General features: G+C 44.6%; 1 protein-coding gene and 1 long non-coding RNA gene across 4 annotated transcripts; one reads left to right on the plus strand and one right to left on the minus strand.

Annotated features, from left to right (window-relative positions):
- Positions 1-104,781: 104,781 nt before the first annotated feature.
- Positions 104,782-172,345, minus strand: LOC130281590 (uncharacterized). The gene is made up of 3 exons (XR_008846047.1): positions 172,206-172,345; positions 152,270-152,357; positions 104,782-105,204 (listed from the first exon to the last, which is right to left on the minus strand). It is a non-coding gene; the product is annotated as an uncharacterized LOC130281590 (long non-coding RNA).
- XPNPEP1 (X-prolyl aminopeptidase 1) lies at positions 172,339-226,044 on the plus strand. 3 transcript variants are annotated; one of them, XR_008846046.1, is made up of 21 exons: positions 172,339-172,471; positions 174,628-174,753; positions 178,851-178,914; positions 189,300-189,404; positions 190,711-190,803; positions 191,920-192,063; positions 196,534-196,629; positions 199,767-199,848; positions 200,777-200,987; positions 204,672-204,761; positions 206,456-206,506; positions 209,533-209,591; positions 210,755-210,832; positions 211,551-211,622; positions 213,075-213,135; positions 213,305-213,374; positions 220,577-220,750; positions 221,338-221,414; positions 223,953-224,058; positions 224,190-224,288; positions 225,566-225,584. XR_008846046.1 is itself a non-coding variant. In XM_056528974.1 (20 exons), the coding sequence occupies exons 1-20, from the start codon at positions 172,469-172,471 to the stop codon at positions 225,692-225,694; spliced, it is 1,884 nt and encodes a 627-aa protein (XP_056384949.1). In that variant the 5' UTR covers positions 172,341-172,468; the 3' UTR covers positions 225,695-226,042. The 3 variants fall into 3 exon arrangements, 2 of the variants coding, with proteins under 2 accessions (XP_056384949.1, XP_056384950.1); XM_056528974.1 differs by lacking the exon at positions 223,953-224,058 and having other exon boundaries at positions 172,341-172,471; positions 225,566-226,042; XM_056528975.1 differs by lacking the exons at positions 172,339-172,471; positions 223,953-224,058 and adding an exon at positions 172,546-172,596 and having other exon boundaries at positions 225,566-226,044.
- Positions 226,045-288,358: the final 62,314 nt, after the last annotated feature.

A 288,358-nucleotide genomic window follows, 5' to 3' on the forward strand; every position in this document is an offset into this window, starting at 1 on the left:
TGTGTGTCTGTGTGTGCCACACTAAGCATGGACAACAGAAAGAGGAGAAGAGAACTGTCTGAGGACTTGAGAACCAAAATTGTGGAAAAAGATCAACAATCTCAAGGTTACAAGTCCATCTCCAGAGATCTAGATTTGCCTTTGTCCACAGTGCGAAACATTATCAAGAAGTTTGAAACCCATGACACTGTAGCTAATCTCCCTGGGCGTGGACAGAAGAGAAAAATTTATGAAAGATGTCAACGCAGGATAGTCCGGATGGCGGAAAAGCAGCACCAAACAAGTTCCAAAGATATTCAAGCTGTCCTGCAGGCTCAGGGAGCATCAGTGTCAGCGCGACCTATCTGTCAACATTTAAATGAAATGAAACGCTATATAGGAGACCCAGGAGGACCCCACTATGGAGGAGACCCAGGAGGACCCCACTATGGAGGAGACCCAGGAGGACCCCACTATGGAGGAGACCCAGGAGGACCCCACTATGGAGGAGACCCAGGAGGACCCCCACTATGGAGGAAACCCAGGAGGACCTCACTATGGAGGAGACCCAGGAGGACCCCACTATGGAGGAGACCCAGGAGGACCCCACTATGGAGGAGACCCAGGAGGACCCCACTATGGAGGAGACCCAGGAGGACCCCACTATGGAGGAGACCCAGGAGGACCCCACTATGGAGGAGACCCAGGAGGACCCCACTATGGAGGAGACCCAGGAGGATCCCACTATGGAGGAGACCCAGGAGGACCCCGCTATGGAGGAGACCCAGGAGGACCCCACTATGGAGAAGACCCAGGAGGACCCCCACTATGGAGGAGACCCAGGAGGACCCCACTATGGAGGAGACCCAGGAGGACCCCGACTATGGAGGAGACCCAGGAGGACCCCGACTATGGAGGAGACCCAGGAGGACCCCACTGCTGACACAGAGACAGAAAAAAGCAAGACTACATTTTGCCAAAATGAACTTGAGTAACCAAAATCCTTCTGGGAAAACGTCTTGTGGACAGATGAGACCAAGATAAAGCTTTTTGGTAAAGCCCATCATTCTACTGTTAACTGAAAACGGAATGAGGCCTACAAAGAAAAGAACACAGTACCTACAGTGAAATATGGTGGAGGTCAGTGATGTTTTGGGTTGTTTTGCTGCCTCTGGCACTGGGGGCCTTGAATGTGTACAAGACATCATGAAATCTGAGGATTACCAATGGATTTTGGGTCGCACTCTACAGTCCAGTGTCAGAAAGCAGGGTTTGTGTCCGAGATCTTGGGTCTTCCAGCAGGACAATGACCCCAAACATACATCAAAAAGCCCCAGAAATGGATGACAACAAAGCGCTGGAGAGTTCTGAAGTGACAGCAATGAATCCAGATCTAAATCCCATTGATCACCTGTGGAGAGATCTTATAATTACTGTTGGGAAAAGGCACCTTCCAATAAGAGACCGGGAGCAGTTTGTACAGGAAGAGTGGTCCAACATTCCGGCTGAGAGGTGTAAGAAGCTTATTGATGGTTATAGGAAGCCACTGATTTCAGTTATTTTTTCCAAAGGGTGTGCAACCAAATATTAAGTTACGGGTGCCAATAATTTTGTCCAGACCATTTTTGGAGTTTGGTGACATTATGTCCAATTTGCTTTTTTTCCCTCCTCTTTTGGTTTAGTTCCAAAACACACAAAGAGAATAAACATGTGTATAGCAAAACATGTGTTACTGCAATCCTTTCCTGTGAGAAATACTTAACTTTCTAGAAAAATTTCAGGGGTGCCAACATTTACGGCCATGACTGTATATAGTATAGGTCAGTGTTTTCCAACCAGGGGTGCCTCCAGCTGTTGCAAAACTACAACTCCCAACATGTTGGACTATATAGTAATATATAGTATAGGTCAGTGTTTCCCAACCAGGGTTGGCTGCAGCTGTTGCAAAACTACAACTCCCAGCATGCCAGAACAGCCGTTGGCTGTCTGGGCATGCTGGGAGTTGTGGTTTTGCAGCAGTTGAAGGCGCTCTGGTTGGGAAACACTGGTATAGTATATGGTGCAACATTCCAGGATTTGGGGGATTGGTTGGATAAACACTGACCATTGCATTGCTGGTATTTTTTATATAAAAATACTGGCAGGGTGGCTAAAATGCCGGCTGTAAAATACCAGTCAGGTATTGACCCTAGACGCAATGTTTCACACTGTAAGGCCGGGTTCACACTGCGGTATCTCTAGGGGATTGTCCTGGTAGAAAGTTCGCCTGGAAAAATTAGCAGTGTGCACTGTGCCAGCAAAGGGATTCTGCTGCATCGGAATTTTCGAGCAGAATTTTAAAACAGCGATCCGCTTGGAAATTCCGTAGTGTGAACCCGGCCTATGGGCTCTCGCACACTGAGGAAATTCAGGAGAGATTTCCTTTCAGAAATAAGTTCCAATGACTTATGGGCTTTTCCAGGCAGATTCCTATAAAAAAAAAAAAATAATAATTTTAATTCTTTCAGCTGAGTCCAGAACTTCTGTAGTTTTCAGTAAACAGCGGAATCCCATTAAGATCAAGTGCTGCTGCTACAACGGAATCCGCTCGGAATTTCCTCTTGTGTCCATAGAGTGTCTGCACCCTTAGACCATGTTCGCATGGTGGAATTTCCGTGCAGAATCTGGCAGTAAAATTCCACCTTGGAAATTACGTTGCAGCAGAGTCCTTTTATTTTCAAGGGAATTCTGCTGCACCGTGCTCAGGGTGGAATATTTGTAGTGAAATCAATTTTGGCCTTTTTCTGCGGAATATGCTTGGAAAGGTACTGCCGTCTATGGAGAGGGCACATTTCCGTGCGGCACTAGCACCGGCATGCTTTGCAGACCCCCGTGATCAAAAACTTATCTCTATTCTGTGGATAGGGGCAGGGCTGCTGCAAGGATTTTTGCCACCCTAGGCAAAAGCTAATTTTGACGCCCCCTTGACCCCGCCTATTGGCCTGCCCTGGACCCCTGGGTGACATACTGTAACAAACCTCCTCCTCATGCTGCTGACTAAGTGAGTGCCCCCCATCAAGAGGGCGCTCTAGGCGGCTGCCTATTTTGCCAATATGCAGAGCCGGCCCTGATAGGGGATAAGTGTCTGATAAGTTCAGTTCCTCAGAGTACCCCTTTAAGTGGTGGGGACCCATTTAATTTTGTTGCCCTATAAGTTTTAGTCATGGCCCTGGCTGCTCCCATATTGCTGTATATTAATTCACATTTGCTACTAAAAGTATGTGGAAAGGTGGGTGACCACCACTTGGTCAGAGAAGAAAATTGCATAGCTAGACATTCCCAATGATGGTTTAATTCTGCCATAAATGGAACTTGTGTACTTAATCGACACATCTGTGGTGGCGGGGTGTGTGGTGCAGGGCAGATGTTGTTAAACTAGGGGCAGATGGCATTAAAAGGGTAGTCCAGTGGTGAAAAACCTATCCCCTATCCTAAGGATATGGGATAAGTTTCCGATCACGGGGGTCTGACCACAGGGGCCCCCCGCGATGTCCTGTACGAAGCCCCGACAGCCCGCGGGAAGGGGGCGTGTTGACCACCGCACGAAGCGGCGGCTGACACGCCCCCTCAATACAACTCTATGGCAGAGCCGGAGCTCTGCCTTCGGCAATCTTCGGCTCTGCCATAGCGATATATTGAGGGGGCGTGTCGGCCGCCGCTTCATGCGGTGGTCAACACGTGCTATCTGGCCAGCGAGTCGGGGCCCCGTACAGAGAAATCACGGGGGGCCCCAATGGTCGGACCCCCCATGATCTGAAACTTATCCCCTATCCTTAGGATAGGGGATACGTTTTTCACCACTGGACTACCCCTTTAACCCCTTGTGTTCGTGATGCCAGGGCGTAGTTTAGCCTATAACCACCCAAAGGTATACCGCTGGATCCTGGGCTAGGTATGGGAGCAATAAAGACTCCAACGCCAAGTTAAGGACAACCGTAGCTTTAGTGAGGGTAGACAGGTGATAAAGTCTATACAATTCAGCCAGGGCCCAAGGAGGTCACCAGTGATGCAGAGACCTTAAGGGCTTGCTGGGACTTGTAGTGGGACTGGACAATTGAATGCAGACCATGCTTACTAGACAGATGACAGGGACTGACTTGATGGTGGCTGCAGGACTGGACTTTGAGGCCTCCAGCACTCTGGACACACACACTAGACAAGACTGCACTGGACCTCAGCAACAAGAGAGAGAAGCTCCACCCAGGGCATATATGGGGAGACTAGCAGGGAGCCCATAGGTCAGTGTTGGGATCACCTGGTCACTGGTACCTCCTGGGTAACAGTCACATGACATATCACATGGTATAACTCTTAAAGCAACATTACATTTTATAACAATTTACATGGTAAAACATATTTACAATGGGGAAACATGTGCAGGGGGCCTTGGGGACACTGAAGGAGGCTGCCTGACAGGACAGCAGGATCACGGGGTAACACCTCCTGTACTGGGTCACCACACATCTATCTGGCGATCTGAGGTAGTTTCCCTCCGATGTGGTTGCACTGGGTCGCCAACTGTTGTACTGTCTGTGTTGGTTGTCACTCAGCTTTCCCAGATACCATGTTATGGATCAGCACCGCTCAGTTGTGGTGACACATGTGGTTCCTGTAAGAGACCATTTGTCCACTATGACATCCGTCGGGTCCCAGAATCGCCACGCTTTCTGTTCTAACCAGCTTGTGGCGATTGCGACATCCCAGATCACACGCCCCGTTTTTTTCCCCTCTGAAAACAATGACTAGTACAGTAACCAGAGCCAAGATCGGCCCCGCAGTCGGCAACTGGAAAACATTTCAGACTTGGGATTCCAAGTGTTATATAATAATGTCCAGAGCCAGAGACAAGGCGAAAAATGTTCCAGTTCGGAGAAGATTTCACCAGACATGATGGGAGTTATAGTTTTGCAAGAGGAAATTGCATGTTTGCACTAGGTAGAATTAACGGACTGAAAAGCCGTCCACATAGGTAATTACCCAGCTTTTCCAGAAAATGAATTAACAAAAAAGGATGATGCAAGAACTTTATTTATAGATTGTATCATTTAAACAGTGGTCTCCAAACTGTGGCCCTCCAGATATTGCAAAACTACAACTCCCAGCATGCCCGTACAGCCAACGGCTGTCCGGGCATGCTCGGAGTTGTAGTTTTGCAATTATCCACTCCAATGGAGATATATAAGCCTTATGGTTGTTATGCAAATTAGGCTTAAAGTGCCCAGAGGGCGTTCCCCAGCATGGCTAGTCCAGCCCATGTCAGTCAAACAGAGAAAGTGGAAGAAAGTGGGCGGTAATAATAATTATAATATATTTTAGATTTTTATAAAGCGCTAACAAATCACTGATCACAAGAGATTACAGTCTATGAGGAGTGAGGGTCCTGATCACAAGAGATTACAGTCTATGAGGAGTGAGGACCCTGATCACAAGAGATTACAGTCTATGAGGAGTGAGGGTCCTGATCACAAGAGATTACAGTCTATGAGGAGTGAGGACCCTGATCACAAGAGATTACAGTCTATGAGGAGTGAGGATCCTGATCACAAGAGATTACAGTCTATGAGGAGTGAGGGACCTGATCACAAGATATTACAGTCTATGAGGAGTGAGGGTCCTGATCACAAGAGATTACAGTCTATGAGGAGTGAGGGTCCTGATCACAAGAGATTACAGTCTATGAGGAGTGAGGGTCCTGATCACAAGAGATTACAGTCTATGAGGAGTGAGGGTCCTGATCACAAGAGATTACAGTCTATGAGGAGTGAGGACCCTGATCACAAGAGATTACAGTCTATGGGAAGTGAGGGTCCTGATCACAAGAGATTACAGTCTATGAGGAGTGAGGGTCCTGATCACAAGAGATTACAGTCTATGAGGAGTGAGGGTCCTGATCACAAGAGATTACAGTCTATGAGGAGTGAGGGTCCTGATCACAAGAGATTACAGTCTATGAGGAGTGAGGACCCTGATCACAAGAGATTACAGTCTATGGGAAGTGAGGGTCCTGATCACAAGAGATTACAGTCTATGAGGAGTGAGGGTCCTGATCACAAGAGATTACAGTCTATGAGGAGTGAGGGTCCTGATCACAAGAGATTACAGTCTATGGGGAGTGAGGACCCTGATCACAAGAGATTACAGTCTATGGGGAGTGAGGATCCGTATCACAAGAGATTACAGTCTATGAGGAGTGAGGACCCGGATCACAAGAGATTACAGTCTAAGAGGAGTGAGGATCCTGATCACAAGAGATTACAGTCTATGAGGAGTGAGGACCCTGATCACAAGAGATTACAGTCTATGAGGAGTGAGGATCCTGATCACAAGAGATTACAGTCTATGGGGAGTGAGGACCCTGATCACAAGAGATTACAGTCTATGAGGAGTGAGGGTCCTGATCACACGAGATTACAGTCTATGAGGAGTGAGGACCCGGATCACAAGAGATTACAGTCTATGAGGAGTGAGGGTCCTGATCACAAGACATTACAGTCTATGAGGAGTGAGGGTCCTGATCACAAGAGATTAGAGTCTATGAGGAGTGAGGGTCCTGATCACAAGAGATTAGAGTCTATGAGGAGTGAGGACCCTGATCACAAGAGATTACAGTCTATGAGGAGTGAGGGTCCTGTTCACAAGAGATTACAGTCTATGGGGAGTGAGGATCCTGATCACAAGAGATTACAGTCTATGAGGAGTGAGGGTCCTGATCACAAGAGATTACAGTCCATGAGGAGTGAGGGTCCTGATCACAAGAGATTACAGTCTATGAGGAGTGAGGGACCTGATCACAAGATATTACAGTCTATGAGGAGTGAGGACCTGATCACAAGAGATTACAGTCTATGAGGAGTGAGGGTCCTGATCACAAGAGCTTACAGTCTATGAGGAGTGAGGACCCTGATCACAAGAGATTACAGTCTATGAGGAGTGAGGATCCTGATCACAAGAGATTACAGTCTATGAGGAGTGAGGATCCTGATCACAAGAGATTACAGTCTATGAGGAGTGAGGACCCGGATCACAAGAGCTTACAGTCTATGAGGAGTGAGGGTCCTGATCAAAAGAGATTACAGTCTATGAGGAGTGATGGTCCTGATCACAAGAGATTACAGTCTATGAGGAGTGAGGATCCTGATCACAAGAGATTACAGTCTATGAGGAGTGAGGATCCTGATCACAAGAGATTACAGTCTATGAGGAGTGAGGACCCGGATCACAAGAGCTTACAGTCTATGAGGAGTAAGGGTCCTGATCAAAAGAGATTACAGTCTATGAGGAGTGAGGACCCGGATCACAAGAGATTACAGTCTATGAGGAGTGAGGATTCTGATCACAAGAGATTACAGTCTATGAGGAGTGAGGATTCTGATCACAAGAGATTACAGTCTATGAGGAGTGAGGGTCCTGATCACAAGAGATTACAGTCTATGAGGAGTGAGGGTCCTGATCACAAGAGATTACAGTCTATGAGGAGTTAGGGTCCTGATCACAAGAGATTACAGTCTATGAGGAGTGAGGGTCCTGATCACAAGAGGTTACAGTCTATGAGGAGTGAGGGTCCTGATCACAAGACATTACAGTCTATGAGGAGTGAGGATCCTGATCACAAGAGATTACAGTCTATGAGGAGTGAGGGTCCTGATCACAAGAGATTACAGTCTATGAGGAGTGAGGGTCCTGATCACAAGAGATTACAGTCTATGAGGAGTGAGGGACCTGATCACAAGAGATTACAGTCTATGCGGAGTGAGGATCCTGATCACAAGAGATTACAGTCTATGAGGAGTGAGGATCCTGATCACAAGAGATAACAGTCTATGAGGAGTGAGGGTCCTGATCACAAGAGATTACAGTCTATGAGGAGTGAGGACCCTGATCACAAGAGATTACAGTCTATGAGGAGTGAGGACCCTGATCACAAGAGATTACAGTCTATGAGGAGTGAGGGTCCTGATCACAAGAGATTACAGTCTATGAGGAATGAGGACCCTGATCACAAGAGATTACAGTCTATGAGGAGTGAGGACCCTGATCACAAGAGATTTCAGTCTATGAGGAGTGAGGACCCTGATCACAAGAGATTACAGTCTATGAGGAGTGAGGACCCTGATCACAAGAGATTACAGTCTAAGAGGAGTGAGGATCCTGATCACAAGAGCTTACAGTCTATGAGGAGTGAGGGTCCTGATCACAAGAGATTACAGTCTATGAGGAGTGAGGGTCCTGATCACAAGAGATTACAGTCTATGAGGAGTGAGGGTCCTGATCACAAGAGATTACAGTCTATGAGGAGTGAGGACCCTGATCACAAGAGATTACAGTCTATGAGGAGTGAGGGTCCTGATCACAAGAGATTACAGTCTATGAGGAGTGAGGGTCCTGATCACTAGAGATTACAGTCTATGAGGAGTGAGGATCCTGATCACAAGAGATTACAGTCTATGAGGAGTGAGGACCCTGATCACAAGAGATTACAGTCTATGAGGAGTGAGGATCCTGATCACAAGAGATTACAGTCTATGAGGAGTGAGGGTCCTGATCACAAGAGTTTACAGTCTATGAGGAGTGAGGGTCCTGATCACAAGAGATTACAGTCTATGGGGAGTGAGGATCCGTATCACAAGAGATTACAGTCTGTGAGGAGTGAGGATCCTGATCACAAGAGATTACAGTCTATGGGGAGTGAGGACCCTGATCACAAGAGATTACAGTCTATGAGGAGTGAGGGTCCTGATCACACGAGATTACAGTCTATGAGGAGTGAGGACCCGGATCACAAGAGATTACAGTCTATGAGGAGTGAGGACCCGGATCACAAGAGATTACAGTCTATGAGGAGTGAGGGTCCTGATCACAAGAGATTACAGTCTATGAGGAGTGAGGGTCCTGATCACAAGAGATTAGAGTCTATGAGGAGTGAGGGTCCTGATCACAAGAGATTAGAGTCTATGAGGAGTGAGGACCCTGATCACAAGAGATTACAGTCTATGAGGAGTGAGGGTCCTGATCACAAGAGATTACAGTCTATGAGGAGTGAGGATCCTGATCACAAGAGATTACAGTCTATGAGGAGTGAGGATCCTGATCACAAGAGATTACAGTCTATGAGGAGTGAGGGTCCTGATCACAAGAGATTACAGTCTATGAGGAGTTGTTACGCCGAGCGCTCCGGGTCCCCGCTCCTCCCCGGAGCGCTCGCTTCACTCCCTCCGCTGCAGCGCTCCGGTCACGTCCTCTGACCCGGGGCGCTGCGATCCTGCTGCCAGCCGGGATGCGATTCGCGATGCGGGTAGCGCCCGCTCGCGATGCGCACCCCGGCTCCCCTACCTGACTCGCTCCCCGTCTGTTCTGTCCCGGCGCGCGCGGCCCCGCTCCCTAGGGCGCGCGCGCGCCGGGTCTCTGCGATTTAAAGGGCCACTGCGCCGCTGATTGGCGCAGTGGTTCCAATTAGGGTTTTCACCTGTGCACTTCCCTATATTACCTCACTTCCCTTGCACTCCCTTGCCGGATCTTGTTGCCTTAGTGCCAGTGAAAGCGTTCCTTGTGTGTTCCTTGCCTGTGTTTCCAGACCTTCTGCCGTTGCCCCTGACTACGATCCTTGCTGCCTGCCCCGACCTTCTGCTACGTCCGACCTTGCTTCTGCCTACTCCCTTGTACCGCGCCTATCTTCAGCAGCCAGAGAGGTGAGCCGTTGCTAGTGGATACGACCTGGTCACTACCGCCGCAGCAAGACCATCCCGCTTTGCGGCGGGCTCTGGTGAAAACCAGTAGTGGCTTAGAACCGGTCCACTAGCACGGTCCACGCCAATCCCTCTCTGGCACAGAGGGTCCACTACCTGCCAGCCGGCATCGTGACAGTAGATCCGGCCATGGATCCCGCTGAAGTTCCTCTGCCAGTTGTCGCTGACCTCACCACGGTGGTCGCCCAGCAGTCACAACAGATAGCGCAACAAGGCCAACAGCTGTCTCAACTGACCGTTATGCTACAACAGTTGCTACCACAGCTTCAGCAGTCATCTCCTCCGCCAGCTCCTGCACCTCCTCCGCAGCGAGTGGCCGCTCCTGGGATACGCTTATCCTTGCCGGATAAATTTGATGGGGACTCTAAGTTTTGCCGTGGCTTTCTTTCCCAATGTTCCCTGCATCTGGAGATGATGTCGGACCTGTTTCCCACTGAAAGGTCTAAGGTGGCTTTCGTAGTCAGTCTCCTGTCCGGAAAAGCCCTGTCATGGGCCACACCGCTCTGGGACCGCAATGACCCCGTCACTGCCTCTGTACACTCCTTCTTCTCGGAAATCCGAAGTGTCTTTGAGGAACCTGCCCGAGCCTCTTCTGCTGAGACTGCCCTGTTGAACCTGGTCCAGGGTAATTCTTCCGTTGGCGAGTATGCCGTACAATTCCGTACACTTGCTTCAGAATTGTCCTGGAATAATGAGGCCCTCTGCGCGACCTTCAAAAAAGGCCTATCCAGCAACATTAAAGATGTTCTGGCCGCACGAGAAATTCCTGCTAATCTACATGAACTTATTCACCTAGCCACTCGCATTGACATGCGTTTTTCTGAAAGGCGTCAGGAACTCCGCCAAGATATGGACTCTGTTCGCACGAGGCGTTTCGTCTCCTCGGCTCCTCTCTCCTCTGGTCCCCTGCAATCTGTTCCTGTGCCTCCCGCCGTGGAGGCTATGCAGGTCGACCGGTCTCGCCTGACACCTCAAGAGAGGACACGACGCCGTATGGAGAACCTCTGCCTGTACTGTGCTAGTACCGAACACTTCCTGAGGGATTGTCCTATCCGTCCTCCCCGCCTGGAAAGACGTACGCTGACTCCGCACAAAGGTGAGACAGTCCTTGATGTCTACTCTGCTTCTCCACGTCTTACTGTGCCTGTGCGGATGTCTGCCTCTGCCTTCTCCTTCTCTACAGTGGCCTTCTTGGACTCTGGATCTGCAGGAAATTTTATTTTGGCCTCTCTCGTCAACAGGTTCAACATCCCAGTGACCAGTCTCGCCAGACCCCTCTACATCAATTGTGTAAATAATGAAAGATTGGACTGTACCATACGTTTCCGCACGGAGCCCCTTCTTATGAGCATCGGATCTCATCATGAGAGGATTGAACTTTTGGTCCTCCCCAATTGCACCTCGGAGATTCTCCTTGGACTTCCCTGGCTTCAACTTCATTCCCCAACCCTGGATTGGTCCACTGGGGAGATCAAGAGTTGGGGGTCCTCTTGTTCCAAGAACTGTCTAAAACCGGTTCCCAGTAACCCTTGCCGTAACTCTGTGGTTCCTCCAGTAACCGGTCTCCCTAAGGCCTATATGGACTTCGCGGATGTTTTCTGCAAAAAACAAGCTGAGACTCTACCTCCTCACAGGCCTTATGATTGCCCTATCGACCTCCTCCCGGGTACTACTCCACCCCGGGGCAGAATTTATCCTCTCTCTGCCCCAGAGACTCTTGCCATGTCCGAATACGTCCAGGAGAATCTAAAAAAGGGCTTTATCCGTAAATCCTCCTCTCCTGCCGGAGCCGGATTTTTCTTTGTGTCCAAAAAAGATGGCTCCCTACGTCCTTGCATTGACTACCGCGGTCTTAATAAAATCACGGTTAAGAACCGCTACCCCTTACCCCTCATCTCTGAACTCTTTGATCGCCTCCAAGGTGCCCACATCTTCACTAAATTGGACTTAAGAGGCGCCTATAACCTCATCCGCATCAGAGAGGGGGACGAGTGGAAAACGGCATTTAACACCAGAGATGGACACTTTGAGTATCTGGTCATGCCCTTTGGACTGTGCAATGCCCCTGCCGTCTTCCAAGACTTTGTCAATGAAATTTTTCGTGATCTGTTATACTCCTGTGTTGTGGTATATCTGGACGATATCCTAATTTTTTCTGCCAATCTAGAAGAACACCGCCAGCATGTCCGTATGGTTCTTCAGAGACTTCGTGACAACCAACTCTATGCCAAAATTGAGAAATGTCTGTTTGAATGCCAATCTCTTCCTTTTCTAGGATATTTGGTCTCTGGCCAGGGACTACAGATGGATCCAGACAAACTCTCTGCCGTCTTAAATTGGCCACGCCCCTCCGGACTCCGTGCTATCCAACGCTTTTTGGGGTTCGCCAATTATTACAGGCAATTTATTCCACATTTTTCTACCATTGTGGCTCCTATCGTGGCTTTAACCAAGAAAAATGCTGATCCCAAGTCCTGGCCTCCTCAAGCAGAAGACTCCTTTAAACGACTCAAGTCTGCCTTTTCTTCGGCTCCCGTGCTCTCCAGACCTGACCCTTCCAAACCCTTCCTATTGGAGGTTGATGCCTCCTCAGTAGGAGCTGGAGCTGTTCTTCTACAAAAAAATCCTTCCGGGCATGCTGTCACTTGTGGTTTTTTCTCTAGGACCTTCTCTCCAGCGGAGAGGAACTACTCCATCGGGGATCGAGAGCTTCTAGCCATTAAATTAGCACTTGAGGAATGGAGGCATCTGCTGGAGGGATCAAGATTTCCTGTTATTATCTACACCGACCACAAGAACCTCTCCTACCTCCAGTCGGCCCAACGGCTAAATCCTCGCCAGGCCCGGTGGTCTCTGTTCTTTGCCCGATTTAATTTTGAGATTCACTTTCGTCCTGCCGATAAGAACATTAGGGCCGATGCTCTCTCTCGTTCCTCGGATGCCTCAGAAGTTGATCTCCCTCCGCAACACATCATTCCACCTGACTGCCTGATCTCCACTTCTCCTGCCTCCATCAGGCAGACTCCTCCAGGAAAGACCTTTGTTTCTCCACGCCAACGCCTCGGAATCCTCAAATGGGGTCACTCCTCCCATCTCGCAGGTCATGCGGGCATCAAGAAATCTGTGCAACTCATCTCCCGCTTCTATTGGTGGCCGACTCTGGAGACGGATGTTGGGGACTTTGTGCGAGCCTGCACTATCTGTGCCCGGGATAAGACTCCTCGCCAGAAGCCCGCTGGTTTTCTTCATCCTCTGCCTGTCCCCGAACAGCCTTGGTCTCTGATTGGTATGGATTTTATTACTGATTTACCCCCTTCCCGTGGCAACACCGTTATTTGGGTGGTCGTTGATCGATTCTCCAAAATGGCACATTTCATCCCTCTTCCTGGTCTTCCTTCTGCGCCTCAGTTGGCTAAACAATTTTTTGTACACATTTTTCGTCTTCACGGGTTGCCTACGCAGATTGTCTCGGATAGAGGGGTCCAATTCGTGTCTAAATTCTGGAGGGCTCTCTGTAAACAACTCAAGATTAAATTAAATTTTTCCTCTGCATATCATCCCCAGTCCAATGGACAAGTAGAAAGAATTAACCAGATCCTGGGTGATTATTTGCGACATTTTGTTTCCTCCCGCCAGGATGACTGGGCAGATCTCCTTCCATGGGCCGAATTTTCGTATAACTTCAGGGTCTCTGAATCTTCCTCCAAATCCCCATTTTTCGTGGTGTACGGCCGTCACCCTCTTCCCCCCCTCCCTACCCCCTTGCCCTCTGGTCTGCCCGCTGTGGATGAAATTTCTCGTGACCTTTCCATTATATGGAGAGAGACCCAAAATTCTCTCTTACAGGCTTCTTCACGCATGAAGAGGTTCGCGGATAAGAAAAGAAGAGCTCCCCCCGTTTTTTCCCCTGGAGACAAGGTATGGCTCTCCGCTAAATATGTCCGCTTCCGTGTCCCTAGCTACAAGTTGGGACCACGCTATCTTGGTCCTTTCAAAATTTTGTGTCAAATTAATCCTGTCTCTTATAAACTTCTTCTTCCTCCTTCTCTTCGTATCCCTAATGCCTTTCACGTCTCTCTTCTCAAACCACTCATCCTCAACCGTTTTTCTCCCAAATCTGTTCCTCCCACTCCTGTTTCCGGCTCCTCGGACGTCTTCTCGGTCAAGGAAATTTTGGCTGCCAAAAAGGTCAGAGGGAAAAATTTTTTTTTAGTAGACTGGGAGGGTTGTGGTCCTGAAGAGAGATCCTGGGAACCTGAGGACAACATCCTTGACAAAAGTCTGCTCCTCAGGTTCTCAGGCTCCAAGAAGAGGGGGAGACCCAAGGGGGGGGGTACTGTTACGCCGAGCGCTCCGGGTCCCCGCTCCTCCCCGGAGCGCTCGCTTCACTCCCTCCGCTGCAGCGCTCCGGTCACGTCCTCTGACCCGGGGCGCTGCGATCCTGCTGCCAGCCGGGATGCGATTCGCGATGCGGGTAGCGCCCGCTCGCGATGCGCACCCCGGCTCCCCTACCTGACTCGCTCCCCGTCTGTTCTGTCCCGGCGCGCGCGGCCCCGCTCCCTAGGGCGCGCGCGCGCCGGGTCTCTGCGATTTAAAGGGCCACTGCGCCGCTGATTGGCGCAGTGGTTCCAATTAGGGTTTTCACCTGTGCACTTCCCTATATTACCTCACTTCCCTTGCACTCCCTTGCCGGATCTTGTTGCCTTAGTGCCAGTGAAAGCGTTCCTTGTGTGTTCCTTGCCTGTGTTTCCAGACCTTCTGCCGTTGCCCCTGACTACGATCCTTGCTGCCTGCCCCGACCTTCTGCTACGTCCGACCTTGCTTCTGCCTACTCCCTTGTACCGCGCCTATCTTCAGCAGCCAGAGAGGTGAGCCGTTGCTAGTGGATACGACCTGGTCACTACCGCCGCAGCAAGACCATCCCGCTTTGCGGCGGGCTCTGGTGAAAACCAGTAGTGGCTTAGAACCGGTCCACTAGCACGGTCCACGCCAATCCCTCTCTGGCACAGAGGGTCCACTACCTGCCAGCCGGCATCGTGACAGGAGTGAGGGACCTGATCACAAGATATTACAGTCTATGAGGAGTGAGGACCTGATCACAAGAGATTACAGTCTATGAGGAGTGAGGGTCCTGATCACAAGAGTTTACAGTCTATGAGGAGTGAGGACCCTGATCACAAGAGATTACAGTCTATGAGGAGTGATGGTCCTGATCACAAGAGATTACAGTCTATGAGGAGTGAGGATCCTGATCACAAGAGATTACAGTCTATGAGGAGTGATGGTCCTGATCACAAGAGATTACAGTCTATGAGGAGTGAGGATCCTGATCACAAGAGATTACAGTCTATGAGGAGTGAGGACCCTGATCACAAGAGATTACAGTCTATGAGGAGTGAGGGACCTGATCACAAGAGATTAGTCTATGAGGAGTGAGGATCCTGATCACAAGAGCTTACAGTCTATGAGGAGTTAGGGTCCTGATCACAAGAGATTAGTCTATGAGGAGTGAGGATCCTGATCACAAGAGATTACAGTCTATGAGGAGTGAGGACCCGGATCACAAGAGCTTACAGTCTATGAGGAGTGAGGGTCCTGATCAAAAGAGATTACAGTCTATGAGGAGTGAGGGTCCTGATCACAAGAGATTACAGTCTATGAGGAGTGAGGATTCTGATCACAAGAGATTACAGTCTATGAGGAGTGAGGATTCTGATCACAAGAGATTACAGTCTATGAGGAGTGAGGGTCCTGATCACAAGAGATTACAGTCTATGAGGAGGAGTGAGGGTCCTGATCACAAGAGATTACAGTCTATGAGGAGTGAGGGTCCTGATCACAAGAGCTTACAGTCTATGAGGAGTTAGGGTCCTGATCACAAGAGATTACAGTCTATGAGGAGTGAGGGTCCTGATCACAAGAGATTACAGTCTATGAGGAGTTAGGGTCCTGATCACAAGAGATTACAGTCTATGAGGAGTGAGGATCCTGATCACAAGAGATTACAGTCTATGAGGAGTGAGGGTCCTGATCACAAGAGATTACAGTCTATGAGGAGTGAGGGTCCTGATCACAAGAGATTACAGTCTATGAGGAGTGAGGATCCTGATCACAAGAGATTACAGTCTAAGAGGAGTGAGGACCTGATCACAAGAGATTACAGTCTATGAGGAGTGAGGATCCTGATCACAAGAGTTTACAGTCTATGAGGAGTGAGGACCCTGATCACAAGAGATTATAGTCTATGAGGAGTGAGGGTCCTGATCACAAGAGATTACAGTCTATGAGGAGTGAGGATCCTGATCACAAGAGATTACAGTCTATGAGGAGTGAGGATACTGATCACAAGAGATTACAGTCTATGAGGAGTGAGGGTCCTGATCACAAGAGATTACAGTCTATGAGGAGTGAGGACCCGGATCACAAGAGATTACAGTCTATGAGGAGTGAGGATCCTGATCACAAGAGATTACAGTCTATGAGGAGTGAGGACCCTGATCACAAGAGATTACAGTCTATGAGGAGTGAGGGTCCTGATCACAAGAGATTACAGTCTATGAGGAGTGAGGACCCTGATCACAAGAGATTATAGTCTATGAGGAGTGAGGGTCCTGATCACAAGAGATTACAGTCTATGAGGAGTGAGGGTCCTGATCACAAGAGATTACAGTCTATGGGGAGTGAGGATCCGTATCACAAGAGATTACAGTCTATGAGGAGTGAGGATCCTGATCACAAGAGATTACAGTCTATGAGGAGTGAGGACCCTGATCACAAGAGATTACAGTCTATGAGGAGTGAGGACCCTGATCACAAGAGATTACAGTCTATGAGGAGTGAGGGTCCTGATCACAAGAGATTACAGTCTATGAGGAGTGAGGATCCTGATCACAAGAGATTACAGTCTAAGAGGAGTGAGGACCTGACCACAAGAGATTACAGTCTATGAGGAGTGAGGATCCTGATCACAAGAGATTACAGTCTATGAGGATGGAGGGTCCTGATCACAAGAGATTACAGTCTATGAGGAGTGAGGACCCTGATCACAAGAGATTACAGTCTATGAGGAGTGAGGGTCCTGATCACAAGAGATTACAGTCTATGAGGAGTGAGGGTCCTGATCACACGAGATTACAGTCTATGAGGAGTGAGGACCCTGATCGCAATAGATTACAGTCTATGAGGAGTGAGGGTCCTGATCACAAGAGATTACAGTCTATGAGGAGTGAGGGTCCTGATCACAAGAGATTACAGTCTATGAGGAGTGAGGGTCCTGATCACAAGAGATTACAGTCTATGAGGAGTGAGGGTCCTGATCACAAGAGATTACAGTCTATGAGGAGTGAGGGTCCTGATCACAAGAGATTACAGTCTATGAGGAGTGAGGGTCCTGATCACAAGAGATTACAGTCTATGGGGAGTGAGGATCCGTATCACAAGAGATTACAGTCTATGAGGAGTGAGGATCCTGATCACAAGAGATTACAGTCTATGAGGAGTGAGGACCCTGATCACAAGAGATTACAGTCTATTAGGAGTGAGGATCCTGATCACAAGAGATTACAGTCGATGGGGAGTGAGGGTCCTGATCACAAGAGATTACAGTCTATGAGGAGTGGGGGTCCTGATCACAAGAGATTACAGTCTATGAGGAGTGAGGATCCTGATCACAAGAGATTACAGTCTAAGAGGAGTGAGGACCTGACCACAAGAGATTACAGTCTATGAGGAGTGAGGATCCTGATCACAAGAGATTACAGTCTATGAGGAGTGAGGGTCCTGATCACAAGAGATTACAGTCTATGAGGAGTGAGGACCCTGATCACAAGAGATTACAGTCTATGAGGAGTGAGGGTCCTGATCACAAGAGATTACAGTCTATGAGGAGTGAGGGTCCTGATCACAAGAGATTACAGTCTATGAGGAGTGAGGACCCTGATCACAAGAGATTACAGTCTATGAGGAGTGAGGGTCCTGATCACAAGAGATTACAGTCTATGAGGAGTGAGGGTCCTGATCACAAGAGATTACAGTCTATGAGGAGTGAGGGTCCTGATCACAAGAGATTACAGTCTATGAGGAGTGAGGGTCCTGATCACAAGAGATTACAGTCTATGAGGAGTGAGGGTCCTGATCACAAGAGATTACAGTCTATGAGGAGTGAGGCTCCTGATCACAAGAGATTACAGTCTATGAGGAGTGAGGACCCTGATCACAAGAGATTACAGTCTATGAGGAGTGAGGGTCCTGATCACAAGAGATTACAGTCTATGAGGAGTGAGGGTCCTGATCACAAGAGATTACAGTCTATGAGGAGTGAGGATCCTGATCACAAGAGATTACAGTCTATGAGGAGTGAGGACCCTGATCACAAGAGATTACAGTCTATGAGGAGTGAGGGTCCTGATCACAAGAGATTACAGTCTATGAGGAGTGAGGACCCTGATCACAAGAGATTACAGTCTATGAGGAGTGAGGGTCCTGATCACAAGAGATTACAGTCTATGAGGAGTGAGGGTCCTGATCACAAGAGATTACAGTCTATGGGGAGTGAGGATCCGTATCACAAGAGATTACAGTCTATGAGGAGTGAGGATCCTGATTACAAGAGATTACAGTCTATGGGGAGTGAGGACCCTGATCACAAGAGATTACAGTCTATGAGGAGTGAGGGTCCTGATCACACGAGATTACAGTCTATGAGGAGTGAGGACCCGGATCACAAGAGATTACAGTCTATGAGGAGTGAGGACCCGGATCACAAGAGATTACAGTCTATGAGGAGTGAGGGTCCTGATCACAAGACATTACAGTCTATGAGGAGTGAGGGTCCTGATCACAAGAGATTAGAGTCTATGAGGAGTGAGGACCCTGATCACAAGAGATTACAGTCTATGAGGAGTGAGGGTCCTGATCACAAGAGATTACAGTCTATGAGGAGTGAGGATCCTGATCACAAGAGATTACAGTCTATGAGGAGTGAGGATCCTGATCACAAGAGATTACAGTCTATGAGGAGTGAGGGTCCTGATCACAAGAGATTACAGTCTATGAGGAGTGAGGGACCTGATCACAAGATATTACAGTCTATGAGGAGTGAGGACCTGATCACAAGAGATTACAGTCTATGAGGAGTGAGGGTCCTGATCACAAGAGTTTACAGTCTATGAGGAGTGAGGACCCTGATCACAAGAGATTACAGTCTATGAGGAGTGATGGTCCTGATCACAAGAGATTACAGTCTATGAGGAGTGAGGATCCTGATCACAAGAGATTACAGTCTATGAGGAGTGAGGATCCTGATCACAAGAGATTACAGTCTATGAGGAGTGAGGACCCTGATCAAAAGAGATTACGGTCTATGAGGAGTGAGGGTCCTGATCAAAAGAGATTACGGTCTATGAGGAGTGAGGGTCCTGATCACAAGAGATTACAGTCTATGAGGAGTGAGGATTCTGATCACAAGAGATTACAGTCTATGAGGAGTGAGGATTCTGATCACAAGAGATTACAGTCTATGAGGAGTGAGGGTCCTGATCACAAGAGATTACAGTCTATGAGGAGGAGTGAGGGTCCTGATCACAAGAGATTACAGTCTATGAGGAGTGAGGGTCCTGATCACAAGAGATTACAGTCTATGAGGAGTTAGGGTCCTGATCACAAGAGATTACAGTCTATGAGGAGTGAGGGTCCTGATCACAAGAGATTACAGTCTATGAGGAGTTAGGGTCCTGATCACAAGAGATTACAGTCTATGAGGAGTGAGGATCCTGATCACAAGAGATTACAGTCTATAAGGAGTGAGGGTCCTGATCACAAGAGATTACAGTCTATGAGGAGTGAGGGTCCTGATCACAAAAGATTACAGTCTATGAGGAGTGAGGGTCCTGATCATAAGAGATTACAGTCTATGAGGAGTGAGGACCCTGATCACAAGAGATTACAGTCTATGAGGAGTGAGGGTCCTGATCACAAGAGATTACAGTCTATGAGGAGTGAGGGTCCTGATCACAAGAGATTACAGTCTATGAGGAGTGAGGACCCTGATCACAAGAGATTACAGTCTATGAGGAGTGAGGGTCCTGATCACAAGAGATTACAGTCTATGAGGAGTGAGGGTCCTGATCACAAGAGATTACAGTCTATGAGGAGTGAGGGACCTGATCACAAGAGATTACAGTCTATGAGGAGTGAGGACCCTGATCACAAGAGATTACAGTCTATTAGGAGTGAGGATCCTGATCACAAGAGATTACAGTCTATGGGGAGTGAGGATCCTGATCACAAGAGATTACAGTCTATGAGGAGTGAGGATCCTGATCACAAGAGATTACAGTCTAAGAGGAGTGAGGGTCCTGATCACCAGAGATTACAGTCTATGAGGAGTGAGGATCCTGATCACAAGAGATTACAGTCTATGAGGAGTGAGGATCCTGATCACAAGAGATTACAGTCTATGAGGAGTGAGGACCCTGATCACAAGAGATTACAGTCTATGGGGAGTGAGGGTCCTGATCACAAGAGATTACAGTCTAAGAGGAGTGAGGATCCTGATCACAAGAGCTTACAGTCTATGAGGAGTGAGGGTCCTGATCACAAGAGATTACAGTCTATGAGGAGTGAGGGTCCTGATCACAAGAGATTACAGTCTATGAGGAGTGAGGGTCCTGATCACAAGAGATTACAGTCTATGAGGAATGAGGATCCTGATCACAAGAGATTACAGTCTAAGAGGAGTGAGGGTCCTGATCACCAGAGATTACAGTCTATGAGGAGTGAGGATCCTGATCACAAGAGATTACAGTCTATGAGGAGTGAGGATCCTGATCACAAGAGATTACAGTCTATGAGGAGTGAGGGTCCTGATCAAAAGAGATTACAGTCTATGGGGAGTGAGGGTCCTGATCACAAGAGATTACAGTCTAAGAGGAGTGAGGATCCTGATCACAAGAGCTTACAGTCTATGAGGAGTGAGGGTCCTGATCACAAGAGATTACAGTCTATGAGGAGTGAGGGTCCTGATCACAAGAGATTACAGTCTATGAGGAGTGAGGGTCCTGATCACAAGAGATTACAGTCTATGAGGAGTGAGTACCCTGATCACAAGAGATTACAGTCTATGAGGAGTGAGGGTCCTGATCACAAGAAATTACAGTCTATGAGGAGTGAGGGTCCTGATCACAAGAGATTACAGTCTATGAGGAGTGAGGATCCTGATCACAAGAGATTACAGTCTATGAGGAGTGAGGACCCTGATCACAAGAGATTACAGTCTATGAGGAGTGAGGATCCTGATCACAAGAGATTACAGTCTATGAGGAGTGAGGACCCGGATCACAAGAGATTACAGTCTATGAGGAGTGAGGGTCCTGATCACAAGAGATTACAGTCTATGAGGAGTGAGGGTCCTGATCACAAGAGATTAGAGTCTATGAGGAGTGAGGGTCCTGATCACAAGAGATTAGAGTCTATGAGGAGTGAGGACCCTGATCACAAGAGATTACAGTCTATGAGGAGTGAGGGTCCTGATCACAAGAGATTACAGTCTATGAGGAGTGAGGATCCTGATCACAAGAGATTACAGTCTATGAGGAGTGAGGATCCTGATCACAAGAGATTACAGTCTATGAGGAGTGAGGGTCCTGATCACAAGAGATTACAGTCTATGAGGAGTGAGGGACCTGATCACAAGATATTACAGTCTATGAGGAGTGAGGACCTGATCACAAGAGATTACAGTCTATGAGGAGTGAGGGTCCTGATCACAAGAGTTTACAGTCTATGAGGAGTGAGGACCCTGATCACAAGAGATTACAGTCTATGAGGAGTGATGGTCCTGATCACAAGACATTACAGTCTATGAGGAGTGAGGATCCTGATCACAAGAGATTACAGTCTATGAGGAGTGATGGTCCTGATCACAAGAGATTACAGTCTATGAGGAGTGAGGATCCTGATCACAAGAGATTACAGTCTATGAGGAGTGAGGGTCCTGATCACAAGAGATTAGTCTATGAGGAGTGAGGATCCTGATCACAAGAGATTACAGTCTATGAGGAGTGAGGACCCGGATCACAAGAGCTTACAGTCTATGAGGAGTGAGGGTCCTGATCAAAAGAGATTACAGTCTATGAGGAGTGAGGGTCCTGATCACAAGAGATTACAGTCTATGAGGAGTGAGGATTCTGATCACAAGAGATTACAGTCTATGAGGAGTGAGGATTCTGATCACAAGAGATTACAGTCTATGAGGAGTGAGGGTCCTGATCACAAGAGATTACAGTCTATGAGGAGGAGTGAGGGTCCTGATCACAAGAGATTACAGTCTATGAGGAGTGAGGGTCCTGATCACAAGAGCTTACAGTCTATGAGGAGTTAGGGTCCTGATCACAAGAGATTACAGTCTATGAGGAGTGAGGGTCCTGATCACAAGAGATTACAGTCTATGAGGAGTTAGGGTCCTGATCACAAGAGATTACAGTCTATGAGGAGTGAGGATCCTGATCACAAGAGATTACAGTCTATGAGGAGTGAGGGTCCTGATCACAAGAGATTACAGTCTAAGAGGAGTGAGGGTCCTGATCACAAGAGATTACAGTCTATGAGGAGTGAGGATCCTGATCACAAGAGATTACAGTCTAAGAGGAGTGAGGACCTGATCACAAGAGATTACAGTCTATGAGGAGTGAGGATCCTGATCACAAGAGTTTACAGTCTATGAGGAGTGAGGACCCTGATCACAAGAGATTATAGTCTATGAGGAGTGAGGGTCCTGATCACAAGAGATTACAGTCTATGAGGAGTGAGGATCCTGATCACAAGAGATTACAGTCTATGAGGAGTGAGGATACTGATCACAAGAGATTACAGTCTATGAGGAGTGAGGGTCCTGATCACAAGAGATTACAGTCTATGAGGAGTGAGGGTCCTGATCACAAGACATTACAGTCTATGAGGAGTGAGGATCCTGATCACAAGAGATTACAGTCTATGAGGAGTGAGGGTCCTAATCACAAGAGATTACAGTCTATGAGGAGTGAGGGTCCTGATCACAAGAGATTACAGTCTATGAGGAGTGAGGGTCCTGATCCAAAGAGATTACAGTCTATGAGGAGTGAGGACCCTGATCACAAGAGATTACAGTCTATGAGGAGTGAGGGTCCTGATCACAAGAGATTACAGTCTATGAGGAGTGAGGGTCCTGATCACAAGAGATTACATTCTATGAGGAGTGAGGGTCCTGATCACAAGAGATTACAGTCTATGAGGAGTGAGGGTCCTGATCACAAGAGATTACAGTCTATGAGGAGTGAGGGTCCTGATCACACGAGATTACAGTCTATGAGGAGTGAGGACCCGGATCACAAGAGATTACAGTCTATGAGGAGTGAGGATCCTGATCACAAGAGATTACAGTCTATGAGGAGTGAGGACCCTGATCACAAGAGATTACAGTTTATGAGGAGTGAGGGTCCTGATCACAAGAGATTACAGTCTATGAGGAGTGAGGACCCTGATCACAAGAGATTATAGTCTATGAGGAGTGAGGGTCCTGATCACAAGAGATTACAGTCTATGAGGAGTGAGGGTCCTGATCACAAGAGATTACAGTCTATGGGGAGTGAGGATCCGTATCACAAGAGATTACAGTCTATGAGGAGTGAGGATCCTGATCACAAGAGATTACAGTCTATGAGGAGTGAGGACCCTGATCACAAGAGATTACAGTCTATGAGGAGTGAGGACCCTGATCACAAGAGATTACAGTCTATGAGGAGTGAGGGTCCTGATCACAAGAGATTACAGTCTATGAGGAGTGAGGATCCTGATCACAAGAGATTACAGTCTAAGAGGAGTGAGGACCTGACCACAAGAGATTACAGTCTATGAGGAGTGAGGATCCTGATCACAAGAGATTACAGTCTATGAGGATGGAGGGTCCTGATCACAAGAGATTACAGTCTATGAGGAGTGAGGACCCTGATCACAAGAGATTACAGTCTATGAGGAGTGAGGGTCCTGATCACACGAGATTACAGTCTATGAGGAGTGAGGACCCTGATCGCAAGAGATTACAGTCTATGAGGAGTGAGGGTCCTGATCACAAGAGATTACAGTCTATGAGGAGTGAGGGTCCTGATCACAAGAGATTACAGTCAATGAGGAGTGAGGGTCCTGATCACAAGAGATTACAGTCTATGAGGAGTGAGGGTCCTGATCACAAGAGATTACAGTCTATGAGGAGTGAGGGTCCTGATCACAAGAGATTACAGTCTATGAGGAGTGAGGGTCCTGATCACAAGAGATTACAGTCTATGGGGAGTGAGGATCCGTATCACAAGAGATTACAGTCTATGAGGAGTGAGGATCCTGATCACAAGAGATTACAGTCTATGAGGAGTGAGGACCCTGATCACAAGAGATTACAGTCTATTAGGAGTGAGGATCCTGATCACAAGAGATTACAGTCGATGGGGAGTGAGGGTCCTGATCACAAGAGATTACAGTCTATGAGGAGTGAGGGTCCTGATCACAAGAGATTACAGTCTATGAGGAGTGAGGATCCTGATCACAAGAGATTACAGTCTAAGAGGAGTGAGGACCTGACCACAAGAGATTACAGTCTATGAGGAGTGAGGATCCTGATCACAAGAGATTACAGTCTATGAGGAGTGAGGGTCCTGATCACAAGAGATTACAGTCTATGAGGAGTGAGGACCCTGATCACAAGAGATTACAGTCTATGAGGAGTGAGGGTCCTGATCACAAGAGATTACAGTCTATGAGGAGTGAGGGTCCTGATCACAAGAGATTACAGTCTATGAGGAGTGAGGACCCTGATCACAAGAGATTACAGTCTATGAGGAGTGAGGGTCCTGATCACAAGAGATTACAGTCTATGAGGAGTGAGGGTCCTGATCACAAGAGATTACAGTCTATGAGGAGTGAGGGTCCTGATCACAAGAGATTACAGTCTATGAGGAGTGAGGGTCCTGATCAAAAGAGATTACAGTCTATGAGGAGTGAGGGTCCTGATCACAAGAGATTACAGTCTATGAGGAGTGAGGCTCCTGATCACAAGAGATTACAGTCTATGAGGAGTGAGGACCCTGATCACAAGAGATTACAGTCTATGAGGAGTGAGGGTCCTGATCACAAGAGATTACAGTCTATGAGGAGTGAGGGTCCTGATCACAAGAGATTACAGTCTATGAGGAGTGAGGATCCTGATCACAAGAGATTACAGTCTATGAGGAGTGAGGACCCTGATCACAAGAGATTACAGTCTATGAGGAGTGAGGGTCCTGATCACAAGAGATTACAGTCTATGAGGAGTGAGGACCCTGATCACAAGAGATTACAGTCTATGAGGAGTGAGGGTCCTGATCACAAGAGATTACAGTCTATGAGGAGTGAGGGTCCTGATCACAAGAGATTACAGTCTATGGGGAGTGAGGATCCGTATCACAAGAGATTACAGTCTATGAGGAGTGAGGATCCTGATTACAAGAGATTACAGTCTATGGGGAGTGAGGACCCTGATCACAAGAGATTACAGTCTATGAGGAGTGAGGGTCCTGATCACACGAGATTACAGTCTATGAGGAGTGAGGACCCGGATCACAAGAGATTACAGTCTATGAGGAGTGAGGACCCGGATCACAAGAGATTACAGTCTATGAGGAGTGAGGGTCCTGATCACAAGACATTACAGTCTATGAGGAGTGAGGGTCCTGATCACAAGAGATTAGAGTCTATGAGGAGTGAGGACCCTGATCACAAGAGATTACAGTCTATGAGGAGTGAGGGTCCTGATCACAAGAGATTACAGTCTATGAGGAGTGAGGATCCTGATCACAAGAGATTACAGTCTATGAGGAGTGAGGATCCTGATCACAAGAGATTACAGTCTATGAGGAGTGAGGGTCCTGATCACAAGAGATTACAGTCTATGAGGAGTGAGGGACCTGATCACAAGATATTACAGTCTATGAGGAGTGAGGACCTGATCACAAGAGATTACAGTCTATGAGGAGTGAGGGTCCTGATCACAAGAGTTTACAGTCTATGAGGAGTGAGGACCCTGATCACAAGAGATTACAGTCTATGAGGAGTGATGGTCCTGATCACAAGAGATTACAGTCTATGAGGAGTGAGGATCCTGATCACAAGAGATTACAGTCTATGAGGAGTGAGGATCCTGATCACAAGAGATTACAGTCTATGAGGAGTGAGGACCCTGATCAAAAGAGATTACGGTCTATGAGGAGTGAGGGTCCTGATCAAAAGAGATTACGGTCTATGAGGAGTGAGGGTCCTGATCACAAGAGATTACAGTCTATGAGGAGTGAGGATTCTGATCACAAGAGATTACAGTCTATGAGGAGTGAGGATTCTGATCACAAGAGATTACAGTCTATGAGGAGTGAGGGTCCTGATCACAAGAGATTACAGTCTATGAGGAGGAGTGAGGGTCCTGATCACAAGAGATTACAGTCTATGAGGAGTGAGGGTCCTGATCACAAGAGATTACAGTCTATGAGGAGTTAGGGTCCTGATCACAAGAGATTACAGTCTATGAGGAGTGAGGGTCCTGATCACAAGAGATTACAGTCTATGAGGAGTTAGGGTCCTGATCACAAGAGATTACAGTCTATGAGGAGTGAGGGTCCTGATCACAAGAGATTACAGTCTATAAGGAGTGAGGGTCCTGATCACAAGAGATTACAGTCTATGAGGAGTGAGGGTCCTGATCACAAAAGATTACAGTCTATGAGGAGTGAGGGTCCTGATCATAAGAGATTACAGTCTATGAGGAGTGAGGACCCTTATCACAAGAGATTACAGTCTATGAGGAGTGAGGGTCCTGATCACAAGAGATTACAGTCTATGAGGAGTGAGGGTCCTGATCACAAGAGATTACAGTCTATGAGGAGTGAGGACCCTGATCACAAGAGATTACAGTCTATGAGGAGTGAGGGTCCTGATCACAAGAGATTACAGTCTATGAGGAGTGAGGGTCCTGATCACAAGAGATTACAGTCTATGAGGAGTGAGGGACCTGATCACAAGAGATTACAGTCTATGAGGAGTGAGGACCCTGATCACAAGAGATTACAGTCTATTAGGAGTGAGGATCCTGATCACAAGAGATTACAGTCTATGGGGAGTGAGGATCCTGATCACAAGAGATTACAGTCTATGAGGAGTGAGGATCCTGATCACAAGAGATTACAGTCTAAGAGGAGTGAGGGTCCTGATCACCAGAGATTACAGTCTATGAGGAGTGAGGATCCTGATCACAAGAGATTACAGTCTATGAGGAGTGAGGATCCTGATCACAAGAGATTACAGTCTATGAGGAGTGAGGACCCTGATCACAAGAGATTACAGTCTATGGGGAGTGAGGGTCCTGATCACAAGAGATTACAGTCTAAGAGGAGTGAGGATCCTGATCACAAGAGCTTACAGTCTATGAGGAGTGAGGGTCCTGATCACAAGAGATTACAGTCTATGAGGAGTGAGGGTCCTGATCACAAGAGATTACAGTCTATGAGGAGTGAGGGTCCTGATCACAAGAGATTACAGTCTATGAGGAATGAGGATCCTGATCACAAGAGATTACAGTCTAAGAGGAGTGAGGGTCCTGATCACCAGAGATTACAGTCTATGAGGAGTGAGGATCCTGATCACAAGAGATTACAGTCTATGAGGAGTGAGGATCCTGATCACAAGAGATTAAAGTCTATGAGGAGTGAGGGTCCTGATCACAAGAGATTACAGTCTATGGGGAGTGAGGGTCCTGATCACAAGAGATTACAGTTTAAGAGGAGTGAGGATCCTGATCACAAGAGCTTACAGTCTATGAGGAGTGAGGGCCCTGATCACAAGAGATTACAGTCTATGAGGAGTGAGGGTCCTGATCACAAGAGATTACAGTCTATGAGGAGTGAGGGTCCTGATCACAAGAGATTACAGTCTATGAGGAGTGAGTACCCTGATCACAAGAGATTACAGTCTATGAGGAGTGAGGGTCCTGATCACAAGAGATTACAGTCTATGAGGAGTGAGGGTCCTGATCACAAGAGATTACAGTCTATGAGGAGTGAGGATCCTGATCACAAGAGATTACAGTCTATGAGGAGTGAGGACCCTGATCACAAGAGATTACAGTCTATGAGGAGTGAGGATCCTGATCACAAGAGATTACAGTCTATGAGGAGTGAGGACCCTGATCACAAGAGATTACAGTCTATGAGGAGTGAGGGTCCTGATCACAAGAGATTACAGTCTATGAGGAGTGAGGATCCTGATCACAAGAGATTACAGTCTAAGAGGAGTGAGGACCTGACCACAAGAGATTACAGTCTATGAGGAGTGAGGATCCTGATCACAAGAGATTACAGTCTATGAGGAGTGAGGGTCCTGATCACAAGAGATTACAGTCTATGAGGAGTGAGGACCCTGATCACAAGAGATTAGAGTCTATGAGGAGTGAGGACCCTGATCACAAGAGATTACAGTCTATGAGGAGTGAGGGTCCTGATCACAAGAGATTACAGTCTATGAGGAGTGAGGATCCTGATCACAAGAGATTACAGTCTATGAGGAGTGAGGATCCTGATCACAAGAGATTACAGTCTATGAGGAGTGAGGGTCCTGATCACAAGAGATTACAGTCTATGAGGAGTGAGGGACCTGATCACAAGATATTACAGTCTATGAGGAGTGAGGACCTGATCACAAGAGATTACAGTCTATGAGGAGTGAGGGTCCTGATCACAAGAGTTTACAGTCTATGAGGAGTGAGGACCCTGATCACAAGAGATTACAGTCTATGAGGAGTGATGGTCCTGATCACAAGAGATTACAGTCTATGAGGAGTGAGGATCCTGATCACAAGAGATTACAGTCTATGAGGAGTGAGGATCCTGATCACAAGAGATTACAGTCTATGAGGAGTGAGGACCCTGATCAAAAGAGATTACGGTCTATGAGGAGTGAGGGTCCTGATCAAAAGAGATTACGGTCTATGAGGAGTGAGGGTCCTGATCACAAGAGATTACAGTCTATGAGGAGTGAGGATTCTGATCACAAGAGATTACAGTCTATGAGGAGTGAGGATTCTGATCACAAGAGATTACAGTCTATGAGGAGTGAGGGTCCTGATCACAAGAGATTACAGTCTATGAGGAGGAGTGAGGGTCCTGATCACAAGAGATTACAGTCTATGAGGAGTGAGGGTCCTGATCACAAGAGATTACAGTCTATGAGGAGTTAGGGTCCTGATCACAAGAGATTACAGTCTATGAGGAGTGAGGGTCCTGATCACAAGAGATTACAGTCTATGAGGAGTTAGGGTCCTGATCACAAGAGATTACAGTCTATGAGGAGTGAGGATCCTGATCACAAGAGATTACAGTCTATGAGGAGTGAGGGTCCTGATCACAAGAGATTACAGTCTATGAGGAGTGAGGGTCCTGATCACAAAAGATTACAGTCTATGAGGAGTGAGGGTCCTGATCACAAGAGATTACAGTCTATGAGGAGTGAGGACCCTGATCACAAGAGATTACAGTCTATGAGGAGTGAGGGTCCTGATCACAAGAGATTACAGTCTATGAGGAGTGAGGGTCCTGATCACAAGAGATTACAGTCTATGAGGAGTGAGGACCCTGATCACAAGAGATTACAGTCTATGAGGAGTGAGGACCCTGATCACAAGAGATTACAGTCTATTAGGAGTGAGGATCCTGATAACAAGAGATTACAGTCTATGAGGAGTGAGGATCCTGATCACAAGAGCTTACAGTCTATGAGGAGTGAGGGTCCTGATCACAAGAGATTACAGTCTATGAGGAGTGAGGGTCCTGATCACAAGAGATTACAGTCTATGAGGAGTGAGGGTCCTGATCACAAGAGATTACAGTCTATGAGGAGTGAGGGACCTGATCACAAGAGATTACAGTCTATGAGGAGTGAGGACCCTGATCACAAGAGATTACAGTCTATTAGGAGTGAGGATCCTGATCACAAGAGATTACAGTCTATGGGGAGTGAGGACCCTGATCAAAAGAGATTACGGTCTATGAGGAGTGAGGATCCTGATCAAAAGAGATTACGGTCTATGAGGAGTGAGGGTCCTGATCACAATAGATTACAGTCTATGAGGAGTGAGGATTCTGATCACAAGAGATTACAGTCTATGAGGAGTGAGGATTCTGATCACAAGAGATTACAGTCTATGAGGAGTGAGGGTCCTGATCACAAGAGATTACAGTCTATGAGGAGGAGTGAGGGTCCTGATCACAAGAGATTACAGTCTATGAGGAGTGAGGGTCCTGATCACAAGAGATTACAGTCTATGAGGAGTTAGGGTCCTGATCACAAGAGATTACAGTCTATGAGGAGTGAGGGTCCTGATCACAAGAGATTACAGTCTATGAGGAGTTAGGGTCCTGATCACAAGAGATTACAGTCTATGAGGAGTGAGGATCCTGATCACAAGAGATTACAGTCTATGAGGAGTGAGGGTCCTGATCACAAGAGATTACAGTCTATGAGGAGTGAGGGTCCTGATCACAAAAGATTACAGTCTATGAGGAGTGAGGGTCCTGATCACAAGAGATTACAGTCTATGAGGAGTGAGGACCCTGATCACAAGAGATTACAGTCTATGAGGAGTGAGGGTCCTGATCACAAGAGATTACAGTCTATGAGGAGTGAGGGTCCTGATCACAAGAGATTACAGTCTATGAGGAGTGAGGACCCTGATCACAAGAGATTACAGTCTATGAGGAGTGAGGGTCCTGATCACAAGAGATTACAGTCTATGAGGAGTGAGGGTCCTGATCACAAGAGATTACAGTCTATGAGGAGTGAGGGACCTGATCACAAGAGATTACAGTCTATGAGGAGTGAGGACCCTGATCACAAGAGATTACAGTCTATTAGGAGTGAGGATCCTGATCACAAGAGATTACAGTCTATGGGGAGTGAGGATCCTGATCACAAGAGATTACAGTCTATGAGGAGTGAGGATCCTGATCACAAGAGATTACAGTCTAAGAGGAGTGAGGGTCCTGATCACCAGAGATTACAGTCTATGAGGAGTGAGGATCCTGATCACAAGAGATTACAGTCTATGAGGAGTGAGGATCCTGATCACAAGAGATTACAGTCTATGAGGAGTGAGGGTCCTGATCACAAGAGATTACAGTCTATGGGGAGTGAGGGTCCTGATCACAAGAGATTACAGTCTAAGAGGAGTGAGGATCCTGATCACAAGAGCTTACAGTCTATGAGGAGTGAGGGTCCTGATCACAAGAGATTACAGTCTATGAGGAGTGAGGGTCCTGATCACAAGAGATTACAGTCTATGGGGAGTGAGGGTCCTGATCACAAGAGATTACAGTCTATGAGGAGTGAGTACCCTGATCACAAGAGATTACAGTCTATGAGGAGTGAGGGTCCTGATCACAAGAGATTACAGTCTATGAGGAGTGAGGATCCTGATCACAAGAGATTACAGTCTATGAGGAGTGAGGACCCTGATCACAAGAGATTACAGTCTATGAGGAGTGAGGGTCCTGATCACAAGAGATTACAGTCTATGAGGAGTGAGGACCCTGATCACAAGAGATTACAGTCTATGAGGAGTGAGGGTCCTGATCACAAGAGATTACAGTCTATGAGGAGTGAGGGTTCTGATCACAAGAGATTACAGTCTATGAGGAGTGAGGGTCCTGATCACAAGAGATTACAGTCTATGAGGAGTGAGGACCCTGATCACAAGAGATTACAGTCTATGAGGAGTGAGGGTCCTGATCACAAGAGATTACAGTCTATGAGGAGTGAGGACCCTGATCACAAGAGATTATAGTCTATGAGGAGTGAGGGTCCTGATCACAAGAGATTACAGTCTATGAGGAGTGAGGATCCTGGTCACAAGAGATTACAGTCTAAGAGGAGTGAGGACCTGATCACAAGAGATTACAGTCTATGAGGAGTGAGGATCCTGATCACAAGAGCTTACAGTCTATGAGGAGTGAGGGACCTGATCACAAGAGATTACGGTCTATGAGGAGTGAGGACCCTGATCACAAGAGATTACAGTCTATGAGGAGTGAGGGTCCTGATCACAAGAGATTACAGTCTATGAGGAGTGAGGGACCTGATCACAAGAGATTACGGTCTATGAGGAGTGAGGACCCTGATCACAAGAGATTACAGTCTATGAGGAGTGAGGACCCTGATCACAAGATATTACAGTCTATGAGGAGTGAGGGTCCTGATCACAAGAGATTAGAGTCTATGAGGAGTGAGGATCCAGATCACAAGAGATTACAGTCTATGAGGAGTGAGGGTCCTGATCACAAGAGATTACAGTCTATGGGGAGTGAGGGTCCTGATCACAAGAGATTACAGTCTATGAGGAGTGAGGACCCTGATCACAAGAGATTATAGTCTATAAGGAGTGAGGGTCCTGATCACAAGAGATTACAGTCTATGAGGAGTGAGGATCCTGATCACAAGAGATTACAGTCTATGAGGAGTGAGGATCCTGATCACAAGAGATTACAGTCTATGAGGAGTGAGGGTCCTGATCACAAGAGATTACGGTCTATAAGGAGTGAGGGTCCTGATCACAAGACATTACAGTCTATGAGGAGTGAGGATCCTGATCACAAGAGATTACAGTCTATGAGGAGTGAGGACCCTGATCACAAGAGATTACAGTCTATGAGGAGTGAGGGTCCTGATCACAAGAGATTACAGTCTATGAGGAGTGAGGGTCCTGATCACAAGAGATTACAGTCTATGAGGAGTGAGGGTCCTGATCACAAGAGATTACAGTCTATGAGGAGTGATGGTCCTGATCACAAGAGATTACAGTCTATGTGGAGTGAGGGTCCTGATCACAAGAGATTACAGTCTATGAGGAGTGAGTACCCTGATCACAAGATATTACAGTCTATGAGGAGTGAGGGTCCTGATCACAAGAGATTACAGTCTATGAGGAGTGAGGGTCCTGGTCACAAGAGATTACAGTCTATGAGGAGTGAGGATCCTGATCACAAGAGATTACAGTCTATGAGGAGTGAGGACCCTGATCACAAGAGATTACAGTCTATGAGGAGTGAGCGTCCTGATCACAAGAGATTACAGTCTATGAGGAGTGAGGACCCTGATCACAAGAGATTACAGTCTATGAGGAGTGAGGGTCCTGATCACAAGAGATTACAGTCTATGAGGAGTGAGGGTCCTGATCACAAGAGATTACAGTCTATGAGGAGTGAGGGTCCTGATCACAAGAGATTACAGTCTATGAGGAGTGAGGGTCCTGATCACAAGAGATTACAGTCTATGAGGAGTGAGGGTCCTGATCACAAGAGATTACAGTCTATGAGGAGTGAGGACCCCGATCACAAGAGATTATAGTCTATGAGGAGTGAGGGTCATGATCACAAGAGATTACAGTCTATGAGGAGTGAGGACCCTGATCACAAGAGATTACAGTCTATGAGGAGTGAGGGTCCTGATCACAAGAGATTACAGTCTATGAGGATTGAGGACCCCGATCACAAGAGATTATAGTCTATGAGGAGTGAGGGTCATGATCACAAGAGATTACAGTCTATGAGGAGTGAGGATCCTGGTCACAAGAGATTACAGTCTAAGAGGAGTGAGGACCTGATCACAAGAGATTACAGTCTATGAGGAGTGAGGATCCTGATCACAAGAGCTTACAGTCTATGAGGAGTGAGGATCCTGATCACAAGAGATTACAGTCTAAGAGGAGTGAGGACCTGATCACAAGAGATTACAGTCTATGAGGAGTGCGGGTCCTGATCACAAGAGATTACAGTCTATAAGGAGTGAGGACCCTGATCACAAGAGATTACAGTCTATGAGGAGTGAGGGACCTGATCACAAGAGATTACGGTCTATGAGGAGTGAGGACCCTGATCACAAGAGATTACAGTCTATGAGGAGTGAGGACCCTGATCACAAGATATTACAGTCTATGAGGAGTGAGGGTCCTGATCACAAGAGATTAGAGTCTATGAGGAGTGAGGGTCCTGATCATAAGAGATTACAGTCTATGAGGAGTGAGGACCCTGATCACAAGAGATTATAGTCTATGAGGAGTGAGGGTCCTGATCACAAGAGATTACAGTCTATGAGGAGTGAGGATCCTGATCACAAGAGATTACAGTCTATGAGGAGTGAGGATCCTGATCACAAGAGATTACAGTCTATGAGGAGTGAGGGTCCTGATCACAAGAGATTACAGTCTATGAGGAGTGAGGATCCTGATCACAAGAGATTACAGTCTATGAGGAGTGAGGGTCCTGATCACAAGAGATTACAGTCTATGAGGAGTGAGGACCCTGATCACAAGAAATTACAAGCTATGAGGTGACAGGGTTAAGTCCGTCTATGCTGACAGGTCACACGGCGGTTCAGCCCATGCGTGGGATCTGTATGATGTATAAATACAGCAGCACATACCGAGAATAATTAAAAAAGTCTGTTGTACTATAGAAACAAAAGTTCTGACGTCAACTTAATGGAGGGGCAAGCTGTGCATAACTAGCTTTCCCCCTGACTGGTGAGCAGTTAAGGGGTTAAGAAATATACTGGCAAGGTTTTTAGCCCCCTCCCCCGTCTGTAAAAACTTGTTGGTAACTATAGTGGTATGGGGGGGGGGGGGGGGGGGGGGGAGGAGTGCACCAATCAGTGGTGTAATAGTTTCCCGGGCTATCAGGGGCCCTCCCCTGGGTATTTATAGCTGTGGTGCCTCCCTTCCCCCCTCAATCTGCCCAGGACCCGGAGTTTTGCCCTCCCTCCCTTTTTTGTATCTCTGTTTATTGTAAGTCACAGCTCGGCGGTAAGAAGACGGTGAAAGCGGGGTCAACCCGGGGTAGACCTCCACACAGGACAGTGTGGCAGCACCTCTCGGGTTGGCAAGAAGCCAATCGGTGTCTTTGTTACAGTTAAATTGTTATTTATATAAGTAATTTTATAAATAAAGCTGTGGCCGATCCCCACCCACGGAAAAGTTGAATTGTTGTTGTGTCAGTTATTATTTAATTAATTATTGTAATAAGGGGGAGGGGTAGTTATAGCCTGCTAGGAGCTAATTGGGTCTCAACAGTCTAAAACTTCAGCGTTCCACACCCGGCCATACACAGCCAGGCCCCCCGTAATGATAGCGATATCTAGTAACTGAGGGGCAGCAGACAGGAGGTTAAATACCCCTAGTGCTGCCGTGACACATAGGACCTGATTTACTAAGACTGTTGTGTAGGTTTCTTTGTGGGTTTTAATTCCCTACAATTTATTTTCCTCGGTATTTACTAAGGTTTCCCTACATTTTCCACTTTTCCCTACATTTTGCTGTTTTTTTTTTACACATGTTCTGGTCCGTCTGGTTTTCCTCAGCTGAAATCCACCACATTTTATGTGGAAACCTTAGTAATTATGTTGGGGTTTTTAAAAAAAATGTTGAGAACACGCCCCCTTTTCCCGGTGAAAATTCTGGCGTAGACAGAATTTCTGATGCAATGGGCAGAAACATGTCGGGTTTGCAATAGTAAATGAGGGCCAATGAGTGACAATGTACAGTTTATAAATAGAATAAATCTACATAAACACCAAAGCCTGTGACCCTCATTTACTTTTGCAAACCAGACATGTTTTGTCAGGTTGTGTGCCAGGTTCTGGCGCATTGTGCCAGAAATTCTGTCTGCACCAGAGTTTGCACCAGAATTGAAAAAACCTGACTATCTCTCCATTTTACTTAGAAAACCCGAAAAAGGGGCGTGATGGTCGTAGAAGGGGCATGGTCACATAAAAGGGGCGACATATTTACAAAATCTCAACATATTTATGTTAGAAAATGTGGTGGATTTCAGCTGAGGAAAACCGGACAGATCAGAGCAGGTGTAAAAAAAGGAAAGTATAGGGAAAGTGGAAAATATAGGGAAACCTTAGTAAATACCGTGGAAAATAATATTGTAGGGAATTAAAACCCAGAAAGAAACCTACACAACAGTCTTAGTAAATCGGGACCTATGCATACATTACATTACTTATCCTGTACTGATCCTGAGTTATATCCTGTATTATATACTCCAGAGCTGTACTCACTATTCTGCTGGTGAGGTCACTGTGTATATACATTACTTATCCTGTACTGATCCTGAGTTATATCCTGTATTATACTCCAGAGCTGTACTCACTATTCTGCTGGTGAGGTCACTGTGTACATACATTACATTACTTATCCTGTACTGATCCTGAGTTATATCCTGTATTATATACTCCAGAGCTGTACTCACTATTCTGCTGGTGGGGTCACTGTGTACATACATTACATTACTTATCCTGTACTGATCCTGAGTTATATCCTGTATTATATACTCCAGAGCTGTACTCACTATTCTGCTGGTGAGGTCACTGTGTACATACATTACATTACTTATCCTGTACTGATCCTGAGTTATATCCTGTATTATATACTCCAGAGCTGTACTCACTATTCTGCTGGTGAGGTCACTGTGTACATACATTACATTACTTATCCTGTACTGATCCTGAGTGATATCCTGTATTATATTCCAGAGCTGTACTCACTATTCTGCTGGTGAGGTCACTGTGTACATACATTACATTACTTATCCTGTACTGATCCTGAGTTATATATCAGACAGGAGGCTCATATCTTGCATTAAACCTTTCTTTTTTAATGCCCATAGCAGAAAAATTTCAGAGAATTTATTTCATTAACATTAGAAAAAATTTCATTAAAACTACAACTCCCAGCAGCCCTTGGAATCCCCTCCCCTGGGACGGAGACCCTATATAAGGGGCTGGCTGGACCTCCTCTTCCTCTTTCTTTCTGCTCATGGCAGATAAGTATTGTCTTCTATATTTCTTATTCATGTTTTTACATATAGTGTGAATTTTATTCTTAGGGTGGCAGTTTTTACAACTGTTCACCCGTCTCTTTGAGAGAACTTCTTGTTTCACATATCTTTTCTTATTATTTCTATTTTATTTCTATTATTATTCTATTATTTTTCTTACCATTTCTTACTATTCATTATTTTCTTGCTCTTACATCTATCCTCTGTTATCCGTTTCAAACGGGTTCGGATTTCCTCCCTTTTCCCTATCTCGGGCTGTATTTATACTCACTGTTAGTTCTTGCAGGCGCCATTTTAGTTTACCACAGAAGCGCCTTCTTCTATCTTCTTCCCGCGCGCGGGGCGCTTCGCGGGCTTGCTGACGTCGGAGGGGCGCGGCCTAGTGACGCGCTCCCTGCGACACGCCTTTGAGACCCCGCGCGTCCTATCACAGCGCTCTCGGCCGTATTCCCGCGATACTACGGCTGAGGGTTCTGCTTGCTGTTCCCTCCTCCTCTCACCATCGCCAGTGTTGTAGCGAGCGGTGAGAGGAGCAACGGCTTGGTCTAGTGTGGTCTCCATAACGGGTATTCTGTTTGTCCTTAATAGGTGTGAATCCTGTGCTTTCAGCCCCTTAGTACAGTGGTCATTTTCTTGAATTTTTTACATAGACTAGCTTACTTGTCTTATCAGATTATATTATGGCTAATGATAATAACGCCATGCCATTGTCTGGCCTCACTGGTCTGACTAGTGAGGCTGTGGAACTGGGTGCCTCCCACCTCATGTCCACAGTCCAGATCCAGGACATGATTAACAAGTCCATACAAGCGGCTTTAGCTGCTAATGCACGCACTGATATACTCCTACCATCCACTCCTGCAGACGCCCCCGCTAGGGGTAAGGTGTCTCACAAACGTAAGCACTTGAATGTGCAATCTGACTCCCCGTCAGGGGAAGTTTATAATGTGCCCCAGGCAGGACCCGACCCGGCCTGCCGCACCCCGCACCTCCCTGACCTCACTCGACCCTTGGGCCCCAAGGAGAACAAAAAAGGGCATAAGTCCGCCAGGCGGGCTAAGCCGGACTCATTTGAGACATCTGACGAGTCTTCCGGCGAGTCTGACAATGCCGAGGTAACAGACTCCGATTTTGATGATGATGAGGATGCGGGGTTCACGGCGGACCAGCATGTCGCCAGCACTGAGGTGCCAAATGAAGCCATATTAGACTCTCAGGGCCAACCATTGTTCAACCCTGATGAAATTACGCACCCACGCTCAGGCGATTGGGCGCCATTACCTCATGTAGCGCAATACATTGGACTAGACGGTCTTTGGACCGAGTGAATCGCAATAAATTGCGTGCTGAATGTCCCAGGCCATATATAGCCAAGAAAGTTGTGGTCACCCCAGAAATAGACCCGGTGCTCCTCAAATATTTAACGCGGTCTGGTAAATATTCTAAGAAAGGAATTGAGCGGTCGTTTACGGCGATCCAAGACCGCATCTTAGATGTCCTGGGTCCGCTCACAAAGATTTTAAATCTGTCGGAGCAGGCGGCCTCATCGGCCCAACCGGTTGACCTATCGCAACTCAGGGGATGGGCCCAACATGCTGTTTGTATGCTGGGCAACGCGAACACGACCTGTTCAGTGGAGCGCCGTCGCTTAATCCTCATGAAGCTTGAACCCCATCTGAGCCATTTAGCGGAGAATGAACCAGGCCCTTCCGCTGAAGGTCTCCTTTTTGGGGAAGACCTTATTAAAAATATCAATAAATTTGTGAGCCTTTTCTCCAGCCTGGATAAGGCGCAAACCTCATTGAAAAAGACCGGTCAACCGACCAAGGTTTTTGGCAAGGCCGGTAGAGGCAGAGGGCGATCTGTCGGCCGCACTAACCAATATAGGCCCTATACAAGACCACCAAACCAGCAGTTCATTCCTGCTCAGCAATAATATGCCCTACCCGTGGCTCAACCGGCGCCATTTTTCCCTCCTCGAGGACGACCCTAGAGGGGACGCGGAGGTCGCGGATTCCCTAGATCTCGGCCACCGACCGGTGAGTACATTCCCACTTTCGATTCCACACAAATTAGTGGGGGGCAGACTGACGTATTTTTCCCACGTCTGGTCCACGATTACGGCAGACGTGTGGATCCTCAATACGATAACCGGATACCGGATAGAGTTCCAATCTCTTCCCGATCTGAATGTTGTACCTCAACCCATTCGGTTCTCTACTCAAAACATGGAGCTCATAGACAACGAGCTCCAAGAGCTTTTGTCCAAAGGAGCGGTGCTGGAGGTAGACCCCTTATCACCCGGGTTTGTCAGCAACATCTTCTTAGTGAAGAAGAAAGATGGCGGCTATTGCCCAGTTATCAACCTGAGGGACCTCAACCAACATGTGGTTTACCGCCATTTCAAAATGGAGGGAATCCATCTATTACGCGATCTTCTCTGGCCAGGGGACTGGCTAGTGAAAATCGACCTGAAGGACGCGTATCTGACCGTTCCCATACACCATACCTCCCAACCTTTCCTAAGGTTTCTGTGGAGGGACCGAATGTGGCAGTTCACCTGCCTTCCGTTCGGATTGTCCTCTGCCCCTTGGTGTTTCACCAAACTGCTCAAACCAGTGATGGCTTTTCTTCGGAGCAGAGGCGTTCGCCTTATCATCTATCTGGACGACCTACTCATTATGGCACGTTCCAGAACGCAGGCCTGGCTACACAGCCAGTGGGCAATTTCGTTGATAGAGGAACTTGGTTTCCTCATCAATCACAAAAAATCGGTGCTGATACCCTCGCAAGAGATGGAATTCCTGGGTCTCCTAGTGGATACAAAGAGAGCCATCCTGCTGTTACCAAAATCGAAATTAGCCCTGATCCGCAAAGAAATCAGGGCAACGTTACGCAAGGGTCAGGTATCCTTGCGTATGATTGCTCGCATAGTCGGCCTGTTGTCGGCCTCTATTCAGGCAATTTTTCCGGCTCCACTCCACTATCGAGCCCTGCAAAGACTCAAGACCCTCCATCTTCGCCAGGGTCTCAGATATGCGGACGAGGTTCCCCTCTGTCTGGAGTCTGTAGAGGAACTGTTGTGGTGGCTTCGCCATGCCGTCGAATGGAACGGCAGAACAATTTTCAACTCCTGCCCGGACGTGATTCTAGAATCCGATGCGAGTCGCCAAGGTTGGGGTGCTCGTTGCGGGCAAGACACTACCGGAGGGAGATGGTCCGTAGAGGAATCTCTCCTCCATATCAATGCTTTAGAACTCCTGGCGGCATTCTTTGCTATCAGGAGTTTTCTCTCTCACACTTCCAACAAGTGTGTGCTTTTGCGTATGGACAACGTGGCAGCAGTTCAGTATGTCAACCGCCTTGGGGGCACGAGGTCCAAAGTGCTGGCGGACATCGCGTCCGAATTTTGGCACTTTTGTCTGTCCTGGAATATCTTTCCAGTGGCGGAATATCTCCCCGGGATATCCAATACTGTGGCGGATTGGAATTCGCGCTACCTGACAGATTCCAGCGACTGGTCGCTGGACCGTCCGATTTTTCTGGCATTACGAGACCTTTGGGGTCCATTACATACGGACCTCTTTGCCTCTCGTCTCAACCGGCAATTACCCCGTTTTTACAGCTGGAGGCCGGATCCGGAAGCGTCAGCAGTGGACGCGTTCAGTCAGATTTGGTCACAGGGGACGCGTTTCCTCCGTTCAATTTGATTACCAGAACCCTTCTCCAAGTAGCGAGTCAGAGGGCGACGGTCGTGCTGATCACCCCCTGGTGGCCAACGCAACCGTGGTTTCCCCTACTGCTGGGGATGGCGATCGATTATCCGCGATTGATTCCCCACTCACCTCAACTTCTCTCGAACACGATCAAGGGTTGTCACCCTCTCATGTTGGACGGCAATCTTCCACTCCTAGCGTGGTTGGTTTCGGGATCCCTGACGCCGGTGGCGATCTTTCACAATCGGCTAGAGACCTTCTCGCCTTGGCCTGGGCCCCAGGGACTAGATCGGCATATCGATCTGCCTGGGCCCTGTGGGTTCGTTGGTGTGATCAACGGCAAATTGATGCCGTTCAAGCACCTGTTTCAGTCGTAGTGAATTATTTAGCGGACTCTTTTGAGTCTGGCAAATCTTATAGTTCGCTGAATGTCTATCGTTCTGCCATATCGGCATATCATTGTCCAGTAGACGCGTTACCTGTAGGTAAACATCCTCTGGTATGTAGGCTTTTACGGGGAGTAAAATTTAAACGTCCCCCTCGTCCTAGATACCAGTCGACTTGGGATGTCTCCCGTGTACTAGACCTTTTTTCCGCTTGGGAGGACAATGATGTCCTTTCCTTGAAACACTTATCTTTTAAGCTTACAACCCTTTTATGCTTAGTATCCATAAAAAGGGTATCGGATGTAAAAGCGTTGGATGTTTCCAGGTGACAATTTTCGCCTGATGGGGTACGGTTTTCTGTGGTTCGCAGAACTAAGACGAGACTTCAAACAGTCTTCTATCCCTTCTTTCCTGACCATCCGCGCCTTTGTGTGGTGCGATGTCTGCAACGGTATGAGGAGCTGACTGCACAATTGCGGTCTGTTGCTCATAATCAATTAGTAGTTTCCTATGTCAAGCCTCATCTTCCGGTAACCTCGGCTACCTTAGCCAGGTGGGTGAGGGCAGCCATGGATTTGTCTGGAATTGACGTTTCTCTTTTTGGTGCCCACTCTTCTAGAGGGGCGATGGCCACTAAGGTGGTCACGTCAGGGGGTTCATTCTCGGACCTTTTATTAGCTGCTGATTGGTCGTCTGAGTCGACCTTTAGGCAGTTTTATTTTCGGCCGCAGGAACATGTTTCTGTGTCTGTCCTCTGAACGTGTATGTTCGCATATTTCCTGATTAAACTTGTTTAGCTTTAAACTTGCAAGATATGAGACTCCTGTCTGATATATAAATCGGGATTTTCCTAGCTACCGTGACGGAAAATCTAAGTTATATGAAGACAGGAGGCGAGTATCTTCCCTCCCTTCCCACCCTGTTACGGTGTGTTTTCTCGTTTCAGGATATTGAAGAGCGGATCCTGCATCTACGCAGCAGAGTATGAGAAGTCCCTGAGTGACAGCTGTTCTGTTTTGTTCCAGTTGAAACACAGTTGCTGGGGGCCCAGTTGGCCCTGACGTCTAGTTCCGGAGATGGAATTCGTTTGCCGTCGGAGTGTATCCGGGGTATCAAGATGCCGTGCGCTGTTCCGAAGTTCGCACAAAAGAAAGAGGAAGAGGAGGTCCAGCCAGCCCCTTATATAGGGTCTCCGTCCCAGGGGAGGGGATTCCAAGGGCTGCTGGGAGTTGTAGTTTTAATGACATTTTTTCTAATGTTAATGAAATAAATTCTCTGAAATTTTTCTGCTATGGGCATTAAAAAAGAAAGGTTTAATGCAAGATACTCGCCTCCTGTCTTCATATAACTTAGATTTTCCGTCACGGTAGCTAGGAAAATCCCGATTTATATCCTGTATTATACTCCAGAGCTGTACTCACTATTCTGCTGGTGAGGTCACTGTGTACATACATTACATTACTTATCCTGTACTGATCCTGAGTTATATCCTGTATTATATACTCCAGAGCTGTACTCGCTATTCTGCTGGTGAGGTCACTGTGTACATACATTACATTACTTATCCTGTACTGATCCTGAGTTATATCCTGTATTATATACTCCAGAGCTGTACTCGCTATTCTGCTGGAGAGGTCACTGTGTATATATATTTTACATTACTTATCCTGTACTGATCCTGAGTTATATCCTGTATTATACTCCAGAGCTGTACTCACTATTCTGCTGGTGAGGTCACTGTGTACATACATTACATTACTTATCCTGTACTGATCCTGAGTTATATCCTGTATTATATACTCCAGAGCTGTACCCACTATTCTGCTGGTGAGGTCACTGTGTTCATACATTACATTACTTATCCTGTACTGATCCCGATTTATATCCTGTATTATACTCCAGAGCTGTACTCACTATTCTGCTGGTGAGGTCACTGTGTACATACATTACATTACTTATCCTGTACTGATCCTGAGTTATATCCTGTATTATATACTCCAGAGCTGTACTCGCTATTCTGCTGGTGAGGTCACTGTGTACATACATTACATTACTTATCCTGTACTGATCCTGATTTATATCCTGTATTATATACTCCAGAGCTGTACTCGCTATTCTGCTGGAGAGGTCACTGTGTATATATATTTTACATTACTTATCCTGTACTGATCCTGAGTTATATCCTGTATTATACTCCAGAGCTGTACTCACTATTCTGCTGGTGAGGTCACTGTGTGCATACATTACATTACTTATCCTGTACTGATCCTGAGTTATATCCTGTATTATATACTCCAGAGCTGTACCCACTATTCTGCTGGTGAGGTCACTGTGTACATACATTACATTACTTATCCTGTACTGATCCTGAGTTATATCCTGTATTATACTCCAGAGCTGTACTCACTATTCTGCTGGTGAGGTCACTGTGTACATACATTACATTACTTATCCTGTACTGATCCTGAGTTATATCCTGTATTATACTCCAGAGCTGTACTCACTATTCTGCTGGTGGGGTCACTGTGTACATACATTACATATCCTGTACTGATCCTGAGTTATATATCAGACAGGAGGCTCATATCTTATGCATTATTCTTTCTTTAATAATGCCCATAGCAGAACTATTCAGTAATCAATTCAAAACTGCCCACATATAGATCCTCCTCTTTCTTTCTGCTCATAGCAGACCTAAGATAAGTATACTCTATATATGTATTTGGTTTACTCTGTTTTACTTATATAGCGATTTTATTACTGTATTTTACCTCTCTTTGAGACCTGTGTGGTACTATCCCATAGGTGATTAGTACTCACAGGGCCAAGAAATTTTCTGTCCTTTTTCCCCTGTATTCTATGCTGCCGAGAGCCGGAGACCTTCCGGTGCCGGTTTTCTCTCCTCTGTCGCCGCTTCGTCGTCTCTCTCCCGCTCATTTCTTTATCCACCTTCCCCTCCCCCTCCTTTCCCTGCGCCATTTTACTTGAGCCTTCTTCTCCGTCCGAGTTCGCGCGCGCGGGCTAGGGCGGAGCCTTCCCCTGGTTGGTCCGCTTCTCATTGCGGCCTGCGCTCGGGAGGGGGCGGCGTTCGGCGTGTAGTTGAGAGGCGCTCCTGCGACCTCCAATCAGGACCCAGAGGGACGTAGTCTCGCGAGACTTCGTCCCCTGGGTTCAAGTACTCCGGGCTTACCTCACACCACAGCGCCAGTGCAACGCTAAGCGGTGTGGAGGTCGGAGCCTGTTTTCTATCAGTAGGTTGTAGAACTTTGTAACCATATCTAACGGAATTTATTCCGCCTTATTAGATTTTTAACTGTGTCTGACATCTGTCCCCCTCAGAGTCAGTTATTTTATCCCAATTATCAGTTTGAAAATCTTTTATAAGCTACCCTATATCCTAAAGTTAGTATGGCTGAGGAACCCTCATCTGTCCCCCTCAGAGGGGAGGGTCCTTCCCTGGATGCAGCACAATTTATGACTGCCACCCAGATCCAGGACTTAATTAATAAGTCGGTCCAAGCGGCCCTGGCCTCGTCCATAATGCCCTCTGGCCTGCAACAGCAGGTTTCCAATGTCTCGGTTCCCCTTCATGGTGGAGATCCACATGTAAAAAAGGGCAAGGCTTCCCATAAAAGGAAGCACATCTCTGAGTCCCCGGCAGGGGAAGATAATAACATGCTCCAGACAGTCCCTACCCCGGTCTGTCAACCCCAGCATCCCTCTGACTCCGCTCGACCCCTGGGCTTCGGGGAGTTACATGGCAAGAGGCGTAAGTCCGCTAAGCGCAATAAACCCAACTCCTATGTAGACTCCTCTACTGAGGACTCTTCGGGTTCATCTAATGAGTCTGTGGACTACGAGTCAGACCCCAATATTGAACAGGATGCTGGGGATACGGCGCTCGACACCGACGCCAACCCTGCCACGCAGGGCAATGTTATCCTGGATTCCCTAGGAGAACCCCTTTTTCACCCAGACGCGATCTCCCACCCGAGATCAGGCGACTGGTCTCCACTCCCCCACGTGGCCCAATATATAGAGCTTTGGGCTCGTAAATCTCTGGACAGGTCCAGCCGTAATAAGCTGAGGGCGGAATGCCCTAGACCCTTTATCCCCAATAAGGTGGTAGCTACCCCGGAGGTGGACCCCATCCTGATGAAATACTTATTAAAATCGGGTAAATTTCCTAAGAAGGGAATAGAACGTTCCTTCAAGACAATACAGGAGCGTATCCTTGATTTAATGGGTCCCCTCACTAAGATTCTTAATTTAGCCGAGCATGCTGCGGCGTCGGACGAACCCGTGGACGTACGTCAGCTCCGTGGCTGGGCCCAGAGAGCCATTTGCCTGGCAGGTACTGCCAACACCACCTGCTCAGTCGAGAGACGCCGGTCGATCCTGATGCGCCTCGACCCGCAACTATCCCATTTGGCCGAGACCGAACCCGGTCCCTCGGCAGCAGGCATGCTTTTTGGAGATAGTTTGATGAAGGATGTCAACAGATTTGTCGGCCTTTTTACCGGCTTGGATAAGGCCCAAACTTCCCTAAAGAAATCGGGGTCCAGTAAAATTTTTCCCCGGGCCGGCAGAAGTAGAGGCCGATCTGCCGGCCGTTCTGCTCCCTACAGGCCACAGGGCAGACCAGTTGCCCAATACCATTATTCCCAGGCTCCTCCTTCCTACACCGTTCCAGTGGTCCAACCATCCCCATTCTTCCCTCCTCGCGGTCGACCCTGGAGAAGTCGAGGCGGACGTGGATACCCCCGCTCCCGTCCTTCTACCGGTGAGTGTACCTTACAGCCCACTTTCTCATATACCTGTGGGGGGGCGACTGATGTATTTTACCCACGCCTGGTCTGCGATTACGGCAGACGTGTGGGTTCTTCAGACAGTGGCGGGGTTTCACCTAGAATTCCAGTCCTTGCCGGTTCTGGGTGTAATTCCAACCCCTATCCGGTTCTCAGAGCAAAACGCGATCCTCATAGACAACGAGGTGCGAGATCTCCTGTCCAAACATGCGATCATGGAGTCTGACCCATCTTCTCTAGGGTTCATAAGCAACCTCTTCCTAGTGAAGAAAAAAGGGGGCGGCTACCGCCCGGTCATAAACCTGAGAGACCTAAACCAACATGTCATGTATCGCCATTTCAAAATGGAGGGAATTCACTCACTCCGGGATCTTTTACTGCCAGGAGACTGGCTGGTGAAGGTGGACTTGAAGGACGCCTACCTTACCGTTCCCATACACCCGGAGTCACAACAGTTCCTCCGTTTTCTCTGGAGGGGCAGATTGTGGCAGTTTACGTGCCTTCCGTTCGGCCTATCATCCGCCCCGTGGTGCTTCACCAAACTGATGAAACCGGTGGTGGCGGCTCTGAGGAGCAGGGGGGTTCGTCTGATCATTTACTTAGACGACCTTCTTATCATGGCCCGATCCAAAACTCAGGCCTCTCTTCACATGTCGTGGACAATATCGTTGCTACATACTCTAGGCTTCGTGGTCAACCGAGAAAAGTCGGTTCTAGTCCCAGCTCAGGAAATGGAGTTCCTGGGTTTCTTGGTGGACACCAATCGCGCACTACTGCGGCTCCCCAAGTCCAAACTAGCCCTGATCCGCAAGGAAATCAGGGCGGTTCTGCGCAAAGGCTGCTTGTCATTAAGGATTCTGGCGCGCCTGGTGGGGCACCTGGCGGCTTCCATCCAGGCTATCTTTCCGGCCCCCCTGCACTACCGAGCCCTTCAGAGGCTCAAGATCTTGCATCTGCGCCAGGGCCTCAGGTACGCAGACAAAGTACCCCTCTGTCCGGCGGCTACTGAGGAGTTACATTGGTGGCTTCGTCATGCTATCGAGTGGAATGGCAAGGCCATTTTCAATCCGCGTCCGGACGTCATCATAGAGTCGGACGCGAGCCGTCTTGGCTGGGGCGCTCGTTGCGGGGAGATTTCCACAGGAGGGACTTGATCCGCCACGGAAGTCGACCTGCATATCAATGCATTGGAGCTTCTGGCGGCTTTCTTTGCTGTCAAGAGCTTCATGCCTCGTTCGTCCAACTGTTGTGTGTTGTTACGCATGGACAACATGGCGGCAGTTCAGTACATCAACCGCTTAGGGGGTACCAGATCCAAGATCCTGGCAGACCTGGCCAAGGAATTCTGGCACTTTTGCCTAGCCCGCAACATTATCCCGGTAGCGGAGTACATTCCAGGGGTCTCCAACACGGTGGCCGATTGGAATTCTCGCTATCTCCTCGATTCCAGCGACTGGCGCCTGGATCGTTCAATTTTTCTGCAGTTGCTTCACCTTTGGGGCCCGTTATACGTGGACCTTTTCGCTTCCCGCCTCAACCACCAACTGCCTCATTTCTTCAGCTGGAGACCGGATCCAGAAGCGTCTGCGGTAGATGCTCTCCGCCTCCTCTGGCCGAGGGGAACTCACTATGCCTTTCCTCCTTTCCAGTTGATTCCCAGGGTTCTCTTGCATACGACGAACCAGAGGGCAACGGTTGTGCTGATCACACCTTGGTGGCCGACACAACCTTGGTTCCCTCTTCTTTTGGGGATGATCGTGGATTATCCCCGGCTGTTACCCCAAGTTCCTCACCTTCTCACCAACCCGGCCGGGGGTCTCCATCCTCTGGTGATGGAGGGCAACCTGCCTCTCCTAGCGTGGTTGGTTTCGGGGTCTCGGACACGGATCAAGACCTTTCAAGATCAGCTAGGGATCTCCTCGCCCTGGCCTGGGCCCCCGGGACTAGATCGGCATATCGATCAGCCTGGAGACTCTGGGTTCGTTGGTGTGATCAACGGCAGGTTGATCCCGTACATGCACCTGTGTCCGTAGTAGTGAACTTCCTGGCAGATTCTTTTGAGTCTGGCAAATCCTATAGCTCCATTAATGTATACCGATCGGCAATTGCGGCTTACCACTGCCCTGTGGACTCTTTGCCGATTGGCAAACACCCACTAGTTTGTAGACTTTTACGCGGTATTAAATTTAAACGTCCCCCTCGGCCTAGGTATCAATCGACCTGGGATGTCTCCAGGTTGCTCGATATGTTTGCCTCATGGGTGGACAATGACGACCTTTCCCTGAAACTGTTGTCTTATAAACTGACGGTCCTTCTTTGTTTGGTATCCATCAAACGTGTCTCGGACGTGAAAGCTTTGGATATCTCTAGGCGACAATTTTCGCCTCAGGGAGTAAAATTCTCGGTGGTCCGTAGGACCAAGACGGGTATTCACTCGGTTTTTTACCCATATTTTCCCGCGCATCCACGGCTTTGCGTGGTTCGTTGTTTACAGGCGTACGAATCACAGACGGCGGATCTGCACTCTCCGGATTTCTCTCAGCTCCTGGTCTCATATGTCAGACCACATCATCCAGTTACCTCCGCTACTCTAGCACGCTGGGTTCGTTCTGCCATGGAGATGGCAGGTATAGATGTGTCTCTGTTTGGAGCTCACTCTTCCAGGGGTGCTATGGCTACGAAAATCGTCACATCAGGGGGCTCCCTCTCTGACTTATTGATGGCGGCTGATTGGTCTTCGGAGACCACCTTTCGCCATTTCTACTTCAGGCCGGAGGACCATGTGTCTATGTCGGTCTTATAATACTCTGGTTGTTATTGTTCTTACTGTCATCGCTGGTTGTTAGCTTTGAACTTGCATAAGATATGAGCCTCCTGTCTGATATATAAATCGAGATTTTCCTAGCTTGTGACGGAAAATATTAGTTATATGAAGACAGGAGGCGAGTATCTTCCCTCCCTACCCACCCTATTACGATTCTTTGTTCTCTTTGCAGGATATTGAAAGCAGAGGCGGTTTTCCTGAGTTCGGATGACCTGTTTGGTTCCTGCTGTTTGGTTCCTCTATAGTCCCCGTTGGGACGAAGCTGAACATCCCTTTGCTCCGGGTTTCTGCTGCTCCGGGCTGAAAGACCGAAGGTTGCTGTTCGTCGAGGATGTCTGGCTGGAGTTCTGCCTTCTGTGCGGTTCTGGTTCACATTAAGAAAGAGGAGGATCTATATGTGGGCAGTCCTTATATAGTGGCTACAGACGAGGAGTAGTGTTGCTCGCGAATATTCGCAATTCGAATATTATTCGCGAATATCGCATATTCGCGAATTCGCGAATTTCGCGAATATAGCGCTACATATTCGTAATTACGAATATTCGTTTTTTTTTTTTTTTTCTTTTCTTCACAGTACACATCACAGTGATCACCCCTCTCTGCTTCCAGCTTGTGTGGTGTAAAGAAGGCTCTAATACTACTGTGCGAGACTGGCGTGCAAAATTTCGCATATGCGAAAATTAGCATATGCTAATTTTCGCATATGCGTATTTACGCGCGTGTTAATTTTGTATATGCCAATATTCACTTATGTTAATTTTCGCATACGCGAACTTTCGCATATGCGAAAATAAAACGAGAATATAACGAATATGCGAATATTCGCGAATATATGACGAATATTCGTCCATATATTCGCGAATATTCGCGAATTCGAATATGGCCTATGCCGCTCAACACTAACGAGGAGTGGCTTCTGTGGTCCTAGGACTGCTGGGAGTTGAAGTTTTTTCTGTTTTGAATTGATTACTGAATAGTTCTGCTATGGGCATTATTAAAGAAAGAATAATGCATAAGATACTCGCCTCATGTCTTCATATAACTAATATTTTCCGTCACAAGCTAGGAAAATCTCGATTTATATCCTGTATTATACTCCAGAGCTGTACTCACTATTCTGCTGGTGGAGTCACTGTATACATACATAACATTACTTATCCTGTACTGATCCTGAGTTATATCCTGTATTATACTCCAGAGCTGTACTCACTATTCTGCTGGTGAGATCACTGTGTACATACATTACATTACATATCCTGTACTGATCCTGAGTTATATCCTGTATTATACTCCAGAGCTGTACTCACTATTCTGCTGGTGAGGTCACTGTATACATACATTACATTACATATCCTGTACTGATCCTGAGTTATATCCAGTATTATACCCCAGAGATGTACTCACTATTCTGCTGGTGAGGTCACTGTGTACATACATTACATTACATATCCTGTACTGATCCTGAGTTATAACCTGTATTATACTCCTGAGCCGCACTCACTATTCTGCTGGTGAGGTCACTGTGTACATACATTACATTACTTATCCTATACTGATCCAGAGTTATATCCTGTATTATACTCCAGAGCTGTACTCACTATTCTGCTGGTGAGGTCACTGTGTACATACATTACATTACTTATCCTGTACTGATCCAGAGTTATATCCTGTATTATACTCCAGAGCTGACTCCATGACTGGTTAACATCTATAGGAAGCCGAGGACGCTCCTTCACATTACATGGCAACCGGAATCCGCTGCTGCCAATGAGATTAACCCCTTCATGGCTGCACTCTGTGAATGTGTATATAATGTGAGTGGCTGCAGCCTGCGCTGTGCAAATATGTACAAAGGTAAAAAGCTCCGTCGTGTGTACATTACAAGAGCGATAGCTCTGCTGTCAAGATATGGTCACCTTGATTACTAGCTTTAAGTATCTAAGCTGCTTATGAGGGATACAGGATAAAGCAATATACAGAGACAGTGTAGTGCTGAGCCCAGTGTATCCAAGCCAGTATTTTCGCACCAGGGTGCCTCCAGCTGTTGCAAAACTACAACTCTCAGCATGCTGAGAGTTGTAGTTTTGCAACAGCAGGAGGCACCCTGTTTGGGAAACACTGATCAAAGCCTATCTTTGTAACAAAGACTTTCTGCTCTCCGCTGTATCTAAGCCTATCATGTGTATTACTGCCTGCTGCACTTGTGTAACTTTGCCTATTGTGTGTGATACATTCAGCCGACTGCTGTATCTAATCCATTCATGACAGATACTGTCTTTTTAACCATTGTATCTAAGTCTATCAAGTATGATACTGTGATGTTGAGCTGGTGTACCTTGGTTTATCTTGTGATACTGTCAGCTTAGTCAAGGTATCTAAGCCTACCATGTGTGATACTGTCTGCTGATCTTTATATCTAGTCCAATTAAGAATTATACTGTCTTCTTAGATATTGTATCTAAGCCTATCATCTATGCTACTGTGCTGCTGAGCTGATGTACTCACTAATCACTTATCATGTGTGATTCTGTCTGCTTAGTCACTGTATCTAAGTCTTTCTTGTGTGATACTGTGCTGTTGAGCTGACGTACCTTAGCTCATCACGTGTAATATTGTCTGCTCAGTAAAGGTATCTAAGCTTATCATGTGTGATACTGTCTGCTTAGTAACTGTATCCTGTATTATACTTCAGAACCTCTAATGTGGGATGCTATCTACTGAGTTGTGTATCTAATCCTGTCAAGAATTTAGCTCTCTTCTTACCCATTGTATCTAAGCCTATGATCCATGCTACGGTGCTGTGAAGCTGATGAATCTCTATCTCTCTTGTGTGATGTTGTCTGCTAAGTCACTGTATCTAATCCTATCATGTGAGATATCGTCTGCTAAACTGCTGTATCTAAGCCTATCATGTGAGATATCATCTGCTGAGTCAAGTGTATCTAAGCCTATCATTTGTGATATTGTTTGCTGAGCTGCTGTATCTACAGTAGGGATCAAAAGTTTGGGCACCCCAGGTAAAAAACTGTATTAATGTGCATAAAGAAGCCAAGGAAAGATGGAAAAATCTCCAAAAGGCATCAAATTACAGATTAGACATTCTTATAATATGTCAACAAAAGATTTTATTTCCATCATTTACACTTTCAATATAACAAAAATTACAAAATAACAAAAAACTTTTTGTAGCCAGCCAAGAGTCTCTCAATTCTTGTTTGAGGAATCTTTGCCCATTCTTCCTTACAAAAGTCTTCCAGTTCTTTGAGATGTCTGGGCTGTCTGTCACACACTGCTCTTAAAAGGTCTATCCATAGATTTTCAATTATGTTGAGGTCAGGAGATTGTGAAGGCCATGGCAAAACCTTCAGTTTACGCCTCTTGATGTAATCCCCCTTGGATTTCGAGGTGTGTTTAGGATCATTATCCATTTGTAGAAGCCATCCTCTCTTTAACTTCAGCTTTTTCACAGATGGCATCAAGTTAGCATCCAAAATTTGCTGAAATTTTATTGAATCCATTTTTCCTTCTACTCGTGAGATGTTCCCTGTGCCCCTGGCTGCAATACAACCCCAAAGCATGATTGATCAACCCCCCATGCTTAACAGTTGGACAGAGGTTCTTTTCATTAAATTCTGTTCCCCTTCTTCTCCAAACGTACCTTTGCTCATTCCGGACAAAAAGTTAAATTTTAACCTCATCGGTCCACAGAACTTGTTTCCAAAATGCATCAGGTTTGTCTATATGTTCATTTGCAAAGTCCAAACGCTGATTTTTGTGGTGAGGACGTAGAAGAGGTTTTCTTCTGATGACTCTTCCATAAAGACTATGTTTGTACAAGTATCTCTTTATAGTGTAATAGCGTACCACAACTCCAGTGTCTGCCAGATCTTTCTGGAGGGATTGTGCAGTCAAACGTGGGTTTTGAATTGTTTTTCTCACAATCCTGCTAGCTGTTCTGTCTGATATTTTTCTTGGTCTTCCAGATCTTGCTTTAACTTCCACTGTTCCTGATGACTGCTATTTCTTAATTACATTCCGGACAGAGGATATTGACATCTGAAAACGTTTTGCTATCTTCTTATAGCCTTCTTCAGCTTTGTGAGCGTCAACTATTTTCAGTTTCAGATTTCTAGACAACTGCTTAGAAGAACCCATGGTGCTGATTGTTGGGGCAAGGTCAGATGAGTCTGGGCATTTAAAACCTTTGAGATTGACATCACCTGATCTCCCCAGATGATGATTGAGAACAATCCATGACACTGGCAGGTCTCAGCTTTGCAAAGGGGGCAGTGCATGTTATAAATTCTGCAGGGTGCCCAAACTTTTGCAGATGCCATTTTTCTGTTATTTTAAAAGTGTAAATGATGGAAATAAAATCTAACTTTTGTTGACATATTATAAGAATGTCTAATCTGTAATTTGATGCCTTTTGGAGATTTTTCTATCTTTTCTTTGCGTCTTTATGCACATTAATACACATTTTTTACCTGGGGTGCCCAAACTTTTGATCCCCACTGTAAGCCTATCATGTAAGATATCGCCTGCTGAGTCAAGTGTATCTAAGCCTATCATATGTGATATTGTTTGCTGAACTGCTGTGTCTAAGCCTATCATGTGAGATATTGTCTGCTGAGCTGCTGTATCTAAGCCTATCAAGTAAGATATTGTCCGCTGAGTCAAGAGTATCTAAGCCTATCATATGTGATATTGTCCGCTGAGCTGCTGTATCTAAGCCTATCATATGTCACATTGTCCGCTGAGTTGCTGTATCGAAGCCTATCATTTGTGATATTGTCTGCTGAGCTGATGTATCTAAACCTGTACTGTGTGATACTTCCTCATAGAGCCACACCATTTCTTTATTTCCCATACCTGTAGTGTGGAACTATAACTCCCAGCAAGCCCTGATCTATAAGCCTGTGTCTATACTTAGGATGATTTATATCCCCTTCAATGCGGATACGTGAAGGAATCGTAATAGACAGACTGGATAACAATGGGGCGGCCGGCCCCCGTTCTGTGAGTAACGCTCCCCGAGGGCCGGCCGCTCCACTATCATCCGTGACTTTTTACATTACCTCACAGTCTGTCCGACCAGCTCTAAATTCCTGGGAATTCTGACTTGTGTTTATTGTTAAACCAAAATTACCGTCATCCTGAGGATGTGGCGTGAAATAAAGCCGTATATTATGATTTACCAGCGGGGACACCATGGTATTCATCCATAAAGGGGACCGTAGGTGGATGGTGCTTTCAGATGAGGAGGTCGGACTCTTGGCACCCCTGGAGGAGTCATAAATTGTGTGCCACCACTATTTATTTGTTTACCAAGCACAGCGCCGTACGTATAGCAATGGCTGTGTCTGGTATTGCAGTACAGTCAGATTCAAGTGAATGGACGGCACAGCGCCAAATGTATGGCGCTGTGCTGTCCATTCAATTCTGACCGACAAGGGCAATGGGGGAAATTTAACAAAACCTGTCAAGTGGAAAAGTTGCCCAGTTGCCCATAGCAACCAATCAGATCGCTGCTTTCATTTTTAACAAGGCCTCTGCAAAATGGCAGAAGCAATCAGATTGGTTGCTATGGGCAACTGGGCAACCTTTCCTATGCACAGGTTTTAATACATTTCCCCCAATGTTTTCCAACCAATGTGCCTCCAGCTGTGGCAAAACTACAACTCCCACCATGCCCGGACAGCCAAAGGTTGTCCGGCATGCTGGGAGTTGTAGTTTTTGCCATGGCTGGAAGTGAACTAGTTGGAAAACACTGGACAGGAGTGTTGAGAGTTGGGGTGCCACTAATTAGATATTATTATATCCAGGGCCGGATCATCATTGGCGCTCATGGAGTGCCTGCTCCAGGCCCCGTGCCCATATTGGGCCCCCGTCACATTCGGGACATCCCTGTGTCCCGAAAAATCTTTTCAGGACACAAGGATTTCCCGGCGGTTACCTCTCTCCGGCGGTAACCTCTCTGCGGCGGCCCCCGCGTTAACTTTAAAAACACAGGGGCCACTGGGAGGTAGCACACGCACTGACATCCTGTGCGTGCGCCCATAGGAGAAAAGCGGAGCGGAGCATCGAGGAGGACGTGCGCGCATGGTAAATTACTAGCAGCACTTCATCTTCAGTGTTCCGACCTCCGCTCCTCTCTGGTCCTGGGACCTACTGCTATGGCCCATAGGCCATAGCAGTAGATCGTGACCCCGGTCCTTGGGGTCCCCGGACCGGTGAAGCAGTGGTCGGAACACTGAAGTGGTTCAGTAAACAGGCATACAGCCTCCAGCCATACACTGTATATGGCTGGAGGCTGTATGTCTGTGGGGGAACTGTACTGCACCTAATGTGGGGGAACTATACTGCACCTAATGTGGGGAACAATACCGCACCTAATGTGGGGGAACTATACTGCACCTAATGTGGGGGAACTATACTGCACCTAATGTGGGGGAACTATACTGCACCTAATGTGGGGAACTATACTGCACCTAATGTGGAGAACTATACTGCACCTAATGTGGGAGAAACTATACTGCACCTTATGTGGAGAACTATACTGCACCTAATGTGGGGGAACTGTACTGCACCTAATGTGGGGGAACTATACTGCACCTAATGTGGGGAACTATACCGCACCTAATGTGGGGGAACTATACTGCACCTAATGTGGGGGAACTATACTGCACCTAATGTGGGGGAACTATACTGCACCTAATGTGGGGAACTATACTGCACCTAATGTGGAGAACTATACTGCACCTAATGTGGGAGAAACTATACTGCACCTTATGTGGAGAACTATACTGCACCTAATGTGGGGGAACTGTACTGCACCTAATGTGGGAGAAACTATACTGCACCTAATGTGGAGAACTATACTGCACCTAATGTGGGGGAACTGTACTGCACCTAATGTGGGGGAACTGTACTGCACCTAATGTGGGGGAAACTATAATGCACCTAATGTGGGGGACTATACTGCACCTCATGTGGAGAACTATACTGCACCTAATGTGGAAAACTTTACTGCACCTAATGTGGGGAACTATACTGCACCTCATCTGGAGAACTATACTGCACCTAATGTGGAAAACTATACTGCACCTAATGTGGGGAACTATACTGCACCCAATGTGGAGAACTATACTGCGCCTAATGTGGGGGAACTATACTGCACCTAATGTGGGGGAAACTATAATGCACCTAATGTGGGGGAACTGTACTGCACTTAATGTGGAGAACTATACTGCACCTAAAATGGAAAACTATACTGAACCTAATGTGGGGAACTATACTGCACCTAATGTGGAGAACTATACTGCGCCTAATGTGGGGGAACTGTACTGCACCTAATGCGGAGAACTATACTGCACCTAATGTGGGGGAACTATACTGCACCTAATGTGAGGGAGCTATACTGCACCTAATGTGGGGAACTATACTGCACCTAATGTGGGGTACTATACTGCACCTAATGTGGGGGAACTATACTGTACCTAATGTGGGGAACTGTACTGCACCTAATGTGGGGGAACTATACTGCACCTAATGTGGGGGAACTATATGGCACCTAATGTGGGGGAACTATACTGCACCTAATGTGGGGGAACTATACTGCACCTAATGTGGGGAACTATACTGCACCTAATGTGGAAAACTATACTGCACCTAATGTGGGGAACTACACTGCACCTAATGTGGGGAACTATACTGCACCTTATGTGGGGAACTGTACTGCACCTAATGTGGGGGAACTTTACTGCACCTAATGTGGGGGAACTATACTGCACCTAATGTGGAAAACTATACTGCACCTAATGTGGGGAACTACACTGCACCTAATGTGGGGAACTATACTGCACCTAATGTGGGGAACTATATGGCACCTAATGTGGGGGAACTATACTGCACCTAATGTGGGGGAACTGTACTGCACCTAATGTGGGGAACTGTACTGCACCTAATGTGGGGGAACTATACTGCACCTAATGTGGGGAACTATACTGCACCTAATGTGGGGGAACTATACTGCACCTAATGTGGGGAACTATACTGCACCTAATGTGGGGGAACTATACTGCACCTAATGTGGGGGAACTATACTGCACCTAATGTGGGGGAACTATACTGCACCTAATGTGGGGGAACTATACTGCACCTAATGTGGGGGGACTATACTACACCTAATGTGGGGGAACTGTACTGCACCTAATGTGGGGGAACTGTACTGCCAACCTAATGTGGGGGAACTGAACTGCCAACCTAATGTGGGGGAACTGTACTGCCAACCTAATGTGGGGGAACTGTACTGCCAACCTAATGTGGGGAACTATACTGCCAACCTAATGTGGGGGAACTATACTGCCAACCTAATGTGGGGGGAACTATACTGCCAACCCAATGTGGGGGAACTATACTGCCAACTTAATGTGGGGGAACTATACTGCCAACCTAATGTGCGGGGACTTATACTGCCAACCTAATGTGGGGGAGCTATACTGCACCTAATGTGGGGAACTATACTGCACCTAATGTGGGGTACTATACTGCACCTAATGTGGGGGAACTATACTGTACCTAAGGTGGGGAACTGTACTGCACCTAATGTGGGGGAACTATACTGCACCTAATGTGGGGGAACTATATGGCACCTAATGTGGGGGAACTATACTGCACTTAATGTGGGGGAACTATACTGCACCTAATGTGGAAAACTATACTGCACCTAATGTGGGGAACTACACTGCACCTAATGTGGGGAACTATACTGCACCTAATGTGGGAACTATATGGCACCTAATGTGGGGGAACTATACTGCACCTAATGTGGGGGAACTATACTGCACCTAATGTGGGGAACTATACTGCACCTAATGTGGGGTAACTATACTGCACCTAATGTGGGGAACTATACTGCACCTAATGTGGGGGAACTATACTGCACCTAATGTGGGGGAACTATACTGCACCTAATGTGGGGGAACTATACTGCACCTAATGTGGGGGAACTATACTGCACCTAATGTGGGGGAACTATACTGCACCTAATGTGGGGAACTATACTGCACCTTATGTGGGGAACTGTACTGCACCTAATGTGGGGGAACTATACTGCACCTAATGTGGGGGAACTATACTGCACCTAATGTGGAAAACTATACTGCACCTAATGTGGGGAACTACACTGCACCTAATGTGGGGAACTATACTGCACCTAATGTGGGGAACTATATGGCACCTATTGTGGGGAACTGTACTGCACCTAATGTGGGGGAACTATACTGCACCTAATGTGGGGAACTATACTGCACCTAATGTGGGGGAACTATACTGCACCTAATGTGGGGAACTATACTGCACCTAATGTGGGGGAACTATACTGCACCTAATGTGGGGGAACTATACTGCACCTAATGTGGGGGAACTATTCTGCACCTAATGTGGGGGGACTATACTACACCTAATGTGGGGGAACTGTACTGCATCTAATGTGGGGGAACTGTACTGCACCTAATGTGGGGGAACTGTACTGCCAACCTAATGTGGGGGAACTGAACTGCCAACCTAATGTGGGGGAACTGTACTGCCAACCTAATGTGGGGGAACTGTACTGCCAACCTAATGTGGGGAACTATACTGCCAACCTAATGTGGGGGAACTATACTGCCAACCTAATGTGGGGGGAACTATACTGCCAACCTAATGTGGGGGAACTATACTGCCAACCTAATGTGGGGGAACTATACTGCCAACCTAATGTGCGGGGACTTATACTGCCAACCTAATGTGGGGGAACTGTACTGCCAACCTAATGTGGGGGAACTGTACTGCCAACCTAATGGGGGGGGGAACTGTACTGCCAACCTAATGTGGGGGACTGTACTGCCAACCTATTGTGGGGGACTGTACTGCCAACCTAATGTGGGGGAACTACACTGCCAACCTAATGTGGGGGGAACTGTACTGCCAACCTAATGTGGGGGGCTGTACTGCCAACCTATTGTGGGGGACTGTACTGCCAACCTAATGTGGGGGAACTACACTGCCAACCTAATGTGGGGGGAACTGTACTGCCAACCTAATGTGGGGGGAACTGTACTGCCAACCTAATGTGCGGGGACCTATACTGCCAAATTAATGTGCAGGAACTACAACCTAATGCGGGGAACTACAACCAAATGCGGGGGAACTATACTGCACTTAAAATGGCGGAACTATACTGCACCTAATGTGGGGGAACTGTCGGGGGGGGGGGGAGGGGGGGGGCATCATAATGAAGTGCTCCGTCTTCCAGGCAGCCTTAATCTGGCCCTGATTATGTCATACAAATAAGTCGTCAGATGTAGGGAAAAACACTGTCAATTCCAATTAGCTGTTTTACTAAAAATTTGGTGACAATCAATATTACCCCAGGGATTGGGTTGCGTAGGAAATTGTGTAATTCTTTCCAGTCTGACCACAGTGCTCTCTGCTGGCACCTCTGTCCATGTCAGGAACTGTCCAGAGCAGGAGAGATTTGCTATGGGGATTTGTTCCTACTCTGGACAGTTCCTGACATGGACATAGGTGGCAGCAGAGAGCACTGTGGTCAGACTGGAAAGAACTACACAACTTCCTCTGGAGCATACAGCAGCTGATAAGTACTGTAAGGATTAAGATTTTTATATAGACGTCATTTACAAATCTCTTTAACATTCTGGCACCAGTTGATTTGAAAACATTTTTTTTTTTTTTTTTTTACCAGAGTACCCCTTTTTTTTTTTATCAACTGGTGGCCGAAAGTTAAACAGTTTTGTAAATTACTTACTATTTAAAAATCGTAATCCCTCCAGTACTTATCAGCTGCTGTATAATACAGAGGAAGTTCTTTTATTTTTGAATTTCTTTTCTGTCTGACCACAGTGCTCTCTGCTGACACCTCTGTCCATTTTAGGAACTGTCCAGAGCAGGAGAGGTTTGCTATGGGGATTTGCTCCTGCTCTGGACAGTTCCTGACATGGACAGAGGTGTCAGCAGAGAGCACTGTGGTCATGACAGAAAGGAAATTCAAAAAGAAAAGAACTTCCTCTGGAGCATACAGCAGCTGATAAGTACTGGAAGGATTAAGATTTTTAAATAGAGGTAATTTACAAATCTGTTTAACTTTCTGGCACCAGTTGATTTAAAAAATAAATAAATAAAGAAATACATTTCCACCGGAGTACCCCTTTAATCCAGAGCCACATAGCAGCTTGAATATAAGCGGTATGTGTGCGCAATGGGGTAGATTTATCAAAACCTGTGCAAAGGAAAATTTGCCCAGTTGCCCATAGCAACCAATCAGCTCGCTTCTTTCATTTTTAACAAGGCTTCTGCAAAATGAAAGAAGCAATCTGATTGGTTGCTATTGGCAACTGGGCAACTTTTCCTTTGCACAGGTTTTGATAAATCTCCCCCAATGTCTATATAGTATGTACAAGGCATAACTCATTGGGGGAGATTTATCAAAACCTGTGCAGAGGAAGAGTGGTGCAGTTGCCCATAGCAACCAATCAGATTGCTCCTTTCATTTTCCACAGGCCTCTAAAGAGGCCTGTGGAAAATGAAAGAAGCAATCTGATTGGTTGCTATGGGCAACTGCACCACTCTTCCTCTGCACAGGTTTTGATAAATCTCCCCCATTGTCTCCCCACTGTGCAGAGGTGGCGAGTGCCCTTTATGAGCCATTATCTTCGTTGCCGTTGCTGATACATTGTGCCAAATATCTTCAAACAAATCCTCAAACAGCCATTAATATCCCGTCTCCAGGTGACAGATGTCACCTGTAATGACTGTATCACCTCCAAAGGTTCGCTGCGCCTAGAACAAGGCACGCAGCTCCGACAGCTGAACAAATGTCTCTTATGCCTGTCCAAATATCACCCTGCTGGGATAACATGCAAAAGGCTCTGGATAGTCAATCCCAAAAGGCTAAAATATTCAGTCTCTACAATGTTTTTCTGAGTGTTTGTTTAGGAGTTTATGTAAGGATTAGATACACCCCACAAAGAGACCTATCTATAGCGGGAGAATCATGTGTCACCGGGTTATAGACGGGTGAAAAGTTCATTTATGGGTAGAACAAGCTCTGTTCATAACTGTGCTAGAACTGATCAACCAAGACCGCCCCCTATAGACAAGAATATAACTTCTGTTATACTGCTCCTATATATAAAAATAGAACTACTATAATACTGCCTCCTATATACAAGAATAAAACTACTATAATACTGATCCTATATACAAGAATATAACTACAATAATACTGCTCCTATATACAAAAATATAACTACTATAATACTCCCTCCTATATACAAAAATATAACTACTATAATACTGCCTCCTATATACAAGAATATAACTACTATAATACTGCTCCTATATACAATAATATAACTTCTGTTATGCTGCTCCTATATACAAAAATATAACTACTATAATACTGCCTCCTATATACAAGAATATAACTACTATAATACTGCCTCCTATATACAAGAATATAACTACTATAATACTGCTCCTATATACAAGAATATAACTACTATAATACTGCTCCTATATACAAGAATATAACTACTATAATACTGCTCCTATATACAAGAATATAACTACTATAATACTGCTCCTATATACAAAAATATAACTACTATAATACTCCCTCCTATATACAAAAATATAACTACTATAATACTGCTCCTATATACAAGAATATAACTACTATAATACTGCTCCTATATACAAGAATATAACTACTATAATACTGCTCCTATATATAAGAATATAACTACTATAATACTCCCTCCTATATACAAAAATATAACTACTATAATACTGCTCCTATATACAAGAATATAACTACTATAATACTGCTCCTATATACAAGAATATAACTACTATAATACTGCTCCTATACACAAGAATATAACTACTATAATACTGCTCCTATATACAAGAATATAACTACTATAATACTGCTTCTATATACAAGAATATAATGACTATAATATTGCCTCCTATATACAAGAATATAACTACTATAATACTGCTCCTATATACAAGAATATAACTACTATAATACTGCCTCCTATATACAAGAATATAACTACTATAATACTGCCTCCTATATACAAGAATATAACTACTATAATACTGCCTCCTATATACAAGAATATAACTACTATAATACTACTCCTATATACAAGAATATAACTACTATAATACTGCTCCTCTATACAAGAATATAACTACTATAATACTGCTCCTCTATACAAGAATATAACTACTATAATACTGCTCCTATATACAAGAATATAACTACTATAATACTACTCCTATATACAAGAATATAACTACTATAATACTGCTCCTATATACAAGAATGTAACTACTATAATACTGCCCCTATATACAAGAATATAACTACTATAATACTGCTCCTCTATACAAAAATATGACTACTATAATACTGCCTCCTATATACAAGAATATAACTACTATAATACTGCTCCTCTATACAAGAATATAACTACTATAATACTGCTCCTATATACAAGAATATAACTACTATAATACTACTCCTATATACAAGAATATAACTACTATAATACTGCTCCTATATACAAGAATGTAACTACTATAATACTGCCCCTATATACAAAAATATAACTACTATAATACTGCTCCTCTCTACAAGAATATAACTACTATAATACTGCCTCCTATATACAAGAATATAACTACTATAATACTGCTCATTATACAAGAATATAACTACTATAATACTGCTCCTATATACAAGAATATAACTACTATAATACTGCCCCTATATACAAGAATAGAACTACTATAATACTGCTCCTATATACAAGAATATAACTACTATAATACTGCTCCTATATACAAGAATATAACTACTATAATACTGCCTCCTATATACAAGAATATATCTACTATAATACTGCTCCTATATACAAGAATATAACTACTATAATACTGCTCCTCTATATAAGAATATAACTACTATAATATTGCTCCCTATATACAAGAATATAAATACTACAATACTGCTCCTATATACAAAGAAAATAACTACTATAATACTGTGTCCTATATACAAGAATATAACTACTATAATACTGCTCCTATATACAAGAATATATCTACTATAATACTGCTCCTATATACAAGAATATATCTACTATCATACTGCTCCTATATACAAGAATATAACTACTATAATACTGCCTCCTATATACAAGAATATAACTACTATAATACTGCTATATACAAGAATATAACTACTATAATACTGCTCCTATATACAAGAATATAACTACTATAATACTGCTCCTATATACAAGAATATAACTACTATAATACTGCCTCCTATATACAAGAATATAACTACTATAATACTGCTATATACAAGAATATAACTACTAAAATACTGCTCCTATATACAAGAATATAACTACTATAATACTGCTCCTATATACAAGAATATAACTACTATAATACTGCTCCTATATACAAGAATATAACTACTATAATACTGCTCCTATATACAAGAATATAACTACTATAATACTGCTCCTATATACAAGAATATAACTACTATAATACTGCCTCCTATATACAAGAATATAACTACTATAATACTGCTCCTATATATAAGAATATAACTACTATAATACTGCTCCTATATACAAGAATATAACTACTATAATACTGCTCCTATATACAAGAATATAACTACTATACTACTGCTCCTATATACAAGAATATAACTATTATAATACTGCTCCTATATACAGGAATATAACTACTATAATACTGCTCCTATATACAAGAATATAACTACTATAATACTGCTCTTATATACAAGAATATAACTACTATAATACTGCCTCCTATATACAAGAATATAACTACTATAATACTGCTCCTATATATAAGAATATAACTACTATAATACTGCTTCTATATATAAGAATATAACTACTATAATACTGCTCCTATATACAAGAATATAACTACTATAATACTGCTCCTATATACAAGAATATAACTACTATACTACTGCTCCTATATACAAGAATATAACTATTATAATACTGCTCCTATATACAGGAATATAACTACTATAATACTGCTCCTATATACAAGAATATAACTACTATAATACTGCTCCTATATACAAGAATATAACTACTATAATACTGCTCCTATATACAAGAATATAACTACTATAATACTACTCCTATATACAAGAATATAACTACTATAATACTGCTATATACAAGAATATAACTACTATAATACTGCTATATACAAGAATATAACTACTATAATACTGCTCCTATATACAAGAATATAACTACTATAATACTGTCTCCTATATACAAGAATATAACTACTATAATACTGCTCCTATATACAAGAATATAACTACTATAATACTGCTCCTATATACAAGAATATAACTACTATAATACTGCCCCTATATACAAGAATATAACTACTATAATACTGCTCCTATATACAAGAATATTACTCCTTATAGTCATGTATACTCTCAGCTGACACATCTCATGGCCCGCGTTCCGTTCAGCTCCAGTCTTTTAGTACAGGAAGAGTCGGACTCTTCGGGGATTGTTCTTGTTTACCTTACAGAGCAGAGAATACGGAACTAGATTGTAATTTGGATTATTTTTCGGGCTGCACCTCAACTGTATGAAAACAATTCCTGACCCGGGGGCGACCTTGGAAAGTGCAAGTCAAGCAGGGAAGGGCTGAGCGGATCGAGTGCGATCCCAAATTACAAACACATGCTGCGTTCCGCCATCTACCTGCACCGAGCACGACTGCGCTATCAATGTTATTAATTTCTGGCTGAGCGCGCACCGGCGTGTGACATAAACAAATGAGGTCTCATATAGTGCTGAAAAAAAATACAACCTTCAGTTTGTGGAATTAGGAGCCACTTATGTACCGCAAATGAAGCGGTACACACAGCGCAGGGGTCCTGGGTTCAAATCCTAGCAAAGTACTATTTGTATAGGGCAGCGTTTCCCAACCAGGGTGCCTCCAGCTGTTACAAAACTACAACTCCCAGCATGCCCAGACAGCCTTCGGCTGTCTGGGCATGCTGGGAGTTGTAGTTTTGTAACAACTGGAGGCACCTTGGTTGGGAAACACTGGCATAGGGATTATAAAACCCTTCTACCATCTACCCACCCATTAGAAACCAACATTTATGATTAGACAGAGTTAATATATAGTTACAATCCATTCTCTGACAGGTCTCTTATCAGCACTGTCACCATCTACTATAAGCTATGCACCATTTTTAAGATCTACGCTTGATGTCACTGAACAGAATCAATAAAAGGGGAACTTCAACATGCAAAAGAAATAAAGATTCTGCAGAAGTATATAATCTATAGTTATATTTGTGTACTTCCTGGTTGAGCAGTTGCTCAGTACTACAATTCCCAGAATGCCTTGCCTTCCGTCAGCTCTGCTTCATAGTTCTCCCTCCCTGCGTGCTCCTCTCCCACATCACTCCTGCCAGTTCCCTGCCCAGAGCTGTTGCAAAAAATCTAATTTCACGTCAGACTATCTCACAATCAGTGAGGTTGCAGCACCTGCTGTATGCATTCCCTGTCTGTTTCTTTGCCTGTGGTACTCCTTAGCATAAGGCAGCATGCTGTAATCGCAACTCATTCTCCCTAAATGTCCCAATAAGGAGATATATATCAAAGAGATGGTGAATGTACTCAAATGGCCCATGCACACAATTAGGGTGTCCATATTTGGACATCATCAGGCGTCAGACAAACCTCCTCTGACAAACCTCCTCTGACAAACCTCCCTCAGCTCTCAGCCAATCCTCTGTCATGTCTCAGACAAACCTTGGTCACACCTCAGACAAACCTCCCTCAGCTCTCAGCCAAACCTCCATCATGCCTCAGACAAACCTTGGTCACACCTCAGACAAACCTCCCTCAGCTCTCAGCTTTCAGGCAAACCTGAAGGTCAGCCGGACAGCCGTTTAAAGTTTTCCAGCCTCCCTACGCTAACTACGTATCGGAAGAAAGCGGAGCTTGCGCTCTGAGCGGTATGGACAACTGCGCATGTGCACGGCTACACCAGCGCTTTACTCCTAACGCTGCCTACTTTAGCCCTACACTGTCAGAGGAGTGCTGCTCATGCGCTCTGTTTTCTACGAATTGAGAAAAACTTTACATCAATGGCTGTTCGGCTGACGTCTGAGGTATGACGGAGGTTTGGCTGAGGGCTGAGGGAGGTTTGTCTGAGGTGTGACAGAGGCTTATCTGAGATGTGACGAACTTTTGTCTGATGTATGACGGAGGTTTGTCTGAGGCATGACGGAGGTTTGTCTGAGGCATGACGGAGGTTTGTCTGAGGCATGACGGAGGTTTGTCTGAGAGCTCAGGGAGGTTTGTCTGAGGGAAAATGGAGGTTTGTCTGAGGGATAATGGAGGTTTATCTGAGGGATAATGGAGGTTTGTCTGAGGGATAATGGAGGTTTGTCTGAGGGATAATGGAGGTTTGTCTGAGGCATGACGGAGGTTTGGCTGAGGGATAATGGAGGTTTGGCTGAGAGCTGCGGGCTGAGGGAGGTTTGTCTGAGGGATAATGGAGGTTTGTCTGAGGCATGACGGAGGTTTGGCTGAGGGATAATGGAGGTTTGGCTGAGAGCTGCGGGCTGAGGGAGGTTTGTCTGAGGCATGATGGAGGTTTGTCTGAGAGCTGAGGGAAGTTTGTCTGAGGCATGATTGAGATTTGTCTGAGGTGTGACAGAGGTTTGTCTGAGGCATGATGGAGGTTTGTCTGAGAGCTGAGGGAGGTTTGTCTGAGGCATGATTGAGGTTTGTCTGAGGTGTGACAGAGGTTTGTCTGAGGCATGATGGAGGTTTGTCTGAGGCATGATGGAGGTTTGTCTGAGGCATGATGGAGGTTTGTCTGAGAGCTGAGGGACGTTTGTCTGAGGTGTGACGGAGGTTTGTCTGACGCCTGATGATGTCCTAATATGGACACCATACACAATGGATTTCTTAAGTGAAATTTCGCTCAGAATTCTGCTCTTGGCAACTGGTGTCATGTGATTTCCATTTTCTCGTCCCTTTCTTCAGCCAGGTTAATGGAAAATGACATTATAACTGTGAAGTGGCTGAGACTTGCCGCGAGGTTCTCCGGGGCAGACGTTGGCACAGCTGAATGCCAGGCGCTGTGAGGTCACCTTGAGCCATGAAGTCCACATTGTTCTCAGTGCAGAGTTATCAGAACATCAGGAAAATACACTGCGAACCTGAGGGGCCAATCTCAGTGTATCAGCTCATGAAGTGCAGAGGCCGAGCCGCCAGGACAACAGTGCAATGCATCTTTATTACATACCAGATGGCAGCATGAGGATACAAGACAACCTCATCCCACTGGCTGTTGAGATAAGCGGCATCAGATATGTGCAGCACCGCTTATCAATCTCCATTGTTACTCTTCTCCAGCTCCACATTTTCCTTTACACAGAGAAGCAAAATTTTTGGATGCCCCCATTTGAGTCTCCTCTGTGGCAATATTATGTAGAAGTATTTTTAAAGTGTACCTGTAGTTAAAGGGGTACTCTGGTGGAAAACAATTTATTTTAAATCAACTGGTCCCAGAAAGTTAAACAGATTTGTAAATTACTTCTATTACAAAATCTTAATCCTTCCAGTACTCATTAGCTACTGTATGCTCCAGAGGAAGTTGTGTAGTTCTTTCCGGTCTGACCACAGTGCACTCCACGGACATCTCTGTCAGTTTCAGGAACTGTCTAGAGCAGGATCAGTTTGCTATGGGGATTTGCTCCTGCTCTGGACAGTTCCTGACATGGACAGATGTGTCAGCAGAGAGCACTGTGGTTAGACAGAAAATAAATTTAAAAAGAAAATAACTTCCTGTGGAGCATACAGCAGCTGATAAGTACTGGAAGGATAAGTACTGGAAAGAGTAATTTACAATTCTGTATAACTTTCTGACACCAGTTGATAAATTGTTTTCCACTGGAATACCCCTTTAACAAAAACTTTTGAAAGAATGTAGATAATACCATTATATATATATTTGTAATATGCATTGATTAAATAAAATGTGTACGTTTTTGGGTGAAAAAATGCTTTTCCTGCATGTGTCTTTATGAGGAGACCAAATACAGGAAGTGTTGGCAGAATAGGCAGGGCTCTGTGCAGGCTCCTGGCTTGTCAAGCATCTGGATGTGTGAGTCGACAGAATGTCATAGAGCCTCACTGCACAGAGACCCGCTTGTCCTCAGTGTACAGAGCCCCGCTTGTCCTCAGTGTACAGAGCCCCGCTTGTCCTCAGTGTACAGAGCCCCGCTTGTCCTCAGTGTACAGAGCCCCGCTTGTCCTCAGTGTACAGAACCCCGCTTGTCCTCAGTGTACAGAGCCCCGCTTGTCCTCAGTGTACAGAGCCCCGCTTGTCCTCAGTGTACAGAGCCCCGCTGGTCCTCAGTGTACAGAGCCCCGCTTGTCCTCGGTGTACAGAGCCCCGCTTGTCCTCGGTGTACAGAGCCCTGCTTGTCCTCAGTGTACAGAGCCCCCCTTGTCCTCGGTGTACAGAGCCCCGCTTGTCCTCGGTGTACAGAGCCCCGCTTGTCCTCGGTGTACAGAGCCCTGCTTGTCCTCGGTGTACAGAGCCCTGCTTGTCCTCGGTGTACAGAGCCCTGCGTGTCCTCAGTGTACAGAGCCCTGCTTTTCCTCAGTGTACAGAGCCCTGCTTGTCCTCAGTGTACAGAGCCCTGCGTGTCCTCAGTGTACAGAGCCCTGCTTTTCCTCAGTGTACAGAGCCCTGCTCAGTAACCATTCCCTTTAATTCTGGAGAGAGACTGATTGTGACATCTACATCATACCTATGACTGATATCAGCCGCTGCTATTATAACACTGCTGTATATAGGCCGATTTAAGAGTTACTGGCCCTTTAAGCCCCGTGTAAATTTTGGCTGATTTCTGGGGTATAAAGAGGCCACAATATACTCAGGTCATGACCTTAAGAAATTCTCAGCTCCAAGGTTCTGTCAATCCTCAAAATATGTGACAAATTCTTCCCAGGGCAGAAACACAACTCACCGTGAACTTTTCACCAGAAACTTCTGAAACGAAACATGAACAGGTCTGAAAAGGGGAAAAAAGTTTTGTATACATAGAAATAATTCTCGATTTTACCCTCCAGCTCCTCTGACAGTGACTTCTGGATTCTGTCACATGTACAGTACATGTCACATGTCACATGTACAGAATTCTTGGAACCTTCCATTAAAGACAGAAAAAAACACAACTTTTCCTCTGCACGGGTTTTGATAAATCTGCCCCAGGACTGCCCTGGCGGTGAGGTAGTAGTAACGTCCCTCCTGATTGGGTCAGGATATTTCCAATAAAAATCGCCAGACACAAAACACTGTACACTTTGACCTTGATGTACAAACAAGTTATACACATTTTATTACATTACGACAATTATAGCACATTAGCAAGTGTTGACTTGTGCAAAATAATAATCAAAAATATATTACTACAACAGGAGATATACATATATATATATATATATATATATGTATATATATATATATATATATATATATATATATATATATATATATATACACACACACACACACATATATACACATAGGTCCATTGTACTGCTCCACAGCCCAGGTACATTATAGAGTTCTTGGCGCACACTTACAAAATTGGTTGCAACAAAGACTCTTGACAAGTTCGTCAGGCGCTGTACTTGAACGTTGCTGTAGAAACTTGAAACAAAAAAGAGTATTCTCACACAGAACACAATCTTTTCGACCAAATTGGTAAAGTTACTTGACTGACAAGATGCTCCTCAATATGGCATCTTTCCCTCCCAGCCTCGCCGGTCGATTTGCTTCCTACGTTGTGGCATGAACCTAGAGCCACAAGACTGAGCCCCTCCATGGGGTTGACATGTGTGTTCCTTGAGTCGTGGGGCAAACGGGACTCGGTGATGGTCGGACCACCACCTGCACCGCAGCAGCTTGCGCCATTGGGGGATGAACAGTTGGTGCCTGGTGAACCGGCCAAACCTCTGCAACAGCTGGAGTAGGCGGAAGCACTTTGATTGGTGCTCGCTGATTAGGCCAAACCTCCTCGACCACAGGAGTAGGCCTGGGCCCATCCTCAGATGACTCTGGTAGGTATCTTGGAGCCATAGCAGGCGCCTCAGGCATGAAGACCTCCTCTCGGGCGGTACCTTTAACTTTCGGTGGCAGCAACCCAAAGGGATCTGTGTCCCAGTCGTCCGAAGGGAAATAAGTGAATGGATTCTGCGTTGGATTCTTCGGACGGGTCACCGCAGCTGCCCAGTCTCCTTTCATGCTAAGCACAGACGTGTTCTCCCCAATCTCCCTGCTCTCAAGAGAATGCATTGCTGGGGGGGTCGATTGACTAGGATGGTTCCTCCATGACGGCAGTCCATAAAGGTGCCAAACCCCCGTCCCTTGTCAAACTTCACCACGATCGCACGGCGGCTTTCCAAGGGTGGCTCACCCTCTCGGGGATGCTCCAATTTTCTTATCTAGTGGGCCTCCAGGGTTTTGGTGTCTTGTTGCTGCGCCTGTCGCACCTCAAATTACATACTTCTCCATTCTCTGAGCCCTCAGTCCCTCCACAATTTCAGCTACTTCAGCATCTCTTTTGGCCCTTTTCGAATGGGGCTGGAGGAACTGGGGGATGGGACTTCTCTGGCAGGGGAAGAAGGTGCTCCATCAAGTATCGGATCAAACTGGGCTCATCGCCGAATAACCACTTAGGCAAAGGTGGTGATGGTGGACGGACAACAGACTTTGGGGCCTGGGGGGTTGGCTCAGGGCTAGGGGTGGAAGGGGGGGTAGAAAACGTGGTCTCAGCCGGGGTACTCACTTCAGATTCTTCCGTCAGGATTTCGTCACAGGACCCCCAGGTCCGGTGGTGAGGAGATAGCCTCACCGGCGATGATGCACCTGTTGACTTGGATGTTTCCTCCTCTGGGGTTGTTGGCCAGTCCCAGTCATTCTCCAGCAGTGGGATTAGGTTGCAAGCGGTCAGCCAGTTCTTAGAACAGCTGCACCCCAGCAACATGCCGTGCCTCCGGCGCCATCTTGGGACTCTCTACACGTGCGCTAACTTGATCCACCATGTTACTCTTCTCTGTGCCTACCAGTATACTGTGTACCTCCAGCCACGTGGTCCCTTTTATATTGGGACCCAAGAAAATGGCCGCCAGCCGGAAGGACATCAGTGGTGCAGCAACAAGTTCCACTTTGGCATGGAGTCAGTGACATGATTTCCACGCCCAGGGTGGGCCGTTGACCAACGCGGGACATTTTTTGCATTTTTCTGGCACATTTTTAACCCGTTCAGGTACAGGCAATGCTGGATAACATAACATGGCTTCTGTTCTAATTTTGCACCTAGTTTTTGCGACTTTAGTTGTTTTCCAAATAACAGGCAGCATACTTTTCTTCACCTCCCCCCACTATTTCAAAAGCGCCTCGGTTAAAACACATCTCAGTGACAGAGTCCCGTACACTTTCTGGCGCAAACTCCTGTCTGATCAGCATGCAATTTTTTGCAAACAGTATTGGACACAGTTCAAACTAGGGGGAGGACTTGTGGCATATGGCGCACACCCGTATCCTGTTTGTGATGCCAAAAGTTGTGGTATAGTGGGGTGCAATGCAGGGCAGATGTTGTAACCCTGGGGGCAGATGTTATTAACCCCTTCTTTTCATGACGCCAGGGCGTGGTTTAGCCTTAACCACCAAAAGGTAATTCCACTGGTCCTGGGCTAGGCACGGGGACAATGAAGACACCGACGCCAAGTTACGGACATTGGTAGCTTTACTGAGGGAAGACAGATGACACAGTCTATGCATTACAGCCGATAGGCCAAGGAGGTGACCAGTGACACAGGGGGACGTCGCAAGCTTGCTGGGACTTGCAGTATGTAGAGACACTTTAGTGCAGGCCACGGTGACTGTATAGAAGACTTGACTGACTTGACAATAGACATAAAGATGACTTTGCGCTTACTTGAGCTGACTTTGTGGCTGCAGACTTTAGGCTTGAGGCCTCCAATGTTCTGGACACTCTGAGACGTCTGGACTGAACTGGAACCTCTGGAACAAGAGCTAAGATCTCCAAGAGAAAGATTGCCGCCCCTCCCCTGGTTTATATAGGGGAGCTTAGCAAGGATCCCATAGGTCACTTGGGAGGGTCACCTGGTCACTAGAGCCTCCTGGGTAATAAGCACATGGTATAATATTTAAAGCTACAGTACACTAGTAATACAAACATATATATACAATAGGGGTTACACTGTTAGGACCCGTTCACACTGAGGAATTCACAAAGAATTTACTCGAGTAATTCCTCTCGAATTCTCCGCTTGAAAAACAACATCTCTTCTTCCCATAGATGAATGCATTTTGGTCTTTCTCGTTCACACTGTGGATATTCCGCTCACGGAATTCCATGGCGGAATTCCTCTCCACTTGAAGTTCCCATAGAACAAATTTTTTTTTTTTAATTCCACAAGACACTGTCTTCTCGCAGGTAAAGCGGGCTTCTAATCCAGGAATTGGACGGCGCTGACCGGGACAAGGACACCAGACAGGTAGTATACCTTCCAAGAGGGATTTATTTTGTTAATGCAACGCGTTTCACCACGCATGCGTGGTGAAACGCGTTGCATTAACAAAATAAATCCCTCTTGGAAGGTATATTACCTGTCTGGTGTCCTTGTCCCGGTCAGTGCCGTCCAATTCCTGGATTAGAAGCCCGCTTTACCTGCGACTGTTTATACCAGGAAGGCTGCAGACCTCGACTCTATCCACGCGATCTCCATTGTTGTGTATGGGCTACACAACTATGTCGGGTGAGCAGTGATTTCTCCCCCTATCCCTTCTACCATTGAAGTGAATTTACTCCACAAGGAGCGCCTCCGCCTTTTTCTTTTTCTACTGTCTTCTCGCGGAATTTGCTCAAAAATTCCACAAAAAAACAAAAAATGGAAATTCTAATTTGTGGTTGTCGTCCAGCAAAAAACTAAAACAAACAAACAAAAAAATTTAAAAAAACAGTTTCGTGAATAAAGAGAGTGTCCAGCGCAGATGGATCGGATGAATTCTTTATTAATCTTGCTTCAGCACATGGAGAACATACAGAGTGACGCGTTTCGGCCCCAACGTTGAACCTTAGTCATGGTATGATAAGGCTCAACGTTCGGGCTGAAACGCATCACTCTGTGTGTTCTCCATGAGCTGAAGCAAGATTAATAAAGAATTCATCCGATCCATCTGCGCTGGACACTCTCTTTATTCACATTACTGTGTTGCAGGTGCTGCGGGCTTGGGAGAGAGCTGGACTTTCACCTGCTTGCTGAAAAAACAGTTTCCTCCTATATTTCGACACGGGATTCTGCGCAAATTCCGCACAGAAAGAAAAACGGAAATTCTGCAGCGGAATTTTTAAGCAAGAATTCCTTGCCAATTCCTCAGTGTGAACAGGGCCTAAGGGGGGCCCTGGGGACATGGAGGGACTCTGCCTGACAGGGCAGGAGAAATGTACGGGGACACACCATCCCGTACTGGGCCACCACATTGGCATTCATGGTTCCCTCAATGGACTGTAGCCCCCCCCAGTGCCAGCAGCGCTCATGTAGGCCCAGACCATGACACCCCACCACCATGCTGGACTGTAGACAGGACACACTTATCTTTGTACTCCTCACCTGGTTGCCACCATACACACTCGGACCACAGGACTTGGTCCCAGTAATCCATGTCCACAGTCTCCAGCAAACTGTTTCTGGGCTTTCTTGTGCATCATCCATAGAAGAGGCTTCTTTCTGGGACGACAGCCATGTGGACCAATATGATGTAGTGTGCAGTGTATGGTCTGAGCACTGACAGGCCACCCCTTTAACCTCTGCAGCAATTCTGACCGAACTCATATGTCTTTTTCCCAAAGACAAGCTCTGGATAGGACGCTGAGCACGTGCACTCAACTCCTGCTGTAGATCAGTTTCAGGGTCATGACAATCCTCTTATAGCCAAGGCCATCTTTACATAGAGCAACAATTCTTTTTTTCCCCCCCAGATGCCCAGAGAGTACTATGCCATGAGGTGCCATGTCGAACTTCCAGTGGCCAGTATAAGAGAGTGTGAGAGCGATAACACCAAATGTAAAACACCTGCTCCCCATTCACACCTGAGACATTGTTAGGAGTCACATGAAATTTGGAAACGGGAAATGGCTAATTAAGCTCAATTTCCCAACCAGGGCGCCTCCAGCTGTTGCAAAACTACAACTCCCAGCATGCCCGGACAGCCTTCGGCTGTCTGGGCATGCTGGGAGTTGTAGTTTTGCAACAGCTGGGGACACACTGTTCGGAAAACACTAATCCATAAGTCCAGCTGAGCTATATGGACCTCCTGTCCCAGTCATATCATGCTTGGAGTTGTAGTTCCTCCCCTCGCTGTAGGGTGTGGCCCTCAGCAACCCGGATTATTATGTTACATAGTATCCATATGCTTGTTAGTGTGTTGCTGCATCTGGTTGCCATGGAAACAAAACGGCAACATATGTTTCCTATTGCGAGGCGCCTCATTTTTCTCCCCTCTCCCCCAATGTACTGATTGAACGCGTGATGTCATCGCCGTCAGATAAGACGCTTCCAGGCCACAGGGGGAGGCTGATTTTGGACAAAATTAATTGGTGCAGAGATGAAATGACACCCCCTCCCCCCCCCCCAATAAAGATCTGCCCATGAATAGATACTGCGTTTTATATAAAGTTTGTGTATTCAGTCATATCTTAGCTGCATGTCTCTTGGAATGCTGAGTGATGACTATTAGAGCTTAGTGAGGGAATTATAGTCTACTTTCCCAGACTCCTGAAGGGCAAAGGGACTGATAATGAAGAATGTATAGCAGCGCTGATGCAAAGCTACAATTCCCAATATGCTTTCACAAATGCAGGTCCCACTACTGCACTGTCATTTAACCTGTGGCTCTCCAGCTGCCGCAAAACTACAACTCCCAACATGCCCTGACAGTAGCATGTCCCTCTGTTCCTAAACCTATGGCGCTCCAGGTGCCACAAAACTACAACTCCCATTATGCTCTGGCAGCCACAGGTCCTTCTATTGTAGTTTTCCCCAGCTTGTGACTCTCTGGCTGTTGCACAACTACAACTCTCATCATACCTTAACAGCCACAGGTCACTCTGTTGCCAAACCTTTGCCTCTCAAACTGTTGATAAACTAAAACTCCCATCATGCTCTGGCAGCCCCAAGTCTTCCTGTTGCAGTGTTCCCAAGCCTTTATATCTCCAGCTGTAGCAAAACTAAAACTCTCAACATGTTTTCACAGTTGCAGGTCCCTCTTTTGCACTATTTCCCAACTTGGGGCTCTCCAGCTATTGCACAACTACAACTCCCATTATACTCTGACAACTGCAGGTTCCTCTGTTCCTGAACCTTTGGCTCCCCAGCTGTTGCAAAACTACAACTCCTATCATGCTCTGGCAGCCACTGGTCCTTTTATTGCAGTGTTTCCCAGCTGTTGAAAACTACAACTCCCATCATGACTTGACAGTTGCAGGTCCCTTTATTGCACTGTTCCTCAACCTGTGGCTCTCCTGCTTTTGCAAAACTACACCCCCCATCATACCCTGACAGACACAGGCCCCTCTGTTCCCAAACCTCTGGCTCTCCAGCTGTCACCAAACTACAACTCCCATCATGCTCTGGCTGCAATGGTTCCTTCTATTTCAGTGTTTCCCAACCTGTGACTACAGCTCACATCATGCTTTCACAGATGCAGGTCCCTCTATTGCACTGATTCCCAGCCTTTGGATCTCCAGCTGTTGCACAACTACAACTCCCATCATACCCTGACAGCCACAGGTCCCTCTGTTCCTAAACCTTCAGCTCTCAAGATGTTGCTAAACTACAACTCCCATTATGCTCTAGCAATCAGGGTTCCTTGTATTGCAGTGTCTCCCAACCTGTGGTTTTTTAGCTGTCGCCAAACTACAACTCCCATTATGCTCTGGCAGCCAGGGGTCCTTCTATTGCAGTGTTCCCCAACCTATGATTTTCAGCTGTTGCAAAACCACAACTCTCATCATGCCACTGCCCTATACAATTATAAGGAACTTTACACAATTCATTCAGGGGGTACAAAGGAAGAAGGCTGTCAAGGCATGATGTGAGTTGTAGTTTTGCAACAGCTGGACAACCGCAGGCTGAGGAAAACTGCACGTCCCATTACTGCAGTTTTCCTCAGTCTGTGGCTCTCCAGCTGTTGCAAAACTACAACTCCCATTATGCCTTGAGAGCCTTCTTCCTTTGTACCCCCTGAATGAATTGCGTAAAGTCCCTTATAATTGTATAGGGCAGTGGTCTCCAAACTGTGGCCCTCCAGATGTTGCAAAACTACAACTCCAAGCATGCCCGGACAGCCAACGGCAGTCCGGGCATGCTGGGAGTAATAGTTTTGCAATGTCTGGAAGTTCACACTTATATAAGACCACCCCCTTAGTGTTCTCCGCTCTCTAATGACATCACTAATTGTTCCTGTTGGATGTTAAACAGATGTCTCCGTAAGCTGCCGCGCCAGAGTGTCCTCTGAGACGATGACATCATCAGTAAAGTGGTGATGTAATTTGTTGGCTATGCCAGTGATTGTAAGGCCATTTCTAAATGGGTCCAAAATTCAGCGTTGAGTCATTTCTTATGAATTTCTTATAGCGGTCAGAGCTCTTTATTATTCTGATACAGAGAATAAATGATAGAATTCAAGCTGCCTGCAGACAACAGTAGGGGGAGCTCATTAGTAGACTGTGAAGAAGCTGAAGCTTTAATATCAGAAAACTGGAGCTCTGACCCCAATAAAGATGAATCAAAAATAATTCATACATTAAGGATAAACTAACTCTAATTCCATCTCTAATCCAGGATGTAACTCAGGATCAGTACAAGATAAGTAATGTAATGTATGTACACAGTGACCTCACTAGCAGAATAGTGAGTACAGCTCTGGAGTATAATACAGGATATAACTCAGGATCAGTACAGGATAAGTAATGTAATGTATGTACACAGTGACCTCACCAGCAGAATAGTGAGTACAGCTCTGGAGTATAATACAGGATATAACTCAGGATCAGTACAGGATAAGTAATGTAATGTATGTACACAGTGACCTCACCAGCAGAATAGTGAGTACAGCTCTGGAGAGAGGTTGGGTGTGTCTGAGCTCCTGTGACTTCCAGAGACTTCCAGTGAAGCAGCGTTTTCATCCGCCCCTACCCAGGTGTGTGGCAGGCGCCTGGGTAGGTTTTTCCTGCTATGGACCCCAGAATTCCATCATCTACTCCCCGTTTATGGCCGGCTGGGAGTGTGAGGGAGCATGCGACGGCCAGTAGCCAGGATGGGGTGAGGCGTTCAGCCAGGACCCACAACATCCCCCCCCCTCCCCCATCCCCTGCTGGAAGCTGCAAAGCTTCCAGCAAAAGTGTCTCCAGGCAAAGGAGTGCAGGAAAGGCTAAGGTGTCTGGTTCCTCTGAACCCCAGCAATGGGGAGTAAAGGGGCCCAGAGAATCCCTGGCTACCTTCGGATCCAGAATCCAGGCTAAGATGGCAGAATATGAGCAACTCGGCAAACAACTCAGAGGCCTGAGGGAAGAGCTGAAGCTTGTGTCTTACCAGGCAAATCATGCAGCCAAGACCAAGAGAGCAGCATTCACTGCAAAGGTGAGATCGTTAAAGAAAGAGGTGGAGGATCTGGTGCAGCTGAGGTCGGACATTGTGGCTGGAGCTGGATTCCTCGGTGAGAAGCTGATCAATAAGGAAAGGTTCTCCAACATGCGTGCCTCCAGAGGTTCAGAAAAACTGCATGATGACTTCCAGAGCGAGCAGGAGGAGATGGAGGAAGGTGATGGAGGTGAGGAGGGCAATGTGAGTGGGGGGGATATGGACATGGGTTCTGTTGGTGCCACCAATGTTGCCCCTGACCCCCCACTTACCCTGAGTGAGGACCACATAATGGCAGCTCAGGTGGCCTTACCTCCCTCCAGCGAGGATGAGGACGGTGATGGCAGTGACTGTGGTGAAGGCAGCGGCTTGGCGGATGGGGGTCTCCTGCGGGCGATTGTAATGCAGGAGTCCCCCACCCGTCTGGAAAATTTTTCTTTTGGAGAAGATCTGGGCCCAGAGGAGAAGAGGAGGAATAAAAAAAAGGGCAAGAAAAGGAAAAAAACTGAAGGGCAGATAAAGTTTGTGTTTTCTCCCCTCCAGCAGTCTGGGCTGGCTGAGAAGTCAGTTCAGGGTGCTGGGTCCCCCAATCTGCCAGACCCCGTTTCTGTAGTGGAGCGGGGCCAGCATGGGGGATACAGTAGTGCACCCAAAATGTCCGCGGGTGCTATAGAAAATAAAGGGCACCCTCCTGTGAGGGGGGAGGGTGTCCAGGCACCAGAAAATGGCGGCAGTTTCTCCCGTTCAGGGGGCGGTCCCCGGGTTGAAGTGAGCGGTACAAGTCCTGGCGCTGCAGGGCACTCCCCTGTGAGGGGGGGGGGAGTGTCCGGGCACCAGACCTTGGTGGTTCAGGGGGCGGTCCCCTATGTGCGGTTGGTACCGTTTCTGGCGCTGCGGGGCACTCACCTGTAAAGGGGGAGGTTCCCTGCACGTCAGCTGCAGTAGGCGGGGCAGGAGTGCGTCCGGAGGGACAGCTCCTGCCAAAATCCATGACTTCGTGTGAGGGGGCGAGGCCATCCATATCAGAGGCGGAGCCTGTGTCTGCACCCCAGAAGACTGGAAATGCAACCTTAGTCCTGAAACCGGCGACCCTTATACATAATGCAATAGACCCAGCCAGCCCAGCCTGTAATATACAGAGTGTAGGCAAGAGTGAAAGTGAGAGCAAAAATGTGTGGAAAAATGGTAATGTCCAGAGTGTGAGTTATGGTAGTGCGCATGGGAGGAGTTGTAGTAGCAGTGTGGATGAGGGGTGTGCAAGTGGGGTGCAAGGGGAGTGCAAGAGAGGGGTGCAAGGGGAGTGCAAGAGAGGGGTGCAAGTGGAGTGCAAGAGAGGGGTGCAAGTGGAGTGCAAGAGAGGGGTGCAAGTGGAGTGCAAGAGAGGGGTACAAGTGGAGTGCAAGAGAGTGGTACAAGTGGAGTGCAAGAGAGGGGTACAAGTGGAGTGCAAGAGAGGGGTGCAAGTGGAGTGCAAGAGAGGGGTGCAAGTGGAGTGCAAGAGAGGGGTGCAAGTGGAATGCTGGTGAGGAGTGGTAGTGGAATGCCAGAGAGAGGTTTGACTGACACCTCAGCTAAGAACAAGGGTCCTGGTTTGGGATCTGGGTCAGGTCCTGGTTCGACTGCCCCCCCGGTAGTGGCTGCTTCTCCCAGAAGCTATGCCAGCGTCACTGCCGGGGGATCAGGGGGATCCCCATCTCCATCTGGCTCTGGGGGTCACTTGCAACAGCGCCTCCTGGAGGCTCTACGTAGGGGAGACAGGTCAATCCATGTAGAGGGGAGGGGTGAGGTTGACCTGTCTTTTTGGATAGAAAGACACGGCTTAGGCGCCTTCCAAGAACAAAATGGGGAGGTGGTCTGGTCCCTCCCGACATCCGGGCAGGAAAGTGGCCGTAGGAATGTGGTCCGTTTAGTGTGGAGGGGCGAAGATGCATGTCCGCCTCGGGGTAAGGTGGTTGAGCTCCTCCTCCGGATGGAATTCAGGGCAAGTGACATCTTTGCCCTGATCCACCCCTACGGTACTTCCGAATTTGACATCAGCTTCGTTCGGCCGGAGGGTTTGGAACTCTTCTGGTCGAACTATGAGGTGGTGAAGAGTGAGCCCGGCTGGCGGGATTTCGCCGTAAAGGCGATATCCCATCAGAATCTGGCCAAGAAAGTGACCGTATTGACACGTAACGAGTCACTATCTTGCTATGACATCATGACCTGGCTCAGCCGATATGGGGATGTGACGGACATGCCAAAAAAGAACTATGACGAACATGGGATCTGGTCTGGGGCCTGGACGTTTTCCGTCAAACTGAAGCGTTCGGGGAGCACTGTTGCCCACATCCCATCAGCTGCTTTTCTTGGGAGAGACAGAATCCAAGTTTTCTACCAGGGGCAGCCCAAGGTCTGTCACAGATGTGGCAGCCCCACCCACTTTAGCGCAGCTTGTACCGTGCAGGTCTGTGCACTGTGCGGTGGGGTAGGTCATCTTGCCGCATCCTGTAGGCAGATCCGGTGTCATCTGTGTGGTGTCTTAGGACACCCTTTCAGCCGTTGTCCTAGCGCTTTTGCCCGGGCAACTGTCACCTTGGCTGGGGAGAGCAGTAATGTTGCCTCAGCTGGGGAGGGCACGAGTGCGGGTGAAGGTGCAACAGGGTCAGTGAAGAGGAAAAGTCCCGCCAAGCTGAGGCGGGAGGCTAATCGCAGAAGGAGCAGGGAACTGGAGAGTTCCCATGTGGCAGGGGTAGCTTCTGACCCTGCTCCAGAGGTTAGCCCTGAAACTGCTGAGGCCCTGGAGGAAAATGTGCTGGAGGAGGAAGCGAGGAGAATCTGTGGAGAAGAGGGCAGCAAGGCCGATCTTTCCGATTCCTCCCACTTTGAAAGTGTGGATGAGGAGGGTGAAGAGCGGCCAAAAAAGAAGGGCAATAAAAGGGGAAAGAAGAGGTCGGAGCCCTCTAGTCCCCGTGCTACGGACCAGGTCCCAAGCGGAAGCCTACCTGCCCCCCCTCTGATTGATCTGTCTAACCGGTTCTCTGTCCTTGATGACATCTCCTCCCCCTCTTTGGAGGGGGTGGTCGAGGATGGGGCACCTGAAGTGGGGGAGCCTCCGGGGGGAACTGGGCCCTGTCCTGATGGGGCAATTTCCTCAGGGGATGGGGCCAAACCAGAGCCAGACGGAGATGGGGATTCAAAAATGGACCAATCAGAGTCTAAAAAAAGGCTAAAAGAGAAAGAAGCCTCCTCGTCTGGGGATGAGGGGGTAAAGAAAAGACAGAAATGAGGGGGTTAGGGCCGTCTAACTCAATCACCCATGATGGCGGCACTCACCCCATTGACGCTGGCATCTATTAACTGTGCCAGTATAAAGTCTGATACGGCTAGATTCGCAGCCTTTGATTTTCTCGGCCGTGTTGAAGCCGATATTTTGTATCTGCAGGAGACCAGGTTGTCAGATCTAGCCTCCCTGGTAAAAGCCAGGAGAGAGTGGAGGCGCGGGTCCTCCCACTGGTCTCTTGCGGCTGAGCCGTATAGTGGGGTGGCGGTCCTTTTTATCGCTCCGATTGAATGCAGACGGGTTATTGAGTTAGAAATGGGGAGGTGCCTGATCTTAGATGTCCTCATGAAGGGACAGGAGCTCCGGCTCATTAACATCTACGCCCCACAAACCAAGTGGGGCTGCAAAGATCTCTTTATGAGGATCAAGCCCTTCCTTTTTACTAGCCGGCAAGTGATCTTTGGAGGGGACTTCAATACTGTCACAAGGTCCCAAGATAGGAGAGGTTCCAATGGTCCGCTGGCTTACGATAGCATAGCTCTCAATAATATAGTTAGGGAAGCTCGCCTAGAGGACGCCCACATCCGGAGCCCCTCAGGCCACGCGGGTTTCACCTATCATCGAGGTAGCTGCAGGTCTAGGATAGACAGGTTTTATTTAAAGGAGGAAGCCGTCTCTTCCGCAGTGTCCGTGGTTGAGGTGGAGTTCTCCGATCACTGTATGATTTTGTTTTCCTTGAATGTTTCAGAGACCCCCCGGATGGGTAAAGGTTATTGGAAGCTGAATTCGTCCCTCCTGGAGGAAGCGGAGATAAGACAGTCCTTTGAGGATTTTCTTCAGAGTCAGGTACCTTTACTGGACCTTTGTAGTAGTAAGTCAGAGTGGTGGGAGATATTCAAGAAGCGGGTTGCGGGGTTCTTCCGCCAGCTCTCGAGCCTCAGGTCCCTGAACAGGTATCGCTTGTATCAGGGTCTGAGGAGGAAACTCGAGCTTCTCGTCTCGACTGGAGGTAGCCGGGAGGATATCTCCAGAGTGAAGTCCTTGTTGATGAGGTGTCAGTATGATAGGCACGCATCTTTGGTTTTTGAGAGGGATTTTGGGAAGTACCGCTCGCCGACCCTTACAGAAACTGCAAGATGTCAGTGAGTAGTAAAATCATCTCAGGACTGATTGATAGTACGGGATCTCTGAATCGGTCCAGATCAGGGATCCTGGAGGTCGTCAGATCCTTCTACTTGCACCTCTTGGGGAGGAAGGATCTAGATCGGGACAAGATGTCGGCTTTCCTGGCTGAAACCATTCCTGAGCCAGGGGTAGGCCCCTTTCTTGGCATTTTGGCAGAAGAGATTAAGGAAGAGGAAGTGAGACTGGCGATCGAGGGGCTTGCCCCCAAGAAGTCGCCAGGTCCGGATGGCTTAACATCCGAGTGGTACAAGACCTTTAAGGAGTCTTTAGCTCCCCTCTTGACTGTGGTATTCAATGAGTGTCTCTCCTCGGGCACTCTGCCTAGGTCAATGAGGAGGTCAGCCCTGATTCTTCTCTCAAAGGGTAAAGATCCTAGCCGGATTGAGAATTGGAGGCCCATAGCTCTTCTCAATACGGACAGGAAGCTTCTGGCCAAGATACTGTTTAATCGGTTGGTGGAGTTTGCACCCCGACTCCTTTCGGGGGCCCAGCACTGCTCTGTTCCAGGCCGAAGCACGTTAAGTGCTGTCCTCAGTGTCAGGGAGGCAGTGGAGCGGAGCAGTGCAGGTCTCTGGAAGGGGTACTTACTGTCCTTGGATCAGGCAAAAGCATTTGATCGGGTGAACCATGACTACCTCTGGTCCGTCCTCCTGAGGTATGGCTTACCGAGTACTTTTGTTAATTGGCTCAAGATCTTGTATGCAGGGGCAGAGAGTTTCCCGCTGGTGAACGGTTGGTCTGGCCGCTCTTTTGAGGTTGGGTCCGGAGTCCGTCAGGGTTGTCCTTTGAGCCCGCTGTTATACGTGTTCGCAATCGATCCCTTCGTCCGGAGGGTAGATTGTGGACCATTGGCGGGAGTCGGGATGAGTCTGGCGGAGCCGCATGTCGCCCAGAGAGTGGTGGCGTATGCTGATGATGTCACCATTTTCGTCTCCTCGAGGGGGAGGTCGATGTGGTGATGTCAGAGGTGGACCGCTACTCGGAGGCTTCCGGGTCTAAGATCAACCGGGATAAGTGTGAAAGTCTCTGGCTGGGAGGGGGGGATCCCACGTTTGATCTCCCGGACACCCTTCCGGGGCCCCAAGAATCAGCAAAAGTTTTGGGCATCACATTCGGCCAGGATGATTATCCCACCAAAAACTGGGATGGTAAGCTCCAGGATGCCACTCAGAAGGTGAACCAGTGGAAGGGTTGGTCTATGATCCTCAGGGAAAGGGTACACCTGATCAAATCGTACCTGCTCCCCTTGTTTATCTACCTGGGCAGCGTATGTATCTTGCCAGAGGCTTACTACACTAGGATCTACAGCCTGTTTTTCCAACTGTTATGGGGGAACAGGATGAACCTAGTCAAGAGGGAGGTTACGTACCGCACGAGGAGACTAGGGGGTTTATCTATGGTAAACCCTGTGGTGTTCTTAACAAACACCTTCTTGAAAGCTAACATCTCGAACCTCTGGAAAGAGAGGGCTTTTCCGTGGGTACTCTCCTGCAGGGAATGGTTTCGGCCTTTCTTCCAGGAATGGGAGACAGGAGGGCAAGTGAAGGACCTCCGTACGCCCCATGGATATCTTCCGGCTTATGCTACCCCGACTCTGAAGGCGATACGTCGGTGGGGTCTGGGAGTGTGGGAGATCAGGACCCAGTCAAGGCAGTTCCTTGACAAACGGGTTCTGTTGACCCACTTCCAGAAGCCTCTGGCGCTCAGGGACTGCCCAGGTCAGGATCTGAGGGTGGGGTTGTATCTTTTAAACATGAAAAGGATCCCCCAGAAGTTTTGGGACTTGGCCTGGCGCTGCTTTCAGGGGAAGCTATATGTGAGGGACAATTTGAAGTGTAGGAGATCTGATGACCGGGACTGTCCCCGAGAAGAGTGTGTGGACACGCTGGAAAGCATGGACCATTTCCTCCTTCATTGTCCCTTTAATATAGGGGTTTACAACAGGGTGGGCGCTTCCATTGGCTGGAGTCAACTTGCCGGCCTTATCTACCCGGAGTGGGCTTATGGGGCATTCAGGAACCTGGGTGGTCGAGACCGGGGCACTTTATTCTTAGTTAGCTTAGTGATTAGGTACCACACGTGGAACGCACAGTGTTTAGTGTCTACGCAGCGTAAAGTCCTCTCCGAGGTGGAGGTCTGTAGGAATATCACCGGTGACCTCGGGAAGATCAGGTCTTTGGAGTATGGCAGTCTTGGTACCAGTAGGGCTTCTCTCCTATGGAGAGGGTTTTCTTTTGATGTGCCCTAGGTACTAGACCTTCTGGGTAGAGTACCCTTGTTTTGGTTAGGGACAGTGATGTAAGGGGACAGGGTTAGGGTGATAGTAGGGTCAGTTTCTATTTTAGGGATAATGGTAGGGTGAGAGGTAGGGAGGTGTTAGGGAAAGTATGTAAATTTTTGTATGTATCAGGATTGCCATCCTTCTTCCTGGTGGTGGGCTAATGCATGTGCACCATAGCTTTTTGTTTTGTTTTCCGATGTTTAGGTTATGAAGGGCTTACAGGCACCGAACTTGGGCCTAGTGTGGGTTATATTGTTTATGTATGTTATAAAGTTGGTTATGGTTAAGTTGGTTGGGAGGAGTTCTAGGTTGGGTGGGTGTATTTGGTGGGTGGTGGTTTTCTTTTGGTGGACCTGGCATGGGTCAGTCGTGGCTGGACATTGAGAACAGTGGACTCTGACCCATGTACAGAAGGGCGGGTGGTGTGGGTGAAGGGATAGTTTAGAGTAGGATGTTTTATTGTATATTTAGGTGTGTTTCCTGTATAATAATAGGTGTGTATATAGTGTATATAGTTTATATGTATAAATTGTGTACATTACATGTAATTATTATAAAAAATATATATATTAATTTTTTATTTTTTTTAATTTTTTTTTTATTTTTTTTATTTATTTATTTATTTATTTTTTATTTTTTTATTTTTTTTTTTATTTTTTTTTAATCTTGATTTGTGAATTATATATTGTTTATATTGTGTTTATAGTAGAGATAGATATGGCAGTCGAACCAGATGTTATTTTTGTAGTAATTTTTGTATCCAGTTGTGGTTTAGGTCTTGTGGGATAACGTAGAAAACGAATGTATATATGTGTGTGTGGAAGGGGAAAAAAAAAAGGTGTGTGTGTGTGTGTATATATATATATATATATATATATATATATATATATAAAATTTGGTGTGCAGTGGGAGTGTTTTCGGTTTGTAATATGTGATTTTTCCCAAGTTTGGGTGTTTTTTGAGTTGTAGATTAATTTATCTTTATGCCTTTGTAAAGTTATGGATCTGTGATGCGTGTGTGTGGCATAGTATTATTATTATTATTATTATTATTAGTGTTATTATAAAAAAAAAAAAAAAAAAAAATAGTTTACAAAAAAAAAATACAAAAATAAAAAATAAAACATAAAAAAAAGGGGTGGTGGTGTGTAGTGGGAGTGCTTGTTGTGTTTTCTGTGTGTTTTGTAGTGTGTGTTTTTCCCAAGTCTGGGTGTTTTTGAGTTACAGCTAAATAGTGCTATTTTTATGTTTCTTTTTTGGTTATGTAAGTTGAGTATGCATGTGAGTGTGTTGTTAGATATTTGGTCATGTAAGGTGTGTTTTTTTCTTTTTGTTAGGAAAACTGGGCTGGCCGGTTAGGCAGGATTTATGTTCTTTTATTTTAAATGTAAAGTTTTGGTTTATGTTATTTCATGTTGCTGTTTTCAGTTGTGGCCAAGTTGTGCTGGTTTTGTGTTTTTGTTATGATTTATATTTTTCTAATAAAAGATCTACAGGATATAACTCAGGATCAGTACAGGATAAATAATGTAATGTATGTACACAGTGACCTCACCAGCAGAATAGTGAGTACAGCTCTGGAGTATAATACAGGATATAAGTCAGGATCAGTACAGGATAAGTAATGTAATGTATGTACACAGTGACCTCACCAGCAGAATAGTGAGTACAGCTCTGGAGTGTAATACAGTATATAACTCAGGATCGGTACAGGATAAGTAATGTAATGTATGTACACAGTGACCTCACCAGCAGAATAGTGAGTACAGCTCTGGAGTATAATACAGGATATAACCCAGGATCACTGCAGGATAAGTAATGTAATGTATGTACACAGTGACCTCTCCAGCAGAATAGTGAGTACAGCTCTGGAGTATAATACAGGATATAACTCAGGATCAGCACAGGATAAGTAATGTAATGTATGTACACAGTGACCTCACCAGCAGAATAGTGAGTACAGCTCTGGAGTATAATACAGGATATAACTCAGGATCAGCACAGGATAAGTAATGTAATGTATGTACACAGTGACCTCTCCAGCAGAATAGTGAGTACAGCTCTGGAGTATAATACAGGATATAACTCAGGATCAGTACAGGATAAGTAATGTAATGTATGTACACAGTGACCTCACCAGCAGAATAGTGAGTACAGCTCTGGAGTATAATACAGGATATAACTCAGGATCAGTACAGGATAAGTAATTGTAATGTATGTACACGGTGACCTCACCAGCAGAATAGTGAGTACAGCTCTGCAGTATAATACAGGATATAACTCAGGATCAGTACAGGATAAGTACTGTAATGTGTGTACACAGTGACCTCACCAGCAGAATAGTGAGTACAGCTCTGGAGTATAATACAGGATATAACTCTGGATCAGTACAGGATAAGTAATGTAATGTATGTACACAGTGACTCCACCAGAAGAATAGTGAGTACAGCTCTGGGGTATATTACAGGATATAACTCAGGATCAGTACAGGATAAGTAATGTAATGTATGTACACAGTGACCTCACCAGCAGAATAGTGAGTACAGCTCTGGAGTATAATACAGGATATAACTCAGGATCAGTACAGGATAAGTAATGTCATGTATATACACAGTGATCTCACCAGCAGAATAGTGAGTGCATCTCTGGAGTATAATACACTATATAACTCAGGATCAGTACAGGATAAGTAATGTAATGTATGTACACAGTGACCTCACCAGCAGAATAGTGAGTACAGCTCTGGAGTATAATACAGGATATAACTCAGGATCAGTACAGGATAAGTAATGTAATGTATGTACACAGTGACCTCACCAGCAGAATAGTGAGTACATATGTAGAATATAGCTATGTCCAGTCTGTACACACGATCAGTGACATTGAGGATATAGTTTTCATCCTGTCCAGGACTTTGCAGCTGAAGGTAGAATTGTCAAGGTCACCTCATAAAATAGGATTTAGCCAGAAGGAGCCAATAAGGGTGGAAGCAGAATGGGGCAGTCGGCTCATAAAACATGACAAATGCAAATTTACTGCACAACACAAAGTCACATTGCAGAAGTCAATGACTGGAGATGATCAGGTGATGAAGGCTCTACAGGAGGCATGTGAGCAGCGCCATCTAGTGGTCACTCAGGTCAGTGCAGTAGGAGGAAAGTGCTTTCTACTGCCTCTGTGGATAGTGGCCATTCTTAGAACTACGATATTTTTAGCTATTGCTATAGACTAAGGGTCTCTGAAACTACTGTCTTATATAAGTATGGACCTCCAGATGTTGCAAAAGTACAACTCCCAGCATGCCCATACAGCCAAACTGTATGAACAAAATGCAGTATGAACCTAGCCTTAGATACACCAGCATAGCATATAGTATCCCACATGACAGGCTTAGATACAACTGCTCAGCAGACAGTATCACATATTATAGGTGTTACGCCGAGCGCTCTGGGTCCCTGCTCCTCCCCGAAGCGCTCGCGGCGTTTCTCTCCCTGCAGCGCCCCGGTCAGACCCGCTGACCGGGAGCGCTGCACTGACATGGCCGGCGGGGATGCGATTCGCATAGCGGGAAGCGCCCGCCTGCGAATCACATCCCAGGTCACTTACCTGTCCCGGTCCCCGGCTGTCATGCTCTGGCGCGGGCGGCTCCGCTCTCTAGGGCGCGCGCACGCCAGCGCTCTGAGATTTAAAGGGCCAGTGCACCAATGATGGTGCCTGGTCCAATCACCCTGATTAGCTTGCACCTGTTCCTTGCCCTACTTATACCTCACTTCCCCTGCACTCCCTTGCCGGATCTTGTTGCCTTGTGCCTTGAGAAAGCTTTACTGTGTTACCCATACTGTGTTCCAGACCTCCTGCTATTCCACCATTGACTACGAACCTTGCCGCCTGTCCCGACCTTCTGCTACGTCTGACCTTGCTCTTGTCTACTCCCTTGTACCGCGCTTATCTCAGCAGTCAGAGAGGTTGAGCCGTTGCTGGTGGATACGACCTGGTTGCTACCGCCGCTGCAAGACCATCCCGCTTTGCAGCGGGCTCTGGTGAATACCAGTAGCAACTTAGAACCGGTCCACCAACACGGTCCACGCCAATCCCTCTCTGGCACAGAGGATCCACCTCCAGCCAGCCGAATCGTGACAATAGGATTATATACAATGGCTCAACAGTCAGAATTATGCATTATAGGCTTAGATACACTAGCTAAGCATTCAGTATTATACATGATTGGCTTAGATACACCAGCTCAGCTTTCAGTATTATACAGTACATGATTGGCTTAGATACACTAGCTCAGCATTCAGTATTATACAGTACACCATGGGCTTAGATACACCAGCTCAGCATTCAGTATTATACAGTACATAGTGGGTATAGAAACACAAGCTCAGCATTCAGTATTATACAGGATATACTGGGCTTAGATACACCAGCTCAGCATTCAGTATTATACAGTACATAGTGGGCTTAGATACACAAGCTCAGCATTCAGTATTATACAGGACATACCGGGCTTAGATACACTAGCTCAGCATTCAGTATTATACAGTACACGATGGGCTTAGATACACAAGCTCAGCATTCAGTATTATACAGTTCATGATGGGCTTAGATACACCAGCTCAGCATTCAGTATTATACAGTACACGATGGGCTTAGATACACCAGCTCAGCATTCAGTATTATACAGTACACGATGGGCTTAGATACACCAGCTCAGCATTCAGTATTATACAGTACACCATGGGCTTAGATACACCAGCTCAGCATTCAGTATTATACAGTACACGATAGGCTTAGATACACCAGCTCAGCATTCAGTATTTTACATGGTAGGCTTAGATACCCACATTTATCACTGAGCTCTTCTTTGGTCTGGGTATAGTCACAGGTGGTTGGTGTACAATAACGTTTAGGTGCGGTCCGTCTCTGACGCTATTTACGGCCCTTTGAAGTGTGATGATCGGTGGGGGGTGGGGGGGTTGACATTAGGGATGAGCGAATCGAATCTGATGAATCCAAATTCATTACGAATTTCAGGTAAAAATTTGATTTGCAACAATTGCGAATATCGCCGTGATTCGATTGTGCAAATTGCTTCATTAACCCCTTAAGAACCGAGGGTTTTTCCGTTTTTGCATTTTCGTTGTCACGATTCGGCTGGCTGGAGGTGGATCCTCTGTACCAGAGAGGGATTGGCGTGGACCGTGTCGGTGGACCGGTTCTAAGTTGCTACTGGTATTCACCAGAGCCCGCCGCAAAGCAGGATGGTCTTGCAGCGGCGGTAGCAACCAGGTCGTATCCACCGGCAACGGCTCAACCTTTCTGACTGCTAAGATAAGCGCGGTACAAGGGAGTAGACAAGAGCAAGGTCGGATGTAGCAGAAGGTCAGGGCAGGCAGCAAGGATCGTAGTCAGGGGGCAACGGCAGGAGGTCTGGAACACAGGCTAGGAACACACAAGGAAACGCTTTCACTGGCACAATGGCAACAAGATCCGGCGAGGGAGTGCAGGGGAAGTGAGGTATAAGTAGGGAGTGCCCAGGTGAAGATACTGATTAGGCCTGCTGTGCCAATCAGTGGCGCAGTGGCCCTTTAAATCGCAGAGACCCGGCACGCACGCGCCCTAAGGAGCGGGGCCGCGCGCGCCGGGACAACACAGACGGAAAACGGGTCAGGTACGGGAACCGGGATGCGCATCGCGAGCGGGCGCGTCCCGCATCGCGAATCGCATCCCGGCTGGGAGCAATATCGCAGCGCACCCGGTCGGCAAGTTTGACCGGGGCGCTGTGAATAAGAGAACGCTGCGAGCGCTCCGGGGAGGAGCGGGGACCCGGAGCGCTCGGCGTAACAGTACCCCCCCCCCCCCTTGGGTCTCCCCCTCTTCTTGGAGCCTGAGAACCTGAGGATAAGACTTTTGTCCAGGATGTTGTCCTCAGGTTCCCAGGATCTCTCCTCTGGGCCGCAATTCTCCCAGTCAACCAAAAAGAATCTTTTACCTCTGACCGTCTTGGATGCTAGAATCTCCTTCACCGAAAAGACGTCAGACGAACCGGAAACAGGAGTGGGAGAAACAACTTTGTGAGAGAAGCGGTTAAGGATGAGTGGTTTAAGGAGAGAGACATGGAAGGCATTGGGAATACGGAGAGAAGGAGGAAGAAGGAGTTTGTAAGAGACAGGGTTGATCTGGCACTTGACTTTGAAAGGACCAAGATAACGTGGTCCCAGTTTATAACTGGGGACACGAAAGCGGACATACTTAGCGGAGAGCCATACCTTGTCTCCGGGAGAAAAAATGGGGGGAATTCTTCTTTTATTATCAGCATATTTTTTCATCTGGGATGAAGCCTGTAAAAGAGAATTTTGGGTTTCTTTCCATATGGTGGAGAGGTCTCGAGTCACTTCATCAACAGCGGGCAAACCAGAGGGCATGGGAGTGGAGAGGGGGGGAAGAGGGTGACGGCCGTACACCATGAAGAATGGGGATTTAGCAGAGGATTCGGAGACTCTGAAATTGTATGAGAATTCGGCCCATGGTAGAAGATCTGCCCAGTCATCCTGGCGGGAGGAAACAAAATGTCGCAAATAGTCACCCAGGACCTGATTAATTCTTTCTACTTGCCCATTGGATTGGGAATGATAAGAAGAAGAGAAGTTTAATTTGATCTTGAGCTGCTTACAGAGGGCCCTCCAGAATTTAGATACAAATTGAACGCCTCTATCCGAGACGATATGCGTGGGCAACCCGTGAAGGCGAAAAATGTGTATAAAAAATTGCTTCGCCAACTGAGTCGCCGAAGGAAGACCTGGAAGAGGGATAAAATGTGCCATCTTGGAGAATCGATCAACGACCACTCAAACAACTGTGTTGCCATGGGATAAAGGCAAGTCAGTAATAAAGTCCATACCAATCTGTGACCAAGGTTGTTCAGGAACAGGCAGAGGATGAAGGAGACCAGCAGGCTTCTGGCGAGGGGTCTTATCCCGGGCACAGACAGTACAAGCCCGCATGAAATCAACAACATCAGTCTCCAGAGTAGGCCACCTATAAAATCGAGAGATGAGTTGGATGGATTTTTTGATGCCAGCATGGCCTGCGAGGTGAGAGGAGTGTCCCCACTTGAGAATCCTGAGGCGCTGGCGTGGAGAAACGAAGGTCTTCCCTGGAGGAGTTTGTCTGATGGAAGCTGGAGAAGTGGAGATCAGACAGTCCGGAGGAATGATGTGTTGCGGAGAGGCTTCCACTTCAGAGGCATCTGAAGAACGAGAGAGGGCATCGGCCCTAATGTTCTTGTCAGCAGGGCGAAAATGAATTTCAAAGTTAAAACGGGCAAAGAACAACGACCACCTAGCCTGGCGAGGGTTCAGCCGTTGGGCAGACTGGAGATAAGAGAGATTCTTGTGGTCAGTGTATATAATAACTGGATATTTGGATCCCTCCAGCAGGTGCCTCCATTCCTCAAGTGACAATTTTATGGCTAGCAATTCTCGATCACCAATGGAGTAGTTTTTCTCCGCCGGAGAGAAGGTCCTAGAAAAAAAACCAAAAGTAACAGCATGCCCGGAAGAATTTTTTTGTAGAAGAACTGCTCCAGCTCCCACGAGGAGGCGTCTACCTCCAATAAGAAGGGTTTAGATGGGTCAGGTCTGGAGAGTACGGGAGCAGAAGAAAAGGCAGACTTGAGATGTTTAAATGTGTCTTCCGCTTGAGGAGACCAGGACTTGGGATTGGCGTCTTTCTTGGCTATAGCCACGATAGGAGCCACAATAGTGGAAAAGAGTGGAATAAATTGTCTGTAATAATTGGCGAACCCCAAAAAACGCTGGATAGCACGGAGTCTGGAGGGGCGTGGCCAATCCAATACGGCAGATAGTTTATCTGGGTCCATTTGTAGTCCCTGGCCAGAGACTAAGTATCCTAGGAAAGAAGAGATTGACATTAAAAGAGACATTTTTCCATTTTCCATTTTGGCATATAATTGATTGTCCCGAAGTCTCTGAAGAACCATGCGGACATGCTGGCGGTGTTCTTCTAGGTTAGCAGAAAAAATCAGAATATCGTCTAGGTAAACCACAACACAGGTATATAGAAGATCACGAAAAATTTCATTTACAAAGTCTTGGAAGACGGCAGGGGCGTTGCAAAGGCCAAAGGGCATAACCAGATATTCAAAGTGTCCATCTCTGGTGTTAAATGCAGTCTTCCACTCGTCCCCCTCCCTGATGCGGATGAGATTGTAAGCGCCTCTTAAGTCCAGCTTGGTAAATATGTGGGCGCCTCGTAGGCAGTCAAAGAGTTCCGAGATAAGAGGTAAGGGGTAGCGGTTTTTTAAAGTGATTTTATTAAGTCCGCGGTAATCAATGCAAGGGCGTAGGGAGCCGTCTTTTTTGGAAACAAAAAAAAATCCAGCTCCGGCAGGGGAGGAGGACTTGCGGATAAACCCCTTTTTTAAGTTCTCTTGGATGTACTCCGACATGGCTAGAGTCTCCGGAGCAGACAGAGGATAGATTCTGCCCGGGGGGGGAGTAGTACCCGGGAGGAGGTCAATAGGACAGTCATAAGGCCTGTGAGGAGGTAAAGTCTCTGCTTGTTTTTTGCAAAAAACATCAGCATAATCCAGATAGGCCTTGGGAAGACCAGATACCGGGGGAACCACAGGGTCTTGACTGAGAGTACAGGGAGCCGGTTTAAGACAGTCCTTGTGGCAAGAAGTACCCCAGTTCTTGATTTCCCCTGTGGTCCAATCAAGGGTTGGGGAATGGCGTTGAAGCCACGGTAATCCAAGAAGAATTTCTGAAGTGCAGTTAGAGAGGACCAAAAATGCAATTTTTTCGTGATGGGGTCCGATGCACATTAAGAGAGGTTCCGTGCGGTAACGCACGGTACAGTCCAATCTTTCATTATTAACAGAGTTGATGTAGAGGGGTCTGGCGAGACTGGTCACCGGGATGTTGAACCTGTTGATGAGAGAGGCCAAAATAACATTTTCTGCAGATCCGGAATCCAAGAAGGCCATAGCTGAGAAGGAGAAGGTAGAAGAAGAAATCCGCTGTCACGATTCGGCTTCCAAGTAGTGGATCCTCTGTGTCAGCGAGGGATTGGCGTGGACCGTGCTAGTGGACCGGTTCTAAGAGGCTACTGGTGTTCACAGGAGCCCGCCGCAAAGCGGGATGGTCTTGCTGCGGCAGTAGCAACCAGGTCGTATCCACTAGCAACGGCTCTACCTCGCTGACTGCTGAGAAGGCGTGGGACAGAAGGACTAGGCAGAGGCAAGGTCAGACGTAGCAGAAGGTCGGGGGCAGGCGGCAAGGTTCGTAGTCAGGATGGATAGCAGAAGTTCAGGTACACAGGCTTTGGACACACTAAACGCTTTCACTGGCACAAGGCAACAAGATCCGGCAAGGGAGTGCAAGGGAGGAGATCAGATATAGCCAGGGAGCAGGTGGAAGACAATTAAGCTAATTGGGCCAGGCACCAATCATTGGTGCACTGGCCCTTTAAGTCTCAGAGAGCTGGCGCGCGCACGCGCCCTAGAGAGCGGAGCCGCGCGCGCCAGCACATGACAGCAGGGGACCGGGACGGGTAAGTGACCTGGGATGCGATTCGCGAGCGGGCGCATCCCGCTGTGCGAATCGCATCCCCGACGGCCATGACAGTACAGCGCTCCCGGTCAGCGGGACTGACCGGGGCGCTGCAGGGAGAAAGACGCCGTGAGCGCTCCGGGGAGGAGCGGGGACCCGGAGCGCTAGGCGTAACATCCGCACAGGCACAGTAAGACGTGGAGAAGCAGAGTTCACATCAAGAGCTGTCTCACCTTTGTGCGGAGTCAGCGTACGTCTTTCCAGGCGGGGAGGACGGATAGGACAATCCTTCAAGAAATGTTCGGTACCGGCACAGTACAGGCAAAGGTTCTCCATGCGGCATCGTGTCCTCTCTTGAGGTGTCAAGCGAGACCGGTCAACTTGCATAGCCTCCACGGCGGAAGGCACAGGAACGGATTGCAGAGGACCAGAGGAGAGAGGAGCCGGGGAGAGAAACCGCCTCGTGCGAACAAAGTCCATATCCTGGCGGCGCTCCTGACGCCTTTCGGAAAAACGCATGTCAATGCGGGTGGCAAGATGAATAAGTTCATGCAGGTTAGCAGGGATTTCTCGTGCGGCCAGCACATCTTTAATGTTACTGGATAGGCCTTTTTTAAAGGTCGCGCAGAGGGCCTCGTTATTCCAGGACAATTCGGAGGTGAGAGTACGGAATTGGATGGCGTACTCGCCAACAGAAGAATTACCCTGGACCAGGTTCAGCAGGGCAGTCTCGGCAGAAGAGGCTCGGGCAGGTTCCTCGAAGACACTTCGAATCTCCCTGAAGAAGGAGTGTATAGAGGCAGTGACAGGATCATTGCGGTCCCAGAGCGGTGTGGCCCATGACAGGGCTTTCCCAGACAGAAGGCTGACTACGAAAGCCACCTTTGACCTTTCAATTGGAAACTGGTCCGACATCATCTCCAAATGCAGGGAACATTGCGAAAGAAAACCACGGCAAAACTTAGAGTCCCCATCAATTTTATCCGGCAAAGATAATCGGAGGCTGGATGCGGCCACTCGCTGCGGAGGAGGTGCAGAAGCTGGCGGAGGAGATGATTGCTGAAGCTGTGGTAGTAGCTGCTGTAGCATCAAGGTCAGTTGAGACAGCTGGTGGCCTTGTTGCGCTATCTGTTGCGACTGCTGGGCGACCACCGTGGTGAGGTCGGCGACAACTGGCAGCGGGACCTCAGCGGGATCCATGGCCGGATCTACTGTCACGATTCGGCTGGCTGGAGGTGGATCCTCTGTGCCAGAGAGGGATTGGCGTGGACCGTGTCGGTGGACCGGTTCTAAGTTGCTACTGGTATTCACCAGAGCCCGCAGCAAAGCGGGATGGTCTTGCAGCGGCGGTAGCAACCAGGTCGTATCCACCGGCAACGGCTCAACCTCTCTGACTGCTGAGATAAGCGCGGTACAAGGGAGACGACAAGAGCAAGGTCGGACGTAGCAGAAGGTCAGGGCAGGCAGCAAGGATCGTAGTCAGGGGCAACGGCAGGAGGTCGGGAACACAGGCTAGGAACACACAAGGAATCGCTTTCACTGGCACAATGGCAACAAGATCCGGCGAGGGAGTGCAGGGGAAGTGAGGTATAAGTAGGGAGTGCCCAGGTGAAGATACTGATTAGGCCTGCTGCGCCAATCAGTGGCGCAGTGGCCCTTTAAATCGCAGAGACCCGGCGCGCGCGCGCCCTGAGGAGCGGGGCCGCGCGCGCCGGAACGACACAGACGGGGAACGGGTCAGGTACGGGAACCGGGATGCGCATCGCGAGCGGGCGCGTCCCGCATCGCGAATCGCATCCCGGCTGGGAGCAATATCGCAGCGCACTCGGTCGGCAGGTCTGACCGGGGCGCTGCGAATGAGAGAACGCTGCGAGCGCTCCGGGGAGGAGCGGGGACCCGGAGCGCTCGGCTTAACATTCGTTTTTTCCTCCTTGCCTTTAAAAAATCATAACTCTTTCAATTTTGCACCTAAAAATACATATGATGGCTTATTTTTTGCACCAGCAATTCTACTTTGTAATGACGTCAGTCATTTTGCCCAAAAATCTACGGAGAAACAGAAAACATAATAATTGTGAGACGAAATTGAAAAAAAAATGCTGTTTTGTAACTTTTTGGGGCTTCTGTTTCTACATAGTACATTTTACGATAAAAATGACACCTTATCTTTATTCTGTAGGTCCATACGATTAAAATGATCCCCTACTTATATAGGTTTGATTTTGTCGGATTTCTGGAAAAAATCATAACTTCATGCAGGAAAATGAATACGTTTAAAATTGTCATATTCTGACCCCTATAACTTTTTATTTTTCCGTGTATGGGGCGATATGAGGGCTCATTTTTTGTGCCGTGATCTGAAGTTTTTAGCGGTACCATGTTTGCACTGATAGGACTTATTGATCGCTTTTTATTCATTTTTTCATGATATAAAAAGTGACCAAAAATGCACTATTTTCGATTTTGGAATTTTTTTACGTGTACGCCATTGACCGTGCCGTTTAATTAACTATATATTTTTATAATTTGGACATTTCCACACGTGGCGATACCATATATGTTTATTTTTATTTACACTTTGTTTTTTTTTATGGGAAAGGGGGGGTGATTCAAACTTTTAATAGGGAAGGGGTTAAATGATCTTGTCACGATCACACCCTATCAGTCCAGCTAAGGCGCTAGAGAAAGTGTGATGGTGCAAGGGTTAAAGCCACCAGACCTCTGGGTATCCACTACAAGTCCCAGCAAGTCACCAAATTAACCCTTAGATACAGAGCCTCCTTCAGAAAGGTGAGCTCATATATTTAGAGATCAAAGACCAGAGCTGATTAATTAAACATTTAATCTGATAAAAGGTATCACAGTGCTGACTATATAAAAATACAGAAACAAATGACATACAGGTACAAAAATATATAAAAGAGTTTTGCAAGACAAGTTCAGAAAACAAAAGATGAAGTTCTTACAGCATGATGATATCAGTCCATGAGTGAGTTCCAGCTGTTCTTAGGATGGTCTTGTCAGCTTGTTGCACAGCATTGAACACACCTTTTAGTCTAGCATTGTTTAAATATCATATCTGCTTTCTTGAGAGGGAGACTCCATTCCCCTCTCCCCTCTGATCCCACCAGGGGGTCTTCTCTCTTCCTGACCCCTTATCTGTTTGATTATATGATGGGACCAGAGTGCATGACTTCAAAGGAGAAACCAAGACAGCCAGACCCCCAATAAAATGCAATACACAAAACACAGTCTGAATGACCTCTCACCCATGTCTTGGATAATTCATCACACACAGTTATAATTTATAATACAGATATAGGATTTTAATAATCAGGCCTTGGGCCTGACAGATCTTTATTAACTTTTTTTTTTCCACCTTTTTTTTTGCAGTGTTATAGCTCCCATAGGGACCTATAACACTGTACACACTGATCTTTCACATTGATCACTGGTTTCTCATAGGAAACCAGTGATCAATGATTCTGCCGCTTGACTGCTCATGCCTGGATCTCAGGCACTGAGCAGTCATTCGGCGATCGGACAGCGAGGAGGCAGGTAGGGATCCTCCAGCTGTCTTGTAAGCTGTCCGGGATGCCGCGATTTCGCCATGGCTATCTCGAACAGCTCCCTGAGCTAACCGGCATGCTTTCACTTTCACTTTAGACGCGGTGTTCAACTTTGAACGCCGCGTCTAAAGGGTTAATAGCGCGCGGCACCGCGATCAATGCCGCGCTATTAGCCACGGGTCCCAGCCATTGTTAGAGGCCTGGCCCGACCCGCAATGATGCGGGGCCACGCCGTGGCCCTGCGTTATAGATCGGGAGCGGTCACATGACGTACTGGTACGTCATGTGTCTTTAAGGAGTTAAACTCCATTTAGTGCGGTCCAGGCTCCAGGGCATCTAAAATGGCGGATCCACATGTGAGGACATGGAGCAAGGAATGCTGGGAAGGCGGGAACAAGGGTAGTCGGGATGACCCTGAATCACATGCAGCATGCAGCCTATCAGCAGCCAGCACTCCTGTGATGTCACAGCCCTATATAATCGGCAGCTATATTGCAGCCAGTCACATCAGCGTTCTATTACAGAGAGAGATGGACAGAGAGCAGTGTGTTGCACAGAAAAGCATTTTTACCGCAGCGATTAAAGGACAACTGCAGCGGCCTTACACTTATCCCCTATCCACAGGATAGGGGATAAGTGTTTGATCACGGGGGGTCCGACCGCTTGGACCCCCCCGATCTCCCTAACGGGGCCCCGCCATAAGCGCTCATGGTGAGCGCTAAGGCGCGTAGCGTCGACCTAGAGGTCGACGGTGATGCCCCGTCTCCTCCCCGTCCCCATACAGTTCTATGGGGGAGGCACGAATGCTGCCTCCCCGCCTCTCCCATATAGCTGTATGGAGGAGGCGTGCCGGCTGCAACATCATGCTGCAGCCGGCACGCCCCCTGCACGGGACAGCCGCGGCCCTGTATAGGAGATCGCTGGGGGCCCCAGCATTCGGACCCCCCGCGATCAAACACTTATCCCCTATCTAGAAGATAGGGGATAAGTGTTTGTAACGCTGAAGATGTCCTTTAACCTCAATCCCAAATCCAGCCTAGAAGCACTGATGGGGAAGGGAGTGAAACTAAGAGAGAAAGTGACATTTTGGGTGTAGTACACAGTGACTGTGTGCTGCAGCACTGGTGTGTACAACAACTGAAAAGCTGATAGTAGCCAGCTAGTTAGGGTGAGCAGAGCGCTAAAACCATATTGTCCTCTATTAACCTCTTAAGGACCAAGCCCATTTTCACCTTAAGGACCAGAGTGTTTTTTGCATATCTGACCACTGTCACTTTAAGCATTAATAACTCTGAGATGCTTTTACCTTTCATTCTGATTCCGAGATTATTTTTTGGAGATATATTCTACTTTATGTTAGTGGTAAATTTTTGTCGATACTTGCGTAATTTCTTGGTGAAAAATTAAAAAAATGTTTCTTACTTTGAAGCTCTCTGCTTGTAAGGAAAATAGACATTCCAAATAAATTATATATTGATTCACATATACAATATGTCTACTTTATGTTTGCATCATAAAGTTCACATGTTTTGACTTTTGGAAGACACCAGAGGGCTTCAAATTTCAGCAGCAATTTTCAAATTTTTCACAACATTTTCAAAATTTGAATTTTTCAGGGACCAGTTCAGTTTTGAAGTGGATTTGAAGGGTCTTCTTATTAGAAATATCCCATAAATGACCCCATTATAGAAACTGCACCCCCTCAAAGTATTCAAAATGACATTTGTAACCCTTTAGGTGTTTCACAGGAATAGCAGGAAGTGAAGGAGAAAATTCAAAATCTTCATTTTTTACACTCGCATGTTCTTGTAATCCCAGTTTTTGAATTTTTACAAGGGGTAATAGGAGAAAAAGCCCCCAAAATTTGTAACCCAATTTCTCTCATATGTGGATGTCAAGTGTTCGGCGGGCGCAGTAGGGGGCTCAGAAGGGAAGAAGCGACAATGGGATTTTGGAGAGTGAATTTTGCTGAAATGGTTTTTGGGGGGCATGTCGCCCCTATGGTGCCAGAACAGCAGAAAAAACCCCACATGGCATACCATTTTGGAAACTACACCCCTCAAGGCCCGTAACAAGTCCAGTGAGCCTTAACACCCCACAGGTGTTTGACGACATTTCGTTAAAGTCGGATGTGTAAATGAAAAAAAAAAATTTTACTAATATGCCGTTTTTCCCCCAAATTTAGTAATAGGAGAAAATTCCACCAAAATTTGTAACCCCATGGAAATACCCCATGTGCGGACGTCAAGTGCTCTGCTGGCGAACTACAATGCTCAGAAGAGGAGGAGCGCCATTGAGCTTTAGGAGAGAGAATTTGCTTGGAATGGAAGTCAGGGGCCATGTGCATTTACAAAGCCCCCATGGTGCTAGAACAGTGGACCCCCCACATGTGACCCCATTTTGGAAACTACACCCCTCACAGAATTAAGTGGTGCAGTGAGTATTTACACCCCACTGGTGTTTGACAGATCTTTGGAACAGTGGGCTGTGCAAATGAAAAATTAGATTTTTCATTTTCACGGACAATATTTCCAAAAATCTGTCAGACACCTGTGGGGCGTAAATGCTCACTGTACCCCTTATTACATTACATGAGGGGTGTAGTTTCCAAAATGGGGTCACATGTGGGGGGGGTCCATTATTCTGGCTCTATGGGGGCTTTGTAAACACACATGGCCTTCAATTCCGGACAAATTTTCTCTTCAAAAGCCCAATGTCGCTCCTTCTCTTCTGAGCATTGTAGTTCGCCCGTCGAGCACTTTACATCCACATATGGGCTATGTTCTTACTCAGACGAAATGGGGTTACAAATTTGGGGGTCTTTTTTCCTATTTTGCCTTGTGAAAATGAAAAATTTAGGGTAACACCAGCATTTCAGTGAAAATGTATATAATTTTTTCCTTTTCCCATCTAACTTTAACAAAAATTCGTCAAACACCTGTGGGGTGTTAAGGCTCACTATACCCCTTGTTACTTTCCGTGAGGGGTGTAGTTTCCAAAATGGGGTCACACATGTGTATTCATTTTTAAGCATGTATGTCAGAACCGCTGTAAAATCAGCCACCCCTGTGCATATCACCAATTTCGGCCTCAAATGTACATGGTGCACTCTCACTCCTGAGCCTTGTTGGGCCTCCACAGAGCATTTTATGCCCACATATGGGGTATTTCCGTACTCAGGAGAAATTGCATTACAAATTTTGGGGGTCTTTTTTTCCTTTTACTTCTTGTGAAAATAAAAAGTATGTGGCAACACCAGCATGTTAGTGTAATTTTTTTTTTTTTTTACACTCACAGGCTTGTGTAGACCCCAACTTTTCCTTTTCATAAGGGGTAAAAGGAGAAAAAGCCCCCAAAAGTTGTAACGCAATTGCTCCCGAGTACGAAAATACCCGATATGTGGCCCTAATCTGTTTCCTTAAAATAAGACAGGGCTCTGAATTGAGAGAGCGCCATACGCATTTGGGGACTATATTAGGGATTGCATAGGGGTGAACATAGGGGTATTCTACGACAGTGATTCCCAAACAGGGTGCCTCCAGCTGTTTCTAAACTCCCAGCATGCCTGGACAGTCAGTGGCTGTCCGGAAATGCTTGGAGTTGTTATTTTGCAACAGCTGGAGGCTCCGTTTTGGAAACACCACCGTACGATACGTTTTCATTTTTATTGGGGGGGGGGGACAGTGTAAGGGGGTGTATATGTAGTGTTTTACCCTTTATTATGTGTTAGTGTAGTGTTTTTAGGGTACACATGGGCGGGGGTTTACGGTGAGTTTCCCGCTAGGAGTTTGCGCTGCTCAAACTTGAAGCAGGAAACTCACTGTGAACCCGCCTGTGTGAAAACAGCAAACAGCTGTCTGGGCATGCTGGGAGTTGTAGTTTTGCAACATCTGGAGGGCTACAGTTTAGAGACCACTGTATAGTGTTGTCTCAGGACCCCCCTGGGCATATGCAAGCGATGTCTGCTGATAGATATCAGCAGTCATCACGGTCCGATCCCCGCTCGGCGGGGACAGAATTTCCCACGGGCGTACAGGTATGCCCTTGGTTAAGTGTGACCTGTGCGTGCATCTAAGTGGTGTACCATTTTGTTCCTGTTAAAGTCTTAAAGGGGTACTCCGCCCCTAGACATCTTATCCCCTATCCAAAGGATAGGGGATAATATGTCAGATAGCGCGGTGCCGCAGCGGGGATCCCCAGGGTCCCCAGCAGCGGGACCACGGTGATCTAACATCTTATCCCCTATCCTTTGGATAGGGGATAAGATGCCAAGGGCGGAGTACCCCTTTAAGGGCCTAGATTAGTGTTTCCCAACCTTTTTCGGCTCGGGCACCCCTCCGAAAAATATTTTTTTCGCGGGGCACCCCTATCGAAGTTGATGAGCAAAAAAAAAAAAAAAAAAGAAGCGCTGCAATGCACAAATTACGTCTTCTCTAATGAGCGTCGTTCCCTTTTCTTTTCCGTCTGGTCGGGGCCATCATGACAAATTCTTCCAGCCACGATTCTTCTTTTACATGGATGACAGAGGGATGTGGAAGAGTGTACATGGGTACACTGCCGCACACTGTCACAGGACCAAAGGGCTGACAGCGTGGAGGAGGAAGCGGTGTGACCTGTCCAAGTTGGTGTTGTGGCTGTGCAGGAACAACATTCACCCAGTGGGCCGTAAAGGACATGTATTGCCCCTGCCCGTAGTTACAGCTCCACACGACGGCGCTACCGTGCACTTTGGTACAGACCGACAGGCTCAAGGACTGGCCCACCTTCTCTTCCATAAAATTGTGCAGGGCTGGTACTGCCTACTTCACAAAGAAATGATGGCTTGGGACTCTCCACCTCGGCTCGGCACAAGCCATTAATTCTCTGAAAGGTGCAGAGTCCACCAGTTGGAAAGGGAGGGACTGCAGCACCAGCAACTTGGACAGGAGCACATTCAACTTCTGCGCCATTGAATGAGTGGGCGCATACTGTTGTCTCTTGGACATGGTTTCGCCGATGGATTGCTGGCAGAATGACTGACTCAAAGTAAGAGGAGCAGGAGCATCTGGAGCGACAGAAGGAGAGTTTGACACACATGTCCCTTCGGCTGAGGTGGTGGAGCCTTGGCTGGATGAAGGAGGGAGCGGATGACCACTGGGTGATACAGCAGGCTGGACCACTACATCGGAGCCACGGTTCTCCCATGCCGCTTTATAGTGATGCTGCATATGTTGACGCAGGGCTGTGGTGCCAACATTGGGAACCAGGCCGTGCTTCACCTTCTGCTGACACATCTTGGGGGACAGTGTGCCTGGATTATGGGATGAACGATGTCATTCCACTGCTTCATTTCCTACAACACGTGTTGGAAACAATGGCTGGTCAGGGCACTGGATATGTGGCGCCTACATCTCACGGCCACATGAGCCCTGTGGGGGCTGAACTGGAGGAGGAGGGGCAGGGGCACAGTGGAGCACAGTTTAGGTTGGATGAGATGGGCGGTTTTTCTAGTCATTTGACAGGAGGAGCAGGTGCAGCCAGAGGAGCAAGAGGGTTATAAGGAAGGTGAGACAGAGGACCCAGACACACCATGGCAGTATGCAGTGGAGATGGAGGCAGGTAGTCCCTCCGAGTCACTGGCGCAAATGGCACAATGCAGGCTCACTTGCTTGCGTAGTGACCGCCAAATTGTCACCATTCGGCAGCGGGATGACTTCTGGCTCTCCACCTTATTGGACCCTCGCTACCGGCACAAACTGGGGGCCTTTTTTTACACCCACTGAGAGGGAGGACAAACTGACCTACTACAGAGACATCCTACGTAGTCAGTTGGCCGATGCCTATCTGCGCCATCGTCCATCTTCTCGCAGGTCTGACTCACGGGGGCCCTCTGCACTCACCTTCCACTGCCATGGCTGCTGGGGAGGAGTGGGGTGGCAGGAGCAGTACCAGCTCCATCAGCAGCAGCCTGAGTCTACAGTTGCTGATGAGTAACTTTCTTCACCCGCATAGTGAAGCAACTAATCAGCAGCAGGTAGACCTGGAGCAGGACCTGAACCAGCAGGTGGTGGCATACCTTGATATGCCCATGCCAACACACCTTGAAGATCCATTGGACTTCTGGGCAGCCAAACTTGAGTTGTGGCCGCAATTAGCAGAGTTTGCCCTGGAAAAGCTGTCCTGCCCAGCCAGTAGTGTGCCATCAGAGCGAGTGTTTAGTGCGGCCGGGTCCATAGTCACCCCAAGGAGAACTAGTCTGTCCACTAAAAATGTGGAGAGACTGACCTTTGTGAAGATGAACCAGGGATGGATCAGCCAGGATTTCCACCCTCCAATGCCAGATGCATCAGAGTAGATTGACCATGGAGCCACACCAACACTTCACAAATATGGATAGTGCCAAACAGATTTAAGGTGCTGCTCCCCAGTTAGAGACATTCCACTGCATCAGACCACAAGTAAGTATTGAGGATATGCATTACGTAAAACGTAACTTTTAATAATATTCTTGGGATAAAACATATGTACCCCAAATTTTTTTTAAATCAAACAAAAGAAAACAAAAAACACCATGTGCCACCTACACCACCAAGTATTGATGTGATGCAAAGACCTCTAAAAGGTCTTTATGTGGTCTCCTCATGCTGCCGCCACCTCCACGCTGTGTCATTCAGCCACTATATGGTGTCCTCATGCTGCCACCACCTCCAGGCTGTGTCATTCAGCCACTATATGGCGTCCTCATGCTGCCAACACCTCCACGCTGTGCCATTTATCCACTATAGGGTGTCCTCATGCTGCCAACCCCTCCACGCTGTGTCATTTAGCCACTATATGGTGTCCTCATGCTGCCAACACTTCCAAGCTGTGCCTTTCAGCCACTATATGGTCTCTTCATGCTGCAGCCAACTCCACGCTGTGTCATTCAGCCACTATATGGTCTCCTCATGCTGCAGCCACCTCCACGCTGTGTCATTCAACCACTATATGGTCTCCTCATACTAATGCCACCTCCAGGCTCTGTCATTGTGCCGCTCTGCGACAGTTATTCTAATAGCGACGCCTCTGATCTGCATGTTATACTGAATAACAGTATTATTTCACTAACCCAGCACACTCACTATGCATGTAATAGCAAAGCAAAGTGTTCTACACCCCTATTGAGGCTCTCTGTAAGTCAGCCGTTTTTTAATAGTGATTTGTCGCGAATATTTTTTGGGGAAAATTAGGCGAATCGGCCGAATCGAATTTTTTTAAAAATCTGCTCATCTCTAGTTGACATGCAATTTGTAATAATTTGTCACTGTTTACTGATGAGCTGGTATTTTTCTTGGCTCGCTCGTATGTCGCTCCAGCTGCAAATCATTCTCACCATGGAAACGGCGAGGAGACGTTTCCAAACCTTCCTATAAAAATACATCTTCTAGAGATTTCTGGCCCTATACATGGGGGGGGGGGGCGGGGGAGAGATTTATCAAAACCTGTGCAAAGGAAAAGTTGCCCGGTTGCCCATAGCAACCAATCAGATTGTTCCTTTCATTTTGCAGAGGCCTTGTTAAAAATGAAAGAAGTGATCTGATTGGTTGCTAAGGGCAACTTTTCCTGTGGACGGGTTTTGATAAACCCAGGGTGTGCATACACGTATGTGCGCATGTGGGGGCATGCTGGGAATTGTAGTTCAAGGTGAGGTGCCGTTCACACAATACGTGTCTCCCGCACAGTAAGACCACCCTCTAGTGCCAGCAGGTGACGGGTTATGAGACATTCAGGATTGGCGCACACATACATATACCAGAGCGTTGGCCCATGGAGCGCTGCCAGTCCGATGCCCGCCCTGCACGCACAATAACAGTGCGCTCATTGATCTCCAGATGTTTGCGCCGCTCCTGTTTATTTTGGCAGCTGCCGCGCTCAGGATTCTGGGGGATGGAATTGTTCTATTAAAAAGTGTCCGTGTTCTCCGCACTTCATCCAGGGCCGGGGGGTAGAGGAGACGGCGGTGGCGGCGGCTCGGTGCCAAGAAATGGGATGATTGACCGGTCCTAGGAAAAGAAAAAAAAGTAGGAAAATTCAGGAAGATCTTATGTTTCACGGGATCTAATATAACCATTAACCCCTTCCTGCACTATGATGTATTTGTACATTATGGCAAGGTTCCCTTCCCTGCAACCCGATGTATGCAATGGCGATCACGTGTGATCCTTTGGTGTCGGGCATCTTGATGGCGTCTTAATTAAGGCAGAAACGAAAAAAACTAAGAAATTGTGGTACCCTTGAGGAGGATGGGTGAAGTAGTTCACGGCAGCTGAGGTTAGTAGTCCTCTTTGGAAAAGTCTATAGTACTTGTTGCAAAACTGCAACTCCCAGCATGCCCAGGGAGTTTCAGTTTTGCAACAGCTGAAGGCACCATGGTTGACAGAGGGTCCCCCTCTTTACTTGAAAGACTTTACTCACAGCTATGCGGCACAATACCCTATCGCACAATACCCTATCACTGATGACAGCGGCCCAACGCCAGCCAACAAAGAATTAAGTGTTTGCAGAGGAGTCCTTGCTCGGCTGTTTTCACTTCTGACTAGACTATTCTCTCTCTCTTGGAATAGAAAAACAAGCGGCATACAGAGAGGGGGGCTTCACTCTCTATTATCTTAAAGCGGTACTCCGGTGAAAAACTATTTTTTTTAAATCAACTGGTGCCAAAACATTAAACAGATTTGTAAATTACTTCTATTTTAAAATCTTAACCCTTCCAGAACTCATCAGCTACTGTATGCTCTACAGGAAGTTCTTTTCTTTTTAAATTTCTTTTTTGTCTGACCACACTGCTCTCTGCTGACACCTCTGTCTGTCTCAGGAATTATTAAGAGCAGGAGCAAATCCCTATCCTGCTCCGGACAGTTCCTAAAATGGACAGAGGTGTCAGCAGAGAGCACTGGGGTAAGACACAAAATAAATTTAACCCCTTAAGGACTCAGGGTTTTTCCGTTTTTGCACTTTCGTTTTTTCCTCCTTACCTTTTAAAAATCATAACCCTTTCAATTTTCCACCTAAAAATCCATATTATGGCTTATTTTTTGCGTCGCCAATTCTACTTTGCAGTGACATTAGTCATTTTACCCAAAAATGCACGGCGAAACGGAAAAAAAAATCATTGTGCGACAAAATCGAAAAAAAAACGCCATTTTGTAACTTTTGGGGGCTTTCGTTTCTACGCAGTGCATATTTCGGTAAAAATTACACCTTATCATTATTCTGTAGGTCCATACGGTTAAAATGATCCCCTACTTATATAGGTTTGATTTTGTCGCACTTCTGGAAAAAATCATAACTACATGCAGGAAAATTTATACGTTTAAAAATGTCATCTTCTGACCCCTATAACTTTTTTATTTTTCCACGTACGGGGCGGTGTGAGGACTCATTTTTTGCGCCGTGATCTGAAGTTTTTATCGGTATGATTTTTGTTTTGATCGGACTTTTTGATCACTTTTTATTCATTTTTTAATGATATAAAAAGTGACCAAAATACGCTTTTTTGGACTTTGGAATTTTTTTGCGCGTACGCCATTGACCGTACGGCTTAATTAATGATATATTTTTATAGTTCGGACATTTACGCACGCGGCGATACCACATATGTTTATTTTTTATTTTTTTTACACTGTTTTATTTTTTTTATGGGAAAAGGGGGGTGATTCAAACTTTTATTAGGGAAGGGGTTAAATGACCTTTATTAACACTTTTTTTTAACATTTTTTTTGCAGTGTTATAGGTCCCATAGGGACCTATAACACTGCACACACTGATCTCTAATGCTGATCACTGGCGTGCATTAACACGCCTGTGATCAGCATTATCGGCGCTTGACTGCTCCTGCCTGGATCTCAGGCACGGAGCAGTCATTCGTCGATCGGACACCGGGGAGGCAGGTAAGAGCCCTCCCGGTGTCCGATCAGCTGTTCGGGACGCCGCGATTTCACCGCGGCGGTCCCGAACAGCCCGACTGAGCAGCCGGGTCACTTTCACTTTCACTTTAGAAGCGGCGGTCAGCTTTGACCGCCGCTTCTAAAGGGTTAATACCGCACATCGCCGCGATCGGCGATGTGTGGTATTAGCCGCGGGTCCCGGCCGTTGATTAGCGCCGGGACCCACGCGATATGATGCGGGATCGCGGCGCGATCCCGCTTCATATCGCGGGAGCCGGCGCAGGACGTAAATATACGTCCTGCGTCGTTAAGGGGTTAAAAAGAAAAGAACTTCCTGTTGAGTATATAACAGCTGATAAGTACTGGAAGGATTAAGATTTTTAAATAGAAGTAATGTACAAATGTGTTTACCTTTCTGGCACGAGTTGATTTAATAAATAATTATTTCACCAGAGTACCCCTCTAAGTACACCACTATAAACAATGATATTTTGTAGGTTGTACAGTTAAAGGGGTACTCAGGTGGAAATGCATTTTTTTTTTAAATCAACTGGTGCCAGGAAATTATACAGATTTGTAAATGACTTCTATATAAAATCTTAACCCTTCCAGTACTTATCAGCTGCTGTATACTACAGAGGAAGTTGTGCAGTTATTTCCAGTCTGACCACAGTGCTCTCTGCTGCCACCTCTGTCCATGTCAGGAACTGTCCAGAGCAGGATTGGTTTGCTACGGGGATTTGTTAGGACAGTTCCTAATATGGACAGGGGTGTCAGCAGTGAGCACTGTGGGCAGATTGGAAAGAACTACACAACTTCCTCTGGAACATACAGCAGCTCATAAGTACTGGAAGGGTTAAGATTTTTATATAGAAGTAATTTACAAATCTGTTTAACTTTCTGGAACCAGTTGATTTTAAAAAAAATTAAAATAGTTTTCCACTGGAGAACCTCTTTAAGGCACAACTCTAATCCGATCATTGTCGGACCTCGTGGGATCGCACATGGAACCAAAATAGAGTGTGGAGTAGAAAATCAGAGGGACCAGAACCAGACAGCAAAGAAGTAAAACACTCCCACACTTCAGGGCGCCACAACTTATGTATCAAATTTTGAATTTCTTCAATAACGGGACTGAATGCAGTGGGTCACCGTACAAATGTCCTATTTATTGACTCTTAATAGGACATTGTTTTGGGACCCATTGCATTCAGAATTCGATATTTGATGTATTAGTGTTGGCTCCCTGTAGTGGGGTTGCCTGGGAGTGTTCTGCTTCTTGGCCTGGTCCTGGTCCCTCTTAATTTCTACTCCACACTATATTTTGGGTGATCCCACGAGGTGTGAATTAGTGTTGTGCCTAAACTGCACAATCTAAAACAGATTATTGTGTATAGTTATTCACCTCGCCAGGTGTAATTAAGATAATAGACAAGGAAGCCTCCCTCTGTATGCCACTTGTTTTTCTATTCTGAGAGAGAGAATAGTATAGTCAGAAGTGAGAACAGCTGGGCAAGGACTCTTCTGCAAACCCATATCTTTTTGTTGGCCGAAGTTAATGCTGTGTCGCTGTCATGTCACAATCAACTTTAGCAGACTATAGGATATCATGCCCCATAGAGATGTAGACCCCTCTACAGTAGAGTATGACCTTATTGAACTGCACATTTATTAGGGACTTCCCAAATTGTGCTAGACCCTTGATACATAAGTTGTGTGGGCTCAAAGGATTTTGGAGAGGATTTCCCTCTCAGCGCGGACTGGAGACAATCTAATCTGGAAACATAAAAGTTATAGGAATCAAAAAATGAAAATTTGAAATAAGCAGAATTTAAGCAGAAAGACAAAAAGGAATACAGATAACATCCCAATATAACCACACGGTGAACAACGTAAAACAACTTCCCCCCCAAATCTACTAAATTGTGTGTTTTTTTCGTTCTGTTTTTAATATTTTTTTTATATATATTACAATAAGTTTTGCAAAAAACAATCCATCATAAGGGTCTGCAGAAAAATATCAGTTATCCTTATTTAAAGACGAGGACGAAAAAACGTAAACGCAAAAATTTGCTGCGTCTTAAGTGGTTAAGTGGTAGAAATATAAGAAAGGAAAGAACAGGAGGATGAATCAAGGATAAGACGAGGAGTCAGAGAGGAGACGGATCCTGCAGAACAGAGGACGAGATGATCTGCGCAGGAATCTAGGACAATCCTTCTGTCACAGACTATGGGGGCGCAGAGAGGCATCTGATGACTTTTTCGTAGGCTTCATCTGTACTTCTTGTCACCATGACAACCGATCAGAAGTCAGGACCATCCCTGGACTTGGCAAACTATTCTATTACTGCGAAGGTCCTAACATAGGCCCCATGTGTGCGGAATGTATTCTATGAGGTTCCAAAATATTTACCTCCAGCTGTGGCAAAACTACAACTCCCAGTATGTGTAGGGTTAATGTTTTACAACAGCTGAGGTCCCCTGATCTATACTGTGACATCATTTATAATATATTATAATCTATAGCGGGTTACAATCCATTATGTTCTAGATTGTATAATGTATTATGTTCTATGATGTGATACAATGTATAGTGTGATATAATTTATCATGTTGTGTATTGTATATTGTTATATGATGTATAGTGTGATATAATGTATCATGTTGTGTGTTGTATATTGTTATATGATGTATAGTGTGATATAATGTATCATGTTGTGTGTTGTATATTGTTATATGATGTATAGTGTGATATAATGTATCATGTTGTGTATTGTATATTGTTATATGATGTATAGTGTGATATAATTTATCATGTGTATTGTATATTGTTATATGATGTATAGTGTGATATAATTTATCATGTATATTGTTATATGATGTATAGTGTGATATAATTTATCATGTATATTGTTATATGAGGTATAGTGTGATATAATGTATCATGTTGTGTATTGTATATTGTTATATGATGTATAGTGTGATATAATTTATCATGTATATTGTTATATGATGTATAGTGTGATATAATTTATCATGTGTATTGTATATTGTTATATGACGTATAGTGTGATATAATTTATCATGTGTATTGTATATTGTTATATGATGTATAGTGTGATATAATTTATCATGTATATTGTTATATGATGTATAGTGTGATATAATTTATCATGTATATTGTTATATGAGGTATAGTGTGATATAATGTATCATGTTGTGTATTGTATATTGTTATATGATGTATAGTGTGATATAATTTATCATGTATATTGTTATATGATGTATAGTGTGATATAATTTATCATGTTGTGTATTGTATATTGTTATATGACGTATAGTGTGATATAATTTATCATGTTGTGTATTGTATATTGTTATATGATGTATAGTGTGATATAATTTATCATGTGTATTGTGTATTGTATATTGTTATATGATGTATAGTGTGATATAATGTATCATGTTGTGTATTGTATATTGTTATATGATGTATAGTGTGATATAATTTATCATGTGTATTGTATATTGTTATATGATGTATAGTGTGATATAATGTATCATGTTGTGTATTGTATATTGTTATATGATGTATAGTGTGATATAATGTATCATGTTGTGTATTGTATATTGTTATATGATGTATAGTGTGATATAATTTATCATGTTGTGTATTGTATATTGTTATATGATGTATAGTGTGATATAATTTATCATGTTGTGTATTGTATATTGTTATATGATGTATAGTGTGATATAATGTATCATGTTGTATATTGTTATATGATGTATAGTGTGATATAATGTATCATGTCGTGTATTGTATATTGTTATATGATGTACAGTGTGATATAATTTATGTTGTGTATTGTATATTGTTATATGACGTATAGTGTGATATAATTTATCATGTATATTGTTATATGACGTATAGTGTGATATAATGTATCATGTTGTGTATTGTATATTGTTATATGATGTATAGTGTGATATAATTTATCATGTGTATTGTATATTGTTATATGATGTATAGTGTGATATAATTTATCATGTTGTGTATTGTATATTGTTATATGATGTATAGTGTGATATAATTTATCATGTATATTGTTATATGATGTATAGTGTGATATAATTTATCATGTTGTGTATTGTATATTGTTATATGATGTATAGTGTGATATCATTTATCATGTTGTGTATTGTATATTGTTATATGATGTATAGTGTGATATAATTTATCATGTGTATTGTATATTGTTATATGACGTATAGTGTGATATAATTTATCATGTTGTGTATTGTATATTGTTATATGATGTATAGTGTGATATAATTTATCATGTTGTGTATTGTATATTGTTATATGATGTATAGTGTGATATAATTTATCATGTATATTGTTATATGACGTATAGTGTGATATAATTTATCATGTATATTGTTATATGATGTATAGTGTGATATAATTTATCATGTATATTGTTATATGACGTATAGTGTGATATAATTTATCATGTTGTATATTGTTATATGATGTATAGTGTGATATAATGTATCATGTTGTGTATTTTATATTGTTATATGATGTATAGTGTGATATAATTTATCATGTTGTGTATTGTATATTGTTATATGACGTATAGTGTGATATAATGTATCATGTTGTGTATTGTATATTGTTATATGACGTATAGTGTGATATAATGTATCATGTTGTGTATTGTATATTGTTATATGATGTATAGTGTGATATAATGTATCATGTTGTGTATTTTATATTGTTATATGATGTATAGTGTGATATAATTTATCATGTGTATTGTATATTGTTATATGACGTATAGTGTGATATAATGTATCATGTTGTGTATTGTATATTGTTATATGATGTATAGTGTGATATAATTTATCATGTATATTGTTATATGATGTATAGTGTGATATAATTTATCATGTATATTGTTATATGACGTATAGTGTGATATAATTTATCATGTTGTATATTGTTATATGATGTATAGTGTGATATAATGTATCATGTTGTGTATTTTATATTGTTATATGATGTATAGTGTGATATAATTTATCATGTTGTGTATTGTATATTGTTATATGATGTATAGTGTGATATAATGTATCATGTTGTGTATTGTATATTGTTATATGATGTACAGTGTGATATAATGTATCATGTTGTGTATTGTATATTGTTATATGACGTATAGTGTGATATAATTTATCATGTATATTGTTATATGACGTATAGTGTGATATAATTTATCATGTTGTGTATTGTATATTGTTATATGATGTATAGTGTGATATAATGTATCATGTTGTGTATTGTATATTGTTATATGATGTATAGTGTGATATAATTTATCATGTATATTGTTATATGATGTATAGTGTGATATAATGTATCATGTTGTGTATTGTATATTGTTATATGACGTATAGTGTGATATAATGTATCATGTTGTATATTGTTATATGATGTATAGTGTGATATAATTTCTCATGTTGTGTATTGTATATTGTTATATGATGTATAGTGTGATATAATGTATCATGTTGTATATTGTTATATGATGTATAGTGTGATATAATTTCTCATGTTGTATATTGGTATATGATGTATAGTGTGATATAATTTCTCATGTTGTGTATTGTATATTGTTATATGATGTATAGTGTGATATAATTTCTCATGTTGTGTATTGTTATATGACGTATAGTGTGATATAATGTATCATGTTGTGTATTGTATATTGTTATATGATGTATAGTGTGATATCATTTATCATGTTGTGTATTGTATATTGTTATATGATGTATAGTGTGATATAATGTATCATGTTGTGTATTGTATATTGTTATATGATGTATAGTGTGATATAATTTCTCATGTTGTGTATTGTATATTGTTATATGATGTATAGTGTGATATAATTTATCATGTGTATTGTATATTGTTATATGATGTATAGTGTGATATAATTTATCATGTTGTGTATTGTATATTGTTATATGATGTATAGTGTGATATAATGTATCATGTTGTGTATTGTATATTGTTATATGATGTATAGTGTGATATAATTTATCATGTTGTGTATTGTATATTGTTATATGACGTATAGTGTGATATAATTTCTCATGTTGTGTATTGTATATTGTTATATGATGTATAGTGTGATATAATGTATCATGTTGTGTATTGTATATTGTTATATGACGTATAGTGTGATATCATTTATCATGTTGTGTATTGTATATTGTTATATGATGTATAGTGTGATATAATTTATCATGTGTATTGTATATTGTTATATGATGTATAGTGTGATATAATTTATCATGTGTATTGTATATTGTTATATGATGTAAAGTGTGATATAATTTATCATGTGTATTGTATATTGTTATATGACGTATAGTGTGATATAATGTATCATGTTGTGTATTTTATATTGTTATATGACGTATAGTGTGATATAATGTATCATGTTGTGTATTGTATATTGTTATATGACGTATAGTGTGATATAATTTATCATGTATATTGTTATATGATGTATAGTGTGATATAATTTATCATGTTGTGTATTGTATATTGTTATATGACGTATAGTGTGATATAATGTATCATGTTGTGTATTGTATATTGTTATATGACGTATAGTGTGATATAATTTATCATATTGTATATTGTTATATGACGTATAGTGTGATATCATTTATCATGTGTATTGTATATTGTTATATGACGTATAGTGTGATATAATGTATCATGTTGTGTATTGTATATTGTTATATGACGTATAGTGTGATATAATTTATCATATTGTATATTGTTATATGATGTATAGTGTGATATAATTTATCATGTTGTGTATTGTATATTGTTATATGATGTATAGTGTGATATAATTTATCATGTTGTGTATTGTATATTGTTATATGATGTATAGTGTGATATAATTTATCATGTGTATTGTATATTGTTATATGACGTATAGTGTGATATAATGTATCATGTTGTGTATTTTATATTGTTATATGATGTATAGTGTGATATAATGTATCATGTTGTGTATTGTATATTGTTATATGACGTATAGTGTGATATCATTTATCATGTTGTGTATTGTATATTGTTATATGATGTATAGTGTGATATAATTTATCATGTTGTGTATTGTATATTGTTATATGATGTATAGTGTGATATAATTTATCATGTTGTGTATTGTATATTGTTATATGACGTATAGTGTGATATAATTTATCATGTTGTATATTGTTATATGACGTATAGTGTGATATAATTTATCATGTGTATTGTATATTGTTATATGATGTATAGTGTGATATAATTTATCATGTTGTGTATTGTATATTGTTATATAATGTATAGTGTGATATAATGTATCATGTTGTGTATTGTATATTGTTATATGATGTATAGTGTGATATAATTTATCATGTTGTGTATTGTATATTGTTATATGACGTATAGTGTGATATAATTTATCATGTTGTATATTGTTATATGACGTATAGAGTGATATCATTTATCATGTTGTGTATTGTATATTGTTATATGATGTATAGTGTGATATAATGTATCATGTTGTGTATTGTATATTGTTATATGATGTATAGTGTGATATAATTTATCATGTTGTGTATTGTATATTGTTATATGATGTATAGTGTGATATAATTTATCATGTTGTGTGTTGTATATTGTTATATGATGTATAGTGTGATATAATGTATCATGTTGTGTATTGTATATTGTTATATGACGTATAGTGTGATATCATTTATCATGTTGTGTATTGTATATTGTTATATGATGTATAGTGTGATATAATTTATCATGTGTATTGTATATTGTTATATGATGTATAGTGTGATATAATTTATCATGTTGTGTATTGTATATTGTTATATGATGTATAGTGTGATATAATGTATCATGTTGTGTATTGTATATTGTTATATGATGTATAGTGTGATATAATTTATCATGTTGTGTATTGTATATTGTTATATGATGTAAAGTGTGATATAATTTATCATGTGTATTGTATATTGTTATATGACGTATAGTGTGATATAATGTATCATGTTGTGTATTTTATATTGTTATATGACGTATAGTGTGATATAATGTATCATGTTGTGTATTGTATATTGTTATATGATGTATAGTGTGATATAATTTATGTTGTGTATTGTATATTGTTATATGATGTATAGTGTGATATAATGTATCATGTTGTATATTGTTATATGATGTATAGTGTGATATAATTTATCATGTTGTATATTGTTATATGACGTATAGTGTGATATAATGTATCATGTTGTGTATTTTATATTGTTATATGATGTATAGTGTGATATAATGTATCATGTTGTGTATTTTATATTGTTATATGACGTATAGTGTGATATAATGTATCATGTTGTGTATTGTATATTGTTATATGATGTACAGTGTGATATCATTTATCATGTTGTGTATTGTATATTGTTATATGACGTATAGTGTGATATAATTTATCATGTTGTGTATTGTATATTGTTATATGACGTATAGTGTGATATAATTTATCATGTTGTGTATTGTATATTGTTATATGATGTATAGTGTGATATAATGTATCATGTTGTGTATTGTATATTGTTATATGACGTATAGTGTGATATCATTTATCATGTGTATTGTATATTGTTATATGACGTATAGTGTGATATAATGTATCATGTTGTGTATTGTATATTGTTATATGACGTATAGTGTGATATCATTTATCATAGTGTATATTGTTATATGACGTATAGTGTGATATAATGTATCATGTTGTGTATTGTATATTGTTATATGACGTATAGTGTGATATAATGTATCATGTTGTGTATTGTATATTGTTATATGATGTATAGTGTGATATAATTTATCATATTGTATATTGTTATATGATGTATAGTGTGATATAATTTATCATGTTGTGTATTGTATATTGTTATATGATGTATAGTGTGATATAATTTATCATGTTGTGTATTGTATATTGTTATATGATGTATAGTGTGATATAATGTATCATGTTGTGTATTGTATATTGTTATATGACGTATAGTGTGATATAATGTATCATGTTGTGTATTTTATATTGTTATATGATGTATAGTGTGATATAATGTATCATGTTGTGTATTGTATATTGTTATATGACGTATAGTGTGATATCATTTATCATGTTGTGTATTGTATATTGTTATATGATGTATAGTGTGATATAATTTATCATGTTGTGTATTGTATATTGTTATATGATGTATAGTGTGATATAATTTATCATGTTGTGTATTGTATATTGTTATATGACGTATAGTGTGATATAATTTATCATGTTGTGTATTGTATATTGTTATATGACGTATAGTGTGATATAATGTATCATGTTGTGTATTGTATATTGTTATATGACGTATAGTGTGATATAATTTATCATGTTGTGTATTGTATATTGTTATATGATGTATAGTGTGATATAATTTATCATGTTGTGTATTGTATATTGTTATATGACGTATAGTGTGATATAATTTATCATGTTGTATATTGTTATATGACGTATAGTGTGATATAATGTATCATGTTGTGTATTTTATATTGTTATATGATGTATAGTGTGATATAATTTATCATGTGTATTGTATATTGTTATATGACGTATAGTGTGATATCATTTATCATGTTGTGTATTGTATATTGTTATATGATGTATAGTGTGATATAATGTATCATGTTGTGTATTGTATATTGTTATATGATGTATAGTGTGATATAATTTCTCATGTTGTGTATTGTGTATTGTTATATGATGTATAGTGTGATATAATTTATCATGTTGTGTATTGTATATTGTTATATGATGTATAGTGTGATATAATTTATCATGTTGTGTGTTGTATATTGTTATATGATGTATAGTGTGATATAATGTATCATGTTGTGTATTGTATATTGTTATATGATGTATAGTGTGATATAATTTATCATGTGTATTGTATATTGTTATATGATGTATAGTGTGATATAATTTATCATGTTGTGTATTGTATATTGTTATATGATGTAAAGTGTGATATAATTTATCATGTTGTGTATTGTATATTGTTATATGACGTATAGTGTGATATAATTTCTCATGTTGTGTATTGTATATTGTTATATGATGTATAGTGTGATATAATTTATCATGTGTATTGTATATTGTTATATGACGTATAGTGTGATATAATGTATCATGTTGTGTATTGTATATTGTTATATGACGTATAGTGTGATATCATTTATCATGTTGTGTATTGTATATTGTTATATGATGTATAGTGTGATATAATTTATCATGTGTATTGTATATTGTTATATGATGTATAGTGTGATATAATTTATCATGTTGTGTATTGTATATTGTTATATGATGTAAAGTGTGATATCATTTATCATGTTGTGTATTGTATATTGTTATATGATGTATAGTGTGATATAATTTATCATGTTGTGTATTGTATATTGTTATATGACGTATAGTGTGATATAATTTATCATGTTGTATATTGTTATATGATGTATAGTGTGATATAATGTATCATGTTGTGTATTGTATATTGTTATATGATGTATAGTGTGATATAATTTATCATGTTGTGTATTGTATATTGTTATATGATGTATAGTGTGATATAATGTATCATGTTGTATATTGTTATATGATGTAAAGTGTGATATAATTTATCATGTTGTGTATTGTATATTGTTATATGACGTATAGTGTGATATAATTTATCATGTTGTGTATTGTATATTGTTATATGATGTATAGTGTGATATAATTTATCATGTTGTATATTGTTATATGACGTATAGTGTGATATAATTTATCATGTTGTATATTGTTATATGACGTATAGTGTGATATAATGTATCATGTTGTGTATTGTATATTGTTATATGACGTATAGTGTGATATAATTTATCATATTGTATATTGTTATATGACGTATAGTGTGATATAATTTATCATATTGTATATTGTTATATGATGTATAGTGTGATATAATTTATCATGTTGTGTATTGTATATTGTTATATGATGTATAGTGTGATATAATTTATCATGTTGTGTATTGTATATTGTTATATGATGTATAGTGTGATATAATGTATCATGTTGTGTATTGTATATTGTTATATGACGTATAGTGTGATATAATGTATCATGTTGTGTATTTTATATTGTTATATGATGTATAGTGTGATATAATGTATCATGTTGTATATTGTTATATGATGTATAGTGTGATATAATGTATCATGTTGTGTATTGTATATTGTTATATGACGTATAGTGTGATATAATTTATCATATTGTATATTGTTATATGACGTATAGTGTGATATAATTTATCATGTATATTGTTATATGATGTATAGTGTGATATAATGTATCATGTTGTATATTGTTATATGATGTATAGTGTGATATAATGTATCATGTTGTGTATTGTATATTGTTATATGACGTATAGTGTGATATAATTTATCATATTGTATATTGTTATATGATGTATAGTGTGATATAATTTATCATGTATATTGTTATATGATGTATAGTGTGATATAATTTATCATGTATATTGTTATATGATGTATAGTGTGATATAATGTATCATGTTGTGTATTGTATATTGTTATATGATGTATAGTGTGATATAATTTATCATGTTGTGTATTGTATATTGTTATATGATGTATAGTGTGATATAATGTATCATGTTGTGTATTTTATATTGTTATATGACGTATAGTGTGATATAATTTATCATGTTGTGTATTGTATATTGTTATATGATGTATAGTGTGATATAATTTATCATGTTGTGTATTGTATATTGTTATATGACGTATAGTGTGATATAATTTATCATGTATATTGTTATATGATGTATAGTGTGATATAATTTATCATGTTGTGTATTGTATATTGTTATATGACGTATAGTGTGATATAATTTATGTTGTGTATTGTATATTGTTATATGATGTATAGTGTGATATAATTTATGTTGTGTATTGTATATTGTTATATGATGTATAGTGTGATATAATGTATCATGTTGTATATTGTTATATGATGTATAGTGTGATATAATTTATCATGTTGTATATTGTTATATGATGTATAGTGTGATATAATGTATCATGTTGTGTATTGTATATTGTTATATGATGTATAGTGTGATATAATTTATCATGTTGTGTATTGTATATTGTTATATGATGTAAAGTGTGATATAATTTATCATGTTGTGTATTGTATATTGTTATATGACGTATAGTGTGATATAATTTATCATGTTGTGTATTGTATATTGTTATATGATGTATAGTGTGATATAATTTATCATGTTGTATATTGTTATATGACGTATAGTGTGATATAATTTATCATGTTGTATATTGTTATATGACGTATAGTGTGATATAATGTATCATGTTGTGTATTGTATATTGTTATATGACGTATAGTGTGATATAATTTATCATATTGTATATTGTTATATGACGTATAGTGTGATATAATTTATCATATTGTATATTGTTATATGATGTATAGTGTGATATAATTTATCATGTTGTGTATTGTATATTGTTATATGATGTATAGTGTGATATAATTTATCATGTTGTGTATTGTATATTGTTATATGATGTATAGTGTGATATAATGTATCATGTTGTGTATTGTATATTGTTATATGACGTATAGTGTGATATAATGTATCATGTTGTGTATTTTATATTGTTATATGATGTATAGTGTGATATAATGTATCATGTTGTGTATTGTATATTGTTATATGACGTATAGTGTGATATCATTTATCATGTTGTGTATTGTATATTGTTATATGATGTATAGTGTGATATAATTTATCATGTTGTGTATTGTATATTGTTATATGACGTATAGTGTGATATAATGTATCATGTTGTGTATTGTATATTGTTATATGATGTATAGTGTGATATAATGTATCATGTTGTGTATTGTATATTGTTATATGATGTATAGTGTGATATAATTTATCATGTTGTGTATTGTATATTGTTATATGATGTATAGTGTGATATAATGTATCATGTTGTGTATTGTATATTGTTATATGATGTATAGTGTGATATAATTTATCATGTGTATTGTATATTGTTATATGACGTATAGTGTGATATAATGTATCATGTTGTGTATTTTATATTGTTATATGATGTATAGTGTGATATAATGTATCATGTTGTGTATTGTATATTGTTATATGATGTATAGTGTGATATAATGTATCATGTTGTGTATTGTATATTGTTATATGATGTATAGTGTGATATAATTTATGTTGTGTATTGTATATTGTTATATGATGTATAGTGTGATATAATGTATCATGTTGTGTATTGTTATATGATGTATAGTGTGATATAATTTATCATGTTGTGTATTGTTATATGATGTATAGTGTGATATAATTTATCATGTTGTGTATTGTATATTGTTATATGATGTATAGTGTGATATAATGTATCATGTTGTATATTGTTATATGATGTATAGTGTGATATAATTTCTCATGTTGTGTATTGTATATTGTTATATGATGTACAGTGTGATATAATGTATCATGTTGTGTATTGTATATTGTTATATGATGTATAGTGTGATATCATTTATCATGTTGTGTATTGTATATTGTTATATGATGTACAGTGTGATATAATTTATCATGTTGTGTGTTGTATATTGTTATATGATGTATAGTGTGATATAATGTATCATGTTGTGTATTGTATATTGTTATATGATGTATAGTGTGATATAATTTATCATGTTGTGTATTGTATATTGTTATATGATGTATAGTGTGATATAATGTATCATGTTGTGTATTGTTATATGACGTATAGTGTGATATAATTTATCATGTGTATTGTATATTGTTATATGATGTATAGTGTGATATAATTTATGTTGTGTATTGTATATGATGTATAGTGTGATATAATTTATCATGTGTATTGTATATTGTTATATGATGTATAGTGTGATATAATTTATGTTGTGTATTGTATATTATTATATGACGTATAGTGTGATATAATTTATCATGTTGTATATTGTTATATGATGTATAGTGTGATATAATGTATTATGTTGTGTATTGTATATTGTTATATGATGTATAGTGTGATATCATTTATCATGTATATTGTTATATGATGTATAGTGTGATATCATTTATCATGTTGTGTATTGTTATATGACGTATAGTGTGATATAATGTATCATGTTGTGTATTGTATATTGTTATATGATGTATAGTGTGATATCATTTATGTTGTGTATTGTATATTGTTATATGACGTATAGTGTGATATAATTTATCATGTTGTGTATTGTATATTGTTATATGACGTATAGTGTGATATAATTTATCATGTTGTATATTGTTATATGACGTATAGTGTGATATAATGTATCATGTTGTGTATTGTATATTGTTATATGATGTATAGTGTGATATAATGTATCATGTTGTGTATTTTATATTGTTATATGACGTATAGTGTGATATCATTTATCATGTTGTGTATTGTATATTGTTATATGATGTATAGTGTGATATAATTTATCATGTGTATTGTATATTGTTATATGACGTATAGTATGATATCATTTATCATGTTGTGTATTGTATATTGTTATATGACGTATAGTGTGATATCATTTATCATGTTGTGTATTGTATATTGTTATATGATGTATAGTGTGATATAATTTATCATGTTGTGTATTGTATATTGTTATATGACGTATAGTGTGATATAATGTATCATGTTGTGTATTGTATATTGTTATATGATGTATAGTGTGATATAATTTATCATGTATATTGTTATATGATGTATAGTGTGATATAATTTATCATGTTGTGTATTGTATATTGTTATATGATGTATAGTGTGATATAATGTATCATGTTGTGTATTGTATATTGTTATATGATGTATAGTGTGATATAATGTATCATGTTGTGTATTGTATATTGTTATATGATGTATAGTGTGATATAATGTATCATGTTGTGTATTGTATATTGTTATATGATGTATAGTGTGATATAATGTATCATGTTGTGTATTGTATATTGTTATATGATGTATAGTGTGATATAATGTATCATGTTGTGTATTGTATATTGTTATATGACGTATAGTGTGATATAATGTATCATGTTGTGTATTGTATATTGTTATATGATGTATAGTGTGATATAATGTATCATGTTGTGTATTGTATATTGTTATATGATGTATAGTGTGATATAATGTATCATGTTGTGTATTGTATATTGTTATATGATGTATAGTGTGATATAATTTATCATGTTGTGTATTGTATATTGTTATATGACGTATAGTGTGATATAATTTATCATGTTGTGTATTGTATATTGTTATATGACGTATAGTGTGATATAATGTATCATGTTGTGTATTTTATATTGTTATATGATGTATAGTGTGATATAATGTATCATGTTGTGTATTGTATATTGTTATATGATGTATAGTGTGATATAATTTATCATGTTGTGTATTGTATATTGTTATATGACGTATAGTGTGATATAATTTATCATGTTGTGTATTGTATATTGTTATATGATGTACAGTGTGATATAATGTATCATGTTGTGTATTGTATATTGTTATATGATGTATAGTGTGATATAATTTATCATGTTGTGTATTGTATATTGTTATATGACGTATAGTGTGATATAATTTATCATGTTGTGTATTGTATATTGTTATATGACGTATAGTGTGATATAATTTATCATGTTGTGTATTGTATATTGTTATATGACGTATAGTGTGATATAATTTATCATGTTGTGTATTGTATATTGTTATATGACGTATAGTGTGATATAATGTATCATGTTGTGTATTTTATATTGTTATATGATGTATAGTGTGATATAATGTATCATGTTGTGTATTGTATATTGTTATATGATGTATAGTGTGATATAATTTATCATGTTGTGTATTGTATATTGTTATATGACGTACAGTGTGATATAATGTATCATGTTGTGTATTGTATATTGTTATATGATGTATAGTGTGATATAATTTATCATGTTGTGTATTGTATATTGTTATATGACGTATAGTGTGATATAATTTATCATGTTGTGTATTGTATATTGTTATATGACGTATAGTGTGATATAATGTATCATGTTGTGTATTTTATATTGTTATATGATGTATAGTGTGATATAATGTATCATGTTGTGTATTGTATATTGTTATATGATGTATAGTGTGATATAATTTATCATGTTGTGTATTGTATATTGTTATATGACGTATAGTGTGATATAATTTATCATGTTGTGTATTGTATATTGTTATATGACGTATAGTGTGATATAATTTATCATGTTGTGTATTGTATATTGTTATATGACGTATAGTGTGATATAATTTATCATGTATATTGTTATATGACGTATAGTGTGATATAATTTATCATGTATATTGTTATATGACGTATAGTGTGATATAATGCGGCTGTATCCTCTGATGTGTCGCGTTTAGTTGATCGCTGATCCTGCTCTTTGCTTCGCTGTTTAGTTTCGTGTTTCTCGCCTTCATTAACATCCGGAGAGAAATCCCGATTTGTTCTGGTGTTTTCTGCAGGGATCAGCAGAGACCTCTCTTCTAATCCATACCTGGCCGCAGGACGCATTAACCCTGTCATGGCCTTCCTCTCATGGCCAATCTTCAGCAAAAACACAAAAATGCTGGAAAATATTTTTCTATTGATTGAGGTGACGCAAGAGGTCGACGTGACCCGGAGAGAGGACGACTCCTCCAGATGGAAACCATTACCACAACAGGCGTTCCCACAATCACTATGGTGTCCATTACAGATAGAATAACACCCGGCTTTCCTGGAGTCCTGAACAGGAACAGAACACTTTGCCTCTGATCAGAAATAATACACTGCTCAAAATAATAAAGGGAACAATAAGATAACACGTCCTAGACCTGAATGAATGAACTAATCGTATGAAATACTTTCGTCTTTACATAGTTGAATGTGACAACAAAATCACATAAAAATTATCAATGGAAATGAAATGTATCAACCCCTGGAGGTCTGGATATGGAGTCACACTCAAAATCACAGAGGAAAACCCCACTACAGGCCAATCCAACTTTATGTAATGTCCTTAATACAAGTCATAATGAGGCTCAGTAGTGTGTGTGGCCTCCACGTGCCCGTATGACCTCCCTACAACGCCTGGGCATGCTCCTGATGAGGTGGAGGATGGTCTCCTGAGGGATGTCCTTCCAGACCTGAAATCAAGTTTATCCAAGGGGTTCCCAGGGTCTATACAAGATATATCCAATTTCCCATTCAGGCTTACGCCCTCATGGGACTAATTTCCCAAATCTTGGGAACCCTCTAATAATAAAACTTATATCTTTATTAGTCGTTTGTTAAAACTCTTAACACTGGTGAGAAAATATAAATGATGTGCTTTAAAAATACAGTATGGAATATATTTTCCTAATATTATACTGAGATTGGATGGTCACCCAAAAAGAGTGTTATTTCTTCCTCCTCTCCTGAGTCAAATGATTGCCTCCAATCAATATATTATTATTGTTCTTGTTCTAAACTGCTAGTTAAAATGCCATATATTGGCAGAAACCCCCCCCCCCCGACGTTTCGCCTGCCTAACCGGCTTTATCAGGGGCCGAGGTGCTATATTGGGGGGGATGCCAATATATGGGATCTGAGGATCTCATATCGGTGCCTAAAGGCAGTCAGGCTACCTCTGGCAAGCACATGGAGGGCTGTGAGGCCCCCAAAGAAATGCCCCCCCACACCATTAACTACCTACCGCCAAATCAGCCATGCTGGAGGATGTTGCAGGCAGCAGAACGTTCTCCACAGCGTCTCCAGACTCTGTCAGATGTGCTCAGTGTGAACCTGCTTTCATGTGAAGAGCATAGGGCGCCAGTGGCGAATTTGCCAATCTTGGTGTTCTCTGGCAAATGCCAAATGTCCGGTACGGTGTTGGGCTGTAAGCACAACCCCCACCTGTGGACGTCGGGCCATCATACCACCCTCATGGAGTCTGTTTCTGACCGTTTGAGTGGACACATGCACATTTGTGGCCTGCTGGAGGTCATTTTGCAGGGCTCTGACAGTGCTCCTCCTTGCACAAAGGTGGAGGTAGTGGTCCTGCTGCTGGGTTGTTGCCCTCCTACAGCCTCCTTCATGTCTCCTGATGTACTGGCCTGTCTCCTGGTAGCGCCTCCATGCTCTGGACACTACGCTGACTAACACAGCAAACCTTCTTGCCACAGTTCACATTGATGTGCCATCCTGGATGAGCTGCACTACCTGAGCCACTTGTGTGGGTTGTAGACTCCGTCTCATGCTACCACTAGAGTGAAAGCACCGCCAGCATTCAAAAGTGACCAAAACATCAGCCAGGAAGCATAGGAACTGAGAAGTGGTCTGTGGTCACCACCTGCAGAACCACTCCATTATTGGGGTGTCTTGCTAATTGCCTATAATTTCCACCTGTTGTCTGTTCCATTTGCACAACAGCATGTGAAATAGATTGTCAATCAGTGTTGCTTCCTGAGTGGACAGTGTGATTTCACAGAAGTGTCATTGACTTGGAGTTACTTTGTGTTGTTTAAGTGTTCCCTATATTTTTTTTTAGCAGTGTAGTAATTATACCCCTCCCCTCCAGCTCTATCTGTATACTGCTGCTGCTATTATCTCTATGAGCTCAGGATATATAGTAGTTATACACCTCCTCTCCAGCTCTATCTGTATACTGTTGCTGGTATCTCTATAGGATCAGGATATAAAATAGTTATATCCCCTCCCCTCCAGTTCTATCTGTATACTGCTGCTGCTATCTATATAGGATCAGGACATATAGTAGTTGTACACCTGTCCCCCGGCTTTATCTGTTTACTGCTGCTATCTCTATAGGATCAGGATATGTAGTAGTTACACACCTCCCCTCCAGCTCTATCTGTATACTGCTGCTATCTCTATGTGATCAGGATATATAGTAGTTATACACCTCCCCAGAGGCTGTGTTTACATGTCGCATTTTTTGCCATAATTTTCCCAAACTCAAGACAAAAAATGAACAATTTACATCAATTATGAAATTTCTACAGTGATTTTAGAAATTTGCAGCAATAAAGAAAACTGAAAGCGATAGACAAGCGTCAAAAATGCAATAAAATAGGTCTATTTAAACACTGTCTGAAGATTTCAAAGCTTCATAAAACACCATAAGGGTACGTTCACACGAGCGGATCCACAGCGTACTTTACATTGCGGATACGCCGCTGAAGGACCCTCTGTATTCTGCCTTCACATGTGCAATACGCCACTAAATGCAGACACACTGAAAGGATGTGCGAGTCGCCGCGCATGCGCAGTGTACTCGCACACATCGCGGCCGCTCCCCCGCTCAGTGAGTTGGCCGACAGCTGTTGCGATGTGCGAGTATACTGCGCATGCACGCGGCGACTCGCACATCACACTGTGTCTGTTCGTAGCGGCATATTGCAGGCACATGTAAAGGCAGAATACAGAGGTCCTCCAGCGGTGGATCCGCAGCGAAATCCACTGCGTAAATCCGCTCGTCTGAACGTACCCTGAGGGTGCATTCACACGGGCGTATTTGTCAGCGGATCCGCAGCTGCGGATCCGCTGACAAATACGCCCGTGTGAATGCACCCTCAGAGTACTTTCACACATACAGGATCCTGCGCAGATTTGATGCGCAGGATTTGTAACTGCCGATTAGAAGCTGCGCTCAGTCATTTAGTTTACATTGAAATCCGCAGCAGAAAATCCTGCGCATCAAATAAATGTGATCATAAGTCAAAACACTTTCTCCTCATGGCAATATTTCTCTAAAAAAAATGCCTAAAAATGATAATTAAAGTTGCTTTAGCATTAACCCCTTAAGGACGCAGGACGTAAATGTACGTCCTGGTGAGGTGGTACTTAACGCACCAGGACATACATTTACGTCCTAAGCATAACCGCGGGCATCGGAGCGATGCCCGTGTCATGCGCGGCTGATCCCGGCTGGCTGATCTCGCTGGCGTCCGCCATTAACCCCTCAGGTTCCGGGATCAATACAGATCCCGGCATCTGCGGCAGTTCGCGATTTAAATGAACGATCGGATCGCCCGCAGTGCTGCTGCGGGGATCCAATCATTCATAACGCCACACGGAGGTCTCCTCTCCTTCCTCCGTCCGGCTCCCGGCGTCTCCTGCTCTGGTCTGTGATCGAGCAGACCAGAGCAGGAGATGACCGAAAACACTGATCTGTTCTATGTCCTATACATAGAACAGATCAGTATTAGCAATCATGGTATTGCTATGAATAGTCCCCTATGGGGACTATTCAAGAGTAAAAAAAAATGTAAAAAAATGTAAAAGTAAAAGTAAAAAAAAAGTCAAAAATCCCCTCCCCCAATAAAAAAGTAAAACGTCCGTTTTTTCCTATTTTACCCCCAAAAAGCGTAAAAAATTTTTTTTATAGACATATTTGGTATCGCCGCGTGCGTAAGTGTCCGAACTATTAAAATAAAATGTTAATGATCCCGTACGGTGAACGGCGTGAACGAAAAAAAATAAAAAAAGTCCAAAATTCCTACTTTTTTAATACATTTTATTTAAAAAAAAATTATAAAAAATGTATTAAAAGTTTTTTATATGCAAATGTGGTATCAAAAAAAAGTACAGATCATGGCGCAAAAAATGAGCCCCCATACCGCCGCTTATACGGAAAAATAAAAAAGTTAGAGGTCATCAAAATAAAGGGATTATAAACATACTAATTTGGTTAAAAAGTTTGTGATTTTTTTTAAGCGCAACAATAATATAAAAGTATATAATAATGGGTATCATTTTAATCGTATTGACCCTCAAAATAAAGAACACATGTCATTTTTACCATAAATTGTACGGCGTGAAAACAAAACCTTCCAAAATTAGCAAAATTGCGTTTTTCGTTTTAATTTCCCCACAAAAATAGTGTTTTTTGGTTGCGCCATACATTTTATGATATAATGAGTGATGTCATTACAAAGGACAACTGGTCGCGCAAAAAACAAGCCCTCATACTAGTCTGTGGATGAAAATATAAAAGAGTTATGATTTTTAGAAGGCGAGGAGGAAAAAATGAAAAGGAAAAAATAAATTGTCTGAGTCCTTAAGGCCAAAATGGGCTGAGTCCTTAAGGGGTTAAAGGGGTACTCCGGTGGAAAACTTTTTTTTTTTTTTTATCAACTGGTGCCAGAAAGTTAAACAGATTTGTAAATTACTTCTATAAAAAAATCCTAATCATTCAAGCACTTATTAGCTGCTGAATACTACAGAATAAATTCTTTTCTTTTTGGAACACAGAGCTCTCTGCTGACATCATGACCACAGTGCTCTCTGCTGACATCTCTGTCCATTTTAGGAACTGTCCAGAGCAGAATATGTTTGCTATGGGGATTTTCTCCTACTCCTGGACAGTTATTAAAATGGACAGAGATGTCAGCAGAGAGCACTGTGCTCGTGATGTCAGCAGAGAGCTCTGTGTTCCAAAAAGAAAAGAATTTCCCTTGTAGTGTTCAGCATCTCCCTCTCTCTCACCTGCACAAGAATCTCTACATTATTCTCTAATAACAGCCTACACTGCACTTTATAAGCAAAAAACACCTTTCAGCCAGTTACAATGTATCAATATAGGTCAGTGTTTCCCAACTAGGGTGCCTCCAGCTGTTGCAAAACTACAACTCCCAGCATGTTCTAGATTGTCAGCCCCAATGGGGATAGGAGCTATTTTGATTGATTGAGTGAGGAAAATGTGGGCCATATAAATAAATAAAAAATAATAAAAAAAATAATAAGAAGAAAATAAATAAATAAGAAATAAGAAAATAAATAAAATAAAATAAATTGTTCTGGAGTCTTTACCCAAACAGGTGACTTAAAGGGGTACTCCGCCGGAAAACATTTTTCTTTTAATCAACTGGTGTCAGAAAGTTATACAGATTTGTAAATTACTTCTTTAAAAAAAAAAAAATCTTAATCCTTCCAGTACTTATCAGCTGCTGTATGCTGCACAGGAAGTTCTTTTCTTTTTGAATTTCCTTTCTGTCTGACCACAGTGCTCTCTGCTGACACCTCTGTCCATTTTAGGAACTGTCCAGAGTCTGGGCATGCTGGGAGTTGTAGTTTTGCAACAGCTGGAGGCTCCCTGGTTGGGAATCGCTGCTCTTGGTGGTCAGAAGGGGCAGGTATTGAGGCGCCAAATGCACCAAACATGTAGGGGTACGTTGGCACCATTATGGGGGTAGTAGATACTTTGCAGCACGATAGGTTTCCCGTCACATGACACGGCCGTCTTATTTTTACCAGCCTCCGCCAGCCTAAATTTAGAGGTTCAAGCTAAAACGTGTTGTCTGAGGACAACGCCGGCAGCTCGGTCTGCGACTAATCTCCCCAAATCTCATCATCGCCCCCCTCCCCCGGCCCACATTCTTATAAATGAAAGTCAATACAGAGACAAAGACAGGGATTTTATATTATACAAGTGAAATTAGAGAAAATAAGTGCCCCCCCCCCAACACTTAGTATCACATTAGAGGCTTAGATACACTTGCTCAGCAGCTTAGTACCACACATCATAGGTTAGATACAACTGCTCAGCAAAGAGTCCCATACTTGATAGGATAATATGTACTCAGGATAAGAATTCACAGGCTTGGATACAGGGGATCAGCAGACAGTATCGTGCACATTTGGCTTAGATACAGTGGTTGTGCAGACCGTAACATTCATAATATGCTTAGATACGTAGTTTAGCATACAGCATAACACATTATAGGCTTAGATAGAGCAGCTCAGCAGACAGTATTGCACATAACAGGATTAGACACAGCACTCAGCAGAGAGTATCACATATTAAAAGCTTAGATACATAGACAGTATCATACATTAAATGCTTAGATTCAGCAACTCAGCAGTATCATACATTACAGTCTTAGATATAAAGAAAAATAGACACTACATATGTAACTAATTTAGATGGTTTGCTCTGCAGACAGTATCACACAATATAGGCTTAGATACATGAGCTCATTAGACACTATTATTTGTAATGGCCAGAGATTCACAGCTGAGCAGGCAGTATCACACATAATAGGCTTAGATACAAAGTAATACAGATACAACATACATAATAAAATTTGATATATAGCTCAGCAGACAGTATCACACATTCTAGGCTTAGATACAAAGCAATACAGATACTACATACATAACAAAATTAGATATATAACTTAGCAGACAGTATCACACATTATAGGCTTAGATACATAAGCTCAGTAGGCACTATTATACATAGTAAACATAGATACACAGCTGAGCTGACAGTATAATAAATAAAAGGCTTAGATACAAGAGCCCTGCAGATAGTATCACGCATAATAGGCTTAGATACAGCTGCTAGGCAAACAGCCTCATACATGATAGGATAATATGTAGTAGCTCAGCAGACAGGGTAAGAATTGACAGACTTGGATACAGTGGATCAACATACAGTACTGATAGGCTTAGATACAGTGGTTCTACAGACCATATAATTCATGATATGCTTAGATACATGGTTTTAGCATATCACAAAACACATGATTGGCTTACACAGAGCAGATCAGCAGACAGTCTCACCCATAACAGGATTAGACACACCGTTCAAAAAAGAGTATCACACATTATAAGCTTAGATACATAGCTAAGCCGACAGTATAATACATGATATGTTTAACAGCAGTTTTATACATTACAAGCTTAGATACAAAGCAAAACAGATACTACATCCATGAAAAATTTCATCAGGCAGTATCACACATGATAGGCTTAGATACATCAGCTCAGAAGAAACTGTTATATGTAATAAGCAGAGACACATGATAGGCTTAGATACATGGCTCATCAGACAGTATGACACATAATCGGCTTAGATACATGGCTCATCAGACAGTATGGCACATGATCGGCTTAGATACATAGCTCATCAGACAGTATGGCACATGATCGGCTTAGATACATGGCTCATCAGACAGTATGACACATGATATGCTTAGATACATGGCTCATCAGACAGTATGACACATGATAGGCTTAGATACATGGCTTATCAGACAGTATGACACGTGATCGGCTTAGATACATGGCTCATCAGACAGTATGACATATGATAGGCTTAGATACATGGCTCATCAGACAGTATGACACATGATAGGCTTAGATACATGGCTCATCAGACAGTATGACACATGATAGGCTTAGATACATGGCTCATCAGACAGTATGACACATGATAGGCTTAGATACATGGCTCATCAGACAGTATAACGCATGATAGGTTTAGATACATGGCTCATCAGACAGTATAACGCATGATAGGTTTAGATACATGGCTCATCAGACAGTATAACGCATGCTAGGCTTAGATACATGGCTCATCAGACAGTATAACACATGATAGGCTTAGATACATGGCTCATCAGACAGTATGACATGATAGGTTTAGATACATGGCTCATCAGACAGTATAACACATGATAGGCTTAGATACATGGCTCATCAGACAGTATAACACATGATAGGCTTAGATACATGGCTCATCAGACAGTGTGACACATGATAGGCTTAGATACATGGCTCATCAGACAGTGTAACACATGATAGGCTTAGCTACATGGCTCATCAGACAGTGTGACACATGATAGGCTTAGATACATGGCTCATCAGACAGTGTGACACATAATAGGCTTAGATACACTGCATACTGTGTACACATGATAGGCTTAGATACATGGCTCATCAGACAGTATAACACATGATAGGCTTAGATACATGGCTTATCAGACAGTGTGACACATGATAGGCTTAGATACATGGCTCATCAGACAGTGTGACACATGATAGGTTTAGATACATGGCTCATCAGACAGTGTGACACATGATAGGCTTAGATACACTGCATACTGTGTACACATGATAGGCTTAGATACACTGCATACTGTGTACACATGATAGGCTTAGATACATGGCTCATCAGACAGTATAACACATGATCGGCTTAGATACATGGCTCATCAGACAGTGTGACACATGATAGGTTTAGATACACGGCTCATCAGACAGTATAACACATGATAGGCTTAGATACACTGCTCATCAGACAGTATAACACATGATAGGCTTAGATACACGGCTCATCAGACAGTATAACACATGATAGGCTTAGATACACTGCATACTGTGTACACATGATGACATTATGGTCACTCAGGACGTGGCTCTCAGGGCCAGGTCCTTGTGGCGTCCATTAGGGCCGATCCGCTGTGTCCTTCGCTCCTCTCGGCTCCGGCCTTCGCTCTTCTTTCAACATTTCCAGACTCGTGGGAACTCAGAGATTTTTCCTCAATAAAAATTAAAAGCAGCTTCACTGGTTTCCTGTTTGGATGAAGATGGATGAGAAAGACAGGAGGGTCCGCGGCCCCCACATACAGCACCGCCACCGCCCATTGTTATATCTGGACCGAGCAGCAGAGAACCATAGAAACACAGATATCAGAGCAATGTGCGGAAAAGACACCATGACCCCCGATACACAGGAGCGGGACATCAGCCAGAGACCAGGGGATATCCTATACTGTACACAGAGGGGGCAGGATTATAGCAGTTATATTCTTGTATATAGGAGGCAGTATTATAGCAGTTATATTCTTGTATATAGGAGGCAGTATTATAGTAGTTATATTCTTGTATATAGGGGCAGTATTATAGTAATTATATTCTTGTATATATGAGCAGTATTATAGTAGTGATATTCTTGTATATAGGAGCAGTATTATAGTAGTTATATTCTTGTATATAGGAGCAGTATTATAGTAGATATATTCTTGTATATAGGAGCAGTATTATAGTAGTTATATTCTTGTATATAGGAGGCAGTATTATAGTAGTTATATTCTTGTATACAGGAGCAGTATTATAGTAGTTATATTCTTGTATATAGGAGCAGTATTATAGTAGTTATATTCCTGTATATAGGAGCAGTATTATAGTAGTTATATTCTTGTATATAAGAGCAGTATTATAGTAGTTATATTCTTGTGTATAGGAGCAGTATTATAGTAGTTATATTCTTGTATATAGGAGCAGTATTATAGTAGTTATATTCTTGTATATAGGAGCAGTATTATAGTAGTTATATTCTTGTATATAGGAGCAGTATTATAGTAGTTATATTCTTGTATATAGGAGCAGTATTATAGTAGTTATATTCTTGTATATAGGAGCAGTGTCACGATGCCGGCTGGCAGGTAGTGGATCCTCTGTGCCAGAGAGGGATTGGCGTGGACCGTGCTAGTGGATCGGTTCTAAGTCACTACTGGTTTTCACCAGAGCCCGCCGCAAAGCGGGATGGACTTGCTGCGGCGGTAGTGACCAGGTCGTATCCACTAGCAACGGCTCAACCTCTCTGACTGCTGAAGATAGGCGCGGTACAAGGGAGTAGACAGAAGCAAGGTCGGACGTAGCAGAAGGTCGGGGCAGGCAGCAAGGATCGTAGTCAGGGGCAACGGCAGGAGGTCTGGAACACAGGCTAGGAACACACAAGGAAACGCTTTCACTGGCACGATGGCAACAAGATCCGGCAAGGGAGTGCAGGGGAAGTGAGGTGATATAGGGAAGTGCACAGGTGAACACACTAATTGGAATCACTGCGCCAATCAGCGGCGCAGTGGCCCTTTAAATCGCAAAGACCCGGCGCGCGCGCGCCCTAGGGAGCGGGGCCGCGCGCGCCGGGACAGGACCGACGGAGAGCGAGTCAGGTACGGGAGCCGGGGTGCGCATCGCGAGCGGGCGCCACCCGCATCGCGAATCGCATCCCGGCTGGAAGCGGAATCGCAGCGCCCCGGGTCAGTGGATCTGACCGGAGCGCTGCAGTGGGGAGAGTGTAGCGAGCGCTCCGGGGAGGAGCGGGGACCCGGAGCGCTCGGCGTAACAGTACCCCCCCCCCTTGGGTCTCCCCCTCTTCTTAGAGCCTGAGAACCTGAGGAGCAGACTTTTGTCTAGGATGTTGTCCTCAGGTTCCCAGGATCTCTCTTCTGGACCACAACCCTCCCAATCCACAAAAAAAAAGGTTTTCCCTCTGACCTTTTTAGATGCTAGAATCTCTTTGACGGAGAAGATGTCCGAGGAGCCGGAAACAGGAGTGGGAGGAACAGATTTGGGAGAGAAACGGTTGATGATGAGTGGTTTAAGAAGAGAAACGTGAAAGGCATTAGGAATACGAAGAGAAGGAGGAAGAAGAAGTTTGTAAGAGACAGGATTAATCTGACACAAAATTTTGAAAGGACCAAGATAGCGTGGTCCCAACTTGTAGCTAGGGACACGGAAGCGGACATATTTAGCGGAGAGCCATACCTTGTCTCCAGGGGAAAAAATGGGAGGAGCTCTTCTTTTCTTATCCGCGAACTTCTTCATGCGTGATGAAGCCTGTAAGAGAGAATTTTGGGTCTCTCTCCATATGATGGAAAGGTCACGAGAAATTTCATCCACAGCGGGCAGACCAGAGGGCAAGGGGGTAGGGAGGGGGGGAAGAGGGTGACGGCCGTACACCACGAAAAATGGGGATTTGGAGGAAGATTCAGAGACTCGGAAGTTATACGAGAATTCGGCCCATGGAAGGAGATCTGCCCAGTCATCCTGGCGGGAGGAAACAAAATGTCGTAAATAATCACCCAAGACCTGGTTAATTCTTTCTACTTGTCCATTGGATTGGGGATGATATGCAGAAGAAAAATTTAATTTAATCTTGAGTTGTTTACAGAGAGCCCTCCAGAATTTAGACACGAATTGGACGCCTCTATCCGAGACTATCTGTGTGGGCAACCCGTGAAGACGAAAAATGTGTACAAAAAATTGTTTAGCCAACTGAGGCGCTGAAGGAAGACCAGGAAGAGGGATGAAATGTGCCATTTTGGAGAATCGATCAACGACCACCCAAATAACAGTGTTGCCACGGGAAGGGGGTAAATCAGTAATAAAATCCATACCAATCAGAGACCAAGGCTGTTCGGGGACAGGCAGGGGATGAAGAAAACCAGCGGGCTTCTGGCGAGGAGTCTTATCCCGGGCACAGATAGTGCAGGCTCGTACAAAGTCCACAACATCCGTCTCCAGAGTCGGCCACCAATAGAAGCGGGAGATGAGTTGCACAGATTTCTTGATGCCCACATGACCTGCGAGATGGGAGGAGTGACCCCATTTGAGGATTCCGAGGCGTTGGCGTGGAGAAACAAAGGTCTTTCCTGGAGGAGTTTGCCTGATGGAGGCTGGAGAAGTGGAAATCAGGCAGTCAGGAGGAATGATGTGTTGCGGAGAGAGTTCAACTTCCGAGGCATCCGAGGAACGAGAGAGGGCATCGGCCCTAATGTTCTTATCGGCAGGCCGAAAGTGAATTTCAAAATTAAATCGGGCAAAGAACAGAGACCACCGGGCCTGGCGAGGATTCAGCCGTTGGGCAGACTGGAGGTAGGAGAGGTTCTTGTGATCGGTGTAAATAATAACTGGAAATCTTGATCCCTCCAGCAGATGCCTCCATTCCTCAAGTGCTAATTTGATGGCTAGAAGCTCTCGATCCCCGATGGAGTAGTTCCTCTCCGCCGGAGAGAAGGTCCTAGAAAAAAAACCACAAGTGACAGCATGCCCGGAAGAATTTTTTTGTAGAAGAACAGCTCCAGCTCCCACTGAGGAGGCATCAACCTCCAATAGGAAGGGTTTGGAAGGGTCAGGTCTGGAGAGCACGGGAGCCGAAGAAAAGGCAGACTTGAGTCGTTTAAAGGCGTCTTCCGCTTGAGGAGGCCAAGACTTGGGATCGGCATTTTTTTTGGTTAAAGCCACGATAGGAGCCACAACGGTAGAAAAATGTGGAATAAATTGCCTGTAATAATTGGCGAACCCCAAAAAGCGTTGGATAGCACGGAGTCCGGAGGGGCGTGGCCAATCTAAGACGGCAGAGAGTTTGTCTGGATCCATTTGTAGTCCCTGGCCAGAGACCAAGTATCCTAGAAAAGGAAGAGATTGGCATTCAAACAGACATTTCTCAATTTTGGCATAGAGTTGATTGTCACGAAGTCTATGAAGAACCATACGGACATGCTGGCGGTGTTCTTCTAGATTGGCAGAAAAAATTAGGATATCGTCCAGATATACAACAACACAGGAGTATAAAAGATCACGAAAAATTTCATTAACAAAGTCTTGGAAGACGGCAGGGGCGTTGCACAGGCCAAAGGGCATGACCAGATACTCAAAGTGTCCATCTCTGGTGTTAAATGCCGTTTTCCATTCATCCCCCTCTCTGATGCGGATGAGATTATAAGCACCTCTTAAGTCCAGTTTAGTAAAGATGTGGGCACCTTGGAGGCGATCAAAGAGTTCAGAGATGAGGGGTAGGGGGTAGCGGTTCTTAACCGTGATTTTATTAAGACCGCGGTAGTCAATGCAAGGACGTAGGGAGCCATCTTTTTTGGACACAAAGAAAAATCCGGCTCCGGCAGGAGAGGAGGATTTACGGATAAAGCCCTTTTTTAAATTTTCCTGGACGTATTCAGACATGGCAAGAGTCTCTGGGGCGGACAGAGGATAAATTCTGCCCCGGGGTGGAGTAGTGCCCGGGAGGAGGTCAATAGGACAATCATAAGGCCTGTGAGGAGGTAGAGTCTCAGCTTGTTTTTTGCAGAAAACATCCGCAAAGTCCATATAGGCTTTAGGGAGACCGGTTACTGGAGGAACCACAGAGTCACAGCAAGGGTTACTGGGAACCGGTTTTAGACAGTCCTTGGAACAAGAGGGCCCCCAACTCTTGATCTCCCCAGTGGACCAATCCAGGGTTGGGGAATGAAGTTGAAGCCAGGGAAGTCCAAGGAGAATTTCAGAAGTGCAATTGGGGAGGACCAAAAGTTCAATCCTCTCGTGATGAGATCCGATACACATTAGAAGGGGCTCCGTGCGGAAACGTATGGTACAGTCCAATCTTTCATTGTTTACACAATTGATGTAAAGGGGTCTGGCGAGACTGGTCACTGGGATGTTGAACCTGTTGACGAGAGAGGCCAAAATAAAATTTCCTGCAGATCCAGAGTCCAAGAAGGCCATAGTAGAGAAGGAGAAGGCAGAGGCAGACATCCGCACAGGCACAGTAAGACGTGGAGAAGCAGAGTAGACATCAAGGACTGTCTCACCTTTGTGCGGAGTCAGCGTACGTTTTTCCAGGCGGGGAGGACGGATAGGACAATCCCTCAGGAAGTGTTCGGTACTAGCACAGTACAGGCAGAGATTCTCCATGCGGCGTCGTGTCCTCTCTTGAGGTGTCAGGCGAGACCGGTCGACCTGCATAGCCTCCACGGCGGGAGGCACAGGAACGGATTGCAGGGGACCAGAGGAGAGAGGAGCCGAGGAGAAGAAACGCCTCGTGCGAACAGAGTCCATATCTTGGCGGAGCTCCTGACGCCTTTCGGAAAAACGCATGTCAATGCGAGTGGCTAGGTGAATGAGTTCATGTAGATTAGCAGGGATTTCTCATGCGGCCAGAACATCTTTAATGTTGCTGGATAGGCCTTTTTTAAAGGTCGCGCAGAGGGCCTCATTATTCCAGGATAATTCTGAAGCAAGAGTACGGAATTGTACGGCATACTCGCCAACGGAAGAATTACCCTGGACCAGGTTCAACAGGACAGTCTCAGCAGAAGAGGCTCGGGCAGGTTCCTCAAAGACACTTCGGATTTCCGAGAAGAAGGAGTGTACAGAGGCAGTGACGGGGTCATTGCGGTCCCAGAGCGGTGTGGCCCATGACAGAGCTTTTCCAGACAGAAGGCTGACTACGAAAGCCACCTTAGACCTTTCAGTGGGAAACTGGTCCGACATCATCTCCAGGTGCAGGGAACATTGGGAAAGAAAGCCACGGCAAAACTTAGAGTCCCCATCAAATTTATCCGGCAAGGATAGGCGTAGACCAGAGGCGGCCACTCGCTGCGGAGGAGGTGCAGGAGCTGGCGGAGGAGATGATTGCTGAAGCTGTGGTAGTAACTGCTGTAGCATAACGGTCAGTTGAGACAGCTGTTGGCCTTGTTGCGCTATCTGTTGTGACTGCTGGGCGACCACCGTGGTGAGGTCAGCGACAACTGGCAGAGGAACTTCAGCGGGATCCATGGCCGGATCTACTGTCACGATGCCGGCTGGCAGGTAGTGGATCCTCTGTGCCAGAGAGGGATTGGCGTGGACCGTGCTAGTGGATCGGTTCTAAGTCACTACTGGTTTTCACCAGAGCCCGCCGCAAAGCGGGATGGACTTGCTGCGGCGGTAGTGACCAGGTCGTATCCACTAGCAACGGCTCAACCTCTCTGACTGCTGAAGATAGGCGCGGTACAAGGGAGTAGACAGAAGCAAGGTCGGACGTAGCAGAAGGTCGGGGCAGGCAGCAAGGATCGTAGTCAGGGGCAACGGCAGGAGGTCTGGAACACAGGCTAGGAACACACAAGGAAACGCTTTCACTGGCACGATGGCAACAAGATCCGGCAAGGGAGTGCAGGGGAAGTGAGGTGATATAGGGAAGTGCACAGGTGAACACACTAATTGGAATCACTGCGCCAATCAGCAGCGCAGTGGCCCTTTAAATCGCAAAGACCCGGCGCGCGCGCGCCCTAGGGAGCGGGGCCGCGCGCGCCGGGACAGGACCGAGGGAGAGCGAGTCAGGTACGGGAGCCGGGGTGCGCATCGCGAGCGGGCGCTACCCGCATCGCGGATCGCATCCCGGCTGGAAGCGGAATCGCAGCGCCCCGGGTCAGTGGATCTGACCGGAGCGCTGCAGTGGGGAGAGTGTAGCGAGCGCTCCGGGGAGGAGCGGGGACCCGGAGCGCTCGGCGTAACAAGCAGTATTATAGTAGTTATATTCTTGTATATAGGAGCAGTATTATAGTAGTTATATTCTTGTATATAGGAGGCAGTATTATAGTAGTTATATTCTTGTATATAGGAGCAGTATTATAGTAGTTATATTCTTGTGTATAGGAGCAGTATTATAGTAGTTATATTCTTGTATATAGGAGCAGTATTATAGTAGTTATATTCTTGTATATAGGAGGCAGTATTATAGTAGTTATATTCTTGTATATAGGAGCAGTATTATAGTAGTTATATTCTTGTATATAGGAGCAGTATTCTAGTAGGTACATTCTTGTATATAGAGGCAGTATTATAGTAGTTATATTCTTGTATATAGGAGCAGTATTATAGTAGTTATATTCTTGTATATAGGAGCAGTATTATAGTAGTAATATTCTTGTATATAGGAGCAGTATTATAGTAGTTATATTCTTGTATATAGGAGCAGTATTATAGTAGTAATATTCTTGTATATAGGAGCAGTATTATAGTAGTTATATTCTTGTATATAGGAGCAGTATTATAGTAGTTATATTCTTGTATATAGGAGCAGTATTATAGTAGTAATATTCTTGTACATAGGAGCTGTTACGCCTAGCGCTCCGGGTCCCCGCTCCTCCCCGGAGCGCTCACGGCGTCTCTCTCCCTGCAGCGCCCCGGTCAGTCCCGCTGACCGGGAGCGCTGCACTGACATGGCCGTCGGGGATGCGATTCGCACAGCGGGACGCGCCCGCTCGCGAATCGCATCCCAGGTCACTTACCCGTCCCGGGCCCCTCCTGTCATGTGCTGGCGCGCGTGGCTCCGCTCTCTAGGGCGCGCGCGCGCCAGCTCTCTGAGACTTAAAGGGCCAGTGCACCAATGATTGGTGCCTGGCCCAATTAGCCTGATTAGCTTCCACCTGCTCCCTGGCTATATCTGATCACTTCCCCTGCACTCCCTTGCCGGATCTTGTTGCCTTGTGCCAGTGAAAGCGTTTAGTGTTGTCCAAAGCCTGTGTTACCTGAACTTCTGCTACCCATCTTGACTACGAACCTTGCCGCCTGCCCCGACCTTCTGCTACGTCTGACCTTGCCTCTGCCTAGTCCTTCTGTCCCACGCCTTCTCAGCAGTCAGCGAGGTTGAGCCGTTGCTAGTGGATACGACCTGGTTGCTACTGCCGCAGCAAGACCATCCCGCTTTGCGGCGGGCTCTGGTGAACACCAGTAGCCTCTTAGAAACCGGTCCACCAGCACGGGCCACGCCAATCCCTCGCTGACACAGTGGATCCACAACCTGTAAGCCGAATCGTGACAGTAGATCCGGCCATGGATCCCGCTGAGGTGCCGCTGCCAAGTCTCGCTGACCTTACCACGGTGGTCGCTCAGCAATCGCAGCAAATTGCCCAACAAGGACAGCAGCTGTCGCAGTTGACCGCCACGTTACAGCAACTTCTGCCTCTGCTACAGCAGCAACCATCTCCTCCGCCAGCTCCTGCACCTCCTCCGCAGCGAGTGGCCGCTCCTAGCCTCCGCTTGTCCCTGCCGGACAAATTTGATGGGGACTCTAAACTCTGCCGTGGATTTTTGTCTCAGTGTTCCCTGCATATGGAGATGTTGTCGGACTTGTTTCCTACAGAACGGTCTAAGGTGGCGTTCGTAGTAAGCCTTCTTTCAGGAAAGGCCTTGTCTTGGGCCACACCGCTCTGGGACCGCAATGATCCTGCCACAGTCCAGTCCTTCTTCGCTGAGGTCCGTAGTGTCTTCGAGGAGCCAGCCCGAGCTTCTTCTGCCGAGACTGCCCTGCTGAACCTGGTCCAGGGTAATTCTTCAGTGGGCGAGTACGCCATCCAATTTCGTACTCTTGCTTCCGAATTATCATGGAATAACGACGCTCTCTGCGCGACCTTTAAAAAAGGCCTATCCAGTCGCATCAAGGATGTGCTGGCCGCACGAGAGATTCCTGCCAACCTGCAAGAACTTATCCATTTGGCCACCCGCATTGACATGCGTTTTTCTGAGAGACATCAAGAGCTCCGCCAGGAAAAAGACCTAGATCTCTGGGCACCTCTCCCACAGTATCCGCTGCAATCTACGCCTGGGCCTCCCGCCGAGGAGGCCATGCAAGTGGATCGGTCTCGCCTGACCCAGGAAGAGAGGAATCGCCGTAGGGAAGAAAATCTTTGTCTGTACTGCGCCAGTACCGAGCATTTCTTGGTGGATTGCCCTATTCGTCCTCCACGTCTGGGAAACGCACGCACGCACCCAGCTCACGTGGGTGTGGCGTCTCTTGGTTCAAAGTCTGCTTCTCCACGTCTCACGGTGCCTGTGCGGATTTCTTCTTCAGCCAACTCCTCCCTCTCAGCCGTGGCCTGCTTGGACTCTGGTGCCTCTGGGAATTTTATTCTGGATTCTTTTGTAAATAAATTCCGCATCCCGGTGACCCGTCTCGTCAAGCCGCTCTACATTTCCGCGGTCAACGGAGTCAGATTGGATTGCACCGTGTGATACCGCACAGAACCCCTCTTGATGTGCATTGGACCCCACCACGAAAGGATTGAATTTTTCGTCCTCCCCAACTGCACCTCTGAGGTCCTCCTCGGTCTGCCATGGCTCCAGCTTCATTCTCCCACCCTTGACTGGACCACCGGGGAGATCCAGAACTGGGACTCTGCTTGCCACAAGAGATGCCTCTCCCCCCCTCCCAGTCCCGTCAGGCAAGCCTCAGTGCCTCCTCATGGCCCCCGTCCTTGTGTCACCCTGCCCCGTGCCAAGCTTCACCCTCTGCCCTCCCTCCCCATTCCCACTCCTGCTGTACTGCCTGCCTTTGAGGAAACCCTCCATTCACTCCCGATGTCCTCGTCCCAGGTAAAGCAGTTGTCGGACAAAAAAAGGGGGAGACCTAAGGGGGGGGGTACTGTTACGCCTAGCGCTCCGGGTCCCCGCTCCTCCCCGGAGCGCTCACGGCGTCTCTCTCCCTGCAGCGCCCCGGTCAGTCCCGCTGACCGGGAGCGCTGCACTGACATGGCCGTCGGGGATGCGATTCGCACAGCGGGACGCGCCCGCTCGCGAATCGCATCCCAGGTCACTTACCCGTCCCGGGCCCCTCCTGTCATGTGCTGGCGCGCGTGGCTCCGCTCTCTAGGGCGCGCGCGCGCCAGCTCTCTGAGACTTAAAGGGCCAGTGCACCAATGATTGGTGCCTGGCCCAATTAGCCTGATTAGCTTCCACCTGCTCCCTGGCTATATCTGATCACTTCCCCTGCACTCCCTTGCCGGATCTTGTTGCCTTGTGCCAGTGAAAGCGTTTAGTGTTGTCCAAAGCCTGTGTTACCTGAACTCCTGCTATCCATCTTGACTACGAACCTTGCCGCCTGCCCCGACCTTCTGCTACGTCTGACCTTGCCTCTGCCTAGTCCTTCTGTCCCACGCCTTCTCAGCAGTCAGCGAGGTTGAGCCGTTGCTAGTGGATACGACCTGGTTGCTACTGCTGCAGCAAGACCATCCCGCTTTGCGGCGGGCTCTGGTGAACACCAGTAGCCTCTTAGAAACCGGTCCACCAGCACGGTCCACGCCAATCCCTCGCTGACACAGTGGATCCACAACCTGTAAGCCGAATCGTGACAGGAGCAGTATTATAGTAGTTATATTCTTGTATATAGGAGCAGTATTATAGTAGTTATATTCTTGTATATAAGAGCAGTATTATAGTACTTATATTCTTGTATATAGAGGCAGTATTATAGTAGTTATATTCTTGTATATAGAGGCAGTATTATAGTAGTTATATTCTTGTATATAGGAGCAGTATTATAGTAGTAATATTCTTGTATATATGAGGCAGTATTATAGTAGTTATATTCTTGTATATAGGAGACAGTATTATAGTAGTTATATTCTTGTATATAGGAGCAGTATTATAGTAGTTATATTCTTGTATATAGGAGCAGTATTATAGTAGTTATATTCTTGTATATAGGAGGCAGTATTATAGTAGTTATATTCTTGTATATAGGAGGCAGTATTATAGTAGTTATATTCTTGCATATAGGAGCAGTATTATAGTAGTAATATTGTTGTATATAGGAGCAGTATTATAGTAGTTATATTCTTGTATATAAGAGCAGTATTATAGTAGTTATATTCTTGTATATATGAGGCAGTATTATAGTAGTTATATTCTTGTATATAGGAGTAGTATTATAGTAGTTATATTCTTGTATATAGGAGCAGTATTATAGTAGTTATATTCTTGTATATAGGAGCAGTATTATAGTAGTTATGTACAAAAGAGAAAGAGAGGGACGTCACTCACCAGGATACGGTGCAATTTTCTTTATTTCAACGGTGCAGAGACATGGAGCACGGACGCCAGAAGGTAGGACTAAATCATCAGTGAGAAGCTGGGTGACAGCTGTTGCGCGTGCGTATCACGCTTCTTCAGACCCTACCTGTTCCGTGATGCGTCACCCTTAAGAGCACACCTCCCTGGGTGACGCACCCGGAACAGGTGCGTGCTAACTATTACATTAAAAACATTAAATAACAACTCGTAATGCAAAAGGATTTGTTACAAGTATAAAAGATTTCTATCTAAATAGTATGAATATAGAAAAGTACAAAAGTTACAAAAATTATTCTTTTTATAAAAATGTATCTAGAAAAAGAGAAAAGAAGAAAAAGGAAGCAAAAAGGCTATAAATTGACCTGAAACGTAGGAATATGAATTACAAAGACACTGTAGTCCACTCTTTCATTGAGTCCCAGGTTGCCGGCAGCATTAAGTTTTATAATCCATTTGGCTTCTGTTTGTAACAGGAGTTTTCTTTTGTCTGAATTTTCTTTGCTGCGGACAACCTCGAGTCCCTGAAAGAGTAGATCATTACAGATGCCTTTATGCTCGCTGTTCATGTGTTCGATAAAACGGGGTGCACCTTTTTTAGTTTTAACTGAGTAAACATGTTCCCTGAATCTTGTATTAAGGGTGCGTTTTGTGCTACCGATATAAAACCTTCCACATGAACAGGTCATCGCATACACAACCCACTGGGTTCTACAGGTAATTAAGGTGTTAACATGTATAATTTCTCCACCAATTTGGGTACTTTTACCTGTTTTCATATTGGGGCACCAAATACATGTACCACACTTGTGGTTCCCTGTGGGGCCAGATTTTGTGAGCCAGTCAGTGGTTTTAGGGTTGGAACAGAAGTTACTACTAGTAACTACATCCCTCAGGTTTTTACACCGCTTGAACGTAATGAGAGGTCTGTCATGTACGAGTTTTCCTAGGTCGGTGTCACTTTTTATCAAGGACCAACTATTATGTACCGCTCTTCTTATAACTTTTTCAAGGGGACTAAATTTGAAAGAAAAGGAGAACCTAGATACTGGATTGTCAGAGGATTTTACTTTAATATCTTTTTTAGCTTTTTTGTTTTTGTTAATTGCGAGTAGATTGTTTCTATCCTGTGCTAAGGCTCTTTTTAGAGCTGTATTTATAATAAATACAGGGTAACCACGAGCCAATAGCCTCTGCTTCAGTTCTTCGGCTTGAGAAATAAACTTTTCATCGGTATCGTTGATGCGTCTCAAACGCAGAAATTGTCCGTAAGGTAAAGCGGTTTTTGTGTGTTGAGGATGATAGCTCGAGAACTGAAGCAGAGAATTAGAGGCTGTGGGCTTCCTGTAACCTGATGTACGGAGTTCCCCTCCCTCTGTTTCAATAAGAACGTCTAAGAATTCCATTTTTTTCGAATCGACTTTGTAAGTAAATCTAAGATTCATATCATTTTTTTCGTTGAAGTATTCTACAAATTCCCTAAAGTTCGTTGCGGTGCCATCCCAGGCGATGAACACGTCATCGACAAATCTGAGATAGCACCGGACGAACTTCAGGAAAGGATTGGAGGTAGTAAACACATATTTTTCCTCGACTGAGGCGACGTACCGATTTGCAAAGGTGCAGGCCACGGGGGTGCCCATGGCCACACCCCCGATCTGTCTGTACCACACTTCGTCGAACAGAAATGCATTGTTTTTTAATATAAATGCCAAGGACTCACAAATAAATTGGGTCACTTTATCAGACTTCCCGGAGTGCGACAAAATCTCCCTGATGCACTCCACCCCTTTATCTTGTGGAATGCTAGTATAGAGATTCTCTATGTCTATAGAGGCTAGCAACATATTATCTGACCATACTAAATCCTGTAAAAACAAAAGAAATTGGTTGGTGTCCTTTACCAGCGATGGCACTTCCTGCAGAAGGGGTCGCAGTAACCACTCCAAATATTTGGACAATGGTTCTGTGACTGAGCCCCTCCCTGAGACTATTGGTCTCCCGGGGGGGGGGGGGCTTCCAAGGTCTTATGCACCTTCGGCAGGAAGTACCATCGCGGGCTAGAAGGAAAAAAAGGAATCAATTTTTCAGCGCGTTTTTTAGAAATGATATTGTTTTCAACTGCTTTTCTAAGTAGACCCTGTAGATTCTCTCTAATTTTAGGGACAGGATTCGTATGTAATTTGGTGTAGGTGAGAGAATTGCCTAGCTGCCTCAGAGCTTCGTTTTTATAATATTCTGTGGTCATAACGACCACATTGCCGCCTTTGTCGGCTTTTTTTATGACAATATCATTTCTTTTCTTGAGACAGTCTAATGCTCTTCTCTCACCTAAGCTCAAATTACTGGGGTCTTTTTTATAGATAAGGGACTTAACCTCACGAAGTACATTATTATGAAAAAGGTCGATATTGCTCCCCGGAGTCACCTGAGGACAAAAGGAGGATTTAACCCCGCCCTTAAAGTCCTCAAATGACAGCTCCCTAGTGACTACGGGGTCCTCGGCTGTGTCCTGCAAATCAATTAAATGGTCGAGACATTCGAGCTCGCTGGTTGTGGCGTCTTTTAGGACGCTAAACCCAAGAGGGCCGACTACTGCTGGGATCTCCCCTTCTAGTGGACTCATAGCTGTATTTTTATTAGCAAATATTTTTTTCAGATTTAATTTTCTGATAGACTTAAATAGATCTACTTCAAAGTCCACTATGTTGAAGTCCTCCGTAATACAGTAGTTGAGACCTCTGCTTAACAGAGATATATTGTCCTGGTCGAGTGACCTGTCCGTAAGATTAATGACTGAACAGACATCTTCTACTTGTTCCAAGACACTTTTTTGTTCCTCTGGGTGCTCCTTTTGGGGCGACCCAAGTCCTCTTCTCCTTTTCCTTCTAGGTCCCCTTCGTGTTTTCCGCCTAAAGGGCCACTTGTTTTTTTGTTGTTAGAGTCCATTTTTTTGCTATTTGATGCGGTTTCTTGATCTTTTTGATCTTGATTTTCTTTTGAGGTTCTTTGTTTTTCACTATCATCCTTTCTAGACTTTCTATTTGAGTCCTCGTTCCCACTTGAGTCGGACTCGGTGGTCCAATAGTCGGTTGTTCTACGTCTAACTTGCCCGCCTCTAGGTCGTCTCGGGCGTTGTTTTTTTGGACCTCCTACGGGAAAAACCTTTTCGGATTCATAGTCTAGACGATCTCTTATAAACTTATCCTTTTTTTGATCCTTGATGATGGATTGTAATGCCACTATTTTTCTTTCCATTTTTTTTAGAAAATGTATGAAATTTTTCTTCGTCCAAGCGGGTTCTGAGTTCTGTTTTTGTCTTTAGCAATTCTTCTGTTACTTTTGTATATTCTTGTTCGTTTCTATCTATGACGGCTCTTAACATTTGCATGCAATATTCCTGATGGATGTTTTTCCAGGTGTGGACGAATTCGGGGTCATCGCTGAATTGAGAGGGTTCTTTATATGCTCTTAAGCCTCTCGGGACCCTTTCACAGTCCACATATGAGCGTAATGAGTTAACTGTCCAAAATAGCCGTGTTTCCTTTTCCGCCAAAGCAAGTACTTTAAATTCAAGGTTCTTAAGACTTAGGACTTGTAACGTGTCCTTAACATTGCACTGATGAAAGAAGTCCCTAGCATCCTTCCGTCCGGCTCCTACTGCACCGTCCGGCACCTCGGGTATACTGTCAGACGAATCTTCGGATTCCATGGTATGCGTATGAGGCTTGCAAGCTGGGAGTGAGGGGTGTGCTCAGACTAATAGAAATAAGCAATATCGCAAATAACTCGGCAAGAGTGGATAGTCGGCACCTCTACCCCAAATAGCGCTCCTCCCTTAGTGCTTCAGCAGCAAGGTGTATGCACCCTGGTTCCTGAATATGTCCGCTACAGTTCCGTAAAGTGCTGGCAGGCACTGTACACTGTGTGGTTCCAAGTCCCTTAAAGATGCAGCATTCACAAAAGTATGCACAAAAGAGAAAGAGAGGGACGTCACTCACCAGGATACGGTGCAATTTTCTTTATTTCAACGGTGCAGAGACATGGAGCACGGACGCCAGAAGGTAGGACTAGCTCATCAGTGAGAAGCTGGGTGACAGCTGTTGCGCGTGCGTATCACGCTTCTTCAGACCCTACCTGTTCCGTGATGCGTCACCCTTAAGAGCACACCTCCCTGGGTGACGCACCCGGAACAGGTGCGTGCTAACTGTTACATTAAAAACATTAAATAACAACTCGCAATGCAAAAGGATTTGTTACAAGTATAAAAGATTTCTATCTAAATAGTATAAATATAGAAAAGTACAAAAGTTACAAAAATTATTCTTTTTATAAAAATGTATCTAGAAAAAGAGAAAAGAAGAAAAAGGAAGCAAAAAGGCTATAAATTGACCTGAAACGTAGGAATATGAATTACAAAAAGACACTGTAGTCCACTCTTTCATTGAGTCCCAGGTTGCCGGCAGCATTAAGTTTTATAATCCATTTGGCTTCTGTTTGTAACAGGAGTTTTCTTTTGTCTGAAGTTTAGTTATATTTTTGTATATAGGAGGCAGTATTATAGTAGTTATATTCTTGTATATAGGGGCAGTATTATAGTAGTTATATTCTTGTATATAGGAGGCAGTATTATAGTAGTTATATTCTTGTATATAGGAGCAGTATTATAGTAGTTATATTCTTGTATATAGGAGCAGTATTATAGTAGTTATATTCTTGTATATAGGAGGCAGTATTATAGTAGTTATATTCTTGTATATAGGAGCAGTATTATAGTAGTTATATTCTTCTATATAGGAGGCAGTATTATTGTAGTTATATTCTTGTATATAGGAGCAGTATTATAGTAGTTATATTCTTGTATATAGGAGCAGTATTATAGTAGTTATATTCTTGAATATAGGAGTAGTATTATAGTAGTTATATTCTTGTATATAGGAGCAGTATTATAGTAGTTATATTCTTGTATATAGGAGCAGTATTATAGTAGTTATATTCTTGTATATAGGAGCAGTATTATAGTAGTTATATTCTTGTATATAGGAGGCAGTATTATAGTAGTTATATTCTTGTATATAGGAGCAGTATTATAGTAGTTATATTCTTGTATATAGGAGGCAGTATTATAGTAGTTATATTCTTGTATATAGGAGCAGTATTATAGTAGTTATATTCTTGTATATAGGAGCAGTATTATAGTAGTTATATTCTTGCATATAGGGGCAGTATTATAGTAGTTATATTCTTGTATATAGGGGCAGTATTATAGTAGTTATATTCTTGTATATAGGAGCAGTATTATAGTAGATATATTCTTGTATATAGGAGCAGTATTATAGTAGTTATATTCTTGTATATAGGAGCAGTATTATAATAGTTATATTCTTGTATATTGGAGAAGTATTATAGTAGTTATATTCTTGTATATAGGGGCAGTATTATAGTAATTATATTCTTGTATATAGAGGCAGTATTATAGTAGTTATATTCTTGTATATAGGAGCAGTATTATAGTAGTTATATTCTTGTATATAGGAGCAGTATTATAGTAGTTATATTCTTGTATATAGGAGCAATATTATAGTAGTTATATCCTTGTATATAGGAGCAGTATTATAGTAGTTATATTCTTGTATATAGGGGCAGTATTATAGTAGTTATATTCTTGTATATAGGAGCAGTATTATAGTAGTTATATTCTTGTATATAGGAGCAGTATTATAGTAGTTATATTCTTGTATATAGGAGCAGTATTATAGTAGTTATATTCTTGTATATAGGAGCAGTATTATAGTAGTTATATTCTTGTATATAGGAGCAGTATTATAGTAGTTATATCCTTGTATATAGGAGCAGTATTATAGGGAAAATTTGTACTTACCTGTAATTTCGCTTTCCATTTCATCTTCAGGCCGCACATTAAGGTAAATAGCTCCTACCAGTTCATTTGCGGACCGCCCACATAACAATTAATTAAGAGAATTAACAAGCCCCAGGCCTGGCTTTAACCATCCATCAGAACCCCGTCTACTTTGTGTTTTTTTTCTGTCCTGAGCTCAATCTGCACTCTCGACACCCAAAACTGGGGTCCAGTGCACCTCCGTTTTGTGTTCAATACTTTTTCTCTGCTAGATTTCACATTATTACATATAACTTAATTTCTGAGCTTATTTTATTTTATTTTAATTTTTTTTGTCTGTCTGGATTTCTTGGCTGTTACTGGATTACTTGGGTTGTTACCAACGTCTGGTAAAAATTTTAATGTCAATAGTGATTTTGGAAACATTAAATGAAAAAAAATTGTCGACGCGTTCAACACTTATTTCACCCGCTGTATACCACCATGTACCACCCTTTACCTGTATATAACATCCCCTACCAGTATAAACCGCCTTATACTTGTACAGACCAAGATGTACCAGTATATACCATCATATATATGTGTAAAACACCATGTACCTTTGACCTTTAGGGTGCATGCTGGGAGATGTAAGCCTGGATACAGCACCTCACCAGGGGCCTCTGATCATATACAGTGGTCCCTCAAGTTACAATATTAATTGGTTCCAGGACGACCATTGTATGTTGAGACCATTGTATGTTGAGACCAGAACTCTATGGAAACCTGGTAATTGGTTCTGAAGCCCCAAAAGTCATCCAAAAATAGGAAAAAGTGAGGATTAAATAAAAATAAGTAGATAACTAATATAGATAAAGCAAATCCTTACATATAAAAGTAAGAAAGATCTGCTGGGAGCTGTAATCACTGTCTATTTCAGTGTTTCTGAACCTGGGTGCCTCCAGCTGTTTTAAAACTACAACTCCCAGCATGCCCGGACAGCCAAAGGCTGTCCGGGCATGCTGGGAGTTGTAGTTTTGCAACAGCTGGAGGCAACGTCTTTGGGAAACACTGGTCTATGTAGAGGACAGGAGCTTCTTCAGGGTCCTGTAAATAACACGCAATGTCCTAAAAAAAGGAAAATGGAGCCGCCCTCACCTGGTGCCCAAAGGAGAAGCTAACCCTGGTACAGGTAGTACAGAACATTTAATACCTCCCTGTACTGTAGGGGGCGCTACCAGACACCAGTCAATGCATGCACTTCAGTAATACAGGTAAAGAGTACAGAACATGTAATACCTCCCTGTACTGTAGGGGGCGCTACCAGACCCAGTCAGTGCACGCACTTCAGTAATACAGGTAAAGAGTACAGAACATGTAATACCTCCCTGTACTGTAGGGGGCGCTACCAGACACCAGTCAGTGCATGCACTTCAGTAATACAGGTAAAGAGTACAGAACATATAATACCTCCCTGTACTGTAGGGGGCGCTACCAGACACCAGTCAGTGCATGCACTTCAGTAATACAGGTAAAGAGTACAGAACATGTAATACCTCCCTATACTGTAGGGGGCGCTACCAGACACCAGTCAGTGCATACACTTCAGTAATACAGGTAAAGAGTAGTACAGAACATGTAATACCTCCCTGTACTGTAGGGGGTGCTACCAGACATCAGTCAGTGCATACACTTCAGTAATACAGGTAAAGAGTACAGAACATGTAATACCTCCCTGTACTGTAGGGGGCGCTACCAGACACCAGTCAGTGCATACACTTTAGTAATACAGGTAAAGAGTACAGAACATGTAATACCTCCCTGTACTGTAGGGGGCGCTACCAGACACCAGTCAGTGCATACACTTCAGTAATACAGGTAAAGAGTAGTACAGAACATGTAATACCTCCCTGTACTGTAGGAGGCGCTACCAGACACCAGTCAGTGCATACACTTCAGTAATACAGGTAAAGAGTAGTACAGAACATGGAATACCTCCCTGTACTATAGGGGGCGCTACCAGACACCAGTCAGGTGCATGCACTTTAGGAAAACACAGGTTTTACCAGTGAAATATCCATTCTGATTGGTCGGTTCTTCCAACCATTGACACGTTTTGCAGATTCCATAGTATTGTATGTTGAGTGGTTTCAAGTTCCAATGGCCCAGAAAAGACCATTGTATGTTGAAACTATTGTATGTTGAGGCCATTGTAAGTTGAGGGATCACTGTACATGAAATACAATCCTATTCCTTGGTTTGCTGATATCTGCTGCCCCCTGGTGTTGTTCTAAAGTGTTACAGTTCCTTCTAGAATAAAATACCTTTCCATCAAATAGAAATCCTGCAGTTACCGTCTTTGCTTTGTCAGGTAGTTGCCAAGTATTTTCCACTATTTCTTAGAAATATCTTGGAAAGCTGAGTGACTGCCAGTGATAGTTCTGCAGGTAGCTATCAATACTAGTGTTGGGCGCTAATATTAACATTTCAAATTTTTATCGGAAATATCGCAAATTCACGAATATTGCGAATATATTTGCTATATATTCAAAATTACGCATATCCAGTTTTTTCCACATATTCCTTCTTTTCACTTGTGGGCCAATTAGAATGATGCAAATACAACAACAACATCCCAGCAACCAATAGGAAAGTTGCCCCCCCCCACCCCCCCCTCACTGTTTTCTTCCTCAAATATGCGAATATAGGATGAACATTCGTCTATATATTCGTGAAATATCGCAAATTCGAATATGGCCTATGCCGCTCATCACTAATCAATACATACCTAGGGAGATATGCCCTTCAGGAGTCTGGGAAAGCTTGGTAAGAACCGTCATGGTTAGCTGTATTGACAGGCATATTACTTGTCACTCCTAGAAAGAAAAATCTATGTATAAACTGAATAGAATATTTAGTAACAATTTGAGAGGATAATGAGAGGACTACACAACTTCCTGTGAGAAGGGCAAGGGAGCTGCTGAGACAACATTACACTGACAATGAGAGGACTACATAACTTCCTGTCAAGAGAGGGAAGTGCTGGGGAGCTGCTGAGACAACACCACACTGGCAATAAGAGGACTACATAACTTTCTGCTAGGAGAGAGGGAGGAGCCAAGGAGCTGCTGAGACAACACCACACTGGCAATAAGAGGACTACACAACTTTCTGCCAGGAGAGAGGCAGGAGCCAAGGAGCTGCTGAGACAACACCACACTGGCAATAAGCAGACTACACAACTTTCTGCCAGGAGAGAGGCAGGAGCCAAGGAGCTGCTGAGACAACTCCACACTGGCAATAAGAGGACTACACAACTTTCTTCCAGGAGAGAGGGAGGAGCCAAGGAGCTGCTGAGACAACACCACACTGGCAATAATCGGACTACACAACTTTCTGCCAGGAGAGAGGCAGGAGCCAAGGAGCTGCTGAGACAACACCACACTGGCAATAAGAGGACTACACAACTTTCTTCCAGGAGAGAGGGAGGAGCCAAGGTGCTGCTGAGACAACACCACACTGGCAATAAGAGGACTACCATACTTTCTGCCAGGAGAGAGGGAGGAGCCAAGAAGTTCTTTTTTTTATTTTTTTATACTGGAATACCCCTTTAATAGATTTCCTGGACTCGGATTACAGTCTAGATATGAAGACGTCTTTACCCCGGGCAGATGTGACATGAAGTCAAAGAAAATCTATGTCATGTTCAAAGTCCAATGAGGCAGGAGCTGAGAAGTGCAATTCACTTACTGGTGACCTGAGGATTCCAGACGACCGGATCTTAGGGGGTGAGAATTTTCGTCCCTTTGTGTATTACAGTGGTCATCAACCTCTGGCTCTCCAGCTGTTGCAAAACTACAACTCCCATTATATTAACAATACAAAAGAAAGGAATCCCAAATGACACTGTTTAATATACATGGCCCTCATGGCTAAGAAAAGGAGTTCACACTCATTAATACCGATTGTTTGGGCATGCTGGGAGTTGTAGTTTTGCAACAGCTGGAGAGCCACAGGTTGAAGACCACGGGTGTATCGTATCATAATGTATAAAATTTAAGTTTTTAAGATTTATGTAAATAGTTAACTTGTTGCCTATTGAAAAATTCTGCAACTTCCTTATATATTTTATATAGGTTTTTCATTATTTTAAAGATCTCTGCTTGCTGACAGTGAATGACATTTCTGGTTTCATCCAGGTGCTGCAAAACGCCCATTCTGACTTTTCATAGTTTAGGGTTTGTTACTATTGTATCCGTTCTAATTGTTCCGCCGCTCAGTGTTTGGAACAAACTGTTCCGAACGCTGGAGCCGGCGCCAAGAGCTTGTGACGTCATAGCCCCATGATGTCATGCCCCACCCCCTCAATGCAAGTCTATGGGAGGGGGCATGACGGCCGTCACGCCCCCTCCCATAGACTTGCATTGAGGGGGCGGGGTGTGACGTAATGAGGGGGCGGGGCTATGATGTCACAAGCTCTCGGCTCCAGCGTTCGGAACAGTTTGAGCTGCGGAGTACCCCTTTAAAGAGGGGTAAATGCCCCCCAAAGTTCTGCTGTAGATCTCACCGACAGGATACAGGTAATCTGGGTGGATACAATTGTAACAAAACCTCAGCTGTTATAAGTGCTGAAGAGCTTTCCTTTTAGAGGCTATTATTATTAGAGAATAATGTAAAGGTTCTTGTGTATGTCTTGTGCTTACCTGTTGTTGCTGAAGTGGCAGCCATGAGGTTTCAGCCATACTGATTGCAATTCCATTACTAAAATGATTTCCTAATATTCCCTAGATTTCCCATGAATCCTCTGGCTTTGCAGAGAAAGGGGTGAAGTCTCATCACTGCACCTGGTCATCTAATTAGGTGCTGGTGAACTGATTAGTCACCTCCCGTCCAGCTCTATCTGTATACTGCTGCAGCTGTCTCTATGAGATCAAGACTCTATGGAGGAGATTTATCAAAACCTGTCCAGAGGCAGTTGACCAGTTGCCCATAGCAACCAATCACATTCCTTCTTTCATTTTTAAAAGGGCCTATTAAAAAAGGAAAGAAGCAATGTGATTGGTTGCTATGGGCAACTGGTCAACTGCCTCTGCACAGGTTTTGATAAATCTCCTCCATAGAGTCTTGATCTCATAGAGACAGCTGCAGCAGTATACAGATAGAGCTGGACGGGAGGTGTATAACTACTATGTATCCTAATCCCATAGAGATAAGAGCAGTATACAGATAGTGCTGGAGGGGAGGTGTATAACGACTATATATCCTGATCCCATAGAGATAGCAGTAGTATACAGATAGAGCTGGAGGGGAGGTGTATACATACTATATATCCTGATCCTATAGAGATAGCAGCAGCAGTATACAGATAGAGCTGGAGGGGAGGTGCATACATACTATATATCCTGATCCCATAGAGATAGCAGCAGCAGTATACAGATAGAACTGGAGGGGATATGTATAACTAACATAGATCCTGATCCCATAGAGATAGCAGCAGTATACAGATAGAGCTGAAGGGGAGGTGTATAACTACTGTATATTCTGATCCCATAGAGATAGCAGCAGTATACAGATAGAGCTGGAGGGGAGGTGTACAACTATTATATATTCTGATCCTATAGAGACAGCAGCAGTATACAGATAGAGCTGGAGGGGAGGTGTACAACTACTATATATTCTGATCACATAGAGATAGCAGCAGCAGTATACAGATAGAGCTGGAGGGGAGGAGTATAACTACTATATATCCTGATCCCATAGAGATAGCAGTAGTATACAGATAGAGCTGGAGGGGAGGTGTATGGTTACTATATATATCCTGAGATTATTGAGATAGCAGCAGCTGTATACAGATAGAGCTGGAGGTGTATAACTACTATACATTCTGATCCCATAGAAATAGCAGCAGCAGTATACAGATAGAGCTGAAGGGGATGTGTATAACTAACATATATCCTGATCCCATAGAGATAGCAGCAGTATACAGATAGAGCTGGATGGGAGGTGTATAACTGCAATATATCCTGATCCCATAAAGACAGCAGCAGAATACAGATAGAGCTGGAGGGGAGGTGTACAACTATTAAATATTCTGATTCTATAGAGACTGCAGCAGTATACAGATAGAGCTGGAGGGGAGATGTACAATTACTATATATCCTGATCCCATAGAGAGAGCAGCAGTATACAGATAGAGCTGGAGGGGAGGTGTACAACTACTATATATCCTGATCCCATAGAGATAGCAGCAGCAGTATACAGATAGAGGAGAAGTCTATTACTACTATATATCCTGATCCTATAGAGCAGTGTTTTCCAAATAGTGTGTCTCCAGCTGTTGAAAAACTACAACTCCCAGCATGCTGGGAGTTGTAGTTTTGCAACAGCTGTAGGTTTACAGTTTGGAGACCCCTGCAGTATGGGTTATGTGGTGTTATGCCTCTATATTCTGCAGATCATTGCTCTCTCTGTGGCGTTTAATTCCGGTAATTGCGCGTCGCTCTGCTGCTCGATGTGGCGGCAATGACGGGTTGAGCACATGAAGCTGTTATTTGGGTGACACAATAATCTTCGGTGTACGGTGCCCGATCACTAACACTTTATTTACTGCTATTCCTGGAATGAAGTGACGGCCATTATTACGGGGGATTTCTTCCGCCTGGTTGACGTGGCGGGATGTGGCACAGATGGGCGGTATGCCCGGCTCAATAATACACAGATTGTTTACTATTACGAAGGATTCACGATCCCTTATGTATAAGTTACGACCAATATTTACGGCCATCACCCTCTGAGGTCAAAAATGTTAAACAGCTGAGGGTGCGTTACAATTACATCCAACAGGAAAACACAGGAGCGGCACACTCCTATTCAGTGCTTGTATATGGCGGATCTATAGCTGGAGAAGTGTCTGGGGTACAATATATGGAGATGCTCCGATGGCAGGTGCTGTGTATATGGGGGTACTTCTATTAAAAAATCTTAATCCTTCCAGTACTTATCAGCTGCTGTATGCCCCAGATGAAGTTGTGTAGTTCTTTCCAGTCTGACTACAGTGCTCTCTGCTGACACCTCTGTCCATGTCAGGAACTGTCCCGAGCAGGAGAGGTTTGCTATGGGGATTTGCTCCTACTCTGGACAGTTCCTGATATGGACAGAGGTGTCAGCAGAGAGCACTGTGGTCAGACTGGAAAGAACTACACAACTTCCTCTAGAGCATACAGCAGCTGGAAGGATTAAGAAATTAAAATTTTAAAATTTACAAATCTGTTTAACTTTCTGGCACCAGTTGATATAAAAATTTATCGTTTTCCACCGGAGTACCCCTCAGTTTGGAAATTCTGTATGCAGCAGTGACTACCCATTTTGGTCGGCACTAGGACCCCTAGTCTCCGTTGCCGGCTATGCATTTCCGAGCAGATCCCGCTACAAAAATTGACATCTCCATTCTTTTTGTGGAATCTGGATTGCAGAATCTCAAAGTAGAATTTTCAAACTGGATCCACTAGGAAATTAAGCCATGTGAATGTGCCCTAGGGTCGTATTCATACGGCAGAATTTCCGTGCGGAATTCTGCACGGAGATTCTGCAGCAGCAGAGTCCCATGGAATTCAATGGGTTTCTGCTGAGATGTGCACATCTGGCGCTGACATTTTGATTCCGCTGTCCACAGAAAGAACCAAGTCCGTACTTTCTGCGGACTCCGCACAGAATTGCATTGCCGTCTATGAGACGGCCCGTCCCTGTGTGGACATTCTTCAAACTGCGGGCGCCGGCATGATATGCCGGCGCCCGCAGTTTGCAGAATGTCCGCACATAGGGGAAGATTTATCAAAACCTGTCCAGAGGAAAAGTTGCCCAGTTGCCCATAGCAACCAATCAGATGACTTCTTTCATTTTTCAGAGGCCTATAGTTGCTGAGTTGCCCATAGCAACCAATCAGATCGCTTCTTTCATTTTTCACAGGCCTAAAGTTGCTGAGTTGCCCATAGCAACCAATCAGATCGCTACTTTCACTTTTAAAAGTACCTCTGAAAAATGAAAGAAGCGATCTGATTGGTTGCTATGGGCAACTTTTCCTTTGCACAGGTTTTGATAAATGTCCCCCGTAGAGTTTCTGTGCACACATTCTAGGGCTCGTTCACACAGGCGGATCCGCAGCGTATTTTACGGATCCGCCGACGATGGACCCCTACAGTGTGTCTCAGATGATGCCTGCTCGCAGCGGTGTGCGAGTCGCCACGTGCGTGCGCAGTATACGGCCTAGCTCAGGGACCAGGGGGAGTGGCCGCGATGTGTACGAGTATACTGCGCATGTGCGCGACGACTCCCACCGCTCCGAGCAGGCACATCTAGGACACACTGTAGGGGTCCATCGTCACAGGATCCGCAGCGTAAAATAAGCTGTGAATCCATCCATGTGAACGAGCCCTAAGGGTATGTTCACACGCGCTGATTTTTTTGCAGGTTTTCCACTGCGTATTTGAAAGTGGGCGGGCTCTTCTCGGCTGTCCGCAGCAGATTTTCCGTGGTGGAATTTACGCTGGGGAAAATCCGCCGCAGTCCCTACTGACTTCAATGGGGCTTGTGTAAATTCCGCCGGGGAAAATCTGCTGCGGAAAGCCGAGAAGAGCCCGCCCACTTTCAAATACGCAGCGGAAAACCCACAAAAAAATCCGCTCGTGTGAACGTAGCCAAAGGGTGCGTGCCCACGTGGCATATACGCAGCGTATTTCAAAATTTACGGCAGCAGCGGGAAATACGCTGCGTATTCCTCGCTCACTATACACACAGGGCTTTCCGGCAGCAGCCCTATGCGTGTAGTGAGTTTTGGAGGCGGAGCCGTGTGCCGGAGTGTCTGTGACGCAGGGCTCCGCCTCCAAAACTCATTACACGCATAGGGCTGCCGCCGGAAAGCCCTGTGTGTATAGTGAGCGAGGAATACGCAGCGTATTTCCCGCTGCTGCCGTAAATTTTGCGCAGCGTGAAAGACGCTGCGTATACGCCCTGTGGGAACGCACCCTTAGGGTGTATGTGTTCATACTGAGGAAATGATGAGAAAAATCAGCGCACACTAAGGGTTTGGAGAGCAGTGAAAACCCCATAGTATGTACCGAATTTTTCGCCCTATAGGACGCACCGGCGTATAAGACGCACCCAATTTATAGGTGCAAAATCAAAAAAAATAAAGATTTTGAACCCAATAGTGGTCTTCATCCTGCGGACCTCCAGATGTTGCAAAACTACAACTCCCAGCATGCCCGGACAGCCAACGGCTGTCCGGGCATACTGGGAGTTGTAGTTTTGCAACATCTGGAGGTCCGCAGATTGAAGACCACTGCATAGGAGGTAATACTCATGTGTCCCTGCCGCTCCGGACCCATCACCGCTGCCCTGGATGTCGCTCCATCGCTGTCGCCGTGTCCCCATCGCTCCGGAACGTCTCTGCTGCTGGCCGGGTATCCTCGCTCTCCGTCGCCGCCATCACGTCGTTACGCACGCCGACGCACGTACGCGACGATGTGATGACGGGGAAGGAGAGCGTCGGCCATACAGGAGATCCCTGAACGGAAAAGACACCGAGGAGGCAGGTAAGGTCCCCCCCCCGGTGTCCTGTAAGCACTAACCCGGCTATTCAGTCGGGCTGTTCGGGACCGCCATGGTGAAATCGCGGCGGTCCCGAACAGCCCGACTGAACAGCCGGGTTAGTGTCACTTTCCCTTCAGATGCGGCGGTCAGCTTTGATCGCCGCGTCTGAAGGGTTAATACAGGGCATCACCGCGATCGGTGATATCCTTTATTAGCCGCGGGTCCCGGCCGTTGATGACCCCAGGGGCCTGCCGCGATAGGGGTGTATTCGCCGTATAAAACGCACCGACTTTTCCCCCCCAGTTTTGGGGAAGAAAAGGTGCGTCTTATACGGCGAAAAATACGGTAATTAAAATTCTGCTCCTCAGTTCACACTGAGGAATTTCCGCGTGCGGAATTCCGTCACTTAATTCCGTTCCGCATGAAGAATGAACATGTTCTTTCTTCATGAGGAATTCGCGTCAATGTAAAAAAAAATTTCAGGCCACCACACTTCCACGTGGAATTCGCGTGAAAATTGCGCGGAATTCACGTGGAAATTGCACGGAATTCCTGCAGAATTTGCGCAAAAAAAAAATAATAATTTACAATGTCTCCTATGCTGCGCTGAACTCAGCACTGATTTCTGTGCGGAATTCCGTGCAGATTCCACGCGGAAAAAAAACTTTTTTGAGCGGATTTGTTCAGCGCAAATTCGGCTCAGATATTTGTCAGTGTGAACGTACCCTTAGGCTAGGTTCACACTGTGGAATTTCTGGGCAGAATTTCCACCGGAGATCGAGCCAGCGGCACCAGGACCGTGCGGACTACATTGCCGTCCCCATAGATGGCAATGTATTTCTGAGCAGATCTCCCAAAGGATCCACCCAGAAATACATTGCAGTCTAGGGGGGCAGCAATGCAGTCTGCTCGGTCCTAGTGCCGCCGGCTCGATCTCCGGCAGAAATTCTGCAGCGTGGCAGGATTCTGCCTGGAAATTCTGCTGCGTTAATCTGAGGGTTATGTTCACACTACAGGATGTCCACCCAAAGTACAGTGCAATGGCCACTGGTGAACACTAGGGGGAGATTTATCAACTCCGGTACAGAGGCCAAGTGGTGCAGTTGCCCATAGCAACCAATCAGATTGTTTCTTTCATTTTGTAATGAGGTCTGTATTAAATGAAAGAAGCGATCTGATTGGTTACTATGGGCGACGGCACCACTTGTCCTCTGTACAGGTTTTGATAAATCTCCCCATAGGACCACATAAGGACTGTAGTTCCGCAGTGTGAACAGGTCATAGGAAAACCCATTCACACTAACATTAGGGATTGAGCCATTTCGTTCCCCTGTGTTTTTTTTTTTATTATCACTAACTACTATATATTCTAATCCCATAGAGATTGCAGCAGTATACAGAGAGAGTTGGAGGGGAAGTGTATAACCACTATATATTATGAACCTATAGAGATAGAGATAGCAGCAGTATACAGATAGCGCTGGAGGGGAGGTGTATAACTACTATATATCCTGATCCCATAGAAATAGAAGCAGCAGTATACAGATAGAGCTGGAGGGGAGGGATATAACTACCATATATCCTGATCCCATAGAGATAGCAGCAGCAGTATACAGATAGAGCTGGAGGGGAGGTATACAATTACTATTTATCCTGATCCCATAGACCTAGCAGCAGTATACGAATAGAGCTGGATGAGAGGTGTATAACTGCTATAACAAAAAGTCAATGAAAGAGGAAAACCAGCTCACCACCATATAAGTTCTTTAGAAGAGGAGGACTTCAAGTGTAGGTAGGAAGCACGGACAACATCCAACCGCATGTTTGGAGTGAAGACTTGGGATGAAGAAAAAGAGCAAGGTCCAGCTCCCAGGAAAAGCGAATAAAATCCAAAATTTTAATTCAAGCCATTAAAAATGAGTGAACAAAAAAGGGGGGAGGGAAATAAAATCATAGCAGAAACACCGACGCGTTTCAGACCATATAGTCCTTAATCATGGTTTCTGCTATGATTTTATTTCCCTCCCCCCTTTTTTGTTCACTCATTTTTAATGGCTTGAATAAAAATGTTGGATTTTATTCGCTTTTCCTGGGAGCTGGACCTTGCTCTTTTTTTTCAACCCAAGTATAACTGCTATAATATCCTGCTCTCATAGAGATAGCAGCAGTATACAGATAGAGCTGAAGGGGGGGGGGGGTTATAACTACTATATATATCCTGATCCCACAGAGATAGCAGCAGCAGTATACAGATAGAGCTGGAGGGGAGGTGTGTAACTACTATTTATCCTGATCCCATAGATATAGCAGCAGTATACAGATAGAGCTGGAGGGGAGGTGCATAACTACTAAATAGATTCAGATCCCATAGAGATGGCAGCAGTATACAGATACAGCTGGAGAGGGGGGGGTATAACTATTATATATCCTGATCCCATAGAGATAGCAGCAGTATACAGATAGAGCTGAAGGGGAGGTGTAAAACTACTATATAACCTGATCCTATAGAGTAGTGTTTTCCAATAGCGTATCTGCAGCTGTTGCCGCCACAGCCAAAGGCTGGAATTTCTGGTGCAGCAGTGACTTTTTTTTCCCCAAAATACTGGATTTTAGTCTTGGCTTTTTTTTCCATTTTTCTTGCCAAGATTTGGTCCCAAAAAATGGCCATATTTTGGAAAACTGTTATTGAGCCTAAAACTGTGAAAAACGGCAAATGAAAGAACTTTAAATGGATTTGCCATTTTCCGCGTTCCCCGGCAGAGCAGCGAGCGGCTCCACTGAGCTGGGAGGATGTCCGGATGTCAGCTGAGGAGACTCGGGGGGGCGCAGGTGGGGACGGGGGTCACATGACTAAAAAGGGGGGGGGGTTTACGGTAATACTGTGATATAGTGAGGGGTCAGTTTTGGGGCGTCATGGTGACATGTGACATGCAGGTGTCAAATTGCAGACCCCTCAGCTATTGCAAAACTACAACTCCCAGCATGCCCAGACAAGCAACGGCTGTCTGGGCGTGCTGGGAGTTGTAGTTTTGCAACAACTGGTGTCTGAAGTTTGGAAATGATTGCTGCGTAGCGAATTGCCACTGAGCCTAAAGCGGCTGAAAAACACCAAAGGAAAAAAACATTAAATGGGTTTGGCGTTTCATAAATTCTGACTGACTATCAAAAAAAAAAAAAAATATGCAAATCAGCTCATTACATCACCTTTTCAGGCGATGTTCCCTGGTATCAGCTTAGCTCCAGTTACGGAATATAAAAAGCTAATCGGCATTAATGCCAAGCCAGAACTCTCTCTCCTGAAGGAAAGAGCACCCTTTCAAGCTCTGTCACACCAGACTGCCTGGACAAACCTGTAACCTCAGTTTCTTATCATACCTTCTCCCACTCTGAAATAACGACACAACACATAATTAACCTTTTAAGTGGGCTGGGTGGTGGTCACAGCTCATTTATTTAAAAATTTAAATATATATCCAAAACTGTAATAAATATAAAACTGCATAGCAGCAACCGTGAACTCAGCAACTTGCCGAAGTACTGCTTCAGCCGAAGCAGTATGCCCCGCCGTCTCCACAGCGTGCATGCAATGCCTTCGGCACCTAAAAATCCCAACCACGTTATATCTCATGCCACAGAAGGAGCCCGTGTACTCCTACACGGAGCTCCGACCCCCACTCAAAACAAACAGGGCCTACTCCACTCCATCTTGAAGGCCAGAAAGGAAGATGTCCAGCCCAATGTCATTAAGGTGGACACCATCGCTAATCATAAACCTCCGGTTATCCCCCTCCAGCTCCATGTGTCTGACCACCACCCCACCCTTAGACCGGACAAACCTCACCATACGCGAGTTAACTAGACGGCGTGACCGCTCAATGGCCTCTGCATCCCTAGCACCCTGCCACTTGACCCTCGGGACAATCTCTGACCAGACCAATACCATCTCGGAGAAAAAAAACCCGAGCCTCTCATGATGGTGATCAATTCAGGGACCCTAGTAGAACACAGATCATTGCCACCCACGTGGACCACCAAAACCACACCAGATCGCATCCTACCGGAAATATTCACTGCTTCCGACAGCACTTGAGGCAACTTCATACCCGGAATACCCCGCCATTGGGCATCGACCTGATGAAAACCCAGCGATCTCCCTCCCGGACGGCAAGCCGCCCGCTGCGCCGCCCGGTGGATATAAGAATGGCCCAGGAACACCACCGTAGGCACCGAAGGATCTGAAAGGAAAAACATATTAGAGCAGCAATTCTGGACGCACATAACCAGCATAACAAGCTGAGCGCCACCGCCCAATGCGCTGAATATCAGACACGGACAAGCCAGCCCGCGACGCCTCAGTAGCCGCCCCAATCTGAAAGGAATGCGTTCCAAATTCGGAAGGGGGGGCCCCAGCACACTGCAGACACCGCTTAAAAATTGCCTGGAATTGGTAGCGGGATAAAGGCAAACCATCAGAATGCGTAAAAAAATGAACACCCGACACCCGAACCAATAAATACTCTGCGACCGCCCGCACTGGGCAGGAAGGGCCATGCATCGATTGCAGACGAATCCAGGTTCCCTGACCCACCTGATCAGTTTTTGAACGGCGGATACGCAGCTGTAAAACCCCATTAGAGCAGACTACATCATCAAAAACCAACCCGCCAGGATCCCGTTTAGAGGAAGGAACCACCAATCTCAAACGCGGGCACTCCGCCACATTTCGCCCAGACACCAACAAACACCACTCATTCCACACCTTACCGTGCCCGGTCCATGTGGAGGCCACCATCGAGGACTCCAGCAGCGGCATCAATCTCCGGAGGGCACAACCGACCCTCCAGCTCTGCCGTCGGGCACAATCTCCTGAAGTCCTGGAACTGAAAACGAGACAAAGCATCAGCAATGACGTTATCAACACCCGGGACATGTCGTGCCCGGAACCAAACATTATATTCCAAACAACGAAGAACCAAATGTCGTAAAACAGACAACACAGGCAGAGAGGAGGAAGACAGACCTTTAATGCAATGTACCACACTAGAATAGTCCAAAAACAAACCCTCTGGTTACAAAAACGACTGCCCCACAATTCCACAGCAACTATGATGGGAAACAACTCCAACAGGGCCAAATTGCAACACCAACCCTTCTCCTCCCAATCCGATGGCCACGCCTCCGCACACCACTCACCAGCAAAGAAAGCTCCAAACCCGGCGGACCCCGCAGCATCAGTAAATAGCTGCAGTTCGCCGCTACACACTTCCTCCGCCTGCCAACAAGTATGGCCGTTGTAACACCGAAGAAATTCCCGCCAAACCAGAAGATCCGATCTCAGACAACGAGATATACGGATGCGGTGACCAGGGAGGACAACCCCCCTCGTGGACAATGACAACCGCCTGGAAAAAACTCTACCCATCGGCATCACGCGACAGGCAAAAACTAAATGACCCAACAGCACCTGCATCTGTCGGAGAGTAACCTTTTTCGCCTCACAAAACCATTCAACCCACTGCAACATAATCTCTAACTTGGCAGAGGGCAAGCAAAACACCATGGCCACAGAGTCTATTTCAATGCCTAAAAAAGACATGACAGTGGTTGGCCCCTCAGTCTTATCCACGGACAACGGCACACCAAAACGCTGCATCAGAAATCTAAAAGTGTCCAATAAAAAACCACACCTGGAAGAACCGGCAGGGGCAACAAACAAAAAATCATCCAGATAATGAATCACTGAAGAGCAGCCCGTCTCAAGACGCACCACCCACTCCAAGAATGTGCTAAACATCTCAAAGTAGTGGCACGAAATTGAACAACCCATGGGCAAGCACACATCGTAATAGAGTTCACCATCCACACGACATCCCAACAAATGAAAACACTCCGGGTGCACTGGAAACAGCCAAAAAGCCGATTCAATATCGGACTTCGCCATCAAGGCCGAAGGCCCCGCGCCAAGCACAACGGCCACTGCCCTGTCAAAAGACACATAGGAAACCGAGGAATCCTCCTTCAGAATCCCGTCATTAACAGAAGAGCCCTTAGGGTAAGACAGATGATGAATGAGCCGAAATTTTCCGGCCTCCTTCTTAGGCACAAACCCCAACGCGGAAACCCTAAACATAGCAAGGGGGGGTGAACTAAACGGGCCCATGAATCACCCCAAAGCCACCTCCTTTCCAATCTTATCCCTCAACACATCCGGATGTTCTCTAGCAGAACCCGCTGAGCCCAAAACGAAATAGATAAAAAAACCGTCAGTAAAACCGTCCCTTAAAACCCGAGCACACTCCTTATTGGGGTACCGCTCTAACCACGGGGACATCGCGGACACGCTCACCGGCGTCCTTCCCCTCGGCCGAGGCAGCGGGGCACCCCTGGTGCTTAGAAGCTCGCGGACAACGCGCTGCGGCGTGACCACCTCCGCAAGCGGAGCACCCGTGCTTGTACTTGCACAGATTGAGGAACTTACAGTGTCCCTCATTGAACAGCCAGCAGGCGCCGGGTCGCCGCACGGCCACTGACCCTGAGGTCCCAGCTGGACCAGCGGCCCCGGACTGAAAGGGGGAACCCTTCTGGGCCATCATCAATCGCAACCATACATCGGTCGCCTTTACACCCCAGCCAACATCAGGGGTTAAAGCCAGACGGCGACGAAACTCTTCGTCATAACGCCACCAGGCCGTACCCCCATGCGACTTGTACGCATTGTAAACTGAGTCCATATAAATAAAAAGCTCCGAACAGCGTTCAGGATGCTTCTCACCCATAATACAATCCAACACAGAAAAAGCCTGCACCCAATTCCCCATAGTCTTAGCCACCTTTGGCTTAGCAGGAAACGCGTTTTCAGGCTGAGGCCTACGTTCCTTATCAATGGTATGCTGATCCACCGACACTAAAGACCATAAATCCACATACTGGTTCCCCCAAATCTTTTCTTTTACAGACAATTCAACATGAGATCCAAGGGGGCTAACACCACAGAAAAACGACTCTTTATGCACACCCGCCCTCACCGGGGAAACCTTCCTGACCGAGGTCGCTGGACTAGCCTGCGAACCCTCCAACTTAGCCAAAACCGCTTTTAGGGTAGGCAACAATTCCAACCCGCATCACCCCAAACCCCAGCAAAGTTGAACTCACCCGTCTGCGCAGAAACTACCGGCGGAGTTGAAGAGGGGCCGCTCTGCAGCACAGGAACTGGATCCACACGCTCCACAGGCGCAGGGGTAGCCACAGCGCTGGGCTGATCCACTTCACCGGACGACCGACGGGCCGGTCTGGACTTGCGCCTCCGGCCTGACCGTCTGTGTGACCTCCTGTCCGGGCTGATGGAGCTCCAGGAACTCTCCCCTGAGGAAGAGGGCGAACGCCAGCGGGAGGATTGGGACCTGCGGGACTTAGCCCTGCTCCTAGACTCCCGGCGACAACGTCTCCTGCACCCATGGTGGGACACAGCGGTTCTGCTCCTGCGGGAGCGGCCAGAACCCCGGGAGGATGATCTAGAATAACGTCCTCGAGACCGTCCCACAGACCCAGAATCTACACGGTCACGCGGTGGTTGGCTGACTACAGGTGCCGGCATTAGTGCAACAGCAGGCAATAATGGGGGTGGGGGAGGTGGTATGGGGTTTGATCCTATGCTGGGAGCTGAGGGCAAAGGCAGTGCGGGGGTTAAAAATTGTGACTGAACAGGGGATAACAACAGGCCCTGCTCCCCCCCAACATCATCATTAGCCTCCTCAAATAAAGGTACAACTACCCTGGTCCAATGAGCTGGAACATGAAGGCAGCATGGGGGCGCTATGTGCAGCTCCTACAGAGCTGCACCCTGCCATTGGCAAACTAATTGGGCCTAATGCCTTGGGAGGTGTACCAGGCACCTCATCAGCCGACGAGGACGCCTGGGACATGTGGGAAGCCTGGGTGCCCATTACCTGGGGGAGAGAAACAGTACTGCGGCCGTTATTACTAAGAGCGCGCCAGGAAGTGGAAACTCCGGCGGCCGGAAGGGGCCGACACCTCACTGCAGCGCCACCACTTTGAGAGGCCCGGGCAGCCACCGGCGTGCGCGCTATGTCCCTACCCCGACGGCTGCTGCCGGACAGGTGAGGGGGACTCGGACTAAGGCGGGAGGGGGGGCGGGTCTGCCGGCCAGTGCGCCGTCCACGCAAGGCAGACACAGACACCGGCGGCCCAGTTACCGGAGTCGGCAGTGAGACTGCCGACGGGAAAGAACGAAGGGGGTTACCAGGAGCCGGGGAACGCACAGCAGCAGCGTCCCCGAGCTCAGCTAGTATATGGGGGACAAGGGAGGCATCAGCCAACACCCGCTCCCGGAAGTTCACCCAAAACTGTTCGTCAGCCCAGTGGCGTTGCTAGGGTTGGTGTCACCCGGTGCGGTAGAAAATGGTGTCACCCCCATACCTACCCCCCCCCCCTCAGTAAGTTTTTAGCCTGTTGTGACGGACACCACTGTTGTAGCGCATTGTGAGAAATTCCAGTATAATAATCAGATATACCAGTTGCCACAGAATGGGAAAGTGTTAAAGAAGTTTTCACCATTTAAATATACAGCTCCCAGAATTACTTAAAGGGGTACTCCACTGGAAAACATTTACTTTTATATCAACTGGTGCCAGAAAGTTAAACAGATTTTTAAATTACTTCTATTTAAAATCTTAATACTTACAGTACTTATAAGCTGGTGTATGCTCCACAGGAAGTTGTGTAGTTCTTTCCAGTCTGACCACAGTGCTATTTGCTGACACCTCTGTCCATGTCAGGAACTGTCCAGAGCAGGATAGGTTTGCTATGGGGATTTGCTCCTACTATGGACAGTTCTTGACATGGACAGAGGTGTCAGCACAGAGCACTGTGGTCAGACAGAAAATAAATTAAAAAGGAAAATAACTTCCTGTGAATCGCTTATACAGCAGCTAATAAGTACTGGAAGGATTAAGATTTTTAAATAGAAGTAATTTATAAATCTGTTTAACTTTGTAGCACCAGCTGATTAAAAAAAATGTTTTCCAGTAGAGTACCCCTTTGAGCAGTGGTGAGGTTATGCTGGGAGTTGTAGTTTCACTGACCTAACTGTAGAACTGACAAGTGACTACAGCTCTGATGTAGAGAGGAGAATGTACAATGGTATCAGTGACTACAGGTGACATCTTCTCTATAGTGAGGAGAATACACAATGATATCTGACTACAGGTGACGTCTTCTCTATAGTGAGGAGAATGTACAATGATATCAGTGATTACAGGTAATGTCTTCTCTATAGTGAGGAGAATACACAATGATATCAGTGACTACAGGTGACGTCTTCTCTATAGAGAGGAGAATACACAATGACATCAGTGACTACAGGTGACGTCTTCTCTATAGTGAGGAGAATACACAATGATATCAGTGACTACAGGTGACGTCTTCTCTATAGTGAGGAGAATGTACAATGATATCAGTGATTACAGGTGACGTCTTCTCTATAGTGAGGAGAATACACAATGATATCAGTGACTACAGGTGACGTCTTCTCTATAGTGAGGAGAATACACAATGATATCAGTGACTACAGGTGACGTCTTCTCTATAGTGAGGAGAATACACAATGATATCAGTGATTACAGGTGACGTCGTCTCTATAGTGAGGAGAATGTACAATGATATCAGTGACTACAGGTGACGTCTTCTCTATAGTGAGGAGAATACACAATGATATCAGTGATTACAGGTGACGTCTTCTCTATAGTGAGGAGAATGTACAATGATATCAGTGACTACAGGTGACGTCTTCTCTATAGTGAGGAGAATACACAATAATATCAGTGACTACAGGTGACGTCTTCTCTTTAGTCTTCCCTTATCTAATTCAGATGGTACATACCGCCAGGACTTGATCCAGCTAAAACTTCTCTCTGCAGAATGTGACGCCCAGACGTCTCCTCACTATGTCAGCGCATTCTCATCCTCTATATGAAAACAATTATTATTATAAACCTGCCAGACACTGTATCCTCTAAATATAATACTACTATACACTACACTCTTTGATTATAAACCTTCCATACACCATACCCACTGAATATAATACTACCACACACTGTACATTCTGAATATAATACCAACACATACTGTACCCTCTGAATATAAATCTGCCACATACTGTACCCCTGAATATAATACCGCCACACACTGTACCCACTGAATATAATACTACCACATACTGTACCCTCTGAATATAATACTACCACAAACTGCGCTCTCTGAATATAAATCTGCCACATACTGTACCCTCTGAATATAAATCTGCCACATACTGTACCCTCTGAATATAAATCTGCCACATACTGTACCCTCTGAATATAAATCTGCCACATACTGTACCCCTGAATATAAATCTGCCACATACTGCACCCCTGAATATAAATCTGCCACATACTGTACCCCTGAATATAATACCGCCACATACTGTACCCCTGAATATAAATCTGCCACATACTGTACCCCTGAATATAATACCGCCACATACTGTACCCTCTGAATATAATACTACCACCCACTGCGCCCTCTGAATATAATACTTAGAGATGAGCAAACTACAGTAAATTCAACTCGTTACAAACTTCTCTGCTCGGCAGTTGATAACTTTTCCTGCATAAATTAGTTCAGCTTTCAGGTGCTCCCGTGGGCTGGAAAAGGTGGATACAGTCCTAGGAGACTCTTTCCTAGGAATGTATCCACCTTTTCCAGCCCACCGGAGCACCTGAAGTCTGAACTAATTTATGCAGGATAAGTCATCAACTGCCGAGCCGAGAAGTTTGTGACGAATCGAATTTACTGTAAATTTGCTCATCTCTAATAATACTACCACAAACTGCGCCCTCTGAATATAATACTACCACAAACTGCGCCCTCTGAATATAATACTACCACAAACTGCGCCCTCTGAATATAACGTTGCCATACAGTGCACCCTCTGAATATAATACCACAACCGCAGTAACACCCCTCAACATCCGTTAGCTGATGCTATTACCACGGGAGGGGGGTATTGGTGGGAGGGGGGTATTGCTAGTGGATGATGGGGGTGCTACTACTCGGGGGGTGTTGCTGGAGGATGATGAGGGTGCTACTAGCCATCCCCCCTGGCAGTATCATCCCCATCATCCATCGGCAGGATCATCCTCCTGGCAGGAGCACCGCCATCATCCACCATCAGGATCTGCTGATGGAGGTGCTGCTGGGGGGGGGGGGGGGGGTGTTGCTGGTGGATGATGAGGGTGCTACTGCCAGGGGGGGAGCATTAGGTAGGCAGCAGTTCCCCCACATTAGGTAGGTCGCAGTTTCCCCACATTAGGTAGCATCTATTCCCCACATTAGGCAGCATAGATTCCCCACATTTGGTACCAGTTCCCCCACATTAGGTAGGTACCAGTTACCCCACATTAGGTAGCAATTTCCCCACATTAGGTAGCACAGATTCCCCACATTAGGTAGCAATTTCCCCACATTAGGTAGCACAGATTCCCCACCTAAGGTAGCATAGACTCCCCACACTTGGTAGTAGTTTCCCCACATTAGGACGCAGGTTCCCTTGCAGGTTCCCCACAATGGGTCAAAGTCTCCCCACAATAGTTTGCTGGTTACACCCCCCCCCCCCCCCCCACACACACACAAAGAGGGGGGTTGCTGACGGACGGGCGCACCGCACACACAGCGCGGGGGGGTAGCTGACGGATGGGAGGCCGGTCGGGCACAGATGGGGGGGGGGGGGGGGTGGCTACGGAGCGTCTTGGTGTCACCCCATTAGGTTGGTGTCACCCGGTGCGGGCCGCACCCCCCGCACCCAGGTCGCAACGCCACTGCGTCAGCTATCCCGGGGGATGCTCTCACCTCAAGATGCTGGAGAACAAGAGGGAGAGCATCCGGGGAGGCAGACCTAATATAAACTATGGGCGTATCTATCCCCAAAACCCCTCCCTAGGGACCAGAGTGGGAGGGATCCTTACCTCTATATGTTTTTTAACCCCTTTAGCCGCCTGCAGTAAGGGTTACCTATGCCTATGCGGCCAGGTAACCTACAGGAGTGGTGAACTCTCCCTGAGTTAAATACTCATCCCGTTTAGTCGGTCTAAGGCCCCTCATCTCAGCCAAGCCAGATTACCCTGCTCTGTACTCACGAGGGGCAAGTACCCAGAAACAGCTGTCTGCAGATGGGTGCTCTTTCCTTCAGGAGAGAGAGTTCTGGCTTGGCATTAATCCCGATTAGCTTTTTATATTCCGTAACTGGAGCTAAGCTGATACCAGGGAACATTGCCTGAAAAGGTCATGTAATGAGCTGATTTGCATATTCCCCTACCCAGAATGCCTGCGGAGTGCTTAGTGGCCCTTGAAAGCTCTGTCACACCAGGAGTGGTGAACTTTCCCTAAGTTAAATACTCATCCCGTTTTTATATATATATATATATATATATATATATATATATATAAAATGCTGTGTGACATTTGTGACATTTTTGCTATAAAAAAAATAAATAAAAAGGCGCAAAACTGCATCTTGGGAGTGCAAAATAAAGGAACACGTTGTGTGGAAATGAAGCCTAAAACACACATCACACTTTATATAAACAAATAAAAAATCTGCGGAAAAAAAAAACAGTTCTGAAAGTCATTTTTCCCCCCGCTTTGATCTTGCTTATGTGCGACACATTTATCATACTGTCAAGGGGGGGTGATAAATTTGGTGCACACAAGCAAAAAGAACGCCATTTTGTATGATCCTCTCCTCCGCGATTTTTCTACACGAAAAGTCGCAGTTGCGACTCATTGTACTACTTTTTAAAAGTGCCCTCCAAAGGCAATTTTATAGGACATGTCCGACGCGGCTTAGGTTTGCGACTTTTTAGTTGCTTAGGGTAAGGCTGATTGCTTCTTTATGCGTACCCACAAAAGGCGCAATAAAAGTGCCTAGTATACATCTGGCTGCGACATTTTTTGCCCCCTCAAAAAAACGTAATACGGCGAAAGTGGCGTTTTTTTCGTTTTTTGGAATCCCAACCTACACATGAAAAAAAATTAGCTTTAATAGCAATTATCCTGCATAATAATCACAACCAACGTACATCCTGAGACTTGTAGTCCCCCAGCGGCCCGTAATTACAGACCCTTGTGTCCGGTCCATAGTCCACCGCACGCTGTATAAACACAATTGACAGGACACGGCGGCGCGGTGGATGCCGGGACTTGTAGTCTTCCCCTCCTGACTGGTAAACGGCTGTGAGCGGGGAGGGGCTTGTGTCCGGACTACAGCTCCCGGCAGGCACCGCGTCCCCGGCAGAGCAGCGAGCGGCTCCATTGAGCTGGGAGGAAGTCGGGGTGTCAGCTCATGGTGAGGAGACTCGGGGGGCGCAGAGGGGGAGACGGGGGTCACATGACCGGAAAGAGGGGTGGGGGGTTAATATAATACTATAATATAGTGAGGGGTCAGTTTTGGGGCGTCATGGTAACATTCAGGTGTCATGGCTGCTTTATTTTAATCTGTCATTTTTTGGGGGGTGATTTCTGAGATTTTATTGGGGTGTAAAGTCACATGACTCAATCTCAATTCTTCTCAATTATTATTATTTTTTTTTTAATTGGTAGAAGCCAATGGAAATAATTTGCGCCACCCCCTCCGCCATAGTGTGACAGCCTGTAAACTGCGCACCGCTTGATGTTGCAAAACTACAACTCCCAGCATGCATTCAGGGAGTTGTAGATTTGCAACAGCTGGAGGTCTGCAGTTTAGAGATAGCTGTAGCATAGTGAAAGGTTGTTTCAAAATGGCGTCAACAGGCGTCCGATTGTGTGGTAATTCCATAACTATGTAGATGTCAACTGTGCTAAATAATTCAATTCTTCTTATTTTCTATTTTTTTTCCTATCGGCAATTCTTTACGTTTTTTGGGTCGAACATCTAGAACATTTGATAATCCGTAGTCTATCAGATCCTATTAAAACAATTTCCGTTTTTAAAGTTTTTTTTAATCATCGCAGCTATTAAAAAAAAAAAAAAGTGCTGCTTTCATTTTTCAGAAGCCTAAAAGCCTCTGCAAAATGAAAGAAGCGATCTGATTGGTTGCTATGGGCAACTCGGCAACTTTTTCCTCTGGACAGGTTTTGATAAATCTCCCCCAAATGTGTTATTTTTACCGTAAAGTGCACTGCGTAGAAAAAAAGTGGCGTACCCTTAAAATGGTCCTTTTCAGGCTTTTTTAATTGTTTTAATTTTTTTTTATTTTATGTCCTCTGGAGCTGTGTAGTTGCTATTTTTTCTGCCATTATTTGTAGTATTTACTGGTAGCAATTTGCAGTAAATTGAGATGTGATGTGACACACACAAAAGAAAAGAAAATGTAAAGAAAAGGGTAAAAAAAGAAAAATATATCCTTGAAGGGGTACTCCGGGGGGAAAAAACATACATTTTTATTTATTTATTTATTTTTTATTTTATTTTATTTTTTAACTCAACTGGGGCCAAAAAGTTAAAGATTTGTAAATTACTTAAGGAATCTCAACTCTTTCAGTACTTATCAGCTCCTGTATGCTCCACAGAAAGTTGTGTAGTTCTCTCCAGTCTGACCACAGTGCTCTCTGCTGACACCTCTGTCCGTATCAGGAACTGTCCAGAGCAGGAGGGGATTTTCTCCTGCTCTGGACAGTTCCTGACATGGACAGAGGTGTCAGCAGGGAGCACTGTGGTCAGACTGGAAAGAACTACACATCTTCCGCTTGAGCATATAGCAGCTGATAAGTACTGGAAGGATTAAGATTTTTAAATAGAAGTAATTTACAAATCTGTATAACTTTTTGGCCCCAGTTCATAAAAAAAAAAAAAGAATTTCCACTAGAGTACCCCTTTAAGGAATTTTTAACTCTTTTCTTTTGTTCCTCTAGGGGACATGCTAGGTGCCTTGCCCCCAAAAAAATTTAAAGGTGGTTATACAGGAAAAAACTTTTTTTTATATATCAAATGGCTCCAGAAAGTTAAACAGATTTGTAAATTACTTCTATTTAAAAATCTTAATCCTTTCAGTACTTATGAGCTTCTGAAGTTAAGGTTGTTCTTTTCTGTCTAAGTGCTCTATAATGACACGTGTCTCGGGAACCACCCAGTTTAGAAGCAAATCCGCATAGCAAACCACTTCTAAACTGGGCGGTTCCCGAGACACGTGTCATCAGAGAGCACTTAGACAGAAAAGAACAACCTTAACTTCAGAAGCTCATAAGTACTGAAAGGGTTAAGATTTTTTTTAATAGAAGTAATTTACAAATCTGTTTAACTTTCTGGAGCCAGTTGATATATAAAAAAAAAGTTTTTTCCTGGAATACCCCTTTAAATGCTGCTTTCAGCAGGGAAATTTAAGCAGTTAAAAAATTGACTCCCTAAGGCCACGTTCACACTATGGAATTTCCGGTGATGGTGAATTTCAGATCATTGGACGGATTCGCTTAATTCTATGAGGGAACATTACAAGGTCTCAGAAATATTTTTATTTCTTTCAGGCAATAAGAATGGCGCCAAAAGTAACAACCGAACTCTTGCGCCAGCTGCGCCAGACGATGAAGATCTCCCGGAGCGTCTCCGAGCCCATCCAGGCCTACATCGTGCCCTCCGGGGACGCCCATCAGGTAATCCCCCATAGACCGACATGTAATGCTCCAGAGCAGCATTTTCCAAACAGTGTGTCTCCAGCTGTTGCAAAACTACAACTCCCAGCATGCTGGGAGTTGTAGTTTTGCAACAGCTGGAGACACACTGTTTTGAAAACACTGCTCCAAAAAACAGCGCCTCAGCAAACCTCTTCTACTCTGTGCAGTTCCCGAGACAAGCAGAGATGTCAGCAGAGAGCACTGTTGCCAGACAGAAAACAACCACTCAACTTCAGCAGCTGATAATTATTGAAAGGATTAAGATTTTTTAATAGAAGTAATTTACAAATCTATGTGTATGTAGCAGAGAGATAGGAAAACGGAGCAACTCACCACACCGACCCAGATATTCTTTCCAAGTGATTTCTTTATTCCATGTCTTCAAACATAGGAAACAAACAGGGGAGAGTGAGCGTGGGACGCGGGGGTATCCTCTCGGCGACGGGACCGTTTGGCGCAGAGGCGCTTCGTCAGACCGGGATAGTGAGGTCACGGGAAGGGGTGTGCTTTAAAACAGGTAGGGCCCAGTGACGCTGCAGGTAAACTGCAGGTCATTGGTTCCTTTGCTCAGGTACAAAAACATATTATAAAATAAGTTGTACAAACATTAAAAGCAGCTTCCTGACATGTGAATAAATAGTACAATATAATAACATCTTATAATAACGCACCATATTCCTGTTTCTATAATAATAATCCTGAGGATATCAAATTTGCAGGGATAGAACGTGTTGAGAATGTGTCTAGAGGAATGAATAGACACCAATAACTCCTGAAAAGCGAGGCCAGATGGATCATCCGGACGGATGCCACTGGCCCGCTAGGGCTCAATGAGAAACAGGAATATGGTGCGTTATTATAAGATGTTATTATATTGTACTATTTATTCACATGTCAGGAAGCTGCTTTTAATGTTTGTACAACTTATTTTATAATATGTTTTTGTACCTGAGCAAGGGAACCAATGACCTGCAGTTTACCTGCAGCGTCACTGGGCCCTACCTGTTTTAAAGCACACCCCTTCCCGTGACCTCACTATCCCGGTCTGACGAAGCGCCTCTGCGCCAAACGGTCCCGTCGCCGAGAGGATACCCCCGCGTCCCACGCTCACTCTCCCCTGTTTGTTTCCTATGTTTGAAGACATGGAATAAAGAAACCACTTGCAAAGAATACCTGGGTCGGTGTGGTGAGTTGCTCCATTTTCTTATCTCTCTGCTACATACATATTGATTGGACTTGCCTTGACGTAGAGCACCACTGAAGTCCCTCCAGCAGTTGCAAGAGAAGATACAGGTAGAACATATATACAGCTTTATCCTAGTGCTCACAGAGGTGGTGCCGGGTCTCTCTTTATTTGAGTAATTTACAAATCTGTTTAACTTTCTGGAGCCAGTTGATTTAAAAAAATAAATAAATAAAAATAAATAAGTTTTTCCCTGGATAACCCCTTTAACCTGTTAAGGACCAAGAGCGTAAAGTTACACCCCTAGTCCCGCTCCCGTGATATAACGCAGGGTTACACGGTGACCCCGCATCATATCGCGGCGGGCCCGGCGTCATAGTGAAGCTGGGACCCGCCTCTAATATCGCGCGGCACTGATCGCGGTGCCGCGCTATTAACCCCTTAGCTGCGCACTCAAAGCTGAGCTGCACGGCTAAAAACGAAAGTAAAAGTGCCCAGCTAGCTCAGGGAGCTATTCGGGATCGCCGCGGTATAATCGCAGCATCCCGAACAGCTGTAGCACAGGAGGAGGTCTCTTACCTTCTCCTGTGCTGTCCGATCGCCGAATGAATGCTTCAAGTCTGAGATCCAGGCTTGAGCAATCAATCGCCGAAAACACTGATTGATCCATTCCTATGGAGATGCATCAATCAGTGGTAAAGATCAGTAAATGCAATGTTATAGCCCCCCCTGGGGGCTATAATATTGCATAAGAAAAGTGTTAAAAAAAAAATCATTAACCCTTTCAATGATCCCTTCCCCTAATAAAAGTTTGAATCACCCGGCATTTCCAAGAATAAAAAAAAAAACAGTGTAAATAAAAATAAACATATGTGGCATCGCCGGTTGTGGAAATGTCCGAATTATAAAAATATATTGCTTTTTAAACCGCACGTTCAGTGGCGTACACGCAAAAAAATTCCAAAGTCCAAAATAGCGTATTTTTGGTCACTTTTTATATCATGAAAAGATGAATAAAAAGCGATCAAAAAGTCTGATCAATGCAAAAATGGTACCGACAAAAACTTCAGATCACGGCGCATAAAATGAGCGCTCATACCGCCCCCTGAACATGGAAAAATAAAAAAGTTATAGGGCTCAGAAAAGGACAATTTTAAACGTATACATTTTCCTGCATGTAGTTATGATTTTTTTCAGTAGCAATACAAAATCAAACCTATACAAGTACGGGATCATTTTAATCGTATGGACCTAGAGAATAAAGAAAAGGGGTCATTTGTAACGAAAAATGTACTATGTAGAAACGGAAGCCCCCAAAAGTTACAAAATAGCATTTTTTTTTCAATTTTGTCGCACAATGATTTTTTTTTTTCAATTTCGCCGTAGATTTTTGGGTACAATGACTGATGTCATTACAAAGTAGAATTGGTGGCGCAAAAAATACGCCATAATACAGATTTTTAGGTGTAAAATTTAAAGAGTTATCATTTTTTAAAGGTAAGGAGGAAAAAAACGAAAGTGCAAAAAACGAAAAACACCTGGTCCTAAAAGGGGTACTCCGCCCCTGGCATCTTATCCCCTATCCAAAGGATAGGGGATAAGATGTTAGATCGCCGCGGTCCCGCTGCTGGGGATCCCGGGGATCGGCGCTGCGGCACCCCGCCATCATTACTGCACAGAGCGAGATCGCTCTGTGCGTAATGACGGGCGATACAGGGGCCGGAGCAGCGTGACGTCATGGCTCCGCCCCTCATGACATCACGGCCCATCCCCTTAATGCAAGTCTATGGCAGGGGGGCGTGACGACTGCCATGCCCCCTCCCATAGACTTGTATTGACGGGGGCGGGCCATGGCATCAGGAGGGGCGGAGCCGTGGCGTAACGATGCTCCGGCCCCTGTATCGGCCGTCATTACGTGCAGAGCGATCTCGCTCTGTGCAGTAATGATAGCGCAGTGCTGCAGCGGCGATCCCCGGGGTCCCCAGCAGCGGGACCCCGGCGATCTGACATCTTATCCCCTATCCTTTTGGATAGGGGATAAGATGTCTAGGGGTGGAGTACCCCTTTAAGGGGTTAAGTACTTTCCCCCAATAAGTTTCCTTTTAAAGAAAATAATAAAAATTCTACTCACCTTCCCCCCACTCCCACGCTGAGGCCTCTACATCCTCTGTTGTTAGTGGTGCAGGACCTGCTGTGTGGTGAAATGATGTCATCGCACTGCAGGTCCTGCACCACTATGGATAATGTGGGGAAGGTGAGAGGGGTTTTTAATTAACGTTTTATGGTCTGTAGGTATCGGGGACATTTGCACAACAACAGCCAGGGTGTCCCCCGTTCCTGCAAAACTACAAATCGCAGCATGCCCAGACAGCCGTTGGCTGTCCGGGCATGCTGGGAGTTGTAGTTTTGCAGCAGTTAGAGGCTCCCGGATTGGGAGTTTTTCATGTCTTAGTTATTTCTGGGCGCAGCACATGGTTATATAAGACGTCCTAACCATCAGCCGCCGCTCATCGCCCTCCTGACAAATCACAGAACCAGTAAAACCAGTATGTGATTTTTTTTTTTTTTTTTGTATTTTTTTTTAATGTTTTAAACCAGCAAAACGCATAATATTTGTAATTTATGAAATGCACAATCGGGGGAGAATTTATCCAGGGTGGTGTAGGTAAACCATTTTTCCACACCTATAATTTGTGTGGCCCTAATGTGTATGTGCGCCAAAGTTTTTAAATGGTTGCACGGCATGTGATAAATATGGGGCTAGTAGTCATTTTTTTTTTTTTACTAAGTTACACTTCAGTGCACCACCATACAAGTATGGAGTTTTTAGAGTTTGTACCTATGGCCCATAGGATGCTCAGTGTCTTAACTTCTTAAATCCTTCACTTTGTAGAGCGAGTACATCGCCCCCTGTGACTGCAGACGGGAATTTATCTCCGGGTTCGATGGGTCGGCAGGTGAGTGCATGCGCTGGCAGCCAACAGCTTATTTTTTTTAAGAATTTGTGGGTATTTTTTTTCTCTAATTTTAATTTTATATTTTATCCTCTTAACCCCTTAAGGACAATGGACGTACTCCTACGCCCCCGTTTCCGAGTCCTTAAGGACCGAGGACGTAGGAGTACGTCCTGTCCATTCCCAGCCCCCCACCGCTAGCCGGAGGGGAGCCGGTGCCCGATGCCTGCTGAAATCGTTCAGCAGGCATCGCGGCATAACGCCGAGGGGGGTCATTATGCCCCCCCATGTCGGCGATCGCAGCGCATCGCTCGTCAATTCAGACGAGCGATGCGCTGCGATTCCGTTCCCCGCCGCTCACCGGGCGGGGATCGGCGCCGGATGTCTGCTGATTTCTATCAGCAGACATCCCGGCAGTGTGCAGGAGGAGGTCCGGAGGACCTCCTATACCTGCGATCGCTGCAGGACGCCGGTAACTACTTACCGGCGTTCTGCAGCGGTTCCGGGTCATCAGGGTCACGTGTGACCCTGTGACCCGGATATAGATGGTGACTGGTGGTGTAGTATACACCACCAATCACCATCCATGCTGTACTGGGGGCTGGCATTGTGGCCACCCCCTCAGTACAGTTGTGATTGGGTGGCCAAAGTGGCCACACCAATCACATAGTAATGGGAGGGGATGGTGGGGGCTAGGAGCACGTTGCTCCGTTCTGCCCACCATTCCACATAGATCTGGTGTGCAGGACGGAGCCCCGTGCTGCCCACCATCCCCTGAGTCCAAAAAAAGTGCCCCTTGCCCCCTTTCTGTGGCCCCTTGGCACAGAAATCGCCAGGGATAGCTTTAGATTAGGTAGGGACAGGTTAGGGTTAAAAAAAAAAAGGTTTTTTTTGTCTTTTTTTCAGCGTACCTCAGTGGGTGTCCGTGGGTCCGTAGCACCTTTAGCTGCGTGACCCCGACCCTGCTGGGTCGCTGCGGTCTGCCGCCAGCCTTTTTTTTTTGGTGCAGATCTTTTTTTTTTTTTTTTTTCACTAAGCGTGTGTGCGGACCCTCTTAGTTATAAAAGAGCGGTCCGCCACCGTTTGTTAAAGCCCACCCGCCGCTGATCAGTCCCGTAGTACTGATCAGCGTTTTTTTTTTGTGGTGCCGGCGCTTTTTTTCGGGTTTTCTAGCGTGTTTTTGCACCCATAGGCGGTCCGTGCCACCAGTAGCAGGCGTGTACTGTGTGGCCGGACCTTACCTGTGTGTGTGCGGCGTGCCTCACCGCTGTCGGTGATTTATCACTGATCAGCGTTTTTTTTGTGGTACAGGCACTTTTTTCGGTTAACGCGGTTTATTTTTTGCACCCATAGGCGGTCCGTGCCACCAGTAGCAGGCGTGTACTGTGCGGACGGACCGTACCTGTGTGTGCAGCCAGTCCCGCCGCTGTCTGTGATTTATCACTGATCAGCGTTTTTTTGGGGGTTCAGGTGGGTGCATTTTTTTCGGGGTAAAGCGTTTTTTTTTTCCAGTTTTTTTTTGTGTGGGGGTCAGTGGCCAGACCCCCCACTGACTTCTGCGCCCCCTGCCGCCACAAGCGCTAATCAGTGCGCACACCACTGATTAGATAAACGCTTTTTTTTGGCGCAGGGCTTTTTTGCGCTAGAAGTCCCCCCCTTTTTTTTTTAAAAAGGCTCCTTTTTATTTTATATTTTTTTCTGTTAGGGCGGGTTAGTTTAGTTAGGTTAGGTTAGGGAGGGTTAGGACGGGTTAGGGAGGTAATATCGCACCACACCACACGCAGCACACACACCAATAAAGTTTTCCCCCCCCCCACACACACACACACCCCCCGTATCCACATTAGAGTAGGGAAATGGCCCGCAGAGTGTTTTCGGCGGAGGAGGCATATGACCTAATTGCCTCCGACACCGAGAGCGGCTCAGAGGACGATGAAGACCCCACCTTCCTTATTTCATCGTCCTCCTCATCATCTAGTTCTGATGATGAGCCACCAAGGCGGCGGAGACGCCGCCGTGCGGTGCCGCAAACCTCCTCTGCCCTTGACCCTGTGCCCCATGCTAGTATGAGTCCCCCTGGCGCTCATACTAGTGAAGCCCCCCTGCCAAGATCACTGGTACATCGTACCGGAGAACTTGACTGGGCTGAGCCAGCGGACCACGAGCCCGTGATTCCTGAGTTTGTTGGCGACTCAGGAATCAAAATTAACATCGCCGGGTTCACTGAAAAGGACTTTTTCGGTCATTTTTTCAGTGACGACTTTGTTAATTTGATGGTTACACAGACGAATCTGTACGCCCAACAGTTCGTCGCCGCTAACTCGGGCTCCCTTTTAGCTAGACCCGGCGGCTGGACTCCAGTCGATGCAGCCGAAATGAGGACCTTTTGGGGCCTCGCGCTGCATATGGGTATAGTTAAAAAACCCAGTGTCAGGCAATATTGGAGTGGGGACGTCTTTTACCAGACACCCCTCTACAGTATGGCCATGGCACGCTCCCGGTTCGAGGCCATTCGGAGATGTTTGCATTATGCTGATAATGCGGCATGTCCCCCCCGAACTGATCCCGCGTATGACCGCCTGTATAAAATCAGGCCGGTCATCAATCACTTCGGGGCCAGATTTTGGGAGGCCTATGTCCCGGGGCGGGAGGTCTCTATTGATGAGTCTCTCATCAGCTTCAAAGGGAGACTCAGCTTCCGGCAATACATCCCGACCAAGCGGGCGCGGTATGGCGTGAAGATGTATAAACTTTGCGAGAGTACCTCCGGGTACACTTGCAAGTTTATAGTGTATGAGGGACGAGATTCCCGTTTTGAACCCCCAGAATGTCCCCCCACTCTGGGTGTTAGCGGGAAAATCGTTTGGGGCCTTTTGCACCCATTGCTAGATAAAGGTTACCACCTTTACGTGGATAACTTTTATACTAGTATCCCTCTCTTCACGTCCCTCGCCGCCAGATCCACGGTCGCTTGTGGGACAGTCCGGAAGAATCAAAGAGGCCTTCCGCCCCATCCCCTACATGCTCCTATCCCCCGGGGTGAGTCCCGTGCCTTTTCACATGAGAACCTGTTGTTGGTCCGGTATAAGGACAAGAGGGATGTCCTTATGCTCACCACAATTCATGGGAATGGCAGCACCCCTGTCCCTGTGCGAGGTACCGTGGGACCGGTCCTCAAGCCCGATTGTATTCTGGACTACAATCGGTATATGGGGGGAGTTGATCTTTCTGATCAAGTCCTCAAGCCATATAATGCCATGCGGAAAACACATGTATGGTATAAAAAGGTTGCGGTCTACATGGTACAGGTTGCCATGTACAACTCTTTTATACTGTACCAGAACGCTGGCAACACAGGGACATACCTGGAGTTCCAAGAGGTAGTTCTAAAGGCCCTCATCTATGGTGACCGCCAAAGAGCGGGTCAGAGCACCTCTGGAACTTTAGGTCCCCGGATCGTCCCCGGCCAACACTTTCCAGGTGTGATCCCCAACACTGGAAGGACGGGACGAACCCAGAAGAAATGCAGAGTGTGTCACAAGAAGGGGAGACGGAGGGACACCACCACTCAATGTGACACTTGCCCCGATCATCCGGGCCTCTGCATAGGCTGCTTCAGGGAGTATCACACTTCCATGGAGTACTAAATTTTCCATCCTTTGCCCTAATTTTCATTCCCCAGAATTCGGCTCCAATGTACCAGTCCAGGGTACATTGACTTCCAAATTTTAAACCAAAACACACCCCCAAAAAACAAAACCTTTTTCCCAATAGCCCAATATTTTTTTTTTCTTCCCCCTAAAAAATGGGTCATGGGACACAGAGTCAACAGCATTGGAGGTTTGCAGTTGCCTCAAATGCGCAACGCTCTCTCTCCCCACCTGAGCGGGTTGCGCATTTGAGGTAACAGAATAGGGACGGCCCCACACATTCCCTTCCCAGAATGATGATTCAGAGTATAGGGTTTGGGGCGGGCATCATTTTTACTTTTGGCTGTACTCTGGGTCATCATTCTGGGAAAATAATTGGCATATCAGTACTAAAATTGCAATTTTCTTCCCCCCATAGTACACTTCATCCATTCCTGGAAAATAAATGAAGGGAACACCCGTCTGTTCCAAATCTCCACTTCACCCTATACACCTTCCCTAGGGGGTGTACTGTTTGTAATAGGTTCACATGTGGGTGTTCCTTTCTTGTATTTTCCTCTGAATGTATGTAACTGTTAGGTCCGTAAGAAACATCGGCCTCAAATGCGAAGAGTTCTCACTGAGCTCTGTCGTATTTTCAGGCGACAATTCGGAGTCACATGTTAGTTGTTCCCAAAAAGATGAAGCAGAACATAGGTTGAAAATTGCAATTTTCAAAAGCTACCCTTCATCCATTCCTGGAAAATAAATTTAGGAAACACCTGTGCATTAAAAATTACCCCTATACCCATTCCTCAGGGTGGGTACTTTCTGTAATGGTGTCACATGTGGGTGTTTCATTTTTGTATTTTCCTCGGAATGTATGTAACCGTCAGCTACTGATATGCCAAAGGCCACAAATACAAAGTGACCTCTATGACTTCTGAGCCTTGTTGTGCGCCCGCCCAGCATGTTACCCCATATGTGGATGTATTTTTATAGTCAGGGGGAAAAGCCCTCCAAAATTTGTAACCCAATTTCTCATATTATGTTAATAATTGGGTAACCCCAGCATTTTACTGTAAAAAAATCAAATTTTTCAATTTATCGCCCACTTTTCAAAAAAAACCTGTGAGGTGTTATTTCCCGCTGTACCCCTTGTTACGTTCATTGAGGGGTGAAGTTTCTAAAATGGTGTCACATGTGTTTTTTTTTTTCCTGTTGGGGGCTTTATAAATGCACATGACCCCCGACTTCAATTACAACAAAATTTTCACTCCTTCTATTCTGAGCATTGTAGTGCGTCCACAGAGCAATTTACATCCACATATGGGGTATTTTTTTTCTCAGACAAAATTGTTCTACAAATTTTGGGGGCCTTTTGCCCTATTACCCAATGTGAAATTGAAACATTTGGGGTAACACTGTCAATATAGTGCAAAAAAAATCAAATTTTTCACTTTTACGGCCCACTGTTCAAAAAACCTGTGAGGTGTAACACTGTTACGTTCCCCAAGGGGTCTAGTTTCCAAAATGGTATGCCATGTGTTTTTTTTTTTACTGTCCTGGCCCCATAGGGGCTTCCTAAATGTGGCATGCCCCCAGAGCAAAATTTGTAACTCCTTCTCTTCTGAGACCAGTAGTGCGCCAGCAGAGCACTTTTCACCCCCATATGGGGTGTTTTCTGAATCGGGAGAAATTGGGCTTCAAATTTTGGGGGGTATTTTCTGCTTTAACCCTTTGTAAAAATGTAAAATTTTTGGGAAACCAAGCATTTTAGGTAAAATGTATTATTTTTTTTTTTACATATGCCAAAGTCGTGAAACCCCTGTGGGGTATTAAGGTTCACTTTACCCCTTGTTACATTCCCCGAGGGGTCTAGTTTCCAAAATGGTATGCCATGTGGGGTTTTTTAGCTGTCCTGGCACCATAGGGGCTTCCTAAATGCGGCATGCCCCCAGAGCAAAATTTGCTTCAAAAAAGCCAAATGTGTCTCCTTCTCTTCTGAGACCTGTAGTGCGCCAGCAGAGCACTTTTCACCCCCATATGGGGTGTTTTCTGAATCGGGAGAAATTGGGCTTCAAATTTTGGGGGGTATTTTCTGCTTTAACCCTTTGTAAAAATGTAAAATTTTTGGGAAACCAAGCATTTTAGGTAAAATTTAATATTTTTTTTTACATATGCCAAAGTCGTGAAACCCCTGTGGGGTATTAAGGTTCACTTTACCCCCTGTTACGTTCCCCGAGGGGTCTAGTTTCCAAAATGGTATGCCATGTGTTTTTTTTTAGCTGTCCTGGCACCATAGGGGCTTCCTAAATGCAGCATGCCCCCAGAGCAAAATTTGCTTCAAAAAAGCCAAATGTGACTCCTTCTCTTCTGAGACCTGTAGTGCGCCAGCAGAGCACTTTTCACCCCCATATGGGGTGTTTTCTGAATCGGGAGAAATTGGGCTTCCAATTGTGGGGGGTATTTTCTGCTTTAACCCTTTGTAAAAATGTAAAATATTTGGGAAACCAAGCATTTTAGGTAAAATTTAATATTTTTTTTTTACATATGCCAAAGTCGTGAAACCCCTGTGGGGTATTAAGGTTCACTTTACCCCTTGTTACGTTCCCCGAGGGGTCTAGTTTCCAAAATGGTATGCCATGTGTTTTTTTTTAGCTGTCCTGGCACCATAGGGGCTTCCTAAATGCAGCATGCCCCCAGAGCAAAATTTGCTTCAAAAAAGCCAAATGTGACTCCTTCTCTTCTGAGACCTGTAGTGCGCCAGCAGAGCACTTTTCACCCCCATATGGGGTGTTTTCTGAATCGGGAGAAATTGTGCTTCAAATTTTGGGGGGTATTTTCTGCTTTAACCCTTTGTAAAAATGTAAAATTTTTGGGAAACCAAGCACTTAGATAATTTTTTTTTTTTTTTTTTTACATTTGCAAAAGTCGTGAAACCCCTGTGAGGTATTGAGGCTCACTTAATTCCTTGTTACGTTCCTCAAGGGGTCTAGTTTCCAAAATGGTATGGCATGTGGGGGGTTTTAGCTGTTCTGGCACCATAGGGGCTTCCTAAATGCAACATGCCCCCCAAAAACCATTTCAGAAAAACGTACTCTCTAAAATCCCCTTGTCGCTCCTTCGCTTCTGAGCCCTCTACTGCGCCTGCCGAACACTTTACATAGACATATGAGGTATGTGCTTACTCAAGAGAAATTGGGCTACAAACACAAGTAAAATTTTTCTCCTTTTACCCCTTGTAAAAATTCAAAAATTGGGTCTACAAGAACATGCAAGTGAAAAAAATGAAGATTTTGAATTTTCTCCTTCACTTTGCTGCTATTCCTGTGAAACATCTAAAGGGTTAAAACGCTTACTGAATGTAATTTTGAATACTTTGGGGGGTGTAGTTTTTATAATGGGGTCATTTATGGGGTATTTCTAATATGAAGACTCTTCAAATCCACTCCAAACCTGAACTGGTCCCTGAAAAATATTGAGTTTGAAAATTTTGTGAAAATTTGGAAAATTGCTGCTGAACTTTGAAGCCCTCTGGTGTCTTCCAAAAGTAAAAACACGTAAATTTTATGATGCAATCATAAAGTAGACTTATTGTATATGTGAATCAAATTTTTTTTTATTTTGAATATCCATTTTCCTTACAAGCAGAGAGCTTCAAAGTTAGAAAAATGCAAAATTTTCAATTTTTTCGTCAAATTTTGGGATTTTTCACCAAGAAAGGATGCAAGTTACCATAAAATTTTACCACTATGTTAAAGTAGAATATGTCACGAAAAAACAATCTCGGAATCAGAATAATAACTAAAAGCGTTCCAGAGTTATTAATGTTTAAAGTGACAGTGGTCAGAATTGCAAAAAACGCTCCGGTCCTTAAGGTATAAAATGGCCTGGTCCTTAAGGGGTTAAAGGGGTACTCCCGTGAAAAACTTTATTTTTAATTTTTAAATCAACTGGTGCCAGAAAGTTAAACAGATTTGTAAATCACTTCTATTAAAAAATCTTAATCCTTCCAGTACTTTTTAAGGGCTGTAAACTGAAGAGAAATCCAAAAAAGAAATTCATTACCTCTAATGTCATGACCACAGTGCTCTCTGCTGACCACTGCTGTCCATTTTAGGAACTGTCCAGTGCAGCATATGTTTGCTATGGGGATTTCCTCCTGCTCTGGACAGTTCCTAAAATGGACAGCAGAGGTCAGCAGAGAGCACTGTGGTCATGACATCAGAGGAAATGCATTTCTTTTTTGGATTTCTCTTCAGTATACAGCCCCTAAAAAGTACTGGAAGGATTAAGATTTTTTAATAGAAGTGATTTACAAATCTGTTTAAACTTTCTGGCAACATTTGATAAAAAAAAAAAAAAAAATAAGTGTTCCACGTACAAGACCCTGCGCAGATTTGATGCACAGGATGTGTAACTGCAGATTAGAAGCGGTGCTCAGTCATTTAGTTTACATAAAATTTCTGCAGCAGAGAATCCTGCGCATCAAATTTGCGTACGTGTGAACCTACCCTAAAGGGGTATTCCGGCTTTAGACATTTTATCCGCTATCCAAAGGATAGGGGATAAGATGTCTGATCGCTGGGACCCCCGCGATCTCCCTGTTGCAACCGCATTATGTGCGGAGCTGCGTCTCCAGGCTCGGAAACCGGAAGTTTCCGGGACTTGAGACGTGACGTAACGCCATGCCCCCTCGTGACGTCACATCACACCCTCTCCATTCATGTCTATGGGAGGGGGCACAGATATGAAGGGAGGGGGCGTGACGTCACGAGGGGGGGGGGGGGGGAGGTGGCGTTACATCACATCTCAAGTAGTGCTGGGCGGTATGACCAAAAATGCGTATCACAGAATTTTTCAAACTTATGGCGGTTCCACGGTATTTAACAGTATTTTTTTTTCCACTCATTTCCCCCTTAACACCACCACCCCCCCCCCCCCCCCCTCGAATGAATTATCACCCGCAGTGTGCTGGGAAACTAATCATATATGACCCGCGGGCGCTACTCTGATTTTCCTCCCCCCCACCAAATAAACCATCAGCCGCAGAGTGAGCTCTGCAGCGCCTGCGGCCCACTGGCTTTCAGCGCTTGCAGGGGAAGGTGGCAGCTTCCATTCTCCGTCCAGTGCCGCAGCTCACAGGAGGAAAATGAGAGCAGCGCCTGCTGGTAACATGAATAGTCCTCCAATGTGGGGACAGCGCTGCGGCTGATGGTTCATTTGGTGGGGGGGGAGGAAAAGCAGAGCAGCGCCCGCGGGTCATATATGATTAGTTTCCCAGCGCACTGCAGCTGATAATTCATTCATTCGAGGGGGGACCCAAACGGTATTGCGGTATTAGGGAAAAATTCATATTGTACAGAAAAAACACACCGGTATTCAGTAAGAACCGTTATATCGCCCAGCACTAGTCTCCAGTCCCGTAAACTTCCGAGCCTGAAGACGCAGCTCTGCACATAATTCAGATGCTGCAGGGAGATCGCGGGGGTCCCAGCGGCGCCCCCCCCCCCCCCAGGAACAGACATTTTATCCCCTATCCTTTGGCTTGGGGATAAAATGTCTAAAGCCGGAATACCCCTTTAATGATGCAGCCATTTTTGTTCCATCTATAATTCTTTTCTTTCTCCATCTACACATCAATAAGTGTAATGTACTCTGTAATGATATCCAACCCCTATAGCTTTACTTTTCGTCCTATGGATCTGTTTTGGGGCTTATTTGTTGCAACATGATCTGTAATTTTTATTGGTACCATTTTGGCATAAATCATGCGTTTTGATTGCTTTTTTATTAGATTTTTTTTGGCAAATGTGATGTGCTTGTCCTCAGTGTACAGAGCCCTGCTTGTCCTCAGTGTACGGAGCCCTGCTTGTCCGAGCCCCGCTTGTCCTCAGTGTACAGAGCCCCGCTTGTCCTCGGTGTACAGAGCCCCGCTTGTCCTCGGTGTACAGAGCCCCGCTTGTCCTCGGTGTACAGAGCCCCGCTTGTCCTCGGTGTGCAGAGCCCCGCTTGTCCTCGGTGTGCAGAGCCCCGCTTGTCCTCGGTGTGCAGAGCCCCGCTTGTCCTCGGTGTGCAGAGCCCCGCTTGTCCTCGGTGTGCAGAGCCCCGCTTGTCCTCGGTGTACAGAGCCCCGCTTGTCCTCGGTGTACAGAGCCCCGCTTGTCCTCGGTGTACAGAGCCCCGCTTGTCCTCGGTGTACAGAGCCCCGCTTGTCCTCGGTGTACAGAGCCCCGCTTGTCCTCGGTGTACAGGGCCCCGCTTGTCCTCGGTGTACAGGGCCCCGCTTGTCCTCGGTGTACAGGGCCCCGCTTGTCCTCGGTGTACAGGGCCCCGCTTGTCCTCGGTGTACAGGGCCCCGCTTGTCCTCGGTGTGCAGAGCCCCGCTTGTCCTCGGTGTGCAGAGCCCCGCTTGTCCTCGGTGTACAGGGCCCCGCTTGTCCTCGGTGTACAGGGCCCCACTTGTCCTCGGTGTACAGGGCCCCGCTTGTCCTCGGTGTGCAGAGCCCCGCTTGTCCTCGGTGTGCAGAGCCCCGCTTGTCCTCGGTGTACAGAGCCCCGCTTGTCCTCGGTGTACAGAGCCCTCACTGACATAAATACACACAATGTATACTACAAACATACATATAATGGTATTATCTACATTATATCAAAATGTTTTGCTAATGACAGGTACACTTTGAGCTTATGTCATATATTATGTGTATTTTTGATGAGGTGGTCTGATGGGGGTCCTTGTTTTGTCAATGGGAACAGGCACAGCTATAGTTACAGAACAGAATGCGGCCATGTGGACAGACGGGCGTTACTTCCTGCAAGCGGCTCAGCAGATGGACAGCAACTGGACCCTGATGAAGATGGGTGAGGTGGATCGTTGTTAACTCATTACTGCCTGTAGAGAAGTTTTTATAACTCATCCACAGGATAGGGGATAAGTGTATGATTGTGGGGGTTCTGGCCTCTGGGGTCTCCCATGATCTTGAGAATGTGATTCCTGTAGCTCCTGTTTAATTGTCGCTGCTGTCATGATCTATGGCGCTGTACTTGGCTATTGGACATTGAATGGAGCATTATCCTGATTATCCCGAGTCATACACTTACCTCTTATCCTTTTTAATTCTTTTGCAGAGATTTCCTTTAAGGGGTATTCTGATTCTGATCCAGAATGTGGCCCTTCTCATAATTTGGAGTGCTCTGGCCCCCACCTTTCAGGACAAGCTAGTCTCAGGAATGAGTGCCCGCTCCGCCAATCAGCGGCCGCAGCAAAGTCCCACCTTAGCCGGTAATTGGTGCAATGAGCCTTTTACTCCTGAGATTAGTACATCTCGGAAGGTGGCGGCCGGAGCAATCAGAAGTAAGAGACGGACGCTGTTTTTGAGATTTCTTAGGGTCCCAGCTGTACCCCTTTAATTTATTGAATTATTTGATACAGAGATTATAGTCCGGACATAAAATGTAATAGAAAGATGATACCCAGCACTCACCAGTGATGCACAGTGAAGATTTATTATGCCATAGTGTAGTACAAGAACTCGTTTCGGCGTGGGAGCCTTCCTCAGCTGTCTGCCTCAGGCAGACAGCTGAGGAAGGCTCCCATGCCGAAACGCGTCCTTGTACTACACTATGGCATAATAAATCTTCACTGTGCATTACTGCTGGGTGATGGGTATCCTCTTTCCTCTACTTGTGGCTTTACCCTACCTCGTGCACCACCTCAGATTCTACGGAAGGACGCATTTTGTCGTGGGAACCTTCTTCAGCTGTCTGCCTCAGGCAGACAACTGAGGAAGGCTCCCATGCCGAAACACGTCCTTGTACTACACTATTGCATAATAAATCTTCACTGTGCATTACTGGTGAGTGCTGGGTATTATCTTTCTTTTACCTGTGGCTTTACCCTACCTCGTGCACCACCGCGGATTCAATGAAGGATGAGTTTCGGTGTGGGAGCCTTCCTCAGGCAGACAGCTGAGTAAGGCTCCCACGCCAAAACGCGTACTTGTACTACACTATGCCATTATTGCATAATAAATCTTCACTGTGCATTACTGGTGAGTGCTGGGGATTATCTTTTCTCTAACTGTGGCTTTACCCTACCTCGTGCATCACAGCAGATTTTCGGAAGGGCTGACGTATCCCTATATAATCCCTGTAATGTCTCTTGCAGGCCTGAAGGACACCCCGACACAGGAGGACTGGCTGATCAGCTTGCTCCCCGAGGGTTCCCGGGTTGGGGTCGATCCATTTATCATCCAAACAGGTAACAATCCAGTGTTTCAACGCTTGAGATACAAAATCATTGTGCCGTTAGGTATAGTGTATCCAACCGGCAAAACTACAACTCTCAGCAGGTATCTGTCACGGCATGCGGGGGATTGGAGATTGGCAAAAACTTGCAGCTTTGGTAGTGAAATGAAGAGCTCTTTAGAAGATATTGATCAGCTGCTTCCATATATACTCTTAAAGGCGGATAATTTCTTATGGGAGATAAAGGGCTGCATGGTTACATGGTGACTTTTTTCATGTGAATCCCAACCAACCAGGTGGCACCGGTGCAGTCACATCACTTTCGTGGTAAAATAACAACATTTTTAGAATTAATTTATTTCAATGGGCATTGGGCAGCACGGTGGTTAGCTTTTACCTGGCAGCGCTGGGGTCCTGGGTAGAGATGAGCGAACTTACAGTAAATTTGATTCGTCACGAACTTCTCGGCTCGGCAGTTGATGACTTATCCTGCGTAAATTAGTTCAGCTTTCAGGTGCTCCGGTGGGCTGGAAAAGGTGGATACAGTCCTAGGAAAGAGTCTCCTAGGACTGTATCCACCTTTTCCAGCCCACCGGAGCACCGGAAAGCTGAACTCATTTATGCAGGATAAGTCATCAACTGCCGAGCCGAGAAGTTCGTAACGAATCGAATTTACTGTAAGTTCGCTCATCTCCAGTCCTGGGTTCAAATCAAGGACAACATCTGCAAGGAGTTTGTATGTTCTCCCCAAGTTTGCATGAGTTTCTTCCGGGTACTTCGGTTTCCTCCCACACTGCACGTACATACTCATAGGTTACTCTAGATCAGTGTTTCCCAACCAGGGTGCCTTCAGCTGTTGCAAAACTACAACTCCCAGCATGCCCGGACAGCCGTTGGCTGTCCGGGCATGCTGTAAGTTGTAGTTTTGCAACAGCTGGAGGCGCCCTGGTTGGGAAACACTGATCTAGATTGTCAAACCAATGGGGATAGGCGCTAATTTGATTGATTTGAGTGAGGAAAATGTGGGCCATATAAATAAAAAAAAAAAAAAAAAAAAAAAAGAAAGAAAATAAATTGTTCTGGAGTCTTTACCGAAACAGGTGACTTAATTCATTGTGCTGCCCCTCAGATCAGTGGAAGAGCATGTCCCTGGCCCTGAAGAATGCCGGTCACCTCCTGGTTCCTGTCCAAGAAAACCTTATAGATGCCATATGGACAGACCGCCCTGAAAGACCCTGCCAGCCGCTCATAACGCTGGGGCTCAACTACACAGGTTTGTATAAAAGCGTCCATCCATTAGGTCACTTCCCTTAGTATATGTTCACACGATTGTCATAGTTTTCATTCATAATTGAATCTTCTTATTATAGATCCAAATGGTCACCGACTAACCCTGTTGATTTAAAGGGGTACTCCACTGGAAAACATTTTTATTTTCTTTTTTAACCCCTTAAGGACTCAGCCCATTTTGGCCTTAAGGACTCAGACAATTTAATTTTTACGTTTTCATTTTTTCCTCCTCGCCTTCTAAAAATCATAACTCTTTTATATTTTCATCCATAGACTAGTATGAGGGCTCTTTTTTTGCCCGACCAGTTGTCCTTTGTAATGACATCACTCATTATATCATAAAATGTATGGCGCAACCAAAAAACACTATTTTTGTGGGGAAATTAAAACGAAAAACGCAATTTTGCTAATTTTGGAAGGTTTTGTTTTCACGCCGTACAATTTCTGGTAAAAATGACATGTGTTCTTTATTCTGAGGGTCAATACGATTAAAATGATACCCATTATTATATACTTTTATATTATTGTTGCGCTTAAAAAAAATCACAAACTTTTTAACCAAATTAGTACGTTTATAATCCCTTTATTTTGATGACCTATAACTTTTTTATTTTTCCGTATAAGCGGCGGTATGGCGGCTCATTTTTTGCGCCATGATCTGTACTTTTTTTTGATACCACATTTGCATATAAAAAACTTTTAATACATTTTTTTATAATTTTTTTTTAATAAAATGTATTAAAAAAGTAGGAATTTGGGACTTTTTAAATTTTTTTTCGTTCACGCCGTTCACCGTACGGGATCATTAACATTTTATTTTAATAGTTCGGATATTTACGCACGCGGCGATACCAAATATGTCTATAAAAAATGTTTTTTACGCTTTTTGGGGGTAAAATAGGAAAAAACGGACGTTTTACTTTTTTATTGGGGGAGGGGATTTTTCACTTTTTTTTTACTTTTACTTTTACATTTTTTTACATTTTTTTTTACACTTGAATAGTCCCCATAGGGGACTATTCATAGCAATACCATGATTGCTAATACTGATCTGTTCTATGTATAGGACATAGAACAGATCAGTATTATCGGTCATCTCCTGCTCTGGTCTGCTCGATCACAGACCAGAGCAGGAGACGCCGGGAGCCGGACGGAGGAAGGAGAGGGGACCTCCGTGCGGCGTTATGAATGATCGGATCCCCGCAGCAGCGCTGCGGGCGATCCGATCGTTCATTTTAATCGCGAACTGCCGCAGATGCCGGGATCTGTATTGATCCCGGCACCTGAGGGGTTAATGGCGGACGCCCGCGAGATCGCGGGCGTCGGCCATTGCCGGCGGGTCACTGGCTGCGATCAGCAGCCGGGATCAGCCGCGCATGACACGGGCATCGCTCCGATGCCCGCGGTTATGCTTAGGACGTAAATGTACGTCCTGGTGCGTTAAGTACCACCTCACCAGGACGTACATTTACGTCCTGCGTCCTTAAGGGGTTAAATCAACTGGTGCCAGAAAGTTAAACATATTTGTAAATTACTTCTATTAAAAAATCTTAATCCTTCCAGTACTTATTAGCTTCTGAATGCTACAGAGGAAATTCCTTTCTTTTTGGAACACTGATGACATCACGAGCACAGTGCTCTCTGCTGACATCTCGGTCCATTTTAGCAACCATGCATAGCAGATATATGCTAAGGGCAGCATGGTGGCTCAGTGGTTTGCACTGCTGCCTTGCAGTGCTGGGGACTTGGGTTCAAATCCCACTAAGGACAACAATAAATAAAGCGTTATTATTATTATAATAACGTCAGCAGAGAGAACTGTGCTCGTGATGTCATCAGAGAGCATTCCAAAAAGAAAAGAATTTCCTCTGTAGTATTCGGCAGCTAATAAGTACAGGAAGGATTAAGATTTTTTAATAGAAGTAATTTACAAATATGTTTAACTTTCTGCCACCAGTTGATTTAAAAGAAAAAAAAGGTTTTCACCGGAGTACCCCTTTAAACAGATTTGTAAATTACTTCTAGTAGCCCCTTAAGGACGCAGGGGGTGTACCTGTACGCTCTTTTTCTATAACGCGGGGCCACGGCGTAGCGGGTCGGGCCCGACCCGTGGCTAATAGCGCCCCGCACTGATTGTGATGCCACGCGCTATTAACCCTTTAGACGCGGCGTTCAAAGTTGATCCCCGCGTCTAAAGTGAAAGTAAACTGCTCCCGGCTAGCTCAGCGAGCCGTTTGGGATTGCCGCAGGGAAATCGCCGCGTGCCGAACAGCTGGCGAACACAAGGTGGGTCCTTACCTTCCTCCTGCGTCGCCGATCGCCGAATGACTGCTCAGTGCCTGAGATCCAGACATGAGCAGTCAAGCAGCAGAATCATTGATCAATGTTATCCTATGAGATAACAAAGATCGATGTAAAAGATCAGTTAGTGCAGTATTATAGCCACTAGAGGGAGCTATAACTCTGCAAAAAAAAAGTGAAAAGGAAAAGTTAATAAAGATCATTTAACCCCTTCACTAATGAGAGTTTGAATCACCCCCCTTTTCCCATAAAAAAAAAAAATGGTGTAAATTAAAATAAACACGTGATATTGCTGCGTGCGGAAATGTCCGAATTGTAAAAATATATCGTTAATGAAACCGCACGGTCAATGACATATGCGCAAAAAAATTCCAAAGTCCAAAATAGCGTATTTTTGGTCCCTTTATATATCATGAAAAAAATGAATAAAAAGCGATCAAAAAGTCAAATGAGCCCTCATACCGCCCTGTACGTGGAAAAATAAAAAAAGTTTATAGGGGTCAGAAGATGACAATTTTAAACGTATAAATTTCCCTGCATGTATTTATGATTTTTTTCAGAAGTCCGACAAAATCAAACCTATATAAGTAGGGGATCATTTTAACCGTATGGACCTGCAGAATAAAGATAATGGGTTATTTTTACCCAAAAATGTACTGCGTAGAAAGGGAAGCCCCCAAAATGTACAAAATGGCGTTTTTTCTTCAATTTTGTTGCACAATGATTTTTTTTTCCTTTTCGTCGTAGATTTTTGGGTAAAATGTCATTACAAAGTAAAATTGGTGGCACAAAAAATAACCAATCATGTAGATTTTTAGGTGCAAAATTGTAAGAATTATGATTTTTTAAAGGTAAGGAGGAAAAAACCAAAGTGCAAAAAACAGAAAAACCCTCAGTCCTTAAGGGGTTAAAAAATCTTAATCCTTCCAGTACTTATCAGTTGCTGTATGATCCACAGGAAGTTATTTTTGAATTTCCTGTCTGCCTGACCACAGTGCTCTCTGCTGACACCTCTGTCCATTTTAGGAACTGTCCTGAGCAGGAGATAATTGCTATGGGGATCTACTTCTACTCTGGACAGTTCCTGAAATGGACAGAGGTGTCAGCAGAGAGCACTGTGGTCAGGCAGAGAGGAAATTCAAAAAGAAAAGACCTTCCTGTGGATCATCTTAATCCTTTCATTACTTATGAGCTTCTGAAGTTAAGGTTGTTCTTTTCTGTCTAATTGCTCTCTGATGACACGTGTCTCGGGAACCGCCCAGTTTAGAAGAGGTTTGCTATGGGGTTTTGCTTCTAAACTGGGCGGTTCCCGAGACACGTGTCATCAGAGATCAATTAGACAGAGGAGAACAAGTTTAACTTCAGAAGCTCATAAGTACTGGAAGGATTAAGCTTTTTTAATAGAAGTAATTTACAAATCTGTTTGACTTTCTGCCACCAGTTGATTTAAAAAAAAAATGTTTTCCAGTGGAGTACCCCTTTAAAGAAGCAATCTGCGATTTAATTTTTTTAGCTTATACAGTGCAGCATAGGCTATCATTACGTAAAGGTTCTTGTGTGGACCTTGTGCTTACCTGTTTTAGCTGATGTAGCAGATGTGTTTTCAGTCATACTGATTCTGTGTCACAACATAAATGATTTCCTAATGCGGCCTATATTTCCCATGAATCCTCTGCCATTGCAGAGAGGGAGAGGGTGGAGTCTCATCACTGCAATTCACATAATGCGACCAACCAGAAGCCAAAGCTGCTGAGACTTAAAAGTGGGTTAAAGTCACTTTACTTTGTGTGCAGTTTATTTTTAGAGAAATATTACCTTGAGGAGAAAGTGATTTGACCTGTAATCACAATTGAGGTGTTTTATGAAAGTTTGAAGTCTTCAGGCTGTGTTCACCTGTTGCATTTTGGGATGTTTTCACGATGTATTTTGCAGCGATTTTTCTAAATTGCTGTAAAACGACAAGTTTTTACAGCGATTTCCAAGCAGAGGTTTTAAAAATAAGGTAGGTATTAAAAACATAATTTATATTTTGAAGATTTTCAGAACTTCTTATGATTGAGATTTGTTTGTGTAAAACTAGAAATCCCCTTGAAGAATTTGTGACCGCTGTAGATGTCATGGCCGCCTGGTGAATGTTTTGCTGTATCCACAGGAATGTCCTGGCAGGATAAGGTTTTGGCGCTCCGGAGTAAGATGGCGGAGAGGAAGGCCTCGTATATCGTCCTGACTGCGTTGGACGAGGTTGCATGTAAGCAATGATATCACAATATATAAATGTCTTATCATTTTAGGATGTTACAGTATTTTGTCGCAGTGTTATAAACCAATCTAATGATAATGGGTTAATATCACCAATAATTATACTTATATTATATAACATTTATACATTAGTAAAAAGGAGAAACGGGGGGAAAAAATGCGGGGCGCTCCGTTGTGTAGTATTTAAACGCCAATGGAATGGTTAACAACTGCAAATACCCACCACCAACACCCAAGGTATTGTACTGACCTTCTGTAAGTAGACCTAGTCCCATGAGCTTTGAGGGTGTGCGGGAGGAGTTGTAGCCAGTTTGCTGCTCTGGCCCCTTGTATCCGTAGTCCCAAAGGGTACGGAGAGACAATAGCGAGAAAATCGTGCACTGGATGTAGTGTTGAATGAATTTCAAAGACCGCCAAGAGTTACACAGGACTGGTTTTTATTCAAAAGGGTCAACATGATACAGCTCAACGCGTTTCGGCACGCACTCGCGCCTTCCTCAGGTCCACAAAAATTTACAATCTGTAGTCCTGGTGGGCTTTCCTGTGTGTTGGCACAAGTGACCAGGTGTGGTTCAACGACGCGACCACACCTGGTCACTCGTGCCAACACACAGGAAAGCCCACCAGGACTACAGATTGTAAAGGCTTGAAAAAGGCTGCAGAAACGCAGCCGAAACGTTGCCTTGATCTAGATGGAATAAATGCTATCTAATATTTCACCTACTCGTGGAGTGCTGCGGTCTTCTTCATATATATATATATATATATATATATATATATATATATATATATATGTATGTATAATATTATACACACATGGACCAAATATGTGCATTCTGTTATTAGTGACCCCTTTAAAACACTAAGATTTACTAAGCAGAAAGTGTGTGTGGGGTTTCTTTTTAGCGTGTTTCAATTTTTTGTGATTTTTGCATTGGAAAACCTTGCTGTAAATAAAAAGTCCTGACGAGGTGACACCTTAAAGGGGTACTCCGCCCCTAGACATCTTATCCCCTATCCAAAGGATAGGGGATAAGATGTTAGATCGCTGGGGTCCCGCTGCTGGGGACCCCGGGGATCGCTGCTGCAGCACCCCGCTATCATTACTGCGCAGAGCGAGATCGCTCTGCACGTAATGACGGGCAATACAGGGGCCGGAGCATCGTTACGTCATGGCTCCGCCCCTCGTGACGTCACGGCCCGCCCCCGTCAATACAAGTCTATGGGAGGGGGCGTGGCTGTCGTCACGCCCCCTGCCATAGACTTGCATTAAGGGGACGGACCGTGATATCATGAGGGGCAGAGCCATGACGTCACGCTGCTCCGGCCCCTGTATCGACCGTCATTACGCACAGAGCGAACTCGCTCTGTGCAGTAATGATGGCGGGGTGCCGCAGCAGCGATCCCCGGGGTCCCCAGCAGCGGGACCCCGGCGATCTGACATCTTATCCCCTATCCTTTGGATAGGGGATAAGATGCCAGGGGCGGAGTACCCCTTCAAAGGGGTACTCCGCTGCTCAGCGTTTGGAACAAACTGCTCCGAACGCTGGAGCCGGCTTCGGAAGCTTGTGATGTCATAGCCCCGCCCACTTATGATTTCACTCCCCCGCCCCCTCAATGCAAGTCTATGGGAGGGGGCGTGACGGCAGTCACGCCCCCTCCCATAGACTTGCATTGAGGGGGCGGGGTGTGACATCATGAGGGGACGGGGCTGTGATGTCACAAGCTCCCGGCGCCGGCTCCAGCATAGGGAGCAGTTTGTTCCAAACGCTGAGCAGCGGAGTACCCCTTTAAAGGGGTACTCCAGTGGAATATTTTTTTTTTTTAAATCAACTGTTGCCAAAAAGATTTACCAATCTGTTTAACTTTGTGGCACCAGTTGATTTAAAAAAAATTGTTTTCCACCGGAGTACCCCTTTAAGGACCCTTGAAGCGCAACTGTCATGAACTTTTACTGCAATAACCGGCACACAGCATGTGTACTGTGTGCAGGTGGTTTGTATAACAACCTTTCTACCTAATAGTTCCCGGCTTTTATTACCCTAAACAAGGCTTTTTATGAAAGTCACGGACAGTCGGGTAGGCGTGGCGCGAGGTCCGCGATGCCCTGCCGCCAGCCATGCCCACAGACTTTAATTCAGCGCTGGGACTCTGTGTGATTGACACACAGGTCCCAGCGCATGCGCCGTTCATTTCTTCTAACGTGCGCGCCGCTGCGTAAAATGCTTGCAAGCGCTCGCTCCCCCAGCGAGCGCTCGCTCGCGCTGCCGTCTTTCTACTCAGGGCGCCTGCGCAGTGCTGCGTCCTGAGTAGAAAGACGGCGGAGGGAGCGAGCGCTTGCAAGCATTATACGCAACGGCGCGCAAATTAGAAGAAGTGAACGGCGCATGCGCTGGGACCTGTGTGTCAGTCACACAGAGTCCCAGCGCTGAATTAAAAAAATCTATTAAAAAATCTTTACCCTTCCAGTACTTTTTAGCAGCTGTATGCTACAGAAGAAATTATTTTCTTTTTGAATTTCTTTTTCGTCTTGTCCACAGTGCTCTCTGCTGACACCTCTGTCCGTATCGGGAACTGTTCGGAGCAGGAGAAATTCCTCGTAGCAAACCTATGCTGCTCTGGACAGTTCCTGAAACGGACACAGGTGTCAGCAGAGAGCTCTGTGGTCAAGACAAAAAAGAAATTCAAAAATAAAAGAATTTTCTCTGTAGCATACAGCTGCTAAAAAGTACTGGAAGGGTAAAGATTTTTAATAGAAGTAATTTACAAATCTGTTTAACTTTATGGCACCAGTTCATTTAAAAAAAACAAAAACAAAAATAAAGTTTTCCACCGGAGTACCCCTCTAAGATGGTACTGACATCATGTGCGCAATTTGGCACAAATTTTCTCATAATGTCCTATAATTGCGCAGCTAAACACAGAGAGACGTACATTAAAAAAAATGAAAAAATAAATACACGAAACAACTAGTAGACTGTTAATAAATCTGAGAGAACGTGAAGGCAAAACCCTAATACGTAGAAGGTTTTAGCACCTGACATCTTGGTAAATCGTATGTATCTGCGCAGTCATTGTTACACGTCAGACATGATTCTAATCTAGAGTCTCTTGCTCCATGTTCAGGGCTCTTCAATCTCCGAGGTTCAGATGTGGAATATAATCCGGTCTTCTTCACTTACGCCATAGTAGGGATGGAGACAATCAGGTGAGATCACGTGACCTTCTCATCGCAATAGAAAAGCTGGAGACAAATGATGTATCTGATCCACTACTTAAAGGGGTACTCCGCCCCCCTATACACCTTATCCCCTATATAAAGGACAGGGGATAAGACGTCTGATCGGGGGTGGGGGAGTGGCTGCTGGGACTCCCAGTGATCTCCAGGTGAGCCCCCCGGGGTTCTGGACATCCATGTCTATGGGAGGGGGCGGACGGCTGTTCTGAACATGTTCATTTATCTATCATCGACCTATCTACTATCTGTCTATCTCAGTGTTTTAAAAACAATGTACTTCCAGCTGTTGCAAAACTATAACTCAGACAGCCAAAAACATCTATCTATCTCATATCTATCTCATATCTATCTATCTATCTCATATCTATCTATCTATCTATCTATCTCATATCTATCTATCTCATATCTATCTATCTATCTCATATCTATCTATCTCATATCTATCTATCTCATATCTATCTATCTCATATCTATCTATCTCATATCTATCTGATATCTATCTATCTCTCATATCTATCTCTCTCATATCTATCTATCTATCTCATATCTATCTCATATCTATCTATCTATCTATCTCATATCTATCTATCTCATATCTATCTATCTATCTATCTATCTATCTCTCATATCTATCTATCTCATATCTATCTCTCATATCTATCTATCTCATATCTATCTATCTCATATCTATCTCATATCTATCTCATATCTATCTATCTCATATCTATCTATCCATCCCCATGTATCCATTATTCTAATTCTTTAGATCAGCTGGACACCAAAGATGTGTTCAGACCCTCATCCTCTGACATCCAGCTGTATGCAAAATTTAAGTTTCACTTATTTATTTTACAAGGATGATCTGAGAAATAAATGTCTCCGGCTTTTCTACCCTCAGGTTATTCATTAATGGTGAGCGCCAATCGGATCCGTCCGTCAGACATCACCTCCTCCTGGACGCCTCTCCCGCCGCTGAGTTCAGAATTCAGCTGGAGCCTTATGAATCTGTACTGAGCGCACTGCAGAATATATGTGCTGCGCTGCCCCCGAAGGAGAAAGTGTGGATCAGCGACAAGGCCAGCTATGCGCTGTCAGAGACCATTCCCAAGGTACAATCACTGTATACTGAGTTCTTTAACCCCTCCCCCTCCATGTTGTACTATTAGAGCACAGGGATAGCAGGGGCTCAGGAGCTGGGCCCGCATTACCTGCATTTGGTGTCACCTCTAAAATAAAGTGACAAGCTGCTGCAAAAGCTGGGATTGGGGTTGATTTATGAACAAGGCCATTTAACACATCGGATGCTGCGATCAATGCTGACCATGGCATATAAATCGTTAGAAAAAGGAAAGGAGGCTCCTTTGTCACCCTATCAGAGACAAACCTGATTACATATCCAGAGCTCCCTCTGGTGGCTGCAGATATAGACATACTTTTTAACCCCTTCACGACGAGCGACGTACATGTACGGCGCCGCGCAGTGTCACTTGGCGCGCGGCGACGTACATGTACGTCGCGGGGTTCCGGGAGCGCTGCGTCACCGGTAGCGGTGATCGGGCCGGGATGACTGCTGTTATCTAACAGCAGGCATCCTGGCACACCGCTGAGGGGGGTCCTGAGACCCCCCCATGACCGCGATGCGCGCAAATCGCAGGTCAATTCAGACCTGCGATCTGCGCGATTCCGGGTCATACGGGTCACTGGTGACCCGGAAAATTAGAGGGATCGTAGGTGTCCGAGACACCCTCGATCCTTTTAAAGGGATAGGAGTTTGGTGGCAGGGGTGCCACCCCTCCTATCCCTGCTATTGGTCGGCCGAGCGACCAACCGATAGCAGACCGGGGGAGGGGGGGGTTAAAGTTTGGTTCCCCCGCTTTGCCCACCTATCGGTGTCCGGGCAAAACGGGGGAACCGTCCAGGGAAGGTCGGCGCCGAAGGTCCTTACCTGGATCCGAATCCCGGAGCGTGATCCTCCATGCGGGGATCCCCCACGTGCGGTGGCGGCGGCGGCTTCCGGGTCCTGCTAGGTGAGTTGTTTCCTAGCAACATCCGGAGGGCCACAGTTTACAGTTGTCTCTAAACCGTGGCCCTCCAGATGTTGCAAAACTACAACTCCCAGCATGCCCAGACAGCTGTTTGCTGTGTGGGCATGCTGGGACTTGTAGTTTTGCAATATTTAGAGGGGTTCAGGTTGCAGATCACTAAGTGGTCTCAAACTGTAGCCCTCCAGATGTTGCCAAACTACAACTCTCAGCATGCCCAGACAGCAGTTTGCTGGCTGGGCATGCTGCGAGTTGTAGTTTTGCAACATCTGGAGGGCCACAGTTTTGAGACCACTGGACAGTGATTTACAACTTGAACCCCTCTAAATCTTGCATAACTACAACTCCCAGCATTCAGGAACAGCATAAGGCTGTCTTGGCATGCTGGGAGTTGTACTTGCGTGCCTCCAGCCATTTCATAACTACATCTCCCAGCATGCCCTTCCGCAATCAGTACATGCTGGGAGTTGCAGTTTTGCAACAGCTGGAGGCACACTGGTTGGAAAATACTGAGTTAGGTCATAGAACCTAACTCAAGGTTTTCCAGCCAGTGTGCCTCCAGCTGTTGCAAAACTACAACTCCCAGCATGCATGGTCTGTCAGTGCATGCTGGGAGTTGTAGTTTTGACCCCCCTCCCATGTGAATGTACAGGCTACATTCACACTGGCGGCAGATTAGTGAGTTCCCCGCTACAAATTTGAGCTGCGGCAAATTTTCCGCCGCAGCTAAAACTTCTAGCGGGAGACTCAGTGTAATCCGCCGTCAGTGTGAATGTAACCTAAAAACACTACACTACACTAACATAAAATAAAGAGTAAAACACAACATATACACACGTACACTGCCCCCCCACCCCCCCCCCCTCCCCAATAAAAATGAAAAACGTATTGTATGGCAGTGTTTCTAAGATGGAGCCTCCAGCTGTTGCAAAACAAAAACTCCCAGCATTTCTGGACAGCAATTGACTGTCCAAGCATGCTGGGAGTTTAGCAACAGCTGGAGGCACCCTGTTTGGGAATCACTGGCATAGAATACCCCTATGTCCACCCCTATGCAAGCCCCTAATTCAGGCCTCAAATGCGCATGGCGCTCTCACTTTGGAGCCCTGTCGTATTTCAAGGCAACAGAATAGGGTCACATATGGGGTATCGCCGTACTCGGGAGAAATTGCCTAACAAATTTTGGGGGTCTTTTTCTCCTTTTACCCCTTATGAAAAGGAACAGTTGGGGTCTACACCAGCATGTTAGTGTAAAAAAATAAAAAAAATTACACTAACATGCTGGTGTTGCCCTATACTTTTCATTTTCACAAGAGGTAAAAGGGAAAAAACGCCCCCCAAAATTTGTAACGCAATTTCTCCTGAGTACGGAGATACCTCATATGTGGGCGCAAAGTGCTCTGGGGGCGCACAACAAGGCCCAGAAGGGAGAGTGCACCATGTACATTTGAGGTGATTTGCACAGGGGTGGCTGATTGTTACAGCGGTTTTGACAAACGCAAAAAAAAAAACCCACACCCACATGTGACCCCATTTTGAAAACTACACCCCTCACGTAATGTAATAAGGGGTGCAGTGAGAATTTACACCCCACTGGTGTCTGACAGATCTTTGGAACAGTGGTCCGTGAAAATGAAAAATTTTGCACAGCCCACTATTCCAAAGATCTGTCAGACACCAGTGGGGGGTAAATGCTCACTGTACCCCTCATTACATTCTGTGAGGGGTCTAGTTTCCAAAATGGTATGCCATGTGGGGGTTATTTTGCTGTTCTGGCACCATAGGGGCTTCCTAAATGCGACATGCCCCCCGAGCAAAATTTGCTCTCAAAAAGCCAAATATGACGCCTTCCCTTCTGAGCATTGTAGTTCGCCCACAGTGCACTTCAGGTCCACTTATGGGGTACCTTCATACTCAGAAGAGATGGGGTTACAAATTTTGGGGGGTCTTTTCTGCTATTAACCCTTGCAAAAATGTGAAATTTGGGGGGAAACCCACATTTTAGTGAATTTTTTTTTTTTTACATATGTAAAAGTCGTGAAACACCTGTGGGGTATTAAGGCTCACTTTATTCCTTGTTATGTTTCTCAAGGGGTCTAGTTTCCAAAATGGTATGCCATGTGTTTTGTTTTTTCTGTTCTGGCACCATAGGGGCTTCCTAAATGCGACATGCCCCCAAAAACCATTTCAGAAAAACGTACTCTCCAAAATCCCCTTGTCGCTCTTTCTCTTCTGAGCCCTCTACTGCGCCCGCCGAACACTTTACATAGACATATGAGGTATGTACTTACTCGAGAGAAATTGGGCTACAAATAGAAGTATACATTTTCTCCTTTTACCCCTTGTAAAAATTCAAAAATTGGGTCTACAAGAAAATGCGAGTGTAAAAAATGAAGATTGTGAATTTTCTCCTTCACTTTGCTGCTTTTCCTGTGAAACACCTAAAGGGTTAAAACATTTACTGAATGTAACATAGCCATTGGCGCAATTCTGGTGATCAGCAGGTGCTCAGCTTTTGGAGCTTCCACCAATTGTATATTAGTAGCATATTTTAGAGTGGTGTTCCCTAATCAGTGTGCCTCCAGCTGTTGCAAAACTACAACTCACAGCATGCCCGGACAGCCTTCGGCTGTCCGGGTATGCTGGGAGTTGTAGTTTTACAATAGCTGGAGAGACGCCTCAATATTTTTTTTAATGTTTTTAAAATGGCAAAAGTGACATTTTCTATACTTTCTTCTGCTCCCTGCACAGACTCAGCGATACCTGTCTCCGTACACACCTGTATGTCTCTCCAAAGCTGTGAAGAACGCCACGGAGGTAGAGGGCATGCGGAGGGCACATGTGAGTACATCAGGACTAGTGTTGAGCACGAATATTCGTCATGCGAATTTTTATCGCGAAAATATGGGCACTTGGCGATTTCGCGAATATTTAGAATATAGTGCTATATATTCGTAATGCCGAATATTCGTGTGTTTATTTTATTTTTTTTCACATGCAAATGTTTATGCAAATTTTTATGCAAATTTTTCATGCGAATAGGGGTCTATCACATGGGTCTGTTTTTTTTTTCACATGCAAATTTTCCATGCAAATTTTCACATGGAAAAAAAAAAAAGTGAATGAACATAGCGAATATGCGAATTTCGCGAACAAGGATGAATAATCGTCAATATATTCACAAATTTGAATATGGCCCCTGCCGCTCATCACTAATCCGGTTTTGGGTACGGGGAAAAAAAAAACGGACAAAAGCGAACAAGATGCAAAAAGTGCACAACCGGATGCATCTTTTGGCGTACGGTTTTTAATGGAGAGTCAATGCGCACGGTTTTCAATACGGTTCCGGACGGTTTTCAAATTGAAAACGTATACGGGAACTGTATTGCAAAAACGTGGCGTGAATGCCGCCTAAGGGTGCATTCACATCACGATGTTACCATCCTACTTCTTCTCACGATTTTTAACTTTGAAATCGTACAAATCTGCGCGCCAAGTCGTATCCATTGACTTCCATTCATTAACGATAGACAACAAATGCATCAGTTTTGATCCGCATCCGATTTTGCACGATTTAAGATCGGAGGTAAAATCGTGGTTGACTACGATTTTTCGTCCAGATTCCAAATCGGATCGAAATCTTGGTCCGATTTTTTTATTTATTTTTTTTTGTATTATTGAGGTCTATGTAAATCGCTTGGAATCGTGTGACTGTGCGATTCTGTCAGATTAATCGCACATGATTTTTTTTGTACGCGTGCGCAGTAGACTTCAAAACACGTACACTTCAAATATATAAATCTTTATTGCCATTGGCATTCTTATTCATTTTAAAAACAGGATCAGATTTTTATTGAAAATCGGATGGAATTTTCATCTGTACGATTTTTGGATACGATTTTTAAATCGGATAGCAAAGAAAATTTTACCTACGATTGTATATGATTTTTTGCAATCCGATTTTTACGGTCCGATAATCGGATGGTTAAATCGTGATGTGAACCTAGCCTAAGCCAGTGTTTTCCAAACAGTACGTCTCCAGCTGTTACAAAACTACAACTTCCAGCATGCTCGGAGTTGTAGTTTTGCAACAGCTGGGGACACACTGTTTGAAAAACACTTGACTAAGCAATGACTCTGGATCTGACATGGTGGCCATATAGTCTTCTCCAGGGCTTACTGCCTCTCTCCAGTAGCTACTGACTATTCTAACTAGAGATGAGCGAAATTACAGTAAATTCGATTTGTCACGAACTTCTCGGCTCGGCAGTTGATGACTTATCCTGCGTAAATTAGTTCAGCTTTCAGGTGCTCCGGTGGGCTGGAAAGGGTGGATACAGTCCTAGGAAAGAGTCTTCTAGGACTGTATCCACCTTTTCCAGCCCACCGGAGCACCGGAAAGCTGAACTAATTTATGCAGGATAAGTCATCAACTGCCGAGCCGAGAAGTTTGTGACGAATCGAATTTACTGTAAGTTCGCTCATCTCTAATTCTAACACCTACATCATTGCGTAATTTCGGTTTCCTCTTGCAGGTGAAGGACGCCGTTGCTCTTTGTGAGTTTTTCAACTGGTTGGAAAAAGAGGTAAGTTGTCACGTGCATGGTTGTTTTATCTAATAACACGTTCTGCTTCTTATATTTACTACAGTAAAGAAGTTAAAGGGGTACTCCGCTGCTCAGCGTTTGGAACAAACTGTTCCGTACGCTGGAGCCGGGAGCTTGTGACGTATTAGCCCCGCCTCCGCGTATTAGCCCCTTCAATGCAAGTCTATGGGAGGGGGCGTGACGCCCCCTCCCATAGACTTGCATTGAGGGGGCAAGGTGGGGTGTCATGAGGGGGCGGGGCTATGACATCACGAGTTCCCGGCGCTGGCTCCAGTGTTCGGAACAGTTTGTTCCAAACGCTGAGCAGCGGAGTACCCCTTTAAGAATACAATGTTTTTTTTTATTTTTCTTCATCTTCATTTTTTCCTCCTCGCATTCTAATCGCCATAACACTTTCAATTTTCCACCTACAGACCCATATGAGGGTTTGTTTTTTTATGCAACACCAATTGTACTTGTTATGACATCACTTGTTTTGCCACAAAATCTACCGCAAAACCAAAAAAAAAACATTTGTGGGGCAAAATGTTAAGAATATCCCACCATTTAGTAAATTTTGGTGGCTTCCGTTATTAGGGTGCATGCACACCACGTTTTCACTGTACGGGGGCCGGATCTAGAGTATACTACGTTTTTAGGTCCGGTCAAATAACCGGATACGGGTCAAAAATGAGCCGACCTGAGTAAAACGGTAACTCCGGTTGGATCATTAAAGTCAATGGATTTCAGCGCCAGTCCGGCTGGGGTACGGGAGCGCACGTTTTCCCTTCCCCCAGCCGGATCCGGCACCCGTAGAGTAAAAATATGGTGTGCTTACACAGTGCACATTTCGGTAAAAATAACATTTGTTCTTTATTCTGTAGGTCCATACGATTACAACGATACCCAATTTATATAGCTTAGTTCCATTATACTATTTAAATAATTTTTTTTACATTGCCAATTGGACTGCACGGAGGCTGGTAGGAACCCCTTGGCCTTTATCCCAGCTGATCAGGACCCCAGGATTTCGCCGCGGGGGTGAAGATCAGCCCACTGTGCAAAATGGCTAGAGGCTGCAGTCGACTTTGATTACGGTGTCTAAAAGGGTCAATGCTGAACATCAGCTGGGACCCACTAGGTATGAAACGCGATCAGCTCCTGAGCGTGTTTTATACAATTGGCACAGGGCGTACATGTACGCCCTTTGTCCTTAACCCCTTAAGGACGCAGGACGTAAATGTACGTCCTGGTGAGGTGGTACTTAACGCACCAGGACGTACATTTACGTCCTAAGCATAACCGCGGGCATCGGAGCGATTCCCGTGTCATGCGCGGCTGATCCCGGCTGCTGATCGCAGCCAGGGACCCGCCGACAATGGCCGACGCCAGCGATCTCGCGAGCGTCCGCCATTAACCCCTCAGGTGCCGGGATCAATACAGATCCCGGCATCTGCGGCAGTACGCAATTTGAATGAATGATCGGATCGCCCGCAGCGCTGCTGCGGGGATCCGATCATTCATAACGCCGCACGGAGGTCCCCTCTCCTTCCTCCGTGCGGCTCCCGGCATCTCCTGCTCTGGTCTGCTCGATCACAGACCAGAGCAGGAGATGCCGGGAGCCGCACGGAGGAAGGAGAGGGGACCTCCGTGCGGCGTTATGAATGATCGGATCCCCGCAGCAGCGCTGCGGGCGATCCGATCATTCATTCAAATTGCGTACTGCCGCAGATGCCGGGATCTGTATTGAACAGTATTGAACATAGAACAGATCAGTATTAGCAATCATGGTATTGCTATGAATAGTCCCCTATGGGGACTATTCAAGTGTAAAAAAAAATGTAAAAAAATGTAAAAGTAAAAGTAAAAAAAAAGTGAAAAATCCCGTCCCCCAATAAAAAAGTAAAACGTCCGTTTTTTCCTATTTTACCCCCAAAAAGCGTAAAAAACATTTTTTATAGACATATTTGGTATCGCCGCGTGCGTAAATGTCCGAACTATTAAAATAAAATGTTAATGATCCCGTACGGTGAACGGCGTGAACGAAAAAAAAAAAAAAAGTCCAAAATTCCTACTTTTTTAATACATTTTATTTAAAAAAAAAATTATAAAAAATATATTAAAAGTTTTTTATATGCAAATGTGGTATAAAAAAAAGTACAGATCATGGCGCAAAAAATGAGCCCCCATACCGCCACTTATACGGAAAAATAAAAAAGTTAGAGGTCATCAAAATAAAGGGATTATAAACGTACTAATTTGGTTAAAAAGTTTGTGATTTTTTTTAAGCGCAACAATAATAGAAAAGTATATAATAATGGGTATCATTTTAATCGTATTGACCCTCAGAATAAAGAACACATGTCATTTTTACCGTAAATTGTACGGCGTGAAAACAAAACCTTCCAAAATTTGCAAAATTGTGGTTTTCTTTTTAATTTCCCCACACAAATAGTATTTTTTTGGTTGCGCCATACATTTAATGGTAAAGTGAGTGATGTCATTACAACGGACAACTGGTCGCGCAAAAAACAAGCCCTCATACTAGTCTGTGGATGAAAATATAAAAGAGTTATGATTTTTTGAAGGGGAGGAGGAAAAAACGAAAACGTAAAAATAAAATTGTCTGAGTCCTTAAGGTGCAAATGGGCTGAGTCCTTAAGGGGTTAAAGGGGTACTCCGGTGGAAAACTTTTTTTTTTTTTTTTTAATCAACTGGTGCCAGAAAGTTAAACAGATTTGTAAATTACTTCTATTAAAAAAATCTTAATCCTTCCAGTACTTATTAGCTGCTGAATATGTAATTTACAAATCTGTTTAACTTTCTGGCACCAGTTGATTTAAAGAAAAAAACAGGTTGGCAGTTGCAGTGTAAAGCATGGAGGAGAGACAGGTCAGCAGTTTAAACCTATACTATGGCTGTATAATAATTCTGGTTTTATTTGGTGGTTTGTTTGAGTGGTCTCAGAATTGTATATCATCCTGGTAATATTACTGTACTAACATTATGTTACTTTCCCGTTGCAGATACATAAGGACACAGTCACGGAAATCACGGCTTCGGATAAAGCAGAGGAGTTCCGCAGGTAACAAGTTTACAATGTTTCTGTGACGAAATAATTAAACTATAGAGCAGAGCTCTCCAACCTGCAGACCTCCAGATGTTGCAAAACTACAACTCCCAGCATGCCCGGACAGCCAACGGCTGTCCGGGCATGCTGGGAGTTGTAGTTTTGCAACATCTGGAGGTCCTCAGGTTGAAGACCACTGCTATGGAGTTATAGATATAGCACATAGTAATAATGTGCCCAACGTCAAGACCAGTTATGGCAGATGTGAGGTGCACAGCACATGTCAGTGTTACCCAACCAGGATCCCTCCAGCTGTTGGAAAACTACAACTCCCATATTTAACTAATATGGACATGTGCCAGTGTTTACCAACCAGGGTGCCTCCAGCTGTTGCAAAACTACAACTCCCAGCATAAGGACGTACATTTATGTCAGATGCCAGTAAGGGGTTAAGTGGCGTGATCAGTGACAATCATGGCACGTAATAGCGTGTTGAAGCTCCGTTTGCAGAATCCATTTAAAGGGGTACTCCGGGGGGGGGGAAACAAATGTTTTCAAACCAACTTGTGCCAGAAAGTTATACAGATTTTTACATTTCTTCTATATTAAACTCTTAATCCTTCTAGTACTTATCAGCTGCTGTATGCTCCAGAGAAAGTTGTCTAGATCTCTCCAGTCTGACCACAGTGCTCTCTGCTGACACCAACTGTCCAGAGCAGCATAGATTTGCTATGGGGATTTGCTTCTACTCTGGGACAGTTCCTGACATGGACAGAGGTGTCAGCAGAGAGCACTGGAAAGAACTACACAACTTCCTGTGGAGCATACAGCAGCTAAGTACTAGAAGGATTAAGATTTTTATATAGAAGTAATTAAAAAATCTGTATAACTTAATGGCACCAGTTGATTTGAAAACATTTCTTTTCCACCGGAGTACTAAGTAGGCAATTGTTTTGTCCGATCAAATAAAAAAGTCATATTGACCCCATTAATATTGACCCCATTACTGTCAATGGGGATCCCTTGGTGTCCGTTGTTCATTGGGCCGTCCTCCTAAAATGAGCTCTGATGCAAATGTGAACTTAGCCTTAGAAGGAAAAGAATTTACATGTTGGAATGTAACAAAATCTTGTTCTAGTGTAAACCTTGTCGCCTCTTATCCCGTCTCTTTCTTTTAGCCAGCAAGAAGATTTTGTTTCCTTGAGTTTTGCCACGATATCGAGCTCCGGACCCAACGCCGCCATCATTCACTACAAGTGAGATCAGTGCTGGAATATATATATATAAAAAAAAAAAATAATAATAAATTTAAAAAAATGAATATATAGATATATATATAAATATATATATGAACTGATAAATAGGGAACCTTTTAAAATATACCTTTAATTATTTTTCTTTAAAAAATTCAAGTTAACACTTTCCGGGTGTGAGTTTTCATCTATATAAGTCGCCCTTGACTACCTCTGTCTTGCCTTTAACATAAGGTTCTTGAAGAGACATATGTGTTGCTTCTGTCTTCTGTAGTACTTTGTCAGGCAGAGTACAGACTATGCATGTATTTTGCGATTTTTTTTTTCAATAGCGACGTTTCGGCAGTAATAGCCTTTTTCAAGCAGGCTTGAAAAAGGCTATTACTGCCGAAACGTCGCTATTGAATTGGGAATAAACCTATCCAGTTTTGCATGATCCTTGGTCTCCTGGTGCCGTGTTTTTTGGACTTGTATATAAGATTCCTGGGCTGGCTGCCTAGGTGACCACGAGCACGGAGACCTGGCTCCAGTGCTGTCCTATTTCTCTCTGTATATATATATATATAGATATATATATATAGAAATAATTATTATTAAAATATATATATACATATATACATATATATATATATATATATATATATATATATATATATTTTTTTTTTTATGGATTCTTTATTATAAATCACTGTATCTGTTATATTTGTTTTCCTTCCTACAGGCCGGTGCCTGAAACGAATAGAAAGTTGAGCGTCAATGAGATTTTCCTCTTGGATTCTGGAGCTCAGTACAAGTAGGTGGGGGGGTTGGGGGGGTCCAGAACTGTCCACATCTGGTTATTGTAAGCGCGCTATAAATTTGGGGCACATAAGCTGTAAACAAATCAGTTTTTAAAAAAATATTTAAAAATCCTCCCCCTAATAAAAGTTCAAATCGCCCCCCTTTCCCATTGTTCAAATAAAAGCACAGTAAAATAATAAATGAAAAACATATTTGGTATCGCCAGGTGCGTAATTGTCCGAACTATTGTGATGTTCCTGATGCCGCATGGTAAAAGGCGTAAACGTAAAAAAAAATTCTAAACGCCAAAATTGCTGCTTTTTGGTCACATCACAGAAAAAAAAGTAATAAAAAGTGATCAAAAAGTCATATATACACAAAAGTGGTAACGTTAAAAACTGCAGTTCATTGCGCAAAAAATAAACCCTAACATAGCTCTGTAGGAGGAAAAGTAAAAAAAAGTTATAAGGGTCAGAACATGGCATTGAACAGACATATATATTTTTTTAAGTTCTTCAAATTCATTTTTTACCTTTAAAGGGGTATTCCGGGATCTAACATTTTATCCCTTATCTAAAGGATAAGATGTCTGCATGTTTATGGGAGGGGGCGTAATGGCTGTGGAAACTGGAGACGCAGCTCCGCATACAATGCAGGTGCTGCAGCAAGATCGCGGGGGGGGGGGGGGGGGGTCCCAGCGGCGGGCCCCCCGCAATCAGACATCTTATTCCCCTATCCTTTTCGATTGGGGATAAAATGTTGGATCCCGAAATACCCCTTTAAAACGAAAAAAAAAATATTATCCCAGTTTGGCATAATAAAGATAGCATATCAGAATTAATGTACAGTGGCCCCTCAACATACGATGGTAATCCGTTCCAAATGAACCATCATTTGTTGAAACCATTGTATGTTGAGGGATCTGTGCAATGTAAAGTATAGGACAGTGGTCTCCAACGGCTGTCCGGGCATGCTGGGAGTTGCCAGGCATAGGGGATAAGATGTCTATGGGCAGAGTACCCCTTTAAGTAGTGGTTTACCCCTTTGAATTATTATTTTACAGTCATCCCCCTCTCCCATGATACCTCATTTCCACAGTACAGAGAATAGGTTTCTGATCACAAGAGGTCCAAGTGCCGGGACCCCCTTCCATCTCCAGAACAGGGCCCGAATGTCCCCATGTATGGAGCCCAGGGTCGACACGTCCCCTACATGCATCTCAGTTGGAGAGCTGGAGATACATGAATACAGCCATCGTGTATCTCCAGCGCTCCTATAGAAATGCATGGAGGGGACTCCGTACACAGGGACATTCGGGCCCTGTTCTGAAGGTCACTGGGGGTCCCAGCAGTTTGACACATGATCAGACACTTTTTTTTAACCTATCCTGTAGATAGGGAATAAGGTGTCAAACGCTGGAGTACCCATTTAAAACCACCTAAAATAAATTCTTGTCTTTGAACAGGGATGGAACGACTGACGTCACCAGGACCGCACACTTTGGAACGCCGACAGAATACGAGAAGGTGAGGGGGTCCTTGTCCCCCAATTTTTCCAGCTTTTTTTTACCCATTAAAATCAGGGGGGGGCACGGAAGCCATTGAAGTGGCAATGTATTATGTAACACCAGCCTACCCATCTGTGCCAGGTGCCTGTATACTCGGAGTAATACATATTCTGTTTTTGTCCCTGTAGGAGTGCTTTACATATGTATTAAAAGGACATATAGCCGTCAGCTCGGCCATCTTTCCCAACGGGATTAAAGGTGAGTTTACTGCACGGTCTAGGGAACACTCCATGCTGTATTGTATTGGACATTGCGCTTATTCTGTAATCCCGGAGCTGTAAGCTGTGCTGCTTTATATCAAAACTACAACTCCCAGCATGCCCTGACTGACTAGAAAGAAAACTGACTAGAACAAGGCGCTAGGAAACACATATAGAATGCTGGAAACAACTACATTGAAACATACACTATAGTCCGCACCATACTGCAAAAGTCAGCAATCTATAAAGTGTTGTTTTCCAACCAGTGCACCTCCAGCTTTTGCCAAACTACAACTCCCAGCATGCCAGGACAGCCTTTGGCTGTCCTGGCATGCTGGGAGTTGTAGTTTTGCAACAGCTGAAGACACACTGTATGGAAAACACTGCCATACACAAACTGAGCACAACAGACACTGTTTTGGAAGAAAGCAGCTATGTTTTTTTTCTAATCCCAGATAACCTCTTTGACGCCTTTTAAAGCTAATGGAGCTGAGTTGCAATACCACATATAACCTGTGTACAGGGGTGGCGCTGGATAACCCTCTTTTGATAAATTCAGCTTGTTCTGTTTTATTCTGGAAGGCCACAGTTTGGAGACCACTGACCTAGATGGCTAGCCAGTCACTCTCCCCTATGTAATCCCTGGTCCACATTAAAGGGACTGTGTAATCCGTAAATGACCTATTGTTTATGCTGTATGTAGACCATATTTTTTTTAAAGAAATGTTGGTGATTTTTATTTTTCTAATTCATGGGTTTGCTATATATATATATATATATATATATATATATATATATATATAAATTTTTTTTTTTTTTTTTTTTAAATAATACTAAAATCCTGCATTTCCAATTCTGGCCACTAGAGCTAAAACTATGCTGAGACTTCCTGTTCTGTACAGATGACTTCCCAGCAGTCTCCTCCTTATCATCACAGACAGGATACAGTACATTACAAATATATAGCAGAGGTATACACAATAGCTGTTACCCACTTAGTGATCATAGCGGACGTACCTTCACCGATCACAAATATTTTTCCCTTAAAGAGTACCTATCATGATCTCTTTAAAGGGGTACTCTTTAAAGGGGTACTCCGGTGCTTACACATCTTATCCCCTATCCAAAGGATAGGGCATAAGATGCCTGATATCGGGAGTCCCGCTGCTGGGGACCCCCGTGATCTGACAGCTATCACGCCCCCTCCCGTAGGCTTGCATTGAGGGGCGGAGCGTGACATCACACGGGGGCGGAGGCGTGACATCACACGCCGCCGGCCCTGCGGTCGACCGTAATCAGACCCGGAGCGTACACGCTCCGGGCACTGATTACAAACGGGGTGCTGTGTGCATGATCCCAGGCGTCCCCAGCTGCGGGACTCCCGCGATCAGGCATCTTATCCCCTATCCTTTTGGATAGGGGATAAGATGTGTTAGCACCGGAGTACCCCTTTAAAGGGGTACAAACTGTTCCAAACGCTTGAGCCGGTGTCGGGAACTCGAGATGTCATAGATCCGCCCCCTCATTGCAAGTCTATGGGAGGGGGCATGACAGCATTGACTTGCATTTAGGGGGCGGGGCTATGATGTCATGAGCTGCCGGCTCCAGTGTTCAGAACAGTTCCAAACGCTGAGTAACGGAGTACTCCTTTAATCCCCCCCAGTTCACTGCCACCATCATGAAAAACCACCCCCTGCCTTTATTTTTATTATTTTTTTGTTTTCTACCTTGATATTGCTCTGTATATTCTGCTCAGTCTCAGTCAGATTCACAGACTGGGAAGGGGCGTTCCCCAGCAGGCGTGACATCATCTGAAGCCATACAGGGGAGAACTTCCTCCCTCACTCTGCTGCACACAAACCAGAGCAGTTCAGTGTGAGATGAGTAATGCTTGAATAAGGCTGCACCCCCCTCCCCCCCCCCAGCACTCCAGACTTCATTTCCTGATATTGGACTTCTGCCAGGCCAGCAGGAGTCCGAAGTCTATGCAAGGGATTGGTGGGGAGAGAATGTGCTTTGCAAAAGTAGGGAGACACCTAGTGGCAGCTTTTTTTAAACACAAATAAAACATTTTTTTTAAACAAAGTATATTAGAAATATTTTTTATTTACCATAAGGAGTGCAATAGCAAAAATTACTTTTAATGAGAGTGGCCATATAAAGGAGATCTCCGACGGAAAATAACTTATCCCCTATTCACAGTATAGGGGATAAGTAGCTAATTACGGGTGGTCCGACCGCTGGGGATGGGACCCGGCGCTCAGTTAACAAACTGGAGTTTTGGATACAAAATTACCTTATTTTCTGTTTCAAATGCGTTGTAGGAAGAGAAGACAACATGGCTGTGAAGTCTAATGTATACTTTACCTTTATAGTATGGTAGGAGAATTGTGACCTCAGTGATTGGTTGCCAGGCAGAGCTATCAGAGGGATTGGAGGAGTGCCAGGGAGACTAATTTTTGGCTCTGTACATATGTTTCCATTTTGACCTGGACGAACAGGGAACTTCAGAGTCACTTCTTGTTTTCTCCTTCATCCTTCTACTTTTGTAACTTTCACGCCTTTCGCCTTTGGCGCGGTAACGATTTACATACGGCGAGAAAACAATTAAGGAGACGGTTGTTAACTAATTATTTCCTAATTAGGACGCAAAGTCTTTTATACAATATATCTCTGAGGATCTCATTATATCGGTGGCGGAATCCGGTCTTCAGAACAATAAGTTGACTGGCAATTATTGTAACGTTAATTTATCTGATTAGAATACGTCGCGCTCGGTGAGCCGTAACGCGATGCGGCGGGGGAGGGGGCTCCATTGGCAACTCCATCCGTAACTGTTGGGTGCACCCTTCACCTTGTGACTGGAACTGCACTAAATGACTTAAAGGGGTACTCCGGTGGAAAACTTTTCTTTTTTTAAATCAACTGTTGCCAGAAAGTTAAACAGACTTGTAAATTACTTCTATTAAAAATTCTTGATCCTTCCAGTACTTATCAGCTGCTGTATACTACAGAGGAAGTTGTGTTGTTTTATTCAGTCTGACCACAGTGCTCTCTGCTGCCACCTCTGTCCATAACAGGAACTGTCCAGAGCAGAAGAAAATCCCCATTGCAAACCTCTCTTGCTCATGACAGTTCCTGACACGGACAGAGGCGTCAGCAGAGAGCACTGTGGACAAGACGAAAAAATTCAAAAAGAAAATAATTTCCTCTGTAGCATACAACTGCTAAAAAGTACTGGAAGGATAAAGATTTTTTAATAGAAGTAATTTACAAATCTGTTTAAAGGGGTATTCCAGGCCAAAACTTTTTATCATATATCAACTGGCTCCGGAAAGTTAAACAAATTTGTGAATTACTTCTATTAAAAAATCTTAATCCTTCCAATAGTTATTAGCTTCTGAAGTTGAGTTGTTGTTTTCTGTCTAACTGCTCTCTGATGACTCACGTCCCGGGAGCTGTGCAGTTCCTATGGGGATATTCTTCCATCATGCACAGCTCCCAGGACGTGACATCATCATTGAGCAGTTAGACAGAAAACTTCAGAAGCTAATAACTATTGGAAGGATTAAGATTTTTTAATAGAAGTAATTTACAAATCTGTTTAACTTTCCGGAACCAGTTGATATATATAAAAAAAAAAGTTTTTGCCTTGAATACCCCTTTAACTTTCTGGCACCAGTTGATTTAAAAAAAATAATAATAATCCACCGGAAATGGGTTACACTGGTTGAAAAGTTTATATATATATATATTTTTTTTTTAAAATCAACTGGTGCCAATCAGATTTGTAAATTACTTCTATACAAAATTCTTAATCCTTCCAGGACTTATTAGCAGCTGTATACTACAGAGGAAATTCTTTTCTTTTGGGATTTCTTTTCTGTCACAACCACAGTGCTCTCTGCTGACACCTCTGTCCATGTCAGGAACTGTCCAGAGCAGCATATTTTGCTATGGGGATTTTCTCCTGCTCTGGGCAGTTCCTGACATGGACAGAGGTGTCAGCAGAGAGCACTGTGGACAAGACAAAAAAGAAATCCAAAAAGAAAATAATTTCCTCTGTAGTATACATCCGCTATTAAGTACTGGAAGGATTAAGATTTTTTAATAGAAGTAATTTACAAATCTGTTCAACTTTCTGGCATCAGTTGATTTAAAAAAAAAAAAAAAAAAAGTTTTCCACCAGAGTACCCCTTTAAAGGGGAACTCCACCTAAAGCATGGGGGACCAGCTGACCTAGTCGTTATCCTGTTTTCAGGATCTCCGCTTGCTTCCAGCGAATGAACACATTCTTGTTTTATAGTCTGGCCTTAAAGGGGTACTCTGCTGCTAGATACCTTATCCCCTATCCAAATGATAGGGGATAAGATGTTTGATTGCAGTGATTCCACCCCCTCCATTCATGTCTATGGGAGGGGGCGTGTCTGCCGACACGCCCCCCCATAGACATGAAAGGAGGGGGCGTGGCATGACAACATAACGGGGCGTGGCCGGGACATCACAACCATGCCCTCCGGCTTCGAGCATTCTGAATAAAACGCTCAGAACGCTGGAGCACCGTAGTACCCCTTTAAAATCAGTAACAATCTAATGCTTCTTACAGCTGAGGGGTTGCTGCAGTTGTATCCATTCTAGACCAGTGTGTTCCAACCAGAGCGCCTCAAGCTGTTGCAGAACTACAATTCCCAGCATGCCAAGACAGCTGAAGTCAACACAAAAGAGAGGAAAAAAAGGATTTTGTCGTAAAAAGAAAAAAGATCATAAAAAGCTATATAAATTGGGTATCGCTATAATCGTACCAACCCATGGAATAAACCTACAGCAGAGTACCAGAAATGTTCAGATTTTTCGTATTAACAAAGATTTACCCCCCCCCCCCAAAAAAAAATCTCATTATCGCGTCGCTCAATAAAAGCATTTCAAAGTTATTACAACTTAAAGGGGTACTCCACCGCTAGACATCTTATCCCCTATCCAAAGGTTAGGGTCGGTTTACACGTTGCAGATTTGCTGCAAGTTTTCTTAATTAGCTTCAATACTGAGGTCAATATCTGCCGAAAATCTGCAGCGCGTGAACGTGCCCTATATAGGGGGAGATTTATCAGAATTTGTTCAAAGGAGAAGTTGCCCAGTTGCCCATAGCAACCAATCAGATCTCTTCTTTCATTTTGCAGAGGCCTTGTTAAAAATGAAAGAAGCGATCTGATTGGTTGCTATGGGCAACTGGGCAACTTTTCCTTTTGATAAATCTCCCCCATAGAGTATAAGTAGTCTGCCACATAGCAGATTAATACATTGGGAGATTTATAAATTACTTCTATTAAAAAATCTTAATCCTTCCGGGACTTATTAGCTGCTGAAAACTACAGAGGAAATGATTTTCTTTTTGGAACACCACGGAGATCACGACTACAGTGCTCTCTGCTGACATCTCTGTCCATTTAAGGAACTGTCCAGAGTAGGAGAAAATCCCCATAGCAAACATATGCTGCTCTGGACAGTTCCTAAAATGGACAGAGGTGTCAGTAGAGAACACTGGGGTCATGATGTCAGCAGAGAGCTCTGTGTTCCAAAAAGAAAATAATTTCCTCTGTAGTATTCAGCAGCTAATAAGTACTGGAAGGATTAAGATTTTTTAACAGAAGTCATTTACAAATCTGTTTATCTTTCTGGCACTAGTTGATAAAAAAAAAAAAAAAAAAAAAAAAAGTTTTCCACCGGAGTACCCCTTTAAATAGTATGAGCAGTCTACCTCGTAGCAGAAGCATTCTCCTGTGATCAGGACATAAAAATCGACCTCTTAAACCGATACTTCGGAGAAATTTTTTTTTTTCAAATCAAATGGTGCAAGAAAGTTAAACAGATTTGTAAAATACTTAAAAAAATACTATTAAAAAAAATTGTAACCCTTCCAGTATTTATCAGCTGCTGTATGCTCAAGAGGAAGCTGTATAGTTCTTTTAGGTCTGACCACAGCTCTCTGCTGACACGTCTGTCTGTGTCAGGAACTGTCCAGAGCAGTATAGGTTTGCTATGGGGATTTGCTCCTGCTCTGGACAGTTCCTGACATGTACAGAGGTGGCAGCAGAGAGCACTGTGGTCAGACTGGAAAGAACTACACAACTTCCTCTGTAGCATTCAGCAGCTCATAAGTACTGGAAGGATTAAGATTTTTTTTTATAGAAATAATTTACAAATCTGTTTAACTTTCTGGAGCCAGTTGATTTGAAAACATATATTTTTTTCTTCGGAGTCCCCCTTTAACATATGGTCACGTTCACGTGCAAATCCGCGGAAGTTTGCCCGCAGCTGAAATTCTGCTTGCACATTAAATCAATGGGTAACAACATAATCGGAATTCTACTGCAGAAAATCCGCAAGCAGAATTTTAGCTTCATGCACCATGCAGCAGCTTGGTTGGTTGTGTGTGAACGTTCCCCCTAAACCATGAATATTCCTGTTCCCTGACAAGAAGCAGAGATCTTGAAATTGCTCAGGAATTGAAACTAAAGCTTCATTGAAAGACGATTGATTATATTCAGTATCAATATGTGATCGATAAACCCTATTGGAAAACATGTATCACACGGCGCACATCTGTACCGTAGTCCATGCTCTGTGCAGTTTAAAGGGGTATCAACTGGTGTCAGGAAGTTAAACAAATGTGTAAATTGCTTATAATTAAAAATCTTAATCCTTCCAGTACTTATCAGCTGCTGTATGCTCCACAGGAAGTTCTTTTCTTTTTGAATTTCTTTTCTGTCTGACCACAGTGCTCTCTGCTGACACCTCTGTCCAAGTCAGGAACTGTCCAGAGCAGGAGCAAATCCCCATAGCAAACCTCTCCTGCTCTGGACAGATCCTAAAATGGACAGAGGTGTCAGCAGAGAGCACTGTGGTCAGACAGAAAAGGAAATTCAAAAAGAATAGAACTTCCTGTGGAGCATACAGCAGCTGATAAGTACTGGAAGGATTAAGATTTTTAAATAGAAGAAGTTTACAAATCTGTTTAACTTTTTGGCACCAGTTGATTTAAAAAAAATTGTTTTTCACCGGAGTACCCCTTTACCAGCAAGTTTCCAGATGCTTCTGTCAAAGAAAATATTGGTGACTATCCTCCCCCCCCATCCCCAATTTTTTGTTTTTGGGGCTGTTCAGTATCGTGACTCATCTCTCAGATCATGTGACTTCCTGCAGGTCATCTCTTGGACTCATTCGCCCGCGCTGCATTGTGGGAATCGGGCCTGGACTATCTGCACGGAACCGGACACGGGGTGGGCTCCTTCCTGAACGTCCACGAGGGTCCCTGCGGCATCAGCTACAAAACATTTGCCGACGAGCCTTTGGAAGCCGGGATGATCCTGTCTGATGGTGAGATGTTCCCTTTAAAGTGCGGAGTAGTCAGCTGTTGCAAAACTACAGCTCCCAGCATGCCCGGGCAGCCAACGGCTCCTCTTGTCTTCCCAGCAGGGAGATGCCTGCTCTACCTGCGGCTCATACCACTCTGTACTAATAGTCCCCCTTCTCTTCTGTACAGGAGACTTGCAAGCCCTGCCACCACTTGCTCCATTTAAATCAGTGTTTCCCAGACAGGGTGCCTTCAGCTGTCGCAAAACTACAACTCCCAGCATTCCCGGACAGCCAAATGCTCCTTTTGTCTTCCCAGCAGGGGGATGCCTGCTCTTCCTGCGGCTCATACCACTCTGTACTAATAGTCCCCCTTCTCTTCTGTACAGGAGACTTGCAAGCCCTGTCACCACTTGCTCCATTTAAATCAGTGTTTCCCAAGCAGGGTGCCTTCAGCTGTTGCAAAACTACAACTCCCAGCATGCCCGGACAGCCGAAGGCTGTCCGGGCATGCTGGGAGTTGTAGTTTTGCAACAGCTGGACGTCCACAGTTTTAAGTCAGTTTGAGGTTGGGACGTCATTGAATTTTTTTTTGCTTTTCTACTTTTTAGAGCCGGGCTACTATGAAGACGGATCATTTGGCATCAGAATCGAGAATTTGGTTATTGTGGTTCCTGCCACCACCAAGGTGAGATGTCATATGGGATCAAATGTCTTAAAGAAGCACTCTGGGTTTATTTTTGTTCCCCCCATATCCTGCACACTCACCATCAATAGTCCTACAGCACAATCTGTTTCTAATTCAAGCACAGCTGGCATTCATACATTTCATTACTGTAACTGGGTCATGCGATCACCTGTCTGATCCCCAGAAAATCACAGTTCTGAATGTGTCAAAGGAAGGGGTTAGTCCTGGGTCAGCTGACTTTTTGTGAACTACAGGATGACATCATCACCTGTCTTTTCTGGCTGCTCACAGAACCCTCCCCTCCTAGTTCTGACTGTATACTGCTGCTGCTATCTCAATGGAACCAGGATATATATTAGATATAAATCTCCTAGCTCTATCTGTATACTACTGCTGCTATTTCTATGGAACCAGGATATATAGTAGATATATATCTCCTAGCTCTATCTGTATACTACTGCTGCTATTTCTATGGGATGTATAGTAGTTACACACCTCCCCTCTACCTCTATCTGTATACTGCTGCTGCTTATCTCTACGGGATCAGGATATATAGTAGTTATACCCGTCCAGCTTTATCTGTATACTGCTGCTATCTCTGTGGGATCAGGATATACAGTAGGGATCGACCGATTATCGGTTTGGCCGATATTATCGGCCGATATTCACGATTTTGGACATTATCGGTATCGGCAATTATCTTACCCATAACGCCCCCCACCCCGCCGGCCAGAGACCGCTGCTGCCCCTGCTCCATTGCCTCCCCCATCCCCGGTTTTATAATTACCTGTTCCCGGGGTCCGCGCTACTTCTGGCTCCTGCTGCGTCCTGCGCTCTTGGTGTGCGCTGCGCAATGACGAGTGACGTCCTCAACGCGACGTCCCCGTCAGTGCGCACAGTGACAGCTCAGGACGCCGCCGGAGCCAGAAGTAGCGCGGACCCCGGGAACAGGTAATTATAAAACCGGGGATGGGAGAGGCAATGGAGCAGGGGCTGTGGTGGTTGGACTCAGGACCGGCAGGGGGAGGGAAGCGGGCGGCGGCGGTCTCTGGCCAGAGGATAGGCGTGGGGGGGGGGGGGGGGGGGGCTAGTGGATGGACTAGGGAGGACCCCAGGACAGGCAGGGGGAGAGAAGCGGGTGGCGGTGGCGGTCTCTGGCCCCTCAAAAGCCGCTGCAGTTCATTGATTTAAGGCACCCACTTTAAATCATTGGGCTGCAGCGGCTTCTCGTGGGGTTGGATAGCCAATAAATTATACTGGAATATCGGTATAAGTTATCACCTATCGGCCTCAACGTTCACTGACTATCGGTATCGACCCTAATAAAAAAAATCAATATCGATCAATCCCTTATATACAGTATATCGTAGTTATACATCTCCTGTATACTACTAATGGTATGGGATTAAGATATATAGTAGTTATACACCCCCTCCAGCTCTCTCTGTAAACTGCTGCTGCTATCTCTATGGAATCTGAATATAATGTAGTGATACACCGCCCCTCCCAGCTCTATCTGTATACTGCTGCTATCTCTATGGAATCAGAATATAATGTAGTTATACACCTCGCCTTCAGCTCTATCTGTATACTGCTGCTGCTATCTCTATTGGATCAGGATATACAGTAGTTATACACCTCTCCTTCAGCTCTATCTGTATACTGCTGCTATCTCTATGGTATCAGGATATATAGTAGTTATACACCTCTCCTTCAGCTCTATCTGTATACTGCTGCTGCTATCTCTATTGGATCAGGATATACAGTAGTTATACACCTCCCCTCCAGCTCTATCTGTATACTGCTGCTATCTCTATGGGATCAGGATATATAGTAGTTATACTCCTCCCCTCCAGCTCTATCTGTATACTGCTGCTATCTCTATGGGATCAGGATATATAGTAGTTATACTCCTCCCCTCCAGCTCTATCTGTATACTGCTGCTATCTCTATGGGATCAGGATATATAGTAGTTATACTCCTCCCCTCCAGCTCTATCTGTATACTGCTGCTATCTCTATGGGATCAGGATATATAGTAGTTATACTCCTCCCCTCCAGCTCTATCTGTATACTGCTGCTATCTCTATGGGATCAGGATATATAGTAGTTATACACCTTCTCTGAGGCTGTGTTCTCCTATTGCATTTATTTGCTGCACTTTTTACTGTCTTTGTTATTTTTCCAATTTTGTGGAAAAAATTGGGCTATTTATTCACATGTTAAGATGTGTCATATTGGCAAAAACTGCCAAAATGCTGTGAAAATATCAGAAAAAAACAGTAAAATGTTATTTTCCGAACACAGTCTAAAGACTTCAAATCTTTATAAAACACCTCAATAGTGATAATAGGTCAAATCAATTCTCCCCCTGGCAATATTTCTCTATAAATCTGCACTTTGAATAAGAAAATGCATCAAAACTGCACATAATATGAACTGACACCAACCCGTTTGAGTCTAATTACTTCACCAGCTATTAGATGGCCAGGTGCAGTGATCAGACACCACCTCTCTCTCTCTCTCTCTCTCTACAAAGCCAGAGGATTCATGGGAAATGTAGGCAGCATTAGGGAATCATTTCACTGATAGAATTGCAATCAGTATGGCTGAAGACTCCATACCTGCCACATCAGCTAAAATAGGTAAGCACAAGGCAATACACAAGAACCTCTACATTATTCTGTAATAAAAGCTGTACTATATAGGCAAAAAAATATATATATATATAATTCTGGAGTGATTTTTTTAAGATCGTCTGCCATTTTTCTTTCAGTACAACTTCCGAGAACGAGGAAGCCTGACCTTTGAGCCAATCACACTGGTGCCTATCCAGACCAAGATGATCAACGTCAACTTACTGACTCAAAAAGAGGTGAGACGTAGCTGGACATATCGGTATGATTGGTGATCCCCTATAGCAATGTTTCTCAACCAATGTGCCTCCAGCTGTTGCAAAACCACAATAGCTGAAGGCACCCCGGTTGGGAAACACTGCTTTGTAGATTGGTGACTTTTGCAGCATGGTGCAGATTATAGTGCAGTGGTCTCCAACCTGCGGACCTCCAGATGTTGCAAAGCTACAACTCCCAGCATGCCCGGACAGCCGTTGGCTGTCCGGGCATGCTGGGAGTTGTTGTTTTGCAACATCTGGAGGTCCGCAGGTTGGAGACCACTGTTGTAGTGCATGCTCTGTGCAGTTGTTTCCAGCATTTTATGTGTGTTTCTTTGTTCCTTGTTTTAATCAATTTTATTTCAAGTTAGTCAGTGAATGCTGGGAGTTGTAGTTTTGCAACAGCTGGAGGCACCCAGGTTAGGAAACACTGCTTTGTAGATTGGTGACTTTTGCAGTGTGGTGCTGATTATAGTGCATGCTCTCTGCAGTTGTTTTTAGCATTTTATGTGTGTTTCTTTGTGCCTTGTTCTAGTCAATTTTATTTCAAGTTAGTCGGTGAATGCTGGGAGTTGTAGTTTTGCAACAGCTGAAGGCACCCAGGTTAGGAAACACTGCTTTGTAGATTGTTGACTTTTGCAGTGTGGTGCGGATTATAGTTTATGCTCTCTGCAGTTGTTTCTAATGCCTTGTTCTTGTCAGTTTTATTTCTAATCAGTCCGTGCATGCTGGGAGTTGTAGTTTTGCAACATCAGGAGGTCCGCAGGTTTGAGACCACTGTTGTAGTGCATGCTCTGTGCAGTTGTTTCCAGCATTTTATGTGTGTTTCTTTGTGCCTTGTTCTAGTCAATTTTATTTCAAGTTAGTCGGTGAATGCTGAGAGTTGTAGTTTTGCAACAGCTGAAGGCACCCCGGTTAGGAAACACTGCTTTTTAGGTTGGTGACTTTTGCAGTATGGTGCGGATTATAGTGTATGCTTTCTGCAGTTTCTAATGCCTTGTTCTAGTCAGTTTTATTTCTAGTCAGTCCAGGCATGCTGGGAGTTGTAGTTTTGCAACAGCTGGAGACACACTGTTTGGAAAACACTGCCCTGTAGAGTTATATGAGTGGGTGCAATCACTTGTCTGCCCGCAGGTGCCACTGGGGGCAGAAAAGCAATGTCACAGAGTTCTGTGAAGTTATGGGGGGGTATCACATGACCTCTGTCAGTGCTGCTGATTGGCTCAAATCATTGACTGAACTGCGTCTCTCTTCTCCAGGTCGACTGGGTGAACGACTATCACAGAAATTGCAGAGATGTTGTTGGAGCCGAACTGGAGAAACAAGGACGCCATGACGCCCTCCAGTGGCTGATAAAAGAAACGCAGCCTATTTGCAAATCTCATTAATAATTTTTATACATGCTCTTATGTTTTTTAACCCATTTGTTGACAGTTTGGGGGTTTGATCTGAGCCAGGTAATGGACGCATCTTTATTGCAGTTTCATAGATAACATTGAATTGTCTTTCCAAGCTCAGGGGAGCAGATGGAGCATTCACTTTTTAAGGTTTGCGCTGCAAAGAACTAGCGATTATACAATGTAATATTATAGCATAGATGATTAAAGAAAACTTAATTAATTACATGTTTTCATTTATCTCTTCATGGCCTACTGATCCTGAGTAATACCCTGTATTATACTCCAGAGCTGTACTCACTATTCTGCTGGTGACGTCACTGTGTACATACATTACATTACTTATCCTGTACTGATCCTGAGTAATACCCTGTATTATACTCCAGAGCTGTACTCACTATTCTGCTGGTGAGGTCACTGTGTACATACATTACATTACTTATCCTGTACTGATCCTGAGTAATACCCTGTATTATACTCCAGAGCTGTACTCACTATTCTGCTGGTGAGGTCACTGTGTACATACATTACATTACTGATCCTGTACTGATCCTGAGTAATACCCTGTATTTTCCTCCAGAGCTGTACTCACTATTCTGCTGGTGGGGTCACTGTGTACATACATTACATTACTTATCCTGTACTGATCCTGAGTTATATCCTGTATTATACTCCAGAGCTGTACTCACTATTCTGCTGGTGAGGTCACTGTGTACATACATTACATTACTGATCCTGTACTGATCCTGAGTAATACCCTGTATTTTCCTCCAGATCTGTACTCACTATTCTGCTGGTGAGGTCACTGTGTACATACATTACATTACTTATCCTGTACTGATCCAGAGTTATATCCTGTATTATATACTCCAGAGCTGTACTCACTATTCTGCTGGTGAGGTCACTGTGTATATACATTACATTACTTATCCTGTACTGATCCTGAATTACATCCTGTATTCTACTCCAGAGCTGTACTCACTATTCTGCTGGTGAGGTCACTGTGTACATACATTACTTATCCTGTACTGATCCTGAGTTATATCCTGTATTATACTCCAGAGCTGTACTCACTATTCTGCTGATGAGGTCACTGTGTACATACATTACATTACTTATCCTGTACTGATCCTGAGTAATACCCTGTATTTTCCTCCAGAGCTGTACTCACTATTCTGCTGGTGGAGTCACTGTGTACATACATTACATTACTTATCCTGTACTGATCCTGAGTTATATCCTGTATTTTCCTCCAGAGCTGTACTCACTATTCTGCTGGTGAGGTCACTGTGTACATACATTACATTACTTATCCTGTACTGATCCAGAGTTATATCCTGTATTATATACTCCAGAGCTGTACTCACTATTCTGCTGGTGAGGTCACTGTGTATATACATTACATTACTTATCCTGTACTGATCCTGAATTACATCCTGTATTCTACTCCAGAGCTGTACTCACTATTCTGCTGGTGAGGTCACTGTGTACATACATTACTTATCCTGTACTGATCCTGAGTTATATCCTGTATTATACTCCAGAGCTGTACTCACTATTCTGCTGATGAGGTCACTGTGTACATACATTACTTATCCTGTACTGATCCTGAGTTATATCCTGTATTATACTCCAGAGCTGTACTCACTATTCTGCTGGTGGGGTCACTGTGTACATACATTACATTACTTATCCTGTACTGATCCTGAGTTATATCCTGTATTATACTCCAGAGCTGTACTCACTATTCTGCTGGTGAGGTCACTGTGTACATACATTACATTACTTATCCTGTACTGATCCTGAGTTATATCCTGTATTATACTCCAGAGCTGTACTCACTATTCCGCTGGTGAGGTCACTGTGTACATACATTACATTACTTATCCTGTACTGATCCTGAGTTATATCCTGTATTATACTCCAGAACTGTACTCACTATTCTGCTGGTGAGGTCACTGTGTACATACATTACATTACTTATCCTGTACTGATCCTGAGTTATATCCTGTGTTATACTCCAGAGCTGTACTCACTATTCTGCTGGTGAGGTCACTGTGTACATACATTACATTACTGATCCTGAGTTATATCCTGTATTATATACTCCACATCTGTACTCACTATTCTGCTGGTGAGGTCACTGTGTACATACATTACATTACTTATCCTGTACTGATCCTGAGTTATATCCTGTATTATACTCCAGAGCTGCACTCACTATTCTGCTGGTGAGGTCACTGTGTACATACATTACATTACTTATCCTGTACTGATCCTGAGTTATATCCTGTATTATACCCCAGAGCTGTACTCACTATTCTGCTGGTGGAGTCACTGTGTACATACATTACATTACTTATCCTGTACTGATCCTGAGTTATATCCTGTATTATACTCCAGAGCTGTACTCACTATTCTGCTGGTGAGGTCACTGTGTACATACATTGCATTACTTATCCTGTACTGATCCTGAGTTATATCCTGTATTATACTCCAGAACTGTACTCACTATTCTGCTGGTGAGGTCACTGTGTACATACATTACATTACTTATCCTGTACTGATCCTGAGTTATACCCTGTATTATACTCCAGAGCTGCACTCACTATTCTGCAGGCTTCACAGCTGTCATGTTCCACATTATACTGTTTGTCCATTGTCTGCACAGATCTATAACGGGGGGATCTGTAGACTTTTTCTTACTGTATCCAATAACTTTGCATTCCTGTTGCTGGGATCATGATGTATTAGTCTGGTCCCTCATTAGTCACTGCCCCCTGATATTTATTATAATATCTTACATTCTGTATGGAATATTATGATATATGATGACATCCTGTCCCTGCGCCCGGGTGAGCTTATAATCTAGTTATAGTAGTATCAGTCATTGTGAGTGCACTGACCCCCAGTGGTGGGGACACATAATTGCAGTTTTTAGACATAGAACACACAGGGGTTGAGGATGATCCCGGTGGATTTGATGTTGTCTGTGATTTCCTGGTTGATGGTTATGTCCTGGTCTCTGCCCTCCTCCTCCTCCTCTGCAGCCTCCTCCTCGGTCTCCATGGTCGGGTTATTATAGATGAAATAGACCTGGGAGTGGAGTCTGGAGCTGTCCTTCTTCCTGATCAGCATCAGGGACTTGTGAACACTCAGAACCTGCTTCACCCCAGTAATGCAGATGGGCGCTCGGTTCTCACTGCACTTAACTGCGTTCTCATATTCACGTGCCCTCCTGTACCGCCTGCGCAGAGCAAAGAAGTCATGTGACTGGCCAATGAAAACTTGGGGTACAGGATGATGACACTTGGGGTACAGGATGATGACACTTGGGGTACAGGATGATGACACTTGGGGTACAGGGTGATAACACGCTGACTAATACAGGGGGTACTTTCCATTCACCTATGTGATTGTCCTGGGGTGTGAGAAGGTGACACTCTAGGTTCCCTGTAGTGCAGGGAGTAGTCGGAGTCCTTCCTTTAGTAGCAGTATATGGGGAGAGGTCTGAGCTTACAGTGGGCCAAAAAAGTAGTCAGGCACCAATTGTGCAAGTTCTCCAACTTAAAAACATGGGAGAGGCTGTAATTTCCATCAAAGGTTATAACCTCAACTATAAGATACAGAATGAGAAAAAAAATCCATAAAATCACATTGTCTGATTTTTAAAGAATTTATTTGCAAATTCTGGTGGAAAATAAGTATTTGGTCACCTACAAACAAGCAGGATTTCTGCCTCTCACAGACTTGTAACTTCTTCTGTAAGAGTCTCCTCTGTCCTCCACTCGTTACCTGTATTAATGGCTCCTGTTTGATCTTGTTATCAGTATAAAAGACACCTGTCCACAACCTCAAACAGTCACACTCCAAACTCCACTATGGCCAAGACCAAAGAGCTGTCGAAGGACACCAGAAACAAAATTGTAGACCTGCACCAGGCTGGGAAGACTGAAGCTGCAATAGGCAAGCAGCTTGGGGTGAAGAGATCAACAATGGGAGCAATTATTAGAAAATGGAAGCCATACAAGACCAGTGATAATCTCCCTCCATCTGGGGCTCCACGCAAGATCTCACCCCATGGTGTCGAAATGATCACAAGAACGGTGAGCAAAAATCCCAGAACCACACGGGGGACCTAGTGAATGACCTGCAGAGAGCTGGGACCAAAGTAACAAAGGCTAATATCAGTAATACACTACGCCGCCAGGGACTCAAATCATGCAGCGCCAGACATGTCCCCCTGCTTAAGCCAGTACATGTCCCGGCCTGTCTGAAGTTTGCTAGAGAGCATTTGGATGATCCAAAAGAGGATTGGGAGAATGTCATATGGTTAGATGAAACTAAAGTAGAACTTTGTGGTAAAAACTCAACTCGTCGTGTTTGGAGGAGAAATAATGCTGAGTTGCATCCAAAGAACACCATACCTACTGCGAAGCATCGGGATGGAAACATCATTCTTTGGGGCTGTTTTGGGACCAGGACGACTGATCTGTGTAAAGAAAAGAATGAATGGGGCCGTGTATTGTGAGATTTTGAGTCAAAACCTTCCATCAGCAAGGGCATTGAAGATTAAACATGGCTTGGTCTTTTAGCATGACAATGATCCCAAACACACCGCCCGGCAGTGAAGGAGTGGCTTTGTAAGAAGCATTTCAAGGTCCTGGAGTGGCCTAGCCAGTCTCCGGATCTCAACCTCATAGAAAACCTTTGTAGGGAGTTGAAAGTCCGTGTTGCCCAGCGACAGCCCCAAAACATCACTGCTCTAGAGGAGATCTGCATGGAGGAATGGGCCAAAATACCAGAAACAGTGTGTGAAAACCTTGTGAAGACAGAAAACATGTGACCTCTGTCATTGCCAAGAAAGGGGATATAACAAAGTATTGAGATGAACTTTTGTTATTGACCAAATACTTATTTCCCACCATAATTTGCAAATAAATTCTTTAAAAATCAGACAATGTGATTTTATGGATTTTTTTCTCATTCTGTCTCTCATAGTTGAGGTTATAACCTATGATGACAATTACAGCCTCTCATCTTTATAAGTGGAAGAACTTACAATTGGTGGCCGACTAAATACTTTTTTGCCCCTCTGTATATGAGTAATTGGAATCTCAGCCTGTAATTTGCTGTCACCCGGGAGAGATGAGACTGTAAAATGCTTCGGATCTGAGCTCTGTCATAAGATGGATTGTGCTAGTAACTTGGACAACTGCCCGGATGTCATAGAGAGAACAGCGCTACATCTGCTGTCAGGGATAGGTCAGCATGAGTGTGATCAGTCAGCTCTGTCATTGGTCTGTACACCGTCAGACTGAGGAGATTGCGGTATTATAGCAATTATATTCTTGTATATAAGAGCAGTATTATAGTAGTTATATTCTTGTATTTAGGAGCAGTATTATAGTAGTTATATTCTTGTATATAGGGGCAGTATTATTGGAGTTATAATCTTGTATATAAGAGCAGTATTATAGTAGTTATATTCTTGTATATAGGAGCAGTATTATAGTAGTTATATTCTTGTATATAGGAGCAGTATTATAGTAGTTATATTCTTGTATATAGGAGCAGTATTATAGTAGTTATATTCTTGTATATAGGAGCAGAATTATAGTAGTTATATTCTTGTATATAGGAGCAGTATTATAGTTGTTATATTCTTGTACGTAGGAGGCAGTATTATAGTAGTTATATTCTTGTATATAGGAGCAGTATTATAGTAGTTATATTCTTGTACGTAGGAGGCAGTATTATAGTAGCTATATTCTTGTATATAGGAGCAGTATTATAGTAGCTATATTCTTGTATATAGGAGCATTATTATAGTAGCTATATTCTTGTATATAGGAGCAGTATTATAGTAGTTATATTCTTGTATATAGGAGCAGTATTATAGTAGTTATATTCTTGTACATAGGGAGCAGTATTATAGGAGTTATATTCTTGTATATAGGAGCAGTATTATGGTAGTTATATTGTTGTATATAGGAGGCAGTATTATAGGAGTTATATTCTTGTATATAGGAGCAGTATTATAGTAGTTATATTCTTGTATATAGGAGCAGTATTATAGTAGTTATATTCTTGTATATAGGAGCAGTATTATAGTAGTTATATTCTTGTATATAGGAGCAGTATTATGGTAGTTATATTGTTGTATATAGGAGGCAGTATTATAGTAGTTATATTCTTGTATATAGGAGCAGTATTATAGTAGTTATATTCTTGTATATAGGAGCAGTATTATAGTAGTAATATTCTTGTTAAAGGGGTACTCCGCTGGAATTTTTTATTTTAATCAACTGGTGCCAGGAAGTTAAACAGATTTGTAATTTACTTCTATTAAAAAATCTTAATCCTTCCAGTACTTATCAGCTGCTGTATACGCCACAGGAAGTTCTTTTCTTTTTGAATTTCATTTCTGCCTGACCACAGTGCTCTCTGCTGACACCTCTGTTCATTTTAGGAACTGTCCAGAGTAGAAGCAAATCCCTATAGCAAACCTCTCCTGCTCCGGACAGTTCCTAATATGGACAGAGGTGTCAGCAGAGAGCACTGTGGTCAGGCAGAAATGAAATTCAAAAAGAAAAGAACTTCCTCTGTAATATACAGCAGCTGATAAGTACTGGAACGATTAAGATTTTTAAATAGAAGTAATTTACAAATCTGTTTAACTTTCTGGCACCAGTTGATAAAAAAAAAAAAAATGTTTTCCAGGGGAGTACCCCTTTAATAGGGGCAGTGGTGTAGTCTGGGGGGAGGCAGTCTTTAAGGGCTGTAGGGATTGTAGATTACTTAATAATACAGTGGTCCCTCAACATATGATATTAATTGGTTCCAGGAGAACCATCATATGTTGAAACCATCATATGTCGAGTACATATGTCTATGTAAAAATGGTAACTGGTTCTGGGGCCTCGGAGCCATTGTATGTTGAATACATATCTCTATAGGAAACTGCTAATTGGTTCTGGGATGACCATTGTATGGGGAGTGTATGGGGAGTGTTTAACAAACCAGGGTGCCTCCAGCTGTTGCACAACTACAACTCCCAGCATGCATGTACAGCCATTGACTGGGCATGCTGGGAGTTATAGTTTTGCAACAGCTGGAGGCACACTGATAGGGAAACATTGATGTATGGGGTGTATAGTGTGTATATGTATTGTATATGATGTGTGACATCGCATACAGTACTGTACAGTTCTTTAAATACCTTCAGGGGGGACAGAATGTTCTCCATTACTATCCTGCCGACTACAGCTCTATAGGAAAGGAAGGGGAGGGCAGCCAGCAGCTCATTGGATGCCTGCAGCAAGATGCTGACGGCTATTGGCTATGGCTGCACTGGGGGGCGGGGCTTACACGGAGCTCACAGTGGAAGCCTGTATGAGTTAGCAGGACAGCATGTGAGTAACAGGAGGCAGAACGGGGCACACTGGGCACATTAGACAATTATCTGTCAGGTGGTGAAGTTGTCAGCGCTGTCAGATAGCTGTTTGTATGATGGCCCCGACACACAGCAGCATCATATGTCGAGGCTGCCTTCAACATACGATGGGCTCTGAGAGGCCATCATATGTTGAAATGATCATATGTCGGGCCATCATAAGTCGGGGGATCACTGTAGTTACTATGGAAAACATCATGTAACAGACATATCCACATATAACCCCACAGGGGGCGCTAAGAGCGCTCATTATAACATGTCACTCACCTTTGATGTTTCTGATAGGAGATGCTGCATATAGTGACTGACAGGATCAGGAGGATCAGGGCGAATGTTGCTGCGGTGACACTGAGGACCTTGGACACTGAAAGAAGACAAAATCCTGCACATGACTGAGGGCCGCAGGGTCAGGTCAGGGATTAACATGCATTTGGGGTATTGCGACGTCTCTGTAAGAAATTGTGTCATAATACATACAGTACATCACGGTGTTGTGCAGATATAGTTAAAGGGGTACCCCATTGGCCACATTCAGTTCTGAACGCTGTGCTCACTCTGCGGGGGTCAGTCACGCCCCCTAGTGATGTCACATCCTGCCCCCCTCAATACAAGTCTATAGGAGGGGGCGTGGTGGCAGTCACGCCCCCTCCCATAGACTTGCATTGAGGGGGCGGGCCATGATGTGACGAGGGGGCCTTGCTGACCCCCGCAGCGCGCGCACAGTGTTCGGAATTGAATGTTCCAAATGCTGGCCAGGGGAGTACCCCTTTAAAGGGGTATTCCAGGAAAAACTTTATATATACATATATATATTATATATATATATATATATATATATATATATATATATATATATATATATCAACTGGCTCCAGAAAATTAAACAGTTTTGTATATTACTTAATCCTTCCAATAATTATAGGCTGCTAAAGTTGAGTTGTTCTTTTCTGTCTGGCAACAGTGCTCTCTGCTGACACCCCTGTCTGTCTCGGGAACTGCACAGAGTAGAAGAGGTTTGCTATGGGGATTTGCTTCTACTCAGAGAGCACTCAGAGATCGAAAAGAACAACTCAACTTCAGCAGCTCTTAAGTACTGAAAGGATTAAGATTTTTATTTTTTGCAGAAGTACTTTACAAATCTGTTTAACTTTCTGGAGCCAGTTGATAGATATAAAAAGTTTTTTTTACTGGAATAACCCTTTAAGGGTACGTTCACACATACAGGATCCTGCGCAGATTTGATGCACAGGATTTGTAACTGCAGATTAGAAGCGGTGCTCAGTCATTTAGTTTACAGTGAAATCTGCAGCATCAAATCTGCATACGTGTGAACGTACCCTAAAGGAGCACTGTCCTGAGTGTCGCAGCACTGTAACCTATTGGTGCAGGTATGTAGTGCGGGTGACACTGATGATAACCATACTTACCTGTCCATGTGGTGTGTTTCTGTTCTCCCGCTATCCCGCTATTCTGATCTGATGGCGGGCGGCTTGGGGCATGGGCGGAGCTTCATAACGTCATCGCTGCTGTTTCCCCAGGCCTGCTCGCAACGGTGCCATCAGGAAGCTCCGCCCATAACCCAACTGAACATACAGAGCAAGATGGCCGGACAACAGGACCCCAGAATGTGGACAGGTAAGTATTTTCACCCTCACTACATACCTGCACCAACAGGTTATAGTGCGCTGACATGGATGACAGTTCTCCTTTAAGGTACCATGTAGTAGATGTTCCCTGCAGTCCTATGTAACACCACAGATAACACAGTGATAACTCTCTGAGTACAGATAATGTAGTAGATGTGACCTGCAGTCCTATGTAACACCACAGATAACACAGTGATAACTCTCTGAGGACAGATAATGTAGTAGATGTTCCCTGCAGTCCTATGTAACACCACAGATAACACAGTGATAACTCTCTGAGTACAGATAATGTAGTAGATGTGACCTGCAGTCCTATGTAACACCACAGATAACACAGTGATAACTCTCTGAGTACAGATAATGTATAGATGTTCCCTGCAGTCCTATGTAACACCACAGATAACACAGTGATAACTCTCTGAGTACAGATAATGTATAGATGTTCCCTGCAGTCCTATGTAACACCACAGATAACACAGTGATAACTCTCTGAGTACAGATAATGTATAGATGTTCCCTGCAGTCCTATGTAACACCACAGATAACACAGTGATAACTCTCTGAGTACAGATAATGTATAGATGTGACCTGCAGTCCTATGTAACACCACAGATAACACAGTGATAACTCTCTGAGTACAGATAATGTATAGATGTGACCTGCAGTCCTATGTAACACCACAGATAACACAGTGATAACTCTCTGAGTACAGATAATGTATAGATGTGACCTGCAGTCCTATGTAACACCACAGATAACACAGTGATAACTCTCTGAGTACAGATAATGTATAGATGTGACCTGCAGTCCTATGTAACACCACAGATAACAGTGATAACTCTCTGAGTACAGATAATGTATAGATGTGACCTGCAGTCCTATGTAACACCACAGATAACACAGTGATAACTCTCTGAGTACAGATAATGTAGTAGATGTGACCTGCAGTCCTATGTAACACCACAGATAACACAGTGATAACTCTCTGAGTACAGATAATGTATAGATGTGACCTGCAGTCCTATGTAACACCACAGATAACACAGTGATAACTCTCTGAGTACAGATAATGTAGTAGATGTGACCTGCAGTCCTATGTAACACCACAGAAAACAGTGATAACTCTCTGAGTACAGATAATGTATAGATGTTCCTGCAGTCCTATGTAACACCACAGATAACACAGTGATAACTCTCTGAGTATAGATAATGTAGTAGATGTGAACTGCAGTCCTATGTAACACCACAGATAACACAGTGATAACTCTCTGAGTACAGACAATGTAGTAGATGTGACCTGCAGTCCTATGTAACACCACAGATAACAGTGATAACTCTCTGAGTACAGATAATGTAGTAGATGTGACCTGCAGTCCTATGTAACACCACAGATAACACAGTGATAACTCTCTGAGTACAGATAATGTATAGATGTGACCTGCAGTCCTATGTAACACCACAGATAACACAGTGATAACTCTCTGAGTACAGATAATGTATAGATGTTCCCTGCAGTCCTATGTAACACCACAGATAACACAGTGATAACTCTCTGAGTACAGATAATGTAGTAGAAGTGACCTGCAGTCCTATGTAACACCACAGATAGCACAGTGATATCTGTCTGAGTACAGATAATGTATAGATGTGACCTGCAGTCCTATGTAACACCACAGATAACATAGTGATAACTCTCTGAGTACAGATAATGTATAGATGTGACCTGCAGTCCTATGTAACACCACAGATAACACAGTGATAACTCTCTGAGGACAGATAATGTAGTAGATGTTCCCTGCAGTCCTATGTAACACCACAGATAACACAGTGATAACTCTCTGAGTACAGATAATGTAGTAGATGTGACCTGCAGTCCTATGTAACACCACAGATAACACAGTGATAACTCTCTGAGTACAGATAATGTATAGATGTTCCCTGCAGTCCTATGTAACACCACAGATAACACAGTGATAACTCTCTGAGTACAGATAATGTATAGATGTTCCCTGCAGTCCTATGTAACACCACAGATAACACAGTGATAACTCTCTGAGTACAGATAATGTATAGATGTTCCCTGCAGTCCTATGTAACACCACAGATAACACAGTGATAACTCTCTGAGTACAGATAATGTATAGATGTGACCTGCAGTCCTATGTAACACCACAGATAACACAGTGATAACTCTCTGAGTACAGATAATGTATAGATGTGACCTGCAGTCCTATGTAACACCACAGATAACACAGTGATAACTCTCTGAGTACAGATAATGTATAGATGTGACCTGCAGTCCTATGTAACACCACAGATAACACAGTGATAACTCTCTGAGTACAGATAATGTATAGATGTGACCTGCAGTCCTATGTAACACCACAGATAACAGTGATAACTCTCTGAGTACAGATAATGTATAGATGTGACCTGCAGTCCTATGTAACACCACAGATAACACAGTGATAACTCTCTGAGTACAGATAATGTAGTAGATGTGACCTGCAGTCCTATGTAACACCACAGATAACACAGTGATAACTCTCTGAGTACAGATAATGTATAGATGTGACCTGCAGTCCTATGTAACACCACAGATAACACAGTGATAACTCTCTGAGTACAGATAATGTAGTAGATGTGACCTGCAGTCCTATGTAACACCACAGAAAACAGTGATAACTCTCTGAGTACAGATAATGTATAGATGTTCCTGCAGTCCTATGTAACACCACAGATAACACAGTGATAACTCTCTGAGTATAGATAATGTAGTAGATGTGAACTGCAGTCCTATGTAACACCACAGATAACACAGTGATAACTCTCTGAGTACAGACAATGTAGTAGATGTGACCTGCAGTCCTATGTAACACCACAGATAACAGTGATAACTCTCTGAGTACAGATAATGTAGTAGATGTGACCTGCAGTCCTATGTAACACCACAGATAACACAGTGATAACTCTCTGAGTACAGATAATGTATAGATGTGACCTGCAGTCCTATGTAACACCACAGATAACACAGTGATAACTCTCTGAGTACAGATAATGTATAGATGTTCCCTGCAGTCCTATGTAACACCACAGATAACACAGTGATAACTCTCTGAGTACAGATAATGTAGTAGAAGTGACCTGCAGTCCTATGTAACACCACAGATAGCACAGTGATATCTGTCTGAGTACAGATAATGTATAGATGTGACCTGCAGTCCTATGTAACACCACAGATAACATAGTGATAACTCTCTGAGTACAGATAATGTATAGATGTGACCTGCAGTCCTATGTAACACCACAGATAACACAGTGATAACTCTCTGAGTACAGATAATGTATAGATGTTCCCTGCAGTCCTATGTAACACCACAGATAACACAGTGATAACTCCCTGAGTACAGATAATGTATAGATGTGACCTGCAGTCCTATGTAACACCACAGATAACACAGTGATATCTGTCTGAGTACAGATAATGTATAGATGTGACCTGCAGTCCTATGTAACACCACAGATAACAGTGATAACTCTCTGAGTACAGATAATGTATATATGTAACCTGCAGTCCTATGTAACACCACAGATAACACAGTGATAACTCTCTGAGTACATAAAATGTAGTAGATGTGACCTGCAGTCCTATGTAACACCACAGATAACACAGTGATAACTCTCTGAGTACATATAATGTAGTAGATGTGACCTGCAGTCCTATGTAACACCACAGATAACACAGTGATAACTCTCTGAGTACAGATAATGTATAGATGTGACCTGCAGTCCTATGTAACACCACAGATAACACAGTGATAACTCTCTGAGTACAGATAATGGAGTAGATGTGACCTGCAGTCCTATGTAACACCACAGATAACATAGTGATAACTCTCTGAGTACAGATAATGTAGTAGATGTGACCTGCAGTCCTATGTAACACCACAGATAACACAGTGATAACTCTCTGAGTACAGATAATGTATAGATATGACCTGCAGTCCTATGTAACACCACAGATAACACAGTGATAACTCTCTGAGTACAGATAATGTAGTAGATGTGACCTGCAGTCCTATGTAACACCACAGATAACACAGTGACAACTCTCTGAGTACAGATAATGTAGTAGATGTGTCCTGCAGTCCTATGTAACACCACAAATAACACAGTGATAACTCTCTGAGTACAGATAATGTATAGATGTGACCTGCAGTCCTATGTAACACCACAGATAACAGTGATAACTCTCTGAGTACATATAATGTAGTAGATGTGACCTGCAGTCCTATGTAACACCACAGATAACACAGTGATAAATCTCTCAGTACATATAATGTAGTAGATGTGACCTGCAGTCCTATGTAACACCACAGATAACACAGTGATAACTCTCTGAGTACAGATAATGTAGTAGATGTGACCTGCAGTCCTATGTAACACCACATATAACACAGTGATAACTCTCTGAGTACAGATAATGTAGTAGATGTGACCTGCAGTCCTATGTAACACCACAGATAACACAGTGATAACTCTCTGAGTACAGATAATGTATAGATGTTCCCTGCAGTCCTATGTAACACCACAGATAACACAGTGATAACTCTCTGAGTACAGATAATGTAGTAGATGTGACCTGCAGTCCTATGTAACACCACATATAACACAGTGATAACTCTGAGTACAGATAATGTAGTAGATGTGACCTGCAGTCCTATGTAACACCACAGATAACAGTGATAACTCTCTGAGTACAGATAATGTAGTAGATGTGACCTGCAGTCCTATGTAACACCACAGATAACACAGTGATAACTCTCTGAGTACAGATAATGTAGTAGATGTGACCTGCAGTCCTATGTAACACCACAGATAACACAGTGATAACTCTCTGAGTACAGATAATGTAGTAGATGTGACCTGCAGTCCTATGTAACACCACAGATAACACAGTGATAACTCTCTGAGTACAGATAATGTATAGATGTGACCTGCAGTCCTATGTAACACCACAGATAACAGTGATAACTCTCTGAGTACAGATAATGTAGTAGATGTGACCTGCAGTCCTATGTAACACCACAGATAACAGTGATAACTCTCTGAGTACAGATAATGTAGTAGATGTGACCTGCAGTCCTATGTAACACCACAGATAACAGTGATAACTCTCTGAGTACAGATAATGTATAGATGTGACCTGCAGTCCTATGTAACACCACAGATAACACAGTGATAACTCTCTGAGTACAGATAATGTAGTAGATGTGACCTGCAGTCCTATGTAACACCACAGATAACAGTGATAACTCTCTGAGTACAGATAATGTAGTAGATGTGACCTGCAGTCCTATGTAACACCACAGATAACAGTGATAACTCTCTGAGTACAGATAATGTAATAGATGTGACCTGCAGTCCTATGTAACACCACAGATAACAGTGATAACTCTCTGAGTACAGATAATGTATAGATGTGACCTGCAGTCCTATGTAACACCACAGATAACAGTGATAACTCTCTGAGTACAGATAATGTAGTAGATGTGACCTGCAGTCCTATGTAACACCACAGATAACACAGTGATAACTCTCTGAGTACAGATAATGTATAGATGTGACCTGCAGTCCTATGTAACACCACAGATAACACAATGATAACTCTCTGAGTACAGATAATGTATAGATGTGACCTGCAGTCCTATGTAACATACAGATAACAGTGATAACTCTCTGAGTACAGATAATGTAGTAGAAGTGACCTGCAGTCCTATGTAACACCACAGATAGCACAGTGATATCTGTCTGAGTACAGATAATGTATAGATGTGACCTGCAGTCCTATGTAACACCACAGATAACATAGTGATAACTCTCTGAGTACAGATAATGTAATAGATGTGACCTGCAGTCCTATGTAACACCACAGATAACACAGTGATAACTCTCTGAGTACAGATAATGTATAGATGTGACCTGCAGTCCTATGTAACACCACAGATAACAGTGATAACTCTCTGAGTACATATAATGTAGTAGATGTGACCTGCAGTCCTATGTAACACCACATATAACACAGTGATAACTCTCTGAGTACAGATAATGTATAGATGTGACCTGCAGTCCTATGTAACACCACAGATAACACAGTGATAACTCTCTGAGTACAGATAATGTATAGATGTGACCTGCAGTCCTATGTAACACCACAGATAACACAGTGATAACTCTCTGAGTACAGATAATGGAGTAGATGTGACCTGCAGTCCTATGTAACACCACAGATAACATAGTGATAACTCTCTGAGTACAGATAATGTAGTAGATGTGACCTGCAGTCCTATGTAACACCACAGATAACACAGTGATAACTCTCTGAGTACAGATAATGTATAGATGTGACCTGCAGTCCTATGTAACACCACAGATAACACAGTGATAACTCTCTGAGTACAGATAATGTAGTAGATGTGACCTGCAGTCCTATGTAACACCACAGATAACACAGTGATAACTCTCTGAGTACAGATAATGTAGTAGATGTGACCTGCAGTCCTATGTAACACCACAGATAACACAGTGATAACTCTCTGAGTACAGATAATGTATAGATGTGACCTGCAGTCCTATGTAACACCACAGATAACAGTGATAACTCTCTGAGTACAGATAATGTAGTAGATGTGACCTGCAGTCCTATGTAACACCACAGATAACAGTGATAACTCTCTGAGTACAGATAATGTAGTAGATGTGACCTGCAGTCCTATGTAACACCACAGATAACACAGTGATAACTCTCTGAGTACAGATAATGTAGTAGATGTGACCTGCAGTCCTATGTAACACCACAGATAACAGTGATAACTCTCTGAGTACAGATAATGTAATAGATGTGACCTGCAGTCCTACGTAACACCACAGATAACACAGTGATAACTCTCTGAGTACAGATAATATATAGATGTTCCCTGCAGTCCTATGTAACACCACAGATAACACAGTGATAACTCTCTGAGTACAGATAATGTATAGATGTGACCTGCAGTCCTATGTAACACCACAGATAACACAGTGATAACTCTCTGAGTACAGATAATGTAGTAGATGTGACCTGCAGTCCTATGTAACACCACAGATAACCCAGTGATAAATCTCTGAGTACATATAATGTAGTAGATGTGACCTGCAGTCCTATGTAACACCACAGATAACACAGTGATAACTCTCTGAGTACAGATAATGTAGTAGATGTGACCTGCAGTCCTATGTAACACCACATATAACACAGTGATAACTCTCTGAGTACAGATAATGTGGTAGATGTGACCTGCAGTCCTATGTAACACCACAGATAACACAGTGATAACTCTCTGAGTACAGATAATGTATAAATGTTCCCTGCAGTCCTATGTAACACCACAGATAACACAGTGATAACTCCCTGAGTACAGATAATGTAGTAGATGTGACCTGCAGTCCTATGTAACACCACAGATAACAGTGATAACTCCCTGAGTACAGATAATGTAGTAGATGTGACCTGCAGTCCTATGTAACACCACAGATAACACAGTGATAACTCTCTGAGTACAGATAATGTATAGATGTGACCTGCAGTCCTATGTAACACCACAGATAACACAGTGATAACTCTCTGAGTACAGATAATGTATAGATGTTCCCTGCAGTCCTATGTAACACCACAGATAACACAGTGATAACTCTCTGAGTACAGATAATGTATAGATGTGACCTGCAGTCCTATGTAACACCACAGATAACACAGTGATAACTCTCTGAGTACAGATAATGTATAGATGTGACCTGCAGTCCTATGTAACACCACAGATAACACAGTGATAACTCTCTGAGTACAGATAATGTATAGATGTGACCTGCAGTCCTATGTAACACCCCAGATAACAGTGATAACTCTGAGTACAGATAATGTATAGATGTGACCTGCAGTCCTATGTAACACCACAGATAACAGTGATAACTCTCTGAGTACAGATAATGCAGTAGATGTGACCTGCAGTCCTATGTAACACCACAGATAACACAGTGATAACTCTCTGAGTACAGATAATGTATAGATGTGACCTGCAGTCCTATGTAACACCACAGATAACAGTGATAACTCTCTGAGTACAGATAATGTATAGATGTGACCTGCAGTCCTATGTAACACCACAGATAACAGTGATAACTCTCTGAGTACAGATAATGTAGTAGATGTGACCTGCAGTCCTATGTAACACCACAGATAATACAGTGATAACTCTCTGAGTACAGATAATGTATAGATGTGACCTGCAGTCCTATGTAACACCACAGATAACACAGTGATAACTCTCTGAGTACAGATAATGTATAGATGTGACCTGCAGTCCTATGTAACACCACAGATAACACAATGATAACTCTCTGAGTACAGATAATGTAGTAGATGTGACCTGCAGTCCTATGTAACACCACAGATAACATAGTGATAACTCTCTGAGTACAGATAATGTATAGATGTGACCTGCAGTCCTATGTAACACCACACATAACACAGTGATATCTCTCTGAGTACAGATAATGTAGTAGATGTGACCTGCAGTCCTATGTAACACCTCTGATCCACTTAGTTTCCAGAAGCAGTTTTCGGCCTTTTTCCTCCCCCTCCCCCCCTTTTTGCGCCATTGTTACTGGCGGTCCCTGGCTCTGGTCGCTCTGATGTCTTCCTTTGCCAGTGAGCACATTAAAGGGGCAGCAACATTTTTTTTTAACCCTTCAGCAGCCGGCCTTATCCCTTCTTCCCATGAGCCGAATACAATGATATTACAAGAAACCGGATAAGTGGCGACCAAGATGGGAACATTTTTAAACTGTCCCGAGAAAGTTGGAAAGTTTTTAAAACTTTTTTTTTTTTACCTAAAAGTTTTCTTGCCATCTCGTCCGGGGCCCCCGGGTCCTCTGCGCCCGTCCGGTTACTGGAGAGGAGATTGAGGATTTCCGACCGGTTCAGACTCATCCTACCTCTGAGTTGGGAGACGACCGTTCATTTCGCCAAATCATGTGACCATTTTCTTTTCTGCCCAAAAAGGGGTTTCCATGGCATCCGCACTTTTTGTGTTTGTGTCCCAGAGACCTCCTTAGAGGTGGACTTAATTTAAAGGGACAGGATCTTTGCAGCTCAGTTCCATTAAAGTGAATGGAGCCGGGATGTAATACACTGCACAACCTGAGGACAGGGGTGGCGCTGTTTTTTAAAACATTTTTTTTTTTTTTTTAATAGAAATGAGCTATGTTTAATTCTAATCCTGGATAATCCATTTATAGGGAAAGTCTATTTGTTTCACAGCTACTCAGTATTGAGTATTTTTTGGGGAAAACAGAAAGTAGAGTAACAGGTTATCTGGTTAAACCAGTGTTTTCCAAACAGTGTGTCTCCAGCTGTTGCAAAACTACAACTCCCAGCATGCCCGGACAGCCTTCGGCTGTCCGGGCATGCTGGAAGTTGTAGTTATGCACCAGCTGGAGGTCCGCAGGTTGCAAAATGCTGATTTACAGATTGCAGACTTTTGCAGTATGGTGCGGATTATAGTGAATGCTTCATACAGTTGTTTCTGGCATTTTGTGTGTGTTTCCTAGTGCCTTGTTCTAGTCAGTTTTGTTTCTAGTCAGTCTGGTGATGCTGGGAGTTGTAGTTTTGCACCAGCTGGAGGTGCGCTGGTTGGAAAACGCTGCTTTACGGATTGCAGACTTTTGCAGTATGGTGCGGATTATAGTGAATGCTTCATACAGTTGTTTCTGGCATTTTGTGTGTGTTGCCTTGTGCCTTGTTCTAGTCAGTTTTGTTTCTAGTCAGTCCGGGCATGCTGGGAGTTGTAGTTTTGCACCAGCTGGAGGTGCGCTGGTTGGAAAATGCTGCTTTACGGATTGCTGACTTTTGCAGTATGGTGCGGATTATAGTGTATGCTTCACCCAATTATTTTCAGCATTCTATGGGGGAGGTTTATTAAAACCTATTTAGAGGAAAATTTGCTGCATTGCCCATAGCAACCAATCAGATCGCGTCTTTCATTTTTGCTTCACTTCTTTCATGTTGCTATGGACAACTGCACCGCTCTTCCTCTGCACAGGTTTTGATAAACCTTCCCCTATGTGTGTTTCCTATTAACTTGTTCTAGTCAGTTTTATTTCTAGTCTGTCCGGGGATGCTGGGAGTTGTAGTTTTGCAACAGCTGGAGTTGCGTTGTTTGGAAAATGCTGCTTTACAGATTGCAGACTTTTGCAGTATGGTGTGGATTATAGTGTATGTTTCATGCAGTTGTTTCCAGTGTTCTATGTGTGTTTCCTAGCACCTTGTTCTAGTCAGTTTTGTTTCTACTCAGTCTGGGGATGCTGGGAGTTGTAGTTTTACAACAGCTGGAAGTGCACTGGTTGGAAAATGCTGCTTTACGGATTGCAGACTTTTGCGCTATTGTGCGGATTATCGAGCTTGCTTCATGTAGTTATTTTCAGCATTCTATGTGTGTTTCCTAGTAACTTGTTCTAGTTGGTTTTGTTTCTAGTCTGTCCGGGCATGCTGGGAGTTGTAGTTTTGCACCAGCTGGAGGTGCGCTGGTTGGAAAATGCTGCTTTACGGATTGCAGACTTTTGCAGTATGGTGTGGATTATAGTGTATGTTTCATGCAGTTGTTTCCAGTGTTCTATGTGTGTTTCCTAGCACCTTGTTCTAGTCAGTTTTGTTTCTACTCAGTCTGGCCATGCTGGGAGTTGTAGTTTTACAACAGCTGGAGGTGCACTGGTTGGAAAATGCTGCTTTACGGATTGCAGACTTTTGCAGTATGGTGCAGATTATAGTGTATACTTCATGCAGTTATTTTCAGCATTCTGTGGGGGAGATTTATTAAAACCTGTTTAGAGGTAAATTTGCTGAGTTGCTCATAGCAACCAATCAGATCGCGTCTTTCATTTTTGCTTCACTTCTTTCATGTTGCTATGGACAACTGCACCGCTCTTCCTCTGCACAGGTTTTGATAAATCTTCCCCTATGTGTGTTTCCTAGTAATTTGTTGTAGTCAGTTTTGTTTCTAGTCAGTCCGGGCATGCTGGGAGTTGTAGTTTTGCAAAAGCTGGATGTGTGCTGGTTGGAAAATGCTGCTTTACAGATTGCTGACTTTTTCAGTATGGTGCGGATTATCGAGCTTGCTTCATACAGTTGTTTCTGACATTTTGTGTGTGTTTCCTAGCGCCTTATTCTAGTCAGTTTTGTTTCTAGTCTGTCTGGGCATGCTGGGAGTTGTAGTTTAGCACCAGCTGGAGGTGCGCTGGTTGGAAAATGCTGCTTTACAGATTGCTGACTTTTTCAGTATGGTGCGGATTATCAAGCTTGCTTCATGTAGTTATTTTCAGCATTCTATGTGTGTTTCCTAGTATCTTGTTCTAGTCGGTTTTGTTTCTAGTCTGTCTGGGAATGCTGGGAGTTGTAGTTTTGCAACAGCTGGATGTGCGCTGGTTGGTAAACGCTGCTTTATAGATTGCTGACTTTTGCAGTATGGTGCGGATTATAGTGTATGCTTCATGCAGTTGTTTCCAGCCTTCTGTGTGTGTTTCCTAGTGCCTTGTTTTAATCTGTTATGTTTCTAATCAGTCCGGGCATGCTGAGAGTTGTAGTTTTGCAACAGCTGGAGGCGCGCTGGTTGGTAAACACTGGGTTAAACAAACAAGCTCTGAAGGCTCATTCTGCCTATAAAAGGCCCAATTTAAAGGGCCCTTACTATATAAACCTCAGATAAAAGAGCAGTCTGCAGAATTAGGATTTCAGCTTTGGCTGTGACTAAAATATAATACATAGTTATATCTGTAAACCAGAATGAAATGCAAATGACTAAACTACTTGTGCAAATCCATTGTAACATTGTAAGCTTGTTCTTCAGGGTGAGGGGCAGGGATCCGTTAAAGAAGCACTCTAATGCCGCATAGGATACTCTTTACCCTGCTGACTGCAATTCCATCACTGAAATGATTTCCTAATGCTGCTCACATTTCTCATGAATCCTCTGGTTTTGCATAGAGAGGGGTTGGAGTCTTATCACTGCACCTGGCCATCTAGTTAGGCTGCTGGTGCTGGAGTTCAGGCAACATGAGCTAAAAAACTCTAAGTGGGCTGAGCTCAGTTCACATTATGTACAGTTTTTATGCATTTTTTTTGGTTCAAAGTTGTTTTCTAGAGATATATTGCCAGTTGGACCTATAATCACAATTGAGGCGTTTAATGAAGATTTGAAGTCTTTAGGTCGTGTTCAAACATTTAATTTTTACACTATTGTTCACACGTCTACTTCATTTTTGCTTTTGCTGTGATATTTTTAAAATCGTGGTAAAATGTACATGTTTTTACTGTGATTTGTACAAATGTGGTGAAATAGCACCATTTTGGCTGCTGTTTTGAGAAAATGTTTGCAAGAATAGACAAAACACAGCAAATATGCAATGTGTATTACTACTATATATCATTATTCTAAAGAGATAGCAGCAGTATACAGATAGAGCTGGGGAGATAAATAACTACTATATATCCTTATTCTAAAGAGATAGCAGCAGTATACAGATAGAGCTGGGGGAGATATATAGCTACTATATATCCTTATTCTAAAGAGATAGCAGCAGTATACAGATAGAGCTGGGGGAGATATATAACTACTATATATCTGTCACGATTCGGCTAGTGCAGCCAGGAAGTGCAGAGGAAGTGAGGTTATATGAGCATGGAACAGGTGCAAGCTAATCAGGGTGATTGGGCCAGGCACCATCATTGGTGCATTGGCCCTTTAAATCTCAGAGAGCTGGCGCGCGCGCCCTAGAGAGCGGAGCCGCGCGTGCCAGAGCATGACAGCCGGGGACCGGGACAGGTAAGTGACTTGGGATGCGATTCGCAGGCGGGCGCGTCCCGCTATGCGAATCGCATCCCCGCCGGCAATGTCAGTGCAGCGCTCCCAGTCAGCGGGTCTGACCGAGGCGCTGCAGGGAGAGAAACGCCGCGAGCGCTTCGGGGAGGAGCAGGGACCCGGAGCGCACGGCGTAACAGTACCCCCCCCCCCCCCCTTAGGTCTCCCCCTCCTTTTGTCGGGATGTCGCTCCACACAGGACGAGGACATCGGGAGCAACTGTAGAGTCTCCCTCCGGGGGACAGCGAAGTCCTGGGTATGCCCATGCACGGCAGACAGTCCAGAAGGAGTGGGAATGGGGAGGGGGGGCAGAGGGTGAGGCTTGGCACGGGGCAGAGTGTCACCAGGACGGGGGCTATGAGGAGGCACGGCACAGTCCTGATAAGCCTTGGGGAGACCAGGCACAGGAGGAGACACTGAGGCTCGACAGGCGGGGCTGGGTGCAGAAGTGAGGCATTTCTTGAGGCAAGCAGGACCCCAATTCTTGATCTCCCCGGTGGTCCAGTCAAGGGTGGGAGAATGGTGCTGGAGCCATGGCAGACCGAGGAGGACTTCAGATGTGCAGCCGGGCAAAACCAAAAATTCAATCTTCTCGAGATGTGGTCCGATGTTCATCAGCAGGGGCACTGTGCGATAACGCACAGTGCAGTGCAGCTTGACCCCGTTGACCGAAGAAATGTAGAGCGGCTTGATGAGACGGGTCACCGGGATGCAGTACGTATCAAGCAAAGAGGCCAGAATGAAATTTCCAGAAGAACCAGAGTCCAAGACGGCCACGGCTGAGAAGGAGGAGTTGGCAGAAGGAGAAATCCGCACGGGCACAGTGAGACATGGAGAAGCAGACTCCGTACCAAGAGACGCCACACCCACGTGAGCTGGGTGCGTGCGTGCGTTTTCCAGACGTGGAGGGCGAATAGGGCAATCCACCAGGAAATGTTCGGTACTAGCGCAGTACAGACATAGATTTTCATCCCTACGGCGAGTCCTCTCTTCAATAGTCAGGCGAGACCGATCCACTTGTATAGCCTCCTCGGCGGGAGGCACAGGGGTAGATTGCAAGGGATACCGAGGGAGAGGTGCCCAGAGATCAAGGTCTTTTTCCTGGCGGAGTTCCTGGTGTCTTTCAGAAAAACGCATGTCAATGCGGGTGGCCAAATGGATAAGTTCATGCAGATTGGCAGGAATCTCTCTTGCGGCCAGCACATCTTTGATGTTACTGGATAGGCCTTTTTTAAAGGTCACGCAGAGAGCCTCATTGTTCCAAGATAATTCGGAAGCGAGAGTACGAAATCGGATGGCGTACTCGCCTACTGAAGAATTACCCTGGACCAGGTTCAGCAGGGCAGTCTCGGCAGAAGAAGCTCGGGCTGGTTCCTCGAAGACACTGCGAACCTCAGAGAAGAAGGAGTGTACAGAGGCGGTGACAGGGTCATCGCAGTCCCAGAGCGGTGTGGCCCAAGACAAGGCCTTCCCAGACAGGAGACTGACCATGAAAGCCACCTTCGACCGTTCTGTAGGAAATTGGTCAGACAACATCTCCAAATGTAGGGAACATTGTGACAGAAAACCACGGCAGAGTCTAGAGTCCCCATCAAATTTATCCGGCAGGGACAAGCGGAGGTTAGGAGCGGCCACTCGCTGAGGAGGAGGTGCAGGGGGGGAGATAATTAACTATTATATGTATTGATCCCATAGAGATAGCAGCAGTATACAGACAGAGCTGGGAGGGAAGGTGTGTAACTACTATATATCCTTATTCTAAAGAGATAGCAGCAGTATACAGATAGAGCTGGGGGAGATAAATAACTACTATATATATTGATCCCATAGAGATAGCAGCAGTATACAGACAGAGCTGGGAGGGAAGGTGTGTAACTACTATATATCCTTATCCTAAAGAGATAGCAGCAGTATACAGATAGAGCTGGGGGAGATAAATAACTACTATATGTATTGATCCCATAGAGATAGCAGCAGTATACAGATAGAGCTGGGAGGGGAGGTGTGTAACTACTATACATCTTGATTTAATAGCGATAGCAGCAGCAGTATACAGATAGAGCCAGAGGGGAGGGGGGTATAACTACTATATATATATATATATATATATATATATATATATATATATATATCCTGATCCCATTAAGATAGCAGCAACATAAAGATAGAGCTGGGAGGGGAGGTGTATAACTACTATATATCCTGAGTTCATAGGGATAGCAGCAGCAGTATAAAGATAGAGCTGGGGGAAGATGTATAACTACTATATAGCCTGATGCCATAGAGATAGAGCTGGAGGGGAGGTGTATAACTATTATATATCCTGATCTCAAAGAGATAGCAGCAGTATACAGATAGAGCTGGAAGGGAAGTGTATAACTACTATATATCCTGATCCCAAAGAGATAATAGCAGTATACAGATAGAGCTGGGAGCTAGCAGGAGTAATCTGACAGGAAGTAAGTTTACCCAGGACTGACCTCTTCCTGTGATACATTAAGAACTGTGATTTTCTGTGGGTCAGACTGGCAATCACATGACCCAGTTACAGTAAAAAGAAAAAGAAAAAAAAAAAGAACTGTGCTGGAATAAAACAGATGGTGCTGTAGGACTACTAATGGTGAATTTGTATGTTATTACGAAAAAGACCCAAACTCTGGAGTGCTCCTTTTAGCGTATTTGCTTCTTCTGCTCGCTAGCTGCAGTTTTATTTCATCTTACACTATTTATCACTTACATACTGTACAGCTGCCATTTATCTAGAGAAGCGGCCGGATGATTCTAGAACGTCCCAGCGGTGTTGATAGGAGCAATATAGTCCGTGGTTGAGAATCGCCAGCGCTGCACTTTGCCGCCGTGGAGGCGACGCTGATGATGCTGATACGGAAAGTGATCTGCACAGAAGAATAGAACCGATCCAGCGAGCTCGGAAAAGGCGTTCTGGAATATACGGAGAAAATACCAGGAACCTTAAACAGCGATTCTGACAAAATGGAGGGCGTATTGTCTGTTCTAGACACCGTTGTTTAAAGGGGTACTCCGCAGCTAGACATCTTATTCCCTATCCAAAGGATCTCCCGCAGCACCCGGTGTTCTAAACAAACGCCGGGCTCCTGCGGCTGTGGTCGTGATGTCACGGCCACGCCCCCTTGTGGTGTCACACCACTCCCCCTCCATTCATGTCTATGGGAGGGGGCGTGTCGGCCGACACGCCCCCTCCCATAGACATGAATGGAGGGGGCTTGGCCGTGACATCACGATCACAGACTCCGGCACCAAGCGTTTTGAAGAAAATGTTCAGAGCACTGGAGCAGCGGAGTACCCCTTTAAAGGGGTACTCCGGTGAAAAACTTTTTTTTTTCAACTGATGCCAGAAAGTTAAACATATTTGTAAATGACTTCTATTAAAAAAATCTTCATCCTTCCAGTACTTATTAGCAGCTGTATACTACAGAGGAAATTCTTTTCTTTTTGGATTTCTTTTCTGTCACTACCACAGTGCTCTCCGCTGACACCTCTGTCCATGTCAGGAACTGTCCAGAGTAGGAGAAAATCCCCATGGCAAACCTATGCTGCTCTGGACAGTTCCTAAAATGGACAGAGGAGTCAGCAGAGAGCACTGTGGTCGTGACAGGAAAGAAATTAAAAAAAGAAAAGAATCTCTTCTGTAGTATACAGCCGCTAATAAGTACTGGAAGGATTAAGATTTTTTAATAGGAGTAATTTACAAATCTGTTTCTGGCACCAGTTGATTTAAAAAAAAAAAATTCCACCGGAGTTCCCCTTTAACTTTACTCCACTTATTGTTTGACTTACTATTTTGCTCCAAAAAATGAAAAATGGGAGTGGCTTAGCAAAAGGGGCATGGCTTGAAATGCAAACACTGTGCACATTGTTTACATTTCAAGCCATGCCCCTTCTGCATAGCCACTCCCATTTTTTATTTAATCACACCCCCTTGTCTAGGGAGGGGCAAATAGGGTAAAATATATATTTGGTGGTGTAAGAGCAGGGACATCATTTCCGGTCACTTCTGGAATGTTTGGCCATGGTAAATCTGCGGCACTGTAACACCCCTCACACATGGAGGGAAATTATTGGAACAACATTCAAGAGAACCTATTACAACCACGGAGGGGTACAACGAGCGACAAACAGAATTCCTCCTGCGTACAAATGCGTCCTACAAGGTACCCCTTAGCTCTTGGATACACCTACTGCACGTCAGAAGACACTTAAAGGGGACCTTTCATCAAAAAAAAACTTTTGATATATTATAGATTAATGTCAGCAGAATAACTTTACAATTTCATGTTATTAAAAAATATGCTTCTTTCTATTTAATTTTCCACTTTGAAAAAATGACCACTAGAGGTCTCCCTACCAGTCCTGGACGCAGCCCATTTGGACCTTAAGGACTAAGACAATTTTATTTTCACGTTTTCGTTTTTTCCTCATCCCCTTCAAAAAATCATAACTCTTTTATATTTTCATCCACAGACTAGTATGAAGTCTTGTTTTTTGCACGACCAGTTGTGCGTTGTAATGACATCACTCACTTTACCATAAAATTTATGGCACGACTAAAAAAAATTTAATTAAAAAGAAAACCGCAATTTTGCTAATTTTGGAAGGTTTTGTTTTCATGCCGTACAATTTATAGTAAAAGTGACGTGTGTCCTTTATTCTCTGGGTCAATACGATTAAAATGATACCCATTATTATACACTTTTCTATTACTGTTGCGCTTAAAAAAATCGCAAACTTTTTAACCAAATTAGTACGTTTAAAGTACGTTTAAGCGGCGGTATGAGGGCTCATTTTTTGCGCCATGATCTGTACTATTTATTGATACCATATTTTCTTATACAAAACTTTTATTAAATTTTTTATACATTTTTTTGGGAATAAAATGTTATAAAAAAGCAGCTATTTTGGACTTTTTTTTTTACATTCACGCCGTTCACCATACGGGATCATTTACATTTTATTTTAATAGTTCGGATATTTACGCACGCGGCGATACCAAATATGTATATAAAATAATTTTTTTGCACTTTTTGGAGGTAAAATAGGGAAAATGGGACAATTTACATTTTTATTGTGGGAGGGGGTTTTTCAAATTTTTTTTACTTTATTTTTTTTTACTTTTTTTACTTTTATTTTTACACTTTTATAGTCCCCATAGGGGACTATTAATAGCAACCATTCGATTGTTAATCCTGTTCAATTCTATGTATAGGACACAGCACTGATCAGGGTTATCGGTCATCCTCTGCTCTGGTCTGCGGGAAGGCAGATCAGAGCAGAAGACTCCCGGAAGGCAGCGGAGCCAGGTGAGGGGACCTCCGGCTGCTGTGCTGGATAATCGGATCGCTGCGGCAGCGCTGTGGGCGATCCGATCATCCTGTTAAGTGACTGCGATGCTGCAGATGCCGTGATCTGTATTGATCACGGCATCTGAGGGGTTAATGGCGGACATCCGCGGGATCGCGGGTGTCGGCCATTACCGGTGGGTCCCTGGCTGCGATCCACAGCCGGGACCTGCCACGCATGATGCCGACATCGCTCCGACGCCCGCGGTTATGCTTAGGACATAAATGTACGTCCTGGTGCGTTAAGTACCACATCACCAGGACGTACATTTACGTCCTGCGTCGTTAAGGGGTTAAAGGGGTTATCCAGGAAAAAACTTATTTTTTATGTATCAACTGGCTCCAGAAAGTTAAACAGATTTGTAAATTACTTCTATTAAAAAACGTAATCCTTTCAGTACTTATGAGCTGCTCAAGTTGAGTTGTTCTTTTCTGTCTAAGTGCTCTCTGATGACACCTGTCTCGGGAACTGTCCAGAGTAGAAGCAAATCCCCATAGCAAACCTCTTCTACTCTGTGCAATTCCCGAGACAAGCAGAGATGTCAGCAGAGAACTGAAAAGAACAACTCAACTTCAGCAGCTGATAATTATTGGAAGGATTAAAAATTTTTAATAGAAGTAATTTACAAATCTGTTTAACTTTCTGGAGCCAGTTGATATATACATTTTTTTTTTCCTGGAATACCCCTTTAATCTCAGACTCGGCCGGGACACAGACAAGCTCAGCACTGCTCCCTGCCTTTCAATCAGACAGGCAGGAGCCAGCACTGTGCTCATAGCACAGCAGGGCATACTCCTGGCTCTGCCTTACTGCATGCCCTCATTCATTTTACTATCTAAACTCCGATCTTTCTTCTCTCTGCACATGCAGTTGTAAACAGAGAAGAGAAGATTCAGAGCTGCCAGCTGAGCTTGTCTGTGTCCCGTCTGAGATTTAGGACTCCAGCATGAGTCTGATTTCTATAAAAAGGGTTTGCTTCCAGGACTGGTAGGGAGACCTCTAGTGGTCATTTTTTCAAAGTGGAAAATTAAATCGAAAGAAGCATATTTTTTAATAACATGAAATTGGAAAGTTATTCTGCATACATTAATCTATAATATATCAAAAGTGTTTTTGATGAAAGGTACCCTTTAAAGGGGTACAATTTTTTTCAAATCAACTGTTGCCATAAAGTTATACAGATTTGTAAAAAAATCTTAATCCTTCCAGTACTTATCAGCTGCTGTATGCTTCACAGTGTGAACTTCACAGAGTGAAGTTGTGTAGTTCTTTCCAGCCTGACCACAGTGCTCTCTGCTGACACCTCTGTCCATGTCAGGAACCAGATCAGGAGCAGATCCCCACAGCAAACCTCTTCTGCTCTGGACAGTTCCTGACATGGACAGAGGTGGCAGCAGAGAGCACTGTGGTCAGACTGGAAAGAACTACACAACTTCACTCTGTGAAGTTCACACTGTGAAGTAATTTACAAATTTGTTCAAGTTTCTGGCACCAGTTGATTAAAAAAATAAAATAAAAGGTTTTCCACCGGAGTACCCCTTTAACCGATACAACACTTAAAGGGGTACTCCACCCATAGACATCTTATCCCCTATCCAAAGGATAGGGGATAAGATGTCTGATCGCGGGGTCCTCCCGCTGGGGACCCCCGCAATATAGCATGCAGCACCCACCTGTATCTGTTTCCGGCAGAGCTGGAAGTTCTGGCTCCCGACCACGGGAACGGAAGATTGTGACATCACGACTCCGCCCCCGTGTGACATCACGTCCCGCCCCCTCAATGCAAGTCTATGGGAGGGGGCGTGATCGACAGTAATCAGACCCGGAGCGAACACTCTCCGGGGACTGATTTTAACGGGGTGCGGCGTGGATAGGGGATAAGATGTCTAAGAGCCGGAGTACCCCTTTAAGTGCACTGCATGAAATTAAAAAAAGAACAACCAAGCCATGAAAAAAATAAAATAAAATAAAAACTGGCCTTGGACGTTAAGGGGTTAAAAAAAATCATCCTCTATCCATAGGACAGTGCAGTGATCCTCAACTTTTCACGCTGCAGCTGTTGCAAAACTACAACTCCCAGCATGCCCGGACAGCCTTCGGCTGTCCGGGCATGCTGGGAGTTATAGTTTTGCAACAACTGGAGTGCCAAAGGCTGCGGAGCACTAGTCTATGGCGGTCTAGGCATGCTGGGAGTTGTAGTTTTGCAATAACTGGAGGCTCACAGGCTGGGGAGCACTAGTCTTTGGCTGTCAGAGCATGCTGGGAGTTGTAGTTTCACAAGAGCTAGAGACCCACAGGTTAATGAATCCAGATCTAGAGGTCAAGACAGACCCCCAGGGCATCCTGGGAGTTGTAGTTTTGCAATAACTGGAGGCTCACAGGCTGGGGAGCACAAGTCTTTGGCTGTCAGAGCATGCTGGGAGTTGTAGTTTTGCAACAGCTGGAGGCCCACCGGTTGAGGAACATGAGCCTTAGGCTGCCAGGGCATAATGGGAGTTGTAGTTTTGCATCTGCTGGAGGCCCACATGTTGAGGAATGCTGATCTAGAGGACTAGACAAACTGTCAGGAAATGCTGGGAGTTGTAGTTTCACAACAACTTGAGAGCCACATTAAATCGGTACAGAGCAGTGTTTCCCAACCAGGGTGCCTCCAGCTGTTGCAAAACTACAACTCTCAGCATGCGTGGACAGCCTTTTGCAACAGCTGGAGGCACCTTGGTTAGGAAACACCTACATTTTTATATTAGGGTATTGCCCTTTAAGACTATACCCCACACAGATACAGTACTTGCTGCTTGCGGTTCGGCATTGTTGCCCGATATACGGTATAATTTCGGATATTTAACCCCTTTAGCTGCGGATTCCATACCTTCTTGTAATCCCCCCATGTATTCAGCCCATTCACACACATCAGCAGCGTAGCAGAACATCCGAGCGGCGCGCACAATACCGCCTTTGTATCGGCTTTCAATAGTCTGCCGGAGGATCCCGCCGGGGAGCCCAGGGCGGATGCGGATCTTATGCAAATTTTTCCGGACAGAACAGACTTTACAAGAATCACGTAAAATTCCATCTAGGGGACGGAGACGAAACACAACAAAATAATGTAAAACTTCACCCCCCCCCCCCCCCCCCGCTTTTGCCGGAGCCTGAAACTCGTTATGCAAATTTGCAGCAACACTGTATCAATTAGAGAGGGGCGGGGGACGGGTTACCGCGGCTTACGTGAATCGTTCTGGCGCGGCTCAATTACCATTGTGCCAACTTCTACACCTCTGTGCATTTTAGGAACTGTCCAGAGTAGTAGAAAATCCCCATAGCAAACATATGCTGCTCTGGACAGTTCCTGACATGGACAGAGGTGTCAGCAGAGAGCACTGTGGTCAGACAGGAATGAACAACTCAACTTCAGCAGCTGATAAGTACTGGAAGGATTAATTTTTCTAAATAGAAGTAATTTACAAATCTGTTTAACTTTCTGCCACCCAAAAAAAAAAAAAAAAAAAAAAAATATATATATATATATATATATATATATATATATTTTCCACCAGAGTACCCCTTTAAGGGTTAACAGAACTACAACTCCCAGCTGCAGTTGGGGGCACCAAAGCACATGGAGATAGGAGACAGTTTCTTTCCAATAGTAAAAGGAATAGGACCAACCAGGATGGGGCTCCCTCTCTCCAAGGGCCCCTACAGAAGTCACATGGTCTGGCACTATGGTACAGACGCCATTGTTACCAACCTGTGGCTCTCCAGCTGTTGCAAAACTACAACCCCCAGCATGCCCGGACACTCAAAAGCAGGGCATGCTGGGAGTTGTAGTTTTGCAACAGCTGGAGACCCACAGGTTGAGGAATGCTGATCAAGAGAACCAGACAGACTGTCAGGGCACGATGGGAGTTGGGGTTTTGCAACAAATGGAGGGCCACAGTTTGGGGAACACTGGGGCATGCTGGGAGTTGTAGTTTTGCAACAGCTGGAGATCTAAATGTTGAGGACTAGACAGACTGTCAGGACATGCTGGGAGTTGTAGTTTTGCAACAACTGGAGAGCCATATAAAATCGGGATAGAGCAGTGTTTCCCAACCAGGGGGCCTCCAGCTGTTGCAAAACTACATCTCTCAGTATGCCCGGACAGCCTTTAGCTGTCCGGGCATGCTGGGAGCTGTAGTTTCACAACAGCTGGAGACCTACAGGCTGAGGAATACTGATCTAGGGGACCAGACAGACTATCAGGGCATGATGGGAGTTGTAGTTTTACATCAGCTGACGAGTCACAGATTTGGGAACCATAGTCTGGGGCTGTCAGGGCATGCTGGGAGTTGTAGTTTTGCAACAGCTGGAGACCTACAGGCTGAGGAATGCTGATCTAGGGGACCAGATAGACTTTCTGGGCATGCTGGGAGTTGTAGTTATGCAAGGTTGGAGAACACTGCAGTAAGTGGATGCTCGATCCCTGCTTTACAACTGGCTGGAAATTCCTACTGTTGTGGGACCTAGCTATAAGGGTAGGAAGGGTGCAGACATAGCAGTTGACCCCTGACCCTGATGCTTGAGGGGGCCACATAAGAAGACATCTATTGTATACTTGGCACTGATTTTGCATTAGGACCCATAGTCCAGCTCTGCTGTGAACTTTTTCCTCCATCCACTTGCAGTTCCCGGTTACGTCCATTAGGGGGCAGCATTGCTCCAGCCATCCTGCGCAGGTTTGATCTCCGGTGAATGCCTTCACTGCAGCTTCTTGAGGACATTAAATTACCATTGCTGCACTGAATATGTTTGGAGTCCAGGGACAATGTATATAGGAGAGCGAAGGCTCCAGCCCAGGCGATGATACCGGAGATAACCGCGGCGGCACGGTGCGGCGGCACGGTGCGGCGGCGCGGTCCGGTGTCACTCATAGAGGTGTCATTCCACATCTGTCCAATTATTGCTACAGGTCTCCTGCTGACAGTGTCCCCAGGCGGTGGTTACGTCTTTACACGGTGTCGCTGACAGGACACGACACAGACAGCTTCTGCGCCAGACAATAATGATGGTGTCGGAGTGACCCGGTGTCACAGAGCCCGGGGCGCGCGTCTCCCGGGGGAACCGAAAAATCTTCTCCTTCTGGGATTCTCTCCTAACCCAGTCGGTGCAGACGGCTGATCCATCCTCCAGGGGTATCCCCGGAATTCATATGAATACTTTGTATCATATAAAGTTAAAGGGGTACTCCGGTGGAAAACTATATATTTTTTTTTCAAATCAACTGATACCAGAAAGTTAAACAGATTTGTAAATTACTTCTATTAAAAAATGTTGATCCTTCCAGTATTTATTAGCTGCTGAATACTGCAGAGGAAATGGTTTTCATGCTCTCTGCTGACATCTCTGTCCATTTTAAGAACTGTCCAGAGTAGGAGAAAATCCCCATAGCAAACATATGCTGCTCTGGACAGTTCCTAAAATGGACAGAGATGTCAGCAGAGAGCACTGTGGTCATGATGTCAGCAGAGAGCTCTTTGTTCCAAAAAGAAAACCATTTCCTCTGTAGTATTCAGCAGCTAATAAGTACTGGAAGGATGAAGATTTTCAAATAGAAGTAAATTACAAATTTGTTTAACGTTCTGGCACCAGTTAATAAAAAAAAAAAAAAAAAGTTTTCCATCGGAGTACCCTTTTAAGTAATCTCACATCCAGAGCTGCGCTCAAAATTCTGCTTTGGAAATGGTTAAAGGGGTACTCCGCCCTAGACATCTTATTCGCTATCCAAAGGATAGGGGATAAGATGTCTGATCGCGGGGGTCCCGCTCTGTGCAAGATGACTGGCGATGCTGGGTGGAGGCTCGGGATGTCACAGTCACGCCCAGCTTGTGACGTCATGGCCACGCCCCCTTAATGCAAGTCTAAGGGAGGGGGCGTGGCGACCCCTCCCATAGACTTGCATTGAGGGGCATGACATCACAAGCCTCCGGCACTGCTCCCCACACCCTAAACGAAAGCCGGGTGCCGCAAGGAGATCGCGGGGGTCCCACAGCTGAATAGCGGATAAGATGTCTAGGGGAAGAGTACCCCTTTAAGTTTTAAACCTAAGGAAGGGGGGTTTCAGCTGTATTCACATGTTGCACTCTTGTTGCGTTACCGCTGTACTTTTGCGTAAGTTTCCGAAATCACAGCAAAATTGTAACAGTCCCGCAACTAAACATCAACGTGTATAGTGTATACAGTGTAAGGCCTAATCATGGCTTCTACTGCATTTGACTGCTTTCTTGAAAAAACAGCGCCACTTCTGTCCACAGGTTATGTGAAGTATTGCAACCTAAAGGGTTTAGAAAAAAAAAAAAAAAAGCAGCGCCAGCCCTGTATTCAGGTTGTGTGTGGTATTACAACTCGGCAACATCCAGTTCATAGCAATTGAGCTGCAATACCGTACACCGGTGTCTTCCAAACAATGTGTCTCCAGCTGTTGCAAAACTACAACTCCTGGTATGCCCGGACTGACTTGTAACAGTTGTAGTTTTGCAACAGCTGAAGACACCGTAGTTGTGGAACACTGCTCTAGACAGGAAAATAAAGTTATAAGGTATTAAAAAAAAAAAAGTTTTTTAAACAGTGTGCCTCCCAGCTGTTGCAAAACTACAACTCCCAGCATGCCCGGACTGACTTGTAACAAAGCTGACTATAACAAGGCACTAGGAAACACACATGGAATGCTGGGAACAACTGCAGAAAACATACACTATAATCCGCACCATACTGCAAAATTCAGCAATCTATAAAGCAGTGTTTTCCAACCAGTGCGCCTCCAGCTGTTGCAAAACTACAACTCCCAGCATGCCCGGACAGCCGAAGGCTGTCCGGGCATGCTGGGAGTTGTAGTTTTGCAACAGCTGAAGACACCCTAGTTGTGAAACACTGATCTAGACAGAAAAAGAAAGTTATAAGGTATTAAAAAAAAAAAAAGTTTTTTTAAACAGTGTGCCTCCAGCTGTTGCAAAACTACAACTCCCAGCATGCCCGGACTGCCAAAGGCTAGTGTTCCCCAACCTGCGAATCTCCAGCTGTTGCAGAGCTTTGGCCTTCAACCACAATTTGGTAATACTGACAAGAAAACTATAGGTGGCACTAGAGAGACAGCCCTTTTCCTCCTGGAGAAGAGCGAATTTGAATATTTTTTTCCCAGAGAGCACTGCATAACCTACAATTCTCCCTAAGCTATTAGCCCGCCTTAGACCTACAGCCAGTAATTTGCATAAAATAAAAAAAAATGCGACGTCTTCAAAATACTGCAATAGGACTAGAACTCTCATCATCCTAATGGGCACTGTAGACTGCAGAGTCCTTTCTGTGGGGTATTAAAGGGGTATTCCAGTAAAAAAAAAAAAAAAAAAGTTAAACAGATTTGTAAATTACTTCCATAAAAAAAAAAAATCTTAATCCTTCCAGTACTTATCAGCTGCTGAAGTTGAGTTGTTCTTTTTTTGTCTGACCACAGTGTTCTCTGCTGACACCTCTGTCTGTTCCTGAGACAGACAGAGGTGTCAGCAGAGAGCACTGTTGTCAAAAAGAACAACTCAACTTCAGCAGCTGATAAGTACTGGAAGGATTAATATAATTTTTTTTTAAAATAGAAGTAATTTACAAATCTGTTTAACTTTCTGGCACCAGTTGATATTAAAAAAATACTTTTTTTAATGGTAATACCCCTTTAAACAGGTCACAGAGTTATTTTTGGATTATGTACTTTACAAGCCTTATTCTGCGCTGTACAGGGGTGGCGCGACCGCGAAATTTTCCGCTTCTTTCGTACAGAGAAGGGGATTGAGTAGATTTAGCATATTGCAGTCGGCGGCCCAGGGGGGATTTTCGTTTTTTTATTTTTTTTTACCAAACAAGGATCATAAATCGGCTTTTTATATCCTTAAAGCGTTGCGCTTGCTTTTGCCGCCGTGGCGCCCGTCTCGCACGGCGCTTCCGAGCAAAGTCCAGGCGAATAGAAATCAATGAGACCCAGCGCTGCCGTCATTAGTTCCATTCACACATCTGTAAGCAGGATCACAGCCGACGCGCTGGGGGCTTTTGGATCGGGGTCGGGGGGGGGGGGGGGGGGGGGGGGATTTTCGTAATGGTTAATTTGCCCTGCTCTTTTTTGTCGCATCATTTTTTTTTTTTTTACGTTTATTTATTTATTTACAATTCCGGAGCCATCTGTCTGCAGGGAATTATCGAGTAGCAATTAGTCCCAATGACAACCCCGACGGGTTCTTAATATGACGAACGAGCGGCGAGTAAAGGCGCCGCCACCCAATTACCTCTCAAGGTCGACATTGGCCTCCTTGGCCCGTGCCGGCGTTGTACTAATGATGTGAAATGCGTTGGGAAGGGGGTTCGGCGGCGGCGGCGGCGGTAGACAAGATATGAGCGGCAGCCTCTAGTGATGAGCAATTATATCAATTTATTCACTCCTAACCCGTCGCGTGAAACACGAATTGTCTGCGCGCTTTGTTGGCATTTCTTCGTTCTCAGGACGCGTTTCGTAGGTTTTTCGCTTCACGTTAAAGAAGCACTCCGATAACACACGACATAGAATGCTGGAAACAACTGCAGAAAACATACACTATAATCCGCACCATACTTCAAAAGTCAGTAATCTGTAAAGCAGTGTTTTTCAACCAGTGTCCCTCCAACTGTTGCAAAACTACAACTCCCATCATGCCCGGACTGACTTGTAACAAAGCTGACTAAAACAAGGCACTAGGAAACACGCATAGAGTGCTGGAAACAACTGCAGAAAACATACACTATAATCCAAACCATACTTCACAAGTCAGCAATCTGTAAAGCAGTGTTTTCCAACCAGTGCACCTCCAGCTGTTGCCAAACTACAACTCCCAGCACGCCCGGACTGACTTGTAACAAAGCTGACTAGAATAAGGCACTAGGAAACACGCATAGAATGCTGGAAACAACTGCAGAAAACATACACTATCATCCGCACCATACTGCAAAAGCAGTGTTTTCCAACAAGTGCACCTCCAGCTGTTGCAAAACTACAGCAACACTACAACTCTCAGCATGCCCGGACAGCTGGGAGTTGTAGTTTTGCAACAGCTGAAGACACCCTAGTTGTGAAACACTGCTCTAGACAGAAAAATTAAGTTATAAGGTATGGAAAAAAAAAATACGTTTTTCAACCAGTGTGCCTCCAGCTGTTGCATAACTACAACTCCCAGCATGCCTTGACTGACTTGTAACAAAGCTGACTAGGACAAGGCACTAGGAAACACACATAGAATGCTGGAAACAACTGAAATCTGTTTAACTTTCTGGCACCAGTTCATTTTAACACATTTCTACAATTCTAGAAAACTGCTGAACATTGGAAAAAGGGAGGAGCCAGATTGAAGGGGAGGAGTCTCACCAAGGGGGAGGAGCTTGTATATCTGCCTCAGACTTCTTATATCCCCAAGTCTAGGACTGTATTTCTGATGTCCTGTCTCTTTATCTGTAATTTTGCTGCAGTCTACAGAGAAGAATACTGTACATGGGGCTAAGAATTCAGATTTATATCTATTTACATAACTGCTGGCGGTTTAATTAAAAGCGTTACTCCCTATTACCGCGTCTGACAGCCGCCTCCATGTAAATGACTTCCACAGACTTGTGCGCAGCCGAGAGGGCAAAACTTTTCTAAGACAAATACAAGAAATCATTTGGAAATTTTAATACAAATTCTTGTTAATTAAACCCAGACACAAAATGCAACTTAATAATGGAAAGAAGCAGCTAAATATAGAATCACAGCGCGACAACAGCAGCGGCAACATGTGCGAGCGAGATTGTGAGCGAGCGTCACGTATCACCGAGCACGGAAACCATAATCTATGCAACTCCGTAATATAATCATCAATGATCCAACACGAGCAATATACACACTACATTACTTACCGTATCCTGTATATACTCCAGAGCTGTACTCACTATTCTGCTGGTGGGGTCACTGTGTACATACATTACATTACTTATCCTGTACTGATCCTGAGTTATATCCTGTATTATACTCCAGAGCTGTACTCACTATTCTGCTGGTGAGGTCACTGTGTACATACATTACATTACTTATCCTGTACTGATCCGGAGTTATATCCTGTAGATCTTTTATTAAAAAATATAAAACATTACAAAAAGAACAAACCTCACCATAACAATAATACAAACAACATACACCTGTATAATATATACAAAAATGAGTCCATATTAGTCCAAAAATGTCCAACCAAGTATCTTCTGGTCCAGCCTCATTCTCACCAAACACACCGCTATAATAACAACCACTACTAAACACTCTACAATAATAATAATACTTACAGTAATAATAATAATAACAGTAATAATAATAACAACAATAATAACTAAAAACTGGTCCGGTTGCATTTCCCCACCCAAAATAATAAATATGTCAAACCACCAACAAACACCGCAAACAGAAAAACAGAATATACAATGTTTTTTTTTTTTTTTGGGCCCTGAGCTGGTCCCGCATCCCATGCCCCCAGTACATGATAACAGACGTCCATGAACCAGTCCAGGATTTTTTTTTTTTTTTTTTTTTTTTATAAAAAGTCCCACACAGAAACCCCCCTCCCCCCATCTACCCACCACCCAACCTAACACTGAACCCCAACACAACACAACCCCTAGAAAAAAAACACAATATATATATATATACATATATATATATACATACATATACACATATACATAAATGTACAAACAAAACAAATATATACAAAATAATGCAAACTATACAAACCAAACAACAAACAACAATAAGGTTTTTCAATCACACAAACCCCTAAAGCTCAAGTTCAGTGCCTGCAAGCCCTATATCACCATATATCTACAGCACAAAGCAAAAAGACTAATGTGCCAGCATCAGCCCACCACCAGGGGGAGACAACAGGCTAAGGCACTTTAAAGGCAGAGCCCCTCCACAGACGAGAGGCCCTGCCAGCACCCAGCCTCTCGTACTCCAGAGAACGCACCTTCACCAGGTCACCAAGAATGTTCCTAACCACCTCACCCACAGGGAGGATTTTACGCTGCGTCGACACTAAACACCGTGCGTTCCACGTGTAATACCTGACCACTGAGCTGACTAGGAATAAAGTGCACCGGTCCCAGCCTCCAAGATTTCTGAATGCCCCATAGGCCCATTCCGCATAGGAGAGACTGGCCAGCCGAGGCCAACCAATGGAAGCGCCCACCCTGTTGTAAACCTCTGTGTTAAAGGGACAATGAAGCAGAAAATGCTCCATGCTTTCCAGCATGCCTCCACACTCTTCGCGGGGACATCCCCGGTCATCAGAGCTCCTGCACTTCAGATTGTCCCTCACACACAGTTTCCCATGGAAGCAGCGCCAAGTCAAGTCCCAAAACTTCAAGGGGATCCTGATAGAATTCAAAAGCTCTAAACCCACCTCCAGATCCCGACTTGGGCAGTCCTTGAGCGCCAATGGCCTCTGGAAATGAGAAGACAGGACCCTCTTGTCAAGGAATTTCCTCGACAGAGTCCTAATCTCCCCCATCCCCAGACCCCACCGACGAATAACCTTCAGAACCGGGGTAGCATAAGCCGGGAGATGCCCGTGTGGTGTGCGAAGATCCTTCACTTGCCCTCCTGTCTCCCATTCCTGGAAGAAAGGCCGAAACCATCCCCTACAGGAGGATACCCACGGAGGAGCCCTCTCTGACCAGAGGTTTGCTATATTGGTCTTAAGAAAGGTATTCACTAGGAACACCACAGGGTTGACCATACACAACCCCCCTAGTCTCCTCGTACGGTAAGTAACCTCCCTCTTCACTAGGTTCAGTCTATTCCCCCATAACATTTGGAAGAACACACTGTAGACCCGGGTCCAAAGAGGTTCTGGCAACATGCATACACTGCCCAGATATATCAGCAAAGGGAGCAGGAAAGTTTTCATCAGGTTAACCCTTTCCCGGAGGGTCAAAGACCAACCCTTCCACTGATCCACCTTCTGAGCGGCGATCTTAAGCCTGCTTTCCCAGTTTTGTTTGGGGTAATCCCCTTGACCAAATTCGATGCCGAGGACTTTTGCGGATTCCTGGGGCTCTGGAAGGGCGTCCGGGAGATCAAAATCAGGATCTCCCCCTCCCAGCCAGAGACTCTCACACTTATCCTGATTGATCTTGGACCCGGATGCCTCCGAGTAGCGGTCCACCTCTGACATCACCCATTGGCCTTCCTCTTGTGAGGAGACAAACACGGTGACATCATCAGCATACGCTACCGCCCTCAGAGCCAAATCCGGCACCACCAGGTCCATTCTCACCCCCGCCAACGGTCCACAATCAATTCTTCTAAGGAAAGGATCGATTGCAAACACGTACAGCAAAGGGCTCAAAGGACAACCCTGACGGACACCAGACCCAACCTCAAAAGAGCAGCCAATCCAACTATTCACAAGCGGGAAACTCTCTGCCCCTACATACAAGGTCTTAAGCCAATCAACAAACCCCCCTGGCAGACCATATCTCAGAAGGACAGACCAGAGGTACTCATGGTTAACCCGATCAAACGCTTTTGCCTGATCCAAGGACATCAAGTACCCCTTCCAGTGGCCAGCCCTACCCTGCTCCACAGCCTCCCGGACACTGAGTACAGCACTAAATGTACTGCGGCCCGGAACAGAGCAATGCTGAGCCCCCGAAAGGAGCCGGGGTGCAAACTCCACCAACCGGTTAAACAGCACTTTTGCCAGAATCTTTCTGTCCGCATTGAGAAGTGCTATGGGACGCCAATTCTCAATGTGGGACGGGTCTTTACCCTTTGACAGGATGATCAGCGCTGACCTCCTCATTGACTTTGGCAGAGTGCCCGAGGATAGACACTCATTAAAAACCGCGGTCAAGAGGGGAACCAAAGTGTCCTTAAAGGTCTTATAGAACTCAGATGTTAAGCCATCCGGACCGGGTGACTTCTTGAGGGCAAGCCCATCAATAGCCATCCTGACTTCCTCTTCCCGGATCATCTCTGTCAAAACGTCAAGAGAGGGGTCTACTCCTGGTTCAGGGACGGTTTCAGCCAAGAAAGCTGATACCTTATCTCGATCTAGATCCTTCCTTCCCAAGAGGTGCGAGTAGAAGGATCTGACGACCTCCAGGATCCCTGATCTGGACCTTTTCAAGGATCCCGTACTATCAATCAGTCCTGAAACTACTTTACTATTCACTGACATCTTGCAGTTTCTGTAAGGGTCGGGCGAGCGGTACTTCCCGTAATCCCTCTCAAAAACCAAAGATGCGTGCCTATCGTACTGGCACTTCATCAGCAAGGACTTCACTCTGGAGATATCATCACGACTACCTCCAGTCGAGACAAGGTTCTCAAGTTTCTTCCTCAGGCCCTGGTACAAGCGGTACCTGTTTAGGCTTCTGAGGCCCGAGAGCTGGCGGAAGAATCTCGCAACCCTTTCCTTGAAGATCTCCCACCACTCTGACTTACTGCTACAAAGGCCCAGCAATGGTACCTGGCTCTGAAGAAAATCCTCAAAGGACTGTCTTATCTCCGCTTCTTCCAAGAGAGACGAATTCAACTTCCAATAGCCTCTGCCCATCCGGGGGGTCTCTGTGACATTCAGAGAAAACAAAATTAAACAGTGATCGGAGAACTCCACCTCAACAACAGACACTGCTGAAGAGACGGCTTCCTCCTTTAAATAAAACCTGTCTATCCTAGACCTACAACTACCCCTATGATAGGTGAATCCCGCGTGGCCTGGGGTGTGCCGGATGTGGACATCCACCAGGCGAGCCTCACTCGCTATGCTATTAAGGGCGACGCTATCATAAGTCAGCTTGTCTCTGGCACCTCCCCTGTCTAGGGGCCTCGTGACAGCATTAAAGTCCCCTCCAAAGACCACCTGCCGACTTGTAAAAAGATAGGGCTTGATCCTCATAAAGAGACACTTCCGGTCCCACTTAGACTGTGGGCCGTAGATGTTAATAAGGCGAAGTTCATGTCCCCTCATGAGGACATCTAAGATCAGGCACCTCCCCATTTCTAACTCGATAACCCGTCGGCATTCTACCGCTGCGGTAAAAAGGACCGCCACTCCGCTATACGGCTCGGCCCCAAGAGACCAGTAGGAGGGCCCATTCCTCCACTCTCTTTTAGCCTTGTAGATAGATGACATATCTGTTAGCCTGGTCTCCTGCAAAAATAAAATATCAGCATTAATATGGGCAAAAAAAACCATAGGCAGCAAAACGAGCTGTATCTGACTTAATGCTGGCGACATTAATGGACGCCAGCGTCAACGGAGAGGGTGCCGCCTTCGAGGGTGATTGAGTTAAACAGCTTTCTTTTTCCCACTCCCCTTCTCACCCTCCACATCAGAAGAACTCTTCACCCTTTTTAGAGAAATAGAAGTGTCCATCTCACCAGTCATCGTTTTACTTTCCTCATCTCCGGATTCTAGGCCAGTCCCTTCCCCTGAGGACATAACCTCCCCAGGGGAAGAGGACTCGGCGCCCCCTGGAAGCCCCTCTGCCACCTCCCCCTCATCCTCCCCTTCCGAAGAAGAGGAGGAGATGTCCCTGAGGGGTCGGAATCGATTGGAAAGGCCAACCAGAGGGGAGTCAGTTTTGCCTTCCTTTGGCACCTGGACCAGGGTGGGAGAAGATCTTAAATCTCCCTTTTTTCTACTTGTACCCCGCTTTCGTGTCTCCTTCTGCCATCCCCCATCATCCTCCTCCACGCTATCTGAGGAGATGGCACCTTCCTCATTCTGGATCCTCCTGACCTCCTCATTCAACTCGCCATCCCTCGGGGTCTCAGCAGCAAGGTTGGCCTCTGGGACAGAATGAGAGGTCGTCCCGGTGACCCGGGCTTTCCCCATCACCCTATCCCTTTGGCGTTTATCAAGACGTCTTATTTGGGCTGGTGTCTTTCTCTTGCTGATCCTCACTGACCCCTCAGTTCCTCCACCCCTGCTAGTCCCCTCCCCAGCAGATTCCGGCTCGTGATCTTCACCCGCTGGGGACAAGACCGCATTAGCGAAAGAACGAGGACAACGACTGAATGGGTGACCTAAGTCACCACACAGGTGACACCTAATCTCTGCACAAGATGCGGCAAGATGGCCTACACCCCCACACAAGGCACATTTCTGCACCGTACAGTTTGCACTGAAGTGTGTGGGGTCACCACATCTGTGACAGAGCTTCGGCTGACCCCGGTAGAAAATCTGGATACGATCCCTGCCGAGAAAGGCAGAGGATGGAATATGGGTAACTGTATTTCCTGAACGCTTAAGTTTTACCAAAAACGTCCAGGCTCCTGACCAGATGCCAAACTCGTCCCTGTTCTTCTGCGGGACCCCCATTACCTCGCCATACCGTCCTAACCAGGTGATAATGTCAACACAAGAGAGTGATTCGTTACGGGTCAAAACGGTCACTCTCTTGATTTCGTTTTGACGAGACAATGCCTGTACGGCAAAGTCTCGCCAGCCGGGCTCATTCTTTACCAATTCATAATTCGACCAGAAAAGCTCAAGCCCCTCTGGCCGAACAAAACTGATATCGAATTCAGGAGCACCGTAGGGATGTATCAAGGCGAAGATATCGACTGCCTTGAAGCCCATCTTTAGCAAGAGCTCAACCACTTTGGTCCTTGAAGGACACATATCTTCGCCCTGCCACCGAAGACGGACCACATTCCTACGGTTACTACCTGCCCCGGCTGTTGGGAGGGACCACACAGTATCGCCCCCTCTTTCCTCTCGGAAGGCAGAGAGACCGTGTCTCTCTATCCAGAAGGACAGATCAACTGCTCTACCCTCTACATTAATCGACCTTTCCCCCTTTTTCAGAGCCTCCAGGAGACGTCGCTGCAATAAACCGTCCCTAGAGTCAGGAGACGAGGAAAGTATTCTACTTCCCCCAGCAGTGACATTGGCATAACTCCTATGGTCTGTCACCACTGGGGGGGCAACCGGACCAGACCCTACACCTACACCACTGCCAATGACAACATCCCCACCACCCCCAATAATAACATTAGCACTTCCCCCAACAACATTGTTTCCAATAGCCTCATCTGTAGTCCCATCACCACCACCCCCAATTACAGCAACAGCAAAATCACCTTCTCCAATAACATTAACCTCCATCCGCTCCCCAGTCATACACCCCGCACCCCCATTTACCTTCTCATTCACACTGGCTGGACCAGAAATAGCAAATCCGGGAAACGAGGATGATGATGATGTTTTTCCCTGTTTTGCCTCAGCATCACGGGGCACTGGGGCTGGGACAACCTCCGCTGGCCCTTTAAGGGACCGGGCAGCATGCTTGCCCGGTCTAGAGGAGGCCCCAGCCCTGTTCTTATTAGTGCCCTCCGCCTCATCAGCATCATCTCCAGTCTTCTCATGGCGCCGCTGATCAATGGGATCAGCGGCACCAATGCAAAATAAACGTTTTTCTTTACTTTTAGGAGTGTCTGTTATGCCCTTTGTTACCTCCGGCACTGAGTCACCCCCCTCTCCCACAGGGGAGCGAACTACAGCACCGGAGTCTGCCTCTCTGCCCACCGCTGGGCCGCCCTCACTGTACGGCCTTTCGGCCGATGCCTTCTCTGCTGCATCCCTGCTACTGCAAACAGGCATGGAGCTCTGCGCCCTTTTAGTATCTGTACTCTCCCCGCACCTTTGCACCGAGTCCACCACAGAACACGGGCTGGGCTGGGTAACGGGGCTTGCACAATGAGCTGACCCTGCGGCCGACTCAGGATTTACAGGGAGGGGGGTGTAGATGTAACTCACCACTTCTTGCTGCTTTGGCTTGGTCTTCTTTTTCTTCTTACCCCCAGGTGCCTCATTTGGGAGCTCATCTCCAAACACCAGGTTCTGAGGACACACTGGGGATTCCAGCATACGTATCTGGGCCATTAGCGCCCCTCCCTGGTAGCTGCTGTCACTGTCCTCCCCTGAGTCGGCAGGTGATACTGCTGGCTGCTGTGCAGGGGGCCCACTGTACGGGGCCTGCTGCTGTTGCCGCAGGCCACCAGGTAGATCTGGCTGTAGTTCTTCCTCCATCTCCTCCGCATCATCCACCTGGCTCTCAGGTTGCAGCCCCATCAACCTTTTATTTTTTTCTTCTTCTGTCACCCTGAAGCGCTCCTCATTTTCCAATTTTTCTTTAAATGGCCCACTCTTCTCCAGTAATGCTGCTCTCCTCTCCTCCAAAACTTGCATGTCAGCCATAAGTCTTTTTATCTCTGACTGGATCTCAGTTTTTTTCCGTTTAGGAGATACCTTGGCTCTGGCACGGGCACAGCGCAGTTCCTCTCGGAGCCTCCTGATGGCCTTACAGGCGTCTTCATACTCACGGAGGTGACTTTTTACCCGGGAGGTATAGGTGGAAATAGACTCCCGGGTCCTCAGCACTCCCCAGCCTTCCTCACTGAGGTCGGCTTCACCTCCGTGAGCACTCTGCCTTCTTCCGGACGAACCCAGCTTTCCACTGGCAGCACCCAACTTTCCCAAGGAGGATCCCACCTTGGAGCTTCTCGCCTCTGTGGGGGGAGTTGGAGCAGCATTGCTGCGACTCCTGGTGGAACGCCTCACCCCCAAATCCTCCGATGTTCCGGCCGCTTGCTGGCTTCTACTGCTCCCCTGCGGCCTATTCCGAGGAGCAGAAGCCTGGGCCTCACCTCCCTCACTCATGCCTGGAAACCCACTCCCTCCCTGGGGAGGAGGAAGCAGGCCCCAGGTGGAACAGATGGTAATTCCCTGGAGCTCAGGAGACACAGCAGACACACACAGCACAGCTGAAGCACGACCACACCCGCAACTAATTGGTCAGCACTCCAGAGCTGTACTCACTATTCTGCTGGTGAGATCACTGTGTACATACATTACATTACTTATCCTGTACTGATCCTGAGTTATATCCTGTATTATACTCCAGAGCTGTACTCACTATTCTGCTGGTGAGGTCACTGTGTACATACATTACATTACTTATCCTGTACTGATCCACTTATCCTGTACTGATCCTGAGTTATATCATGTATTATACTCCAGAGCTGTACTCACTATTCTGCTGGTGAGGTCACTGTGTACATACATTACATTACTTATCCTGTACTGATCCTGAGTTATATCCTGTATTATACTCCAGAGCTGTACTCACTATTCTGCTGGTGAGGTCACTGTGTACATACATTACATTACTTATCCTGTACTGATCCTGAGTTATATCCTGTATTATACTCCAGAGATGCACTCACTATTCTGCTGGTGAGGTCACTGTGTACATACATTACATTACTTATCCTGTACTGATCCTGAGTTATATCCTGTATTATACTCTAGAGCTGTACTGTTACGCCTAGCGCTCCGGGTCCCCGCTCCTCCCCGGAGCGCTCACGGCGCCTTTCTCCCTGCAGCTCCCCGGTCAGCGCTGACCGGGAGCGCTGCCCTGTCATGGCCGTTGGGGATGCGATTCGCACAGCGGGACGCGCCCGCTCGCGAATCGCATCCCAGGTCACTTACCCGTTCCCGTCTCCTGCGGTCATGTGCTGGCGCGCGCGGCTCCGCTCTCTAGGGCGCGCGCGCGCCAGCTCCCTGAGACTTAAAGGGCCAGTGCACCAATGATTGGTGCCTGGCCCAATTAGCTTAATTGGTTCCCATCTGTTTCCTGGCTATATCTAGTCTCCTCCCTTGCACTTCCTTGCCGGATCTTGTTGCCCTAGAGCCTAGTGAAAGCGTTTTTGTGTGTTTATACCCTGTGTACCAGAACTTTGCTATCTCCCCTGACTACGAACCTTGCCGCCTGCCCCCGACCTTCTGCTACGTCCGACTTTGCTTCTGCCTACTCCCTTGTACCTCGCCTATCTTCAGCAGCCAGAGAGGTGAGCCGTTGCTAGTGGATACGACCTGGTCACTACCGCCGCAGCAAGACCATCCCGCTTTGCGGCGGGCTCTGGTGAAAACCTGTAGTGTCTTAGAACCGGTCCACTAGCACGGTCCTCGCTATCCCTCTCTGGCACAGAGGATCCACCTCCTGCCAGCCGGCATCGTGACAGTAGATCCGGCCATGGATCCCGCTGAAGTTCCTCTGCCTGTTGTCGCCGACCTCCCCACACTGGTCGCCCAGCAAGCCCGACAGATTGCCCAACAAGATCACCAGCTGTCGTACTTGACCACCATGACTCAGCAACTCCAGTCGCAGCTACAGCAGATTCAGTCTCAGCTACAGCAGCAGCAACCATCTCCTCCGCCAGCTCCTGCACCTCTTCCGCAGCGAGTGGCCACTCCTAGCCTCCGCCTGTCTTTGCCGGACAAATTTAATGGGGACTCTAAGTTTTGCCGTGGCTTTCTTTCCCAATGTTCCCTGCATCTGGAGATGATGTCGGATCAGTTTCCTACTGAAAGGTCTAAGGTGGCTTTCGTAGTCAGCCTTCTGTCTGGAAAAGCCCTGTCATGGGCCACACCGCTCTGGGACCGTGATGACCCCGTCACTGCCTCTGTACACTCCTTCTTCTCGGAAATTCGAAGTGTCTTTGAGGAACCTGCCCGAGCCTCTTCTGCTGAGACTGCCCTGCTGAACCTGGTCCAGGGTAATTCCTCCGTTGGCGAGTACGCCATACAATTCCGTACTCTTGCTTCTGAACTTTCCTGGAATAATGAGGCTCTCTGCGCGACCTTTAAAAAAGGCCTATCCAGCAACATTAAAGATGTTCTGGCCGCACGAGAGACTCCTGCTAGCCTGCATGAACTCATTCATCTAGCCACTCGCATTGACATGCGTTTTTCTGAGAGGCATCAAGAGCTCCGCCAGGAAAAAGACTTAGATCTCTGGCCACCTCTCCCACAGTCTCCACTGCAATCTGCGCCTAGGCCTCCCGCCGAGGAGGCCATGCAAGTGGATCGGTCTCGCCTGACCCTGGAAGAGAGGAATCGCCGTAAGGAAGAGAATCTTTGTTTGTACTGTGCCAGTACTGAACATTTTCTGGTGGATTGCCCAATCCGTCCTCCACGTCTGGGAAACGCACGCTCACACTCAGCTCTCGTGGGTGTGGCGTCTCTTGATGCCAAGTCGGCTTCTCCACGTCTCACGGTACCTGTTCGGATTTCCACTTCAGCCAGCTCTCCCCTCTCAGCCGTGGCCTGTCTGGACTCTGGAGCTTCTGGGAATTTTATTCGGGAGTCCTTTGTGAATAAATTCCATATTCCGGTGACCCGTCTTGTCAAGCCACTCCGCATCTCCGCGGTCAACGGAGCCAGGTTGGACTGTACCATACGTTTCCGCACGGAGCCCCTTCTTATGAGCATCGGATCTCATCACGAGAGGATTGAACTTTCGGTCCTCCCCAATTGCACCTCGGAAATTCTCCTTGGACTTCCCTGGCTTCAACTTCATTCCCCAACCCTGGATTGGTCCACTGGGGAGATCAAGAGTTGGGGGTCCTCTTGTGCCAAGAACTGTCTAAAACCGGTTCCCAGTAACCCTTGCCGTAACTCTGTGGTTCCTCCTGTATCCGGTCCCCCTAAGGTCATTAAGGACTCTGCCTGCCACAGGAAATGCCCCTCCCCCCCTCCCAGGCAAGCTTCTGTGTCCCCTCATGGCCCTCGTCCTGGTGTCACACTGCCCCGTGCCAGGTCTCGCCCTCTGCCCTCTCTCCCCATTCCTACTCCTGCGGTTCTGCCTGCCGTTGAGGAATCCCTCCTTCCTTTCCCGGTGTCCTCATCCCAGGGGAGGCAGTTACCCGATAAAGAGAAGGGGAGACCTAAGGGGGGGGGTACTGTTACGCCTAGCGCTCCGGGTCCCCGCTCCTCCCCGGAGCGCTCACGGCGCCTTTCTCCCTGCAGCTCCCCGGTCAGCGCTGACCGGGAGCGCTGCCCTGTCATGGCCGTTGGGGATGCGATTCGCACAGCGGGACGCGCCCGCTCGCGAATCGCATCCCAGGTCACTTACCCGTTCCCGTCTCCTGCGGTCATGTGCTGGCGCGCGCGGCTCCGCTCTCTAGGGCGCGCGCGCGCCAGCTCCCTGAGACTTAAAGGGCCAGTGCACCAATGATTGGTGCCTGGCCCAATTAGCTTAATTGGTTCCCATCTGTTTCCTGGCTATATCTAGTCTCCTCCCTTGCACTTCCTTGCCGGATCTTGTTGCCCTAGAGCCTAGTGAAGGCGTTTTTGTGTGTTTATACCCTGTGTACCAGAACTTTGCTATCTCCCCTGACTACGAACCTTGCCGCCTGCCCCCGACCTTCTGCTACGTCCGACTTTGCTTCTGCCTACTCCCTTGTACCTCGCCTATCTTCAGCAGCCAGAGAGGTGAGCCGTTGCTAGTGGATACGACCTGGTCACTACCGCCGCAGCAAGACCATCCCGCTTTGCGGCGGGCTCTGGTGAAAACCTGTAGTGTCTTAGAACCGGTCCACTAGCACGGTCCTCGCTATCCCTCTCTGGCACAGAGGATCCACCTCCTGCCAGCCGGCATCGTGACATGTACTCACTATTCTGCTGGTGAGGTCACTGTGTACATATATTACATTATTTATCCTGTACTGATCCTGAGTTATATCCTGGATTATACTCCACGGCTGTACTTACTATTCTGCTGGTAAGGTCACTGTGTACATACATTACATTACTTATCCTGTACTGATCCTGAGTTATATCCTGTATTATACTCCAGAGCTGTACTCACTATTCTGCTGGTGAGGTCACTGTGTACATACATTACATTACTTATCCTGTACTGATCCTGAGTTATATCCTGTAGATCTTTTATTAAAATTTCAAACATAACAATAAAAAAAAAATTACAAAACATAAACATATCATATCCGACAGAACATAATCAATATAACGATCATAAAACCAACACCATAGCATAAAATACAACACCGGTCCACCCCACACTCATTCCTGCACACAAACAAATATATACAATATTTACAAAAGACAGATTCCTATAATACCCTTAATACCCATACCATACTAATAAACTATGTACACTAATACTAAATGTGAATTTCCTGGCCCAGTTGCAATACCAAAAACCCAATACCAGTAATATACCAAAAAGAATAACAACAACAACAATAATAATATATACAAAATAATAAAAACCAACACAAACAAAATAACACCACTTTTTTTTTTTTTTTTTTTGGCCCTGAGCTGGTCCCGCATCCCATGCCCCCAGTACATGTTACCAGACGTCCATGAACCAGTCCAGGATTTTCTGTATATATAAAAGTCCCATACAAACCCCCTCCCCCCTTTTTAACCCACCACCCAACCTAAACTAAACCCAAACCCCAGGTGGCATCACACAATATATACAATATATACATTACATAAAATATACACAGACTAACAATATATACAATACATAAGTATACAAATAGACTACAACAATAAATACAATAACAAATACATATAACACTATAAGCCAAACAACAAACCCCTAAAGCTCAAGTTCAGTGCCTGCAAGCCCTATATTACCATAAACCAACTGCTCAAAACAAAAAGACTAATGTGCCAGCATCAGCCCACCACCAGGGGGGGACAACAGGCTAAGGCACTTTAAAGGCAGAGCCCCTCCATAGACGAGAGGCCCTGCCAGCACCCAGCCTCTCGTACTCCAGAGAACGCACCTTCACCAGGTCACCGAGAATGTTCCTAACCACCACATCCACAGGGAGGATTTTACGCTGCGTCGACACTAAACACCGTGCGTTCCACGTGTAGTACCTAACCACTGAGCTGACTAGGAATAAAGTGCACCGGTCCCAGCCTCCAAGGTTTCTGAATGCCCCATAGGCCCATTCCGCATAGGAGAGACTGGCCAGCCGAGGCCAACCAATGGAAGCGCCCACCCTGTTGTAAACCTCTGTGTTAAAGGGACAATGAAGCAGAAAATGCTCCATGCTTTCCAGCATGCCTCCACACTCTTCGCGGGGACATCCCCGGTCATCAGAGCTCCTGCACTTCAGATTGTCCCTCACACACAGTTTCCCATGGAAGCAGCGCCAAGTCAAGTCCCAAAACTTCAAGGGGATCCTGATAGAATTCAAAAGCTCTAAACCCACCTCCAGATCCCGACTTGGGCAGTCCTTGAGCGCCAATGGCCTCTGGAAATGAGAAGACAGGACCCTCTTGTCAAGGAATTTCCTCGACAGAGTCCTAATCTCCCACATCCCCAGACCCCACCGACGAATAACCTTCAGAACCGGGGTAGCATAAGCCGGGAGATGCCCGTGTGGTGTGCGAAGATCCTTCACTTGCCCTCCTGTCTCCCATTCCTGGAAGAAAGGCTGAAACCATCCCCTACAGGAGGATACCCACGGAGGAGCCCTCTCTGACCAGAGGTATGCTATATTGGTCTTAAGAAAGGTATTCACTAGGAATACCACGGGGTTGACCATACACAACCCCCCTAGTCTCCTTGTACGGTAAGTAACCTCCCTCTTCACTAGGTTCAGTCTGTTCCCCCATAACATCTGGAAGAACACACTGTAGACCCGGGTCCAAAGAGGTTCTGGCAACATGCATACACTGCCCAGGTATATCAGTAAAGGGAGCAGGAATGTTTTGATCAGGTTAACCCTTTCCCGGAGGGTCAAAGACCAACCCTTCCACTGATCCACCTTCTGAGCGGCGATCTTAAGCCTGCTGTCCCAGTTTTGTTTGGGGTAATCCCCTTGGCCAAATTCGATGCCGAGAACTTTTGCAGATTCCTGGGGCCCTGGAAGGGCGTCCGGGAGATCAAAACTAGGATCTCCCCCTCCCAGCCAGAGACTCTCACACTTATCCCGGTTGATCTTGGACCCGGATGCCTCCGAGTAGCGGTCCACCTCTGACATCACCCATTGGCCTTCCTCTTGTGAGGAGACAAACACGGTGACATCATCAGCATACGCTACCTCCCTCAGAGCCAAATCCGGCACCGCCAGGTCCATTCTCACCCCCGCCAACGGTCCACAATCAATCCTCCTAAGGAAAGGATCAATTGCAAACACGTACAGCAACGGGCTCAAAGGACAACCCTGACGGACGCCAGACCCAACCTCAAAAGAGCGGCCAATCCAACCATTCACAAGCGGGAAACTCTCTGCCCCTGCGTACAAGATCTTAAGCCAATCAACAAACCCCCCCGGCAGGCCATATCTCAGAAGAACAGACCAGAGGTACTCATGGTTAACCCGATCAAACGCTTTTGCCTGATCCAAGGACAGCAAGTACCCCTTCCAGTGGCCAGCCCTACCCTGCTCCACAGCCTCTCGGACACTGAGCACAGCACTAAATGTACTGCGGCCCGGAACAGAGCAATTCTGAGCCCCCGAAAGGAGCCGGGGTGCAAACTCCACCAGCCGGTTAAACAGCACTTTTGCCAGAATCTTTCGGTCCACATTGAGAAGCGCTATGGGACGCCAATTCTCAATGTGGAACGGGTCTTTACCCTTTGACAGGATGATCAGCGCTGACCTCCTCATTGACTTTGGCAGAGTGCCCGAGGATAGACACTCATTAAAAACCGCAGTCAAGAGGGGAACCAAAGTGTCCTTAAAGGTCTTATAGAACTCAGATATTAAGCCATCTGGACCGGGTGACTTCTTGAGGGCAAGCCCATCAATAGCCATCCTGACTTCCTCTTCCCGGATCATCTCTGTCAAAACGTCAAGAGAGGGGTCTACTCCTGGTTCAGGGACGGTTTCAGCCAAGAAAGCTGATACCTTATCTCGATCTAGATCCTTCCTTCCCAAGAGGTGCGAGTAGAAGGATCTGACGACCTCCAAGATCCCTGATCTGGACCTTTTCAAGGATCCCGTACTATCAATCAGTCCTGAGACTATTTTACTATTCACTGACATCTTGCAGTTTCTGTAAGGGTCAGGCGAGCGGTACTTCCCGTAATCCCTCTCAAAAACCAAAGATGCGTGTCTGTCGTACTGGCACTTCATCAACAAGGACTTCACTCTGGAGATATCGTCACGACTACCTCCAGTCGAGACAAGGTGCTCAAGTTTCTTCCTCAGGCCCTGGTACAAACGGTACCTGTTTAGGCTTCTGAGGCCCGAGAGCTGGCGGAAGAATCTCGCAACCCTTTCCTTGAAGATCTCCCACCACTCTGACTTACTGCTACAAAGGCCCAGCAATGGTACCTGGCTCTGAAGAAAATCCTCAAAGGACTGTCTTATCTCCGCTTCTTCCAAGAGAGACGAATTCAGCTTCCAATAGCCTCTGCCCATCCGGGGGGTCTCTGCGACATTCAGAGAAAACAAAATTAAACAGTGATCGGAAAACTCCACCTCAACAACAGATACTGCTGAAGAGACGGCTTCCTCCTTCAAATAAAACCTGTCTATCCTAGACCTACAACTACCCCTATGATAGGTGAATCCCACGTGGCCTGGGGTGTGCCGGATGTGGACATCCACCAGGCGAGCCTCACTCGCTATGCTATTAAGGGCGGCGCTATCATAAGTCAGCTTGTCTCTGGCACCTCCCCTGTCTTGGGGCCTCGTGACAGCATTAAAGTCCCCTCCAAAGACCACCTGCCGACTTGTAAAAAGATAGGGCTTGATCCTCATAAAGAGACACTTCCGGTCCCACTTAGACTGTGGGCCGTAGATGTTAATAAGGCGAAGTTCTTGTCCCTTCATGAGGACATCTAAGATCAGGCACCTCCCCATTTCTAACTCGATAACCCATCGGCATTCTACCGCTGAAGTAAAAAGGACCGCCACTCCGCTATATGGCTCGGCCCCAAGAGACCAGTAGGAGGGCCCATTCCTCCACTCTCTTTTAGCCTTGTAGATAGATGACATATCTGTTAGCCTGGTCTCCTGCAAAAATAAAATATCAGCATTAATATGGGCAAAAAAATCATAGGCCGCAAATCGAGCCGTATCTGACTTTATGCTGGCAACATTAATGGATGCCAGAGTCAACGGAGAGGGTGCCGCCATCAAGGGTGATTGAGTTAGACAGCTTTCTTTTTCCCACCATCCTTCCCATCCACCCCACCACCCTCCTCATCAGATGATGGTTTACCCCTTTTAAGTGAAATAGATGTGTCCATTTTCCCTTTATATACATTTTCCTCGTCCCCTGACTCTGGGCCTGTCTCCCCCCCTGAAGACATAGATTCCCCAGGGAGAGAGGACTCAGCGTCTCCTGTGAGCCCCACCGCAACATCCGGAACCTCACCCCCAGCCACCCCCTCCTCCGAAGAGGAAATGTCGCGGAGGGCTCGGAACCGGTTGGAGAGACCAATCAGAGGGAGATCAGTTGTACCTTCCTTTGGCATCTGGCAGGTGGGAGAAGATCTTACATCTCTCCTTTTCTTATTCTTCCGAGTACCCCGCTTTGTTTCTGCCCATCCCCCACTGTCCTCATCCGCGCTCCCACCATGGGAGGACAGTGAGGAGACGGCATCCCCCTCTTTGTGGATCCTTCCAGTCTCCTCATCCAGTTCACTATCCCCCAGGGCCTCAGCAGTAAGACTGGCCGCAGGGACAGGATCAGGAGTCACCCCAGTTGGTTGATGCTCCTGTGAGTCCTGAATCTCCCTGTCCCTTTGACGCTTCTCGAGACGCCTCAGTTGGGCAGGCGTCTTCTGCTTACTTTTCTTCCCTGGCCCCTGCACCCCTTCATCCCCGACAGCCATCCCCCCAGCAGAATCCACCTCACGGCTTACTCCCACCGGGGCAACAACCGCGTTGACAAAGGAACGAGGGCAGCGACTGAATGGGTGACCTAAGTCACCACACAGGTGACACCTAATCTCTGCACAAGATGTAGCGAGATGGCCTATTTCCCCACACAGAGTGCACTTCTGCACAGTGCAATTGGCACTAAAATGTGTGGGGTCACCACATCTGTGACAGAGCTTCGGCTGACCCTGGTAGAAGATCTGGATACGATCCCTTCCGAGGAAGGTCGCAGATGGTATATGGGTAACAGTGTTTCCTGAACGCCTAAGCTTGACCATAAACGTCCAGGCCCCTGACCAGATGCCATATTCATCCCTGTTCTTTTTTGGGACCTCCACCACCTCTCCATACCGACCTAGCCACGTCATGATGTCAATACAAGAAAGCGATTCATTACGGGTTAAAACGGTCACCTTCTTGACATTATTTTGGCGAGACACTGCCTGAATGGCAAAGTCTCGCCAGCCGGGTTCGTTCTTTACCAGCTCATAATTCGACCAGAAGAGCTCAAGCCCCTCCGGCCGAACAAAGCTGATATCGAACTCAGGGGTACCATAAGGATGTATCAAGGCATAGATGTCAGCTGCCTTAAAGCCCAACTTCAGCAGAAGCTCAACAACTTTAGATCTTGGAGGACATGTATCACTGCCTCTCCACCTCAGCCGGACCACATTCCTACGGAGACCACCTGGCCCGGCTGTAGGGAGGGACCACACATTATCCCCCCCTCTTTCCTCTCGGAAGGCTGAAAGACCATGTCTCTCTATCCAGAAGGATAGATCAACCTCCCTACCCTCTACATTGATCGATCTCTCCCCTCTCCTTAAGGCCCCCAGGAGACGCTGCTGCAAACTGTTCTCCCCAGAGCCAGAGGACGAGGAAGCTGCCCCCCTTCCCCCAGCGGTGACATTCGCGTAGCTGCGGATGGGTGCTGCCACCGCTGGGGGTGCAACTGGACCAGGCCCTACATTCCCACCACTAATCTGTGCCCCTTCACCACCCTCCTCCACATAATCCATACCCAAACCATTGACCCCTATTTTAGCTGATGTGCCCCCCATACCTCCACCCGTGCTACAGCCCAAACCACTATTCAAAGCCCCAGACAGATTTTTAGTAACAGATTAATTATTCCCCTCATTCACACCCTCAGTCACTCCAACATTAACCTCCACATTCATACTGGCTGGACCGGTGCGTTCTGGTGCAGATTTTGTACTGTCAGCATCACTGGGTACCAGGGCTGGAGCCATCACCACAGGACACGTCACCGGTCCCTTATACAAGGACCGGGAAGCCTGCCTAGCCTGTTTATTAGCGGCCCCAGCCCTGTTTTTACCGGTACCCTCCGCCTCATCCGTACTAGAATGTCCAGCTCCTGGGCGCCGCTGATCTGGATCAGCGGCGCCAATGCAAAACAAAAGTTTTTTTCTACTTTTGGGAGAATCTATTTTTCCCTTAGCCACCACGACTACCTCCGGCACTGAGTCACCCCCCTCTCCCACAGGGGAGCGAACTACAGCACCGGAGTCTGCCTCTATGCCCACCGCTGGGCCGCCCTCACTGTACGGCCTTGTGGCCGATGCCTTCTCTGCTCCATCCCTGCTACTGCAAACAGGCATGGAGCTCTGCGCCCTTTTAGTATCTGTACTCTCCCCGCACCTTTGCACCGAGTCCACCACAGAACACGGGCTGGGCTGGGTAACGGGGCTTGCACAATGAGCTGACCCTGCGGCCGACTCAGGGTTTACAGGGAGGGGGGTGTAGATGTAACTCACCACTTCTTGCTGCTTTGGCTTGGTCTTCTTTTTCTTCTTACCCCCAGGTGCCTCATTTGGGAGCTCATCTCCAAACACCAGGTTCTGAGGACACACTGGGGATTCCAGCATACGAATCTGGGCCATTAGTGCCCCTCCCTGGTAGCTGCTGTCACTGTCCTCCCCTGAGTCGGCAGGTGATACTGCTGGCTGCTGTGCAGGGGGCCCACTGTACGGGGCCTGCTGCTGTTGCCGCAGGCCACCAGGTGGATCTGGCTGTTGTTCTTCCTCCATCTCCTCCACATCATCCACCTGGCTCTCAGGTTGCAGCCCCATCAACCTTTTATTTTTTTCTTCTTCTGTCACCCTGAAGCGCTCCTCATTTTCCAATTTTTCTTTAAATGGCCCACTCTTCTCCAGTAATGCTGCTCTCCTCTCCTCCAAAACTTGCATGTCAGCCATAAGTCTTTTTATCTCTGACTGGATCTCAGTTTTTTTCCGTTTAGGACTAACCTTGGCTCTGGCACGGGCACAGCGCAGTTCCTCTCGGAGCCTCCTGATGGCCTTACAGGCGTCTTCATACTCACGGAGGTGACTTTTTACCCGGGAGGTATAGGTGGAAATAGACTCCCGGGTCCTCAGCACTCCCCAGCCTTCCTCACTGAGGTCGGCTTCACCTCCGTGAGTACTCTGCCTTCTTCCGGACGAACTCAGCTTTCCACTGGCAGCACCCAGCTTTCCCAAGGAGGATTCCACCTTGGAGTTTTTCGCCTCTGTGGGGGGAGTTGGAGCAGCATTGCTGCGACTCCTGGTGGAACGCCTCACCCCCAAATCCTCCGATGTTCCGGCCGCTTGCTGGCTTCTACTGCTCCCCTGCGGCCTATTCCGAGGAGCAGAAGCCTGGGCCTCGCCTCCCTCACTCATGCCTGGAAACCCACTCCCTCCCTGGGGAGGAGGAAGCAGGCCCCAGGTGGAACAGGTGGAAATCCCTGGAGCTCAGGAGACACAGCAGACACACAGCACAGCTGAAGCACGACCACACCCGCAACTAATTGGTCAGCACTCCAGAGCTGTACTCACTATTCTGCTGGTGGAGTCAATGTGTACATACATTACATTACTTATCATGTACTGATCCTGAGTTATATCCTGTATTATACTCCAGAGCTGTACTCACTATTCTGCTGGTGATGTCACTGTGTACATACATTACATTACTTATCCTGTACTGATACTGAGTTATATCCTGTATTATACTCCAGAGCTGTACTCACTATTCTGCTGGGGAGGTCACTGTGTACATACATTATATTACTTATCCTGTACTGATCCTGAGTTATATCCTGTATTATACTCCAGAGCTGTACTCACTATTCTGCTGGTGAGGTCACTGTGTACATACATTACATTACTTATCCTGTACTGATCCTGAGTTCTATCCTGTATTATACTCTAGAGCTGTACTCACTATTCTGCTGGTGGGGTCACTGTGTACATGCATTACATTACTTATCCTGTACTGATCCTGAGTTATATCCTGGATTATACTTCACGGCTGTACTCACTATTCTGCCGGTGAGGTCACTGTGTACATACATTACATTACTTATCCTGTACTGATCCTGAGTTATATCCTGTATTTTCCTCCAGAGCTGTACTCACTATTCTGCTGGTGAGGTCACTGTTTACATACATTACATTACTTATCCTGTACTGATCCTGAGTTATATCCTGTATTATACTCCAGAGCTGTACTCACTATTCTGCTGGTGAGGTCACTGTGTACATACATTACATTACTTATCCTGTACTGATCCTGAGTTATATCCTGTATTATACTCCAGAGCTGTACTCACTATTCTGCTGGTGAGGTCACTGTGTACATAAATTACATTACTTATCCTGTACTGATCCTGAGTGATATCCTGTATTATACTCCAGAGCTGTACTCACTATTCTGCTGGTGAGGTCACTGTGTACATACATTACATTACTTATCCTGTACTGATCCTGAGTTATATCCTGTATTATACTCCAGAGATGCACTCACTATTCTGCTGGTGAGGTCACTGTGTACATACATTACATTACTTATCCTGTACTGATCCTGAGTTATATCCTGTATTATACTCCAGAGATGCACTCACTATTCTGCTGGTGAGGTCACTGTGTACATACATTACATTACTTATCCTGTACTGATCCTGAGTTATATCCTGTATTATACTCCAGAGCTGTACTCACTATTCTGCTGGTGAGGTCACTGTGTACATACATTACATTACTTATCCTGTACTGATCCTGAGTTATATCCTGTATTATACTCCAGAGATGCACTCACTATTCTGCTGGTGAGGTCACTGTGTACATACATTACATTACTTATCCTGTACTGATCCTGAGTTATATCCTGTATTATACTCCAGAGATGCACTCACTATTCTGCTGGTGAGGTCACTGTGTACATACATTACATTACTTATCCTGTACTGATCCTGAGTTATATCCTGTATTATACTCCAGAGCTGTACTCACTATTCTGCTGGTGAGGTCACTGTGTACATACATTACATTACTTATCCTGTACTGATCCTGAGTTATATCCTGTATTATACTCCAGAGCTGTACTCACTATTCTGCTGGTGAGGTCACTGTGTACATAAATTACATTACTTATCCTGTACTGATCCTGAGTGATATCCTGTATTATACTCCAGAGCTGTACTCACTATTCTGCTGGTGAGGTCACTGTGTACATACATTACATTACTTATCCTGTACTGATCCTGAGTTATATCCTGTATTATACTCCAGAGATGCACTCACTATTCTGCTGGTGAGGTCACTGTGTACATACATTACATTACTTATCCTGTACTGATCCTGAGTTATATCCTGTATTATACTCCAGAGATGCACTCACTATTCTGCTGGTGAGGTCACTGTGTACATACATTACATTACTTATCCTGTACTGATCCTGAGTTATATCCTGTATTATACTCCAGAGCTGTACTCACTATTCTGCTGGTGAGGTCACTGTGTACATACATTACATTACTTATCCTGTACTGATCCTGAGTTATATCCTGTATTATACTCCAGAGATGCACTCACTATTCTGCTGGTGAGGTCACTGTGTACATACATTACATTACTTATCCTGTACTGATCCTGAGTTATATCCTGTATTATACCCCAGGGCTGTACTCACTATTCTGCTGGTGAGGTCACTGTGTACATACATTACATTACTTATCCTGTACTGATCCTGAGTTATATCCTGTATTATACTCCAGAGATGCACTCACTATTCTGCTGGTGAGGTCACTGTGTACATACATTACATTACTTATCCTGTACTGATCCTGAGTTATCTGTTATTTTCTGCTCTGCACTTGTGTGTATTATTCTGTATATTATTTGGAGATTATAATGTTACATTGTTGCTAATAACACCCGTGTATGTTCGTGGAGATTTATTTTAGCTATCAGGTGGTTTGTTATTATGTTGTGTATTTCCCTTTCTGATATCTATAGAGCTGATGCTTCTCTTTCTCCTCGTATTTCTGGTCAGAGGGCGATGCGTCTTTTTTTTTTCTGATACATTTTATTGGTCTCCTTTGCTAAGTGAATAATCTTTTCCTTTGATACCTCGCAGTGTCATAAACTATGAATAGACTTTGCCGGTGTATTGTGTATCTAATGGTACAGTGCTAATTTTTCCATAGAACAGGTGAGTATTTTACTAATGCATTGCTGTATACACTTATTTACTGTTCAGCAGATACAAAACTACAACTCGTCGATGTCTGGACAGCTAACGGCATGCTGGGGGTTGTAGTTTGCAACATCTTTAGGGCCGTAGTTTGAAGGCCACTAGGAATCACACATAGAATGCACTATAATCCGCACCATACTGCAAAAATCATCTATAAAGCAGTGTTTTCCAACCAGTGCACCTCTAGCTGTTGCAAAAACTACAACTCCCAGCATGGCCAGGCAGACAACGGCTGTTGTAGTTTTGCAACATCTGTAGGGTGCCGCATTTTAACCCCTTCACGACCACGGACGTAAATGTACGTCCTGACTTGGCGGGACTTCCCCCACCAGGACGTACATTTATGTCCTGTGTGTGACCGCGAGCATCGGAGCGGTGCTCGCGTCATACACGGGAGGTTCCAGCTGCTAGCAGCAGCCGGGGACCCGCCCGTAATGGCTGACATCCGCAATCGCGCGGATGTCCACCATTAACCCCTCAGATGCCGTGATCAATACAGATCACAGCATCTGCGGCATTGCGGTACTTTGATTGGATGATCGGATCGCCCGCAGCGCTGCCGCGACGATCCGATCATCCAGCATGGTGGCTGGAGGTCCCCTTACCTGCCTCCGGCCGTCTCCCAGGGTCTTCTGCTCTGGTCTGCGATCGAGCAGACCAGAGCAGAAGATCACCGATAATACTGATCAGTGCTATGTCCTATGCATAGCACTGCACAGTAGTAACAATCAAAGGATTGCTATAGATAGTCCCCTGTGGGGACATAAAAGTGTAAAAACAAAAGTAGAAAAATGTAAAAATAAAAAGTAAAAAAAAAAAGTGAAAAATCCCCTCCCCCAATAAAAATGAAAATTGTCAGTTTTTCCCATTTTACCCCCAAAAAGCATAATAATAAAAAAAAATAAACATATTTGGTATCGCCGGGTGCGTAAATGTCCGACCTATCAAAATATAATGTTAATGAACCCGTACGGTAAATGGCGTAAACGTAAAAAAATAAAAAATCCAAAAATGCTGCTTTTTTGTCACATTTGATAAAAAAAATTTTAAGAAAAAATGATCTAAAAGTTTTATATATGCAAATGTGGGATCTAAAAAAAGTACAGATGATGGCGCAAAAAATTACCCCTTATACCTCCCTATATACGGAAAAATGAAAAAGTTACAGGTGGTCAAAATAGGGCGATTTTAGATTACTAAATGTACAAAAAGTTTTAGATTTTTTTTAAGCGGTACAAAAGTATAAAAGTATCTAGCCATGGGTATCATTTTAATTGTAATGACCCATAAAATAAATAACACATTTACCGTAAAGTGTACAGTGTGAAAACAAAACCCTCCAAAATGTGCAAAATTTTGTTTTTCATTTAAATTTCCTCCCTAATAAATTTTTTGGGGGGGGTTTGCCGTACACTTTATGGTAAAATGAGAGGTTTCATTACAAAGTACAATTGGTCATGCAAAAAACAAGCCCATATATGGGTCTGTAGATGGAAATATAAAGGAGTTATGGATTTTAGAAGGCGAGGAGGAAAAAACGAAAACGCAAAAATAAAATTCCTTAAGGTGAAAATGGTCTTGGTCATTAAGGGGTTTAACACCACAGTTTAAGACTATAAGTTGCACTGGGAAACACACAGAATGCTGGAAACAACTGCATAAAGCATACACTATAATCCGCACCATACTGCAAATGTCTGCAATCTATAAAGCAGTGTTTCCCAACCAGGTCACCTCCAGGTGTTACAAAACGACAACTTCCAGTTAAAGACCACAGTTTAAAGACTATAAGATGCACTAGGAAACACACATGGAATGCTGGAAACAACTGCATAAAGCATACACTATAATCCGCACCATACTGCAAAAGTCACCAATCTATACAGCAGTGTTTCCCAACCAGTGCAACTCCAGGTGTTGCAAAACGACAACTCTTAGCATGCCCGGACAGCTGTCGTTTTTCAACATCTCTAGGGCCGCAATTTAAAGACCACAGTTAAAGACTATAAGATGTACAGTATATTAATATTTTTTTTTTTTTACCCCCAAACATCAATTTTACTAGTATTAACCTCTTCACTTCCTGAGGCCCCCAGAAAGGTTTTCATAGTCCCAATGGGAATAGATTAAACATTTTTATTACGTAATATATTAACAATACCTTTTACTTATATATATATATTTTTTTTATTCTTACAATTTGGGGGTATCCAAATGTTGCAAAACTACAACTCACAACATGCCGCTTCTTGGTCTTTTGGCTAAGTGTAGTATTCGTTCTTATCAGTGACCTGTACTGGGGTTACTGGTGGGGATGGGTTGCTGCATGGAAGGGACGGGTGTACTAGGGCGTTTTAGGGATGGTGTCTTAGGACCAGTTCAACAGCTGCCCCAATGAGATCTGCTCCCTCCAGGTCTGGTCATTGGGTCGGGGGTTGCAGAGCCATTGGGGAATGGTGACCCTGAGGTGCCTGGCCTCATTGGGTGTTGGTGTCTCACTGAGCGGTGGCATGGGTGCTACTTTGCTCTCACCTTACTGGCACTCACCCTTTGAGTTCCAGCCTTCAGCATAGGTTCAGGGAATTTTAATAGATCTGCATTATCATCTTATTTATTTATTTTTTCATGTCACTGTGTCACGTTTGTGTGTGCTTGTCAGGGTACAGTTGCCCTTCTGGGTGTCCCTCCTGCCAGTCTAGGGGAAGTGTGTGGCCATTGGGTTCCGCACCCCCCCACAAAACCCAGGGCGTCCTCTGTTTTGGCAAGGATGCCATCTGTATACGTCTCTTTAGGCTGATACCCGGGCTAATGCCTAGGTGGATGCTGGGAATACTTGTGGTCTCTTTAGCTTTGGCGAAAGGGACATTGAACCCGGACCCTTGCAGGTTCCTTCAGGCCCAGAGGGGAAGGGTAAGGTTTGTTGGAGGGTCTCTCTCC

This window comes from Hyla sarda, chromosome 7, assembly GCF_029499605.1.
Source record: "Hyla sarda isolate aHylSar1 chromosome 7, aHylSar1.hap1, whole genome shotgun sequence".
NCBI lineage: Eukaryota > Metazoa > Chordata > Amphibia > Anura > Hylidae > Hyla > Hyla sarda.

Bases quoted from the DNA above. Each gene is read 5' to 3' on its own strand.
- XPNPEP1 (XM_056528974.1), top strand. The intron at 190,804-191,919 runs GTAACAATCCAG...GCTGCCCCTCAG, and splicing joins TCCATTTATCATCCAAACAG to ATCAGTGGAAGAGCATGTCC. The intron at 206,507-209,532 runs GTAAGTTGTCAC...TTCCCGTTGCAG, and splicing joins TCAACTGGTTGGAAAAAGAG to ATACATAAGGACACAGTCAC.